Raw genomic sequence first — 288,358 nt, 5'->3', positions numbered from 1 at the left:
TTTGTTGGCGAAGGTGCAGAAAAGTGTATTCATAGATTAAAGATGTCATCGTAGATGTTTTATCCACTCGATTGCCTGTTCAGACGTAGAGTGGATCTCGTCCATTCCTCCTTTAAAGGAGTTGAAGACAGCAGTAGCGGAGTTTTTACGATGCGGTCAATGGTTTGGGATTTGTGGCCGTTTTGCGCATCGGGTGACTGCATCGGCCATGCACGGTCCTGATTCGGTTGATGGTCGACCGTTGCCGGTGTGGAAGGTTCGATGGTAGGATCTTGTATGAGATGTTTACTTTTGACGTCGGTCACAGTCCAGACTTGCTTCCATTTCTTGCCTTCATTTTAATTTGTGGAGTGGAGTCGGGCTGCATTGATCCAGAAGGGGTGGTGTGATTTTAGGCAAACAGGCGGCGCTGGGTTTGTCTCGATGTATTGGAAGGTGCGGGTTGACGAGAAAGTACGGGACAACAATAGATCCTGCTGCACTGCCTTCTGCTGCCAACCAATGCAGTCTTTAACAACACCAACCCTATCGTGCACAGCAGTTGCCTGTCCAAACACTACAAGCTTGATCCTGCTTGGCTTCAGAGATTGGACAATATTGAGCAAAGTCAGGGTGATTTGGTCATAGATTAACCATGTAAATGCAGGCAAAACATTAGATAATTGGTAACCTTTTATTAATCCGCTCCTGAATTAAGACCCCCCATGCTCTATCGGTCGTGGCGATTGTTTGACCATACTTCACCATGGTGGTCAGTGTGGGTTGGTGGGGAGGGAGTGGGGGTCCAGGTGTTCATCCCTAGAACCATATACCTGCTTCATTAGTACACACCTCCGATTAGTGTGGTTAACTATGTGCGGTGAAAAATAATTTCTGCATGCACCAAACAGTTTGAATAGGTTGTACTGTAAATAGTTTGCCGAAATTTGCAAATCTGTAATATGTTGTTGGAAGTGCCACAGATCCTGCATTGTTTTGTTGCATCCCCTTGTCAGTGCGCTCATATTTTGTAACTTCTTCCTCCAAATGGCAACGCTAAACATTGACTGTTGACTCTGCGCCGACAGGACTGTGAAGACTGCATCCGATTGGATCCGACGTTCAGTAAGTGTTTCAAGAGATGCTCCTTTGCACAAGTGCCATTGACAATGTAATTGGCTGCTTTAAGCCCCATTTGTACCCCCTCCAAGCCATTGGAATTCAAAACTAGAGTCAATGTGGGAATATTCAAATTGTGTTTTCCAGTTAAGGGCTACACCAGGAAGGCTGCTGCCATGGAAGCAATGAAGGACTTTGCCAAAGCCATGGATGTCTATCAGAAGGCCATCGAGCTCGACCCTAACTGCAAGGTACTGCCTGCCACACTCTCCTTCGTGTTGGTGTCTGATAGAGTCAGACACCAACACGGAATGCACTGATTGATAATTTTAAAACAGATTTCTCAGGCATTGGGTCGCATGCCCTGAGAATGGATGTTTTCAATTGTATTTGTATTGTGTAATGGGTTAATGTGACCTATGGAGCCACAAGGTGGTGCTGCTACATTCACCACAATGAAAAAGATATTTACTTGAGGTGGCTGGATGACTTGTCAGAACGCTGAGCTGTCAACGCTTGGATACCCTGGGTTCAAATCCAGGCCCAGCCGCCCTATGCTTAAACCGGGTTCTCCACTGAGTTAATGATCTCAGCTTGGTCACCAATGACAGGATATAAGAACCCATGATATTAACCATGGTCCTGCACGCAAGCTAATTTTATCCCTGTGAATTCAAAATATCAGTTTGATGACCACGTGACGATCATTGCTACTGTGTGGACCAGAGGTCACTTGAAGGTCATGTCAACGGTAGATCTGTGTTATCCGTTTCTGCAGACCATTCTTTAACACGAAGGGTTGCACTTCTCTGCGAGAGGTCTGACTTAGCATAATTTGGATAACAATTTTGAGAAAATAAAAAAGTCTTGAATCGTTACCCAAATCATCTTATCAAAAGGCATGAATTATAATACAGTAGAAGCTGTATTTAAGCACACTCCTTGGGAACGAGGCCAACTGTGCTTATGTATGAGGTGTGCTTAGATCAGATCTTGCCCTTTGGCTTCCCCCACTAGTGCAATGTAAGCATGTATTGTTTATATCAGATCTGTGCTTGTATTGTCAAGTAAAAGCGATGTCCTGCTCAAGTAAGCCTTGAGGTGGTGCCCCTCTCTTACGGCAGGGGCGAGTATATCTACGGGACAACCACTTTACTTCCTCACAGATTGGTACTAATTGCATTGACCCCGGAGGAATGATGGGCTGAGTCAACCCCCAGCCAGGATTTGAATTGAAATCATAGGATTTTAATTCCCAACATTCCGATCGCGAGCAGCTGACTCTACCACAGAGCCACCTGGCCGGATCGCTTACATATACGGTGCTTGTGTGTGTGTGTATATATATATATACACACACACACAAGCACGTGCTTCTGCTGTGCTACTCGTGCGCGGTGGCGTTTTTGCCTGTGGTTTTCGTACACGGTTGCCTCCCCTCTGCGTCGTGCTTAGGAAGCGACAGAAGGGTACCAACGGTGCACCATCTCGCAGTACACGCGAGAGGATGACCCGGAAGCCGTGAAGAGACGTGCAGCGTCTGACCCTGAGGTGCAGCAGATTATGTCGGACCCTGCGATGCGTATCATCCTGGAGCAGATGCAGAAGGATCCGCGGGCCCTGCAAGAGTGAGTCCCACACAGAACCACGGACATGGGTTACTCACAGTTATGTGGCCATCGTAATTCGCAGTTGGATGAAGGCCTCCCGGAGTAGTTCTCTCATGGTCCTGTGATGTAATAATCCATCTAAAATCTACATTCGAGCTGATTTCACTGCTCCTTTGTGGTGGACGTGTTTACTCCTTTGGCTGCCACTGTGATTATCACACCCATAATCCCTTTATAGTAATGTGTCGTGCCCAAGCCCACTTTTACTCTTCATATGCATCTATGCAGCCATGCCATCAAAACCTCTAGCTTTTAATGCGTCCATCTACACTTGCTGTATACTCTGCTGCTCCATTTTGATTCGAAACATTGTCCCGTCTCTGGTGCTTGCCTTGTCCTACGGGACACTTGCGCAGACACAATCTGGGAATCCTCCCGAGCCTTCACTCCAGTAAATAAGATGCACGTCGGATGTCCAGGCAGCGTGCATTGTGATGCCAGTACAGTTAATTTATTCGAGGTTCAGCCACGTACACCTCCAGTGCACTCGTCACTCTACAGCAGTACTCACCCCCCCCCCCCCACTCTCTGCTTCCACCCATACTCCGCTCCCCCACACATCTCAACCGTCCCAGCCCCACAGCTCAATTTCAAGTCCTCACTTGTATTGAGTGGTGAACCTTGCTACACTTGGCAGAAGTTCTTTTGTAAAAAAAAAAAAATCCGAGTGATCTTGTTCAAATGAACGCGTGTAAATACTTGGCTCTCTTGCAGGCACTTGAAGAACCCAGGGATTGCGAAAAAAATCCAGAAGCTGATCGACATCGGCCTCATTGCCATTCGGTGATGCCTTCAACTACAAGGGAAAAGATAACTAAATAATGAATCCTCCAGCCTGTGTCAAACGGCCCAAAGTAAAGGCACACCCACGCACGTGAATACAACTTGTATGGCACCGCCATCTATTCACGATGATGACTCGATGAGGGGGTGGGAGGGGGAATGTCTGTTTAACATAGTGGCTCATTGTTAGCGTTTTTCAGTTTGACATTGTGTGCGGCCACCCGCCACCTTTGGTTGTGTGCTTTGGTGCTGTGGTCTTCGGCAATTATGGTAGAATAAATGACAGATCGAACATGAAAGACGCCTCCAGAAATGATTAATGAACCACGTCTTGGACCTCTCTCCTGTGTTTGCTCTGGTTCTCCCTTGCCTTCCTATGCATGTGAAAATGTCCACAGGGCACGCATACCTAGTTACCAACACGATGTTAGGCTGCGCACTTCATTCCCATTTAAAATTGGATGTGGGAATTGTATTATTACATTCATTTAAAATAGGAAGCATTTTTTAAAAAATGTAATGCATAATTGGAACTTATTTCAAGTTACTGTGTCTTATTGTAAAAAAAAATATCTCAGATATTTAATAAACATTTAGTTGGCATTTGAAAACAATCACTGTGTTGGAATTTACATGTTGATATGTGAAATCTGAAACTATTTTTTCATTGATTTTCTTTTCTATATTTAAACATTTTGACACTAGTAGAGATTAGCAAAGATGAGTGGTGTTATAGATTATTTTCCACTTAAAAGCCTAAGGGGTTTTCGGTGGGAATTTGGCAACTTAAATGCACTTGACCTTACTCTTATAATATGCACTTTTAAGCTTCAAGGTCGAGTTGGGTGGGGTTTATGATTTAGATAAGACTCCTTGTTTTCTCTCCAGGCGTGCTTAAGCCCCAAAAGGTTGTGTTCTAGTGATGGCCACACAATACATCGATTAGCTTAACATTTTTGTTAATTGATGCACTCATCGAACTTTGCGTAAGAATTGATGGCTGCTGAATTTGCCTATGGTTTGCAATTAATATGACCCTCTTGAGTGTTCTTCATTGCAAGGCCCGTGGGCCACTGGCGGCCCCTGGTGACCTTTAGTGTGGCCCCTGACGTGCGGCCCCCGACAATACACAAATGTGAAACCACCCCTTGCAGGCGGTGTGGCGGCCCTCGCACTGATGTCTTATCGGCGAAAGTTGCCCCCCTCTAAAAGTTTGTGAAAAAACACTGCTCTACAACCACATATATAGGCGCTACAATGCACCAAAATATTGACGTCGTTGTGGCCGTATTGTGAGAGTTCATCGAATTGTGAGGGCACGAGGTGTTGAGGCGTAATTAGTCCATGGGCCAGAGCAAACTTTGGTACCACCAATGATCAGAAATGTGACTACCTATATGTGTGGTCAATCAGAGTGAATGTGTTAACCCACTCTTTTCACAATTGTTGGCCACATTCATAAATTTGAACCACTACAGTTATGCCATCGCATGGTACTGTACTGACAGTGAAATATCTGTTCAGGGCTCATGGACTAAGTATCATCAACACGATAATATTGGTCACGACACATACGCAATCTCACCCAAAAATACCTTTGACTATATCAGTGTTGATACCACGAGGACATCAAGGGTGGTCAACAAATGACCCAAGACTTCTGTGTGTCTAACCGTAATTTACATACAAGTAGCACACCCTCCTACACACACTTAGGAGACTATTGCAAGAGTCATACTGGTGTTTTAAATTCCCAGCTGGAATGAGCCGTTTTGTGATCACAACACCAAAGAATCTGGTTTAATAACGGGCGGCTGAAACCCAGATTCTCGAACACGTGTGGAGGTGTGGGTTGGTGGACCAAAAATGTTGTGAAACTCCCCGTGGACGTGAACGTGAAGCTGTAACCCTGCCTTGCCAGAAGAACGTGGTGCAGAAAAACGTGGACTCTGTGTTCCATCCATTTGGGAGAAGTGTTGCCCCCCCTCCCTCGCATGCGTGGTTTACTCAGCGCTCCGGGTTTCTCCCATATATAAACACTGGCTTTACTATCCGGCATCGCCCGGAACTTGGATTCACCACGCCCGGCCGCCTTTGTCTCTCCAGTGGCGATGTTCACACACCACACCAATTACTCGTTTGAGGCTGAGTTGACCTCGGGGAGGCCCAGGACCGGTTCAAATAATCGTCAACGGTGGTGGCCGTGAGCGGGAATCGAACTCGGGTCTCCGGGTTCGTACCATAGCGCGCTCTACACTACAATGCGTTACGCTTCCACGTGCGCGGGTCACGTGACAGAGTTGACGTCACAGCTCACTTGCCGTGCAAAAATATCTGCATTATTGAGCTCCCCTCCCCCCAAAAAACCAAAAGTATATTTTTATAATTTTTGCATAGTGTACAGTCTGGAAAGTACCCAAATGACAAATTTCCAGTTTGTTGCATGTCGGGAAGTACGCTAAACACAAAAATGGCCGCGGCTCCTGTTCGTGAACCGAAGCGGAGTTCGTGAACCGGAGCATATTTTTATGAAATTTTCTGTTCGTGAACCGAGTTGTTCGTGAACCGAAGCGTTCGTGAACCGAGGTATCACTGCATTTTGAACAGACACACATAATCAAAACTTTGCCTTTTATATATATGGAAATAACCCTGTGAGCCATGCGGCTGTTGATTCGGGTGCAACCGCAACAAAACAAAAACATGAACAAAAAACATCTTAAAGTGACTACACACAACAGAAAAATCTTGGAAAAAAACAGCAAAGTCTTCCAGAAAAAAACACCGTATTTCAACGCTGTGTGCAAAAATCCCAGTGGGATGCAAGTCAAACAATAACAACCATAAGACAATGTAGATTAAATGTATCAGGCTCACTGTAGTACAACAAACAAGCATGGCTAAACCAAAACGTTGCGTTAATATGGGGGAGTGCACGTGGTCACCGTGCCTTGCGATTCTGAGTCTGCCCAGCTGCAAACGAAGCGACCGGGGGAGTTGAGAGGGTTGGGGGTGACGATTTTGCCGTAACTGCGCATGCACAATCTATGAAGAGAGGACGTGTGGGCAATTGAACACCACATTACTTCGGGGTTTTGCGGTGGTGGGATGTGATCGCCCTCAACTGGTGTGCAGGTGGTCATCTCCCACGCCTGGTATGCAAGGAGGTCATGGGTTTCGACCCTGCCGCATGAATATTTGGAGTTTGCAGTGTCCCTTCTCCCCGTGGTCGCGTGGAATTGTCTCCGGTTTTTCCCTTCACATTTGCAATCACCGTGCGTTTAGAGTTATTCGACAGATAGACATTTACACACGATAAGCCACTTCGTTGAGCTTATACTGGAAGGAACCGAACCTCCTGGTTACACCAGCCCACAGGGGATTTTATTGTGTCCGTCCGTTAGTCGTGCATCCAAAAATGGGTGGGGCTGGGTGGGGAGGGACTGGGAGGGGCTGGGTGGGGAGGGTGGGAGGGGCTGGGTGGGGAGCGAGGGGAGGGGCTGGGTGGGGAGGGGAGAGACTGGGTGGGGAGGGTGGGGCTGGGTGAGGGGTGGGGCTGGGTGGGGAGGGTGGGGCTGGCTGGGGGGTGGGAGGGGTGGGGCTGGGTGGGGAGGGGCTGGTCACCCCGTGGTGCCCTTATAAAACTCAACGTTTAACCTACTCACGCCGGCTTGTGCCCGCCCTCACAGTCGGGCATATTTGCGGAATACATCACGCCGCCGTTGACCCTGGCCATTGACCGAGCAACCCAACGTTCCTACCAGCTCCCTCCGCAAGAAAACATCTTAAAGTGACTACGCGCAAACAAAAAATCCAGGAAAAAACAGCAAAAACTTCCAGAAAAAGCACCGTACACCGACGCTGTGTGCAAAAATCCCAGTGGGATGCAAGTCAAACAACAACAACAACAACCACAAGACAACTTAGATTAAAGCCATCAGTCGAACTCCGTACTACAACAAACAAAACATGGCCAAACCAAAAAACTTTTTCGAAATCACCAAAATAAATAAGGTCGGCAATGATAAGGGGTTGACAGGTATGCAATACGTAACAACTATATTCCCACATGATTTCCCCGCGCCTCTCTAAAGTTGAACGTATGTAGCTTATTCCCAATGACCTAAGTTATCAACTTTATACTTATTTTTTTTAAATCGCGTTTTGGTCATGATGCGAATGTTTTAAAACGCGTTTTCACCAACACGGCTCGGCTTCCGTAGCCACACACACACACCAATGATGTGCCCCGTTACCCAACGAGCAAATCGTCTCAACAAGTATCTAGCCCGGACATAACTAACATTGACATCGTTAATATATCGATATGGACGCCGACCTCGCCTTCGCACTGCAGCTGCAAAATCAATTTGACTGCGAGGAGGAGGAGCGCGCGGAGGGACGGCCGAAGTTGGCCGATGATGAGGTCGGGTGGGCTAGGCCGAAGCCTCGGTCTCTCCTGAAAGCCCTGCCCGGTGACGTGGCCCCCCGGCCCGGCGATTCCGAGCGCCGGGCTCGGCCTCTCTCCATCGTCGATTCTGCCTGGGAATTGATCGACCCTAGTCCGAACGTGTGGGCGCTCTTCTCTCAGTACAACGAGGCGCTCTTCTGGGGGAAGCTTCAGGGCGTCGAAGTGAAGTGGAGCAAGAGAATGACCCTGTGAGTGCGCTGGCCGTCATGGCTATGGTGATGGTGGTATCAATTAGGTATTTCCGGACAAGTTATTGACATTAACTTGACATTGTTAATAGTTTCAGTAACGTATCACCCCTTGGAATTGAGAGATTGGTCATCTGAGATGTACATCATCTTCTTGGTTCTTTCGGTAAAGTCACGTAGAAGGGAAATGATAAAATAAAACATAAAATACAATTCTCACGACGTTTCGGCCACAACGCAAGCAGCCGTCCTCCTTGCGTTATGGCCAAAACGTCGTGAGAATTGTATTTTATTATGTTTTATTATTTCCCTTCTACGTGACTTTACCGAAAGAACCAAGAAGATGAATCCCTGCAGTCACGAAAGCTTTAAATCGAAATGTACATCATTTTCTGTTGTGATGGTGGTTACGGTGGTGGGTGAAGTATTGTTATAAGGTGTGGTGGTGTGTGGGGGGGAGTGTTGTGTCGGGTGACGACAAGACGGTGTTGTTTTGCTCTACGTGCAGATGTGAGGCCAACATAATCGTCATCTGGTTGCGGATTCGCTCGTTGTGGTTTAAACCCGTCCGCCTGACGCTCTAAATCCAAGGCTTATGTGGGCGCACTCTTTCAAGTCCCGTCAGTGATGCCTTGGAGGATGGTTTTTGATAGGATGCTGGATTATTGCATCCAAATAACTATATTTATCTCGCTTAGCGGTGGCTACGAGTTGTTCTTTCTGGCCTGGCTGGGTGGAGATTGTGCTCCATATACAAGTTCGTTCCCTGCGTATAGAGCACAATTACTGGGCTGTAGCCGCGCATTCGAAGTCCGGTACAAACGATTGTGTTGCCCGTTGGTGTTTCAAGCATGTAAACTGGCTTGTGTGTGTCACCCCCCATGGTGTAGCTGTGCAGGTGTGTGCTGTTACGAGGGCCGAGGCGGCCTTTGCTCCATCAAGCTCAGCGAGCCCCTGCTCAAACTTCGGCCCCGTAAGGACCTGGTTGAGGTGAGCAAATGCTGATGGCTCAAGGTTCCCACTGCCATCAGTTAAGTTTAACCCGTGGTAGGCTTTCGAGACCCATAGTGTTTATGATTAAGGTTTTAATGGGTGAGATCGCGTAAGTATAAATTTGTCAACCCACCACCACGCGATACAGCGCATTTAATGTGTGTCACGTAACAAAACGTGGCAATTAGTAACTGCTTCAGCACACCGGTGTGTTGGAGTCAACCCACATTTACAATTCGAGTACGACGTTTCGCTGATTACAACCAGCTTCATCAGGCGATTTGCCAGAATTGTGAAGGAGTCTTCCTATTTCGGTGCGAATTCATCGCGGTGAGATTGTCGCCCGTGTTAATCGAGAGTCCAAAACCCTGCCTATTGGCCATAAATTGATTGGTGTATTTATACGCAGTCTGACTACTCACCTGGAATGTGCCCGATCTCCACATATCTAGAACGCCAAGCGAGGGTTGTTCCTGCATACTGCTTGGATGGGTGACCACCATTCATAAAACAGGTGTTATTGGCTGCTGCGGGCCGACATTTATGGCAGAGGGCAGTGCGGCAAACCCTATTGTACTGTACTAAGCTCAAACATCTATGCTCTGCTGCCCACCTTCACCAACCCACTCTGACCAGCGTGGTGAAGTATGCTGGATGAGGGCCTCTCATGACTTTCACGGGGTGAGGCAGTGGATTGACAACAAAGGGCTGTACACAATGTACAACACATTTTGTTTCCCCCAATACTATTATCGACTAGGAAACATAGTAATTATCACTTGAAGTTGCTTTTAAAAGTAAAACAGTAACTTACTGTTACAGCATTTATGAATGAAGATTACGTGATAAAAGAGCAATTGTACCGTATCCCATATGGTCTTAACCCAGGGCTCGGCAACCAAAATAAAAAAAAAATTGAGAGCAGCAATGCATGTGAATACAAGGCGGTACTTAATATTAAACCACATTTTTTGTAATCACTATTTTAAAAACAGTACACACAATGATTCGTAATGCCGGACTACAAATCAGTTTCGGGCTTTTAGAAGTTCACCGTTCATCAAAAATAATTCAGGTTTTCTTTTTTACTTTGTAATTATAGTGTCGGGAGCCACAAAGCAGTCCTTAAAGAGCCACAGTTTGCCACCGACCCCCTGGTCTAACCCGCGCTGTTGCTACTACAGACGCTGCTGCACGAGATGATCCACGCGCTGCTCTTTGTGACGCACAACAACCGCGATCGTGAAGGCCACGGCACCGAGTTCTGCAAACACATGGACCGCATCAACAAGGAGACGGGAACTAAAATCACGGTACACTCTCACCCAGGAGGAGCTCTGCCTGCGCAAGCACCCGCTCTCCGGCCATGGTTTTCATTTGTTTGCTTTTTTCCCTCCACAATTTCGGTGTCGGCATCGGCATCGTATGTCAGGAGCCGCCGAAGAAATTTCCATTCGAACTCTTCAGCTCGTGGTGCATTGTCACCCTGTGCCAGAGAACGACGGTCTAGACGCTGGCCAATGTTTCCTGCTTGGACAGGACACGTCGCTCATCGAAGTAGAATTCGTATGTTCTGTCCACCTCCTCAAGTGTAATTCCAAGCGTGCACCTCTGCATTTTTCTGACTTGTTTCAGAAAATGGAACAAAACGTTCTACTTTTGAGGATGTTCAATAACTTCATCACTCTCATCTGCTCTGCTTACGGCAGATCTACCACAGTTTTCACGACGAGGTGGATGTCTACCGCCAGCACTGGTGGCGCTGCACGGGGCCGTGCCGCTTGCGCCCGCCGTACATGGGCTACGTGAAGCGCGCCATGAACCGAGCGCCGTCACCGCGAGACTTCTGGTGGGACGAGCACCAGCGGACGTGCAACGGTTCCTACGTCAAGGTGCGGGAGCCGGAAGACAAGAAGAAGGCGGCTGGCAAGAGCAGAGTTTCGGCCGAAGGAGAGCAGACGCAAGCGGGCGGAGTGAAGGGACGTGCCGACAAGAAGTCGCCGGCCAAAGGTGAAGCAGATGCAGTGCCGCTTGTTTTTGTGCACAGTTGAAGGGCATATTAAAGGGTTTTATTAAAACACATGACAATCCATTTATTTTAATGCAGTTACATTTTAATGCGATAAATCCAAATTGTATTGCATCATTGAATTTATTTTATCGCGTAATTTCCCTCATAGATGCCCGCACGTTGAACTTAATAATTCACTCACTCCACTTAAGCTCCATAATCTCAACAAAGCCATAATTTCCGGATAGTTAACATTTGTGGATAATCAAGTTTCGCTTTAGGATACCCCTCAATTACCTTTGTGTGAGTTAACTCTTGCACCCAAGTTTGTTTTAAAATGCATTTTATTTTATTTCTTTCCACAGACAAGAACGGGACAGACATTCGTACGTTCATCCCGTTCTCAGGAAATGGTTTTCTCCTTGGTGGCGGCGGGTGGCAGCAGCAAAAATAATGGGAGACCACACAGTGCTGTACAAGCCAGTTCCACAACCACGGTGGTAAAAACACCCGTGTCGGGTAGAGAAACTATGACCTCAGCCTCCCAATCAGCAGTTTCTTCCTTCAAAGTGCCTCCTGTCTTTCCGACCGGCTCACAGCCTGCAATGGGAAGCTCGTCCCAGGGCAAAAACGGATACGATCGTGGTCGCTCTATGAGTAACATGGACAGCTGGCTTTTAAAGACCAAGGAAAGCGAGAGCAGAAGTTCCCCCGACGCTTCGATTCTCAACAGGAAGTCTGTCAGCAATCCGAAAGCTTTTAGCAAAGGAGTGTCTCTGAAGGGAAAACCAAAGGGTGATCCCGAAGGTGTAAAAGTCTTGGCTGTATACAAAGGTCGAGAGAGTTTGAGAGACGGAAATGGAGCACCAACTGCTCAGAGTCCGAGTAAACTAAAGAGGCAACACGGAGGCGGTTTCCCATCTCCTTCTCGCATACAAGGCTCCAGAAACGGAAATAATGCATTAGCCAGTGACGCCAAGCGTGAAAAGACCGAGCAGCATACGTCCAGGACTCCCACGCTTACCGAAATGTTTCAAAAGAAACACGCAGGAGGCAGTGGCGGGTCTGGGCGAGAGCCTTCGAGTCTGGGAACTCATGACTCCAAGATGCTGATGAAGAAAGAAGCTGTCCCATCAGCCAGACCGGCTGAGAGGCAGGGAGAGTCCCTAGCTGCAGGGCTTCTGGTTGCATGCCCCATTTGTCAACAGCGCCTCCCAGAGTCGCAAATCAACAATCACCTTGATGTGTGCCTGCAGTAGGATCACCGGTGCGGCCAGCTTCCAGCTACTCAGGACGAATATACTACCTCCCGTGAGAAATTGTACTTTAGATTACAAAAAATGCTTAGGTGCAAGGTGACAACGTGTAGTATTAACTCGGCATGTTACGATTCATCCCTCTCACCACCAGAATTACAGTTGTCAGGAACCGGGGTCACGATTTAATGCAAGGTTCGATTATTTTTCTCATTTTCGTGGGATCTCTCCTCTGTCGTCTCATTCATTCCACACATTGCATATGCCTGATGATTACGAAACAGTAGCCCGTATGATGTACAGGATGTCGATTGAGACATATTTCTTATGTGTATATGAGTACCACGTGAGGTAGAGCACTGCTTAAATTGAATTGGCCTGTATATGCCATGCTGAACATACGTACACATGTTATTGTGTGTCCCACATGAACCATACAGCCCCAATTCAAATTAATCAGCACCGTCTACGCCATGTAGACCGAATTTTATAAACATGGGGCATGTGCCGATTGTAACCACTTAAATTTATATTTGAATGAAGGATAATTGATCAACTTTGAAAGACATTCATGGTGAGTCACCCCCTGTTGTATTAAATCAAGCATGTTAAGCGTGTACAATTGTTTTGCAGTTAACATTAAAACACTGTTAATGTACATGTGTTATACACAGATTTTAAATTTGCAAACGTCTTGCTTAAAAAAACTGAAAGCCTTATCAATGTAGCCAGCCTCCTTTAAATGAGCATTGTGCAAAATGTGTGTCTTGTTAAATGTTTAAGATTACTACTTGTCTTTTGTTTACATTAAAAAATTACATGAATAAAATGTTTTTGACTTTAATATCGTGCCATTTGTTTCATTTATTTACGATACTCTTATTTAAATCCCAGAAAACCTTAAAAAATAATGTCTCAATGGATTTCTTAACTGGTTTGAAAGGCTTCTTTATAGCAAAAATCCGCTGTACCGCATTAAAATATCCATCTTACAGGCCAAAGTACACACTCAAGCATTTAACATGAATCAAAAACAGATTTTTTTTTTCATTCAAGCTCTGTATCAGACGGACAATTTACATTTTGCAACATTTAGCAAAAAAACATCCCTTCCGAGCCCTCACCCCCCAAGAAAGGGGAAAAGAGTTCTGAAAACGTCAGCGAAGTGTTAACGACATAGCAGCATAGCATTATAAGATGTGCACGCAAGTAACTGTTGGAGCTTGTCAATCTGTTTGCCCGTCAGGCACGATCAAAACAATTAAGCACGATGACCGCACTTCGGCATGGTAGCATAAAAACCGGCGACGACGCGGTGAATTTCGATGCAACGTCTCGATTAATTGTCACCATTCAGGGTCACAACGTAACTTACAAATTACTTGTCCCTTTTAGTGCATGTGCAATCTATAGTGGTTATGAGTCTATAGATTAATTCACTTGCTACACTTACTTGAACCGGTTTTTGTCACAGGTGGCTTAAATCCCAGAATTAAAATCAGGATTCTCAGCGGGTTTCTCCGAATCCTGAGCCACCCGGCCACCTCACCGGTGATTTAATTAATCGGCGAATTTCCACATTTCTAATAATAACCATTAGACATCTCCGCGTTGCCCTTGGGCCAATCAATTGCTACTTGTCATATTTTCATTTCATAGACCAGAGGGTTACGACACAAGCATCTGTCAGATGGGCACAAGTTACTGCTCCCGTACTGAGTCGTTCCTACCCAGCCTAGAGAGGACTAATTCAGCTTAGGCCGATGGAAATGTGCAAGGCACCCAGTGATATTAACTGCGCAACAACCCTCACCGTTATCGTTCACCCCAAAACAAAACCAGCAGCAGCACCAGAGTTCGTGTGAGATGGCCCCAAAGCCAGCTCGACTGTGGCCTGCCACCACTAACCACCACTGCCGCCCACCACAACCACCACCGATACCACCATCAATCCCGCCACTACCGTCAACACAGCCAACACCTCCACGACCACCACTATGGCAAGCAAAATGTGCATGAACGCTCCTCAGTGCTCAACACTGTGCCAAGCTCTTCATTTGTGCGTAAACGGGCTTTCTTTCTGCGAGACGATCATTGACAAGTCTTCAGAGACGTGGCTGAAATTGGCTGTGAGTGGGTTGTAAGGTCGCTGAAAGAAATGAAAAACAAATATTACTGTACATAAACTTCTAAACGTTACAAAATACGCCTTCCCGATGCTGGTTTATCGGCAACGTGTCGTGAAACGAAGAATCAATTTGAATTTTTGTTCAGAGCAGTCGCAACCCATGGGTTAGAGAATGGCTCTAAAATAGATTTTGCACAGGGCTTCATCCAGAAAAATTACAATAGCGGGCTCACTTTCCCACACACTACTTGAGATCGGCATTTGATGGCCACAAGCTGACATTTGTCCTTATTCTAGGAGCTGCAATGTAGCCAAATGAAGCACACCATTGATTTTAACACAGGGTATTATTGTGTGTGTGAGCAGTCGTTAATGACTGGGCTGAGAAAATCAACTCGCCACACTTGAGAAACCGGTTTAATTACGAGCGACTGAAACCTGGACGCGGACCCATTGACCTGAACAGTGCAAGCTCAGTGGCTCCAACCTCTGAACCACTCGGTCACGATGCACAAACTCATTCTAAACACGTACACAGATTAATCAAATGCTATTGAACACAGTATTATTTGTTGTCCGTCCCCCGATGAAGCACGGTTGGCTATGTACGGTGCAAAAGAAGTACAACATACATATTCGATCTTAGATATATTTACAAACCAGTCTGAATGAATCGCACACACACTTACCAATCGATTTGGCCACTCTTTCCATCTGCTCGGTGATATTGTACCGCACACCTTCTTTCCTGAACATAAAAGAGCGACGTGAAAAAAATCTCACCACAACCACCGTAACACACAGCTTCGGCATTTTTAACCCCCAAACTGTTAGTAATGGAAAAATGTGCAATGCAATTGGCAAAAACAGAACGAAAAAATTTTGATTTATTTTCATTTATTATTTTATAATTTTTTACCTACGTGACTTTACCGAAAAAACCTAAGAGTAGGACGAAAAGGAACATTCGCCAGCACGGGAATGGGTCACAATGTTGTAATTACTGGCGAAACGTCGTACTCAGATTGTAAATGTCGTGGCTTGGCTCTCCAAAACACCGGTTAGTGCTGTACTCGTGACGAATTGGCCACGTTCTGTTTACGTGACAACCCTTACTGGTTGGCTGTGTCGGGTGGTGGCGGGTTTAACGACACATTCATATATTTACGCGATCTAATCCAAAAAATAAAAACCTCTATTATGGATGGTATTCGTCGCGAAAGCCTACGTGTTAAACAGCACTAGGGAGGGTTTGCGCAGAATCGTTGCCGTGTGTGCGCTCACCCTCTCGTCCTGCTCAGAGCCTTCAGTCGAACCAGGGCCGACAGGATGTTCCTCTGCAGGTTGCTGGACAGAGCCTCGTACTCCAAGAGTTCACCTGTTGTCAACAGGACACGCAGACAGCGACAACAATTTCCATTTCACCGTTGTTTAAATGCTGTTAGAAAAAAACTATTTACATGTATGTTGAACTTCTTTCGCACCATACGTAGCCAACTATACATGGCCAATCACTTGATCACACTGCTCGATAAGAGCCCCCTGCATGCTGTGCAGGTCATGGGGATTAATTGACCATGCTTCTTCACCAAGCTGGTCAGTGCAGGTTGGTGAATGTGTGGGAAGCAAAGACGTGGGTGCTTTGACGTACGGAAACAATGGGTTTTGCTGCACTGTTCTTTACCGCCCACAATGTCGCCCCCCAAAACATATAACACCTGGTATGCATGGTATTCACCCATCCAACTACTATCTAGGATAAGGCCTTGCTTTGGTTCGGAGATATCTGACAACACTCGGGGGATTCTGGGAAATTCGGTCATAGACAACTTCAGCATAATAAACACAATCTATTCCCGTAGGTGTCGTATTCGACCCGTGTACCTTAAAGTGTAAGAGTCGATTCGAATTTACATATCTCTAATTCATTACTAATTAGCATAGAGCGGCTGGCCCAGGCGCTGGTGTGAGAAATGAAATTGGGCTCCCTGTTCCCATATTATTCTCTCCGTCTTCGTAGTCCGGTGCCACGGTCGCCATTTGGGCCCGTGGCTTCCAGTGCAGTCGTACCGCCTGCACACTCGATAGCTACACCACTGGCGGGCGGCACCTGTGAGGATGAGCTGCATGGTGTGGTTCTGGAGGTCGGCGAGTAGCCGGCCCTCTGCGTGCACGCTGCCGCTCTCCAGCGTCAGCAGGTACCGACACACCACCTGTGCCGACCACGTGGCAACGGGGGACGACAGGGGTCAGGAGGTCATCGCATCAAAGCAGTGGATGTGGCCGGGTGTTGACCCCCTTACCCCCCCCCCCCCCACTCTCCCACCTGGAGTCTATGGTACAAAAACAACTGCCTCTGGAGAAAGCCACCAGCGCTGGGGATGCTTAAGCGTAACGTTGTGATAAATTGCGTAACGTTTGATCAATGAAATAAAATGAACATAGGAGGTAGCCAGTGTGGCTCAATGTTCGTTGGACAGAGTGGAGAGTTGGCATGGCTGGGTTTGATGCCAGCAAACCCGCACACGCTAAGGCTGGGTTCTCAAAAACAACGTGAATTTCTATTGTGCACCCGCAATGTGACAAGCCTCTCATAATCACAGTTATCCAGCCAAGGGGAACCCGCCAGTAGCAGCCGTCGCTGTGCAGCACTTGGTGAACAACACAGCGCCGGTGGCTCAATGGGCATTCGTCCGCAAGCGCGCTAGTTTTCACAATTAAGTAACTTTCTTTGTTAACGGGGCGATTCCTGGAGGGGTGCCCGAAGCACATCGACGCGTGAGCGAGCGCCGCCCACCTGGTAGGCGACGTGGAATGGGCGGAAGGCGTCGCGCAGGAACCGCGCCACCCTGGCGCCGGCGTCGGTGTCGGCGAGCGCCAGGGAGCCGGCCGAGTCCACCAGCGCCGCACAGCGCAGCAGCAGCGCCACCCCCTCCTCCATGTCCTGCGCGTCGTCGGGGGGGGGGGGAGGGGGGGGCAGCAGGGGGGGTGACGGAGAGTTGGGGGGGGCGGGGGCTGTTGAGATATCACTCACCACAGCCGCTTTGTCAATCCACTGCAGGATGAGGGCCCACCCACGCTTCACCAGGCTCGGGAGCAGAGAAGTACGGTTGCATGATGGCTTTTTCTGCGAAGCTCTCCATGCTGCCCTCTACATAGCCCCGCAACCTATAACAACTATTGTGCATGGCAATCGCCCAATTCAGCTGTGAACAAGGGCAAACCCTGGCTTAGCTTCGGAAATAGGCTAAGGCTTTAATTGGCCCTTAATCACAATAACAACAATAAACATGCACGTCCCGTTTGTCAATGTACCGCGGGATGAGGGCCCCCCCACGCTGTGCGGGTCGTAGGGGTGGTCTCCTGCCCCGCTGGGGGTGCGCTGCACACGGAGGGTTCGGTGGTACTCATTTTATCGACCCTAGATTAGCACGGTTGGCTAAGTACGGTGTGAAACAAGTTCAACATGCATACAACTCGTAACCTTACAATTGCGAGCTCCTCGCTCAACACCCGGCCGGATAGAATTGTGAGAAAAATGGCAAAGAATTATTGTGATAAAAAAAAAGAGAACCACCCCCAATGCAAAATATAAAAAGCAACTCTACGATAGAAAAAAAACACACGAGGTCGTCGCGCCTTTCCTGCCGGGTACCTTGATCTCGTTGTTCGGCACGAAGATGAAGTCGTCCTCAAACAGCTTCAGTAAGAAGCAGAAATGGGAGTAGACGATATCTGAGAGGAACGCGCACGCACGTCACCACCTACTCAGTCACTGCGTTGACAACCGTTGACACGTCCCCCTCGCTTCACCCAGCTGTGACACGAAATTAAAGCGATGTCATTTAACCAGGTTAAGCCCACTGAGCTACCTAGCCACAGATGAAAGCTCATCATCGAAGTGAAACTATTAAACAATACAAAATATATATTTTACTACATAAGGCCCACTGAGCTATGTAGCTGTTTTTCAGAAGCAGCCTGGCCACAAATGATAGCCCAACGAAGTGGCTTATCACGTAGAAATGTACAGCAGCCAAATACTCGAAACGCATGTTGGTTCTAAATGAGGGAAAACCGGAGAGAATGCGTAAACTCCAAATATACAGGCATCAGGGTTGGGACCGAACCCACGACCTCCTGTAAACCAGCTGAGGTGGTGAATATATCACCACCGCGGCGCGCCTGATATAATCGCCCCTGAAGTGGCTGATATCATCACCACATGTGGAAGTTTATAGCAGCAGCCAAATTATCTAAACGAATGTTGATTCTAAATGTGGAGGAGGAACCCGGAGAACAATCCATGCGACCACCACGGGAAGAGAGAGAACACGTGGACTCCAAATATACAATAGGCATCGCCTGGGTCCAGGATTGAACCCAGGACTGCATGCAAAGCAGGCGCGGTGCGGCACCCATTCCAGGTAAGAGTGTATCGATGCATCGATTAATACTGATTCTTAAGCTCACGATGTGCGCATCAAGATGTGTTCGTAAGAATTCATGTTTTTCAATTGTAATTCTTCTGTGGTTGGAAAACAGTGGTGCAGCGGTCAGCACATTGCACTATGAACTCAGCCAGCCGAGTTTGAATTCTGGCCATGGGCAACACCAGTTGCTAACACATCTCGATAGCACAAATCAGCATTGACGTTGTGGTCATCTCCTATTTGCAGGCTTGAGCCTGTGGTGGACATTCCACATTCCTATGGTGGGGGGGGGGGGGGGGTGGCGAGTCCATAGCTATCCGTAGGACAACCACTGTTGTTGAGAAGTCAACCACTGTTGAACTGCCCGACAAAAAGTGGTACTTTGTTTAATCAACCCCAGAGGTATATGGGATTTGAACTCACAACCTTCCAATTGCGAGCTGCTTGCTCAACCGCTGAGTCACCCGGCCGGATAAAATTTGGGATAAAAATGGCAAAAAATGATCGTGAAAAATAAAAAAACACAATACAAATATAAAAAGAGCAACTCTACAATAAAAATAGGAGGCCGTCGTACCTTTTCTGCCGCCGGGTGCCGCGTGGCAAGCCATGACAACGAAGGCCGGGCGCACGAGCAGGTGGAGCACGTGGTTGCGGTAGGCGGAGCACATGAGTTCCACGCATGCGCGCGCCAGCGCCGCGTCGCCGTCACGGGGCGGCGCCTGGCACGGCCACGCCAACCGCACGATCTCCGACCCTGCACGGGCGTCGCCACCGTCGTCACCGTCGCCGCCGCGACGCAGCGTGCTCGCGATGTTCCCGTGCAGCCTGACGCTATCCCGCACCACCGCCTCCAGCGGCTGTCCCTCTGCAAGAAGACGGCAAACAACCTCCTCCGTGACCCGCGTGGCTTTGGTCATCGGGGCCTTCGTTCAGTTTGGGGACTGATTTGATCGCGCGTGTGTATGTTTGCGTGTATGTTTGTGTGTATGTTTGTGTGTATGTATGTTTTTGTGTGCACATAGTGGGGAGCGGCAGTGCTATGGTTAGCGCGCTGCGCGACAAACCCGGCAACGTCAGTGACGATTATCAGAATCGGTCCTGGGCCTCTCCTAGGTCGATTCAGCCTCAAATGAGTACCTGGTGTGGTGTGTAAACATCCATGCTCAATCCACTGCTGCTAGACCAAGGCCTCCCCAATCTGTCTCCACCTCTCACAGGCCTGCGAAGTAACCAAAATTCCATAGAGCGTCTGCACACGAGCCGATATGAGACGACATATCACTGAACATCGACGTCGGAGCGCAGTGCAATACAATCATGGAGACATGACAAAAGTGTCCTTTATTTATCCGCAAAAAGCCTCGCTGAGCCTCTCAGGACAATTTTTCAGGAGGGTCCTGCATTGGGATGTTTTGTCAGTTCCGTAAATGTTTGCGACTTCGTGTGGGAAGAGAGTTGAGTTCCTGGATGAAACCCACACATGAAGAGAACACCTCTCAAAACACCGCAACACTGGATTCAATCCACTGCTGTACTCCCATTCTCCTGGCCACCTTTTGCATTGCAAGCCTATAATACCTGAAATTACTAGGAGTCTCCCAGCAGGCTCAATCCTGCTCGGCCTCCGAGCTTTGACAGGATCGGGTGGATTTTATTTTTCGATTTAAAGCTTTCGTGACTGCTTGTGTTGTGGCCGAAACGTCGTGAGAATTGTTTTATGTTTTAATGTTATTATTTTATTATTTCCCTTCTACGTGACTTTACCGAAGGATCGAGCGGGTTCAGCGTTGAGACTTGATCGCGATGCCTCACAAGAACTGCGCGTCGGCAAGGTGAGTAACGTCAACCCAAGAGCAGCTACAACGACCACGACAAGAAGTGGAGCGCAAGGGACCAATTATCAAGAGCCATCCATGCTTACCTGGCCAGTGCAGAAAGGCTCCAAACTTCTCGATGAGGCAACGGAGCCACTGGACCTCAGCCAAGAGTAGAGAGAACTCAATTTCACCTGTGGCTCACACACACACACATCCATATATACATACACGTGTAGTGTCAGCAATTTAGAGGCAAGGGGTCCCAGGAGGCACCTTCTTTATTAACACCTTCACAAGTTCACGGGTTCGCCCTCGCGCTCTCCATAGTCGTCTAGCCGAGCCTAAACACAACCCTGACTGCGTAACACCGATGGCGCCGACCGAGACGGTCAGCAACTATCCGTCCACCCAGTATCTAGCGAAGACGACAACGAGACGAGTTCACTCCCCAGAACCGGCAGCCGCGAGCTCCCGCTCTCAGCTGATTTTATGCGACCCAGCATGGCCTGGCTCCGCCTTGGCCGCGCCTCCCTTCTTAAACCCACTAGCGAGTTCCAGGGGCTTCCAGATGGGGTCTTCCATGACCCTTGCCCCAGTTCCTCCGCCCTGCCGACACACCCGCATATACACTCACCGGCGTGTATACTGCTCGTCCACCGGAGTTGCTGCTGCTGGACAGCAGCTGGCGCTATTACACTACACATGTATTTATACGGTCCCCCGCCCCACCCCGGTATCGCTGTTGTCGACTGTTGGGATCCCCTGTATTGAACTCTGCATATGCTCTTTGCCACCACCTTTAGAGGTCGGATTGACACACGAAGGGGTTGGTGTGAACAGGACCATGCCAGGCCGCCTTTGTCTCCCCATTGGCGATATTTACGTATCGCACAAGGTACTCACTTAAGGCAAAGTCGACCTAGTGGAGGCCCAGGACCAGTTCGGATAATCGTCACTTATGTTGGCCGTGAGGGGGAATGTAGCTCGGGTTGTCGGGTTAGCAGCGCAGTGTGCTAAGCATGGTGCCACCGCTCCCCATAAACACACACCCACATGTACACACCCACGCACGTATACAAATGTTGCACAAAAGCCGAAAGCTCGGTGGCTAAGCCAGGCACATTTGCATACAAGAGAACACACTCTCTAAACGTTAATATGTACCTGTACGTGCATTGCTCATGGTCTCAATCCAATGGACCCACTGTAGTTTGGCAATCACTCTCAAACGTGTGCTCCAATAGAGTGAGAATAAATTATGATGGCATGGGTATGGAATATCAGCGGCATGCTTTGGGCACTTTTTCCAAGAGATTAAATGACTCCTTTGGGAACAACAATGGGAGCTCTCCACTCTGCTCCTTTTGCAAAGGAGACCTGGGTATAAAATATACAAGCAGGGGGCTGGGGGGAAAAGCGGAGGCATGGGGTGGGGGGTAGTGCAGTGCAGGGACTGCTAAACGGTGACGGACTGGGATGAAAAAAATCGACCCAGGCATTTGTAAACATAGCGGGCCCAAATTGCCGTGCGATCTCATTGGCCCATTTGGGCTGGCCCAAAAAACAAATGGGCCAGTGATGGAATGAAGCCTACATATTAGAGGTAATGAAATATTTAAGTAAATAATAAAAATATCTATTAAAATATACATTTTTATATATCTTTAATATTATTAAATATAACAAAATATAAAAATATATTTTAAAAATATATTATTGAAATGTTTTACTTTTACTCTGATCACATTTGCAATTTCTTCACAGAGTCAGGCCCTTGGAATTGACCGGCCCACCGGGCATTTTCCCGGACTGCCCGATGGTCAGTCCGGGCCCTGTCGCTAAAGGCTTTAGAAGCAGTGGGTCACAGACTCGGTTCTCTTCACTCACCCAAACCACCCTCACGCCGGAAGGCACGGCTCCTCGCCCAGGCTCGCTCACCGTGATGCTGCATGAGGATGCTGGCGATGAGGGCCCAGGGGCTGGCCACCATGCCGTGCTGCTGCGTGCGCACCATATGGTGAGCAATGTCACGCGCAAACACCAACGTGCTCTCCGGCGGACGTAGGGACAAGTGTCTGCCGGTATGGTGGGGGGGGGGGGAGAGGAGGGGGAGAACGAGTGTGGTTAAGTATGGTCAAACTCCTAGAAAAAACTAAAACCCTCTGACCAAGAGGCACTAGGCGGCCTTCATCCAGCAGTAGATTAACAGAGAGCACCGTACAGTAAGTAGTACATCGCATTACTACTTGACGCAGCACATACGCCGGTTGCTTTTCGAACGCCACGCCAGAGACGAAGACAGCTCGTATCAGACTCCCGAGATGGGTTTCTCACATTCCCTCAAACACAGGAGTGAATCCGATTAGTTAGATTTTTTTATTCGCAGGTGCGAGGGGAGTGTGCGGTGAGGGGGGGGGGGGGGGGGGGTGAGATCAAGGCCCACCTGGGCGTCAAGTTGTAGCTCTTGGAGTCGATGCGGCCATTGGCCAGGGCCTTGAGTGAGACGGGAGCATGGAAGTAGAGGTGCACGCTGCCGTAGTCCTCCCTGAGCACCGAGCGGGCCTTCAGCAAACCCTGCTCACGCAGAGAGAGAGAGAGAGACGACAGCAGAGATTCGCCGAATTAAACCGTGGATCTAAATCAGTGAGGGTGTATCGAATCGCAAGGGGGAGAAGGGCCGGCAATCGACGTATTAAAATGTACGGGAGCGATTTAACAATGACATCACAAAAATGCCATAATGGTGTGCTTAACCATAACTTTGAAGTATATGTTTTTAAACAGTAATGATGGGGAGGCCACTACACTTTACTCGGTATGGAGCTACAAGGCAAGGTAAAGTTACGGTGCTGAAATGATTCACTCAAGCCACTGCTGATGGAAAGGCCTCAACTACAGAGCCCCACCCCCCTAGAGGATGATTAGCCTCATCTTCCACGCTGACCAGAGGCCCTGGAAGAGGAGCCGATACCCACACTCTACCCCATTGCACGCGACCTGCCGACCATAGACTGGGTGCACAGAGGCAGGAGGGCCATTTAAGAAGCTTCCAACGTTGTTTCAACTCCCGCGTCGGGAGATGGAATCGAACCGGCGAACCTCTGTAACAGCAGGTCCAGCACCGCTCACCGTTACTCTGCTGCGGCAGCATCCCTTGCCGTCTATTGACTCGCGTTAATTGGGTGGCTGATGCCGCAAGGGTTCTTTGTGAGAAACACTTCAGCATCTGCAACAGTTCCGCTGAGCGATTCCCACGGCCTGGCGCACAGGTTGGGGCGAAACTCTTCTTCTTCTTTCGTATGGATTAATTAAAGATGTAATTTTAGATTTGTTATCCACTCCATTGTTTGTTCAAAAGCAGAGTGGATCTCGTCCATTCCTCCTTGAAAGGACTGAAGGAACCACTTCCCGACAAGACGAGAGCAGTTTGAATTCCCGGGTGGCGTCCACCCGTCAATAGAGGAAAAACCTCCGCCGTGAAACGGCGAGGTGACGCGAACGCCGGTGCCGTGGCCCGTACCGACGTCGACTCCTTGGGCTTGGGAACCCCGAGGAGCTCGCGTGCATAAAGGGCCTCCTCCAGCAGCCGGTCGTAGCTGATGCTCACGGCCACGGCGTACGTGTCGTACACCTCTCCGCGCAGCATGGGCTCCAGCGCCATGTTCAGCAGGCCTGTCTCACCGCCACCGCAGTTACCGCCGTTACCACCACAGCCAACGACGTAATTACCACTGTTACCAACGTTATCACTACCACCGCCACCACCGTTACCACCATTTCCACCGCCAACACCACCACTATTGCCATTGCCGCCGCCACCACCACCTCCACCACCGCTGCCAACACTACTGCCACCACCGTCACCACAAGGTTAAATCAATCAATCTGTTATTTATATGGTGCACTTCACGTAAATAAAGGCAACTTGCTTTACATAAAGTAATATTCAGGAATGCCCAACACTTAGGCTGCACAAGCGACGAGAAATTTCGTTTAAAATATCAACAGAGCAACGTTACTCCGGGGAATGTAATTTAAGCAAATCATAAAAGCTTATGTTACGGTAAAATCTCACCCAGCTTGGGTGGGAGAGACTTGTTTGTGCGACTGCGAGTTCCCTCCAGGAAGAACTCTACAGGGGCATCTCCGTTCTGCACACAGCACACCACACAGCAGGCAGAGTCGACACGCCGTGCAGGATTATAGCCGAGTCGGCATGTCACGCTCACGTTGAGTCTCGAAGCAAATGTTTTTTTCCGTAAGCGTGTTTTATCGTCTTTCGAGAACCCATAATGCAGTTGGGAATATCAAAAGGAAGTAGGAACAACATGTAAGGTATAACAGGCCGGGTGTAACGCACCCTCAAATATTGGGAATTAACGAGGGAAACCGGGCACGCCACCCTGCCGTGGTAGGGGCAATGATGAAGAGCAGTGTATTTAAGGGGGAGGGAGAAAATGTGGAAAAGGGGAGGAAGAGTGTAACCGAACAGAACCCAAAATAAACCAACATAAACGCGATGTCCGAGTTTGTCAGTTGCGTTATTGCCCAGGAGCAACGGTTATCCCGTGCGTTAGGAAGGGTGGCATAGTAGTGTCCAGATTCCATCCCAAAGTATTTGACTCTTAAGAATTTGCTGTCACGCTCGGGAAAAAATAATTGCCCGTGGAAGCGGACACCACAGAGCTACATCTGAGATCCCGTTCAAGTGACCTCTGGAAAAAACAGCGCAGCGGAGTCCTTTCCTCCAGAGTCTGAGACTGCAGAAGAGGATCGCATGGTAGGAATTTGACAATTCGTCGATTCTTATAGATACAAATTTATTCGTAGGTTCGCAACGCGCGTGTACGCACGCGAAACTGCGTGCGTGAAATTCCACAGGCGTGGGCATTTCTAGTGAAAAACAATGGGATGTAGGGAATAAACGACGAGTAACGGGAGGCGAGACACGGGGCCCACGGGAGCCCAGGCAGGGCCTGCATCACTATCCCACCCCCTACTGGACATCCGTGAAAATGAGCTTAATTAGGCTCATCGTATTTCTCCAGGATAAATCAAGATTCCGATTCTGATGCTATCGTGCTCTCACCCGCAGCACGGCTTGCACGTACTCGCTAAACACAAGCCAGTACAGTGCATTGTTGCCAAACGAGCGACGCATGAAGAAGGCGCCGGCCATTCGCAGCATCTCGCCCACGATCTTCATCCCTTGAAAGTCTGTGGAGGTGATTGGGGAGGGGAAGGAGGGGGGGCGAGAGTGGGTAGGGTACAGATGGATTGTTGCATCGTAAGACTGTGAGAGATGGTGACAGCTCGGCACAAACCTCAACCAATAATGGATTGATCGATCTTGATTTGAAGCTTTCGTGACTGCAGGAATCCGTACTCTTTGATTCTTTCGGTAAAGTCACGTAGTAAAAAATAAATTAAAATAAAACAAATTACGACGTTTCGATTGCAACACAAGTAATCATCATCAGGTGTGAAAACCACAGCAAGAACATTTTTTAATTTTTTATTCATTTCTAACTACGTGACTTTACCGAAAGAACCAAAGAGAATGGATTGATCGTGGCTAACGATGGCCTTTAAAAAAAATATCTTGATTTAATATATCCCTTCTCTTGCACACATGGTTTGCGAACACCGCGCGGTTTGGCGTTATATTTCTGATATGGACTTAACCACACGTGCAGTCCCAGCACGTGTGGTTAACGGACTCGGTGTGACTTGGTGCTCCAGCGTTGATGATGTGCATCACCTGCTAGTGGTACTTGAATGGTGCATGACTTGAATTTTATTTTCCTCGAATGTCTTTGCTGCTCAGTGTCTGCAATGTCATTAATTATACGCTGCTGCAACTTTCTTTCTTTTCCATTTACTTTTTACACACCAGTCCTCTCACAGCTCTAATCTTGCAAACCAGCGTATGGCCGGGATATCTCTTAAATTTCGATTTAAAGCTTTCGTGACTGCAGGGATTCATCTTCTTGGTTCTTTCGGTAAAGTCACGTAGAATGGAATTAATAAATTAATAAAAATAAAACATAATAAAATAATTCTCACGACGTTTCGGCCACAACGCAAGCAGCCGTCCTCAGGTGGAGGGCAGGTCTGTCGAGTAGACAGACTCTGTCTACTCTGTCTGAAATGTTTTATTTTTATTATTTTATTATTTCCATTCTACGTGACTTTACCGAAAGAACCAAGAAGAGGAATATCTCTTCTTAAGCGAAGTCTACCCATAGAATAAAATAAAATCAATTCAATCCATAAATGCAACGTTGCACGCCGTGCTTCGTGTGTGCCATACCCATGCCGGCGGCGATCACCGGCAGTGGCAGATCGTAGGTGTAGAAGATGTAGGACAACATGAGGAAGTCGATGTAGCTGCGGTGGCTTGGCAGCAGCACGACCGGGTACTCCTGTACAGCCTTCTGTATCTGCACACCGGGCAGTGCCGAAGTCAACGCTTTCAACGTCATCCTAACGACACACCACGCAGAGTCTCCTTCCGATGGTGTTCATAGTTTTAGACTAACCAGGTGAGCAAATAACCCAGGAAGCGCCCGACCGTGTCAGGTCTCGGACGCTAAGCAGGGTTGAGTGGATAGCTCGTGGATGGGACCACGTGTGCCAGAGGGGACGACACCCAAGGAGATGGAGCGATGAAATCACTTTGTGTGCGGTTTCTCAGTGGATTTCCTCATCGTAGGACATTAAGGGTCGGCAATGGCTTTGGGAGGCCTTTATCCAACCATTAAACAATAATGGCTAATGATGATGATGTGAAAGACTCAACACAGAATATCCCTGGGTTTGAGCTTCCATTTTGCTCATTGTCCACCCTAAATCGCATCCGCGCAAACCATGGCGGATGCGGATACCTGATGCACAAATCGAAAATTAAAATCTCTCCAGTGTGCGACTGTGGTCATCCAGAATCGACCATATACAACATATAACGACGCAATGCCCAATCCACAAAGACAAAGGAGACATCACAGCGATAAACTCCGCTGCTGGTGATGCGGTTGTCTGGCTTGACCACCTGAATGTGAAATCAGCCAAATAAAAGAAGATGATGATTAAACTTATATCTTCTCTACAGTTCCCCCATCTCTATTTTCTCGTGTATCTCGCTTCCACCTCACTCATCCGTATATTTCTCTCCGAGCTATATTTCTCGATCGGCTAGAGCTCAGCAGTGCCTCCACGGGTCGTGCCTGTCCCGCGAGTTGCCAGCTGAAGGATCCTGACACACGGCGTGTCCTACACAGGCACGTGCATTGCGATGAGGGTACGTGCGTTTTTTTGTAACCACTCGTAAGAGGGGGTGCCGTAGTGGCGAGATGTTAACTACCTCGCCCGGTATACAGGGGGTCGTGGGTTCAATCCCGACCCTGACGACGCCTATATATTTGGAAGTTTGCATGTTCTCCCCGTGGTCGTGTGCATTTTTCTCCGGGTCTTCCAGGTGTTCCCTCCCCGTTATGCACCAATATGCGTTTATAGTATTTGGCAGCTGTAAATTTACACTTGATAAGCCACTTCGTTGAGCTATCATTTGCGGCCAGATCGCTCCTGAAAAAGAGACATGTAGCTCAGTGGGCTTTATCTTGTCAAATAAAAATAGTTTATCGTTTAATTATAGTAATATGAGTGTGGTCGTCCGGGATAGGCCACGTGTTGAACATTTCTTGTCCGAATCCTTTGCCGAGTATTGCCAACTGCGGGCATCTTCCAAAGCAATTGAAGAGAAGATGCCCGCCGTAGCGTATGGCAAAAGTTTCAGACAACAAATGCTCAACACGTGGGGCCCCCTAAGCTGGAAGATTCCACGTAAATTGCCAACAGATCCGTTTACGTGGGCGGTGAGCCACCAGTCAAGAGTTGAAGAACCCCACACCGGAGCACGGTGAGGTGGGGATTGGGGGGGGGGTGGGAGGTGCGATGGCGTCGGCTGAGCTGGTCGGTACCCGTTGCAGGCCTTCCTCGTTAAGCCGCACGCTGCGGAACAGAGCCTTGAAGGTCTTGCTGAGGGTGAGCGCGAACGTGCGGATGATGCACATGCGCTGGTTGTGTCCCATCTCCTCCAGGATGTCGCTCGCTCGCTCCGTGATCACCTCCACAGGCTCTCCGCTCTCTTGAGCCTCCTGCCTCGCAGCACGTGCATTCGTGTGAAATGTAATTTATATATATATCTTTTTTCGCCCCAAATTATGTCACGAGAGTATAACCCTTCGTATTCTTGGTTCTTTCGGTAAAGTCACGTAGAAGGGAAATAATAATAGAATACAAATAAAACATAATAAAATAAAATTCTCACGACGTTTCGGCCACAATGCAAGCAGCCGTCAGAAAGACATTTAGGACGCTGGCTTTCCGACAGCTCTGTTTCTTCACCTGAGGCCGGCTGCTTGCGTTGTGGCCGAAACGTCGTGAGAATTTTATTTTATCATGTTTTATTTTTATTACTTTATGATTGCCATTCTACGTGACTTTACCGAAAGAACCAAGAATATGAATCCCTGCAGTCACGTAAGCTTTAAATCGAAGTATAACCCTTCGTGTTTGAGAACAGCCCGTGGAACAGGACATCGCAAAGCTATCTTTGAGATCCCTTCAAGTGCTCCACACAATCGAGGGCGGTACTTTACCTACCACCCGTTCTGCATACCAGAGTAATGCTCGTCGTATGACAGTCAAACGGGTATTTCATTTTTAAGAACGGAAATTTTAGACAAATTGAGCGTAAAACCAAATTTCACTTTGTACAGTTACTGCTGCTTGGATTCGAACCCTGGTTCTCTGCGGTGGCAGCTCGGCGTGCTCTGAACTCTGTTGCTTTTAAAATTCATATTCCAACGACGGGGACCTTAGCTGTCCATTCAATTACCAATTCACTTCCCCGATTTTGCTTCCCTTGCCGAGTCAATTGCTCGCTCTACCCATCGCTGCCTTGCCCCCTTCCGTACCCGTCCCCTGCAGCCGCCCACCAGTGCCCTGGCTCCGCACCTGCCGTATGAAGTCCTGCAGGCGCTCCGAGTGGAGCACAGCGCTCTTGAGCGCGGCGGGCGAGCGCAGCGAGTGGTAGCGGTACGACGGGGGGGCGTAGCGGCGCAGCGAGAAGCGCACGTCGCTGGACGCCCGCCGCTCCTCCAGGACATCCTCCATGTCGTCGCGTTTGTCCGCTCGCAGCATCATCCTGCCGGGTGCGACCTTGGGTGGCACGGCAGAGGCGCGGCGCACCGCATCACACAGCGCTACACACCTCATAACACTGTGCGCACATACTCTTTGGTTCTTTCGGTAAAGTCACGTAGGTAGAAAAATAATAGATCACGACGTTTCGATCGCAACACAAGCAATCGTCATCAGGTGGGACAACCACAGCAGGAAAAACTGCACACAGCTGTACCCCGTTGCACCCTGCTGCACCCCGCTGCACTATGATGTACCCCGATGCGGACCGCTGCACAATGAACCACCCCACTGCGCACCGCTGCACAACGCTGCACACCGATGCACAACGCTTCATACAGCTGCCTCCCTTCTGCACACCGCGGTGCAACAAGGCGCAACATGGCACAGGGCAGACGAGAGCAAACACTTTTTTTCTACCGCGATGCAATCCAGAGGTGGCCGGTTTGATGCGATCGCAATTACCCCCCCCCCCCGACTCCGTCCACCCAGCAGCTCTTGTGTAGTTGGGTAAAGCGTGGGTACTCTCACCTGGAATGACTGTGAGAGTCGGCCAAAATACGCACGAAGCCCTACCGCGAGCAGTATTGAGCATATTCTTGGTTCTTTCGGTAAAGTCACATAGAAGGGAAATAATAAAATAATAAAAATAAAATAATAAAAAAGAAACAATAAAATTCTCACGACGTTTCAAATTTGAAAACAAAAAATATTTCTTGCTGTGGTTTTCACACCTGATGATGATTGCTTGTGTTACAATCGAAACGTCGTGATAATTTTATTGTTTTTTTTTTCCCTTCTATGTGACTTTACCGATAGAACCAAGAATATGAATCCTTGCAGTCACGAAAGCTTTAAATCGAAATTCAGTATTGAGCAAGCAATTACAGTGCTGGGCCTTCAGATTTTTACTGCGATGCTCCTGGTAAATGAAACAACAATGTACGCACGAAAAGTACTTTTGTTAATCCACTGCTGGATGAGAGCTTCCCCACGCCCCGTGCGGGTCCTGGGGGGATCGTTTGACGACACTTTACCACAGTGGTCAATGCGAGATGGTGAAGGTGGGGATGAAAGATGCAACAGTGGATTTAGCCTTACTGCCCACACCATAGCACTACTGTAAGTACAGTACTGTCTTTTTTTCAAGTGGCCTTTTAAATATATATGTAGAGTACATCAATCAAATTGCCAATACCGTTTACTCTGTAATCTTGTAACCAAAATCTCAACAAGTGGTGTTCATCTTCCGTGTATTTTTACCTGCATCACATACAGACCCTGTGGATTATATTGTAATGTAATGATAAACCCACCACAATGCCCTTTGGATACTTCAGAAATATTTGCACACACCGAACAAAAAAAACTAATTTTTTGACTTTCCGCCAATTTCTATGTAAATTATCACAGGGTCCACATAGTTCAATGTGGTCAGCATTACATGTACAGTATATGCAATCTCGAAATGCCATCATCATGCAAGTGCAGCCAATGTCAATTGTCTAATTCTCTTACTTTATTCAAGCATCTGCTGTAGGTGTGCAATGTATGACACGATCGAGGGCAAGCAGTTGCGATTTCCCGGGGTCAAATCAATGTAATAGCGGAACAATTTCAAGATCTCATTCAAGGTCTTCAATATCCTCCGTGAACTTGTCCTCACTGATCTCATTCTACTCCCCTCCACGCAAACTCCTACCTCTCCCCTCTCATCTCACTCTACTCCCCTCCACGCACACTCCCACCTCTCCCCTCTGATCTCACTCTACTCCCCGCCACAGTACCCAGAGTGACCCCACCATGCATACGAGAGGATAACACTAAAACACTTGCTGTGCCGCCATCTCCTTGGCCAGCTTGCAGCCCAGAAAATGTGCAAATCTCACACATCTGGACGTGAAGCACCAACCCATATGTCCAAAGTGCAGGATTGCCGACGAGCGCCGCCATCATCACGCCAAGGCTCAACGTCAGCAAAGCCAGTGATCTGCCTTTATCCAGAAGACAAAGTTCATTTTGCTGTCAGCAAAGCGATACCAACCGCTATCTATAACCACTGGCGCATGGCCAGTCATTGCTGGTATGCCGGTTAACAGTCCTTCACGGTGCAAACATAGCTCTTCATGTAAAAAAAAACCGGCTTCTTAATAGAATTGGCCAAACATCCCAATGCAGAACAATCCTGAGAACAAGTACTCATTGAATGGATAAATAACATACCGTATAAAGTTATTATTTTCAATAAGCCGAGCGGTGGCGCTGTGGTTTGTGCACTCAGCTTTGAACCTGACCATCTGAGTTCGATTCCCAGCCACAGCAGATTCTTTATTTATCCTGGAGAAATCCAATGAGCTATGAAGCTCTTTTTCACAGATGTCCATTTTCACAGGTGAGCATTATTATTATTAATACTGGAAGACCACCTTTGTTGTTAAATATAGCCAAGTGCAGCTTACAATATTCTATGTTTAATTTACACGTATATTTTCTGCTTCTTGTTGATACAATGCTGAAGGTCTCCCCATGCTCTTAAGGTAATGTGGGTTGTTTTCTTTGACCAAACTTCACCATGAATATCAGTGCAGGTTGGCAAAGGGTGGCACCCAGGAAGATTCAGACATCACTCACCACTGAGGTGAGCCATGGCTGGGAATGTCCTCTGTGTAATCACGAAATACAGACTAGCATTGCAAAACATTTACGTCCAGTTAACAAACCAGTGGCCAAATAAACCACGATGAACCCCATCTCAAAAGCGAAGCGGGATTGAGTATTTGCACGAACGACTAACTACCCTGCATCGCAGGTGCTGTAGGTTGCTGATCGACAAGTAGATGGGCAGCAAAAGGCTACGTCACAAACCAGCTATACCAAACCAGTTATATAATGTAGCACTGTGTTTCTAGACTCCCACATCTCTCCCTGCCTTCACCACTCGCTGCTGACCAGCTCGGTGAAGTTTGCCGAAGGTTATTCGCCTCGCTTGGTCAAATAACCACCACGACCCCCGCAAGGCGTGGGGAGGGCGGCCCTCAGCCATTGACAGCAAGCACGGTTGGCTACGTACGGTGCGAAAGAAGTTCAACGAACATGTATACAGCCGTGGAGACTGAATGCAGGCGTCTTTTATTCTGTGGGTGTGTGTGTCTTTTTCTCCCGTGTTTGCGTGCGAGAGGATTCGTGTATGTGTGTGTGTCTCTTGTGTCCACGCTGCTCTGTAATAGCATCACCCCGTGAGCTGTCCTCTCACACACAAAGGTTGAGCTCCTCTGATACAAACTTCTGAAGTGGACATGAAACTACAAAATAAACTAAAAACTATTTTTTTTTACCAGGTAAGGCCCACTGAACTATGAAACTAAAAATGAACTACGAACTAGTTTTATTTTACCAGGTAAGGCTCACTGAACTATGAAACAAAAAATGAACTACAAACTAGTTTTATTTTACCAGGTAAGGCTCACTGAACTATGAAACTAAAAATAAACTAAAAACTATTTTTATTTTACCAGGTAAGGCTCACTGAGCTATGAAACTAAAAATGAACTAAAAAACTAGTTTTATTTTACCAGGTAAGGCCCACTGAGCTATGAATCTAAAAATAAACTAAAAAACTAGCTTCATTTTACCAGGTAAGGCTCACTGAGCTATAAAACTAAAAATAAACTAAAAACTTTTTATTTTACCAGGTAAGGCTCCCTGAGCTATGAAACTAAAAATAAACTAAAAACTATTTTTATTTTACCAGGTAAGGCTAACTGAGCTATGAAACTAAAAATAAACTAAAAAACTAGTTTTATTTTACCAGGTAAGGCCCACTGAGCTATGAAACTAAAAATTAACTAAAAACTATTTTTATTTTACCAGGTAAGGCTCACTGAGCTATGAAACTAAAAATGAACTAAAAAACTAGTTTTATTTTACCAGGTAAGGCCCATTGAGCCATGAATCTAAAAATAAACTAAAAAACTAGCTTTATTTTACCAGGTAAGGCTCACTGAGCTATGAAACTAAAAATAAACTAAAAACGTTTTATTTTACCAGGTAAGGCTCACTGAGCTATGAAACTAAAAATAAACCAAAAACAATTTTTATTTTACCAGGTAAGGCTAACTCAGCTATGAATCTAAAAATAAACTAAAAACTAGTTTTATTTTACCAGGTAAGGCCCACTGAGCTATAAAACTAAAAATAAACTAAAAACTATTTTTATTTTACCAGGTAAGGCTCACTGAGCTATGAAACTAAAAATAACCTAAAAACTAGTTTTATTTTTACCAGTTAAGGCCCACTGAGCTATGTAGAATAGCTATTTTTTAGACGCGACCAGGCCACAAATGATAGCTCAAGTGGCTTACTACGTGGACATGTTTTGCAGCCAAACACTCTACAGGCATGCTGTTTCTAAATGTGGAGGGGGGGAAACTGGAGGACCCGGAGAAAAATCCGCACGACAAACTGAGAAAACATGCAAACTCCAAATATACAGCAGCAGGCGTCAGGGTCGGGATCAGAAACCCACGACCTCCCGTATACCAGGCGAGGTAGTTAACATCTCGCCACTGTGGCACCCATGACTTCCACGATGTGTAAGCTTACCCTGTTTCTTAGCAAGGAGGCTTTGTGCGATACTTTGTGTCGCCTCGCTCTGACTTAGAAGTCAAAGCAAGCCGCCACTGTTTTGCACACACACACACAGCCCTTGTCAATGGGCATGTTGTCTCAGAATAATCTGGGCTACTCAGATGCGTCCTGAGTTGGGAATATTTACGAAGCCCCTACTCTAGAGATAATTAAAGCAGCTAGACAGATCTGTATGTTTAACTTCTTTCGCACCGTACGTCGCCGACCGTGCTAATCAGATCTCCTGAGTCTCGACGCATTCAGGAGCTCCATCTCCAGTACAGACTCTGTGTGGTTGAAGGGGGCTTTGACAAGATAGCTAATTTTGATTTAAAGCTTTCGTGACTGCAGGGATTTATATTCTTGGTTCTTTCGGTAAAGTCACGTAGAAGGGAAATAATAAAATAATATAAATATAAAAAATATAAAAACATTCTCACGACGTTTCGCCTGCAACACAAGCAATCATCATCAGGTGTGAAATCCACGGCAAGAAAATGTTTATTTTTATATTATTTTATTATTTCCCTTCTACGTGACTTTACCGAAAGAACCAAGAATATAAGATAGCAAATGTCGTGATTAACTCAGCCCCAACCTGCTACCCTCACCACCACCATCACCACCACCACACTCACCAACCACGCCACCACCGCCCCTAAGTCAACGCGGTGGCGTTGAGAGTGACACACGCAAAGTGTCGCGTGGTGCGGTGTGTACGTGTGTGTGTGTTAATGTGGACGCGTCGTGCAAATGGGTCACGCGTGGCGCGGTTCGTGGTGGTGTGTGCGCGTTGCCTGCTCGTGTGGCGTTCGTCATGCACGCGCGCGTCAACTGAACGTGCACATGCATGCGTCGCGTGAAGAATACACCACGTGCTTTGCCGCGTGTCACGACGTGTCAAGCGCACAGCGTGGGGGTTGTTGAAGGTGCCACGGTGACACGTGCACGCGGCATCATGTTTAACTAGTCGTAAGAATGTGTCATGCGTATAGCTGCTGCTGCTGCTGCCTCACACCGTCGCCCCCAACAAGGGCGAGGAAGTAGCAACTCACCCAAAGTGGTGAAGTAGCAACTCACCTTAAGTGCTGGGGTGGGGGGGGGTGGTCCAGCAAGGATCGGGGCTTCAGTGGTGGCCACGGCCGATCAGACGGCAGCAGCAGCAGCAGCAGGAGCAGCAACGGGAAGAGCAGCTGGAGCAGCAGGAGCAGCAGCAAGAGGAGGAGCTGGAGCAGCAGCAGCGGCAGCAGGAGCAGCAGCAGCAGCGGCAGCAGCAGGAGCAGCAATAGCAGCAGCGATCGCTCCACGCCTGCCCGCCGCCATGCCTGGCCCTGACCCCACCCACACCACCCCACCCTACGTCACAGGGAGACTCCCACCCTACGTCACAGGGAGAGAGGGGGGGCCACGTGGATTATTGTTGGGCTCGGGATTCAAAGTTACCGACTGCGGGGGGGGGTGGGGGTGATAGGAATGGAAGTCAGCATGCCTGTTAACTCCTTATCAGTGCCCGACCTTATTACAGACCCAATTCGGACATTATTGGTCAACCCCGTGTCCCTTAATACATCTCAACGTTCATCCTGCAAAGTTTCATCGCAAGAGAGAAACACAAATAGACAAACAAAAAATGTTGCCCCGTATTAAAACGGCTGTACGGCGTATGGACCTGAAAACTCAATTTCCCTGTACAAAAATACGGGTATGAATTAGGGTTAAGGTTTGGACTTGAGTAAAGTTAGGGCTGGGGTTTAGACCCAGAGGGTTAGAGATAGGAATGGAAGTAGGGGCTTAAGGCTTGGGCCATGAGTAAAGTTAGGACTGGGGTTAGGTTGTATTGGACTAAGGTTAGGGTTTTGGTCATGGCTAAAGTTGGTACAGTACTGGGGTTTGGTCCACAGGGATGAGATAGGACTGAAATTAGGGGTTGCGTGAGAGGTAGTAAAGTTAGGACTGGGGGTTATTTTTGGGGGGGTCAGATTGTATAAGTAAAATGTGTATCGTAAACCCTCCTCCACCCTTCAACAAAAAAATTTACTCTAAATCTTGACTTAAATTTAGTTTTCCTCCTGATGACGATCGCTTGTGTTGTGATCGAAACGTCGTAGTTTTTGTTAATTTTATTTTATTAATTTAAACCTATCTACGTGATTTTACCGAAAGACCCAAAGAATATGAAATCGTCCATAATATAGGTTTTTGGGTTAGATCGCGTAAGGGGCCGTCCATAAATGACGTCACGCGATTTTGGACGATTTCCTCCCCCCCCCTACCCTCTTCGTCACACGGCGTCACAAAAAGTCAGACCCCCCCCTAAAATATGACGTCACAAAGTTCTGCCCCTTCCCCTCCAAAAAATGCTTCAAATCGCTTTAAACTATTGTCATTGTATTGCGTATTTAATGTGGCGCTGCACTCTGATGTTGGCAGGAGAAAACATGTATTAAAAAGTCTGTTTAATTAAGTAGAACGTGCTGTCACACATCGTCACAAATGTCTGACCCCACCCCCCACAGGTGCGTGACGTCATTTATGGACGGCCCCTAAATATATAAATGTGTTGTTAAAACCCGCCACCACCCGACACAGCCAACTAGTAAGGTTTGTCACGTAAACAGAACATGCCAATTCGTCACTAGTACAGCACTAACCGGTGTGTTGCTTGTGGCTTGGCTCTCCAACATACCAGTGTGATGTACTAGTGACGAATTGGCCACGTTCTGTTTACGTGACAACCCTGACTAGTTGGCTGTGTCGGGTGGTGGCGGGTTTTAACGACACATTTATATATTTACACGATCTAACTCAAAAACATCTATTATGGATGATATTGGTCGCGAAAGCCTACGTGTATGAAATCAACTTTAAAATCTTTATACTCTTAGGTTTTTTTCTTCTTCGGTAAAGTCACGTAGGTAAAAAATATAAATAATTGAAATAATAATAGAAATAAAATAAAAAATAAATGAAATAATAATAGAAATTAAATAATAATTTTTTTTTAGTTATTTTTACCTACGTGACTTTACAAAAAAAAAACCTAAGAGTATGAACCCTTGCAGTCACGAAAGCTTCAAATCTAGAATTTATAATCTTGGACATCCGCACCCACGTGGTGGGCGGGGTTCAGGAAAGGGGGGGGGGAAGAGGGCGTGGCACCGGCGGAGAGAGGGGGGGGGCGCGCGTGACGTAGAGGGTGTGGCCCACATCGCAGCGCTGCGATTGGCTTCACCCTTCAGAACTAGCCCCACCCCCTCGCCCCCACCCCCCACACGACTTCCCGCGCATGCGCACTCGGCGGACCCATGTTGGGTGACTGCCAGAGTGCACGTGCGTGGTTTCGCATTCCTCTTCAGGTCACCGCCCCCCACGTCTGCAGGCGCCTCCAGTAACGACAGGAGGAGCAAATCGACAGCCTCGCCGCCACCATGAGCGACGTCGACAAGCAGAGGCAGATCAGCGTGCGGGGCATCGTGGGCGTGGAGGACGTGGCCGAGGTGAAGGGCCGCTTCAATCGCCACCTGCACTTTACGCTGGTCAAAGACCGCAACGTGGCCACCCCCCGCGACTACTACTCGGCGCTGGCCCACGCCGTGCGCGACCACCTGGTGGGCAGATGGATCCGCACGCAGCAGTACTACTACGAGAAGGACCCCAAGGTGAGCTGTGGGGTAGCGAGTGAGGTTGGGAGGGGGGTGAGTGGCAGGTGAGAGTGGCTGGGCCCTAGGGGCGAGGTGGGTGGGGAAGGGGCAGTAGCGGAACTATCATGGGGGCAGGGAGTGCCTTGCCCCACTAACACCACCACCATCCTGGTGGCCAAAAGCTACGAGATATGTTTTCAACGACAGTGTAAAATAACACAAACTGATTTAAAACGCGGTTTAGATAATGAGATTCTTTGCTATGAAAATGCTTTCGCATAGAAGTCCGTTGCTGGGATATTGATTCCATTAAATACTTGTCAATTGTATTTCAAAGAGGAGCCCGTGCGCGTAATGTTGTGATTCTGCAAGAGGAGTCCGCTGTATACAATTGCCTCGGTGCGACCGTGCGAGACAATTCAAATATTGGGGCCCCAGCTGACAATGTAGCAACGACGTCCCTGGAGAGGGTGGTGTTGATATGGTGATGTGGGTGGGTGGGTGAGTGGGTGGCAGGGTAAGTTGGTGTGTGTGTGGGTGGGTGCGATGTGAGGCCGTCCATAAATGACGTCACGCGATTTTGGACGATTTTTGACCCCCCTCCCACCGTCGGCACACGGCGTCACAAAAAGTCAGACCCCCCCCTAAAATATGACGTCACAAAGCTCTGCCCCCCCCCCCCCCCCAAAAAAAAAATAAAACATGCTTACAATCGCTTTAAACTATTGTCATTGTAGTGCGTATTTAATGTGGCGCTGCACCCTGATGTTGTAGGAGAAAACATTAAAACGTCAATTTAATTAAGTAGAACGTGTTGTCTATATTTACTTAAAGTTGCGCATTTTGATGTGACGTCACATTTCTCAAACCCCCCCCCCCTCGTCACACATCGTCACACATGTCTGACCCCCCCCCCCCCAGGTTCGTGACGTCATTTATGGACGGCCCCTTATGGAATTATGGGTATGGTGGTGACGTATTTGTAAGTGCGTGCTGTTGGATGCTGGAATGAGGTGGTTGTTGAGGTGTGCTTCATGGGTGGAGTGGGATGAGGAGTTGAGATGCAGTGGTGGGATGAGGTGCAATAGTGGGGCTGCGGGGTGATGGAGCCTTGGAATTGAGTGGCGTGCTGTTGGGATCGAGGTGGCGAGGTGTGGACTGGCGAGGGTCAGGTGGGATAACGAGGTGTAGTAGTAGCGGATGAGGAGTGGTGAGGTCATGTGGTTGTGGTGTGAAGAGAGTGGATTGAGGTGGTGGGTTGGGGGGTAGGGTTTGAGAGGAGGCATTCTCGAGATGGCCGCTGCACGGGGCTGGGGTGGGGGTGATTTGCATGAGGACTGTTTAGGTCAATTGTTAGTGGAAGGTGGGGCGAGGTGGTGGTAAACCTGTAAAGTGGGGCAGGCTACGTGGTTCGGAGTAGCGTGGCATGATGGGGGTGCGACGTGGGGGTGAGGTGGTGGTCTGGAGTGTAAAGTGGAGTAGTGGAAGCTTTGTCTGGGGTGGCGAGGTGTGGAATGTAGTGTCATGAGATGTGAGGTAAGGTGAAGAGATGAGCTGTAAAGTGGGGTAACAAGGTTACGGAGTGGGGGGGGAGGGTTGTGGTGAGATCTGGGGTGGGGTTGAGTGTTGAGGTGCGATGCGTTGTGAATAGGAAGGGTAAGACACTCAAAGAAGCAGCAGTCATCAGAAGCAAGTCGGTTTCAACAATGAATTTTGTGTTTAGTTTGTTGTCCTTCCCCGCAGCTCCGATTAGCAGGTTTGGCTACGTACGGCCCAAAATAAGTTCAGCAAACATACAGAGATCCACAGATAACCAGACCAACATAGGCACCCACAGAGGCACCCACAGAGGCACCCACAGAGGCACCCACAGAGGCACCCACAGAGGCACCCACAGAGGCACCCACAGAGGCACCCACAGAGGCACCCACAGATACCTACAGAGTACATACAGTTATAAGTAAGTTCCACATATAATTGTGCAAGCAACATTATCAATCAGCAGGAGCACGAACAGAAGCAGCATTAGCAACATCAGCAGCAACCTTCAACAGCGGAAGCATAAAAAACGAATAGGATCATCAGAAAAAAACCTCAAGCAAGTGTCAGCAATAATAGTGGAAACATTGGTAAGCAATAGGGACACCTTAACCTACATTGGATTTCTGAATAAAATACATTAGCAATATAATCTCAACCATTGTTGTGATAGTAATGACTCTTACCTGGAAGGAATTGCTTTTACTGGTCCCATACATCATCACCTGCAGTGGAATCATTGCAATTAACCGTGATCAATCAACTGCTGGATGAAAGCGTCCCCCCAAGCTGATCCCCCATATCTCGTGGTCCTATGATAAAACAACGAATCTTGTACTTGAGTGAAAGCGGATTTCATTGCAAGCTTGCTCCCTCCTTTGGCTGCCACTCCATCATTAATCTCCACCATCGGCCATCGGCCTCGCAAGCGACGTATCCTGATCAAGCTCCACAGTGACGGCATCACGTTTACCCCTGCTGTTTAAGACCGAAACAGGAGGAGGATTTCTACACAATTCTGACTGTTGCCTGATGTGGCTGGTTGTGATTCCCGGTGAAACGTCGTACTCGAATTGTACATGTTTTGGGTTTAATCCCCAGCCCACCGGTGTGCTGAGCCAGTAACTAATTGGCATGTTTTGGTTCCATGACAAACCTTACTAATTGATTGTTGGTGTCTGTGGGTTTAACGACACATTTACGTGATCTTACCCAAAAAACCTCCATTAAGGAAGCTCATTTTGTTCACCAGTCCCTGCGTTATCTACAACTTGCATATGTTCTCTCATTCACGTGTTCCTCTTTTTTTTTAGTCATCACAATGTGTATACCTGGTAAAGTTACCGGAGGCCGGACCGGGATTCAAACGATTAAATAAAAATAAAAGAGGTGGACAAGAGCAGGTCGTAGAGCAGCGGTCGCAAACGGGTTTTGATTCCTTACCCGTACCCGGCCGCACCAGGGTCGCAAATGGGTACCCGTACCCGAAATGAGTGACAAACAGTTACTCACCAGTGACTCACGGCCTACCCGTACCCGGCCGCACCAGGGTCGCAAACGGCTACCCGTACCCGGGTATCGGGTAGGGTACGGGTATCGGATACCCGGTTGCGACCTCTGTCGTGGAGTGCTTTTTGGAAAATGAGCTTAGTAATGAAAAGCAACGTGCCAAATCGCCAACGGAATAACGTATGTCACCTGCCATGACATCGATCAGAAACAAGGCAGTGGTATATATCGTTAGTCCTCTGCCCATTCACAGGTCTTTGACCCCCAAAACTCTTTCCACCTTAAATCTTGATTTAAAGCATTCGTGACTGCAGGGATTCAGGGAAGTAATAAAATAATATTAATATTGTTTTATATCAATATTATTTTATTATTTCCCTTCTACGTGACTTTACCGAAAGAACCAAGAATGTCTTTCCACCTTGTCCGATCTTGAGCTTTCTTCATCATTTCACTGTACAGCTGCCCTTCTGCTTCTTGGCTTCTTTCTCAACATCCTTCCACAACTTCCTCCGTTGAGCCCTCACCTCTGAGAATGTTGCCCGATCCACATATTTTTTTTTCTGGATTGTTCTGATTATATTGAGCTCATTCCTGAACCCGCTCTAGAACTTTTTACAGTCACTCTTTCTCGCCATCTGACTGATTTTGTTGAGCTGACACCACAACCCCACATCTCAAGACTTTGCGGTCTTTGGTCGAATAGAAATGGCAAAATAATTCACCTACATGGGTCTATGGGTCCGGTTTTTCCTTCCACAGTTAGAAACATGCATTTAGATTATTTCAGGGCTACAAAGTTCCACATGATAATCGACTTTTGTTGAGTTATCATTTGTGGCCAGGCCGCTTCTGAAATATAATAAAATATCTCCGTGGGCTTCACCTGGTAAGGTAAAAAATAGTTGAGTTGTATTTGTTTATTTTTAAGTGATTTATTTACCTTTCATATACTTTGCACTCCTATCATGATTTTGTATTATTTGTTGTTGTAAGGTTTTGACCCGTGCTTACTGCACAAAACAGAGCTTCATAGCTCATCGGATTTTTCTAGGATGAATACATATTCTGATTCTGAAAATCTGCTCTGTGCGAGGTTGCTTCTTCTCCACTGCTGCCTCTCCGCTCTGGATCATTCCCATTTGCTCTTTGTGCTGCCAAGTCCATCGCTCTGTTCATCCCCTGGCATAAGCCTTCAGTCTTATCCCGTTGCCGACGATGGTATTCCTCTGTTCTAGTGTTCTAGTATCTTTATTCGTGCCTTCGTGGTTCTGGTGCCTTGTTAGCCCCGTGTTGCCCTCTCCCTAACCTCCCAACATGCCTTCAAAGACAAAAACTAATTCTGACCTTTCCCGTGATGTATTTACAATGCACATGTCTTCCCGTACGAAGGTGCGGTCCCATTTTACTTGGCTTTATAAATTCCAGTTGCCGCTGTGGTTGTTGGCGCGTCTACTCTGGCTCCAGTCCGGTGTCTTCCCTACGGAGTGTGTTGCGCGTGTGTGCTTGTGCCGGCCTTTGTTTTTCCTTCCCTGATCCGGCTTCTCCAGTAGCCACTTGCTGACTGCTTACTCTTTTTCCCTTCAACATCAGCACTGAAAGGACAAAGGCGGCGGCCGGGCCGTGGTTCAGGCAACACCCCCTCCCCTTCTCCCCTGCCCCCATACCCCTTTGTACACATGATGCAAGTCTCAATACGTGCTCGCTAACAGAACTTGCCTCGACAGACGGTTCAGAGGCAAATTTGAAGAACCCATGTTATGTATAAAATAAGTCTTATGTATCTTTTGTTTGTGTTCGTGCGTCTGCAAGTCGTTGTGTGGGTGTGTATTTATGTTTGTGTGGACAGCGGTTAGCTCGATGCACTACGAACCCAGCGACCCAACACCAGTGACGATTATCTGAACCGGTCCTGGGCCTTCCCTAGGTCGACTCGGCCTCAAGCGGGTACCTGGTGCGGCATGTAAACATCGCCACTAGGGAGACAAAGGCGGCCGGGCGTGGTGCTGGCCACCCACCCCCTCGTGTGCTGTTCCAGCCTTCATCGGTGCTCACTAACAGCACTTCCCCCAGCAGTCTATGAAGGCTATATGGGGTGTCTTTGTCTTTGTGTGCATGTGTGTGTGAGCAGCGCATCTACTACCTGTCTCTGGAGTTCTACATGGGGCGCACTCTGCAGAACACCATGGTGAACCTGGGTCTTCAGAGCTCCTGCGATGAGGCCATGTACCAGGTAATGCCACCGCCGTCAACGCCGCCACTGCAGGTCCTCTCCGCTCTCCGGGGATGAGTGCTCGTGCTGCTGGGGAGGAGGGGCAGTTCGTCCAGACTGGAACGCATGTTTGGAAGCCGCCCCTCTGTCTGTCTGGATTTCCCACCCCCCCCCACCCCCGTTTTATATTAAAATTCAAGCCTGTGACCAAATCGCTCGGAATGTGCCAATTTCGTCAGATCTCTGATAGTTGTATGCATGTGCATGCACGTACGTATGTTGAACTTCTTTAGCACCGTACGTAGTCAACTGTGCTAATCGGATGTGCAGGGGAAGGGCAACAAACTAAACACAAAAAGTGGTTATGCAAAAATGCGTTTTCAATTTATGCAAGCAATGGTCACCACCATTGCATGCCAGATTGGCATGGGCAGCTGCGAGGCTGCACTACATTGCGGTTAGCAGAGGTCAGTGCAGATATTTGCGTTTCTTGTACGGAACTTCTGTGTTCCCACGCCTGTGTTGCCCACCCTTCGCAAACCCGCACTGACCTAGCGTAGTGAAGTATTGTCAAGAACCTCCGCTATCCACACGGTGTGGGGGTAGCCCTCATCCAGCAGTGGATTGCAGATTTCTGTTGAAATTATTGGTACAGACATCTGGTCGGCAGCAAGGCTTGAATCAATTTAACAGTTTATTTTGGTCGCGGAGGGAGGGGAGGGGTTGTCGAGGGGTCAGGAGATTAACGAGAGATGAAAATTTGAAAATGGCATCGGCACTGCATCTCAGGTTTGAGTTAATGTTCTTTACAGTGCAATAAAGTTATTTGAATCACCTTGTTAATCTAATTGTTCGCTAATGGCACGGAACATGAATACTATACCATATATTAACCTCTTGCATTAGAAAAATTCCTTTGATAATGTGAATCTATTTTTAGATTTTTTTTGTGTGTAATGGACAAAACCCACTGTACCACTTGCAACCACCTGGCAAATTCTAAACAGCTGCTGCGTTTCTCCATTCGCACTCTGCACAAATATATATATTTTAAAACGGAACGTTGAGCAACACCACAATACCCCTTTGTTAACGCTTTCCAATTAAGATTTAAAGCATTTATGAATTATCTGCGTTTGTCCATCCATAACAACGGGGGCATGTGGTGGGGGAGAAATCTCTTAAAGATTATCCAAACACGAAGGAAACTTCGCTGTATAGTTGCCTAGCTATTGGGGACTTCTGCTATGAAAAACTTGGTTTAGTGATCAAATGGTTGCCCAACATTTTAAGACACCGTCCAGCACTGAAAGGATTTTACGAATCGCAACGACTTCCGTACCGTCACATCAGAACGCATGCGTGCTCGTGGGTTTGTTCCTATCTTATATTTCCGGGACTTTTTTGCCAGTATAAAAATGATGAAACAGCAAGAATAGGTACTATTATTATTCTTGGGTCTTTCGGTAAAGTGACGTAGATAGGGTCAAATAAATAAATAAATCTTTTTTCATTTTTTTTGAACTTATCTACGTGACTTTACCGAAAGACCCAAGAATATGAATTCCTGCAGTCACGAAAGCTTTAAGTCAAGCAAGAATATGTTTTATTCTTTCTGGCAATAAAGCAGGTGTTAAGATATTCAAACAACAAATGAATACCCTTTTCAAGGCATCGAGTCTGCATTAACCACACACAGTACTTGTGACAAAACATGCAAACAAACATGCTCTGATAATACACACATTGTCTTCGAAACTGATTGCCCTACACCAGAGAGAGCCTTCATTCTATATTTGAAGTTTTCGTGACTGCAAGGATCCATACTCTTTGCTTCTTTCGGTAAAGTCACGTAGGTGAAAAATTAATTAAATAAATTAAATCACGATGTTTCGATTGCTGTGGTTGTCACACCTGATGATGATTGCTTGTGTTGCAATCGAAACATCGTGATTTCATTATTTTTTCACCTACGTGACTTTACCGAAAGAACCAAAGAGTACAGACAGCCTTCTTCATGGCCTAGTCTCAGGAGTGTTAGACCAGAGAAGGTCAAAAAGGTGAACATGTATCGTTTCCTAACGTGTTCGTTTTAACGATGGCCCTGTTCTGCTCTCTCCGTTACAGCTGGGCCTCGACATTGAGGAGCTGGAGGAGATCGAGGAGGATGCGGGCCTCGGGAACGGCGGGCTCGGGCGCCTGGCAGGCCAGTCACAGCTCCCCGCTTCGCGCGTGCGCTGCCGCGTTTGTCTCCTCCGTGGCTTCCTCCTCCTCCTTCGCGACTGCGCCACAACCACAGCACCACAACTAACCCTGTAGCAATTGGCCCTCGTTGTGTGTCTGTATGTTGAACTTCTTTCGCACTGTACGTAGCCAACCGTGCTCATCTGAGGTGCTGGGGGAAGGGAAACAAACTAAACACAAAAAGCAGGTTTAACTACCTCGCCTGGTGTGCAGGAGGTTGTGGGTTCAATTCCAACCCTCAAGCCTGTACATTTGGAGTTTGCCTGTCTCTCTCTCCGTGGTCATGTGGATTTTTCTCCAGGTCCTCCAATTTTTCCCTCGACATTTAGAAACATGTGTTTAGAGTATTTGTCTGTGATTAATTTCCACATGACAAGCCACTTTGTTGAGCTATTATTTGTGGCCAGGTCGCTTCTGAAAAAGAGCTGTATAGCTCAGTGGGCCTTACCTGGTAAAATAAAAATAGCTTCGTTTAACTTCGCACTCCTGTGCAAAGGCCTCCCACATATTTTTTTCCATTCCTATCCTGAGTTGCTTCCATACAGCGTTGGCGTCCGAACACTGTGATCTTTATCTCACTGCTGCCCTATTTTCTGCTGTCTTTCCTCTGCTTATTTTTTGCCGTGCATCTCAAAGTTGTTCATCTCTCGTCAATCGTTCTCACTTCATGTCCTGCCCATTACCGCTTGATTTCATGAACTCTAACAGCAGCAGCATCGGTGATGCCCTGTTGTGTTCCTTATATTGTAAGTCCTCATTTTAACACGGTAGATGCATTCCTGATAATTTGCGCATTAATTGAAAGACGTGTGAAGCGAAAATCATATCCCCATAACTAATGTAACGATACTGTAACGATTAAAAGATTGCGGGACAAATAGCTAAAGTTATGCTGCCGTGTTACTGTATCGTTGCACGCACTGTATCATACCACTCGGCCACACAGCTCAAGAAAGTAGTTTATCGTCAACCATTGAGAAACTGCGTTATAAAGGGGCGCGCGAGTTCCCTGTTATATAATAGCGCGAGTTCTGCATTGTGCGAAAAGTGTTTCCTAACGGAAGAACTGTGTTATTAGCGAAAATGCGTTGTGTGAACACCACGCGTTAAGTGAGGACTTGCCGTCATTTCGTTTATTTGATCCTTATGGCGGTACCCCGGGGATCCATATAATACCAAATGGCCGAGGGAAATAAATATTTTATTTCTAGGACACTATTTTTTCTAGGATTGTACTTAACTCCGCGACTGGGGTACCAATCGATCCGAAATCAGTGCTACTCCGCGATGACGAAACGCCAAACAGCATAATAAAATCCGTTATCGAAAAATTCAACTTTTAATAGTGCATCGTGTAGAGCTCGTCCAGATGAGTCGATTTCCGCATCGCCGACCATAAGCAGACTAAAAATGACTGCATCACGGACATTATGTGAGAACTGGGGTACGATGGTACCCAGGGGTACCGCCATAAGGTTCAATTGCTCGACCCTCACCTCATTTTTACTGGAAGTCTTTTTGTCTGTCTGTGCGGCTTCTCCCTCCGTGCTGCAGCCTGCTTCCTGGACTCGATGGCCACGTTGGGATTGGCGGCGTACGGTTACGGCATCCGCTACGAGTTTGGCATCTTCAACCAGAAGATTACCAACGGCTGGCAGGTGACCTCTCTTGCCTGGAGACGGACGTGGAAACATATTTTTTTTAATTATTTATTTTCTAGATTTGAAGCTTTCGTGACTGCAAGGATTCATATTCTTAGGTTTTTTCGGTAAAGTCACGTAGGTAAAAAATTAAAATTAATAAAAGTAAAATAAAATAATTTTAATTTTTTACCTACGTGACTTTACCGAAAAAACCTAAGAATATGATTTATTTTCACAGATTTGTGTGACTATACTTCACCACGCTGGTCACTGTGAGTTGGTGAATGCGGGGGGCATAGACGGTGGGAGTGCAGTACAATAGAAATGCAGTACAGTAATGGATTTTGCCACATTGGCCTTTGCTGGCCATGATGTAGCTCTAGTTGCCTCTGATGCCTGCGTGGTGGTCACCCATTCAAGCGCTTTTCAGGCCAACACCTGCTTGGCTTTCTCCGATCTGACAATATCTTTTATAATTTAACATAAATGAGTTTATATCGTAATACTTTGTTCATTAAAGGGTTTGTCTGTTTCCCAATAGCTCCAAAAGGTGTTAGTATTCACATGCCAATTTTTAAAACTGGTCATCAAAATATTGTTCAAATGTTAATTCTCATCAGACCCCACGATGTGAAGTGCAATCTCTGACTGATTCATTATCCACTCTGCACCTCTGGACTCTCTGTTTGTACTCTGAATAAGGGCAATTGTCCAGATCGTCGCCTATTATATATTTTTCCATTTGTAAACTATACCAGGTAAGGGCCCACTGAGCTATATAGCTCGTACTTCAGAAGCGACCTGGCCACAAATGATAGCTCAACGAAGTGGTCTATCATGTATAAATTGATAATCAATGCATATTGATTATAAATGTGGAGGGAAAAAACCGGAGCGCCTGGAGAAAAATCCACGCGACCATGGGGAGAACATCCAAACTCCAAATATACAGGCAACAGGGTTGAGATCGAACCTACGACATCCTTCATACCAGGCAAGGTGGTTAACATTTCTCCACCGCGGCATCATTGCCGAACTCGTTGATAGGTCATACTGATGACAACACTATATTCTATCATAAAAAATATATATATTTTTAAACAATCTTTTTTATCTGTTTTGTTTCGGCTTGGGTCTAATCGTCCACGCTCAACTGACGTTGGCTGCAATTGACCACGGTCCCTTACGTTATGGCAAGCTTCGGGGCCACTTCCTGGAGTCGTGGAGTTCTGCCATTACTAGTACATTTAATAAAAGCGTGTTTAAAAAAAGTAACAAAAAAATAAATATTACTTATTAAATGGAGGCCACAGACTGCGCCACGGAGCTTTTAGCGGTAAACAAGGTATCCGTATTTACCGGGTAATACTTCGTGCTACCTTTACCCTACCGGGTAATTCTTCCGAGCTACCTTTACCCGACCCTTTACCTCACCCCTTGGCATGTCGACACCTTTACCTTTTACCCGGTAAAAAGGGTATTTTACCTTACCTTGCCGAGGCCTACTCGTTGAGTTGCGAGCTCTTGACGCGATTGGCGGCGGCGCCTTCTCGTTCGTCCCTACGTAGATGGAGGAAGCGGACGACTGGCTACGCTACGGGAACCCGTGGGAGAAGGCGCGCCCCGAGTACATGATCCCCATCCACTTCCACGGCCGCGTGGAGCATGGCGAGCACGGGGCCCAGTGGGTCGACACGCAGGTGGGGGGGCCGCGTCGGAGCTCGAGACAATCCACCCTACCCCCCGCCCCCCCGCCCTGCCCCCTGCACTGCCCCCTGCACTGCCCCCTGCACTGCCCCCACCCTCCACTCTGCTCCCCCCCCCCCCCCCCCCGCTAGTTTGCTTCAATACTGTGCGTTATTTTGGTTTTGCTTTTGTCATTTTGGTGACCCCAGATCGCTCTCTTCCATGCAAGACTCTATCCTGGTCTCTTTAGTTCTCACCCTGGTTAAGCAGAATGAACTTGAAACGTAAAATTGGGTGGAGTGGCGGGCGGTCCTGATGATTCCAGAAACTATTTTTGCAAAACATTTGAGCGATCCGTCTATTTGTCGGTTATTCGATGAATTGGATTGTGAAATTTGCTTAAAACCTGCGTCGAGCGTTGCACGTAAGAATGTGCTTTGTTTATTTAAGCTAATGAAACACATCTCGTCTGGCATAGACAAGACGGCCGATACAAACGAGATGGTACAAACTAAAGAGAACTGACCTCCAAATTTTTACAGATAAATGCATGTATGTTAAACTTCTTTCGCACCATACGTAGCCAACCGTGCTAATTGGAGGTGCGGAACAGTTCATTGCATCATTGGTGGGGTGAATTGTATAACGTGCTGGCTTACTGCGGAAATTAACCAGCAGACTATTGTGCTGATTGGCCCGGCTTGCTGGAGAGTTGTTGTGCTTATCTCCTGACCAGCTTCACCGACAGAAAGCGGCTCGGTTGGCTGAATGGCGGTGTGGATGGCAGGTGGGCGGGCTGGCAGGCAGAGTGGCTTAAATCACTGTATGTGGCTGTAAGATTGTGGCTTGCTGGCGATGTGGCTGAAGAGGCAGTGTGTCTGACTGCCAGGCAGAGTGGCTTAAAGCACGGCTGGCTGGCGATATGGTTGAAAGGGGCAGTGTTGCTGGCTGACACAGCCGGCTGGCTTGCCAGTTGAATGTGACTGACGTGTGAGGCCTGTTGCATGCAGGTGGTGCTTGCGATGCCGTACGACACGCCGATACCCGGCTACGGCAATAACACCGTGAACACAATGCGGTTATGGTCAGCCAAGGCTCCCAGAGACTTTAACCTCAAGGACTGTAAGTTGATTAATCGGTCTCTGTAGGCCATCGTTGTTTCTTACTGCATTGGCCATGGCTTTCTCTCCGTGCTGTGTTGTTTGCTGTTTTTGCCCCCCCCCCCCCCCCCCCCCCCCAGTTCTATTTTAATTGTTTTCTTGGTTTTAGTCAAACAAGGGCTACGGCACTTTCCCACAATCCCTGGCTGTCGAGATGTTTATCGCGTGTCGGGCAAAGCCAACAAGTTGAAGTTGTTTCATTCCCATAGCTGGTTTCTTTTTTGCTCCAATTCAAGTCGGAAAAAACAAAAACCTCTTAATTTTGCATTTTTGTGCAGTGATTGGGGGCTGGGATAAGATCCCCGTCAACTCGCTACAATCGAGAACCCAGTTTTAATCGTGGTTTGCCAGCTAAAGCCTGGATTTGAACCCCAGCTCTTTTGGCGGTCCCCGCTCAGTGTCTCTGGCCCTTGATTGTACCCCGGCCACACGGTCTGTGCACAGTATTTTTTTATTTTGAACAAGAATCCCGGTACAGAGCCCGAGCGATAAGGGGGTGGGCGGCACAGATATTCCACGGAGGAAGGCCCGAGGCCAGGTGCTCACGGGGCAGGCGATAAGGAAGGAGGTTGGACTCTCTGCCCCACTAACGTCGGGATAACGATCAGGAGCATGGCATTTTTAGGGGAGGGGAAGGCGAGGGAAAGGGGCGAGGGTAGAGGAGAGAATGTACCCAAACAAAGAACATGTGCGCAGTAATTGAATAACGTGTGGGACAGAGAATGTGAAGAATTTGCGTTGACCTCCAGGTAACTTTACTGTAAACATTAGAAAATTGTGTGCCTCTTGTTCGTCCAGCAAGATATTTGCTCGCTAGTCTTGGCTGCCGCGGTGGCGTTGAACCTTCCCCAATGTGACAGTTAGTTACCGCGCGCAATTACAAAGACCCGACAAAGCAAACTGGAAGCGGCGCAATATGTGGATTTTAAGGAGGAGGACGGATAGGATGTGTAACGTAAATGTGTTGCGGAAAGCAGCAGGGCACACAGTGAGTAGATTAATGAGAATCATTAGAGAAGGGAAAGTTAGATGTCTTGGAGGTGCAATGAGAAAACGAGAGACTGAATTAATATAATGTTTTGCCAGGGAAAATTATAGCAACAATTGAGTGCCAGGGAAAATTATAGCAACAATTGAGCGCAACTAGGAGTAAATCTCATGCAAAATTCTCGAGTAAATCTCATAGACAGTGCTCAGTGGAAGTAAGGCCATGATCGCCGACGTCTTTGGGAAAGGACACGGTACGTTAGGAGAGGGAGAGAGGGCAACGCGGTAACCGAAGTCGCGTTCTGTAACGGTTCATCGTGCCGGCCACCACAACGTTGACGGTCCCCTCTTCCCTCTCGCCGTGCTCGACGACGGTGCAGTCAACGTCGGGGACTACATCGACGCGGTGCTGGACCGAAACCTGGCCGAGAACATTTCCCGCGTGCTCTACCCCAACGACAACGTGAGTGGTGACGTGCGTTAGGCTCGGGGCGCGGCTCGCTTGCCAGTCCTGCCCGATGAGTACCGTGCATCCGGTTCGAAGGTCAAAATATCCCGGAGCACGCGAAAAAATGGGAGATTCTGCTGAAGGAAAAATAACCACGAGGGAGTGCATTAGCAAGTCAATGATTGAGTGAATGAGTAAGTGTATGGGCGAGTGTACTCGTGAAAGAATTTGGCTATGTAACGAGTGAGAGAATCGGTGCATGAGCGAGTGAAGTAGTGAAAGAGTTAGCTCGGGCATGAGTGAGTCAATGAGTAAAGGGATCAATAGACTGCTGAAAGAGTTCCATGAATGAGTGAAAGGCAAATGGAATCTGTTAACAAATAAATGAACGGACGAGCAACAATAATTAATGGACGATTGAACGAGTAAGCGAACAGGCGAGTGTATGCACGATCGAGCGGACGAGTGATGGAGCGGATCGACCCTTGAACTCTGCGCGCAGTTCTTTGAGGGCAAGGAGTTGCGGCTGAAGCAGGAGTACTTCGTGGTGGCGGCGACGCTGCAGGACATCGTGCGGCGCTTCAAGTCGTCCAAGTTCGGCTGCCGCGAGCCCGTACGCACGTGCTTCGACTCGTTCCCCGAGAAGGTGGCCGCTCTCGTTGGCTCGCTCACCCGCTCGACCGCTCGCTCACCCACCCGCTCATTCACCCGCTCACCCACCCGCTCACCCACCCGCTCACCCACCCGCTCACCCGCCCGCTCATCCGCTAACCCACCTACTCGCTAAGCTGCCCGCCCGCTCGCCTGCTCACCCACCTGCCATTCACTTGCTCTCTCAATCACCCACCTGCTTGCTCGCCCGCTGGCTCGCTCGCTCACTCGCTCACCCACCCGCTCGCCCACTTGTTTCAACATTCCACCAAGTGTCTCTCTTCTTGGTAAACGACGTGTCATGTGGTCGTCGCTCGCATCCTCAACCAGAGGTGTCGGTTTAAATGAATTTAGTACCGGTCTCGGGCGTTGTGATTTCCAGTCGAGCAATCTGATCGGTGTTATGGTGTATTCGCTAATCGGGCACTTCCACAAATTACGCAGTCTCAGAGTTTCAGAGCAGTCCTAATCATACATGTGCTTGTCACGAGGGCCTCTCCCACGCCATGCGGCTCATTGGGGTTATTTGACCAAACTTCACGATGCTGGTCAGTGCAGGTTGGTGAAAGTGGGACGCACAGACGTCAAGACATCGATGTTTGTGCGCCCCACTTAGCTTCCCCCTTTCTACTATGCCAAACTAGGATGGCACTTCATGATCGAACGCACGAGTATCCACGCCTTCAAAGTGTCTTGAGGTGCGCTTCTGAAATCGAGTCGTGGAGCTGCCCCTCGTGCGGTGACGGTGCAGGCTGCCCCGGGTCACCAGGCTTGACGGCGCGCGTGTGTCCGCTACTGCTGCTGCTGCTGCTGCTCCTGCTGCTGCTGCTGCCGCTGCTGCTGCTGCTGCTGCCGCTGCTGCTGCTGCTGCCGCTGCTGCTGCCGCTGCCGCTGCTGCCGCTGCTGCCGCTGCTGCCGCTGCTGCTGCTGCCGCTGCTGCTGCTGCTGCTGCTGCTGCTCCTGCTGCTGCTGCTGCTACTGCTGCTGCTGCTGCTCCTGCTGCTGCTGCTGCTGCTGCTGCTGCTGCTGCTACTGCTGCTGCTCCCGCTGCTGCTGCTGCTGCTGTTGCTGCTGCTGCCGCTGCTGCTGCTATCACTGCCCCTGGCGAGCAGGTGGCGATCCAGCTGAACGACACTCACCCGGCGCTGGCCATCCCCGAGCTCATGAGGATCCTGGTGGATTTGGAGAAGCTGGAATGGGACCGGGTGAGAACATCTCTCCCTCCGTGCGTGATGGTGGACACCGAGTGAGCGGGGCCTGCCTTGTGGTGCGAGGCAGTGGACAACTGGGGGCATGGCCCGTCTCTTGGAGGTGTTGGTGGTGGCAGTGGCCGTGATGGAGGGAGGTGGTAGTTGTGGTAGTGTGCAAGCCGTTATGCTATTCTGGCCGTGCCGCTCATTTGTGTTGACTTGAAGGATGTATGGCTGCCACGAGCTAGACGAAGTTGGTGATCCCTTCATCGTGAATTCACTGGAATGTGATGACCAACACCTTGAATTGACAACGGCGGGTGACAGAAACCCCGTGTACATCTCCGAGCAGAACTAGAGATGTTCACAACGCTTGCTTTACGAAAGTGTCGACACGGAGATTTTTTAATTCTCAAGGCATCTTGTAAAGCTGATTGGACAATATTTAAATGCAATCTCATGCTTGCTGCACCATTGCCCGGCACGCCTGGGCCACTGGTGCATGCATGTGAACCCGCTGTTTATTGGGATCCCTAATTAGTTTCTTATGGGATATGTCGTCTAGATTAAATGCCAGTTTTTAACAACAAAAAAACCCACCATTTTTATTGCTTTTCAACAATAAATTGACATTTTTGCCAACGATGTGACAACTTTATTGGATTGCCTCTTTTCGGGTGGTGGGGGTTATAGTAAAAAAAAAATTATAGATATAATTAATTTATTTCAGCAGGAATGGCACAGTAAGCTTTTTAGGCTCTACTATATGACACCTACACGATGTAACGCACAAGAAACCAGTAATGAATAATGACATTGGTCGTGAGAGCCTACCTATAAAAATCGCTGTTTATTATTGTAACTAAGAGGTAACTTGTGAACACGATCGCGTTAAACATAATCGTGATTGTTTGGCAACCCCCCCATCCTCCCACACCGCCCCCCCCCCTGACTCGCTCTCCGACCCCCTGCACCGGTGCGGCCCGGCAGGCGTGGGACATCGTGGTGCGCACGTGCGCCTACACGAACCACACGGTGCTGCCCGAGGCTCTGGAGCGATGGCCCGTGCATCTGCTGGGCAATCTGCTGCCACGCCACCTGGAGATCGTCTACGAGATCAACATGCGCCACCTCACCGTGAGTCGCGACCGTTCTGTTCGCTCTCTCCCTCGCTCTCGTGCCCTCTCTCACCGATGCGCGATGGCAGTTCGCGGGGGTGTGAGAGACATACCGGCCGATGGTTTCGTTGGTTGGGGAGTTTTTCTACGCGCTATTTTGAGGGGTAGTGAAACACATTTGAATTGAGGCCAATGGTGACGGACGGGTCTCCATTTTCACACAAAAAAAATCCCCATTTGATTTTTTTCTTTCCCGTTAGGCTGGCCAGGGTGGTGTTTGGCGGGGGGGGGGAGGGTTGCTATGGTGGTGGAACCTGGCGACATGAGTTCGATTTCTGTTGACGGCCATCACCAGTGACGATTATATCTGAACCAGTCCTCGGCCTCCCCTAGGTTGACTCATCCTCAAAATTAGTACCTGGTGCAGTGTGTAAACATTATCACAAGGGAAACAAAGGCGGCCGGGCGTGGTGCTGGCCACCTTCCCCCTCGTGTGCCGTGCTGGCCTTCATAGGTTCTCTCTAACAACACTTGACCCAACAGTCTGTTAAGGCTACGCGTGGCGATCTTTGTCTTTGTCATTGGTGTCGGAATAGAAAATCGAGGCACTGTTTCCGGGGGACTTGGACCGCATGCGCCGCATGTCCCTGATCGAGGAAGAAGGCACCAAGCGCGTGAACATGGCGCACCTGTGCATCGTGGGCTCGCACGCCGTCAACGGCGTCGCGCGCATCCACTCCGACATCATCAAGGCCACTTGGTAACGATCGCCCCGGTGACGATGTTCGTTCTCGTGGCTGCAACCCCCTCATCTTCCCCCCCCCGCCACCAGACACAACCGAGTCTGCCTTTCTCACTCGCTCGCTCACTTTCTCTCTGCTCCCCCCTGTCCCTCTCGCAGCTTTCGTGACTTCTGGGAGATTGATCCGAAGAAATTCCAAAACAAGACGAACGGCATCACCCCGCGCCGCTGGCTCCTGCTCTGCAACCCGGGGCTCGCCGACGTCATCGCCGAGGTGACGGGCACCACGGCAACGGGAGACGCACACCAGCAGCCAGAAGGGGCTCAGGCGGCAAGCCTGGCATGGGGTCGGGGTAGGATTAGGGTTATGGGATATAAGGGGGCTTGGGGTTAAAGGGATAGGGTTAAAGTAGGGTTTGGAGGTAGGGCAGCAACAGCTGTTGGTGCTGCTGCTTTTACTCCTGCGGCTACCGTTGCTGCTACTGTTGCCGCAACTGCTTCTGTTGTCGTTGCTGTTACAACTCTTGCTGCTGCCAATCATTCTGCTCTTGCTGTTACGGCTTTGTTGCTTTTGCTGCTGTGCCTACTGCTCTTGCTGCTGCTGATGCTCAGGCCACTGCTCCTGCTGCTGCTGCTCGTGTTGCTGCTGCTATGGCTACTGCTGTTACTATGTCTGCTGCTTGTGTTTCTTTATCTACTACAGCCACTACTCTTGCTGCTGTTGCTGCTCGTGTTGCTGCCGCTATGGCTACTGCTGTTACTATGTCTGCTGCTTGTGTTTCTTTATCTACTACAGCTACTACTCTTGCTGCTGCTGCTGCTGCTCGTGTTGCTGCTGCTGCTGCTCTGGCTACTGCTGCTATTATGGCTACTGCTTTTGTTAGGCTATTGCTGCTACGGTGACTGCTCTTCCTGCTGCTGCTGCCACCTACGGTAGCGTGAGCAGCAGCTCTGCGTGACAGGCGTGCGTGCCGGGTGAGGTGGGGGGAGGGTTGAGTTGACGCCTGGTGTCGCCCGTTGTTCCGCGCAGCGCATCGGTGACGAGTACGTCAACGAGCTGTCGCAGCTGGCGAAGCTCGGCGACCTGGTGGACGACGATGCCTTCATCCGGGACGTGGCCAAAGTGAAGCAGGTGCGGAGGCAGACGATGATAAATAACGAGGGCAGAGGTACAGGTGCAGCCCTGCGAATTGCGAAAGTTAAACCCCGAACTCCTGGGGGAGGTTGTTCGGCATCCCCGATGAGCACGGTTGGCTATGTACGGTTGTGAAAGAAGTTCAACGTACGTGCTTACGTGGGAAGAAATGCTCCTGGAATACATTGGTCTACGAGCCCCCATTGGTTGATGGACGCACGGCATATAAAGAAAGATGCAGGTGCATCCCTGCAATTGCTTGCTCGTGCCACCCGCTGGTGGAAGGGAAGCCACAAGCGGGAGCTCTGGAGAGCCCCCCCCCCCCCATCTCGATGAGTGGGGTTTTGGCCAATTTGTTCCACGCCAGCTGGAGGTCTTGGAATACGTGGCGGTACCCACACTTTACCCCACCACACAATAAATGCCGTTGACTAATTGTGGTTTATTTTATACTTCTGGGGGTGGGGGGGGGGGGGGATAAAACAAAATAAATTGGTATTTACAGCATTATTTGCAATTGTGACTTGCACCTGTGATCTGACAACTGCGAATTCATCCTGATCATATATTTTTTTTAACGATTGCAACATTTTTTATTTTAAACGACGACAATTTTGTTCCATTGTTTTGTTCGAGATTACACGCGCTCGTCTCACGCATCTGCCCCACGGAACTTCCTCTGTAATTTTCCGCCGATGTCAACCCCAGCCTTTGTTGCCATCGAAAACATTTTTTTTTAGTTTATTATGTTTTATTTTTATTATTTTATTACTTCCCTTCTACGTGACTTTGCCGAAAGAAACAAGAAGATGAATCCCTGCAGTCACGAAAACTTTAAATCGAAAAATCTACAACATTGTGTCATTTAAAGAGCTTCACAGCAGCCTACCGAGTCCCCCCTTCCCCCCGGACTTCAATCGAATGTCTACAGTTCTATTGCTCTTCATGTCCGGATTGTTGCAAATCTTTGTCCCCGTGGTGGCGACGGCGCAGGAGAACAAGCTGAAGTTCTCCGCGTTGCTCGAGAAGCAGTACGGCGTGGCAGTGAACCCCGACTCGATGTTTGACGTCCACGTCAAGCGAATCCACGAGTACAAGCGCCAGCTGCTCAACTGCCTGCACATCATCACGCTCTACAACCGTGAGACACCGACGCCTCAACCGCACGCAACCCGTTCGTTCGCGCGTCGTCACGCTCTACGGCCATGAGACATCATCAACCAGCCTGCAAAGCCACCCACACCTGTTCACCTGCCCACCTACTCACCTGCCCACCTGCCCACCTACTCACCTGCTCACCTGCTCACCTGTTCACCTGTCCACCTGCCCACCTACTCACTTGCCCACCTACTCACCTGTCCACCTGCCCACCTACTCACCTGTCCACCTGCCCACCTACTCACCTGTCCACCTTGTCCACCTGCTCAACTACCCACCCATTGTTCTGAAATGTGTTTTTATATTTTTTTGGCTCCTCCCCTAACAGGCATCAAGAGAAACCCAACGAAGCGATTTGTGGCCCGCACCATCCTGATTGGGGGAAAGGTAACGGCTCAGGAGAAGAGTAGTTCATAACGACCGCAAGATGTCTCTCATTTGGAGTATACTTTCCCAAATATTCAAACGCGCTTTGCCCCGACAGCTATCCAATGGATTCCGTGCCACTAATAATCCCGGGAAAAAGTGCATCTTGGAAAGTGTCACGCAATGCATGCTTAAAAATTATTTTAAAATTGTTTTTGATGTACCCATTCCATATATTTGCGGTCCGGAAAACCCATAGAGGCAGAGAGTCCAAAGCGTCGTGTTATATTTTCAGATTTTGTTGGTGAAACGCCTCTTGTCTCTGCCATTTCCAATTGCCCTGTCCTGTCCAGGCAGCCCCTGGCTACCACATGGCCAAGATGATCATCAAGCTGGTGACGTCCATCGGCGAAGTGGTGAACAACGACCCCATTGTGGGCGACAGGCTCAAGGTCATCTTCCTGGAGAACTACAAGGTGTCTCTCGCCGAGAAGGGTGAGGCTTCTCCGTGGTGGGATGTGACAAACCGTCCACCCTCTCATCCCGCCCGCCTGTCTCGCCACTCATCGTTTGCTATACTCCCTGAGTCGGCCGTCTCCCTCTTCTTCAAAAAAAATCTCCTAGGTCGTGTCGCAACAAGCTGGGTGCCAGCCCATCCTACGGACGGGGGGTGGGGGTGAATCTTTGTTTACAAACTGCCGCATGATCCTCAGTGAAACTGTTTTGCTGGATTTGGGCTTCATTTTCTACCGGGGGAGGCACTGTACCTCCCGTAAAAATAATCCAACTTGGATAAAACTTTTTAAGTGGTTTTGTGCCCTGTTGAAAACTGGCCGTATTGATCAAAGCGTTGCCGAAAACATTGGAGATGCAAACCAGAGAAAAATATATATTAGCAAATATGCAAATTAATTGTGCGCTGACATCATCCCTGGCAAGCCTCTCATCGGCTTCCATGCTGATGGTTACATTCTTCCGAGGACAAACGCACGGTGGAAAGTGCTATGCAATAATCCATGTGTATGCACGACTTTTCTTGCGTTGTTTTAAATCCTAATCCTCGGTGGCCTGGGTTTATTCATTCTGCTGCTCAAAATAGTAAGTGCGTGCGCATTAGGGTGCCACTCAGAAGTTAAGTTTTTCTTTCCAGGTCACGCCTGTTAAATTGAAGGCACTGAGTTTACTGATGATCCGTCAATATTCTCCGATGACTCAACACGCATTCCAGGCAATGCACTAGAGTCGTAGTAAAGGCATAGACACACAGAGGAGGGGCATCCTGTAAGTGTGAACAGATCAGAATGGCATTCTCAGCCTTTGACTTTTACTGCAAAAGTAACGAGTACGTATGTTTAATGTCTTTCGTTACCGTACGTAACCAACCGTGCTAATCGGAGGTACAGGCAAAGGGCAACAAACTAAACACAAACAGCAGTTGTAAAGAAATGAGTTTTCAATATAAATTTAAAACTGGATAGCTCCAATTGTTTCCTGAAATCAGAAGGAAGAGCATTCCAGACGGCTGCAGAAGTGCATCTGAAAGCGCGCGATGCAGTAACCGTCTTTGTTTTATGGCTAGCCAAAAGCTGCCACGCGGATGCCCGAAATTCTCGTGATTGTTTACACTCTTTGACGACATCAGCAAGGGAATGTTTTTTTGATAGACGTCCCGTAGAGCAGCGAGTTCCAATAATCGTGCCTTGTCAGATACTGCGCTACATGCCACCGTGTCGGCTACGTCAAGCGTTAGCCACGGCGCGTATCTAGAGGCCACCACTCGTGCTCGCGATTCCTCGTCCTCCTCGGTTTCGATCGTAACCGCGGCGCTCGCTCGCTCGTTCCTCCGCCGCCCGCAGTGATCCCGGCGTCGGACCTCTCGGAGCAGATCTCCACGGCCGGCACGGAGGCGTCTGGCACGGGCAACATGAAGTTCATGCTGAACGGAGCGCTCACCATCGGCACCATGGACGGCGCCAACGTGGAGATGGCGGAGGAGGCCGGGGAGGAGAACCTCTTCATCTTCGGCATGCGCGTTGACGAGGTGGAGGCGATGGACAAGAAGGGGTGAGGGAGAGGTCGTCGTCGTCCGACAAGACAACGCAATGGGCTTGGGAACACGCCTTGATGTGGTCCGTGCAGGCGCTCGCTCGGTGGATGATCTCGTCCATCAGCGGATTGAACTTGGCTGATTATGATGAAATGTGACCGCATCCAGCGAGTTGTCCACCGAGGGTGGCAGAACGCATGATGAGTTGGTGGACGTGCACGGTGTTGCTTTTTGCGTTGTTTTTATGTGGAGTGTTCTCGCCAGTGAGAGCCAGTCAGGCCAGAAGCACTTCTTTAGCAAGGCTCACTCTGCTCCACATCAGTGCATCGTGATTTGTGTAATTTATACTCTTTTTTTTTTTCGGTAAAGTCACGTAGGTTAAAAAAGAAAACAAATAAATTAAATCACGACGTTTCGGAGGCAACACAAGCTTCCGTCTTCAGGTAGAACCGTCACAGAAAAATTACTGTATCAAGTGAAGAGAGCGCTAAGAGACATGAGATTATATACAGGTTAAGGGGGGGAGGAGCCAGGATGAGCCATGGGGGGGGGGGGGTGATAAGCTGGTGACATCATTTTTATTTATTTAAGATGCCAGTGAGTTAATACGGGAGCTAAGTTAAGCCGCCTTTTGTTATGCTGCAGGGGATTAGGAGGACGGATGAGCGGAGGGGGTGCCGCGTGCAGGCGATGGCATGTGGTTGACAAAAGATAAACACATGAACAAAGTAAAAAACGGAGGCAGTAATTAAGCTAACAAACTGGTTGCCTTGCAGTATACTGCAGTAAACTATAAGGCTGCTAAAGTTTAACTTGGTTAAAAAAGGGCTAATCAAGCTTAAATAAAAAAATAATGATGTCACCAGCTTATTACCCCCCCACCACGGCCCATCCTGGCTCCTCCCCCCCCCCCCCCCTTAAACAGGATATAATCTCTTGTCTCTTAGCACTCTCTTCACTTGATACAGTAATTTTTCTGTGACGGTTCCACCTAAAGACGGAAGCTTGTGTTGCCTCCGAAACGTCGTGATTTAATTTATTTGTTTTCTGTTTTGACCTATGTGACTTGACCGAAAAAACCAAAGAGTATGGATCATTGCAGTCACGAAAGCTTCAAATCTAGAATTGTGTAATTTAGTTTATTGTCCTTCCCCCGCACCTCCGATTAGCACGGTCGGCTACGTACGGTGTGAAAGAAGCTCTACATACATAGATACGTACGTCCGCAGCAGAGAGCGCACATCGGGGAGTTGACCGAAACAGGAGGGGGGGGGGTGGGGACAGGTGGGGGAGAGGCAACACCTTGGTGGGGGGGGAGGGAACGGGGAGTTCTCGGTTGAGGCGTGGGCGTTGTCGTGATGTCGTGGTCGTCCGTCTCCACACGTTGCCGGTGCCGCAGGTACAACGCGCGCGACTACTACGAGCGCCTGCCCGAGCTGCAGCAGGCGATCGACCAGATCAGCAGCGGCTTCTTCTCCCCCAAGCATCCCCACGTCTTCGAGGACATCGTCAACATGCTCATGCACCACGACAGGTACTCGCGACGGCGCCGCCCGCCGGGAGCGCGCCCGTCGAATGCGGCAGACGGTCCGTAGTTCGAACCGGGCCGGCCGCTCTGGCTAATAAGGGCGCCACGATGGCGAAATGTTAATTACCGCGCCTGGTATGTATGCGGGAAGTCATGGGTTCGATCCTGGAGTTTGCATGTTCTCTTAAGTTGAATCGATAGTGCGCCAATATCAATGAGTCGTGAAAATGCGTTGGAAAAAAAACTGACCAGCGGTTCTGCTATTCTGCCGCCCCTCGCCCCCATGCCGTGGTGGCGAGATGTTAACTCCCTCACCTGGTATGCAGGAGGTCGTGAGTTCGATCCCGTCCCTGCCGCCTGTATATTAAGGTTTGCGGTGTCTTCTCTTTGTTGTCGCTTTTATCCAAGTCCTCCAGTTTTTCCCGCCACATTTTGATTCATGCGTTTAGAGTATTTGGCTGCGATACATTTCCACATTAGAAGCCGCCACTTCGTTAAGCTATAATTTCTGAAAAAGAGCTATATAGCTCAGTCGGCCTTACCTGTTAAAATAAAAAATTAAAAGTGAGGTGTGGTATTGATCGTAAAATACTGCGCGCCGTCCGTTTCGATCGCAGTGGATGCTAAAGATCCCCGGACGGCTTTCGAAACGAGTCGGCCGTCGTGTGCCAGCGTCACGGGATTCAAATTTTCCACATTTGAAAATGACGCCGCAGTTTACTGTAATTTGGATTGTACACGGCAGCATTCATAGCTTTCACGCCAGGTGCAGTCACATTTTGCCGCACAGGGACGTGGCACCAGGGGTGACACTTTATGATGTGTTGAGATGTGGTGATGTGAGTCGCTTATTGTGTATGAGAGAGGGTCCTGTTGTAAAGGAGTGTGGCTCTTTATCAAAGACACGAATCGTTATAACTATCGAGCATTTAAAGAACAACCTTGCAAAAGTTGCAACCAACCCTCGATTCATCCGGATTGTGGATTAACAAATTCAAATATTGTTATAAAATATATATTATTGGCTGCTCCTCACTCGTCAAGGGTCGGTGACTCGGGTCCCCCCCCCCCCCCCCCCCCGAGTGACGTGACCGCAGACAACAACACGTCAGCCCAGTGAACCAATCACTCGGAGGTGCAATATAAACTGACGCGTTGTACGTGTTCACCCCCTTTCCGCAAAGCGGTTTGTTGCATCTCCGTCTTTTGGTTTTATCTGGGCCATGCCCCCCCCCACCCTTCCACTCCTCGCTACCGTGCAGTAATCCAATGTCGCCTGCAGCCACGATGTGTTCCGCCGTACCTGCCTGCTCCGATGTTTTACGTGTCGACGTTTGAATGACGTTCGCAGGTTTAAAGTTTTTGCCGACTTTGAGGATTACGTCAAGTGCCAGGAGAAAGTCAGCGAGCTCTACAAGGTGAGCAGTTTACGGCGGACTTCACCAACTCGACTTCACGTTGGTTTTGTTAATGTATTGCTATCGGTTTTTTTTTATCCAGCAGTGGATAGACTGGCTCGTCATGATAACGGGTCAGACCGTCATGCTGACGGGCGTTGAGCGAGAGTGTGCGTTGCGGAGGTTCACAGTTCGAGCAGAGCGGCCGCCCTGGTTAATACTGCAATACCCGCCATCTACTTAGCAGCGGACAAAGATCCCGTATCTTTATTTGAAAGAGAGTGGCCCATGTGTGCTGGTGTCACGGTCCAAATTTTCAACATATTTGATGAATATTTAGCAAAGTTACTTAATTTCGAGAAGCCACGTCACAACATTGTCCCCCACGTGGCAGACTGTTTCCCCATCGCAGGCCGGTGCTGCGGTCGCTTTGTGGCGCACAGTGACAGCTGCCACCAGGGGGGTCCCCCTTGGTTAGACTACCCGGAGATATACATCATGGGGGAAAGGCGCGCGGGATAAACACTCCGTGATGACGATGACAATGCCATCGCTGCCCACTTACCCCTCCCCCTCCCCTCCTGACCCCACCCACCGCATAGAACCCCCGCGAGTGGACGATCAAGGTCATCCGCAACATCGCCGCGTCCGGCAAGTTCTCGAGCGACCGCACGATCGCGGAGTACGCGCGCGAAATCTGGGGCGTCGAGCCGTCCCGCGTCAAGATCCCTCCGCCGAGCAAGCCCCGTGAGGAGAGCCACACGGCAGATACGACAGCCAAAGCAGCCAAAGCAGCCGCGGCAGCCAAAACCGCGCCGCCACTGCCACCTTCGCACAAGGGGCTGGTGCGTGCCATCAGCGACTACTAAACAAACGGCCCGCCCCCCGCCCGTGCTGCGCCGTGTGGAGGAGGAGGACGGGGCGAGACGGCACTCTGATCCGGGCTGAGCGGGGAGCGGCACCGGCCCTGGGGCGGTGAGCAACGTGACGCTCGCTGGTGAGGGCGTCGTAAAGGTTGCAGGTGAAGATACTCTTTGGTTCTTTCGGTAAAGGCAAGTAGAAAAATAATAATAGATAACGACGTTTCGATCGCCACACAAGCGATCGTCCTCAGGTGGATTTTTATTTTTTTATTTTTCTACGTGACTTTACCGAAAGAACCAAAGAGTGTGGATTCCTGCAGTCGCGAAATCAAATCAAGATTGCAGGTGAAGATGTTTTAAAAAAAAAGATGTAAGGTGCACCCTCTTCAATTGCTTGCTCGTACCACTGCGGGCGGGGGAGCCTCTGCTAGAGAGAGCTGTGGACAGCCCATCTCCAAGAGGGCATTTGGTCTACTCTTCCAACACTGTACTGACGTCTTGGGAATGTGGTGGGGAGTACCCAATGCAGAACCCTCCGGAATAAAATTGTCCGACTCGGTGAGAATTCCCTGGATAAATAGCTGTTATGGAATGCAGGGTTTAATAATTAGGTAATGATGGATTTTTGTCTGGCCTTGGCAGCACCGAGGGTAATTTCGTGGTTTGTTGACCAGGCCGCAGAGTGCAGTCTACTGGAGTGTCGCACCACTTCTGATTGTTTCCCACTCTAGCAGAGGGCTTAACTCTGCCTCCCGTCGTACAGAACTACACATCAGCTCGCACGTGTCCCTCCCAAACTCTGAACGCCCCACCTTGCATGGAGCTCAACCACTAAAGTCGGCACTCGCCCTGCCCCCGCGCCCCCCAGGTAGGGGTGGGTGTGGTCCCTTCCCTTCGAGTCTGGCTGACTTCACAGAACCTCGCACGATTGACCCCGGCCCTCCTTACAGTGCACTGGCGTTGTGCAGAGGCAGCCGCTACCCCAAGTTGGATTACAAGCCCGACCAGAAAGCCATGCCAAGCAAGCACTAACCCCATTGGCAGCACTCGCTAGAGTTACAGCAATACCTGCCGGTCAGTCGATTTCGGCGGGTCACGTGTTCCACCCTTTCCAAGACGTCTGCCTAGTGTGGAAGAGTAGGCTAATGTACCCACTAGAGAGGGGGAGGCCCTTCCGCCATCAGGAAGTGGTGGTTAAAGGGCCATTCCGGAAGCTTCTGTCCGACACCATCTGGAGGAGATGCACCCGCCGGCAAACGATAGTGGGTGCTACCAGGCCGTTCAAAAACCGGATGAGATGGGACGAGGATGTCGTTGTTCGTGGCGGTGGTGGCAACACTTAGTGCGTGTGCGTGAGCTCCTTCGGCAGGCAAGGCTGCGTTGGCTGGGTCATGTCACCCGCGTACCCGGCCACCACATGCCTAAACAGCTTTTGTTTAGCCGGATAGAGGGGGCTAAACAGGCGCGGCACGGGGTAGAGAAGAGATGGAGTGATGTGGTACAGGAGGATGTGGAGCTGAGTGGGCTTGCTGATGACTGGTACTAGTGGTATCAAAATCGTCCTCTGTGAAGGAGGCTCGTGAATGACGCTACTGGGCAGTTGGAGGCAGTCGCCCTCCAACAACAACAAAGGTCAGAGGAGCGACGCTCACAACATCGAGCGGAGCGCCGGGTGGCTAAAGCACAGCAAGTTGGCACAGTAAGGGGCACAAGGTGGTGCATCAGCTAGTCATCTCAGTCGGGCAACCCATGGCACCTGAGTCTGTCCCGCGACTTCCTGCCAGCGGGCATTCGAAACTTCATGTGGCCTTAATGCGCAGATGGCCTGGCACAAGCGCCGTGGTGATGTCACCACTTATGTGTGCCGAATGGCGGTAGTGTGCTTGTGTGAAGCCACTGTGCAGCCCAGCTTCACGTGAGAACGTGGAGTTGGAGTTCTTTCCCTGGACGATGCGATTGTCTGAAAATCGGATCGAGTTGCAGTCTGATTTTAGTTGGGATAGTGTTGCACCCTCGCACACCTGGATTTTCTCAGGGTCTCCGTTTTCCTCCCATATATCAAGACCAATTAATCGGCCAAGAACATCTTTAAAAGTTAAAGGATCGCAGAGCTTGGGCAATTGTTGGTGCCGGCTCACCGCGTGTCTGCTGCTGCCTTCCCTACTCCATCTGTGGTTCCACCTGGAAGCCCCTCCTTGAGTCGTTGAAACACTTTTGCAGTGGTAGGTTGCGAGTTGAGATTATTGTTCAAGTAAATTTAAAATAAAATTTACTTCAACCAAAGTTGTAATGAAACGGGACAATAGGGACCTGTAAAAAAAAGTGCAATTGGAGTTTCCTTGGGGAAAAACCTGATTTTTAGCAATAAAAAAAGTTATCTCTTCTAGATTATTCTATAGATTTAGATAATTATAAGACGTCAGCTGGTTATGCAGTCCTCTAGGTGTCTGTGTGTGATGCTCCTAGTGAGGAGTGGTGGTGCAGTGGATAGCGCATTGCACTATGAACCCGGCGACCCAGGTTCCATTCCCGCTCACGCCCACCATCTGACAATTATCTTACCAGTCCTGAGCCTCCCCTAAGTAGACTCAGCCTAAAAAACTATACCTTGCACGATGTGTAAACATCAGCCTTGAGCGTGGTGTTGGCCACCAACCCCTTGTGCATAGAAGTGCTCGCTAACAGCACTTGCCCCAACAATCTGCTAAGTCTAAGGGGGTGGGGGGGGGGCATCTTTGTCCTTTGTGCCAAGTAAATGACTTCTCAATCACTCCCCAGGATAACGTTTGCCAGGCCGGCCTGCCTGCCTCCAAGCCTGATTTCTTTGCCAATGTGAGGAGTCCTAACATTCGTCTTCCGGATGTTTGCCTGCACTGGCGTTACAGACGATGCTCGGCCCCCTCGTGAGTTCACGCCAAAATCTTCCGCACTAAAATGTGTCCTTTGCTCCAGGGTTTTTTGGAAACGCTGGCCCTCACGGCCCACCGCCCTTTTTTTCGTAATTATCAGGTGGGTGCCGCTCGAAACCTCCGTAATTCATATTCGAGCCGGGAGGCATATCGGTGGCCTTGGAACTGCGGACCAGCGTGGATCCTGGAAACCGTTGGAATTTTGTGAAACCCCCTGCCCTTGCTGTTTTAATGAAAAACTTGCAAGCTCAGGCTGATGCACAGTGGGAGAGATATTCTGCTCTGTGCTCGAGGTTGCTCTAACATTTTCAACAATAGGGAAAAAAAACAATACACTCATTTTACTTGCTTTCACTAATTGTAACTTTTTTTTTCTGATAGATTTTCTTTCAATTACCTGCCACACCACTGTCCAGTTTACAATGCGGGGACTTTTGATTGAGTCAAATTGTACGGCGCTGAGATTGGTGCGGTGTCGAGATTTGCATGTGTGCGTGCGGGGTCTTAAAATTGAAACGTTTTATATTTCTCGTCCATTTCTTTCGCCACTGATCCGGTCGGTCTGGTTGGTGCTGAAGCTATTGGGACTTGTCTGTGCCTTAATCACAAAAGGAGTTTAACTTTATACGTAATAATCTCATACATAGCAGTAGTATTTTACATACTGAGCATTCGCAAAGTATATGATTGTAACTTTTGTCATGAAATACTGGAGTATTTTATAGCCCCTTTGTTAATCCATCTTTGGGCGAAGGCCTCCTCGCACCTCGACGGTCATGGGAGTTCATTAGTCCAGCGTGAGCCAAACCCTGGTTGCTGGCTTTTGTAGTCCACCTAGATATTGACCTGTTGTTTTCAAATGTTAAATGGTGTTTTATACAATTCCTTTTGGGTTATCTGTTATTATTTCTGTTACATTAACTCCTATTTTCAACTGTTAAGTGGGAGCACCTCTGTGACTCACGAATTAAACCAAGCAAAGATTCAAGCCACACGTTTTCCCCCCGTGTCGTCTTCTTGTCAACAACACGGATGTCCACTCAGTAGTTGGATCTGTCGTTTATTTAATTTCAACCCAAACAGGAGGAAGAACAGAGTGGGTAACACGGTCCTGAACAATGCCTTGTCAAGAAGCTGAACCTGGTAACCCCAACTCCATTCCCATGAGGAATGGAGATCCGGTCCGAGTCTTTGGTTCTGCTCACTGGTTTGCACCATGCTGGATAGATAAACCAGCCACAAGTCCTCTGCGTTGATTCGTGATGCCCGTCAAGAGGAAATGCCCACTGTAAAGCACCATCAGTGCTCGTTCTCTGCCGGAATGGTCCGGAAAGGAACACTACCGGGAATAATTTTGGCTTGCCACATCCATCTTGACTTATTTTGTCCTCAAACCAAACCTATTCATAGGATTATAGGGATTGATATAGGGTAAAATAATATAGGATCAGGCATGCCTTGTATTCTAGTGGTTAGTGCCTTATGCGGCTAATACATACTCCAAGCCAGCTGAGCAGTGTTACATACACTGGAGTGAGAGATTAAGCCCTGAATGAGAATGGTTTATGAAAGTGATTAGAAAGTGCCGATTCATGGATTATGAAAGTTCTCCAGTTATTTTTCCCCCCACTGAGTGAAAGTTTGGCAACTTGATTTCCTACAATACTGACAAGGTGCCAAACAAAATAGAAAATTCCCTTAACATGAACAAAAAAACACCCACAAAAAATATGAATCTCCTAAGTGACACCATCGACCTACCCCGTCGATTCACTTTTGCAACGTAGCACCAGACGGAACTTAACTACTGAAAATTCCCAAGGCCTCTGTCCTGAGTAACAGACCTTGGGTTGGACCAACTGGAGGGGAGAGAATTTCAGTTGCAGGTCATCCAGCTTTGAGCTCCTCTCACCCCCACCCAGGGCAAAATGATACAGTCCCTGTGGAGAGTCACGCCCATGCAAGAAAGCACGTGCAATCCACTGCTGGATGAGGGCAGCCCCACACAGTGCGGGTCGTGGAGGGCGGGAGGTTATGGCTGTACTTTGCCACGGTGGTCGGTGCGGGTTGGCGAAGGCGGAGAGCATTGAAGTACAGTACAACAACGGATTTTGGTGCACTGCCCAACCCAAGTAGTGCTGCATGCTGTTAACATTTGAACGGTTTTAGTGCAAGGATGGGTGACCATCCAACACAAAGGTGGCAGCAAGGCACATGATTGTTCAAACGGCAAAACAAATTGCACTGCAAGAAGAAAATTGGCTGTCCGGGTCGTTTTGCTAACAACCATGGGGCCAGATTGGACCACCAAAACGTCTCTTCCCACCCCCCCCCCCCCCTCCAGATAAATCGTGCACAGATAAAAGCAAGCATTGTCACAGCAGATGCATTCGTTGGGGGTAGTAAAGCCAACAGAGGCACCAGCCTCACGGAGCTGCGGGAGGTCTTGAACGTTCACTCGTGGGTCCTTTCATGTTCGTACCATCGGTCTCGTCTTCCAGCGATCGACTAACGTTTCTTTGCAGTCCCCCCCCCTTCTTGTTCCCCCCCACTACAACCCCCACCGCCCCCACCATGCACCCCCCCCCCACCCCACAACTTTTACCAATTCCCAGTCTTCCACTCTTATTATAATGACCACGACACCAAAAGCCAACAAAAGCTGCCATTAAGATTGCATATAAAGAAGCAGCTGAACGTCATCAACATCATCATCGGCGGCGTCGTCGTCAGCATCATCATCGTAGCTACCCATGCCACGCGCGCGCACATGCGTGTGGGCAAAGCCCCCCCACCCAATCCCCCCCTCCCCGCGTGCCAGTCGTGGTTGGGCTCCCGACGTCGTTTGCTCGTTGGACGAAGCCGCGGCTACGGAGAGCGCCGCTCTGGCCGACCGCCCCCGTCCACTCGCGCGCGACGTTCACGAGTACAAGGTGAGCTGCAGCCACTGTGCGAAGAGAGGGGTCAGAAGGTCACGGGAGGGACGAAGGAAAGACATTTGGGGTTACTATTTTCCCTTAGATGAATGTTATATTTTCAGGGAAGTAAGCGAAAGGTTGATAAAATTATGTCATTGATGTGTTAACAACACTGGCCTCAAAAAATATAAAATCGGTGACGTTTCGGGCAATGGGCCTTCGTCAAAGCGCAACGTCAAATTAGATCCATTTGGTTGTGAGAATCGTTGTTGGACTTGACAGGGAACGAAACGGGTGACAATTTTATTTGGCTATGCTGGTGGTTGGGAGGGTCTCTTATGCCCCATGTTTGGCCTCATCATTACGTGTACGAACCGAAACATCTATTTGTGAATCGTCGAAAGACAGACCCAGAATACAGTCGAGGGGAATGCAATCTCGAGAAGAATCTAGTTATGCTTTAAGCCAGGAAATAAATGCAGATGAGTGATTTGTAATAGATTACACACTGGCGTAAAATGACAAAGCCTGCAATACAAGAGGACACTTTTAGACGACAAAACCTGTGATGTCAGGAACCCAAGATGTTTGGTGGTGGTGTTAGCACCCTAGCCTGGTATACAGGAGGTCGTGGGTTCCATCCGGAGCCCGACACCTGTATATTTGGAATTTGCACGTTCTCCCCATAATTGTGTGGATTTTTGTCCGGGTCCTCTGGTTTTTCATTATACATTTAGAATCAACGTGTGTTTTAGAGTATTCGGCTGCTATACATTTTCACATTAGCTCCTTAAATTGAGCTATCATTTGTGGCCAGTTTGCTTCTAAAAAAAGAGCTACATCCAGTAGCTCAGTGGGCCTTACCTGGTAAAAAATTAAAGAAATAGTTAAGGATAGTTTAATGCATAAGATTCAGACGTGTGGGTCAATCCTGATCCTTCTCAAGTTTTTACATCAAGAACTTCGCCTGCTATTGATCATGTTTGTAGTCACCAATTGTATCATCTAAATTGTGCAATCGGTGGCAGTCGTGTCAGTAGATGAAGAATCCAGAGCAGGGCAACAACTCACGTTAGAGAATGGCAGGTGGAAGCGGATATCACAGAACTACCTCTGAGATAAATCCGTTTTAAGTGACCTCCGTAGAGGGTAGCACTTCCCCTCCCGCTCCTTATGCCACCGAGGGTAACGTTCGTCGCATGGCAGTCAAGCCGATTAGATTTACATTCTCAGAACTGGAAATGTAGCCAAATTTAAGTTCGGAACCAACATTTCCACGATGCGTTTTTCTGCGCGCATTCATTTGTGACTGGGCTGAGGCCATCGACTCTACACTTTAATCAATGCCCGTTAGCATCCGAATTCAAACACGAGGCTCAACGGTGCTGGATCAGCGCTCCGATACGCAAGGCTGGAAATGGGACGAAGTTACTGGGGGAACTCGTGAATGATTCGCCCCACTCCCACTAGATCGTCGGAGGAGGGGGGAAGAGGAGCTTCGCTCCATGTATGTGTAGTGGTATAGCGCCGGCTGCTGTCCAGCAGTGGCAACTGCGGTGAACGAGCAGTACACGCCGGTGAGCGTATACACGGGTGTGTTGGCAGGGCGGAGGAACTGGGGCAAGGGTCATGGGAGACCCCATCTGGAAGCCCCTGGAACCCGATCGTGGGTTCGAGAAGGGAGGCGCGGCCAGGGCGGAGCCAGGCCGCGTTGGGTAGCATGAAAGCAGCTGAGAGCGGGAGCTCATGGCTGCCGGTTCTGGGGAGTGAACTCATCTCGTCGTCGCTGTCATCTTCGCTAGATACTGCTCGACCGGATAGTTGTTGACCGTCTCGGTCGGCGCCATCGGTGTTACAGGGTCAGGGTTGTGTTTAGGCTAGGCTAGACTAGGGAGAGCGTGAGGGCGAACCTGTGAAGGTGTTAATAAAGAAGGTGCCTCCTAAAAACCTTGTCTCCCGCTCCGCTGACACTACATGTGTCTCTGTGCGTGTCTCTGAGCGTATCTGTGGGTTTCTGTATGCGCCTGTGGGACTCTCTTAGTCTAAGGGTTTATCTGCGAGTCAAAAAAAGATATTTAAAAATGTATGAATAATTAATTCCAGTCGGGTTCAAATTTTCAGACCCACCACATCATTCCGGGGCTGACATGGCCATTATGAACCACCGAGTGTCCCGACATCCACCTCTCTCTCACATGTGCGCGGAAATAACTTCATTGCCATGTATAAAGCATTGCAATTTACATTTTCTTTTGAGATAAAAATGCAAAATGTTCAACAAATTCCAGGCACGATGAACAAAAACACTCCGAATCGTTGTACCTCATTCAGGCCCAGGTTGATCATGCCCGTCCCTTTCTTGTCAAAGGCAGCGAAGATTCCTGTTTAAAACAAGCGAAACAAAAAACACAAGCTCAGACCCCTGCTGACGAGACCCACAAAAGTCGAACCCAACCCCCAGGGGATTATTGCTGTGTACAGAAATGCTGCGGGGGAAACTATTGGACCGGAAGCCCCCCATTGGCTGGTGGACGAATGCATTAGATGGGATGAATCCACGTCAGTTTCGTTTGGGGCAAGAAGCACAGCCTCGTGTATTCAAAAGATCGCTTGCGACACGGAGCAGAAAATAGCAAGATTAAAAAGTTTAAACGCCTGGATAAAATTCCAACCCATGTTGTCAGTAGGCACCAGTGCAGCAAATTCCATTGTTCTACTGCACTATGCTCCAGTGTCTATGCTCCCCGCCTTCACCACCCTGCAGCGAAAGTTTGGTCAAACAACTCCCATGACCTGCATGGTGGAACAGAGGCCCTTGTCTAAAAAGGCCCGTACACATAATTGTATGTAAAATACAGATTGTATTTTGCACTGTATTCAACGGTTTTATTTCTGCTATTTATACGATCTACTTTGCACCCGGTCTCAGTGGGCACTGAACCTTGATTAAATAATAATAAAATAAAACTTCTGTCTACACGTCCGTGCGTGAGTGCGTGCGCCCGTTCAGATTCTTCGCGCAGAGCGGGAGTCTTACTGAACATGGACTCGAGTCGCGTGAGGCAGGCCACGTAGCCGTCAAAGTTGATCTCCAAATTCTCGTCCGCGTATCTCATGGCGACGAGCTCGTGCAACATCGTGGTAAGCTTGAAACCTGGCGGGCAAAGTAATCGCGTGACCAGCGAACACATTCAACAGAGGAGGGGGTAACACAGCCACGCTTGTTGCAGAAGTTCGCGGTTCAGACCCGAGGCCACCCTGGTTAACACTCGTGGTGAGTGGAAGTGGATTATGATGTGGAAATGTATAGCAGCCAAATACTCTAAAACACATGGAGGACTCAGAGAAAAATCCACACGACCACGGGGAGAACATGCAAACTCCAAATACTGGCGTCAGGATCGGGATCGAACCCACGACCTTCTGCATACCAGACGAGGGAAACAACATGTTGCCACCGTGGGGCCCCATTGCCAGCAACGCATTTACTATGGACTACTATGGCAACCAGCTGTAGCTGTGGAGTAGACCGAGTGGAGCGCTGTCTAGCCAACGAAAACAGAGTTTGTTAATAAGGCATGTTCAATAACTATAATTGGTCTAGAGAGCACACGAACTCGGGTTGTCTCGTGACCAAATATCTGCGATCCCATTGGAAGTTGCAAACCCCAGTTTCCCACCAGGGGGCACAGCAAACAGATCTGTTCACAATTTGGGCTACCACAGTTTCTAACGACAGAAAATAGCACGGAAATTATTGCCAGCAACGACTGCTGACAATAGTTGATTAAAAAATAGCTCTCGTGCATCGTCATCATCATCGTCACGGCATTCAGCGGTCATACTGGACATGTGTGAAAGAGCTTCATAGCTCAACAGATTTCTCCAGTCTAAATATAATAACCGCGAAGCAGGGCTTCATTTCAGCCACGTTTACCGTCCCGGTCGGCGACACCAGAAAACATTTCTGTTAACACCCGGCACACCGCATCCAGTATACCGCTCGCTACAGTTGCGGCTACCGTAACTCCAGGTGAACCACAGAGACACGGAAAATCTCCGGTCAGAGGTTAATCCTCCCCCCCCCCCCATTCCCAGCTGCGATGACTCCTTTACATTATAACCGCCACCTCAAAAACAACCGCAGCCGACGCGACAGTGAGATTTACCTGCAGCCTCGACGGCAGACCTCATCTCGTACGAGGCCATCGTGCCCGAGCGGTCGGTGTCGAACTCCTTGTAGATGTCCTGCCGGGCGGCGGGGCACAAGAGACGCGTCGCATTGAGACGTCACTTGGAGGCGCAACGACGGACGCACCGGTTCGTCGCTCGATCCTTATCAAATTCACGAGCTTAGCGGTGTATAGCAACCCTTTATTTATCGAGGCCTCTCCTGCTGCCGGTCGGTGTGGGTTTTGGTGCTGGTGGTCGTACCCAGGACCGGTGCCTGGGTATCCTACTCTGGTCGCCGGGTTTATAGCGCAATTATCGAACCACTGCACCACCGCTCCACCACAAAACGGATGGAATATGCCTCAAGGTCACGTGTGCATGGATTCACGTGCTTTCTAGCGATTAAAGATTTTATGAAGGAGAGTGTAGAGTGTGGGGCTCAAGACAAATGAGCAAAACAAAAGTCACACATGCAGAAAGATTCCTAAACAAGCGAAGATGTTCGTCGAAGGCACAACAGTTTTTTTAAAGGGGGCCCAGAATCGGAACGATATCAAGGCAAGATGAGAGCAGGCTGGAAGTGAGTTTACAAAACTGAACTACATTCATAAACAACCAGTGCGCCTAAATAAGGACATTATTAACATCAGCGGTTTACTCACAATGGTCCACACAACAGCACGTAATGTTTTTTTTTTAATACAATGTTGAATTTTTGCGTTAAATGAAGGAGACTCGACCTTTCAGAGGAAGTGCGGTCACCAATAACATCCGGTGACCCAGTCGTATTGTAACGAGCCTGACTGCTGACAAGACCCTGCCGGACGAAAACCAGTGCAGACTCTCCCTGCTTAAACAAATCCCGCTTGGTAAACGTCGGTCTGGAAAGCCGACCCGCGTGAACCTTACCGACAAACTAAAAACATCCCATTTTATTATTTATTCGACTTCCTACAACGCTCCGCAACCATATCGGATCACTTTGGCTGGGTCAGGCGAGTGCACGGGGGAACTGGTGGCGGAGGTGCGGCAGCAGCAGCAAGCAGACGGAACTCACCACCCACTTCTTGATCTTAAACCACAGGTACTTGAACTCCTCGTAGCCCAGCTTGCCACTGCCGTCTTTCTGCAGCGCGCTGGGTTAAAGTTCATCGGCGGGACAAACGCTTGCGTTGCGCGCGCACTCCTCACGTATTATTGCTATTATTATGTTGTTAACTTACTGAGTTGGGGCTACACGTGGCAGTCATATCCCCCCTCTACTGGTGGCAAACCAATGCCCGCTCGTAGGCCAGGTTCTGGGTCACATCGTGTGTCACACGCAGGTGGAGAGCTGCCAGCAGGGGGTGCCCTTTATCAAGTTTTAGATGAGATCGTGTAACGTGTAACCCCAACTTAGTAAGTTAATGTCAGCAGCTAGTGGCGTGTAAACCGCTCTGGGGTGCCCCAGCGTAAAGGCGCACACAGTCTGCCAAAAACAAATTACTATTTTTATTATTATCACTTGTGTGTAAACCACCTTCACCAACACATGTCGGCCAGTGTGGTGAAGTATTAATAAATAGCCCCAATGACCCGCACCGTGTGGGGAGTCCTTCATCCAGCAGTGGATTAACACGGGTGTACATCTGTATGTAAAATCCAAGGTAAGGACCAAGTTTGATTTTATATATATAACAAAAAAAATTGTCCAGATCATTACGTCGGTGCATAACCCAATGATCAAATCCTACACGTTTGACTTTTGCAAACGATCGCTGGACAGAGTGGGGGAGGTGCAGGGAGGTGGGGATACGTCCAGAAGTGCCACGATCCCACGGCAAGTTTCAATGCTGAAGCCCTTTGTCTTGAGTGAAGGGTCTGTTCAGCATCCACACACGCAAAGACAAAGATCCCCCCCCCCCCGTACAGCCTTTAACACTTTGTCACGCAATAATCATGCATCACCATTCTCCACACACACACACACACAGCCACGACAGTCACTAAACGTTCATGTGAGAGTAAGCGTGCGTGCGTGCGTGCGCGAGTGGCCGGCATTTCGTCCGTACGTTTCATGACGATTTTATTCAGGATTCTCTGAAGCTCGAGGGAGCTGATCTCCATGTCCTGAAGAAAAAAATTGAAAATTATATCGTAGAACCCGATCCTTCAGTTCGTTCACATTTAAAACGAGGCAAGAGAAGAGATGCTCGTTTTCTACTTACAGCCTTCAGGCCGTGCTGAAAAAAGAATCCCATTGAAATCCCACACAGTGGCACTTAATTTGTTGACTGCAGAGGGATGAACAGCTAAGCCAACCTCTTACTGGGCTTTGATTAGTGCCGTAGGTCGGATAGCACGACTATGAATGAAACGCTGCCAGTTCACCGCATGTCCTGGTTGAGCCTCCCTCAATTATGCCATCCCTCATTAAAAGAAGTGTTCACTCAAGAAGAGTGAGCGCATGAGCTCCACCCCCACCGAAACAGGCTTTCCCGGGTGAACAAAATTGAATTTCTGGGACACACCAGTGATGGCCCCACTCTGCAGCGGTGAACGAGGCGGTGAAATACGGCGTGGAAGCCAATTTAATTTTATTGTTTGGGGATTTTTCTTTATTTCTTTTGCTCCAGCCTCGTGAGTTCATGGTTCAAGTCCCACAGTTCGTCGAGTATAATTTCCGGATCCGCTTTGCGACACTGCCTCGGCCACACCGCACATGTGGCCAGTCCACCGTCGATCAGCAGGAGCGGCAGGGGACCAGGTGCTCTCATGCCGGGTCCGGTAGAACTAACGGACTGGGCGATTGGCACCGTGGCACCCCCTCTCCACTCGCTTTGTACGTGCCAGCGAGTGGAGACACGGCACGGTGGGCACGGAGGGCATGGGGGACACGCAGGGGCACGGGAGGGGGGGGGGTTACAGGGGGGCTACTCACATCTCCAGCGAGGACTTTGAAGGCATTCTTGATCTGCTTGTCTTCCTCCGTCTCAGGCTGCTTGGGAACCACGGGCTGGTGGAAAGGCGATCACGATTATAAACTTAGCGGATTGTGATAACGTAACACAGCGCAGTGTCTGGACACGCACTTTTTTGCACAGTCGACTTTATTACGTGGACCAATTAGTTTTGTACTTATGGGTTTAACTTTCAGGTACAGCCCTCTTCAGTTGCAGCGCCTGGATGAAGAGAAATTCCTCAAACCATTTCAGACATAGGAGTTGTTTGACCATACTTCACCATGCCGGCGATGCCCAGCGCTGGTTAAGATATCACCCGCCGCTGGTGTTAGCCGTGGCTAGGAATCGAACTCAGGTCGCCGGGTTTGTAGTGGACTAGTAAACAAACGTTCTCAGTTACCTCTGGTGGTATGTCGGCAGATATGCTGTTGTCCATTTCACTGCAAGGGAAGGAAAAAACAATGTAACTATTCAAACTTGGCCATCACAAATGATAGCTCAACTTAAGTGGTTTGTCAATCACGTGGAAATGTATTAGCAGTAGCCAAATACTCGAAAACAGGGGTTGGTAACATGTGGTTGCGGAGCCGCATGCGTCTCTCTACGGACTGCGTGATGTGACGTACTGTGTACTCGCCTGCATTGCGGCTCTTGAAACCTTCAGTTTTGCATCGAATTCTCTTCTTGTTATTTTGGTTGCCAACCCCTGCTTTAAACGGTGCCATGTATACATCACGAGACCTTTTTTCCCGGAATCAAAGTATGAAAAAACGAATAGGATAATAATAGGGGTTTTCCCCCTTTTTTTGGCAACAAAACTGAAACCTTTTTACGAGAAATCATGTGTGCATTAACCACAATACTTGTGGTCAAAATGCAAGCTGTCTCTGGTGTGGACCAATCAGTGTCAAGGCCAATGCATCTATTATCAGTGTGTTTTTTTTTGCATTTTGACCACAAGTATTGCGGTTAATGCACACAGGATTTCTCGTAAAAAGGTTTCAGTTTTGTTGCCATAAAAAAGGGGGAAAACCCTCTTGTTATACTTTGGTACTGGAAAAGGAGGTCGAATGAATAAGAACAGGGTTTACCCTTTCCTGGCAATAAAACAGGTGTCGAGGTGTTCAAACACCAAATATAAACCCTTTGCAAGAAATCAAGTCTGCATTAACCACACGCACTTTGTGGTGAACATGCAAACAAACACGCTCTGATAATAATATTTGCAGTCTTTGAAACTGATTGGCCTACGCCAGAGACAGCAGCCTCCTTTACGGCCTAGTCTCACGATCAGTGTCACATCAGAGAACGCCAAAAGGTGAACAGCAACAAAGACGATGCACGCATCAGAGCATTTATAGCTCGGGGTGAGCAGCTTTATCTTGCGACCTTTTTATTCAACTTATTTTTGCACTGCACGCGGCCAAACGTGCTGCATCGAAGTGGAGTGATGGAGGTGGTGGTGGTGGTGGTGCGGTATCGTTGACGAGCTCCTCCTCACTTGGACCCGTTCTTCTTCTCGGCGTAGAGGCGCACCACGAACTCGGCCTCCTGCTTGGGCTCGAAGGTGGAGGGCACGATGACGTAGTTGCCGGGCGGCAGGCAGAAGCGCTGCGACACCTCGCGCAGGTTTATGAACTGCTTGCTGCGCGCCTTGGAGGCGTTGTAGAGGAAGAAGTCCTTGGGCAGGTGGCCGCCCTGCTGCTGCAGCTGCTCAGCGAAAAGGGGGGTCGCCGGAAGAGCGACAGGTGGACAATTATGATTCATACTCAGGTTTTTTCGGTAAAATAAAATAATTATTTTATTTTATTTTCATTATTACTTTTATTAACTTTCAATTTTATTTTTTACCTACGTGACTTTACCGAAAAAACCTGAGAGTATGAATCCTTGCAGTCACGAAAGCTTCAAATCTAGGACAATTATGATGCTGATGATGATAATGATGATGGACCATAATGATAATATTGATCATGATGATATTGATGATGATGAAATAATAGGCTTTATTCTTGCCGGCAGGAATACGGGTGTTAATATGTTCATCATCTTGATACTGGCACAAAGGGCCTCGTAATGATGATGATAATAATGACCACAGTTACTGATTTACCCAGGAAGAAGCTACACATGGGAGTCCGAAGGCATATTTCCAAGAGTCACCTGCTACATCAGAATGTGGATTCGATCCCGAACCCCGATGCCTGCTGTATATTTGGAGTCTGCGTCTTCTCCCTGTGGATTTTTCTCCGGGTCCTCCGGTTTTTCCCTCCACATTTAAAATCAACATACGTATAAAGTATTTGGCTGCTTTAAATTTCCACGTAATAAGCCGCTTGGTTGATCTATCATTTGTGGCCAGGTCGCTTATGAAAAATAGCTACATAGCTCAGTGGGCCTTAGTTGGTAATATAAAGAGTTTAGTTGAGTTTGGCCAACACCCCCGCTTCCATTGAATCGTACGTTGAGTTTTGGGTTAGGGCCACGTAAAGATCTCACCAAATTTGTGTCGTTAAGACCCTCCACCAATTGTTGGTGTTACTCCGTGACGCTTTACCCCCCCCCCCTCCCCCCGTGTTCCCCCACCCAACCCTGCCTGGCCGTTCGCCGCACCTTCCCCTGGCTTTTTTTTTACTTCCGATAAAATACTTCTGGGAGAAAAAAAAACACAAACCAAAATGACTCTCCGCCAAAAAAATCTATTGCGTAATCGTTATATCGGCTGTGAAAAGCCCACGCTTCAAGTTCACCAATTGCACGGTGTAGGAAATAGCTGGAGAACCCAGAGGAGACTGATGCAGAACGGGGGGGGGGGGGGGGGGGGGTAAGAACAGGTTAACGCCTCCACATGGAAATGTGCCCCGAGTCAGGAAATTAACAACTTTGCCAGCCCACCAGCCCAATGCTGTAGCAATGTATCTCGTGCCTGGGGTACGACCGCCCAGTAAATACATCGCCATACTTTGTAGGATTTTGACAAAAAAGCAGTCCGGTCGGTCTATTGAATCAGCGCTCACCAATTTCACCAGCGATCAGTCGCCTCCTGATCATTCTCCGATCGCTACTACCATGGTTCCTCTTCCTTGGAACTTCAAACTTTGATTCCTCTACCCATGTTGAAGACTCGTGTACCAGACCGTTTGTAGAACTTCTTTTGCACCATACGTAGCCAGTTGTGTGATGATCAGTTGGCTACGTACCACCACACTGCAGGTCACAACACTTTTTCCCTCTGCTTCTTGCCTTGCACTGCTCCACTTTGGAGTTCTCTCCCAACATCTTGCCCCCCCCCCCCCCCCGAGTTCTTATAATAAATAACCTTGCTCAATATCCAGCAACATGTTAACTTATACCTTCTACGTATGAAAAATAAGAAGAGATTTTACCCTTTCTGGCAATAACACCAAAAAGATAGCTTTTTCAAGGAATCAAATCCGCATTAATCACACGTACTTGTGGTGAACATGTAATCAAAACATGCTCTGATAATACAGCATATGGATTGTCTTTCAAACGGATAGGCCTACACCTGAGACAGCAGCCTTCTTTATGGCCTAGTCTCACCACCAGTGTCAGACCAGAGGATGCCAAAAGGCGAACAGCACAAGGACAATGCACCTATCAGAGCATTTGTAGCTCAGGGTGAGCTGCTATCTGCAGCTCGGGGTGTGTTTGAACACCTTAACACCTCTTCTTCTTGGTTCTTTTGGTAAAGTCACGTAGAAGGGAAATAATAAAATAATAAAAATTCAATATAATAAAATAACATTCTCACGACGTTTCGGCCACAACGCAAGCAGCCGTCGGAAAGACATTTAGGACGCTGGCTTTCCGACAGACATGTTCTCCACCTGAAGACGGCTGCTTGCGTTGTGGCCGAAACGTCGTGAGAATTTTATTTTATTATGTTTTATTAATATTATTTTATTATTTCCCTTCTACGTGACTTTACCGAAAGAACCAAGAAGATGAATCCCTGCAGTCACAAAAGCTTTAAATCGAAATTTAACCACCTTAACACCTGGTTTTATTGCCAGAAAGGGTAAAACCTATTCTTTCTAGATTTAAAATTTTCGTGACTGCAAGGATCCATACTCTTTGGTTCTTTCGGTAAAGTCACATAAGTAGAAAATAGAAAATAATTTATTTAATTTTAATTTATTTTATATTTTATACCTACGTGACTTTACCGAAAGAACCAAAGAGTATAACACCTATTCTTATTTTCATACTTTGATAATGGCAAAAAGGGTCCCATGATATTCTACCTGCTACATGTTGCTGCTCCACTTGACGTTTTAGGCCTTTGGGCACTGCGTTCTACGACCATGATGGAAATGAAGGTCGTTGAACTTCAGAAGCAGAATATTTATTGATACTGGAGGCATCTGATGAACTGTAAAAATATTTTTTTTACAGATGTCCAGTAGGGGGCGGGTCAGAACGCAAAAATAATAATTACTACTTTTGTATTGATTAGAATCAATACAATCAATACAAAAGCACGATAGGAGTGCAAAGTATAAGAAAGGTACACAAATCACTTTTAAAAAAGATACAAATAAAAAACTAAACCATTTTTTTTCTTACCAGGGCAATCCCACTGAGTTAATAGCTTAATTTTCAAAAACGACCTGGCCACATATGATATCTCAACAAAGAGGCATAGCACGTGGAAATGTACAGCACCTACCTCCAACATCGCTTCTACGTTGCTCACCTACTCGTCTGTTTTGCTCTGCCATCGCACTCATGCATTTGTTGGTGGGCCCTCGTTCCGTTGAGTTCTGGGTGGCTGGCACTGACCGGTCCAACACTAGAGGCCAGGCTTGATGCAACCATGCAGGGTTCACCATGCAGGGAAGGTCGGTCCATGCACCATGCAACCCGAAACTCACCTTCGCTGGCAGCTTTAGCAGGGCATCCGCGGCCAATGCAAATTTAAATGTACGATCAATATTAATATTAATAATAATCAAACATATAAATTCTTAGCACTTGCAAACTACCGTGGCGAGCTCACTGCGCAGTCGCAGCTGGAAAGAAAAGTCAAGTGATTCGGAATACATGAGCACGTGTCTTTAAAGTTCTGTAGCACTGGTGATTGTCTAATTCATATTTTTTTCTAGAGAGAGATACATACACACATAGCGTCGTTCATGACAAACTGCGTCTCAAAACGCCGTACACTTTGCAACGCGCACCAATTTCGCATGGAGTCGTGGGACACCACAGACAAAGAGCAGAGGCAGCCCAAGCCGGTGCCAACCTCCTCCCGCTCAAGCTCTGTCGTCCTACATTGGGATATTTCGCCAATTCGCGTGGGAAGAAACGAGAGGAAACCAGAACTTTCGCAGATAATAACAGGACAGGTGAGGGACAGGAAAAAAAATATTGCCTGCGTCTCTTCGTGTCCCTTTGTCGTGTCTCGACCATTCTGGAGGTGTCCGTAGGCCCACGAAAAGCCTGCCCACGGTGGCTGCCCTCCACCCCTCTCCCCCCACTAGCCCCCCCTCCACCCCACCGTGACAGGTCGGCGCGAGCGGCGATCGTTTGCGGTACCGCACCTGGTAGATGGCGAAGCCGATGGTGTAGATCTGCGCGCCGAGCTTGCGCTGGTGCCGGCGGTTCTTCTGCAGCACCGACACAATGAAGGAGCAGCCCTTCTGCCCCTTTGCGTCGGGGTCGTCGTCCTCCTCCTCCAGCTTCAGACGGAACTGCGGGTTCGTCCAGAACGTCTCTTTGGCGCCACGTGTCCGGGGGGGGGGGGGCGGGGGGGGGGTGGAAGGGTTAAAGAGGCGAGGGGGTGACAGGCGAGTAAAACAGTGTTGTGCGTGGTGCCGCGACGGTTGGCACACCGAGATGTGCAGTTCGAGAGGTCGTTAGGAAGGTCTGAAAAAAGAAAAAAACTCGTAGCTCGGTGGGCCTTACCTGGTAATATAAAAAATTGTTTAGTTTGATTTATTTAGCTGACCTGTCCCCTTGTTACGATCACAGGAGGAGAGGTACAGGGCAGGCTTACCTTTCCCATACTTTGCACTCCTATCGTTTTTTTATTATTTGTTGTTGCAAATTTCTGACCTGCCCCTACTGGACATCTGTGAAAAAAGAGCTTCATTAACTCATCATATTTCTCCAGGATGAATCAATAAATCGGATTCTGATCTCGGAAGCTCTCAGGCTTGACTGATTCGGATATTCTCGTCTACGCCCTTGATCGAGCTACGTCCGAAAAATCCCACCGCGGGGCTCGCCCACTCGCTCGCCCCCGCTCACCCGCTCCCCCGCTCACCCGCTCGCCCGCTCGCTCACCCGCCCGCTTGCTCGCCCGCCCGCTCGCTCGCCCGCTCAAGAGAGAGATCACCGCAGCTTGGCGAGGCTTTCACGCTGGTGGTGGGCTGACCACGTGGCTGATGAACTACGACGATGATGAACGGCCAAACGAGCGAGGCCCGGCAGGGCCGTTTCAACGCGGTGCACTGCCCTCGGCGGTCTCCATATAGCGACCACCGCCACCACCGCCACCACCGCCACCACCACCGACGGTACCGGGGAAGTTGCGGCAGCCTCCGGCCGTGCAGCCGTTGAGCCAGCGGCCCTCGTGCGTGGACACGGTCCAGTTGCCCGGCGTGTCGTCGTCCAGCGCGTCCGGGGTGAGGTTGCACACCTCCACCTTGTGGAAGTTCGCGATGAAGTCCCTGTAGGACATCCTGTGGCAACGGCGATGCACGGGGGGAGGGGGGGGGGGAAGACAAACTCAACTGCTTGTTGCTGTGTTTAGTTTGTCGTCCTTCCCCCACCGCCCCCGCACCTCCGATTAGCACGGTTGGCTACGTACGGTGCGTAAGAAGTTCAAAGTACGTACGTAGACAAAGTTTGCCGCGGTCGGAGGGGTTGTTTCCCCCCCCCCCCCCCCCCCCCTCTATGGGTCCGGGGATCGTTTTATTTCGCTACGAATCGAGGTTCGTTTTGTGCGTTTGGGAAGCTGTGCGCGGTATCGTCAGGCAGTTAGCACGGCTGGCTACGTACAGTGCGCAAGAAGAAGTTCAACAAGTACGGCAGGTGGAAACTCCGAACTGGCACCGTTGAAGAAGCTGGCTTTGACTCTGGCTCTCAGCCAACTGTTGTTAGAGTGGGTTCTGAAGTATTCCTCACTAAGCAATTTTTATTGTACCAGGTAAGGCCCCCTGAGCGATATAGCACTTTTTCAGAAGGGACCTGGCCACAAATAATAGCTCAACGAAATGGTTTATCATCGCGTGAAAATTTATAGCAGACAAATACTCTAAAACGCATGTCGATTGGAAACGTGGAGGGAAAAACCGGAGGACCCGGAGACAAATCCACGCGACCACAAGAAGAACATGCAAACACCAAATATACAGCAAGCATCAGGGTCGGGATCGAACCCACGACCTCCTGTATAGCAGGCCAGGTAGTTAACATCTCGCCACCGTGGCACCCATGGTGGCAAGTATAGTCACTTGACTGCCTCAAAATTCCTTCGCCTAAAACATTTTATGAAGTATGATCCGATAACCACCCGTGAACCAGGTGGCGTGTGGAAGCCATAATCATCATCATCCAGCAGTGGATTTAACCAAACGGAGCTGTCCGCGGCACATCGGGATGTGGCCAAATTGTGCTCCGAGTGCTCTGCGTGTTTTTGTTTCTCTTCCCGCGTGGTTGTGCACGGCTCCACTCACCAGAACTCCCCGTCGTCCTTCTGCTGGTGCTGCAGTCGCGTCCTCTCTTTGGCGGAGACCTGCTTCCACTCGGGGCCCCTGGCGGGAGGAGGACAGCGGAGGAATGGGCACGCCGTTGTGACTCGAGGTGGTTGGGGAGGCGCACACGCGTCATCTCAAACCCGGGTCGCTAACCAAACCCGGATTTGTGATGTGCGCCAGTCGGCACGTTATCAAAAAACGTGCAGTCCACAATGGGAATAAAGTTCAACCACCGTGCCGGCACCCAATGTCAGCACGAATAGATTCCTGTCACCCGAAGACAGATGCCAGTTAAACTCGGACAGGTGGCAAGCCTATCCAAGACAAAGATCCCCCGTATAGCCTTAATAGACCTTTGTGGAAAGTGCTGTTAGTGAGCAGCGCCTATGAAGGCCAGCACGGCACACGAGTAGGTGGGTGGCCAGGACTATGCCCAGCCACCTTTGTCTCTCCAATGGCGATGTTCACACAATGCACCAGGTAATGATTTGAGGCCGAGTCGACCTAGGGGAGCCCCAGGACCAGTTCAGATAATCATCACTGGTGTTCACCGCAAGCGAGAATCGAACTCGGCTGGCTGGGTTCGTAGCGTAGCACGCAAACCGTTGGACCACTGCTCCCCACACGTTAAACCGGCCATCGTAAGCCTCTCTCCCACACACACGCAGATCCCCGAGGTCGACTTAGGGAGGCCAAGACCCGGTCCTCACAGTGGATTTTGGCTCGCCAAACTAAGTCTATAGGGAATGCTGACGTGGTGTGGTGCTTAGCGCGCTGGACTTGCAATGCTGACGTCGCCGGTTCGATCTGATCTCCGTGCGCGGCAGCAGAACCTATGGTGCAAGTTTCTTAATTCTCCCCCCATTTGGGTTCACCAGAGTTGCTCAATTGGCAGGGTACATGCGATGGGGACATGTGTGGGTACTGCCACCTCTTTCAATACGACTGTCCAGCATGTGAGTGGGCCAAAGCACCACCTACAGTGGCTCACTCGAGAACTCCCTCTTGCGGACGCCCATCTGCCAGCGGGGGGCGTAAACAAGAAATTGCAGGGCTGCACCTTTATCTTTACCTATGGCAAAGTCAATTACAGGTGCAACTCACCCATCGCTCCAAGCGCCGTTCCACTCCACCTGGCCCCACGGGTTGCGAACCCGCACCAGCTGGATCTTGTGACCTCTGACCTCCACCTGGTGGCGGACACGGCAAAGGTAAGTGTCCATAGTACCGCGTCGGTTCTCGGCAGGTCTCGCAAAAACCAAGCATCTTTGAGCGTGAACAGCGCTTGGATGGGTGATCGACGTCCGTAAGAGGTTGTCATCGGGACCCCCTTGCTCGGGGTCCCTCCTGGCATAACCCCCCAAGCGAGCGATTGTCTCCTCCCTCATGCCAAATTAAACACTCAAGTGGAATTGTTGAAGCACCAGAATTCATGACCCACTCCCCCCACTCCCCCGCCCCCCACTCCCCTGCCCAATACTCCCCCGCCCCCCACTCCCCCACCCCCCACTCCCCCGCCCCCCACTCCCCTGCCCCCCCGCCCCTCACTCCTCTGCCCCCCCGCCCCACTCCCCCACCCCCCAATCCCCACTCCCCCACCCCCCAATCCCCACTCCCCCACCCCCCACTCCCCCGCCCCCCACTCCCCCGCCCCCCACTCCCCCGCCCCCCACTCCCCCGCCCCCCACTCCCCCGCCCCCCACTCCCCCGCCCCCCAATCCCCACTCCCCCGCCCCCCACCCCCCGCCCCCCACTCCCCCGCCCCCCAATCCCCTGCCCCCCACCCCCCAGGATGTTGCTGGTGAGGGTGTTCTGGGTAAAGGTTATCACAGCTAATTAATATTAATGCCGACTTCCGACAAATTGGTATTGATCATATTGATCACGGGAAGGATAATGGGGCAAAGTAGATCATTGCCAGGGGAACCCGCATTTTGCGAGCCCCGTCTAGGAAGCAAACTCGAGTCGCGCCGGATTTGCAGAGCGGTGCGCGAATCCACCACGTTATTCTACCAATATAGCTCTTTTTCAGAAGCGACCTGGCCACAAACGATAGCTCTAAGCTTACTGCGTGGAAATTTACGGCAGCCAAAAACACGTTGATTCTATACGTAGAGGAAAAAAGCAGAGGACCCGGAGCAAAATCCACACGACCACGGGGAGAAAGGACATGCAATCTCCACGTATACCGGCATCGTCAGGGTCAGGGTCGGAATCGAACACACAACCTCCTGTATACTGGGCGGTGGAGTTAACATCTCGCCACCGCGGCACCCTAGACAGAAAGACGGCTTACGTGGCAAGCGCCGCGAGAGGAGCGGCAGGGCGAGGCGGCGATGGACTCTCACCTCGTCGAAGCCGGTGATGGAGTAGGCGTGGCCCTTCACCAGGCCCGTGGTGGTTCGAGCCTCGGACTCGGCGCTGCTCGTTACCTGCAGCACGTGCAGCCGGGGGGGGGGGGGGGGGGGTGCGGGAGGTACAGGATAGAGGGGATTAAGGGGTTACGATGGTCTGGGGCGAAATCAACGGCGAGTGTGCGTAGATGCCGAGCTCTGAGCACAGGACGCGAGCATTGTGCACGGCGCACACGCCGGACAGCGAGCGCTCGTGGGCAATCTCGATTCAAGGTCACGAAGGTGGCCGCGTTTTTTGGGCGAAAAACGGCGTCACTTTCAAGCATTAACTTTCATGTCCTATACTCGCTTAACGACCAAAATCACTTAGCGGCCGTTTTCGTGGAACCAATTTGCCGTCGTTAAGAGGGGTTCTACTGTGTAAGCACGTGCACGCGATTAAACAGACACTCCGACCATAAGTCCACGTGCTCACGGACACTTTAGACATCAGGGCACACGTATATATGTGCATAGACACGCAGGTGAATTGCACATCGGTCATGTTCAAATATTCAAGTTTCCCCTCGCTTCATGCGGGGAGTAGTAGATGCGGACAAAGCGAAATCGCACGTGGAGGCAGCTGCCTGCCAAGTAGCGCATACAGTACACACGGTACACACAGCACACACACACAACGCAGTACACACGGTACACACAGCACACACTGCACACACAATGTTCCCCCGCGTCTGACCGCATAGCCGCATGTAGAGTGAATTCAAACCGCATATAGCGAATTTTGGGTAGAAATAGGCGTGGCGCAATATACGGCGTGAAATCTCAACAAACCGAACCCGCACAGAATCGAGGGGCACCTGTAATAGAATTCCACAACATCACAGGACTCTGTTAGGGTTGTGGAGAACCCACACAGACAACAAACAGCGAATGTGTTCGCCGCCGAGGTCGTGACGGCTTTCTTTTGCTCATTCCTTGTTGTCATGCGCACCGCTGTCGACTTTACCGAGGGCGATATTGGCACGTAAAATGAAGGCTGATCGATTGAATCGCTTTTCATCATCAACACTGCCACGAGATAGGAAAAACGTAACATAGTGGGCCCAACAAACGAAACAATGGCCTCAATTGAAGAAAATCGAGTTAATTTGCCTCCTTAAATGCATTCGCTCGGATGCCACTCACCGCCCACTGTCATGCGATTTCACCCCCGAGGGAAAGGCGGGAGGACACGTGGACACACCGCGGGACCGGCGAGACGAGTTCCACCAGATGGTCTGGTTTTTGGGTGAGAGTCACTCCACCATCCACCGAGGATGATGACACGCACGCGGTCCATCCCGTGGTGCACGCGCCTCGCACGCGCACGACACACGAGGGGGTGGGGGTGGCCAACACCACGCCCGGCCGCCTTCGTCTCCCCAGTGCTGATGTCTACACACCGCACCACGTGCTCATTTGAGACTGAGCCGACCTAGGGGAGGCCCAGGACCAGTGCCGGATTAAGCTAGTACGGGGCCTGTAGCATTTGTTATAAAGGGGCCCTAAAAAAAGCACAAGTATTTTTTCATTTGCTATACAGCTTGATAATACGACAAATCGCTAACCTTAGACACCAAGTCGTTCATACAAGTTGAAGGCAGTATAGTACCATATTAATAGAGCAAGTGCAGATTCATTGAACCGGAATTGATAGCTTGGAAGCATTTAGCACGGGGCCTTGAAAGTGGGGGGCCCGTAGCATATGTAGTACTACCCAGGACTGGTTCAGGTCATCGTCGTTGGTATTGGCCGTAAGCGTTAATCGAACTGGGTCACCGAATTCGTAGCGCGGTACGCTAACCACTGTGCCACCGCTCCTCACACCGAAAACAATTATCCCCCGTGTAGCCTTGAACGTACTGTTGGGGCAAGTGCTGTAGGGGCAAGTGCTGTTTGCTCGCACCGATGAAGGCCAGAATGGCACACGAGAGGGTGGGTGGACAGCACCACAGAGCCACACATGCACGCACAAGTATTGATTAGGTCCCACATTAGTCATTAACCACAAGCAGACCTAGGATATTATTTTACATCAACTTTCGTCCATAATTGAAATGTCATATTTCTGCTGCTCCTTCGGTATTTTTAGAAAACTGCCGGAGGGCTCACAGGGTGTGATGCTGTGCCGCACCCAAACAATTTAGCGCTGCATTCTTGTTCCTCCTGCGTAGAGCCCTTCCTTACCACCGCCTCCCTTCACTGCTCACACGTAACCTCATTTTGTGATGGGTGCAAGTGCTAGCTCGGGTTGCCACCTCGGGAGGTACAATGTAAAATCCGGCACGTTATGAGCAGGGAAACGAACGCCTGGCATAACTCGTAGAGACGTAAAGTTACGTGCTTATCATCATTATTATATCTTGACTTAAAGCTTTCGTGACTTGCAGGAACTCAGATTCTTTGGGTCTTTCGGTAAAGCCACGTAGATCGAAAAATAATGATAAAAAATAATAAAATATCACGACATTTCGATCGCAACACAAGCAATCGATATCAGGTGAAAACATATAGCGGGAGATATTTTATTATTTTTTATTATAATTTTTCTATCTACGTGGCTTTACCGAAAGACCCAAATAATATTATTATTATTATAATTAACGTTGACGATAAAAAAAAACGGGACTTTCAATACGTCCCAACCCCCCGCCAGGAAGACCGACAGATTTTCCAGGACGGCCGCCACACCTCAACAAGAGGAAAATTCTGGGAAAACCAGGACAGGTGGTAACCATACCTCCCCCATGCCCTACGCAGGTCACCGAGGGCTCTTTGTCCACTCACTTCTTCAACGTGCTGCTCAGCGACGGTCGGTGGCGGCGGGGGAGCACAGACGCGGAACCGCAGAAGTATGGTACAACGATGAAATTTGCTACGCCGCTTCTCATGGCTGTCAACCATGGGGAAAAAACATAACAAATCAGAACAAGGTAGCGGCGGCAGCGTGAGGTGTCCAGAACCTTGACGTAGGAGGAGAGTCGCTTATCAGTCCTACAGGGAGGGCCCAACAAGGGCCGATATTCGTACGGCAGTGGCCCACATGGACACGTGACCACGGCCGCCCTCTTGCACGACCACTCCGGCACCGAAACGCACGCGCGAGACCCATCGGCCGTCGCCGTTAAATTTAGCGAAGAGACGGAGAGCGCCGGCTCTCCGTTTCTTCGACGTGCAGGCGCGTTGCACACGAGCGTGGAGATAGTAAACCTATCTCTCCGTGGGGTCGGCGGGGTGGGCGTACATTTTTTCGCATCAACTCACCACGGCTCGGCTAGCTATCGACAACGCCTGTGACCATCAAACCCCCCACCCCCCCAGGGCACACAGGCACGTGCCCCATCTCGGTCGGATCTTGCCAAGCCAAGCAGGTTTGAGGCCCGGGTACTGCTCGGATGGGGTTAGCGACTCACGGAACAAGCAGGTTGTGCAAAGGCTGCCCCGCCGGGTCTCTAGGTTTTTGTGGGCAGCAGAGCCGTAGTGCAGCCGAGTCAATTGTTGTGACGTGCTCATACGCCACCTTCACCCCAACCCGCACTGGTCAGCGGTGGTGAAGCATGGTCAAACGGCACCGACGAGAGGCCCTCATCCAGCAGTGGATTGACAAAAGGGCTGTACAGTACAGCACTGTACAGGGTAACGGGTGCAGTCCTGCAATGTCGAGCTCACGCCACTGCTGACAGAAGGGCCTCCTCCTAAAAGGGAGCTCTAGGAGATACTTGGCCTACTCTTCCATGCTGGCCAGACGTCTTGGGGCGGGTGGAAAGGGAGCACCCACACTTTACACCACCACACACAAAGACCTGCCGTTCAAATGGATTGTGGCGCGAATCGTCGATGCAGACACACCCAAGTTGCTCTTCGAGAGCCGACAGGCGAATATCGTTGACCAGCCCTGCCTGCCGCTTTATCTCGGCTTCTGTCTCTTCCGCACGGCGGTGAGTGAACCCCAACGTTGTACTTTCATGCAATGTGAAACCAAAGCCTCAAAGCATTCGTCAATAACGCTGTGTGTGTGGCCTTAAATATATATATAATAGGAGACGGTTTCAGGGAATGGCCCTTGTGCATAGCACATACGTAGAGAGGCCAGTCGAGAGATGGAGCGGATTATGATAGTTGGAGACTGCACTTCCCACCATGGGGCCTGATGACAAAGGTAAACAAAAACATTAGTCGACCTCCGACGCGAATACACGCGGTATTGTCAGATCTCAGGAGCCAAGCTGGATTGGGCGCGACCAGTGCTGCTGCCATCCGTCTCACTCGTGCACGCAAAATTGATCTCATCGCGTACACTCCTTTCGCTGCAATTCCTTCACCGGTCTCGTCCATCAGCCATCACCCACGTCCAGCGCTGCGTCCTGCCTACGCCCGATCGTCTCTTTCAAGTTGAATCGACAGTGCGCCCGAGATCAATCGATGCGTCGTGAAAATGCGTTTGAAAAAAGAAAAAAGACGACCAGCGGTTATGCTGCTCTGCCGCCCTTCGCCCCCATGCCGCGGTGGCAATATGTTTACTCCCTCGCCTGGTGTGCAGGAGGTCGTGAGCTCGATCCCTTCCCCGACGCCTGCTGTACATTTTGAGTTTGCAGTGTCTCTCTCCTCGTTGTCGCTTAGATTTGTATCCGGGTCCTCCGGTTTTTCCCTCCACATGTAGAATCAACATCACGTGTTTAGAGTCTTTGGCTGCTGTACATTTCCACATGATAAGCCGCCACTTCGCCGAGCCATCATTTGCGAGAGGAGCCGTCAGCTCCGTTGCTGCCGTGGTGCGTGAAAACGCGCGCAGCATGTGGGGCGCGGCAGGGCGTGGTGCGCACCGACGTACACCGACCATTCCGCGTGCACATCGCTGGAATACCGTGCCTTTTTAAAAAGGTATTTGACAATGATGGAGATGCAGCATACCAATGGTTGGTATGCAATTTTACACATGGAACGGGGGGCACGGGGTGGGGTGAGGGGGTGGGGAAAGAGTTAAAAAATAATAATTATTCGAGTCCAGTGAAGGTTGATCGCTTCTTGGGATGAACTAACTAGACTCGACTTGGGCAGACCGATAAGTGCATTTAAATTCATCCCACGTGCTGTAGGCGCACTGCTTGCACCGCCCCGTCCAGGATTTCCCATGACATTTTTTAAAACTCAATCCACTCCATGTAAATGTTGTGGCTCGAAGCCCTTTGGCAGTGGCGCAGTGTTGTTGGCATGGGCCCAGTGCAATGAATGAATTGGGGTCCCTTGCAAATTTTCTGCCCCCCCCCCCCCAACGCCACGCTTCTTTGTAGCCAAGCTAATGGGCCCCTCCAGCCCATGGTGCTCATTGAAGTTGCACCGCCTGTACACTTGATGTATAAAGAGAGAGAGAGGGATCGTGCGAGAGAGTGAGCAAGCCAGGGAGTGGGTGAGTGCGAGAGAGAGCGAGAGAGCGAGCAGGATGGGGAGTGGGCGAGTGCGAGAGAGAGAGAGACAGGGGAGTGTGAGAGAAAGAGAGCGAGAGGGTAAGCAAGACAGGGAGTGGGTGAGTGCGAGAAAGAGTGAGACAGGGGAGTGTGAGAGAAAGAGAGCGAGAGGGTAAGCAAGACAGGGAGTGGGTGAGTGCGAGAAAGAGTGAGACAGGGGAGTGTGAGAGAAAGAGAGCGAGAGGGTAAGCAAGACAGGGAGTGGGTGAGTGCGAGAAAGAGTGAGACAGGGGAGTGTGAGAGAAAGAGAGCGAGAGGGTAAGCAAGACAGGGAGTGGGTGAGTGCGAGAAAGAGTGAGACAGGGGAGTGTGAGAGAAAGAGAGCGAGAGCGAGCGACATAGTGAATATGAGAGAGAGAGAGCGATGAAGAGGCGGCAAGATTCATTCCGTTTGGGCCGTAAACTCACATCGATGGAGCAGCCGAGCATGGATCCCCGCTCCAGCGCCTTCTTCATCAGCTGAGGGAAGTTCTCGGGCACCTCCTTGGTGTCGTACATCTCCACCACGCCGCCCGTGAAATCCTCCATCGCCTCTGACGTGCTGCCCCCCTTCAGGGCCTCGTACGAGCCGTGCAGCCTGGGTGGTGGCAGCAGTGGCATTAGGGCAGAGAAGGCCTCTGGGATTTAAAATCGACCTCAAAAACAGTGACCACTTTAAGTTAAATCAAATCCACGCGTGTTTTGCACGACACAGCCGCCACCATGACCTTCATAAAATGTAAATTCAGTGAAAGCCTAGCGATTGATTGCAGGACCAGAGACCACCAGGCCATCGACCACACAGCAGAGAAACCAACGTTCACAGTTTGTGTTTTTCTGCGCAGTCAGTGATGACCGGGTGCAGACTTTCCCGCTTTCACTGCGATCATTGGATAGCAGTCAATCAATATAGATTACTAATTAGCAGACCTATAATTTACCCATACTAAGTGAACAGTTTGTCCAATCCCATAATTGGAGACCAGGCTGGGATCACCAACTCACTCCGCTCGACCACCCAGTTTAGTCACCGTGGCTGGAGCGGCTGAAACCCAGAGGTCAAACCCAGAATCTCAGTGGTGACTGGGCTGAGCATCTCCGACCTCTCCCCGAGAGCCACACAAGCCCACCCCTGACTGTGACGGAGGGTGGCGTTGAACTCACTTGGCGTAGGCCTTCTCGAGCAGGGCGCTCCAGAACTCGTGCCCGTCAGCCGAGTGCAGGAAGACGAGCCGGTCCTTGTACGTGGGCAGGCGATCATCCACCACCACGTCCGTCCACTCGCCGTGCTGCCAGAACTACATGCGGCGGATCGCGGTCAAGGCACAGCTCGGCACGGAGCAGCGTCGAATTGCAGTTACTGGGGTGGGTGGCGGCGGCAGCGGTGGTTAGCGCTAATCACGCGACGGACACTATTGCTGGTGGTACGATGATGCTTGCACTTGGCCAGTTTTAGTAACTACTTTCAGGTCTCAATACTAAACCAAACTATAAACTAAACTATATTTATTTTACCAGGTAAGGCCCACGAGCTATATGGCTCTTTTCAGAAGTGACCTGTCCACAAATTATCGCTCAACCGAGTGGCTTATCACGTGGACATTTAAAGCAGCCAAATACTCGAAACGCACGTTTCTAAATATGGAGGAAAAACTGGAGGAACCCAGAGAAAAATACACGCGACCACAGAGAAAACACGCAAACTCCAAATAGACAGGCTTCAAGATTGAACCCACGACCTCCTGTATACTAGGAGAGGGAGTTAACATCTCACCATATGCCTGGACGTGTACACTTATTTTTGAGAGGGTTTGCGCAGTGGTTATTGCTGCTGCCCTGTGACCATACGACCCGAGTTCTATTCCCAGTGGTGGCAAGCGACATCTGAACTGGACCTGTGCCTCCCACGAGATCGACCCGCATGGACCAGCATGGTGAAGTATGAGCAAACAACCCCGATCACTGACATTTTGGGGAGGCCCTCATCCAGCAGGGGATTGACATATTGCGGTAAACTATTACTACGCAATATGAAGTTGCTAGACATGCCGATGGAAATTTCATGGTTTAAGTTCACGCCCGAATTAACTCAATTTGTCATCGACATGTTACCTGGATTTTTCTTAATTTCACGAAACTATCACGAACTCTCAATGAAATAAATATTTGAAAAAACATTGAGGAATGGGAAGAGATAAGTACATAGGTTATTTGCACCAAGTATTGGAGCATTTTGACTGATTAACAACTTTTATGACCGACTGCCTCTCTCTCCAATACAACAATATGCCTACTGTCTGTGCAGCTTCTTGAGATGTGGTTGCATTTATACTCTCTATACACACACACATCCAAACTGCATTGTTGACTTGCAGAGATCCACAGACTAACAGAGACCCAGACTCACGTAAGAAATTAAACTCAATGAAACCCATAAACCCACACATATCCATAGTCAACAGAGACCTACACTCACACAGACTCGTTTAGAGGCCCACAGACTCACACAGAGATCCATAGACTTGCACATAAAGCATTAGATTCGCATGGGAACTCAGACTTGTACAGACCCATACTCATAGAGACCCACAGACTCGCACATTGAGACTCGTACAGACCCATAGACTCCGAGAGGCCTTGGACTGCCTTTAATATAAAATAAACATGCTCACAGTTTATCTGCAGCCTCTGCAGACGATGCTACGTGAATCTGCATTGCATGGCACTTGTACCGGCTCTCGCAGGAGCACGTGGTCACCTTGAAGTGGAAGATGCCGGCGTAGTCGTCCCCGAAGCTCTGACCCTCGGGCACGACGCGCTCCAGCAGCTTGGGCGACAGCGTGAGAGACGCGATGGCAGCCAGCAGCCAGCAGTCTCCTGCACGGGAAAGCGGGCGCGCGCGACAGCGAAACACGCCATCAGTGGACACGCCACAGCGAACACGCCATCAGTGGACACTCCACAGTGGACACGTCATCAGCGGACACGCCATCAGCGGATACGCGCGGCATCCCGGCGTCAGCCGCCCACTGGACGAGGGACCAGGCCACCCCACAGAGAAGTTTCAAGTTTAATTTTCGATTTAAAGCTTTCGTGACTGCAGGGATTCATCTGCTTGGTTCTTTCGGTAAAGTCACGTAGAAGGGAAGTAATAAAATAATAAAAATAAAACATAATATAATAATTCTCACGACGTTTCGGCCACAACGCAAGCAGCCGTCCTCAGGTGAATAAATTATTCGCCTGAGGATGGTTGCTACGTGACTTTACCGAAAGAACCAAGAAGATGAAGTTTCAAGTTTATTTTCCAAGTTTTTGAGCTGGGCGGTGGTGGCTGTGATGCTGCACGTAACCCGATGCCGTGGAGGCAGCAGCAAGGGGTTGGTGGACCACCACATAGATGGCGTGAAACTCCCCTCCCGAAGGTGGGCGTCGAGGAGGTGCAGTACAGCAAGTGGACTAATCGCCATCTGTTTACATCTGTATGGGGATAAAGTGTTGCCTCCTCACCCGTGTGGGTTTTCGCCGGGTGCTGCGGTTTCCTCCCACTCGTATAATAAATACAACTCATCATTCATTGGCTGAAAACATTCTTAAGATAAAAAAAACCCAATGCACGACCCTCTTTGAAAAGGATTCCTGGAAGTCCGTGTGGCTTCCCTGGATAAATAAATAATTATTATTTACGATTATTACTTTGTTTAGCCAAGGTGATAACTCAAGAGACCAGGGCGAGTCTCATTTGCAAGAGTGGCCCGAGTCACCAAAGTGACAGAAGTAAAACAAAATTAAAGTACCACAATTAAGCAAATCGAAGCCAGACGGTCGTGGCCGCATGCTGTGGAGGCCGTGGGTGGCGGCTGTGGGAGGGTCGGTTTGGATTGGAGCTCTCGGCGATGCCTTCAATGTATGGCTCCCATGTCACAGCTTCCGCTTATTTGGGCAGCACCGACACCTGCGACGTAGGGCCCAGGGTGTCTTCTACTACATTTCATATTTTGCGGTGGTCCGCGTAATAAAACTAGCGCTTGCTGGCGGGGCAACGTGATGTCACACGCCACATTACATTTTCATGCCGCGAAAGCTTGCGATGGGATTTTATGCCAATTCACGTGTAACTTTATCCGTGATAAATTGGGCCATTATTTCTCGTTCATTCTTTTATAAGTCTTAAGTAAATTACAATGACGCTGGCAATAGAATGTCGCGACTACCAAATGTAATTAAACGCTGCAGCCATGACGAACTGTTTCGCTGAAGCAGAGAGAATTGTAAAAAGCCTTACACTGCACATCTATGCAAAGCGGCAATTTTTTTTTCTCCTGCGTTCCATTACTTTAAGTACACATCAGACGTAATTTTTCTTGCCAACTCACCTCAATGTCCTTGGCCACGTTTAACGTTCTATTTTCTGGATTCCTCGTGCTACTAATGGAATTAATGGCCACGAGCCCGAGACTCAAAACGTTTGCAATTTCTTGACATGCAGCAAGCGGCTGCTGCATTCCAAGGAAATATCTATTTAAAAAACTGATTCTTTTTTTAAATCAAGGACCTCCTTTCCTTTCACCAATTATTATTTAAGTAGGTCAGGGCTCTCAGGAGCTCCTCTGATTTTCCCGCATGTTTGTTAATGGGGGAAAAAAACGTTCAGAGAGAGGACCGAGAGAAACAATATATAGACAGAGGGCCTGGATAGAGAGGCTGGAGAGAAACTGATTGGGGAGAGAGAGAGCTTTCCTGCATGGGGAGTGAGGCTGAATGCTACGAGAGGGCCTGGGTGTAGGAGAGCCTTCAAGGAGAAAGAGAGTTTCTACACAGAGAGTCTACACAGAGAGTGTCTACACAGAGAGTGGTTGAAGAGGAGAGAGGGCCTGCGTTGAGAGAGGGAGGGCCCACCTGCACAGAAAGGGCCTGGTGAGAAAATGATGGGATCCATGCCGCCAACCTGCTTACCCTCGTGTAAAGCTAGGCCCCGTTTCTAGCATGCCTGGCCCCTAAAAAAATTCAAATTTTTACGTGAAATTTGCAAAACCGATCTGTAAGAAACTTAGCAGAGAGCTTACCCATGTCCAATGCCTAGCCTTGTGCAGGATAGCTTTTGGGCAAAATTGGCAAGTAAATTTAAAATCATTCATATAAATGTATATACGTATACAAAATCAGTGTGTACCAGCATGTACAATCGAATACTAGAGCCCAAGTATAAACTCACGTGCCTAAATGTTTCGGCAACTATGCGCACGTTTCAACGTACGATCGATGCCCTTAACAAAATAGCGGCCCCATAAACGGAATGGCCGTCTGTCTTATTTGTATTGCTGGCTGTTTCCAGCGGAGGTCTTTTACCTATCAGTTACATAACCCGTCCCACTTGTGTGTGACCCTGTCACATCCTTCTGGTAATGACCGACATACCAAAATGGCACTCGAGTCACCTCACTTTGACGGACACGCCCTGCCCAGTGGCAGCAGCAGAAAGCCGGGCCCGTCGCACGGACCCGGCACAGCGAGAGCTTCTAACAATTTCCATTTTATCCACAGATTGAAACGTTTGCAAACCCACGGCTTGAATCGACGGTGTTGTGCAAAAATATAATTGGCACCTGCACGCATGACTCGATGGATTGAACTAACGGATGGACATTTCGTTTTGTGACCCTGACGCCTGTATATCTGGAGTGCTCGTGTTGTCCCCATGGTCACGTCTCATTCCCTATTCATTGTCTGAGCTTGCGGTGGCAAGATGTTATCTCCATATGCTGCTATGCAGGATGTCGTGGGTTTTATCCCGACCCTGACGATGCCTGTTGTATATATATGGAGTCCGCATCTCTCTTTTCCCACGGCGGTCACATGGATTTTTCTCTGGGACCTTCGGTTTTTCCCCTCCACATTTAGAATTAATGTGCGTATTTGGCTGCTATAAATGTCCACGTGATGAGCCACCACTTAGTTGAGCTATCATTTGTGGCCAGGTCACTTCTGTAAAAGAGCTGTAGGCTCAGTGGGCCTTACCTGGTAAAAAAAAAGAAATGTTTAGTTTAGGAAGTGGTTCGCGAGTGTCGTACCAAGCTCCCCCTGCTCGATGTCCGTCCGCGTCGCCCCGTCGACGATAAACTGCGGGTCGTTCACAAATTCCTGCAAGCAAAAAAAAGAACGAGATTGGAAATGACAACACTGATCGTTCCATTAACTCCTTTCTTCAATGGTGCTGTTTGTTGCTGGCCACTATGATGTTTTCAGGGCCTTTGGGGCCCATGCCCCAGCAACCACGATACAAATGTAATGAGTTATTAAATATTGAAACAGTTGCGTTTTGAAGTGAACACTGCTGGCGAATGGTGGTGCACAACAACAACAACAACTGCCATTCGCCACCAAGTGGTGGTGACGTCACCATGGCGCTTGTGCCAATGTGTGCTATGTGCACGTTATGGCCATGTTAAGCGTCGAACGCCCCACTAGCAGGAGGTCGCGGGACAGACCCAGGTGCCATGGGTTGACCGACCGAGATGACTGGCCAGAGCACCACCTGTGCCCCCTACTGTGCCAACTTGGTGTGGTTTAGCCACACGGCATACCGCAAAATCCAGCCTGATTAAACCCAGGATGGATCGTAGGCAGGCTAGCCTAAATGTTTCTAACCAGTGAAGATGATCCATTTGGGAGGGAGTCCACGTTTCACAAGCATAGAGAAGGGAGGGCATGACTGTGGCCGAGAAGACCCGAAGCTTCGTGTGGAGCAACAGACCAGGTAGCTTCCACACAGCGTTACGCAGCAGATGAAAAAATAATGCCGCTCTACGGATTCAGAGCAAGATCTCTGCTATCAAACTAGAGCCGGTCATGAGCACACTGCCCAGATATGGAAAATTTTCCACTCTCTCAACAACTGCCCCATCACCAATTGGGAGTTGTGGGGGTGGAGTGTCTGATGGTAAAAAATACCCAGGCAGGTGCTTAGTTTTGGTGGGGCTGATGGTAAGGCCCCACCTCTTTGGTGGCACACTCCAGGTTCAGCAGCAGTGCCTCAAACTCCTCCTCCAAGTGATCAGCAATCACCAGATCATTGGCATACGTAACATGGTCGACCAATAGGGAGCCATCCCTTGATCGCACCCGGGCATCGATTCGTCTCCCATTGTATCTGTACCAGATGGAAATTCCTCTGGAATAGCCATCGAAGGCTTCACGAACTACGTGGTCAAAATGACTGTTAAATTATGTGGGAGCCAGAGGACATCCCTGTTGCACCCCAAGGTGAACAGGGAATGGCTCCGACTTACGGCCACGTAGTTTTACCCAGGCCTGTTCACCATCATGAAGGTCCTTAAATTATTGTGAGCAGAGAGTCAGGGACTCCGAAAGGCCGAAGAACAACCCAGAGCCCAGGCCTACTGATGGTATAATAGGCCTTGACCAGGTCAATAAATCAAAGATTTAGGTCCTGTTAGAATTCCTTATACCACTTTTGCAGTAGACTGACAGAAAATATGGCATCTGTGCAGAACTGCCCTTTCCTGAAACCACATTGGGGCTCTGCAAGCCTCTCATCAGCTGTGCCTGGCAAGGCGATGTTGAATAATCCTTGTCAGGACTTTTCCCGGCACACTGAGGAGGGAGATGTCCCTGTAGTTGTTACAGTCTGTGCGGTCCCTCTTCTTAAAGAGGGGGGCCACCAGGGCATCCTTCCAATCCTGCTAGACCCGTCCAGTGGTCCAGACTCTTATTATGATGTCATGTAGGGCAGTCAGCGCACAAACGCCACCCTCCCTCAGCATTTCGCTTGGGAGATCATCTCCGCCCGGTGTTTTTCCTGGTCTCAGACTCTGGGTCACCTTCTGTACTTCTTCAACAGATGGCACCTCAGCCAGACACTCACAGGGGGTGACTACTTCCAATATTTGAGGCACAGCAGCCTTAGCAGGTTCATCCCCAATTTGCCCCATGATGTTTTCCAGGTGGAGGGATTTCCCCTCCCCCAAGACTTTACAGAAATACTCAGCAAATTTGCAAACCTGTTCCTAGGGGTTATAGATCGGATCACCTCTCTTTCTTCGAATGATAGTGATAGGTGTGGCACTGCAAGTTACTTTTTTGATGGAGTTAAAGAGTGATTTAATGAGGCAGACTCCATCTCCTCAGCAACCCACGATCACCACCCATCTTTGCAGTGCCTCACAGCTCTCTGAACCTCCAAAGGAAGGCTGCGGTAAGCCTCCTCATTCTCTGACGTGGGATGCTGTAGATGGTGAGAGTGGGTCTGTCACTTTTTCTCAGCGAGCCTGAACAACTCCTCTGTCAGACAGGGTCTCTAGTGAGGTTTGGACCATGTACCCAAAGCAACCATTGCAGCTGCATGAGCCACAGTCCTAAACCTTGCCCATTTCCCTTTGGCATTATCAGGAGTGAGGGACGATGCCAACTCTAGCTGCAAGCGATGATGAAATCCTCGCTTGCAACTTTCATCAGCTACCTGAGACCATGCCACTGTGGGTTTGAATAGGGTCCTGGATGTACACCCACCACCGAAATGGAAAAATGGCAGGCGCATCTTACTGATGACAAGCCGATGGTGAGTGGGTAGATCAGCTCCACGGTAGGTCCTGACATCGAGGACATGGGCCTGCATCCACTGTTCCGTCACTATGTAAGTCCAGCAGATGTTCGTGTTGGACCCGACGTGCATTCATGATGTTGCGTGCATGCGCCGATTTGCAGAACAGCGTGTTGGTAATTACAAGCCCATCGGCTGCACAAAAGTCTAGCAGCCTCCTATCATTGTTATTTAGCTGATCTGGCCCTTGCCTTCCAATAACTCCAGACCAGGTACCAGCATCATGACCAACTCGAGAATTAAAGTCACCCAACAGGATGACTCTTTCCCGATGGGCCACTTTAGCTAGCACCTGTGACTGGAGGTCATAGAAGGCAACTGACACACACACACACACACGTGTCTGCGGGTGTGACAATTAAATATTACAAGGAAAAATTGCATTTTCAGCTTTATTCACGAAACTTTACTCATTCATTTTATAATTGCAAAGTTTGCTGGGTTTTTTTCTACAATAATCTGCTTACATTGTAATTCTGAGAATAACATTGTTACATTGTTATTCACCGTTATTAATGAGATGTTGTTATTTACTGAATAACAACCAAAGAATAACGTCACGTTTGACATTCCAATAAGAATATATATAAAAAAAGAAAATCCACCCGAATTAAAGCGCCGCACACACTGGCAGTGATGCGTCTCTCCTCACCGCTTGCATAGCCTGGTGCAGACTTCCCATTCAACGTGAAAACACCTCGATTTAAAGCTTTCGTGACTGCAGGGATTCATCTTCTTGGTTCTTTCGGTAAAGTCACGTAGAATGGAAATAAAAAAATACAAAAAAATAAAAATAAAAACGTAATAAAAAATATTATTATTATATTATTAAAATATAATAGCATATTATTTAATTATATTATTTCCTTTTATTACATTATTTTATTACGGTTTTTTTTTCATTCTACCTGACTTTACCGAAAGAACCAAGAAGGTGAAAACACCTCTCGCAGTCCACGTAAACGTTGCGACTCAAAGCCCATTGGCAGTGGCCTAGCGTGGTTGTCATGCCCGCTCTCCTGCCTCCCCCCTCCACCGGGTACACAGAAACAAACGGTGCCCCCGACCGCCTTTCCCTCCTCTTCATAGCCCGGGGCCTGGAGCCCTCCGACCCACGTGACCCGGTGCACCGCCTGCACACTCGCCACGGTAGCGAGATGTTAACTATCTTGCCGGGCATACAGGAGGCAGCCTGTATATTTGGAGTTTGCATTTTCTCTCCGTGGTCACGTGGATTTTTTATTGGGTCCTCCAATTTTCCCCTCCACATTTAGCAACGAGCGCGTTTTATATTTGGCTGCTATAAGCTTCCAGACAATAAGCCGCTTCGTTGAGCTATCATTTGTGGCCAGGTCGCTTCAGAAAAAAGAGCTATATAGTTCAGTGGGGCCTTACCTGGTAAAATAAAAATTGTTTAGTTTAACTTTGCCACTGCCAGTTAGTTAACATTCCTTCGCAAGGCTTCTGACATTGCAAGCGCACAAAGCACATTTCATACGCATCACATACTGTAAACAAAATTAAGTATCTTGTCTCGAATATCGTTATGTCTAGATTTCAAAAGTGTTGCCAATCCGATAATGCAATTGCACGTGACACGTTCAGTCGTGAAATGTGTTCTTTTATTAGAAGTGGGCTGTAATCGGATAATTTTAGGAAATCGATGACTCGACCGCTTATCGGTTCGATTGCTCGACAAAGCGGATGACACGAAAATAGTTGAAGAAAAAATCCTCTCCGTTCCCACGTGTGCCGCTGGGATGAGAGGTGATGGGCGAGGCTTGGTGACATCATCCGCACCATCAGTCGCAACACTGAGAGCATTGGCATCTTTACCCCCATTGGGCGACTGCTGGAGACGGCTGCATTTAAATTTTACTCTGCGAACTCAAAGCTCGGGGGAGCATTGGGACAGTGCTTAACAGCGCATTGCGCTACGTACCCAGCGGCTCGCGTTGTATTTTCAGCTATGGCTAACATCAGTGTTGAGTAATGTCTGAATCGGTCCTTGGTAACCTTCAACCGATACTCAGCAGACTGAAGTACTATATATCAAATAGCCCCCATAACTGGAACAGCGTGGAGGGGCCTTCATCTCAGTGGTGGTTTGACAAGGGGCTGTATGTTATTATTTTTACGATCGTATGATGTGTCTCAATGAAGTGTCTTAATTCAAAGCTTTTAGTATGTTTTGGGCTTTCACTCTGACCTCTAGATTTCCAATAGTTTGCTTTTTGGTAACAACAACAACAAAATCCGTTGCATAGTGATGACAAGTGATGAAAAGTGTCAAGCGCAAGAGCTCGATGTATTGTGGCACGCTCATGCCACTGCATGGCCGTGGCTAATGATCATGATTGATGATGATTGATCATTTTTTGTTGGGGATGAAGATAATTTAAGCGATTAATATTGAGATGGGATGATCTTTGAGGATGATAATTTTTAAAAAAATCCAAGAAGCTTGAATGTCACATTTCACGAGATATTGTTACTCTGTGGGTATCGAGAGCAAGATCTCAATGGACCAAGTTGATCTGACAAAAAAAACGCCACGACAAAATGTCAAATGGGTGTCTCAATTATGGAAACTGCTGGCCAAGCGGCGAATTTACGCCCGAATCAGAAATCGATCACCAATTTTTTTTCCAACCAAACACCCACCCGCCCTGTCCACTGACCCACCCACCCGGTCCACCCACCCACCCATCCTGTCCACCCACCCAGTCCACCACCACCACCTACCTTCACCCTCTTCCACACCAGCTTCCGGACCTTGACCTTCTTGGCTTTTTCCCCCAGCTCCTTGTAGCCAACTGACTCCCGGAGCGGGGGGAAGAGCTCATCCTCAAACAGAGCACCTTTCTCCAAGGCCTCCTGCTTTAGGGTCAAGTAATCCTGGCCTTTGAACTTGACGGGGTTCTGAGGCGTGCCCAGGGTCTTGTCCCGCGAGATTGCATTCTTCACGAACGCGTTGCCATGAGTGTTGATCGACAACATCGTGAGTGCCTCTCCTTTTTGCGGTGATGATGATGATAAGGATGACAGCCCTTTCAAAAATGCTGCGTTTTCAGGCAACTAACGGCAGGGCTTGCGATGAACAAATGCGGTGGGAGATTTTCTCACTGTGCCTCTCTCGGTCTCTCTCTCTCTCAATATCTCATCTCGCTCTCTCTCTCTGCCAGTCCCACGCTCTCTTATGCCCCTCCTCCTCCCATCTCTCACCGCTTCATGACTGCACTGCAGCCACATCCAGCCACCCCATTGGTCGACTCAGAGCCAAGTGTCTGCATCCCAGCTTCCTGGCCGCATTGGTGCAGTCCGCCGCTGCCGCTGGGTTGTCAAAAAAAAAATCACGTGGCCACTTAGGGAGATTAAACTCTCCGGACAAATTGCTCGTGTCGTGCCTCCCTCCGTTGAGAATACACAAAAAGCATAATGTATTTACTGTGCACCGAATGGGTAAGGAATTATTATGCACAGCAGTGGTTAGATCATGGCTGATATTCATGATTTATTTTCAAGATGCATTATATAGACGTTTGTAAATTTAACCACCGAATCATGATATTATTTTACAAAACATTTTTTAAAATGAAATTATACATTTAAGTGTCTGAAATATACATTCAAAACATTGGGCGCTGCGCCCTAGCAATAACATCTGCTGACTGGTGGACCCACGTGCTCATCCAGCACGGTTCATGATAATTTCACAGGCGCGAGATCGCCGCTCGCCACGGCGCTGCCACCGTCTCCCAAACTCCCGTGGCCCGCGCCGCGTTCGTGGGCCTCCACCACTCCCTCGGGCCATGCACAAACGTGTGCAGAAACGGCACTCGGCTATCGCTCTTTCTCTCTCTCCATCGCTCTTTTTGTTACGACAAGTGCTGCATCTGCACCCAGCCCTTCTCGCAGTCCTACGGCCTCCGACGGGAGTTCATATCTGCATGCAGAGCTCTCCGCCTTCTGCCACCGAGCACACGGCCTCCTCCAGCGCCCACTGCTCCTTGAAGGCCGGCACGGCGTGGGTCAGCCGCGCATGCCGGAACTCCAGCCCACCCTGGCTCCGACCAGAGCGCGGAAGATGCCCAGGCTGCTGTCCGGACGTTTCTCTCTCTCCGTGTATGGCCAGACGCCGCACAATTCGGTTTCCGTCAACCATCCCGGGCCGAGCGCTTGTGAGAGCAAATTGAGGGTCACACCTCAACGAAGAGCCCTCGCCCGACCCAAAATCGTAAAATCACCCTGGCCCACACGCGTCGCGCGCTGCACCTGCACCAGGGCTTTTAGGCACCGCCGTGCAGAGTTTGCACGATCGTTTTTGTTTGGCTTCCGGCCGTTCTCGTCGTCCACTGCATCGATGGGAGGAAGGAGTGCAGGGAGGGGTGGGGAGCTTGCAATGTAAGGGGGATAAGGGATGCACAATAAGAGGCAAAGGAAATTCTCCATCCCGGTAGTTTCCACAGACCGTTGGGGCAAGTGCTGTTCGAGGGCAATCATCAATCACGGGCATGATGCACGAGATTGAGGTGGTGTGCGGGCAGAAGCACACCCACGGCCGCCTTTTTTAAATCCTTTATATTAAGTTCGCTTGCTTGCTTGCGTGCTTGCTTGCTTGCTTAGGACCGTGCAAATCTTTCGGTCGTTTTTTAACCCACTTCCCGTGATCCAATCGAGCTGACATTTTCCACACAGACTCGTTGTGCCAGACAATTATTGTTCGTGAAAAAAATTCCCAAAATGTTACACTTTTTAGGCAAAAAAAATATATTTTACATATATTCAAATAGAACTCATTCTTGGCTTTGGCTGAACGTCACAGTATAAGAGCCCAGAGCGTAACCCCTCTAAAGGCCGTGGCGGAGTAGCGCAGTTGGTAGCGCCCTCGCTTCCCATGCCAAAGGTCGCGGGATCGATCCCCGCGTCCTCCACAGGCGAATATATTTTTAAATCCTTTATATTAAGTTCGCTGCCACGCATATAAAGGATTTATAGTGAAAAACTTTGTTTTTACGGATTATACTTATTCCTCCTTGGGGAGGCCTTCATCCAGCAGTACATCGACCATGAGGACGGCGATGTGATGAAATTGAATAGCCAAATAGCTTGGTGCTAGCTTCCCGCTTGCCCCGATACGGGGTTGTTTCTCGTTAAAGCAGACTTCGCGTCACATTTCCGCGCTCACGTTACAATGATTATCGCTGTTAATGATCGGCGGAAACTCATCACGTGTAACGCAACGCTCTTTTTTATCATTCCCTACATCCTCGAACATATATTCGCGGTAAATGCAACGGACTTCTGCGCGTTGGCAGTTGTAATACGAGTATCGAATGGGTTGTTGCTGCTGCTGCAAGGGAATATAAACATCTATCCATCCGGTCTATTCATATTCCGGAGTTTAAATTGGAGCGGCAGCACAAGCAGCAGACATCGCGGACGCACGTGACATCGTCAGATCTCAGCGGCAAAGCAGTATTGGGCGCGACCTTTGCTTTTAATTTTAAAATTAGTTTATTTACAGTCATTCTTGTTGAATATAGAAGGGTTTGTCCGTTATCCAAAATCGTATCATTGTTGTAACTTTTCATGTGCCTATTTAATACACTGGTCATCAGGCAACATTACAAACATTTAATTAGCCCCTCCCCCCCATGATGTAAAGTGCAGTCTCTCAACTCTTATCATGCACTCTGTATCTCTGGTCTCTCTCTCTATCTCTTTATGTGCTACGAAGCAGGCCCATTGCCCAAAACGTTGCCTATTTTTTCCATGTTTTCCCCCTTTAAATGCAGTGCTATTGACAAGTGTGTTAATCTTTTATTATAATATTTTTGTGGATAGAACGGTATTTGAATTGGAGATTGCCTGCCCAGATCAGGTGTTATAGTCTTTTTATTATTATATTTTTATTATTATATTTTTATGGATAGGACGGTATTTGAATTGGAGATTGCCTGCCCAGATCAGGTGTTATAGGCTTGGCTTGGAGAAGATGGCAGCACAGCAATGGGTTCAAAATGTTACCACGCGAAATCAAACGCTCATTTAAAATGGCATGGGCCCAACACCCTCAAATTTAGGACCCTCCTGGAAAACAATATTGGACATGGAGCGAGGCTTTCCTGGGCAAGCAATTGGTATTATAAATTAGTTTAGCCTATGACCGCATCCTCTGTCGTGTAAACGATCTCATCAGATATCAGAAGCGAAGTAGCTTTGAGCCTGGATAGTGCTTAACATTGGCGACCATCGTGTTCAAACAGGCTGTTGTCATCGGCTGCAGTGCTATGGGGCGGCCAGCAACGCGCAGTGCAGCAAGCCCCATTGCGACACTACACATCCATCATCCCGTGTCTATGCTCTCTGCCTACAGCAACCCGTACTGATCAGTGGCAGTGGTAACATATGGTCAAATAATGCCCCCGCCACCCCCCACAACTAACTCCATGACGCCTGGTGCATTTGGAGGTCATCATCCAGCAGTGGATTGATGAAGGGGGTTGTACATGTACTCGTCGCTGGCTCGGATGGCTACTCGGTTACACCTGCCTGTCACCTCTATGCAGGTGATGTGGATAGGTACCACTCGGTGCCGGTTTTCTTTCCACTGGATTGGACAACCGAGCTTGCCAGGGCCGTACTCAACCCAACCCGGTGCAGCTCAGGAGGCGCGAGGCCGTTCTTGCACTGCAGACACAGGAGCCGTGCCGCTGACGTCACGTGCAATGAATGCATAATTAGGCCCCGCCCCTGGCCCTGCTTGGCTCCTGGCCAAATTGAGATATCTTCTGAAGAGTCACGTGTTTTTTTTGTTTTGTTCCGGCTCGGCAGGGCAAATAGCCAGTGGAAAAACCGGCTCGGCTCGGATGTGTCGGTGGAAAAAAAAGTTGGTACCGCACCTACGGGGCAACTTTGCATGCGTTTGACATGACTCCCCGTCCACGTTGACGGTGACACCGCCAGCGGCATAGTTAGGCGTTGCCGCTCTCGTGTCCTATTGCTTATCCTGGTGTGTTTGGATTGAAAGAGGGCTGTACGTGATACATTATGGGGAAGGGGGGGGGGGGGTTCCTCAAGTCTGTAAACGCCAAGTCATTCTGGTTAAATGTGTTAAATTCAGCGGAAGTTATTCCTCTTAATTTGCTCAGTCACACGAGTGCTGTCATTAAAAAAGCAAACAAAATGGGACGATAATAAATGAACCAAGACAAGCACACAGCCTCACCTCTCCCTCAATATACAAAAAACAAAGAGCAAGTGAATTGAAGGGAGCATCACAAACAGGTGGTACAAACCAGAAGCAAGGCCAAGCCCAAACAATGAACACGACCACCAACAAAACAACCACCACAACCATCAACAACAATAAATAGATTAGACCAACCAACAACAACACTAATGACAAGACGAACATCACCAACAACTAAAGAAACAACAACAACATTAAGATCAGCCACTTTTACCAACAGCAAGACCATTCATTGACACCACCACAAATAACCAGGCCAACAACCACCACCAACAACAACAGCAACAAGACCAATCAACCAACAACAAGATAATCAATCCGACAACAGGAGCATCTAACCATGAAAACCACCATCGTCAGTCACCACCACAAAAAACAACCAAAATTACCCAGAACCAACCAACCAGACTACCAACACCACCAACGAGAAAACCATCCGTAAATACAACCAGCAAACAAGAACGTCAACAAACCAACAGAACCAGTCAACACATTTCCAAAATTCAAAATTAATTTTTCAGCACCGCTTTTGTCGTTTAGTTCTCGGTCCTTCCCCGACCCCCTCCCCGCATCTCCGATGACAACGGTCGGCTACGTACGGCGCGAAAGAAGTTCAAACACAAACAAGAGTCACCGCCACAGCGGGTGCTGGGTCTCACCCACGGTCGCTTCCACACGAATCTCTCGCCAGCCGCCGCGTCGCTGTAGAACACCGACTCGGCCTCGGCAGGGAAATCGGCGTCCTCGAAGAGGGCTCCCGAGTTGAGGCACTCATCCCGGAGTTCCTCGAACTTCTTCTCCTTGGTCCCCAGAACCATGGCGCCTCGACTCTTGATGGCAGCCCCGCTGGAGTGGCTGCCTGGGATTTTGGCGAGCGAGTAGGACGGCATCGTGGCTTCTTCTTGAACTGTTAATCGGGTAGGGGGGTCTCGTGAATTGATTCACTAATTGATTAATTAATGAACGGATTCGATTTTAAGAGGGGGGGTGGGTGGGATATTTATTTAAACAAACAAAAATATCTCCGAAGTTGCTATAGATTATTATTCGGTTACGTTCGTATGTAATGTGTCACGTTCGGATGATGGTCTACGGGGCTTCTCAACGTGGGCCCGGTGGACGCACCCTCGTATTGAAGGGGATGGCACTGGGCTGGGGGTGTCCACGCAGCAGGAGTGTTTTATAGCAACATACCACCTGTGTCCTGGGGGTGGGGGCTGAGTGGGGGGGGGGGGGCAGGTAAGGCACCACGCCCACACAAAGCAAACGCCAAAGAATCCCCCGTATAGCCTTAACAGACTGTTGGGGCAAGTGTCGTTTGCGAGCACCTATGAAGACCCGCACGGAACAACAGGAGGGTGGGTGTGGCCAGCAACACACGCCCGGCCGCCTTTGTATCCCCACTGCTGATGTGTAATACACACCGCATCAGGTACTCAGTTAAGGGTGAGTTCACCTAGGCGATGCCCAAGTCTGGGTTCAAATATTCCTCACTGTTAATGGTCGTGAGCGGGAATCGAACTCTGGGGTTTTGTGTGTGTGTCTGTGCGTGTGCCGGGTTTCGTAGAGCGCTAACCACTGCGCCACCGCTCCCACGCGCCCACATTTTCCTCCCGCTGCGTTGACAGCGATCACACAAACACGCGCACACGCACGCACGTACGCGCCGTGGCACGGGTGTTCATTTCCACTCGCTCGTCCGCCTTGCCGGTGAAACGCTTTACTCACTCCTCGTTGTGGTTCGTGTATGTGTCCTCTAAAAAAAAACAGGGGGGGGCGGGGGCTGGGGGGGGTTACATGTATGTCCGACTGATGATGGACCGGTTAGCCAAGGGAATGCGAACGCGTCCGAGAAGTCACCGAGGAGATGGAGCGATGTGCCGCGGGCGGCGCGTGCGGCGACGCAGCAAGGCACTTTATGGGGTGGATAAGTTTGACGTTGCATGATCGCCAGAGGTGGGAAGGCCTTCATCCAGCAGTGGATTGACCGTGGCTGATTGATGTCTTCAAATCCGCGGAAACGATTTGAGTGGAAGTTGAATATCATGAAATTCGTGTTTCTTTTATGCAGCGTTGTTCAATACATATTAAAGTTATTTTGTCTTTTTTTTTCAAATACTTAGGAGTACTGTATCCGCCAAGTTTTTTTTTTGTTCGACGTTTAAATGTTATGGTTTGTGTGGAGCGGTGGCGCCAGTAGTTGTCACACTGCATGAGCCAATCCGGCTAGCCGAGTTTGATTCCCGGACACGGCTAACATCAGTGGCGTGTGATATCTGAACGGGCCCTCAGTGCCATATCCCCACACCCACCCTTCAACAATCCTCACTGACCAGCATGGTGAAGTATGGTCAAACAACCCATATGACGTACAGCTACTCCGTAGACGGCGGTGGGGGAGGGGTTCTTCTAGCAGTGGATTAGACTTGATTTGAAGCTTTCGTGACTGCAGGAATTACTCTTTGGTTTTGTCGGTAAAGTCACGTAGAAAAAATAATAATTAAATAATAGAATGCGACGTTTTGATTGACACACACAAGCTGTCTGTGTATCTCCGTGTCTGTGTTTTGTCTCTCTCTCTCAAATGTAGTTCTACCTGATGACGATTGCTTGTGTTGCAATCGAAACGTCGAAATTCTATAATTTAATTTATTTTCTTTCTGCGTGACTTTACCGAAAGAACCAAAGAGTAGCAGTGGATTGATAACATACACGTGAAATGTATTTGCTGCCAATAGTCTCGTGTCAAATGACACTCACGCTCCTAAAATGTGCACTCACGTGCGAAAAATTAAAGGTCATCTCTGCATCGCAATCTTTCCGCGAGCCATCACTGAGTGTCTCAGTGAAAAACTGGCACGACTCGTTATATTGAACGCGCAGGAGCGGGGGTCCACAGAGATGCAGAACGATCATCTAATGCCCTGTGTACAAGGCTATGGTGCCTTGCCGGTCTCGTCGAAGAGCAGACACCGTCACACGAACTCCGGTCATCCTCGCAGCCGCTTTTGGCTCGCCATCGAACAAAGACGGTCACTGCATCCGTGTGCTTTCAGATGCGTTTCTGCGGCCGTCTGGAACGCTCTTCCTTCCTATACGAGGAAGCCACTGGAGCTATGCACTTTTATGTCTGGATTGAAAAGTAATTTCTTTGGAACTGCTTTGTGTGTTTAGTTTGTTGTCCTTCCCCCATACCTTCGATTAGCACGGTTGGCTACGTACGGTTTGAATGAAATTCAACAATGTTTTGTGGATCTTTTTCTGCACTGCCCCTCACAAACCTATCACCGCAGATTATAAGACCTGTCACGATACATGGTGGTCCCCAATCAAATCACTTTTTGGTGCCGATTAAAGTTGCGGTAGAGATGTGTGTGTGTGTGTGCATGAGTGTACCCGTGTCCCACGTAGACTTGGGGTTCTAGATAAACAAACCTGGGTTCGATTCCCCGGCCACGGATGACACCAGTGACGACTGTTTGAACCGCTCCTAGGCCTCACCTAGGTCGACTCAGCCTCAAATGAGCACCTAGTGCTATGTGAAAAACATCGCCACTGGAGAGACAAAGGCGGTCGGGCGTAGTGCTGGTCACCCACCCCCTTGTGTATCGTGCAGGCCTTCTTAGGTGCTCGCTAACAGCACTTTCCCGAACAGACTGTAAAGCTATAGGGGGGGAATCTTTGTCTTTGTCCCACGTAAATTTGGGGAGCTGGAAAATCAAACCTGGGTTGGATTTCCCGGCCACGGATAACATCAGTGGCGAGTGACAAGTCTGACGTGCGAAAAAAGAGCTTCATAGATCATCAGATTACTCCCGTATAAATACAGATTTTGATTCTGATTTTTACTTTGTCCCCTAGGTGGACTGCGCTTTCACCGAGTCATTTGGGCATTGTGTGAAACATGAGCACTGGGGAGAGACAAAGGCGGCCCGGCGTGGTGCTATCCATGCCACCCCCACGCGTACGGGTGCCTTGCGCTCTCAACACACGGGTAGTTGAAACAGGTAAAAGGCGCAGCCCTGCAATTTCTTGCTCACACCAATGCTGGCAGACTGGCCTCCACGAAAGGGAGCGCTGGAGAACTCGAGATGGCCTCTATAGACTTTACGAGGCATTTGCCCTACTATTCGACGCTGGCGAGACATCTTGGAAGGGGTGAGAGTACCCACACTTTACCCCACCATGCATCGAATGGCTGCAGCATGAACCCATTTATATGATGGGTGGACAGAGGCCATGGCTGCCACGCCAGAAGATCGAGCTGGCAACCTCAGCATTGAAAGTCCGGTGCGCTGACCATTACACCAGGCGAGAAATCCCTTTAGACCGCGTTATGTATAAATGTGTTGTAACCCTCCACCACCCGACACGGCCAATCAGCAAAAAAAGTGTCACGTTGACAAAAGACAAATAGTTCACTACTTTAGCCCACCCGTGTGTTGAAGAGTGAAACCACAACATTTACAATTTGAGTACGACGTTTCGCTGGTAATTGCATCCAGCATCATTCGCCATTCTGGCGAATTGCCCGATGATGCTGGATGCAATTACCAGCGAAACGTCGTACTCAAATTCTAAATGTTGTGGCTTCAACACACCGGTGGGCTAAAGCAGTGAACTATTTGTCTTTGTCAACGTGACACATTTTTACTGATTGGCCGTGTCGGGTGGTGGAGGGTTACAACACATTTATAAATAACGCGATCTAAACCCAAAAACGTTGATTATGAATAACATTGGTCGCGAAAGCCTACGTGTTAAACTGACCTTCGATTAACACGGTTGGCTACGTACGGTTTGAATGAAGTTCAACAATTATATTTCGTGGATATTTTTCTGCACTGCCCCTTATCGCCGCAGCCTATAAGACCTGTTACGATGCATGGTGGTCCCCAATCCAAGCACTTTCTGCTGCCGATTAAAGTTGCGGTAGAGATGTGCGTGTGTGTGTGCATGAGTGTACGCGTGTCCCACGTAGACTTGGGGTTCTGGATAAACAAACCTGGGTTCGATTCCACGGCTACGGATGACACCAGTGAAGACTGTTTGAACCGGTCCTGGGCCTCACCTAGGTCGACTCAGCCTCAAATGAGCGCCTAGTGCGATGTGAAAAACATCGCCACTGGAGAGACAAAGGCGGTCGGGCGTGGTGCTGGTCACCCACCCCCTTGTGTATCGTGCAGGCCTTCATAGGTGCTCGCAAACAGCATTTGCCCGAACAGACTGTAAGACTATAGGGGGGGGGGATCTTTGTCTTTGTCCCACGTAAATTTGGAGAGCTGGATAATCAAACCTGGGTTTGATTCCCCGACCACGGATAACATCAGTGGCGAGTGACAACTCTGACCTGCGAAAAAATAACTTCATAGATCATCAGATTACTCCAGTATAAATACAGATTTTGATTCTCATTTTGACTTTGTCCCGAGTCTCCCCTAGGTTGACTGCGCTTTCACCGAGTTCTTTGGGCATTGTGTGAAACATCATCACTGGGGAGAGACAAAGGCGGCCCGGCGTGGTGCTATCCATGCCACCCCCACGCGTACGTGTGCCTTGCGCTCTCAACTCACGGGTAGTTGAAACAGGTAAAAGGCGCAGCCCTGCAATTTCTTGCTCACACCAATGCTGGCAGACTGGCCTCCACGAGAGGGAGCGCTGGAGAACTCGAGATGGCCTCTATAGACTTTACGAGGCATTTGCCCTACTATTCGACGCTGGCGAGACATCTTGGAAGGGGTGAGAGTACCCACACTTTACCCCACCATGCATCGAATGGCTGCAGCATGAACCCATTTATATGATAGGTGGACAGAGGCCATGGCTGCCACGCCAGAAGATCGAGCTGGCAACCTCAGCATTGAAAGTCCGGTGCGCTGACCATTACACCAGGCGAGAAATCCCTTTAGATCGCGTTATGTATAAATGTGTTGTAACCCTCCACCACCCGACACGGCCAATCAGCAAAAAAGTGTCACGTTGACAAAAGACAAATAGTTCACTGCTTTAGCCCACCGGTGTGTTGAAGAGTGAAACCACAACATTTACAAATGATGACGTCGCCCTGCTGCTGCTCTATTTAAGACCGGGAGCAAGAGCAGAGCCTCGCCATTCTGGCGATTTGCCCGATGATGCTGGATGCAATTACCAGCGAAACGTCGTACTCAAAAAATGTAGATGTTGTGGTTTTTCACGCTTCAACACACCGGTGTGCTAAAGTAGTGAACTATTTGTCTTTTGTCAACTTGACACTTTTTTGCTGATTGGCCGTGTCGGGTGGTGGAGGGTTATGACAAATTTATAAATCACGCGATCTAACCCAAAAACATTTATTATGAATAATATTGGTCGCGAAAGCCTACGTGTTAAACCCTTTAGACCTGGTCTACAATGGAGTGTGCCTGGCTATTCGTGTAAACGATAGATGTTGCTCCTTCTGGTACCGGCCGAACACGTTAGACCGGCCATCACAACCGCATGCTGTGGTGACATCAGCCCCAACGCCGTGAGCATTGGGGCTGATGGGTTTTTCTTTATTAGAATGTGTTACCGATCATTTGCACATTTGAGCAAACATGTGTAATGATGGCAACACGGCGGGTCAGAAGCAATCCTAAATATTCTCCAGTTAGCACGCAATGTGCTTGGCAACTCTGTGATCATCTTGGCCAGAGGGCATATTGTAAACCAGGTGAGAAGGAAGGGGTGGGAGTCCCGACACTTGAGTTACTCTGGACCCAACACGGCTTATTGGTAGCACGCAGGGTGACAAATGACGATTAAATGTTCCTCCAAGCATTGCATCTCTCGATCATAAATATGTGTGATGTCAAGGTCACCGTGGTAACTTTCTGTGACGTAAATGTCCTTAAGGTAGAGTACGATAGTATGTTTGTTGGAGGAATCTTGTTTTTGAACTTGTATGCAGACACAAATATATATTTTTTAATAATCGACAAGGTCAAATGATCATCCCGGTGTGTTATCACGACCATATAAACATCGCTCGTTAAAGTTTCGACAATTTCACTCGAGAAAAATGACACCACTCTCATTTCATTTGTCGAGGTGCAGGCCTCGCACACCTCCTGTCGGCCTGCGCAACCAAGCACAGCGTGGTCACACAAAATCAAGCCAACAATGGACTTGCTTTCATTTGACGAGGTGTATATTTAGAACGGACACGTTTTGACACAAAACAAGCGCTGTGTGCGCACAGCTGAGTCTGGGAAGCGGTGGCGCAGTGGTCGGCACGCTGCACTCAGAAACCAGCAAAGACCCGAGTTCGATTCCAGCTCACGGCCACCAACACCTGCGATAATTATCGGGACCAGCTCTGGTGCCTCCCCGAGGTCGATTCAGCCTTAAATCAGTACCTGGTCCGGTGTGTAAAAAACATCAGCGCTGGGGAGACAAAGGTTCATGGTGTTGGCCTCCCAACCTTTTTCGTGTACCGCGCCGCCCTTAATAGGCACTCGCTAACAGCACTTGCCCCACACGTCTGTTTAAGGCGATGCGGGGTAAACTTTGTCTGTTTGGACCACCAACTGTTTTTGTAAACCAGGGACGGTGACTTGTTGATTTCTAACGGTAGGAATTCACCCAGGTCCAGCTTGATTGTGTTGAGCAGGTGGAAGTCTCAACGGAGAATCATCCAAATCGCTCTCAACATCGCCTTGTTCCGATTTAAAGCTTTCGTGATTGCAGGGATTCATCTTCTTGGTTCTTTCGGTAAAGTCACGTAGAATGGAAATAATAAAATAATTCTCACGACGTTTCGGCCACAACGCAAGCAGCCGTCCTCAGGTGGAGAACAGGTCTGTCGAGGAGACAGAATCTGACTGAATTCAGACTGAATTAAGACTCTGTCTCCTCGACAGCCCTGTTCTCCACCTGAGGACGGCTGCTTGCGTTGTGGGCGAAACGTCGTGAGAATTATTTCATTATGTTTGATTTTTATTATTTTATTATTTCCATTCTACGTGACTTTACGGAAAGAACCAAGAAGATCGCCTTGTTCATTTGGTAACCGACAGCGACACAGCTCCTCCGACGCGTGATCCTTCACCGCGACCTCTCTGTTGTAAAATGCAGGGCACGAGCCCAAATGTTGATGCTGAATTGGCTAAAACACAATTGGACTTGAACAGGGGCATGGAGTCGAGCGCACGGATATCTGGGGCAAGTGAGTTCTGACCGATGGGGTCAGCAAAGGAGGTTGATGTTTGGCCAATTTAGGCCTTGCGTTTAAATGCAACTGCGTCAATCTAAGTTTCAGCCACCAATGATGAAACACAGTTCTGAAGTTGATGATTGTAAAACAGAGTCGTATTAAAACAAATAAAATTAGTTTTTCCACTCGATTTAGCTAAATTCTACATCTTGAAAATATATATCAATGGGAAAATGTACAAACGTCTCGTGTGTCACTTTAAGGGATCTCGGCAGAAGTTCTGTGATGTCAACTTCTGCAGATCGTTCTCTGGCACAGGATGATGCGACAACTCTGCCCCTCTAGAGGGTACGTTGGCCTACTCTTCCACGCTGCCCAGATTTCTTGTAAGAGGTGGAAGTGCCCACACTTTGCCCGACCACACGCAACCTGCTTACCGTCCAAGTGCGGCACACCGATCTATAACTGCTTCTCACCGGTCACTTTAGTACCCCAATTCCCCCCCCCCCCCCACCAAAGACAAAGATCCCCCGTATAGCCTGAGCAGACTGTAGGGGCAAGTGCGGTTAGCGAGTAGCACCTATGAAGGCCGGCATGGCACACGAGGGGATGGGTGGCCAGCAACACGCCCGGCCGACTTTGTCTCCCCAGTGGCGATGTTTACACACCGCACCAGCTGCTCATTCGAGGCCGAGTCGACCTAGGGGAGGCCCAGGACTGGTTAAGATAACCGTCACTGGTGTTGGCCGTGAGCAGGAATCTAACTCGGGTCGCCGGGTTTGTAACGCAGCGCACTAACCGCTCCACCACCGCTCTCCACACCCCCACCACCACCATCACACACACACAAGCAGAGGTCTGCACTCATTGGTCTAGTTTGCTAAAAGACGTTTAATGTTAAACAGTGTGAAATAAAGACTGCAGCGTTGACACTTTGTAAAAGCATCAGACCGTTCATCCCACCCAAGAACCCAATGCCCCTCAACGGTGGCTCAGCATCGTGAAGAGGCTCCACACCCCGTCCCAAACGGGTGGCATTTGTAAACAGGGCAGGCACTTATAATGACCGATAGCATTGGCTTATACCTTAGTATCATCTATGAAAACGTATTCCTGTAGATAAAGGCAAGTATAAACAACATTAGTGTATTGCGTTACAACATGTAGGTCGTAGGGCTCCTTGGTGTGCATCGGACAGCCAGTGTAAAACAAAAATGCAGAATTGTACTGCACTACGCACCAACGTATGTTCCCCGCCTTCAACAACCTCGCGCTGACTGGCGTGATGAAGTATGGTCAAAATAACCTCCCCACGACCGACACGGCACGAGGAGGCCCTCATCCAGCAGTGGATATACAAAATGGCTGTGCGTGTGCATCATACAGTCCTTTGGTGTTGTCCTTTAACTTTAATTTCGATGCAAACATCGCTTGAATGTCTCCACCGCTCTGTACGCATCGTGGCGGTTATTTGACCCAAACCTCACGATTCTGTGAGTTAAGTGCGGAATGGTGAAGGCGGGGAATCTCGACGTTGCAGCCATAGTAAAATACAACAACGCAACATTTTACACTTTGCTGCAACTCACCTCTCATGCCCATCAAGTAGTTGCGTGGCGGTCACCCGTCCGGGCTCACACGCCTGGCTCAAGCTTCAGAGATCTCGTGAAATTGGCTCGCATTTTGAGTTATTTGAATGTGGACAGGCATATTTATACAATGTGCGTCAATTGTAAACAGTCGTTTCCTACAGGCCTAATTGGATGCGCGCAATATCGTGAGTGCAGGGAATTGATGTTCGATGATTAATGGCATCGTGGTCACGCGCCTCACGTTGGAACGGGCTCTCCTGTTAGAGCCGCTCCTTTGCCGTCGAGATTGCAGAAGCGATCGTAACCGTGCAAGGCAGTTTGCAGCACAGGACATCACTGTTCCACATGCCACACAAAAAAAAAATCAACAATACCATGCCGACTAGGGTTGCCACCTCTGATATACAAAAAATGCAGGAAGAAGAATGTATTTATGTTGAAGTTCTTTCGCACCGTACGTAGCTAACCGTGCGAATTGGAGGTGCGGGGGAAGGACAAGAAACGAAACACAAAAAGCCGTTCTAAAGAAATGCGTTTTCAACCTAGATTTAAAAGTGGATAGCTCCAGTGGCTTCCGAATATCGAAAGGCAGAGCATTCCAGACGGGCGATGCAGTAAACTGTGTTTGTTTGATGGTTAGCCAAAAGCCGCTGCGAGGATGACAGGAGAATATCTCGGAATACCAGAAGAGGGGAGAATTGCATGTAAATGCGTTGTCTGTCTTGAGTGGTGTATAAATTAATATTATTGCGACTCAACAGACAAAAAAAAACTGTGACTTTTATTGTCCAGGGAAGACCGATAGATTTCCCAGGACAGCAGCTGCCTCAACAAGAGAATGAACCTGGGAAACCCGGTACATGTGGCAACCCGAATCGCAAGCTTCATCAACGAACCTCCTCCCAAACACATCGCTGAATCCCGGCCAAATGCCACCCGCGTCTCACCCACTTTTCCCAAACCATCAAATCCCACACAGACCCTCATAATACCATCTGGACCCTCATAATCCCATCTGAAACCTCATCATCCCATATGGACCCTCATAATCCCATCTGAAACCTCATCATCCCATCTGGACCCTCATAATCCCACACAAACCCTCATAATCCCATCCGAACCCTCATTATCCCACACAGACCCTTATAATTCCATCCGGACTCTCATTATCCCACCGCCCATGAATATAAATTTTCACACAGGCGGCAAATGCAGCTGCCATGTTCTTGATAGTGGCGATTCTCAAGGTCTCTTCATGGAAGACGTGACCCAAAGCAACAAACAGCTCTCATCTTGTAGCTAGAAAAATAGCCTGCGTCTTCCGAGTCATCCAACTACAAGTTTCAGGGTTTTTTTGTGAGCGAAATAATGTATCTTTCAAGTGACCTTCCACGGTACCCACCATGGCGTTGTAATCGACTATTTTTTATGTTTGTCCTCGATTAGTTGGGCACCTTTTTAAATCTTGCCGCCCCCACGTCCTGCCTCCCGAAGGCGGGAAACCCCCCCCCACCCCCCCACAAGCCACACCTAACGTGACGTGGCTGATGAGGCAGATGACATCACCAAGCCCGGCCCATCACCTCCAGTTCAGCGGCACACATGGGAGCAGAGGTGACACTTTTTTCTTGTCCTACCGATTCCTGTTATCCGATTAATCGAGCATTTGAGCCAATCATCGGTGGAGTGATCGATTACTTGGATAATAATCGGAGAGCTCAGCCGTGGCTGTATGTGATGAATCTGCAGGGTGTGACTGCCTTCATTTTAAATGCATCAGAAACAGTGATGCCACTAAAGTGCCAGGGTGGCGTGTTTAAAAGTCACTTAAAAGTATGTTATTCTCGCCAATCATGCTTGAAACTCATGTGGGACAGCGTGGGGGACCCACAGCCAGCCCAAAGGTGTCTAGCTAGAAGATCACAGCCGTCGTTTTCTTTTCGGGGGGGGGGGGGTCGCGTTTTCTCTCTTTCGTTGACGCCGAATATTCACGCGTACATAGCCACGGTCATCCACTGCAAAACACAGGCACGCAACCATCCACGCACGCACATGAGACGCAGAAGCAGTTACGGTAAAACGCGTTCATATGCGATCTGTCACACTTCGGCGAATGTTTTCATTGGTACCAACTCACGATGCGTACAAATGGACGGCGTACCTGGTCAAATGGCATTTTCACGAAGCCTTTCTTCTCCTTGTCAACGGTATAAAAAGCGCCTGTGGGAGAAACGCATCGAGATGCGTGGCAATGGTCAGATTCCGTGGGCGCACACACGGCGCTTTGGGTGGCAAAAATTGCGCTAGAAAAGTGGCACGTGTTCCCGAAAAAAATTAAAATTGACGTGAGCAAGAAAATCTCAGGAGCGCATCCAAAAGCGTGCGATGCAGTGACCGTCTTTGTTCGATGGCTCGCCAAAAGCCGCTGCGTTGATGGTTCATGCTTCTCGATGAGAATAGGCTCACGCTGCAGTCGGCCGATGCGTGGTCAGGTCGCGCGTGGTCAGGTCGCGCGAGGTCAGGCCGCGCGAGGTCAGGCCGCGCGAGGTCAGGCCGCGCGAGGTCAGGCCGCGCGAGGTCAGGCCACGCGAGGTGGGGGTAAAGTGTGGGTACTCCCACCCCTTCCAAGATGTCTCGCCAGCGTGGAAGAGTAGGCCAAATATCTTGCCAAATCTAGAGAAGCCATCTAGAGCTCTTAGAGCTCCCGCTAGTGGAGGCCCTTCCGCCAGCATTGGCGTGAGCAAGAAATTGCAGGGCTGCGCCTTCACCTTGTCAACTACCCGTGTGTTTACAGCACAGTGGCACACGTACGCGCCCAGCCACTTTTGTCTCCCCAGTGCTCATATCTTACATAATGCGCAAAGTCCTCGTTGGAAGTTGAGTCGACGTAGGGGAGACTCAGGACAGGGTCAAGATCACAATCAGTATTTACACTGGAGTAATCTGATGAGCTATTTCAAAGCTGTCCAGTATATATATATAAAGGGTGGCCCAAAAGTCGGCGTTGTGTCACGGACCGCTCGCGCTGGACACTCACGGAACATCGCGTCCAGCCGGACGAGGCAGGTGATGTAGTCGTTGAAGTTGATGAGCATGCTCTCGTCCGTGTAGCGCATGATGATCAGCTGGTACATTTGGCTGTTCAGCTGGAAGCCTACGTCACACGGGAGTGGGGGGGGGGGGCACGCGAGCGAGGGGCATTCACATTAGCAACAGCGTTCATTGGTAATCGCGGGTCTGTATCCGGCTGTTATGCATGTTGAACTTGTTCCGCACCCTACGGAGCCAACGATGCCAATTGGACGTGTGGGAAATACTCATGCGGCTCAAGCCTCCCGCGTAAACCACGTGACGTACGTGTGGCCACCCCCGCTGTGACTCCCTCTGCCTGCGCCCCTGTGGAGGGAGACACGCGCTGCCGCTCCGTGCAGCATTCCTGCTGCTCGCTCCGTTCCTGCTCTCTTCTACCTCTGTTCCATCCCCTCTCATCCCCGACATCTTGGCCCGGTTCATTCCATCTCCCCTTCCTTCCCCTTCCTGCCCTGCGCTCACCTTCTTTCCGCTCATCTTTAGCCGTGCCCTGCATTGTTTGAGTGGCATGCCGAGGGACATGGCGGCTCACCCAGGCATCGAGAGATACGGACGAGTGAGACGAAACGGAGGTAAACAAGAGATATCGAGATGCGAGAGCTGAAGGCAGGAGATTCGTGGTCACGTGTGAAGGCGCTACGACGTCACGTGATCTCATGTCGTCTGCACACGTGACGTATGACGTCACATGATCCACCAGCACGTGCTTATTTCATTATGTGGCCTCCCCGGAAAATATGAGCCTTGGTGTATATGATCAACATGATCGATATGATCAATCGCTTTTGTCACTCCATACACTGAGAGTGCCTGCGTTTTCGTGTCCGTACCAGATGGGGTGGAGGTTTTTGTAAGCGGAAGTGCGCACCCACCTGCGGCATTGAGGGCGTTTTTCATCTCGTAGGAAGACATCGTTCCCGACAGGTCTTCGTCATGTTTTCTGAAGATGGCCTGAGAGAAACAAAAAAAGAAGAATCCAAATCCGCGCGGGAAAATTCAAAAGCCAACGCGGGTCAAAAATCAACGACAATGAAGCGTAGTACAGTACAACGACAGACTTTGCTGCGCTGCCATCTGATTACGAGGAAGGTCCGGCAGCAGCCCACGACACCCGCTTTGTGGGATCGTAACGACGAGCGGCATTTGAGATTTCGACAAGGCTGGCGCAGCCACGTACGCACCTGCCACTTCTTGATCTTGTTCCACAGGATGCGAAACTCCTGCAGACCCAGCTTCCCTGAGCCGTCCACCTGAGCGTAGATTTAAGGCCCCCAACACCAAATCCCACCACGCTTCACGTGAAACACGGACGCTCTGTCAGGCCACCGCACGTACAGGTGCGGCCGTGACGGCACCCCGTGGTTCCAGTTATGCATGGTGGCCACCCATCCAAGCACAATCCTCCGATTATCACAGTGGGCTACGTACGGTGCAAAAAAAGTTCAACACACATACATACGTCCCAGTGAAGCTGACTATTTTGGGTTTCGTCCCCATTTAAGGCTTTCTGGTCTCTCGCTCGACTAAAGACACGTGCCCAGATGGCAGCTGCGAGACCGGCTGCTCCTCACCTCCGATTTTCGTGGTTGAACGACGACTTTGTCCGTTTTTGCAATAATGTGCACGTTCCAAATAGATTTATTATTATCACAAATACATAATGTTGCGATGCTCCATTGTGCGCTATGACGAAGGGTCACTGCCCAGAACGTCGCCTACTTTCCGTGTATTCTTTCCCTTTTAAGGGAACGCACATTCAGAGTTATTGACGGACGTATTGGGTTTTACTATTGTTATTATTATTATTTTTGTTCTCGTTGTTGTTAAGAGGCTGTGGGGTGAGGATACGTCCGTGAGGGCGACGATGCTGCGGCACGCATGCATGCTGAAGCCGGTCGACTCCAGCTCGCCGTCTGCAACGAGCACGCATACAAAACCGCCACGTGTTTATAGCAATAAACAAAACTAACCACTTTTGGTTTACCAGGTAAGGTACACGGAGCCGCATAGCTCTTTTTCAGAAACGACCTGGCCGCAAATGATAGCTCAGAGAAGTGGCTTATCGCGTGCAAATTTATAGCAGCCAAATACTCTGAATGCACGTTGATTCTAAATAAGGAGGGAAAAACCGGAGGACCCGGATAAAAATCCACATGACCACGGGGAGAACATGCAAACACTAAATATACAGCAGCAGGTGTCAGGGTCGGGATCGAACCCACGACCTCCTGTATACCAGGCGAGGTAGTTAAAATATTCTAGCCACCACCATGATGATGAGAAAGAGAAAAGCAAACTCCAAATATACAGCAGCAGGCGTCAGGGTCGGGATCGAACCCACGACCTCCTGTATACCAGGCGAGGTAGTTAACTTCTTGCCACCAAGGCACCACAATAATTTTTTGCAATAATAATCATAATTTTTATTTACAGAGTGCCTTTCATACCGTGCGATTCAAGGCCAGTGTACACAAGTTAAGATAATATACACATAGCAATACATGAAGAGAAGAGAAATTTAATAAAACGGTATAATAGTCATACGATGCCAGAGTAAAATGATAAGGCTAAATTATAGAAGTAGGCCTCAAGCCTCGATGTGGGCGAAACCTCTGATGCGATCGGTCAGAGTTCCACGGTCATTCGCGGGGTCCGAACACAAGAAGCCACCTCTTCTCCTTTCCTCCTGAGCCTTAAACCTCGCAATGCACAGCAGCGGTCACTACCATCAGCTGACCAAACTGTACGCGGAGGCCAATATGCAATCTGGTGCCATTCCATTCAGTGCTTTAAATGCCAGTCATAGAATTTAATACACATTGCACTTCATCTTTAGTCCATGCACAATCGTTTGATGATTCGCCCACTCCCGAGATTTGATAAATTGTCACGAAGCTGGTAAGAGATTTGATCGAAGAATCAAATCTCTCATGGCCCCCCGGTTTTATTTGCATGTAAAATGTGCTCAAATGATACATGTGCATGCATTTCGACGTTTGTATACTGAGTAGAATAACATATTTCAAGCGACTAGTAATTTCTGTGACTCCCGTATGATAATACATTATAACAGATGATCATAAAATGAGAGACTGTACTAGACCCAGGACTTTTGGATATCGCCACCAGTGGAATAATTTCAGCCGGAACAGTCCGGCTGAAATTCCAGGAATTATTTTAGCACGCCACATTCATCTCGCCTGATTTTGTCCTCACAAAACTGCAGTGGCGCATTCATTGCATAATAGGAATACCGGGTTGCAACAATCCTTGTACAGAGTTCGCAAGCGTCCATCGTCGGAGGGAAACATGCATCCTACCAACAATGTTTTCGCTTGGTGAGGACATTCAGGGAAAATTACCGCCTCTCCCAATTAACAACATTTTGCCTCCCAAAAATCCGAAGTGATAACGTCCAATACAAACGAGCGGGTGGCAAAGTCTTTCGGAAGAGTGACTCGCGTTTTATTGGTTAGAATCATCCGGAAAGAGCATTCCCCCACATCGATTTACACGTCAGGCCAATGTTTACACCTGACTGCCATCGTCCCTTGAGCAGAGCCTGTGGCTTCGACGCGGCGACGTTGCCCCACAGGGCTCAACGACGGCGCGGCGTCATCATCCAGTTTCAACTCCGACTCAAAGTAACGCGCGCACGGCCAAGGGGCGCGGCCAGGTTCACGTACCGTACCTGCGTAAGACATCACCTCGTGGACGTGCGTACATGCGTGCGTTTGCACAAAGAGCGACAAAGCGGGTGGAGTGTCGCAGTGACTCACGCTTGGCAGTGATCTTGTTTAGCATGTCCTGCAGCTCTTTGGGGCTGATTTCCATGTCCTGAATAAAACAAATGATAAATAAACCAAAAATGACCTCATGTCTGAAGTTTCAATCAGATCGAGATGTTACCGTGACCAAAGCCGCCAATGATGCCACAACCATCGCCACCTTGCCTCACTGCCAACGCTCTCAACCCTCCGCCCGCAGCTGCTGCACGGTAGATACACAGCGACCCTCACAATCTGCCCTCAACAGCCTCACCCCATCCACCAACTGCTCTTTGGTCTTCTCTTCCACTTGGTTTGAACTATTGTTCTCGCGCACTCCTATGAGTCCAGCCCATCAGAAATGCGAACGCTCGCAGGTCACCCCAATGCCTGACTCGGCAGTCGGCCCTCCTCCAACCTGTCCACGCGTCTCCCACCCAGCGCAACCGTTTTGGCTCAACCGCATCCACAGAGTGAACCCTGCACTTCGATTTAAAGCTTTCGTGACTGCAGGGATTCATCTTCTTGGTTCTTTCGGTAAAGTCACGTAGAATGGAAATAATAAAATAATAAAAATAAAACATGATAAAATAATTCTCACGACGTTTCGGCCACAACGCAAGCAGCCGTCCTCAGGTGGAGAACAGGTCTGTCGAGGAGACAGAGTCTGAATTCGTTGTGGCCGAAACGTCGTGAGAATTATTTTATTATGTTTTATGTGTATTATTTTATTATTTCCATTCTACGTGACTTTACCGAAAGAACCAAGAAGGTGTACCCTGCACTGTTCACTTTGGGACATATGCATTGCTTAGCCTGTCCTGGCCATCGAGTTCTTAGCATCCAGTCTCAATGATTCTGAGACATCAAGCTGCCGGTTCTCTGACCCATATGGAAAATACAGATCGCACCCCTGCCACAAAATACCATCGCTTTATATCCAGACATATTCATCTTATATTTGAAAGTGGTTTCCATAGCCCGTCCAAAGTAATAATAATATCTAATAATAGATAGCTTCGTAATAATTTAGTGCAATTTGGTATTTGTTCCATTCGTGTCGCACCAGGCTATCGGGGGAGGCACTATGTTGTTACTGACAGCTATAGTCTACAAGTCTACAAGTAGGGGCGATGTTGCTGTGTGTGATTATTTGAGTGTCATTTTCCACGCTTTTTGCCAATTTGGACAGCGTCGCCGGCACAAGTTGATCTGTCAGGCAAAAAAATGCACAGTTAACAATGCACCCGCAGTATTAAATGGGGCGGCCACTGGGTTCCAACTGCGAACCCCGTTTACGAGCAGTAAAATACGCTCCTGTCCGGCCCTTTCAACGCTTATTTGCATCCGACCACATCGCCCTCAACAGCGCCAGATCTCAACGAATCCGGGTCGAGCCTGGTTAGTACTTGAATAGCCGGTGTCAGTAGCCACGGGCTGTGACATGGCCAGGATGTGGCAGTGCAAGCTGTGGATTTTTGCATCCATCTGTGCGGATCTCTGCTCGTTACCAACTCGTACGTGTGGTGGGTTTTCTCCGGGTTCTTCGGTTTGCTACCCCACGGAGCCCAGCACTCGTTTAATTTGCCAAAACATCCCAAAGTGGCGGGACCATCCCAATAAAGTGTTTAGAGACTCGGCGAGGCTTTTCTAGCTAAAGGGAATCATTATTACTGTATTACTCATAACGGTGAATTCGTATTACTGTATTATTGATAACGGTGAATTAATTCTAGATTTGAAGCTTTCGTGACTGCAAGGATTCATATTCTTAGGTTTTTTCGGTAAAGTCACGTAGGTAACAAATTAAAATTAAAATTAATAAAAGTAAAATAAAATAAAAATTAGTATTACTGATAACGGTGATTTAGTATTACTGTATTACTATGGTGAATTATTATTGATAATGTGCCATTTTATTGAGGGACTGTGTGTTATCTTGATGTGGTCTGGGACTGTTTAGTTGTTATTTTTGCTGCCTTGCCCAAGCTTGATGAATCGGACTCATATTAATGAATGCATCGCTTATTTATATTTAGTGACATCGCTTACCATTGTCTCTATTTTTCACTGCTATCATGTGTTATTTTGTATTGTTTGCTGTCGTAACTCGCTGACCCGCCCCATACTGGAAATCTGTGGAAAAAAGAAAGCTTCGTAGGCTCATCGGATTCCTCCGCCTGCGGTCAAAATAAAAGATTATTCTGATTCCGCTGATTTACCTCTCCTGCGAGCCGACCGAACAAGGTTTTAAATTTACGATCGTCCTCGGTTTCCGTTCCAGGCTTGGCCACATCGTTCTGAAATACACAAAGCACACGGGGGTGGGGGGAGAGGTGGGGCGTCACGGTGGGGAGATGTTAACTACATCACCTGGTATACAGGATGTCGTGGGTTCAATCCCGATCCCTAAAGCCTGTATATTTGGAGTTTGCATGTTCTCCCGGTGGTTGTGTGGATTTTTCTCTGGGTCCTCCCTCCACATTTAGAGTCAACATAAATTTAGATTATTTGGCTGCTATAAATTTCTACGTGATAAGCCACTTCGTTGAGCTATCATTTGTGGCCAGGGTCACTTCTCATGAAGAGTGATATAGCTCTGTGGACCTTACCTGGTGAAATAAAAAAGAGTTTATAGTTTTAACAAATTCTCATACAAAAACATTAGATCCCTGTACATAAGCACAGTTCTGATAAAAGCACAGTTTTGATAGAAGCTACACATCATTACATACACCGGTAAGTAGTGTGCTACACCGGTTGCAAACAACTTTAGATATAAGCACACGTGGCTTTGCTCCTACGAGGTGTGCTTAAATCCAGCGTCTATCGTACCGAAATAAATAATAGATTTACAAGGGCCAAGCAGGTATAGTGAAGCTTAAATAATATTTTGTTGCCTTTTGTCAATCCACTGTGGAATGGAGGCCTCCCCACACAGCTTCAGTTGTGGGGGGTAGTTTGACCATACTTCACCATTCCGGTGAGTGTGGGATTGTAGAGGGGTGGGGGTCAAGGGTGGTGCGGTTGGACTTGTTAAAATGATCACTTATCTCTGCCAGTGCATATTCGCAATGCTCTAACCATTGTGCCACCATTCCACCCAACTCATTTAGAACTCACCAAATCTATGTCTGCTCCAATCTTGTCATCCGATTCCCTTTGGGGGGGGGGGGGAGAAAAACCCACAGAAAACACACACATGATGTAGACAAAGAAAAAGATACCCTATATAGCCTTAACATACTGTTGGGGCAAGTGAGCGCCTATGAAGGCTGGCATGGCACACGAGTAGGTGGGTGGCCAACACCACGTCTGGCCGCCTTTGTCTCCCCATTGCAGATGTTTACACACCATACTAGGCACTCGTTTGACGCTGAGTCGACCTAGGGGAGGCCAATGACCAGTTTAAATACTCGTCACCGGTGTTGGCCGTGCATAGGAATCGAACTTGGGTCGCTGGGTTCGTAGCACAGCGCACTAATTCTCCCCATATACACATCTGTACACGTACATACACACACACGCATGTACATACACACACGCACACGCATATGAAGGATCATCGATAGACACAGACGCGTAATGCCGGCCCCACTCTGCCGCGGTGATTCGAGACTGAATTATTGATGAGATAAGAGCGCAATTGCGGAGCCTTTTTCACTGCACTGGATTCTAGTGGTAGAGGGACGGATGGGCGGTGCGTATAGCTTCCTCGTGAGCGAGGCGCGTAACCAAATGCGGATAATATTGTGAGCAACACCCATTATGTTTGATTAGAAAGTACTTTGCTTTGAATGGGCTTGGGCATAACGCGTCGCTACAAGGGTCGATGAGCGATGGTCGAATCTAACGATGGAGTGGGAGCCAAGGAGGGAATGACACCAGAGGTGTTACGTCGACTGCGGAGATGGAGCAATGAAATTAGGTTCTCGACAGGAGCGTCTTTCAGATGGGCACAAGTTACTGCTCCCGTACTGTGACAGTCCTTGAACCAACAAATGTCAAGTTCCTACCCAGCCCAGAGAGGACTAATTCAGCTTTCCTTAGGCCAATGTAAATGTGCAAGGCACCCAGTGATATTAACTGTGCAACAACCCTCGCCGCTGTTATCGTTCACTCCAAAACAAAACCACCACGAGAAAGTTCGTGTGAGATGGCGGCTCGGAGGTGGGAGCACGAAGACAGCTCGACTGCGATCTGCCACCACTCACCACCACTGCCGCTCACCACCATCACCATCACCACCACCGGCACGACCACCATCGCTACTACCAATAATACCAACGCCAGCACCACCAATAACACAACTACCGCCAGCCGTAGCAGCACAACCGTCGCTCCCAGCACCAGCACTAGCAGCAGCACCACCACCGCCACCAGGGCAAGTAAGATGCACTTCATCACCCCACAGCGGCCAACACTGCCCTCTGAGAAACAACGCCGGTAGCTCCGTGGCAGAGCGAGCGGCTTGCAATCGAAAGGTTTGCAAGCTCAAATCCTGGTTGGGCTTCGACTCATCATCGTTAACCCTCCCATTCAGGGCTCAATACAATGCGAACCGCTTCGTGGGGGGGGGGGGGGGGGGGGGGGAGTCAACAGCGGTTGTTGACCTGCAGATTTATTTCCCCTCCCAGCACCGTCTCTGTCTCGCGGCTGTAAAACGAGAGATAAGCACCGAGGCGTTGACTCTCATTTTTGGGAAATTCGCTCCGACCCTGGCCCTCTCTCTCCTCTCTCCCTCCTCTCTCTCTCCTCTTTCTCTCTCCTCTCTCTCTCCTTTCTTTTTTTACGATCAGTGGAAACAAGAAGATGCTCGGTGTAGTCGGCACTTTGCTTCGTTCATGATTTCGTAATTTTTTTTTTTTACTTTGCTTTATGTAAACCCCCACCTCTCGCTCACTCTCTCGCTCACTCTCTCGCTCACTCTCTCGCTCGCTCACTCTCTCACTCTCTCGCTCACTCTCTCGCTCACTCTCTCACTCTCTCGCTCACTCTCTCGGTCACTCTCTCGCTCACTCTCTCGCTCTCTCTCGTTCTGCACGCAGCCCTTCTCGCAGTCCGACGGCCTCCGACGGGTAGCTCATATCAGCTCTCCTCTCTCTCTCCTCTCTCTCTCCAGCAAGGGGCGCGAGGTGCCAGCGTGCGTCGCCACACGCTCGCGACGCACTTGGAGCGGTTGGGCTTCTCGGCGAAGACGCGGACGAGGAAGTCGGCCTCCTGGTGCGGCTCGAAGGTGGAGGGCACGATGACGTACTCGCCCGCCGGCAGGCGGAAGCGCTGCGACACCTCGCGCAGGTTGATGAACGACGGGCTGCGCGCCTTGGAGGCGTTGTAGAGGAAGAACTCCTTGGGCATCGGGCCCGTCTGATCGGGAATCTGTATAGACATCAGAGAGAGACGACGATGATTTTTATTATTCATGTTTACGAAGGAAAAGCCTCACTGAGTCTCAGCAGGGGCCCTACCAAATTTGTCACAGGAAGGCGTGATTTTGCTGCCGTGTGTTGCATTGTTATGCTATATGGTATGTGTTTTATAACTTATAAGAGGAACCCGGAGGAAACTCCATACAGAACACGGGGAGACCGTACTACCTCCAATACCAATACCCGCCATTCGCCACTCAGTGACGGTGACGTCACCACGGCGCCTGTGCCAGGCTAGGTGCACTTTGTGGCCACGTGAAGTGTTGAAGGCTCGCTGACAGGAGGACTCGGGACAGAGCCAGGTGCCATGGATTGGCTGACTGAGATGACTGTTAGATGCACCAGCTGTAGCCCCTACTGTGCCAACTTGCTGCATTTTAGCAGCCTGGCGCTCCTCTCGTAGGGCACAAACACTATACAAACTCCACACACTCACTCACTCTCACACTCTGCAAAGCAGTGGGAGGACATACCAACTTCACACAGAAAGGCACCCGAGTTGGGAATTGAACTCAGGCCCTTCTTGCTGTGTTACCGATGTGCCACTCTGCCGTCCGTGATGACGATGACTGTCATGGGTCGTTTTGCTCCAAGAAGAACTCCTGACAGAGTTTACATTTGTCAGCGAATATCTTCCAGGTTTGCTAGCAGACCGGAATAGGTAGCATGCCACCGATAGTCACAACCATAGAGAAAGGTATACTGGATGTGGTGTGCCGGGATCATAAATCGTGAACCAGATATACCCAGCACTGATCTCCGAGATGCTGATAAAGATAGAAGCTGTCATGATGATAATGATGACCGTGGTATCTAAGTTACGAGAGGGTTATTTTGTTAAAAATTGTTGTTATCTTTCCCAGGGTACTGCAGTGTCTAATAACGGATCTCAACTATCTCGGTCTGCATCTTCGGATTAATGACATTTCGCATTAAGAAAGCATTTTTATTTTTATTCAGACACTTATTACCCCTCCCCCTCACCCCCAATATCATTGATGTAAAAAGCGTTAACATTTTATGAAAGGTGCTGCTATATAACCTGTTATTATTCTTCTCCTTAAATAACACTGGTCAACAAAAAAAATACATTTTTTTCTGGCCTGGACTTTTGCAGCTGTTTTAGACTAATTTCAGGGTGCTGATTCCAAATCTCAGATTTGCTCTATCACATCTCATTTTTATGCTATCGGCATACCCCATTTTCATTGATTTTACCCGAAATTAACTCTGTCACTTATGATTAACAGTTGTTGCGAGTCAGTGACTGCTTTAGTGTTAAAATATGGTGCTGTATTTTTAGGATAGTGTGTTTATAATATCATTTTATGTAGATATCCACATTTATTTAATATTTTTCTTCTGCAGTTTTGATTGAAAATGCAATATTTGATATCTCAAAAACCTGATGTGATAGACAAAAACTGAAGCCAGATTTGGAATCGGCACCCCAAAATTACCTTGAAACCGTTGGAATACCTTATGCCAGAAAAAGTGTGTTGACCATTGTAATATTTATAATTTCGTCCCTCGTCACAGACAATCACGCATTGGCCTAGGGCAGCCGGCGGTGGCAGCAGTCATAGCCACGGTGGCAAGATGTTACCTGCCTCGCCTGGTATACAGGAGGTCATGGGTTCAATCCCAATTCTGACGCATGCATATTTGGAGTTTGCATGTTCTCCCCGTGATCATGTGGATTTATCCCTTCGTGTTTAGAAACACGCACTCAGATTATTTGGCCGCTGTAAATTTCCACACTTATGTGTATGTGTGTTGAACTTCTGTTGGCAGCATACACAGTCAACCGTGCCAATCGGAGGTGCGATTATGATAGTTGCTTCATCGAGCAATCATTCCTGGCCAGGTCACCTCTGCAAAAGAGCTTGCATAGCTCAGTGGGCCTGGAAACTGGTAACATTAAAAGCTGTGGGCTTTTTTCTTCTTGGTTCTTTTGGTAAAGTCACGTAGAAAGGAAATAATGAAATAATACAAATAAAACATATAAAATAATTCTCACGACGTTTCGGCACAGGTCTGTCGGAAAGACAGGTCTGTCTTTCCGACAGACCTGTTCTTCACCGGAGGACGGCTGCTTGCGTTGTGGCCGAAACGTTGTGAGAATTATTTTATTATATTAAATTTTTATTATTTTATTATTTCCCTTCTACGTGACTTTACCGAAAGAACCAAGAAGATGAATCCCTGCAGTCACGAAAGCTTTAAATCGAAACTGTGGGCTTTTATTCGTGTTCGGCATGCCTTGTAGATGGCGTAGCCCATGGTGAGCATGTTGCGCTGCTGCTTGCGCATGTTCTTCTGCATGAGCGCCACGATGAAGGAGCAGGCCTTGCTGCCGGTCTCGTCCGCCTCGTCGTCCTCGTTGTGCAGCTTGAGGCGGAACTGCGGGTTGGTCCAGAACGTCTCTGTGGGTCCGATTCACAAGAACATTGAATGGCGGGCCAACGGTTCCACTGCGCTCCTTTAAGCAGACATCATCGACGTCGAAACAATACGAATGCGAATGTACGCAATTGTTTTGTACGGTCATTTGGTTTTATTCACTTTGATTTGAAGCTTTCGTGACTGCAGGAATCCATAATCTTTGGTTCTTTCGGTAAAGTCACGTAGGTATAAAATAAAATAAATCACGACGTTTCAGGCGCAACACAAGCGTCCGTCATCAAACCTTTTAAAACAGTCTGCCTCAGCAGCAGACCATGCTTTCCCACCTGATGATGGACACTTGTGTTGCGCCCGAATCGTCGTGATTTATTTTATTTTATACCTACGTGACTTTACCGAAAGAACCAAAGAGTATTTATTCACTTTATATATTTTTTTAAAATATTTTATATCTTATCTATAATACAGGTATTTGGGTTAGATCGCGTAAATAGAAATGTATCGTTAACCCCGCCACCACCCGACACAGCCGATTAGTAAGGTTTGTCACGTGAACAAAACATGCCAATTCGAATTCAGCACACCGGTGTTTTTGAAAGTTAACCCACAACATTCACAATTCGAGTACGACGTTTCACCAGTAATTACAACCAGCATCATCAGGCGGAGAGTCAGAGTTGTGGAGAAATATTTCTGCTTCGGTCCTAATATATCTTCTTCATAAACTCCTGCTGCCATGTCTGTCTGCTGGCCCAGTCACCCTTGAAAAAGAGCCGTATAGCTCCTTGCGTAATTTACTCAGGTTATAAACTTCTGATTCTGATTTCAACCACATGCCAACGTTGGCCTCAACCTTGGGGTAAGTGTTGTTAGCGAGCACCTATTAAGGAGGATGGCACCGCACAACTTTCACTCCTCCGCTAGAAGCCCCCACCTGGGTGAGCCGATCTCAGACTTTTGTTCGTGGAATCTTTGCCCCCCCCCTCCCACCCCCTTCTTATTCTGTGATCGGTGCTACGTACCGAGCTCGGGTTGAGTTGAAAAAAAAGATGGCGCACCACATGCGGTGGTGGCGAGTGGCCAGCACCACGCCCGGTGGCCTTTGTCACTGGACCAGGTGCTCATCTAAAGTTGGGTCGACCCAGGGCAGGCAAGGGACCGGTTCAAATATTCGCCACTGTTGTTGGTCATGAGCGGGAAGCAGTTCTAAAGAAATGAGTTTTCAATCTAGATGATTCAAAAGTGCATAGCTCCAGTGGCTTCCTAATATCGGAAGCAAGAGCGTTCCAGATGGCCGCAGAAGCGCATCTGAAAGAGAGCTATGCAGTGACCCTCTTTGTTCGATGGTGAGCCAAAATCCACTGCGAGGATGACCAGAGTTCGCATGGTGATGGTTTGTGCTCAGCAAGGTATTGTGGTCCATTTGTGGCAAGCACTTTGTGTGTAATGAGTGCTACCTTATAACGTATTCGTTCAGCAACCGGAAGCTAATGCAGCTCAGCGAGCACCGGACGGACATGGTCGGAGCTTGCAGTACCCGTCACGACACGTGCCGAAGCCTCCTCTACTGGTAGGGTAATGCACGGAAACTGGGGGCGGACGAGGAGGGAGGGGGGGTGTTGGAGGGGGTAGCTTCGAAGGTGTAACCTGGATGCAAACTCGTCGACGGGAAGTACCGGGGAAGTTGCGGCAGCCGCCGGCGGTGCAGCCCTTGAGCCAGCGACCATCGTGCACCGTGACGGTCCAGTAGCGCGGGTCGCCTTCGCGCTCCACACGGTCCGGGGTCAGGTTACAGATCTCCATCTTCGTGAAATACCGCATGAAGTCGTCGAACGACATCCTGCAGCCGTCGCGTTTGTTGTGATTGTCGTTGTCGTTTTGTGTGGGCAATTGGCCCAGGTAGAAATAAAGTAGCGCGTTGAATTCAGGAACGGAAAAATGAAACGAGGAGAGGGAAACGTGGAGGATGAAACAAAAGAGGGAGTAGAGCAATGATGTTTCCCAAACTACTGCTTAGGTTGTTCACGATCGCACTGCGTATCTCTCCGAAGCTTTTTCAGGTCATACTGCTCGTTGTTGGGTGCTATGTCTGACGTTTCATTCCACGGGCTAGGAGCTTCTCTGAGAACCAAATTGTTCCCGAACCGAATTGTTCCCGAACTGAATCGTTTCCGAACTGAATAACTCCCAGCACGTGGTCCGAAAACTGAAACCACATTGGAGAGATATTCGCACAACGGTAAAGAGTAAAACATTTATATTTATCCGATAATCCACAATATTGCACGCCAAAAGGATCAAATGCCTCCCTACCAGAACTCTCCATCCTCCGCCATCACTTGCTGCAGCCGGTTCCTCTCTCCCTGATCCAGGGCCTTCCACTCCGGGGCACTGAGTACATCGACAGCCATTGGCACACGTGTAAGGATCAATATTTACGCACACTTTTAGGCAACTGTTGATTTTCGGCGTCAAGTCTGCATTGAGTGCACAATCATGCTTGTGGTAAAAGCATGGAAACAAACGTGTTTTAATAATAATATACGCGTTGTCTTTGAAATGTTACGGCCTACACTAGAGGCAGCCTCCTTTATGGCGTCGTCTCACCAGCGTGAGACCAAAGTGCGCCAAAAGCGAACATCACAAGGGCAATGCAAAAATATCAAAGCATCAATAGCTCCGTTTGAGCAGTTATATCTATGGAACCCTTTTTTTGTTGCAATTATCAAGATGATGATGGGTGTCTAGTTGGTGTTTCAACATGTCAACGCCTGACTTCTTGCTCGAAAGGATGAAGCCTATTGTTTCCATCATCTTGATACTGGCAAAAAAGGGTCTCATAGATGTTACTTTTATGATAATGAAACCAATTAAATTGATGTACTAGACAAGGTAGAAAATAGTCAGTGACAGTGTACAATTTTTTTTTCTGCAATTCAATGATGACCCTGAATTGTGACAATTAATTGAATTCCGGATGATGTGAATTGTTAAGACGCTTGTGACTGGCTCGTCGACAGGATTTCTGGCTGACTGGTGAACAGACCAGCTGACGACCGCACTGAAGCGAAACAATATTGTCATGCTTCTACGTTGGCAGTGGTGCACAAGCGCAAATAACAACAACTAACACATTCGTCAGTAGCACTGTGGTCCTACAGTCTAAAACTATCATCAGTGACATCTCAGGCATTGGGCCTAATCTCTCTACAATGAAGTAGGGCCATAGCCAGAAACGTCGTCTATTAGGATAGCATTTTATGGAGATGTTATTGAGATTTTGACCATTTGTACCGATCAACCGGCTTGGCAGACGGTTGGAAAGCGCTGACCGACAGGCGGATCCGGTTTAACAGACGGTCGAGTGGTCAGGCGTGCTTACTCGTTGGCGGCAGCATGTTATGGGAAGCATCGATTCATCGATTAAAATAGATGTCAAATGTAATGCGTAACAGTAAATGGTTTACACGAACCGTGAGAATGATTAGCAAATACTAATTTCTTTAGAACTGTTTTGTGTTGTTTAGTTTGTTGTCCATCGTCCGTACCTCCAATTAGCACGGTTGGCTACGTACAGCGCGAAAGAAGTTCAATGTACGTACTTGACGAAACGAATAAGATGTGCAAACAAGACAGATGAGACGATAGTACAAACGAAGCAGTGGAAACGTGACAGGATCATCGGAGGCCACGGATACAAATGAGATGGCCTATACCAGTTTTTCTTCACTCATTCTCAGATGGGGGCCACTTGCGCCGATATGACATCATCAGTGTGAGGGCCGCCACACATTGGAAACCATTGGGGTTTGATCGCAGCACGATGACGATGGGAGGTGTTTTCACTCGTTGTGTATTGTTGGGGGCCGCACGTCAGGGGGTGCACTAAAGGTCACCAGGGGACGCCAGTGGCCCGCGGGGCCTTCCAATGAAGAACACTGGCCTCTACAATTAAGACGATAGGGATGAATTAGTTACACAGTCTAAGACCATGTTTATTTGACTATGAACGGTTTGTCTAAGTATTTTTTCCCAGTCAACTTTTGTGACTGGAAATATACTTGATTCAACATAGATGACGTTCATGCACTGTTTCCGATTTATTTTCTAACGCAGTTGTTTTTGCCCTGACTTCTCTTTGATCCATCGTTGCAATTAGTTTTTCAATAGCATGACACCCACGAAATAGAACCTAACAGCGTATTGGGCCCTTCCTGCTGAAATAAAATGTACGGAGAAAAAAATATATTTTAACGTCATCGCTTTTGTCATTTTTTTTCCTGATCCTCTTGAGTTATCACTGGCTTGATCAGAATTTACTTGGGATAAATCGGGGGGTGGGGGAAGGACAAAATAAGAGTTTTAAAAAAATGCATCCTCACTGGTCGCTCCAGGCACCGTTCCACTCCACCTCGCCCCAAGGGTTGCGGATACGGAGCAGCTTCACCTTCTGGCCACGGTAGTTCACCTGCACGCGCACACCTTGACGGGGTTAACTGCGTACGTGGTAAAGGCGCAGCCCTGCAATGTCTTGCTCAGCGTCACTGCTGGCGGTGGAAGCGCCCCCAGGTATCTGGCCTACTCCTGCATGCTGTCCGGACGTCTTTGGAAGAGGTTGGGGTAGCCACACTTCAGGGACGTGCGGTGAGGTCAATGGCTGGGGAGGCACTGGCTAGTGTCAGAGCCAGATTCACACACTGAAGGGGCGTGGCCTCATGGAGGGGGGGGGCGTATCCTCACGGAGGGGGCGTGTCCTCACTGAGGGGGGCGTGTTAGACACATCCCCCTCGGTGAGGCAGATGTGATAGCTGCCTCACCTGGTGCTTTTTCATTGCAGTTTCATGACGAGACCAGCGAGCCTAAATATCTTATACACATATGTGAAATAAGTTACCTGGAGTATGGAAGGCGAGGACATGAAATGAAGGGGTCTACAAACATTACATTGATGACATACTGAAATAGTAACAGGCACGTGCTTATTGCCCACACTCCATCCAGTTACTGAGGGGTTGCGCAATCAGAGGGGAGGCTGAGCTCGTCGCTGCCTCACCTCTCGTCTCTTCCTATATTTGCCCCCGAGCTCCGCAAATTTGGCGATTTTGACTATAAAAATGATTGTAATCGTACAGAAATGACATTTATAACACAGATCACTGGAAAAATCTTACTATTTATTTGATTTGATTATTCCTTTTTTTTACTTTTCGTAACAGCTATTTTCATTGGAGTATGACAGGTGAGGCTCTGCCTCCCCTGCCTCCCCTGACCGCACGTCCCTGCCACACTTTACCCCAACACACGCACCCTGCTATTGACCTTTTTTGTCTGGTGGAGATATTTATTCATGATGTACGCCTGGTGGACAGAGGCTATTGAACGGGTGACCTGTGAATTGCAGGTCCAGCGCATGAACCTTCGCACCATAGTAGCATCTCCTTGACTGTGTATAGTAGGCCCTGTAAAGAATACATTACATTGGAGGCTGGCACCCAGTATTCAATAACAACATATTTAAATCTATAATGCCTATAAAAATGCCACCCTGTGAAAGCCCTGGGAAGCTTTGATGCTGTCCTGGCTGCCTCGGCTGTGCCTGGGATGCTGTTGTTTGTTGTTGTTTATTGTTGTTTGTTGCTGTTGCTGGGCTCCGGCTGTTTTGTTTTCCCCTGCTGTGCCACCGTGTTGCTCTGCTCTCTCCCGTGTTGCTCTCTCTTTGCCCCCGCCCCCCACCTCCTCACCACCCTACATCTCCCTTCTCAAACTCAAGTCGCCGGGTTCATGGCTCGGTGCGTTACCACTGCGCAGGACGTGGTGGTGCGCACGTCTAAGCCATGCAGATTCAAGGCAGGGTCGGTGCGTCAGGCGGAGCTCATTTTAATGCGCTCTGACATTTTTTAAACCCACTGGGCTGCGATTGCGATCAGCGTGTGGCAGTACAGCAAGTAGGTTCGTAAACGCGACTGTGTTATCCCCTCGCACTCAGGGCGGGTTTTTTTCCCAGGCATTCTGGCTTCCTGCCACGTGAAGCGAAATTACCACCAGATCCCTCATTTAAATATGGAATTGGTCCGAATGCAGGACCCTCGTTCAAAAAAAGAAAAAGCCTTGAGACTCGGCGAGGGCTTTCCCGGAGCCACAGACGAGTAACGTTGCTTTGTGCTCTGACCTCATCGACCCCCGTGATGGAATACGCGTGGCCCTTCACGAGACCATTTGACGTCCGCGCCTCAGACTCGGAGGCATTCGTCACCTGCGGGGGGGGGGGGGGGGGGGAGGCAGCAGGAGACCCACCATGTTTAGACGCTACAGTTGGACAGAAACAACCACCTCAACCGTCACGATGGCCATACAGCACGGCGCTCATCGTCCCAGTGTACATATCATCATCAGTATATAGTCAAGGTAATGTATGTATGTTGAAACTTCTTTCGCACCATATGTAGCCGAATGTGCTAATCAGAGGTGCGGGGAAAGGACAACAAGATGATGTGATATACTCTATCGTACAGTGTATCACATCATTATCATAATCGTCGTTTTTTTAAGATAACAGCTTTACCGAAGACCCTTATTTATCATTCAAATAATCACCATTGTTATTATTGTGAGGTAGAATAAAGGTCGGGTGAGAGGTGGGTTAGAGCTGGGGTTATGGTCAGGTTTAGAGTTGATATTGGTTTAGGCTCACAGTTGGAGTTAGGTTTGGAGTTCAGGCTAGAGCCAGGGTTGGAATCGGGGTCAGAGTCAGAGTTGGGAGTTGGAGTTTGGGTCAGGGTTAGAGCCAGGGTTGGAATTGGGGTCAAGGTCAGAGTTGGGAGTTTGAAGTTGGAGTTTGGGTCAGGGTAAGAGCCAGGGTTGGAATTGGGGTCAGGGTCAGAGTTGGGAGTTGAAGTTTGGATCAGGGTTGGAGTTTGGATCAGGGATAAAATTGTAGCCAGGGTTGGAATCTAGGTCAGGGTCAGAGTTGGATGTTGGAGTCTGCTCCAGGGTCAGGGTTGGAGTTCCACGCACGTCGATGGAGCACCCCATCATGGAGCCCTTCTGCCGCGCCTTGCACATGATGCGGAACAGGTCTGGCGGAGCGGTCTTCAGGTCGAGCAGCTCGTACACGCCCCCCGTGAAGTCCTCCATGGCCTCCGCAATGCTGCCGCCCTTGAGCGCCTCATAAGAGCCGTTGAGCCTGTGTGCCGCGCGGTGGACACGAGCCAGGTTTAATCCACCGCTGGATGAAGTCCTCCACAAGCCGACGGCATTGCTCGAGGTCCTGCGATGCAGCGGTCCGTCTAAGCGCGTTGCGTCGATTTTATCTCTGTCTCCACGGCGGATATCTGCTTAGGAGTGTTCCTTTGGCTTCCACTCCATCGCTAGTCTTGGCCATCATCCCTTACACCAACGTGTCCTGCCCAAGCTCGCGTACTGTTTGCTCGTCATGAGTAAAGATCTACGTATCTCCTGTGGCGTGCTATGCCATATGGATCGGATCGAAAACATTGCCACTTGCACATTTTTTTTTACCGAAGTTGCAAATGGTGCAAAGAAGCATGGAGAGGCGTGTGCCTGGAGTTAGACTGAGGCACAGAAAAACCAAAAACGCATACATAGAAGTTGGAGACATCACATTGATTTTTTTATTAAAATAAGTTTGCTTGGGTATGGCACATCGTGGCAATAAGGGGAGATGATGAGAGTGGCAGCCAAACAAGCAAACACGCCCCAGTGCAACCGCCGCGGAGATGGAGCAATGAGATCAGCTGACATGTAGAAAGAGAGGTGAATTATGGCATCCCAGGACCACGAGGGATGCTGGCAGTGTGAGGAGGAGACCCTCATTCAGAAGTCGACAGATCAAGGCTCGTGGAGATGCTCATGATGATGATCCTCACTTGGAGTACGCCTTCTCGAGCAGCGCGCTCCAGAACTCGCGCTTGTCGGCCGAGTGCACGAACACGAGCTGCCCGTTCTTCGTTGGAAGTCGGTCATCGATGAAGACGTCCATCCACTCGCCAAAGTGCCAGAACTTTTGCACACACGAAGACAAAGAGGCCCCCGTTTAGCCTGAAGAAACTGTCGGGGCAAATGTTGTTAGCAAGCACCTATGAAGGCTGGCAGGGCACATGAGGGGTTAGGTGGACAGCACCACGCCCGACCGCCTTTGTCTCCACAATGACAATGGTTACACATCGCACCAGGTACTCATTTGAGGCTGTGTCGACTTCCCATGATCGGTTCGGATAATCGTCACTGATGTTGGCCATGAGCAGGAATTGAACTCGGGCTGCCGGGTTCATAGAGCAGTGTGCTAACCTTTGCACTACCGCTCCCTACAAAGACAAAGATCCCTGGTATAGCCTTAACAGACTGTTGGGACGAGTTCTGTTAGCGAGCACCTATGAAGAGGGTGGTTGGCCAGCACCACGTTCGGCCGCCTTTGTCTCCGCAGTGGTGATGTTTACACACTGCACCAGGTACTCATTTGAGGCTGAGTCTACCCAGGACCGGTATAGATAATTGCCACTGATGTTGGCCGTGAGCGGGAATTAAAGTCGGGTCGCTAGGTTTTTAGCACAGAGCAGTAACCGATACACTACCGCTCCCCACAATATACATAAATACACATACATAATAGGGGTTTTCATAAATACACATACATCATAATAATATGTTTTTTCCCCTTTTTCTGGCAACAAAACTGAAACCTTTTTACAAGGATTCATGTCTGCATTAACCACAATACTTGCAGTCAAAATGCAGAGGACGCCAAAACGCCTGCAAGTATTGTGGTTAATGCAGACATGAATCCTTGTAAAAAAAGTTTCAGTTTTGTTGCCAGAAAAAAGGGGAAAACCCCTATTATTATATTTTGGTACTGGGAAAGGAGGTGTAATGATACACATACATCACTTATTGACTTTTTATTATCTCTAAATGGATCTCCTTGTGTATAATGAGAGACTTGCCTGGAAGTGGAATATTCCAGCGTAGCCATCCCTGAAGTTCTGGCCCGGAGGCACCACCTTCGCCAGCAGTTGATCGTTGAGTGTCAGTGACGCGATGGCAGCCAGCAGCCAACAGTCACCTGGTGAACCGCGCGGAATTCAGAGCGGTCGGTTCAGTCGAGACGCAGGTGGCAGGGGGGTTGTGGGGGGGTGTGAGATGCACTCAGCCTCGGTCCCACTTGCCCCGAGCTTGTTAGAGCAACAGTGCATTCCTGACGCTGCGCTGCCTGCTCCGTGGGCCAGTGCAGAAATTGGTACCACCTACGGCTGCAAAGCTTTAGCAGTATCGATGTATTTATATGGCCAATAAGAGTTAATTACCTGACAGGCCCCATTCTTTTAAAATGGTTGTGAAATCAATTCACTGTTAGTTATCGGCCACGTAAGGAAATGTGGGGCCACGAAAGTGATGCAAACTCAGGTGGTAGCGACAAATGAAACATGGACTATGTGGTGGTGGTGGTGATGGTTGTGCTCGTGACATGCAATGACACTCAAAATAAATCTCGGTACAAAATCGAGGCCATGTGAAGCATCAAAGATTCGCTGACAGGAGGTCAAGGAACAGCCCCAGGTGTTATGGGCGAACTGAGATGGCTTGCAGATACCATCCCAAAGGACACGCACACACACACATACATTGTCATTATCCTAGTTGTAATGAGTGTTCATTTGTTATATGGGATAAAGGAAAATACCTCCCGTGTAGTCTTAGCAGACTTTTGGGCAAAGAGGGGTGGGTCGCCAGCACCACGCTCGCCCGCTTTTGTCTCCCTAGCGGCGATGCTAACACACCACACCGAGTACTCATTTGAGGCTGAATCGATGTAGGGGAGCCCCACGACCAGTTCAGATAATTGTCACTAGTGGTGGGAGTCAAACTCGGGTCGCTGGGTTCGCAGCGCAGAGCGCTAACCGATACACTACCACGCCCCATTCAGCTCACACACACGCACACGATGTTACAATTTCATCTTCTGCCGCGTGCCTTACCCAGAGCGCCCTGTTTAATGTCCGTTCTTGTGGCACCGTCCACGATGAACTCCGGGTTTTGAACGATCTCCTGCAAACAGTGCAAGGTGTAAAGGTGCAGCCCTGCACATTTTCTCGCTCAACCCACTGCTGGCCGGCAAAAAATGAACCCGTAAAAATAAAGTTTTTCACTATAAATCCTTTATATGCGTGGCGGCTAGAGTCCTCTCGTCCTCTGGCTTGAGATGGCTGCCACCTATGGGTCAGATGATTGCCTGCCACCATTAAGCAATTGGTAATTAAATATACATTTTTTTCCCTAAAAAGTGTAAAGTTATGGGAAAAAAAATTTCAAGAAAATAAATTGTCACGCACAACGAGTCTGTGTGCAAAATGTCAGCTCGATTGGATCACGGGAAGTGGGTTAAAAACGACCGAAAGATTTGCACGGTCGTAAGCGCGCAAGCAAGCAAGCAAGTAGAACTTAATATAAAGGATTTAAAAACAAGAGCTTCCACTACAGGCAGCTCTCAAGAAGCCCGTCACTCTACCCCACCGTCAGAAGGAGGTCAGAGGTCGGCTACCTGCGGCTCCGGAGACGAATGCGCTTCGAGGCTCTCCCGACACTATAATTACACCGTGAAAAAAAACAACCCTCCTAATTATTCTAGATTTGAAGTTTTCGTGACTGCAGGGATCCCATGCTCTTTGGTTCTTTCGGTAAAGTCACGTAGGTATAAAATAAATTCCTTTATAATTATTTTCGATAAACGCGAATGTCTAAAAGCCCGAAAATTATTTATAGTGCGGCATTACAAATCATTGTGCGTGTGCTGCTCTCAGAATAGTGATTACAAAAACACATGGCTTGACGGTATTCATTAAGTACCGTCCCGTTGTATTCACACGCGTTGCAGCTCTCGAAATATGTAGGGTTTTTTTTAACCGACTTCGAAGAAAATAGCTCTTCTTGTTATTTTGCTTGCTCACGCCTGCCCTCGATAGCATTTTGGCCACCTGTTCCACGTTGTGGTCGATCGTCTTGTAAAAGATGGGAGTTGCCCACACTTTACCCCAGCGCACAGTTGGATGGACAGATGCGGCGGTGAGGATTTAAGCAAATTCCCCATTGTTTCAACTGCCAGTGCCTGGAGAACAAAATCGAACCGGGGACCTTTGCATTAGAATTCCATTGTGGTCACCAATAACTCCACGGCCGCCTCTTACGAACAGCACCATGATGGAAATTAGAAACGGTGCGTTTAGAGTATGTATGAATTCTATATTTGAAGCTTTCGTGACTGCAAGGATTCATACTCTTAGTTTTTTCGGTAAAGTCGCGTAGGTAAAAAATAAAATTTAAATTAATAATAATAAAAATCACGACGTTTCGGAGGCAACACAAGTCTCCGTCATCAGGTGGGACCGTCACAGCCAGATTTGCTGTATCAAGTGAGGCAGGGATTCCAAGATGCAAGTTCTTAAATACAAGTTAAGGGGGAGTATGTATATAGTATGTACGAATGTTGAACTTCTGTATGTAACAAACCGTGCTGATTGTAGGTCCGAGTATTCGGCTGCGATCAATTCCCACGTGATAAGCCACTTCGTTGTGCTATCATTTGTGCCCAGGCCGCTTCTGCAAAAGAGCCGTATAGCTCAGTGGGGCATTAGCTGGTAAATAAACAAATAAATGTTCGCACGATTCCCCATTCAAGCACGCAACGCAAATAATGGGAGCGTACAGTGGCGTTCGTTACATTTAAATTGTCTCACTCCGCTTTCTCAACGGAACGTTGGCCTCTACTCAGGCATGCCGCTACACAGCGCGGACACTGCATTGTCAGAGGCGTGGGTTGACATGGACAGGGCGTTGTCAGCTTCGTGGCAGTTCCACGGCAAGTGGCGTCTTGCGGCTCTGGGCAAGCGGCATCTTGCAGTGTGTCGGGACGCAGGCCAAGAGGACCGTTGACGCTAATCAAACGTGCGAAAGTGAATCTGTGACAGCACTTTGCCGATCCACTGCTGGATGAAGGCATCCCCATGATGCACATGGAGTTGTTTTCCCCCATAACCTGACCGCGCTGACCGGTGCGGGTTGTTGAAGTGGTAAGGGGCCGTCCATAAATGACGTCACGCGATTTTGGACGATTTTTGACCCCCCCCCCCCCATCGTCACACGGCGTCACAAAAAGTCAGACCCCCCCTCAAATATGACGTCACAAAGCTCTGCCCCCCCCCCCCAAAATAAATAAAACATGCTTCTAATCGCTTTAAACTATTGTCATTGTAGCGCTGCACGCTGATGTTGTAGGAGAAAACATTGATTAAAAAGTCTATTTAATTAAGTAGAACGTGTTTATATTTATTTAAAGTTGCGCATTTGGATGTGACGTCACATTTCTCAACCCCCCCCCCCGCTCGTCACACATCGTCACAAATGTCTGACCCCCCCCCCCCCGGTGCGTGATGTCATTTATGGACGGCCCCTAATCCCAGGACATCGGACATTGGCTGTGGTTGCCAATGGAACTCGGGTAACCGGTTTCATGGCACGATGCGTTTAACCACTGCCACTACTGTGCTACCCTTAAGACTGCGTCGAGGGATTTCTGAATTCGATCTGCCTTCCGTGGGGAGCAACAACACGAACTAGCGTCGTGGCTTGAGATGTATTGCTGTGCCCACTTCAACACACACTCTAGTGTTCTCTTACATGGGTCTGTGTGTTCCCGGTACACATGTGTACACAGTAGGGAGTATATAACAATAATTTCCTCTATATCTCGATTTAAAGCTTTCGTGACTGCAGGGATTCATCTTCTTGGTTCTTTCGGTAAAGTCACGTAAAGGGAAATAATACAATAATAATAATAAAACATAATAAAATACAATTCTCACGACGTTTCGGCCACAACGCAAGCAGCCGTCCTCAGGTGAAGAACAGGTCTGTCGGAAAGACAGCGTCTGAATGAACACCACCAAGTTTGACAGCGTATATTTAAGCTGGGTTAGGGGAGGAAGGGCGCCTTGACAAAGGAATTTGCATATCAACAGAGGAATTTAGCATATTACTAAATTCCTCTATATCATTTACGTATGATGGTGACGATTCGATTGAACAATCGATTTTTTGTCGGTCAATACAACGGCCTCTGGTGGCTAGAGGGGTGAGGCACGTGACGCCATTGCTCTAACAGTATATACAACAAATACTAATTGTGACAATCGATTCAATATTTGGGGGTGGTCAGTTGTTGCACGTCCATTATGTGCAACTTGATTATTTATCGGCAAAGTACACCGATAGGTGATGCGATGAATACGCGGGTTCAATAGCACACGAAATTTAGAAAATCAGAGGTTGCAATACTTAACCGTAGTTGCGTGAGCGGTGACTGCGGCCTCGTGTTTTATAATGTTTAGTTTAACAAAGCGTCATTCACTCAAAACTGCGTCTCGAAATCGCCGAGGAAGCACAGACAAGCCGGAAGGCAGCCAGGCGGTGACCTCGCTGTTCTCTATATATAAATATGTTATCAACCAATCAATGGCTTGTGTTGCAATCGAAACGTCGTATTCTATTATTTCTTTTATTTCTACGTTACTTTACCGAAAGAACCAAAGAGTAATCAATGGCTCATCTTCTTGGTTCTTTCGGTAAAGTCACGTAGAATGGAAATAATAAAATAATAAAAATAAAACATAATAAAATTATTCTCACGACGTTTCGGCCACAACGCAAGCAGACGTCCCTCAGGTGGAGAACAGGTCTGACGAGAAGACAGACCTGTCTTTCCGACAGACCTGTGCCGAAACGTCGTGAGAATTATTTTACTATGTTTAATTTGTATTATTTTATTATTTCCCTTCTACGTGACTTTACCGATATAACCTCTTAATGTTACCAGTTTCCAGGCCCACTGAGCTATGCAGCTCTTTTGCAGAGGCGACCTGGCCAGGAATGATTGCTCGACGGAGCAACTACGTGACTTTACCGAAAGAACCAAGAAGATGAATCCCTGCAGTCACGAAAGCTTTAAATCGAAATTTAATTAATGGCTGTTTGCATGTGAGTGGAAATCAGAGCGCCGGGAGAAAACCGCGCGCGTGGAAGGGGATGAAACACTCCATCCCATACAGACGGAACAGGTGGGAGTCTGGACCGAGCTGTAACACTTTCTCCCAGCGAGCAAGGGCTACGCCTCCTCCATCGACACGCACGGGAAGGGAGTTTCTGCGACATGTGTGTGTGATCCACGAAACCCTCGCCTCCACGGTGCTTGATTACGGGCGTGCACCACCACCGCCCGGCTTGGCGAAGCCTTCATCCAGCAGTGGATTGACCATGGCTGATGATTAGTCTGCTCGCTCTGTTCTCACCGTGCTGTGTTCATGTTAGACTTCAAAATCAGCTGTCGTGTGTGTGTGTTTTTTTAAATTAACAGCGTTGTGCGTAAAATGCTTGTCTTGGAATTCAGACAACCTCCCTCCCCCCTCCATGCCTTAACGTGCACCCTAAGCGAATCATTGCTGTGCTATGGAGAAGAGACGTTGCCCGACATTTTATCTATTTTTTAAAATATATTTTCTCTTAGGGCAGTGATTTTGACAAATGTGTTGAGTGTTGGTTATATGTCCTTATGCACCTCTCGCCAAGGTCAGTATCACGAAATTGTTTAACCAGCTAATCATTTCGTAAAACAAAAAATACTACGTGGGCCGGAATGCCTATTGGCTAATGAACTTTAAAAAAAGTTGTTCCTATTGAAAGATATAATAGGAGCATGTTCTTCTTGGTTCTTTCGGTAAAGTCACGTAGCCTGGGGTTGTTTCATTCAGACTCTGTCTTCTCGACAGACCTATTCTTCACCTGAGGACGGCTGCTTGCGTTGTGGCCGAAACGTCGTGAGAATTATTTTATTATGTTTTATTTTTATCATTTTATTATTTCCATTCTACGTGACTTTACCGAAAGAACCAAGAAGATGAATCCCTGCAGTCACGAAAGCTTTAAATCGAAATAGGAACATGTTGTTGGCCTATTGTGTGGCCCCTGGTGGCCTTTTATGCGGCCCCTGACCTGCGGGCCCCCGACAGCACACAACGAGTGACAACACCACCACCTTGCAGGCGGTGTGCCGGCCCTCACACTGATGATGTCTTATCGGCGAAAGTGCCCCCCCCCCCCCAATCACTGAAAATTGGTGAGGATCACTGGATTAGACAATATAATCCGATCTCGGCAGCATTATGTGTGTACGTATGTTGAACTTCTTTCGCACCGTACGTAGCCAACCGTGCTAAGCCGGAGGCACTAAGCAAGGCTTGGGCTAGGCACAGTCTCCAGAAGGGGATTGCGGGCGGGCAGTGGTGAAGGAATCGTGACGGTATGGCGGCCAAGGAATGGAACACGCGTGAGGAAGGACATCCGTCGATGGGATCGAACAATGAAATCCGTTAATGTGCAGGTGGCGAGGCGGATTATTACATCGCAGGATCATGAGGTGTGGTGGCGGCTTCATCTCGCGGTAGATCGACCATGGCTGATGATGATGGTGTGATGAGGTTGGTAATGTGCGACAGAAACGGACATTTGTCTAAATATTTGCGACCTGGTTCATAATCAGAAGTGAGCTGTCTTCTTGGTTCTTTCGGTAAAGTCACGTAGAAGGGAAATAATGAAATAATAAAACATAATAAAATAAAAATTATCACGACGTTTCAGCCACAACACAAGCAGCCGTCCTCAGGTGAAGATACAGAGCTGTCTCCAATGAGGGTCGCTGTCTGGGACGCTGTCTTTCCGACAGCTGGTCAATCTACCCTCATTGGGGGGACGCTGTCTTTCCGACAGCTCTGTTTCTTCACCTGAGAATGGCTGCTTGTGTTGTGGCCGAAACGTCGTGAGAATTTTTATTTTATTATGTTTAATTTTTCTTATTTTATTATTTCCCTTCTACGTGACTTTACCGAAGGAACCAAGAAGACGAATCCCTGCAGTCACGAAAGCTTTAAATCGAATCAGAAGTGAGCTGCTTATGCAACACAAGCACACGTTCAGGAATCTGGATTTACAAGTGACAGTGAAAGTGTCATGATCATTCTTTGAGCCTCGGTGTGACGGGCACTGCGGTTATGAATTGAGACTTTGTGAAGCGTGTACATGCCATTCAATCAACCGACGGATCATTTAACTACTTTTGAACACTTTCTAAGCGCTTCCACTGCTGGATGAGGGCTTGCTGGTGGCCGTTGAAGAATTTCAGAGTACAGTCGTGACGATTATGAGTATGCACTCTATGATCGTGCTATTACGCCTGACAGTGATGCGAATGTGTGTACTAATACGGTTCAATGTTTACCTTTTTGTAATTCAATCGCGGATGATGAGATACACTCTTCAGTACAACACTTTTGTTTCATCTTGACGATGGAGCTTCCTTCTACGGTGCCATTACTTCTGACAAGATGATGATGTTAATGATGGCGATGACAGGAGGATCATCTGCAACAGTGTTCTTACTCCTTCCCGACATCATGTTGATGAGGGTGACTCTCTCAACGGTAGCGTCACGCCGACACGCACATGGTCGCTGTGCTATTGAAAACTTTTAAGGCCATAACACACCGATGGTGATAACGCACTGAGTGTTCGTATCTTGGGTATGATGATAATGGTGTACACTTACGCACCTTGTTTAATTCACTGATGAATGATGCAGCGGGTGGAATTTAAACAAAACTTATAATTTATTTCAACCAGCGCACCGGGACATCGACCGAAATCTGACCGGCCACACCTCTGGATTGCAAGTCCAGTGTGCTAACTTTCCATCACACCACGGCAATATCTCACTGATGATGATATTTGATGATGATGATGATGATGGATTATCGTGATGAATATCATTGTGAAAATGCATTTTTACCTGCGGTCGCTTCCACTGGTGTCGTTGTCCGGAGAAGGACGGACCCAGGGATGAGTCCGTGGCCGGGAACTCCGCGTCCTCAAAGAGGGCACCCTTCGCCAGGCACTCCCTCTTCAGCTCCGCGAAAGCCTTGTGCTTCGTCTGGCACACGAAGGCACCCCTGTTCCTGATGGCGCTGTTGCTGAAGGCCCCGGGCTCCTGGGGTCCAAACACGGCCGCGGGATTCTGCTGAGCGGACGCGTCCCCCCCTCGACCGCCGGCACCTAGGTTGTCTGTCGAGAAGAATGCCATCTTCTACGAAAACTTCTCGAGTCCCCCGTAGCAGCCTGTTAGTGTGTTGTGGTGAATGAGTTAGCCAAGCTTGGCTGTCTAGCTAGCTTATAAGCTGTCAACGTGTGATTGTGATTATGATCGCGATGTTGCCTGTGGTTGTGAGTGCGCTTTGCTCCGTGCAGGATATACGTCATGCGGGGAAACAGAGTTTGTGTAGTGTTTTATTTCATTATTAATGCGCTTTAGTCGTTGCCGAGAGCGCAGGGAACAAAAAAAAACTGGGCTGGGTTGGTTTGGGCTGGTCCGGGTGGCGACTCCACCCATCCGAGTCAAGCACAGAGCTCCCACCCCACCCCACCCATCTCTCTTTCTCTGCCATGCAACAGTCAGGGATTTATTTCACTCAGCTCTGCGACCCGGAAAATATACTTTTGTATGTGCAGTATGCCCCTCGCTACAGCTGTGGCCAGGGTAAAAAAAAAATCAAAAATTCCTCCGGCAGCGGGGAAGGGGGAATATTTTACGGAGCTCTGCCCTAGGACAGCCTCCGGCTGCAATTAAGTCCGGCAGTGGCTATTGGTCACGCGTAACTTGATTCATTACGGTCAGTGAGAAATTCGGCTCTGTTGCACAGCGATGCAGCCAAAAGCCACTACATATGCATTGCTTCTTAAACTCGACCAGAGTTAAAACAATGCATTCGTCATTGTCATAATAACCAGCCATAATCTCTCCACTGCTGAATAAGTGCCCTCTCCACGTCGTGTCGGCCATGAGAGTTGTTTGACCATTCACCGCACCACCGGTCAGTGCGGGTAATTGAAGCGATGCTAATCATCATTGTGGTTAGGTGATTAATACTATTTTTGCAACTCTGTCAACGCAGTCCTTTTTAAACTCACGTTGAATATTTGGTGCGGCGGCGCATTGGTGCGCTCTGAACCTGGTGAACTAAAGTTCTACTTCCGATGTGTTTACCTTTCCTATACTTTGCACTCCTATTATCGTGTTGTGTATTGTTTTCTGCTGTAACGTTCTGACCCGCCCACTTACTCGACACCTGTGAAAAAGAACGCTGTAGCTCATCGGATTCCTTTAGTATAAATAAAAATTCTGATTCTGAACGGGTTCTGCCAACATATGTGTGTGCGTGAATGTGTGAAATGAGTTCAGACCATCCCCTCGCCCTGGGCGAACGGTTCGTGTGTGACTGTGTTGCTAGGCAATTTAGCACCCTTCCGAGACACGCTACGCCACACCACAGTCAAGACTCTGCCATCATTCATATGGCCGGGAGTAGGGCCGAAGTGGCCCGGTCAATATCTCAAATGCTTCTCGTTTAATGATGCAAGAGGGCGGGTCATTGTGTGGCCCGCGATCAGTTTCGACGGTTGCGTCGCACGCCTATAATTCCGCAATTGTGGAGGGAGGCGAGCGTTGGTGGATCACACAAATGTTGTTGAGCTTCCTTCCCAAGGACGCAGCGGCGCCCATAACCTGGCTCACCTGTTCCATCGGTATGGGATAGAGTGTTTCCCCCTTGCACGCGGGGTTTTTCTCCGGGCGCTCTGATTTCCACTCACGTGTAAACAGACATATTTACGCGATCTAACTCCCCCCCCCCCCCCCCAAAAAAACCTGTATTATGGATGATGTTGGTCGCGAAAGCGTACGTGTTAGACAGTAAATGATTGGCTGGTAAGATCTTTTAGAATAATATATCGAGGACTGCAGAACTTTGGGGGGTGGGAATATTTGGTGTGGCTGCTGTTGCCGCCTTCCCACCTTGTCTGCGGTTCCTACTCGCACCCGAGTCGTTCCCTCTGTTGGAGAGCGAGCGAATGCTGTGCGCGTTACAAGTTGAAGTTGTTATTTGTAGTATTACATTATTATCTGACGGAGCAAAAGAAGAAGGTGCTGCACTGTATTTTGTCTTTTTCAGTGGTGACAGTGACGGGCGTAACCCACCCATTTGTCCAGGTATGTAATTACATCGTCTGTGGGATCAGGTTTTAAAGTTGTATTTGGGTTATGCAGCCAAACAGCTTCTTCAAATTCTAGATTTGAAGCTTTCGTGACTGCAAGGATTCATATTCTTAGGTTTTTTCGGTAAAGTCACGTAGGTAAAACATTAAAATTATTTTTTATTAATTTTAATGTTTTACCTACGTGACTTTACCGAAAAAAACCTAAGAATAAGCTTCTTCGAAGGTCGTACAAAGCAAGGAAAAAGATCCCTCGTGTAGCCTTAACAGGACTATTGGGGGAAATGCTGCTAGCGCAAACCTTAGAAGGCCGTAAGGGCACACGAGGGGGGTGGGTGGCCAGCACCACGCCCGACCGCCTTTGTCTCCCCAGTGGCGATATATACACAGCGTACCAGGTGTAAAATTACCTTAACATTCACCCGGAATGCGCGCCATATCACGTCAAATCTTGGAAGCAAGCTTGGATCACCATGGCATAGCAGTTTTTTGGACTACGCTACGTGATGGGCAGCAGAGGGCAGTGCACCAACATTTTTCGCTGATCCTGCCAGGCTTTAGCTCCCGCGTTCATCCGCGTTCACGCGTCCCCCACCTTCGCGAGCTCGCACTGACCAGCGTGGTGAAGTATGGTGAAGTAACCATCAGGACCCGCAATGGCGCGGGGGAAGGCCACCACCCAGCAGTGTGTTGGCAAAGGGCGATCATCTTTACACGTGCCTCTACGTGATTTAACATTGATTTACATGTGCAATAATTTAGATTATTTGCGTGATAGGGGCCGTCCATAAATGACGTTACGCTATTTTGGACGATTTTTGACCTCCCCCCCTCGTCGTCACACGGCGTCACAAAAAGTCAGACCCCCCTCAAATATGACGTCACAAAGCTCTGCCCCCCCCCCCCCGGGGTGGGGGGGGGGGGTCAGGCATTTGTGACGATGTGTGACGAGGGGGGGAGGGGTGAGAAATGTGACGTCACATCAAAATGCGCAACTTTAAATAAATATAGACAACACGTTCTACTTAATTAGACTTTTTTTTATATAAATGCAGCGCCACATTAAATACGCACTACAATGACAATCGTTTAAAGCGATTTGAAGCATGTTTTATTTTGTGGGGGGGGGCAGAGCTTTGTGACGTCATATTTGAGGGGGGGGGTCTGACTTTTTGTGACGCCGCGTGACGATGGGGGGGGGGGGGGGGCAAAAATCGTCCAAAATCGCGTGACGTCGTTTATGGACGGCCCCAAAATCATAGAGCTTGTCTTCTATCTGGCAGTTTACCAGCATCGATGGAAGCGAGCCTGACCTTGCTGATGAGACATTGAATGTTGAAACGGGTCCGGAGTTGTCTTGGATTAAATCATTGCGCTGATGAAAAAAAACACTCCCATAATAAGGCCGCGTGGCTGATGGGATGTAAAAAAAAAAGAAATGTGTGAGAGTCAAATATAGGAGGCGTATAATCAACGTGTGTTTGTTATTCGGATTATTTGGTGATACTGCGTTGTCAGTGGAACACAAACAACTCTCGTCGGTGGCAAAATCATTTTCCACTTTGGTACCAAGTTCACTCATTATGGGACCTCCTTTGCCAGTACCAAAATATGAGAATATGTTTTTCCACTTTTTTTCTGGCAACAAAACAGGTGTTAAGATGTTAAAACACCAAACTGAAACCTTTCAGTTCAAGGGGAAAACCTATTCTCAAGTTCACTCATTTGAAGAAACGAAATTGATCGCAATCAAACATCACGATTCTATAATACAGTATTACATTATACTGGTAGGAACCACCTGGTTCCACCAGCCCAAAAGGGATTATTGTGTCCGTCCGTCGTGCATCCAAAATTGGGAGGGGTCGGGCTGGGTGGAGAGGGTGGGGAGGGGCTGGGTGAGAAGGGTGGGGAGGGGCTGGGTGGGGAGGGGCTGAGCGGGGAGCGTGGGGCTGGGTGGGTGATGGGAGGGGTGGGGCTGGGTGGGGAGGGGCTGGTCACCCCGTGTTGCCCTTATAAAACTCAACATTTAACCTACTCACGCCGGCTTGTGCCCGTCCTCACAGTCGGGCATATTTGCGGAATACACCACGCTGCCGTTGACCCTGGCCATTGACCGAGCAACCCAACGTTCCTACCAGCTCCCTCCGCAGGAATGTGTTTCTATGTGTACCGCTGTAAATGGGCTACGTGTACTTACCTGCAGTAGCAGACAGAGCCCACCAGGGGTAGTAACTTGGACCGGCATGAGGGTCGCTACATTCCCCAGCCCCAAAGTAGGGGGGGGGGGCTGCGGGGTGTTCTAGGATCCCCCAAGACCCCCCCTGGAACTCTCTGGAAGGGAGGCGTGGCTAGGGGCGGACACACATGGGGAGGTGTATAAAAGCCGGACCTCTGGACGAGTCCGCGGCCAGTCCTAAGACCAGCTAGCCTAGGACCCTGGGAACCCCTAGACCCGCTGCCCTTGTAAGGGCCGGGACCGAGTGGGCCAGTGGTGAGACCCTGGGAACCCCCGGGCCCGACGTCCTTGTAAGGGCCGGGACCGAGTGGGCCAGTGGTCGGGACCCGTACCTTGGCTGGGTCGGGTCAGTATAGCCCCACCTAGATCACCCTTAGCCGGAGGAGAGAGAGCCCGTGGTCCCAATGATAGGGCACACTAGCCCAGAGGCCGTACCTCCCCAGGCAGGAGGTTAAGGGTCCGCTGCCTTTTGTGTTAAGACTGCTATTGTTACCGGTGTTGTAAATAAACGTGTTGCCTCTACAAGTCGTCTCCACTCTCCTTGAACCCACTACACATGTGTAATAAAAGACTCTGTCAGGCGATGCTGGTCTCCGTGTTCTATTCAGGTTCTTCTCCGCACCCCCCACTGGCCTCCTCTCGGACCAGTGTCGTCTCGCGTGCGCCCCGCGCACGCTCCCTCTCGCGTGCCACACACACTCCTCTCGCGTGCCACACACGCTCTCTCTCGCGTGCCCCGCACGCTCCTCCGTTAGCTCCTCTATTCCCGCACTCCGCACACCGCTGGCCGACGGCGTGCAGAGGTCCTTCGGCCACGTGGCCGATGGCGCGGATCCTTTCTCACCACCCAACGTGGCTCAGACTCTTAACTTCCCCGACTGCCCCGATCTCTTCCGGGCTCCCACTTATATACATTCCCCCCCACGTGACCCTGACTCCCCCCCTTCCGGATCCTCAGATCCGGCCTTCCCATACTACCCCGCTGGCTCCGCCCCCATTCACCTCGCCTCCCATTGGAGCCGAGGTGAACGGTGGCCCCTCCCACACGCCCCGCAGACCAGGCTCCGCCCCCCAACACCCCGGGCCGTGTGATTGGACCAGAGCCCAGCAACAACCCCATTTACGCTCGCATTACACGTGTAAGCAAACTGAATGACACGTTAGCTTTCACGAGTCAGTTACTAATTTGCATTATGGGCATACGACAGTAAAAATATTTCGGTGGGGAGGGGACAATTGCCCTCCCCCACACCGTTGCCCCCCCCCCCTCCCCAAGTCCCCCATCGTTGCCCCCCACCGTGGGTGCGTCTCCAGCCACAAGACAAAGATCCCACCTTTTAACACGGAGGCTTTCGCGACCAGTATTATTACGACTATAATGAGCCAAGAATGTGTGTGTAACGCGCGTGACGTCACTCCACATGCCGCACCCCCCCCCCCCCCGTCATTAATATTCATGAGCGGGTGGATTTTTACACTCTCACCCGAGAAAGTGAAGATGCTGGATGTAATTACCAGCGAAACGTCGTACTACTCAAATTCTAAATATTGTGGATGAACTCTTCAAAGACACCGGTGGGCTGAAGAAGTAACTAATTGGCGTTTTGTTAACGTGACACATTTTTTACTGATTGGCCGTGTCGGGTGGTGGAGGGTTGCGACACATAATAACGCGATATAACCCAAAAACCTTTATTATGAAAAATCCCCCCTATAGCCTTAACAAACCATTGGGGTGGGCAAGTGCTGTTAGCGAGCACCTATGAAGGTCAGCACAGCACACGAGGGGGTGGGGTGGCCGGCACCACACCCGGCCGCCTTTGTCTCCCCAGTGGCGATATTTAACACACCGCACCAGGTACTCATTTGATGCTGAGTCGACCTAGGGGAGGCCCAGGACCGGTTCAGATAATTATAATCGTCACCGGTGTTGGCCATGAGCTGGAATCGAACTCAGGTGGGGCTGGCTTCGTAGTTGCACGAACCGCTCCCCACCCAACTGGAAGAGCGCAAAGCCCCCTCTGATCATTCGCATGGCCTGGTCAGTGGCCAACTTGGCCACCCACAACTCTTGGTCACACCCCCCCCACCCCCCAACGTGGGCGACGGTAAAACACAAGCCGCTGTCTGTAAATACAGACAGAGGTGATGACGCGCACAACGTCACAGCCGCGACGAAGCCGACATGGCGGCTCGGGGCAGCAGCAGCAGCGGCGGCGTCGCCGTCACCGCCGCCGTCCTCCTCCTCCTCCTACACTTCGCGCTCTGCGCCGTGGCCGTCGCGCCTCAGGTCGGCAAGAAGGACGGCGTCTTCAACGCGGTGAGCGAACGGCGGCGGCTGCGGCGGTCGTCGTGGGCCTGGATCCGAGACGGGGGTGTGGTGGTGGTGTTTCTCCTCGCCACCACAGCCACCCAAGGCGAATTTGGTAGCGCGGATGGGCGAACGCTCGCGCGTGATTGGTCGCCACCGTCCGCCGGGAGTCGGCCGTCGACCAATCGCGTGCGAGCAACGCCGAGGGTCCCACGCGCGTCTTCGCTGGGGAATTGGAAGTCGCGGAGCGGCCTCAGAAATTCGTGTCATTTTTTTTCCATTCTTGTTGTTGTCGTTGTTGTTGTCGTTGTTGTTGTTGTAGTGCCCTGGAATCCCAAACCCACGGATTGTCCCGGGATGAGAGTTACCCACCCCAGGCTGTGATCTACACCCCCCGCCCCGTGGCTCCCCTCTCGGTCCCACCTCGGGGAGTTCCTCGTGCTGCCCTCGCAGGGATTCTGTCTCTCTGTGTGTCTCAGTGTGGTGTGTGTGTCTGTGTGTGAGTGGTGTCTGTGTGTGAGTGGTGTGTGAGTGGTGTGTGTGTGTGTGTGGGGTGTCGGTGTGTGTGTGTGTGGTGTGTCTGTGTGTGAGTGGTGTCTGTGTGTGTGGAGTGTATGTGTGTGTGGTGTGTCTGTGTGTGAGTGGTGTGTGAGTGGTGTGTCTGTGTGTGTGTGAGTGGTGTCTGTGTGTGTGTGTCTGTGTGTGAGTGGTGTGTGTGTGTGTGTGTGAGTTGTGTCTGTGTGAGTGGTGTCTATGTGAGTGGTGTCTGTGTGTGTGTGTGAGTGGTGTCTGTGTGTGTGTCTGTGTGTGTGTTAGTTTGTGTCTGTGTGTCTCTGTGTCTGTGGTGTCTGTGTGTGTGTGGTATATGTGTGTGTCTGTGTATGCGTGGTGTCTGTGTGTGAGTGGTGTCTGTGTGTGAGTGGTGTCTGTGTGAGTGGTGCCTGTGTGTCTGTGTGTGAGTGGTGTCTGTGTGTGAGTGGTGTCTGTGTGTGTCTGTGTGTGAGTGGTGTCTGTGTGTGTGTCTGTGTGTGAGTGGTGTGTGTGTGTGTCTGTGTGTGAGTGGTGTCTGTGTGTGTGTCTGTGTGTGTGTGGTGTCTGTGTGTGAGTGGTGTCTGTGTGTGTCTGTGTGTGAGTGGTGTCTGTGTGTGTCTATGTGTGAGTGGTGTCTGTGTGTGTCTGTGTGTGAGTGGTGTCTGTGTGTGTGTCTGTGTGTCTGTGTGTGAGTGGTGTCTGTGTGTGTGTGAGTGGTGTCTGTGTTTGTCTGTGTGTGTGTCTGTGTGTGTTGTGTGTGTGTGGTGTCTGTGTGTGAGTGGTGTCTGTGTGTGGTGTCTGTGTGTGAGTGGTGTCTGTGTGTGCCTGTGTGTGAGTGGTGTCTGTGACTGTGTGTCTGTGTGTGAGTGGTGTCTGTGACTGTGTGTCTGTGTGTGAGTGGTGTCTGTGTGTGAGTGGTGTCTGTGTGTGGTGTCTGTGTGTGAGTGGTGTCTGCGTCTTTGTAGCTCGCGACGCGGGCGGCCTCGTCGTAATCCTCGACGGGGACGAACGTCGTGGCGTGTAACCGGTGTGGAAATTGTTCGACTCAAAATGCAGCCGTTCTCTATCCACACTGGCTGAAGGAAGTGTCTCCCTACGCCATGTCATCCATGCATACCTGTCAACCCCTTATCAGTGCTTACCTCATTAGATAACAATTCAGACCTTGTTGGTCATCCCATGCATGCCCTTATACATCTCAACGTTCATCCTACAAAGTTCCATCACATGGGAGAAACGCAAACAAATGCATTTTTTTGTCCGTATTGAAACGGCTGTACGCTGTATGGACCTGAAAACTCAATATTCCCTGTACAAGAATAGGGCTAAACTGCATGGGTTGACAGATATGGCCATGGGTTTTTGACTACTTCTCCATGCTGGTCAGTGAGTGTAGGTGAAGGCTAAGTAGGCAGGGTCAGTTTGAATATATATCACTCGCCACTGATTCAAGTTGTGGCTTAGAAACTAACTGGTCGCTAAGTTCATAAACACAGCGCCGTTAACCAGTCTGCCACCATTCCCAATCTGGAAATTAATACAGTGCAGTAATTGCAATTTATAAGGTGTCTAAATTCAAACCATCTCAAGAAGTATAACGTAATGAAAAAACACAATTGTCAACACACGTTTAATTGAAAATGTTAAGGTATACACGAAACCAATGGAGTAAAAATACTATTCAAACAAAACCAACGAGCGTGCAAATACAAATATGACAATCCAATCCAGTACACGTATTTATATTGTATGATCGCATTTCCGTATAACGTGGAGCCTCACTTAATGGAGTGCTTTTTATTTGTCAACGGATTGTTCCCTCCACGTCGGCCCCGGTGTGTGTTCACCCGTGACCTGGACACATCGCTTGCACAAATATACGATACTTGTACAGCCCTTTGTCAGTCCACTGCTGCATTAAGGGCCTCCCTGGCACCGTGGGGGGTCCTTGTGACCACACTCCACTTTCATGTTGGTCAGTGTGGCTTGGTGAAGGTGGAAAGCATACATGCAGGACAGTAATTAGAAGCGGAGAAGTACTTTGCAACAATCAATTTTTTCTACACTACGCCTCTGTAGATGGTGGTCACCCATCTCAGAAGCTAAGCTGTGTTGAGCCTAGATGTGTACGTGTGTTGAACTTCTTTCGCACCGTATATAGCCAACTGTGCTCATCGGAGGATAGTGTTTGGATAGGTGGCCACCATGCATAACAGATGTTTTATGCTGCATCACTTAGCGAAGACGGAGCAGAGGACATTGCAGCAATATCCAATGTTGCACTCTAAATCTGTGCTCTCAAGTAATTGCACTCCACCTTGAATCTGCACTGACCAGCGTGGTGAAATATGGTCAAGTTATCCTCACACCTCGCATGAAGTTGGGAGGCCCTCATTTAACAGTGGTTTGACAAAGGGATGGATCCACATGAGTAATTGTAACACGTATGTGCTAAATGTCATATCTTCATTCCTTGCACTGTGTTTGCTGATGTATAAGCAACTAACTTTTTCCAGTTTTATTCTCTAGTGCCACACAATGTAATTGCAAATATTAACCACAATGTTGTGTGTTTTCTCTAGAAAAACCTGATGTTTCATTTCTACAAGACTTTGTTTAACAACACTGATGTCATGCTCGTGGGTGAGTGTTCTTAAACAGTGTAAATGTACGTGATTGTATTTACTCGGTCAACAATATAATAATACAGTATTCTTGAGTTTAATATAGAACAAAACTGAATAACGTTCTCTCTTTTGCAGTGTCAGAGAAGACATGCCAACCAAACGCCATTTTCGATGTGAAATGGATGCTGTTACATTCCAAGTGTTACAATAAGATTGCAAACATTCCAGTAAGTATGTGGTTACTGAATGTTATGAATAACACTTACCGCTTCTTTGTTTTAAAGTAATTTACAATACATGTATAAAATATATTGCTTTTCAGGATGTAAAGCCTAATACTTCATGAATAATGCTGTAAACCGTCTTACTCTCTTTGTTTTAGCACTAATCTTCTATATATCCACGTTTGAAATTATATGTTTTGATGACATTTCCCTTACAATGTGGTGTGTCACTGATTCTGAGCAGGATATGGAGGTGAAGCTGATTTTGGAAGAGAAGATCGCGGATGATATAGATTACACCACCAACCAAGTATCGATGACATGTGCAAATTTCAATCTGGAGGTAAGCAGAAGAGAGCGGCTGGTATATTTTAGGTGTGTTCTGGAAGATAGTTGATAACCCACATTTTAAGGTATCCCATATTAGCTTCATTGCAACAATAAAAAACACATTTTATAATTTTGTATCATCTCCCATAGATGGGCAACAGAATTAACTTAATCATTCGGTTTTTTCTAAACCAAACCCCCCCTACTCCCAACAAAAGCTTGCTTTTTGGACATTGAGATGTTGTGGGTTTCCAGGTTTTTGTGATGAGTGAAAATGAACGGGTTCACCTGTTTGCTGAGAGAAGTGCAACTGTTTTTTGAGTAATGCGTTTTTTGAGAACACATTTTGTGTGTTTCTTGTGTGTAGCTCATGGGAGCTCATCCAACGATTGGGAAGTTTAGCAAAGCAGTTAATAACACGGTAAGATCTGGACTGTTGTAAAAGAACACACGAACATCATTTATTATTGAAGAAGTCTGTCATTGAAATGCATCTGTTTAAATCCAAACTTGTTTTAACTTGGACTGAATTAGGTGTTTCTTATTTCTTATTTTACAGGCTAAAGCCAGTAATTCCACAAAAACTAAACGGGAGGAAAAGGTAATTCAAACCTGAGATGTTGAACTAGATTCAGTGGGCCTACAACTGAAAATATCCAATCGATGTGTCTGCTTTGAGCACAGAAAATTCTCTCTTTCACTCATCACACGATTGTCCTTTTTTTCTGACAGCAGGTTTCCAAAATTGAGCAAAAGGCCAGTACAGTCGCAAACAAAAAAGGGGTAAGACTTTAACTTTATTATTAATACAAAAAAGATATTGATGCTGTGTGCAATGTTGTAGAATCGACAATATGAGCCAAGCACATAATGAAGGCTGTCTCTGGTGTAGGCCAATCAATTTTAAAGACAATGCATATTATTTGTTTGCTTTTTTGCCATAAGTACGTGGGGTTAATGCAGACTTTTGATGCCTTACAATAGCTTTCTACAGTAAAACCTTAGATTGTGAGTAACTTGGTCTGTGAGTGTTTTGCAAGACGAGCAATTTTTTAAAATAAATATTAATTTGATAAACGAGCGAGGTCTTGCAATACGAGTAGTACGTGTATACGCTTTGTCTGCCGAGTGTCACGTGATCACAACTGATATACAAGTGCTTTGGATTACAAACACGTTTCCGGAACGAACTATGCTCGCAATCCAAGGTTTTACTGTATTTTGTGCTTGATAATCTTAACACCTGTTTTATTGCCAGAAAGGCTAAAACCTATTATTTTATCATCGTGTTTACAGAAGAATGTGCTGACAAGGACACGGAGAGATGGGCCATACCTCTTCATAATGAGTATCCAGCCTCAAAGCAACACAACTGTCGGGCCAGAATGGAAAATACCCGGTTTGTTTAGCAGTCGCATGTTTCGGTGTGATTTATTCGAGCTATAAATGCACTATTAATTCTCAAACATACATATTCTTAAATAATCGTTGAACACAGGCCCAAAGTCCAAAACGTCAGCGACCAGTAACAAACAGCACAGAATGTGGACATTAGCACATTAACTATGTTGCTTTATTTGTTTAATACAATCTTTCTGCTGATTAGATTGAATGTAGACACTTTTTCAAGATGCAACATAGAGTTTCAAGAGTTAATATGGTTAATAGTTCTGCACTGTGTGTATGTAATTGTCATTTGTAAATGGTATAGCTACAGCTAATGTCTCATATGGTCACAATCCAATGAGTTTGGGCTTGTGTGAATCCTAAAATTGCCTTGTGTGTTCATTGTAGTACAAGTTCAAATGAAGAGCGAGGAAGGCTTTATATCGGCTGCCGACTGGCCACTTATGATTGTAAGTATTATAAAGTGTTTTGCGTATTTTAGTCGTGTAACTATATATTTTACCCTGGGACTTTAATTGTCACAATGAAGGGTCACGATTCAAGAAGGTAATATTTTTTGCCTCATTTATAATTGTGTACTCATTCGCTGGTATAGTGTTTTTGTGTTCTGTGTTGTGTTTAATTGGTTTCATTCGCCTGAAGGTAACATTTCCATATGATACACATAGCAAATAGTCATTCACGCGTGATTGGATGCACACACTGTGAGCTACATAAGAATTGATTTTGGTTAATCATTACATGCCCTATGTATACACTTTACAATACAGATGAAATTGACATAGCGTCTAAATGTGAGGTGCTAGCCACGGGGAACAGCTTCACAGAGTGAATGCAGTTCAATATAATGTAATGACTATATTCCGTGTGGGTTTTGAAACAAACTCTTTTTTCTTTTCTCCCTGTTTCCAATGCTGTGTTTAGTTCTATGTCGCGATGTGCGTGCTGTACTCTCTGTACGGTGCCCTATGGCTGGCCTGGTCGGCCTGCTACTGGAAGGACCTCCTGCGCATCCAGTTCTGGATTGGAGCCGTCATTCTTCTCGGCATGCTTGAGAAGGCCGTTTTCTATGCCGAGTACCACAGCATCAACTACTACGGCACCTCTGGTGTGTAGCAATGACGAGCGAGGTAGACGGTGAACTAACTTCTGTAGGTGAAATTAGAAGTTGCAGTCCTGCCATTATGTTCTCACACCACTACTGACAGATGGACCTCCGTGAGGGGAAGCTCCAGAGAAACCAGAGGTCGCAAACGGGTTTTGATTCCTTACCCGTACCCGTACCCGGCTGCACCAGGGTCGCAAATGGGTACCCGTACCCGGCCGTACCAGTACCCTACCCGTACCCGGCCAGATACGGGTAGGGTACGGGTATCGGGTACCTGATTGCGACCTCTGGGATGAAGCCATGTTGCAGGCGCGGGTGGGTTGATTCTAGGAACTTGATTTGAGAAGAGACAAGACGTTGGGAAATGAGTGACAAACGGTTACTCACCAGTGACTCACGGTCTACCCGTACCCGTACCCGGCCGCACCAGGGTCGCAAACGGGTACCCGTATCCGTACCCGACCGGGTACGGGTAGCCGGGTATCGGGTAGGGTACGGGTATCGGGTACCCGGTTGCGACCTCTGAGAGAAACCCATCTAGAGAAAGGGTATTTGACATACTCTTCCACACTGGCCAAAAGTCTTGGAAGAGGTGTGAGCACCTACAGTTTACCCCACCATACCCAACTTGATAATCGACTAACTGTGGTGTGCCCATTGATGTTTCTGGGTGAACAAAGGGAGGGGTATTTAACAAAAAAAAGTTCCCATTGTTTCAACTGCCACGCTAGGGAGATCAAATCAGAGATCTCTGGGATGCTGCTCACCCTTAGACCATGGTAGAATTCTACCTCTGTGCTGTGATTGTATACTTAGTTGCAATGTTACTAAACTCTCACCTGTGTTCAGTTTTATTGAGAAACTGCAATCACGCCCATAATCCTTTTCACAAAGTATGATCACAGACTGTGCATTAGCTGAGATTTGAAAAAAGTATTCTGCTGCAGCCGCCACCACCATGAATATTAACGACCCTTTAAACTGATTTATTTGCAGTCCGAGGGGCTGTAGTGTTTGCGGAGCTACTCTCTGCCCTCAAGAGGACCCTGGCTCGCCTTCTGGTCATCATTGTCAGCCTTGGCTATGGCATAGTCAAGTGAGTTGCTTGGATTTGTGGTTTCCTTAGTAAAATCAGAATGTGTTTTTTTATTAATGGTGTGATTTTTCACTCCCCTTTTTTGGTCAATGTTGAGACATCTTGCCCTACAAAGTTGACATCTAAACTTGGCGTTCAACAACGTGTTTTTGTAGACCTCGTCTGGGTACCACGATGTACAAAGTGGTTGGCGTGGGGATGCTGTACCTCATATTTTCTTCAGTGGAGGGCATTTTACGTATCTCTGGGGTAAGACCTGGGCTGTCTCGTGCTCTCCATTTTGCTTACTTTTACATTATTGATGTACGCGATGCACAACACGTTTACGACAAAGTATATTACACCTCTGGTGATACGGTGGCACAGTGGTTCGTGCACTCTGTTAGGCCCCCATGGACCAGAGATTTATTCCTGGCCATGGCTATCAGTGGTGAGTGATATCTGAACCGGTCCTGCTCCTGTCCTCTTCACCAACCCTGAAATGACCGACAATGGTGTGGGGGGAGACCCAGTCCAGCAGTTTGATTGACAAATGGCTGTAAATGATTTCTATTACGACAAGTAATCCATCATCTGAGTGCCGAAATAATTTACAGTCCATAATTATGGATCTAACCTTCAGCATGACATGACTCAGGGGGAGGATGTTACGAATCCACCTTGCTGCCAGTCCGATGAGTCGTTGGGTGTAATGTCAAACACAAACTCATATTGTGGTGTCATGTGTTTTGAGTGATTCACTCGCCGCTTCTTTTTTCTGTTGGTTTGTAGGAGCAGAACAGCGTCAATGTCCTGTACTCTGATATCGCCCTCGCATTCATTGACTCCTGTGTCATTTACTGGATATCCTTTTTTGTGGTTTTAAGTTTGATCATTGTATGCGCTTTTTCATTTTTTTTTAAATGTGTTTTTGTTGCTGCATAGTTTTAACATTTATTTGTAGTGCCCTCGTTGTCCAAAATAATACGTTTTTTTTGGGAAATGGCACTTATAGCACAAATTAAGTGCCCATTACCTGAAAAGTCACCGATTTATACATCATTTTTCCTTTTAAGGCCACTTATTAACTAATGTGAGTTTTAGTAGTTGTGCACCACTGCCGACAACATCACAAAAAAAATGCTATTTCGTAGTTTTAATCCCCTGAGGTCACGTGTACTTTTGTGGTTTTTTGCATGCATGTTTAGAGCAATCTAAGTTTCCACCTATTGCGCTTGTGTACATGAGCATGTTCATGTCTTCACTCGTACATCCTTGTACTTGCGTGCGCTTCATACTTAACTGTGTTTTAGATACCCAGCTTTTAAAACACACAGACTTTTGATGTTCTCAAAATGAACACAACCCCGCTCATTTATTGCTGGTGTAGTGTTTGCTATTCCTCTTGTGGATGTGAACGCCCTACGCTGCAATCGCTGCAATGTGCACGGCACGTAGGGTCAAGAATTTGACCTGGACCTGCTGGCTGCAATCCCTCTGGCTGTGCTCGACACTGCCCTCTGCTGGTGGATATCCTTGTGTGTCTGTGTGTGTGTGTTTCCTGCCTTGGCTGCTCAGGAGAACCTTGTAACCATGAGCACACATGAAATTAACTCTCTGTTCTTGAGCCTTTTGAATATTTCTACCGTTTCTCTAAGCTGACCTACTGTCCCATGTGCGATGACGCACAAAATCTACGTCCAGATTTGTATGCGTTTCTTTTCCCAGTGTCAGTTTTAGTTTCTGCAATTACCTAACCTAGCTTCTGCACGAGATTTCACTCTATATGAACCGTAGAAAGGTCACAAACTGCACTCTGTAATGCAGTGTAATTTGGTCAGTCCTGTTTTTAAAATCAAACAGGTTTAGCTCGGACTTTGTTAATAATTGAGCTGTAAAAAGTTGTATTTTAATTGATCAAGTTTAAATTGTAACAGTAAAGGGGATACTCTGAATATTGACGTAGTTCTGATAGCATAAACACTGAATTTTCTAAACAATTTGCCTCATTAAGTAGGCCCAAGCTAAAGAACTGTACACTGGTATTTAGCAACTCCGGTCCTCATGACCCACCAGGGGTCCACCTTTTTTTGAATGCCCATTTTTTTCTATTACCTTTACAAATTAAGCCACTACACACTGCGTGCGGCCGATTACTGGTAATCATAGAAAGCTTTACTGTGGCGGGTCATGGGAACTGGAGTTTAGAAACAAATCCCCGCACAGTGGCAATGGTGAGACAGCGTGGTGTCACCAACAGCATTGGTCATGATGACTTCTTAAACATCGAATGCTACTCAAGATTTAAAATACACATATACAGTAGACTCTCGATTGTTCATATGCGGCTTATCTGATTTGCGGATTAACCGCACGCCTGAGATTTTGACAAATTAATAACTCATGGATTTTCCCTTAAGCCAAAATTAATCATCTATAAACATCCATCCATAATGGATGATATTGGTCGCAAAAGCCTACGTGTTAAACCAATATAAAAACAGTTATACAACATTGTTATTCTTGGAGATGTTTATTTCAAGTCACGTGCTTAAACCGAACAAATATGTGCTCCGGTTAATCTGAAATCCACGTGAACGCCTCTACAATACAGTAGTTTCATATTTTTACAACAGTAGGCGGAGTTTGATTTTGATTGGCGTGGCTCTGCTGCTGTCCACTCAGTGGTACCGAGTGTTCTGCGTGGGAGCAGGAAAGTGTTATCACTGAACACGCACATCAATCGGTAATGAATACCTATGTTAGTGGTTTTTGGCATAGAGATCCGTGGATAATCTAGTCTGCATATACAGGTAGCCCTCTACTTACGATGGAGATGCGTTACGACGGCCCCATCGTAAATCTAAGATGGCCTAGCCTATCCAGGAGTCTTAAAGAATGGTGATAATTTAGCAAAACAGACAAATGTAGAGTACCGTACTGTTTAAACGATATACTGTATGTATTTATTACTTACAATACTGTATTGCGCAGTAATATGTCAAGTAAAAAAACCAAGGTAAATTCTGAGCCTACCTATATGAACTGCAATTTAATAGAAATTTTTTTCAGGAAACAATCCTATCTGCATCACACAAGGCGTGAGATGTGCACATCCCGGCAGCGTCCCAACGTACAGTATGGTACCTCGTACGCTGCTGCGTTTACCTGCCGCGCGAAATGTTTAATATTTTACAATTTTGTCGTATCGCTATCGCCATCGTAAGATCGAAATATCGTAAGTCGGACCATCGTAACTCGGGGACTATCTGTATATAAAAAAGCCTGAGCTCCCGATGGTATATCTGCCAATATGCTCAAGTTTCCTGTATTATTAAAACAACCATTGTGGAAAGGGTTAGGACAACGTAGCGTTGGCTCCTTGACAGCGCAGCACATATTCATCAGCCTGTACCAGACCATGAAGATGCTCATGCTGAGGCGCAACGTGGTGAAGCTGTCCCTTTACAGGCACTTCACCAACACGCTCATCTTCGCTATAATCGGTGAGTCCACACGGCATGCGGAATGAGGAGGGAACGAATTGAATCCGTCACCGTTCAATCGGTTTTCATTCTTAAAATAAATTTGCACATTTTACTTTGGTACTACCAGCTTTGGAATGTAACTAAATGCTTGCGTTTTTACATTTCATTGTCTTTTCAAGCTTCGCTTATTTTCATCATCTGGACTACACGGAAGTTCAGATTTGCAGAATGCCAATCGGTGAGTGGATTTAAAATTCTTCACACAGACTTGAATGTGTGCGTTTGTATGTATTACGAGGTAGTTGTCATGGGATGAACGTCGCTCACATGCGCGTGTGCTCGTGTGTACAAAATGAGTACAGGACTGGCGGGAGTTGTGGGTGGAGGAAGCCTTCTGGCGGCTTCTCTTTTCCCTCATCCTCCTGGTCATTATGGTGCTTTGGAGGCCATCTGCCAACAACCAGCGGTGAGACTTTCATTATCATCGTCAGGCATGATCAATCCACTTCTGAATGAACGCATCTCACAAGTCGTCGCTATCTCTTACGGTCCCGTGATGCATCAATCTACCTGGCACCTCCATATCAGCTGATTTTATCGCTCCATTTCCATTTTATTCTTACAGACATCTCTGTAAGCATATGTGTTGATCTAAAGATGCATAGAGGTGTGTACTGTGCTACTTTGATGTGTTGGTGGTGATGACGAAATATTTTTTACAGAAAAAAAAGGGTTTTAAAACTGCCCTTGTTAATTTTGTCTGAAAATGTTTTATATAGATTTTACAGGTCAGCTCCGCAAATAGGCTGTATGTGCCATAATTGCCTGGAGTATTAACTTATATCTTTGAATGCTAGTTCCCAACATAATGACTTATAGGAAGACCTAATACAACAGTGTTAGCGCATCTGTGGATAAATTAGAGTAGTGTTTAGTACTACGATTTTTTTTACGGCAACCAAATGGTATCATATGTCCGATCTACGCGGTGTTTGTGCGTGACCACCTTTCAGGTATGCGTTCACTCCACTGCTGGACAATGATGAGGATGAGGACGAGGAAGAGGAGCCCATGATGAACGAGGCATACGGTACGTGGAGCAAGTAGTACACCTTGGCTGCCACCTACATGACCTGTATGTTGAACTTCTTTCGAACCGTACGTAGCCAACCGTGCTAGAAAGAAATGCGTTTTCAATCTAGATGTGAAAGTGCATAGCACTCCAGTGGCTTCCTAACATCGAAAGGAAGAGTGTTCCAGACGGCCGCAGAAGCACGTCTGAAAGCGCGTAATGCAGTAGTGACCGTCTTTGTTCGATGGGCTAGCAAAAAGCCGCTGCGAGGATGACCGGAGCTCGCGTGTCAGTTGTTAAAACTCTCTGCGTGGTGTAAAATGCTTTTGATTTCAGATGGCATGAAGATGAGGGGAAATAAGCCCGAGTTGAATGGATCCAGCCGCCCAAATGTCAACAAGCAGGTGAGCAACCCCCAAAGTAAAAAAAAAATCTTCCAGCATATTTTAGAAATTTAATGTGGCATCGACGCATGCGGTTGCAATGGAACAATTTCTTGTGATTGTCGCTTTTTTTCCAGGAGGATGATCTCAAGTGGGTAGAAGACAACATCCCGGCCTCGATGGCAGATGTGTACGTACTAGAAACTCGACGAGCATATCTATAATCACCCAGGAATGTCTGTCCTGAACGCCCATGACGTCACTCCACATCGACCAGCCCCCCTCATTAATAATCATGAGCAGGTGACGTCCTCCTAATGGACACCCCCCCCCCCCCATTATTATTACCTACTATAATGAGCCAAGAATGTCTGTGTGCAACACTCGTGATGTCACTCCACATCGACCAGCCCCCCTCATTAATAATCATTATAAGGTGACGTCCTCCAAATGGACACCCCCCCCCCTTCATTCATAATTAGCGGCTGACGTCACTACATGGGGGGGCCGAGGCGCCTCCTCCCCCCCTCCTTGGCGTCAACTTACAACCCTCACTACAAAGGCAGAACCCTCACGTCAGGCGATCTCCGTAACGCTGTTGAGACATCAAAGTAAAAAGGACGTCATGATGAACAAGGGATTATAACCTTAAAATGAAATAGGTCTGTGTCACCGCACCCTTAAAAATTGCACACGAATGGATGCAATAAATATCACGTCGCGGTCTGATTTTCGCTTGCAAGTTTCAGATTTACTGCAATACACCCGTCCTTGGGCGAAAGGCTCGTCTCTTTATAGGCTCTGAAGAATACAAATTTCCCTGGGAAGCATACCGTTGCTGAGACTCTGTTCCACTGTGTGACTGCTTTGCATGCGAGCGGCACTCTCTTGCCCTACATCTGTCGTGTCCCTTTGGCGTTGATCTTTAGTATAATTTTGGCCTCTTTTTTTATATTTTGCGTTTCTTTTTTTCTTCACCCCCTGCCCGCACACCCCGATTTATTTTGTATCTCCTATGCAGTTGTAAGTTTATTTTTAGCTGTTGCGGCATTTAAGAGATTAATCAATGTAAATTATTATGGTTGATTTAAGTATCTTGCGCTACAACTGCTTACGAAATGTGTCCCCCTTGTCTTGCAGTGCCATGCCTGCCTTGCTGGACTCGGATGAGGTAAAAACACCATTCAGTAAATTAAACACTTTGATGTAAAATCTAGCATACTATCACTGCACAGAAGCACTACTTGGACAACGAGGCTTGAATTGGCCATATATTTGTTAATGCCTTCAGCAATAGCTTTTCACTAATTGGTATTTGTGAAAGTGAAATACCAATGCAAAAAACCATGGCATTATCAATATCTGTGAACTTCCTTGTGCAGCTCTTAGATGTCTTTTTGGGTTGTGTGTTGCGTATCGTTCGGCACGATGTCCATCGTTTTGTTCCACGGGCTGGGAGCTTTTTCAGGAATTGAATTGAGCTGTTCACTTTATACCTCAATTATACAGCATTGTACAGCCCGAGGAATACATCGCAGAGATATACAGCACAGCCGGATACGCGTTGCTGAACTCAGTAAAGCGATGGTTATTCCCATCGGCGTGATCCTACTTTTACGGACGTGAGCAATATGCATTGGGAATAGCTGCTGTAAACTTTCTGAACGTAAAAAACCCCGTTTTGTTTTTCCCCATCAGGAAATAATGACCACCAAGTTTGAGATGTCTAAGATGGAGTGACGACCGCGAGTTGCGCTGTACTTGAGGAACGAAACACGGCTGGCGTCGGCCTGGTGCCCGCCACCCTGGTCACATTGCCTGGCTGTTTCCTGCAGCGGAGATGTTCATGGGCAGAGATGTTGGGTGGTGCACACCCACTCCCATAGGTGTGGCAGCACCTTTGCGTTCTTGTGTTTTGCATGCGTTTTTTTCCAAGAGGTGGTTGTTTATCGGTCTTTTTATTTACATCATGTATTGGTATTTAACTTGTAAAATAATCTTCTTTTCAGCACTTGTTGCAAATTGTCCTTTTCATGGAACTCAAAAGCGGAGGAGACCTTGCTCGTGTATTATTTTTGAAGAGTTAGGCAGTTACTGACTTCTCAAGACTTGGTTAAACGTTTTGTATTTGAGGTATTTGGGGATATAATTTCAAGAAGTAGTCTAAATATCCATGGCCTGGCAAGTGGTCAGTCAGTGCTGTTTGTCAGACCCTTGATTTTACCATAATTTCTCACATTGGTAGCCAGATGTGATGACTTTCTTGCACTTGCCTATTCAAATCCGAATAATTCCATTGTCTTCTCAAATTATACGAATAAGACATTCTCTTATGCCTAACAGTGAAGGAAGTGGTACTTTCCTTCACAAGATGTAAGAATGGGTCTGTTCAGGTGAAGTTTTTAAGGACTGTATGCCAAAGCGCTGTGGACAAATGTGTTTAACCCGAAATATGAAATTAAGAATTTGGATATTATATTATTTACAACAGGGCACCGAGGCATTATTCAGAGCACATGGAAAACATGTTGGTCCCAGTTACACAGTGACTTAAACAATCATCGTTGTATCTTGACTTAAAGCTTTCGTGACTGCAGGAATTCATATTCTTTGGGCCTTTTGGTAAAGTCACGTAGATAGGTTCAAAGAAAATAACAAAGTTAAAAGACCAAAAATACCTATCACTGTCTGTAATACATTAAAAAAAAGGTACCACAAGTGCACCAGTGACTTGGTGGGGGCAATGGAGTGCTGATTACTTTACAATTGTATTTTATAGATTCGTCGCATGCCGATGTTTTCACTTTAACTGCACCTCCGATGTATGTTCCTTTTCAATGTACAAACTTGACATTTGTTACTAATAACGTACTTTTTGTTTCAGTTGGCTTCATTATACAGTTCTCTGATGTGTTGGGAATCGTAGCACGCATCGTTTTCCACATCCAACGTTTCATTTCGCGTGCTGGGAACTTCCGCAGGAACTAAACATTCCTGCGGAAGTTCCCCCCCCCCCCCCCCCCCCCCGCGCGTCCATCGAAACGTCGGGCGTCGTGCTTGACTCAAAACACGCGTCGGAGAGCGATATGGCACAACCGCAAAAAACATGCATATTTGTGGTCAAAAGCCATCGGGGTTCAGATTCCCCTGTCTTGGCTTCCGCGGTGGCGAGATATCAACTAACTCGCCTAGTATACGTGAGGTAGTGGGTTCGATCCCAGCGCCTGTATATTTTGAGTTTATATGTTCTCCCCGTGGTCGTGTGCATTTTTCACCTGGGCCTCCTATTTTTCCCTCCAATTTAGAAACATGCTTGTAATAGTATTTGGCTGCTATGTGTTTCCACATGGTAAGCCACTTCGTTGAGCTGTCATTTGTGGTCAGTTTGCTTCTGAAAAAGAGCTACATAGCTCCGTGGGCTTTGCCTGGTAAAATAAAACGTTTAAAGAGCTGGGGAAAGGAGCACATGGAGGGGGGGCAGTGTGCTCAAACCTTGCACCCGTTTGTAAATGTTTCCAAATGTGCTCGAGCCCATTTGTTTTAAAGACATCCAGTTAGGATAATTTCAGAAGCAATTGTGTAATATTATTTGCATTTGCCCTGTGCTAGCTTGCTGGTGTCTGACGATCAGGTTTGTGCCTATGGACTTTATAGGCAATACCCGAGTCAGAAAAATATTTGTTTTGTTCTTACCACCAGTTTTTGTTTTGTTTATTAATCTTGTGGCTTACCCAGGAATTGCTGCAATCGTAGACTAGTGAAAATTATTGGGCATATAGGGGCATATGGGCTTAAGTTAAGATATCCAGTCCTTTAACATCTGTGATGTGTTAAGGCCTAGTATGGTTTTCTGAACTTGTATTGTCTGATGAATCCTAAGAATTCAACAATACATTTATCGCACCCAACATTGCAAGTCCATTGGTTGTAAATTGTCTTTATTGAAGGTTGGCTTAACTGAAGCCATTAAACATTCTTTTGTACTTCTCTCGATTTAAATGGCGCTGTTTTTGAACACCGGTCTAGTCACAGCAGCACCCAACCTAAATGTGCCAGCATGAACGAATTTCAGTGTTGACTGTAGATTGGAGTGGTAACACCCAATTTCAGCAACATTGGAATGGGTGTTGCATTCACCCCCCAAGTGCCGAGTCTGAGCAGAGTGAAACCAGACCAAGACATTTACACTTGGTTACACGTCACAAAGTGTGCAAAACTTGCAAGTGTTGATCCCATACACCATTTTTCAGTGTGTTTACATAGAGATGTGCACATTTTATAAATCTATGTGAATAGTACATTTGCATGTTGGTCAGGTCAGTGATTGCATTGTTCACTTATAAAGTGAACATGTTTTACACAATGGTGCACATGTTTTTGGAGAGGCTGTGACGTGGGAGCTTAAATTGCGTTGAGAAAGCATAGCCTGACAAATTTACATCCATCTCCGTGGGGATGGGGAGAGGTTTGCAAACCTCTGGTTTATTGGATTGCATGAACAGTTTTTAAATTGGACAAAGGGTATAGATTTTTTTTCCATCTGGGAATATTTGTGAACATGAAACTGCCTGATTTAAAATAAGACATCTGGATTAATGTGGCCATTACCTTATTCAGTGGACATCTACAGGGCAAAGCTGCACAAATTCAAGTTGGTAAATTGAGTTGCTTGGTTAAGCACAGCCCGTGCCATACTTACAAGGCAAACTGTAAAACCTGTTATTCTTTAAGACTAAGGATGTTTATAATACTTTGATCAATCAAAGATAAATATTGGACGTGTGTAAAAAAAAATGTTCAACGTTGGAAAATGAAGCTTTCCCATACAGTTGAAATGGTCTGAACTTCCATTTTAAAAGTATTTCATGGTTGTGTTGCTGTACATTTGCTTATTTTATTTATGTAGGAAATGCTGTATACTTCGCAAAATACATAAATGAAATCTGCAATAAAACAGCGATAAAAAAAATGTAGTCATTCGCATTAATTGCTGAAAGAACGGATTTAATTTGCGAACACTTGTCAAGTAACAGCTCATTTGTATGGTCATGATTTTTGGCTCCCTGTCTTTAAGGCGGTGTTATGCAACTTTTTTATGCACCAATGCCACATGGATTGCATCCGAGAATACAACAATGCCTCCACTGTTAAACATTAAAGAATTTCAAGTTGGTGGCGGCATGGTGCTAATTGTTTTGGTGACATTGTCAATCCCGCAATAGAACCGCAAATTGCAGTCTGCAGAATTGGTACCACCGGTTGAAAAATGCTGCTTTAAGATGCACTCCTGTGCAGGTTTCCGCAGCTGCCCTGTATAACTCTCCGAAGCATTTTCAGGTCTTGCTGCATGGTTTTTTTTGTTGTTGCACGATTGCCGACGTTTCTGCGTGTAGAGAGCTTATGAATCTGAATTTCAGGAGCTGCCGGGCACATGGATCAATACATCGGACGTCGTGCCGAAACAAGCGGCACCACCCAAACAGGTTTGGGAGTGGTGCAACCTGTGCTTCAACGGGTGCTCAGGATGAGCCTCCCGGTATGTGCAGGTCGGCTATCCCAGCCAGCCCTCGGGGATGATCTTGGACTGGAGGGCACGGGGCAGCTCCCAGAGGAGCAACAGGCTTGAGTCGGGATGACCACGGATACGGGTCGCCACCCAGGCTCCTGCCGACAGCACCGACAGCACCCCGATGCCCAACAGCGCCGAGTTCACCACCTGTGCAGAGGTTGCACAGAAACGAGAAACTAATTTGCCACAGACAACAGCACCACTAGTTCCACTGTTGGGTTTCTGCAACTCCTGTCTTTACAAAAGATGTCTTACAGGACAACGGTGGGTGCCATTCACGTTGTCAGCAAAAGGCCAATGAGGTCTTTGCTGGATCCACCCAGCCTTTGTAGCAAATGCTAATGGAGTAAAGCAACGTGTACAAAGTGCGCACAAGCGTGTGTATACCTTGTTCTGCAGTTTACACTTTTTCACAACCTCGTGGTAGCGTATTCTTGTGAACGTCACCTGTGAGCACAGGGACACCGAGTCAGGTGTGTGGGGAAGTGAGGTCATGGGGTGGAGAAGTGAGGTCATGGGGTTAGAATGGGGGGAGGAGGCATGCAAGGGGCAAGTTGAAGCCTGTGGAGGGGCAGGTGGGAACGGTCAAATATCAGTGATGTCAAGTGAAAACTGGATTTTCAGAGGTCAAATGACTCCACACCAATGATTAGATTTTATCTTCTGTCCTGAATGCCAGTATGTGGGGAAATTGTGTGAACATTTTCCATGGCCAGTTGCACGCAATGCCTCAAGGTCGATATAATCTCTTGGTTTGTCACTTAGTGAGACTTGTGGGGGAATACATAACTTACGTCAATACAAAAGTTTAATTTGTCAGCATTATTAAAGCTTCCAATTATTTTCACGGAACTAGTGCATTCTCCAGATATATATTTTAAAAAAATATTCTCTTTGTTCGAGATGGCGGTCTGTTACCCAGCACAGCCTATTAAATAAATGTGTTATTAAAGGTAGCGTTAATGATGAAGAAATTAGATTTTAACTGCAGTTCTATTATGCCATCGACCACCGTTCTTGAGTAGGATACATTTACATCTTTTTTTATTTTGTCAATCATCAGATTCCAAAAGCCTTTTTTTACTGGAGCAAGTGGAACAAGCAAAACACTTTAATTGGGGAAACCTGTTGATGCAACCCACACCAATGGGCAGCACTCACCATGGTGTACAGGGGCACAAACGTTCCCGGCATGAGCAGGTACAGCAGATTGTCCACGCGCTTGCGGAATAGGAACCAGCGCGAATTCACGTGGGCCCTCATCTGTCAATGGAGACGCCACGCGGGTTACGGGTGACACGGCACATCAATTCTGGAGGCCTGCAGTGGGCCCAGCCATTTCCAGCCCAGCCGTCTTAGTTTGCGCATTTCTGTTCAACTCCGAGCTAAAAAAATTCCTTACGTTCTCTACCTCTGACCAACTGCCTCTTTCTACGAAGTAGATATTCCCACAATTTCTGTACGGCGCTTTGAGACGCGGTTGAACTTAAATGCACTACGTAAATTGACGTGTCGTGTTAAAGTTCTCACTTGTGAGCTTGCCCACACGGGAACAATTGATTCGAGCTGTGGCCCACCATGAGATATGGCTCTCCGGGACAGATTACAGACTAATGGGATAAAAGAGACACGAGATTAAGACGAGAGGGCTGTAGATGAGACAATTGTGAGATGAAAGCAAAATAAATGAGCGAGCAACCCAGTGCACCCTTGCAAAAGAAGCAATGTAACCATCTCATTGGCCTATTTGTTTTATCTCCTGGTTAAATAAAGGAAACGTAGATGAGACGCATGAAGACAAGAGGTACACAGCGAGCCCACGTGCAGACATGATGCCATGCGACGTCGCAACTTCTGTCCACGTGACATAACATTACGCGGCCGACCAGCGCACGCTAGTTTTTTGGCCAGCCATAATAATCATAGTTTGAAGAACCATGGCTTCGAGGATGAACTTATAAACAAAACTTTTAATTTTAGCAGGTAAAGCCCTGCGATCTATTTAGCTCTTTTTCAGAAGTGACCTGGCCACAACTGACAGCTCAACGAAGCGGCTTATACTCATGTTGAAATGTTATCACAGGCAAATACTCAAACGCGTGTTTTTTAAATGTGGAGAAATGAACCCCGAGGACCCGGAGAAAAATCCACGCGACCACAGGGAGAGAGAAACATGCAAACTCCAAATATACAGCAGCAGGCGTCAGGGTCGGGATCTAACCCATGACCTGCATATTATGGGAGGCAGTTAACATCTCACCACTGCGGCGCCCCATACAACGGACATTCAAAAATATCTGTGGGGGGATAAATGGGGGTGGCTGGGGTGGTGTAGTGCCCCCCGCCCCCCCCCCCTGACTACTTGACATGGCCTCCCCATGGTTATTATCTAAAATGATGCCAAACTATCTAATACGTCTATCTAAATTGTCTAAATGTTTAACTTTATTAAAATAAATAAATTCAAATAACTCTCCCCTGCTTATAATAAAGTCCATGAATAAACTCATTTCGCTTCGTAAAGTAAAAAAGTACCACAGTCTCTAGGAATTCCCCTGTTCTATCATGCCTGGTGCCGCTCAGACAGAGGCAATTTTCATTTAAACCGGCAGACAGCTGTCATTGTTTATACTCCTCACAATCCTCCTGTCCTCCACAATTTATGAGCTTTTTAATGTAATAATAAAATAGTAACAGTGTATTGTATTGTGAGGTTTAGTTTTTTTATATTCTCTAGGCCAAATACTCTGAACGCATGTTTCTAAAAGAGGGAAAAACCGGAGGACCTGGATAAAAAGCCACACGACCACAGGGAGAACATTCAAACCATGACTTCCTGCATACCAGGCGAGGGAGTTAACATCTCTCCGCTGTGGTGCGGAGGGAACGCACCTCGATGTAGTTGTACATGGCGAGGTCCACGATAGCCTGGTCATCCGGGGCCCGCAGTCGGCTGAACTCCGGGAGGACCCTGCCTGGGAAGCGTGCGGGGCAAGCGAGAGACGAGAGGCTGGGCATCAGCAGACGCTCGACCCTCGGTCCATAGAAACCACTCGGTCTGTCAAGCGGAAACTAGCAAGCAATTCAGGCGAATTGGTCGAGACGTCAGCGTATTACTGGTAGGAACCGCCTGGTTCCACCAGCCCACAGGGGATTATTGTGTCCGTCCGTCCTGCATCCAAAAATGGGAAGGGTGGGGCTGGGAGCAGTGGCGGCTCCTGCAAAATCTCTCAGGGGGGGCAAATGTCTGGATGATTGATAAGGATAAGGTCCACCCATGCAATGGATAAATTAACAGCTTAAGCATGTAAAGGCAACTTCACTTCTTTAATATTAATGAAAAATAAAGTGACTCTTACAATACATCTTGTTTGTTTCTATACTCACTATTAAAACAAACCACTAAAGTTTATTTTATTAAAGATTCCACTAGGTGGCGATAAATTATATTGTTGGATGAAACGTGCTTACGTATGATGACGTAAGCACGTTAGTACAAGCCCTCCCGGAAGCCATAGAGAATGCATTGGAGCGCCCGCCGTTCGAAAAAAAACATCTTTGAATGTAAGTCTATGGGGCCACTCAGGGCGATTCTCAGCCGGAGTGAAATCGCCCAAAAAGAGGCGGTACTCCACAGAACGTGACATGACGCTGATTGGACTATATCCAGAGGCACAGTGACGGCTAGCGTGACTCTGTGGTTGAATGACATGGGTGGTGCGTCGCCCAATCGCCCTAATGAAGAAACCGCCCCTGGCTGGGAGGGACTTGGTGGGGAGGGTGGGTAGGGGCTGGTCACCCCGTGGTGCCCTTATAAAACTCAACGTTTAACCTACTCACGCCGGCTTGTGCCCACCCTCACAGTCGGCCATATTTGCGGAATACACCACGCCGCCGTTGACCCTGGCCATTGACCGAGCAACCCAACGTTCCTACCAGCTCCCTCCGCAGGAATGTGTTTATTCTCTCTTTCTGTGGTAAAATTTTTACTTTTGCTATGCAATTGTTCACCATTGCCAAGAGTCCTGCGAATGTTTTGTTATAATCAATAAACACACTTCATTTACGGCCCCTTATCAATCCACTGCTGGATGAATGCATTCCCACATCAGTACTGGAGGTGGCTTGACCGTATTTCTTTCTCAATGCTGTTCACAGGAGTCGGAGATTGGTTCAGATATAAAAATCGCTCACCACCGATGGTAGCCATGACCAGGAATCCAAGATGCCCATATCAGGAGCCCCCCAACAAAACGTGTTTTGAGACTCGTTCAGACTTTTATGGATAAATAACGTGGTCATTTCAGTTGAAGCCATTCAGAGCCACATTTTTTCTAAATACCGCACATTGGAATTCATGGGGCACAAGAAGCAACAAAAAATCTATCGCTTATATTATCTATATATGTATATCGCCTTGTTCCAACCCCAAGAACATGCAAGCATTAAACATAAGCTGGTGGTTCCAATAAAATGTGACCTTAGGCTCTCGCAGTAGCGAAAGATCAGTCATTCACGAGCCAGAAACTATCCTGGTTCCTTCCTGGGCTGAATTTCCTCTGAACTTACCGAGGTCACAGTTGAACTCCTCCATTAGTTCATCAAACACCAAGCAGTCCTCAAAGCCCTGGCAATATAAAAGGGGAGAGAGATTAAAAAAAGTTATAAAATCAATAATCCATTCCGAATCTCTACATGTGACCGACAATCTGCCTTTTTCCTCCAGCTTTCATCTCGTGATTCTCTTTCATCTCACTCGTCTGTATCGCTTTACATTACACACAAAGTTCTTGCCACAAACGAACCACAACATCTTGTCCATTTCAAGGAGCATAAACCAATCACGCAAACTCCAGTCATCTGCGCAGCGCCTTCTAGCTAACCATCAAACAAAGACTGTCACTACTGCGTCGCGCTTTCAGATGCGCTTCTGCGGCCGTCTGGAAAGCTCTTCCTCCCGATATTAGGACGCTATTGGAGCTATGCACTTTTAAATCCAGATGGAAAACTAATTTCTTTAGAACTGCTCTTTGTGTTTAGTTTGTTATCATTCCCCCGCAGATCTAGTTAGCACGGTTGGCTATGTAAGGTGCGAAAGAAATTCAACATTTGTACATAGAAATCTCTGCTAGCCACGTCCATTGGCCTCCGTGGCTCGCAGGCCGCCAGTCAAAGGACCCCCCCCCCTTACACGAGGGTCAGGGGTCAGGCCCCAGAGGCGCCCCCCCCGCGTGGGAGCATGGCCACTCACGGCATTCATGCCTTGCCCGTAGAAGGGCACCATGGCATGCGCCGCGTCGCCCATGATGACCACCCGCGTTCCCACGTGGTACGGAGAGCACTTGACCGAGACCAGAGCCTGCGCTGGCAGCAGGAAGAAATCCCTCTTGAGCTCCTCTCTGCTCAGGGTGCGGAGGGGAGGGAAATATTGATTAGTGAATCGGGTGGCAAGATGTCAGTCCGCTAGCCGAACGACAAAACAGAAGTTGTCCGCACACGATGGGGCGAGCGGGCGGAAAACTTACACGCCTATGAGGGGGATCGCGTCGGGGAAGTATCGGCTGAAGAAGTCGAGGACGTGCTCCGGCTCCGTGATGCACTCAAACTCCTCGAAGGGCATGAAGAGCGTGCAGGTGAAGGAGTGGTCCTGCACAGTGCGACGATGACGGCACACGGAACCAACGCCCGAGAGATTAATCGGTCACGCGAGCACACACACGCGTGTGTCTTTGTTTGTTTGAGTGCGCTCTTTGGTCCACTGCTGGATGAGGGCTTCCTGTTAACACCTGTTTCTGTGCTGTGGTCATCATCCATCCCATGCAATATCCAGGCTCAATCCTGTTTAGCTTCCAAGATCCGATGAGATCGGGTGGATTTCGACCGGTTTGTTTACAGACGGTAATATTCTCTGGTGAAATGTCCCCGACGAGCTGCGTCTGATCATGGCCTCCAGCAACGTCCCAGTGCGAGCGAGCGAGTGGCTGAGCGTGGATGTTGGTAACATGAATCTGGGGCCCCTTAAGCTGCTTGGGCTTCATTAGCCTGTTGTGCTCCGTGAGGGCTGCATTACACCGTGGGCGAGGGCTGCATTATGTCGTCGTGCCGAGTGGGGGATACGTTACGTTGTTGGGGAGTGCGATCATCATGAAGGTGTTGCGTGGCCAGATGTGCAGGTAATTCTTCTCCATCGCAAACTGGAAACGTAAAAAAACACAATTGACGCTTGTTAAATGCGGTCCTGTACATGTTCTTTGTTATTATTATTATGATGGTGGTGACAATAATGACGATGATGCTGAGGACTGCTGTAATGGTAATAATGCTGAACATAATGAGGAAGAAGATGGTGATGACTGCAATCATGAAAACAACGATGATGATGACCATATTGACAATTATAACAGTGTTGATGATAATAATAACGGTGATGATAATTACAAGTCGGAAGTAGTAGCAATATTCTCCGACGACCTCTATGCATGTATGTTGAACTTCTTTTGCACCGTACGTAGTCAACCGTGTTCATCGTTTTAATTGTTGTCTCTGATGGATGGGGTCTCTTTGCAAACACAATGTGGGGAGGAGGGGGGGGTTGTACTGCCGTGATGTGGGGTGGCGAGTGGCTGTGGTGGTGGTGTGCGAGCTGGCGAAGGGGTGGGTGGTCTCATGCGCACCTGCCTGGCCGCCGTGGGCGGGATGGTGAGCTCCAGGTAGCCGTGCGGGATGTACGTCTGGCTGAAGTCGAAGCGCATGTTGCGCATCGCCTGGCGCCGCACGGCCGAGAAGGCCCCATCGCAGCCCACCAGCAGGTCGCACGACTCCTGCAGCAGCGGCTTCTCGCTAGAGCTGGGGCGCGCGTCACGACAACGATGACAACAATTATCATTTTTTTATATATATAAAATATCATTTTAAAAACTGTTAAGTGAAAGTTCAGGATTTCTCGAGCACAGGGCCCAAAGAACGCCCCGAAACGGCGAGTGGACCAGCAACGAACAGCAGCACGACCGAAGGTGTAATAGATCAGAGAGTTTTCTTAAATCGAGGAAGGTTATCAGAATCTGCATCTTTAAAGCTCTTTTTCACAGATGTCCAGCCGGGGCAGGTCAGAGCACGACAACGACAAACAATACAAAAACACGACAGGACTGCGAAGTTTAAGGAAAGGTAGCAAATCACTCAATATATTTTAATGATTATTGTTATGAGAACTTGGGGGAAATAAAAATATGGGGCGGGGGAGTAGGGGGGGGGATTTCCAGAGTGGGGCAGCGTTGAGTGAAGAAACCGAGATAAGTGTTGAGGCATGTGCACACAGTATACGGCAGTGATTACGAATTGTTTTTAGAAATACAATTTGACATTGATGATGGAAAAATATCAAAAAGGCTGATATTTATCATTATTACTATTTTTCTTTTACCACATAAGGCCCACTGAGCTATACGGCTCTTTTTCAGAAGCGACCTGGCCACAAATGTTAGCTCAACGAAGTGGTGGCTTATCACTATGTGGAATCACAGGCAAATACTCAAAACGCATGTTGATTCCGAATGTGCAACCACAGGGAGAACATGCAAACTCTAAATATACAGGCATCAGGGTTGCGGATTGAAACCCACAACCGCCTGCATACCAGGCGAGGTAGTTATCTGGCCACCGCTGCGTGCCCCTACTTTTTCTCGAGCTCAGTGCTTGAACAGCTCCGGGCTGAAATGAAACCCAGGGCTGGGTTTCATTCAAACATATCTGTCTAGCAGATGAGCGAGTTGGATGAGCGAGTGAGGGAATAGGTGAGCAAAGTAGGGAGACATTTAGCCAGTTTGTATGTGGGCATGTGGACAAGTAGGCGAGTGTGTTCGTGAAGAGTGTTGGCGAGTTTGATGGAGAACATGTTGAAGCGCAAGTGATTCGGATGACGGTGTTGGTGCGAGAGTAGGTGGGTGAGAAAGTTGTTGATCAGGTGTTTAAGTGAGTTAGGGAGTGAGTTAATGGTTGAGTGAGTCTGATGGCAAAAGAGGGAGTGGGTGGGTGAGTGATGGAGTGAGTGAGGAAGATGGTGAGAGTGTGATAGTTAGCAAGTGGCTGAGCAAGTGCATTTTTGAGTACGAGCCAATGTGTGAGTGACCACGAGATGGTCACAAATTTTGCAGGTAAGTGGGTGGACGTTGTAGATTAGGGTCAGCCACAGTGAGTTTATTAAGTGGGTGGACGAATGAAGTAGCGGGCAAGTGAGTGAATTTATGGGTGAGCTCATGGGTAAGTGAACGAGTAAGGAAGGCGGTGAGCGAGTAGGTGAGGTGCATGCACGCACCGTCGGAATGTGATGGATCCGGTGTGCGGGTCGGCAGTCTCCAGCTTGTGCTGGAAGTGGAGGTGCACGTTGGGGTAGCTCTGCACAGCTACACGCACACAGGGACGCACGCGGGGATGGAGATGGAGATGGAGATGCACGCGGGGGCAGGTATGCAAGCGGGGATGGAGATGCATGCAGAGATGCACGTGGGGACAAACGCGCGGGACGGGAACGCACGCGTGTGGCAGGTGGGACGGCGTGGAGCAGGGCGAGATGGCAAGAGACCCAGATCCTAACCCCGACCTCGCCGCACATGCGCGCACACACACACGCACCTGTGAGCAACTCCTTGTTGAGCAGCGCACGATCGACTGACAGCAGGTACTGTTGACAAGCAAAAGCAAAAGCCATCTTAGCCAACTAAGAATTCAAGTTCCAGACGGATAGGTTCATGAACTGGAGTCACAACGGTTCATTTGCTAACTTTAATAATAATAATGCAATTTATAACGCGCGCAAATTTGCGGACGTAACGGCCACAACTCATCTGCCTTCTCTCTATGCCGAAGGGCCGGTTTGCGATGAACCCGGCAGGCAACCTGATTGTTTTAATCGTACGTGTGTGTGTTGGTATAAATGGTATACTTTGTACGTAATGGGTCGATTTTACCTCTGCAGCCACTACATTCAACACAACGGAAGACGACAAAATAAGCATCGACTTGCGAATTAAATCGCGACTGCCGAATTGTGACAAGTCACCAAAACCCCTGGGACGTACGAGCTGGAAAATTGGGGTGGGGGGAGTTGGGAAGTGAATCGTTGGACCTCTAACCTTCGGGCGATGACTTTTGATTATTCATCTATCCAAAGTCGGTCAGGTACAGCAAACGTAATTCCACGTATTTGGACTGCCATGACCCACGCCGCACCCCACGTGGTTGAACCCACCATGTAGCCCACGCGATAAAACCGGCGCCGGTAAAACCACCGTACCTACCTGCCCCTTCTTGCCGTACGGGATCGAGGACCGCTTGCCGCTCGGCGCGTGGATCATGCGGCCGTGCATGGGGATACCGGTGGACACGATCTGCGGGTGTGGACACACGGGAGGAGGTTTGGGGGATGGGGGTGCCATAGTTTTCAATGGGTACACGAGTTTCATGCACAACGGCTAATTTATTGCAGAGAGCAATTTGTATGAAAAGTGAATAGAGCCGTTGAGCCCAAAGGCCCGAAAACAAAAAGCATGATCAAAGTTGTGAATGGAAAAGAGCGAACACTTTTTTTTTTTATCGAGCGAGGTTATTGATTGGTATCACAGCTTGGGGGGAAAGAGACGATGATGGGAGAAACGAATTCGGAACTGGAGTAGTGCAGAGAGGGAAGTGAGGTGCAATGTGGCGAGTGAGTGGGTGAGTGAGCGAGTGTGTTCTTGTTCGTAGATGCTCGCTCACTGCACTTGCCCCAACAGTATGTTGAGGCTATACAGCATGTGGAGGCAACGAGCGACAAAATGAATGAACGTGTTGAGTGTGGGCCCTATTACCCGGTCCTCCAGCCCCACGGCTCTCAGCGCCTCCCTGCCGCGGTGGGACAGCGCGAGGTTGATGCTGCGTCCGCGCAAGTGGAGGGCCGTGCGGATATCTACCTCGCAGACAGAGACAGTGGAGAAATAACAGGTAAAAAATTAACCCGTAAAAACAAAGTTTTTCACTATAAATCCTTTATATGCGTGTTCAATGGGCCACAACCCAGCCCACATTGTTCTTTGAAACGGGCGGCTAGAGTCCTCTCATCCTCTGGCTTGAGATGGCTGCCACCTATGGGTCAGATGATTGCCTGCCACCATTAAGCAATTGATAATTAAATATATATATTTTTTCCTAAAAAGTGTAAAATTTTGGAAAAAAAATTTCACGAAAAAAAATTGTCACACACAATGAGTCTGTGTGCTAAATGTTAGCCCGATTGGATCACGGGAAGTGGGTTAAAAAACGACCGAAAGATTTGCACGGTCATAAGTGCGCAAGCAAGCAAGTGAACTTAATATAAAGGATTTAAAAAGGCGCAGCCCTGCGAGTGCTTGCTCGCGCCAATGCTGGCGGAAGAACCTCCACCGGGGAGACAAAGGCAGCCAGGTGGGGTTATTGCAACACCCCCCCCCGCCCCATTTGCCTTGATAAATGCTCGCTCACAACACATGCACCAACAGTGTGGCTGTAAGGGTTGGGGGTCAATGTCTTGTTGACGTTTGTGTGTGTGGATAATCAGTGACCTCTGCTTGGATTTCATCTCCACGCCCACTCCAAAGGCCTCATGCCCATTGGCCAAACCAAAGCCACCGCCTCCCCTCCCGTTATTTGTAACTGAGATGTTTCTATTGCAATCATTTACAGATCTCCTATCCCCCTGTAACCAAACATTTTTCACGTGTTCGAATAATAAAAAATGCCGACGTTTTGCTATGTCTTGACTTCTGGTATTCATTATGATCATTGATCATCAGCAGCAGCTATGATCTACCCACTGCTAATTTAAGGGTTTCCCTCCCCCCAAAGTCGTCTTCATGCCTCGTGGTGCTTGCAATCCGGCAATCCGTAGGACTCAAATCTGCAGGCCCTCCATCTCAGCAGCACTGGCAACCTTCCCCCGGAGCATCATCCTTCCTTTGACCGCCATCCTGCCACCAGTCTCGACCACCGGGTATCATTTAATCCCTTCCAGGGGAACGCGTTCTGCTCAAGCTCCACGAGCAGTTCTTTCTTTCTCAACAGTCAACGTGGTGGCGGCGATAGCTCTCAATTTGCGTTCCGTTCACCGATTCACGCGTTCCCCTCGCTGCGTCACTTAGCGCGAATTCCCAGCAGACCACCTCTCTCCGCAAATTCTGATTGGGTATGCAGTACAGTGCTGTACTTCGAAAGGCAATTGTAGAATAAGCAAACGGGCCAGCATATTAGGAATTCCGAAACATAATATTGAGTGTGTAGGGGTTCATTGACCATTACCCATGTTTGGACTGTTACACAACCGGGCGAACACAACCCACATTGGGCACAAGGCCAACCACCTTTGTCTCGCCAGCGCTGCTGTTTTACATACCACCCATCAGATTAGCACGGTTGGCTACCTTCCGCGCGAAATTCAACATACCTACTGTACCGATTTAAGGCCGAGTCGACCTAGTTAGGGAAAGGCCCAGATCTGGTTCAAATACCCACTTCGTCACCGGTATAAGCCCCGGCCCGGATTCGAACTCGGATCACCAGGGTCAATATGTAGCACACACATTCAACATCCCGTGCTGGTGACGTGCATCACTCTGTATGCATGCAAGTTTTCAAGTTTCATTTATTAGGTATAGCCCTGTGAGCCATTCGGCTCTTGAATCGGGTGCAACCGCAACAAAAAAAACTAAAACATGAACAAGAAAACATCTTAAAGTGACTATGTGCAAACAGAAAATCCAAGAAAAGACAGCAAAATATTGCAGAAAAAGCACCGTACACCAACACTGTGCAAAAATCCCAGTGGGATGCAAGAAAACGCACTCTTGCAAAGTCACAGACTTAGTGTTCGAGTTACACGGGTTTTGTCTGCGATTGTGCCGTTTCATTGGTTCGTCATTCTCAGTGTCATCCCCTACCGGTGCTGGCTTTCATTTCAGCGCGTAGGTGTACAAGTACTGAGCTCCAGAAAAAGTAGGGGCGCCGCGGTGGCGAGATGTTAACTACCTCGCCTGGTCATGGGCTCGATCTCCACCCTGCTGCCTGCGGTATGTTTGGAGTTTGCATGTTCTCCCCGAAGTCTCGTAGATTTCTCTCCAAGTCCTCGGGGTTTTCCCCTCCACGTTTAGAAACATGCGTTTAGAATATTTGGCTGCTATAAATGTTCACATGATCAGCCACTTCGTCGGGCTATCATTTGTGGCCAGGTCGCTTCTGAAAAAGAGCTAAACAGCTCAGTGGAGCCTAACCTGGTTAAACTTTTTTTTAAATCGTTAATTTAGTGTGGGGGAGGGGTGGGTATAATGGAGTTGATGGATGCAACTTTGGCCCGACGTTTCAACTGCAGTGCCGGGCAGCATCCACACATATATATAGATTTTAAAAACCATTAACTTTACAAAATAAAAAAAACACGGATAAGAAATATTAAACACGCACATGTGTGTGGAGTGTATATGCTGTACTACGTTTACCTTCCCTGGCTTCGTACAGGTCCACATGGTAGCCACGCTTCGCAAAGTAGGACGCGTTGAGGGATCCGACCTTTAACGAGAGCCACAAGAGAATCGATCAACATTCATTCACCACCACGCCACGGCATCGCCACCACCAACAGCAGCAGCACACAAGGATAACAGAGAAATGCTGTTGTTCGCCATGCGCACGTAAGGCAGCACGCCTAAGCATCAGGAATAAATACGAAAATAATACAACAAGATGAAGGAGGCCGGGAGTTGAGTCAGAGAGGGGGGGGTGTCAAAAAACCACGCCCGGTCGCCTTTGTCTCCCCAGTGGCGATGCTTGCACACCGCACCGGGTAACACAAAATAAAGGCAAAGACCCCCCTCCCCAAATTAGACCTTTGCCAGTATTGAAGTATGAAAAAATAAGAATGGGTTTTATGTTGAAATAACCAAATATCATTTTTCTGCAAGGAATCAAGTAGATGCATTAACCACACGCGGTACACGTGGTGAACACGCAACCAAACACGGCTCTATATACTCATACTTTTTGGTTCTTTTGGTAAAGTCACGTAATTAGAAAAATAATAGATCACGACGTTTCGATCGCAACACAAGCAATCGTCATCAGGTGGGACAACTACTTCAGCAGTTTTTTCTTGCCGTGGTCGTCCCACCTGATCTATTAGTTTTCTACCTACACGACTTTACCGAAATAACCAAAGAGTATGGATTCCTGCAGTCACGAAAGCTTCAAATCAAACACGGCTCTGATAATTATTATCAGTATTATAAACACAGGAGGCTGTAATGTATTTGAAACCACCAGTGTCAGACCAGTGAACAACGCCAAAAGACGAACAGCGACAAAGACAATGCACCCATCAGAGCATTCATAGCTCGGAGTGAGCAGCTACGAAATGGGACCTTCTCTGATATTGGCCAAAAAGGTCCCATTTTGGAGCTGCTCACCACCCCCCGCATCGCCTTAACAGACTGGAGCTTGGCACGGCACACGAGAGGTGGGGAGAGAGAGAGAGCGGAGGAGGAGGGGGGACGGGCAGCACCACATGCCCCGGCCGCCTTTGTCTCTCGCAGTGGTGTAGTTTGTACAACCGCGCCAGGTACTCAATTGAATCGACTTTACACACGAGCAACAGACGACGACACAATCACAACTACACACACGCGCGCGTGCCAATGTCACAGTCTAAGTCGACGAACTTCCACGTGAAACCCGGAGACTCACGGACCGGGCCGCCTCCGACGATGGCCACGCGCTTGGCAGAGCCGTCGTCCTGCATGACCGCTCGCAAATCCTGGCCGAAGTGACCGGCGCCCAGGCGCTCCGAGACTGACGTCGGCTCTTTATGTAACACCGGCGGCCCAATGTCGTGTGGGATAGTGTTTGGGGCGGGTGGGTGGTGGGGATGATGTTGGCGTACATGAGCATGTGAGAAGACAGAGGTGGGTGGGGAGGGATGGGTTTGGGGGGGGGGGTGGGGAGGGATGGGTTTGGGGGGGGTGGGGTGCGAGGGGTGGGTGGGGTGAGTGGCAAGATGAGCGACGTTCATAACAACGAGCAGAAAGAGCTGTCGGGCAGGTAAAACGCAGGAATTTAGCACAGTGGGGAGCCCAGGTGGGTCGCCGCGGTGGTGAGATGTTAACTACCTCGCCTGGTATACAGGAGGTCGTGGGTTCGATCCGGACCCCGATGCACTGTCAATGTAATTGCGTGTCTCTCTCTCTCTCCGTGGTTGCGTGTATTTTTCTCCGCGTTCTCCGGGTTTTCCCTCCACATTTAGACGCGACGTGGGTTTCAAGTATTTGGTTGCTATACATTTCCACAGGATGAGCCACTTCGTTGAGCTATCATTTGTGACCAATTCGCTTCTGAAAAGCAGCTATATGGCTCAGTGGGCCTTAACTGGTAAAGTAAAAATAGTTTTAGTTGAGTTTATCTGCCAGTCATCTCAGTCAACCCATGGCACCTGTGGCTATTGAACTAAACTATGAAACTAGTGGGTTTTTTTTATCAGGTCAGGCTCTTTGAGCTATATAGCTCTTTTTTATATAAGCGACCTGGCCACAAGTGATCACTCAATGAAGTGGTGGCTTGCCATGTGGAAATGTACAGCAGCCAAATACTCTAAACGCGTCTTGATTATAACTGTGGAGGGGAAAGCCGCAGGACCCGGAGAAAAATCCACGCGACCCCGGGGAGAGAGGACATGCACACTCCAAATAAACAAGCGTCAGGGTTAGGATCGAACCCACGACCACCTGCATACCAGGCAAGGGAGTTAACATCTCGTCTGTCCTGTGACCTGCCAGCGGGCCTTCGACACTTCACGTGGCCTCAATAGTGCACCCAGCATGGCACGAGTGCCGTGCTGGGTATATTGTTTCACGCTCACTTAAGCGGTTTATATTCTCACACTTAAAAAAAAATTGTTTCACTGAGTCTCATGACTCTTCTTAACTCCTCCACTAGGGAACATAATTCGTTCCTGGGATCCATTCGTAAGTTGAATGGTTCGTAAATCGGAGCACAACAATGTACTGTATTTAAATGCCTATACAATGAGTGTTAAGAAATGTGTTACGGTTTGACAAAAAATGGAAGCATTCATTTAACTCAAAATGCGAGAGCCGGGGGCTTATGGGACCCCCGGGGGCTTATGGGACCCCCGGGGGCTTATGGGACCCCCGGGGGCTTATGGGACCCCCGGGGGCTTATGGGACCCCCGGGGGCTTATGGGACCCCCGGGGGCTTATGGGACCCCCGGGGGCTTATGGGACCCCCGGGGGCTTATGGGACCCCCGGGGTTCCGCCATCAGGTTCGGTCGTCTCGCCTTGCTGGTTTTCTGGTCGAAAGGGTGCAAATAATCAGCACGAATACAAAGAACCCCCGTATAGCCTTAACAGACTGTAGGGGCAAGTGCTGTTAGCGAGCACCTATGAAATGAAGGCCGGAACGGTAAACAAGGGGGTTGGGAGAGTGGCCAGCACCACGCCCGGCCGCCTTCGTCTTCCCAGTGGCGATGTTTAAATACACGCACCAGGTAATCATTTGAGGTTGAGTCGACCTAAGGGAGGCCCAGGACCGGTTCAGATAATCGTCACTGGTGTTGGCCGTGAGCGGGAATCGAACTCGGGTTGCCGCGTTCATAGCGCAGCGCGCTAACCGCTACACCACCGCTCCCCAGCACAATCACACACACATATACATACACACGGGGGCACTCACACACAGACACACACGGACACACACACATACAGACACACACGGGGACACACACTTCACGCACACACACAGACACGCACACGGGAGCACTCACACAGACAAAGATCCCCCGTATAGCCTTTACAGGCTGTTGGGGCAAGTGATGTTAGCAAGCACCTATAAAGGCCGGCACGGCACACGAGGGGGTGGGTGGCCAACACCACGCCCGGCCGCCTTTATCTCCCAAGTGGCGATGCTCATACATCACACCAGGCACTTATTTGAGGCTGAGTCGACCTAGGGGAGGCCCAGGACCGGTTCAGATAATCATCAGCGGTGTTGGCCGTGAGCGGGAATCGAAACCGCGTCACCAGGTTAGGGTATTACGGCGCGCATTTGCTCAATAAGAAGAATAAGAATACAAATCTAATAGCTCAGCGGGCTTTCACTGGCAACTCTCAAATATTTGTTTCGAGTTTAATTTGTTCCCAATCCCAAGGTCGCCTTCGTCCAGTACCCAGCCCGGCCACGCGCGGCGTGCGGGGGAGGTCGAGGCGAGGTGCGGGAGCCACCCGGCCCCGCCTCGCCTCGCCGGTGTTGGTGCTCGCACCATAGCAACGAGAGACGCTGTTCCGTCACATCATCACCATCATCAGCAGCATCAGCAGCAACAACAGCAGGCAGTGGCCACGGCGGTGTCACTAACATCATTAGTGTTATTGATACCATTATCATCATCATCGTGAGCAACTGCAGCGAGTAGTGGCCACGGTACTGTTACTGAAGTCATCATCATCATCAGCAAGTAGTGGCCACGGTGCTGTTACTGAAGTCATCATCATCAGCAAGTAGTGGCCACGGTGCTGTTACTGAAGTCATCATCATCAGCAGCAAGTAGTGGCCACGGTGCTGTTACTGAAGTCATCATCATCATCACCAAGTAGTGGCCACGGTGCTGTTACTGAAGTCATCATCATCATCACCAAGTAGTGGCCACGGTGCTGTTACTGAAGTCATCATCATCACCAAGTAGTGGCCACGGTGCTGTTACTGAAGTCATCATCATCATCACCAAGTAGTGGCCACGGTGCTGTTACTGAAGTCATCATCATCATCACCAAGTAGTGGCCACGGTGCTGTTACTGAAGTCATCATCATCATCACCAAGTAGTGGCCACGGTGCTGTTACTGAAGTCATCATCATCATCATCAGCAAGTAGTGGCCACGGTGCTGTTACTGAAGTCATCATCATCAGCGAGTTGTGTCCACGTTGGGGTTACTGAAATCACGAGCACTATCGTCTTCATCATCATCATTATCAAATACAATTTCGCTCTTGGGACTCATCTCATCATTCACTTCGCCGAGTGTCGCGCTCCCTTCCTCACCCCTCTCTCTCTCTCTCTGAGGCTCTTTCATTCAGCGCTCAATCAATCTCTGTCACTCGCACACGGCACGATCGAACGATGTCCAACACGTACAGGACTTCTGAGCGCTCAGAGGCGTCGCAAGCAGCAGCAGCAGGAAGGGCAGGTGGCGGTTCGCGGCGCATTGACGCGAACAGCAATCACGATCTGCTGCTGTCGTCGGGATACAGGTCACCTGGCCACTCGCGTCCCGCATCTCCTGGACTCAGGCGCAGCGTGTCAGAGGTAAGCGAGCGGCGGATGGATGGAGGGTGGAGTGGAGAGAGAATGGAGAGAGAGAGAACGACGTAGAGAGAGGGGAGGATGATTATTTTTAAAATCGCGTTTGCTGAGGCCCAAATCAACAAGGGGTCAACAACAAACAGCACTATTAATCACAATCAGAACCTTTGTTTATTCTGGAGTAAATCCGATGAGCTGTGAAGCACTGTTTCACAGATGTCCAACGGATGCTTAAAGTTGTAATAGATAAGCACGGTTCGGCTACGTACGGCGCGAAAGAAGTTCAACATACATCCGCGCAATGACGTTTCTTGAATTGAGCAAGGCTGGAACAGTTACGGGCTCGGAGTTCAAGTTCAAGTTCATTTATTAGATATAGCCATGTGAGCCATTCGGCTCTTGAATCGGGTGCAACCACAACAAAAAAATACATGAACAAGAAAACATCTTACAAAGTGCAGTTACAAAGTGGAGCAGTGCAGGGGGGGGGGGGGGGTAAGGAGCAGCGAGAGAGTTGGCGTGTCACCTGCAGTGCGGTAGTTGAGACCAAAACAGATGGGAAGGGTTGATACGAGAGGAGCGTGGAGATCGATGATGGGGAAATTGCGTGGATCAGGGAGCGGCTGTGACGAGGTAAGGCAGCCCTGCAATTACCTGCTCACGCCCCCTGCTGGCGGAAGGTTCTCCACCACGTATTTGGCCTATTCTTCCGTGCTCGCCAGGCATTTCGCGAGAGGTGAGGAGTACGCACACTTTACCCCACCAGACGCGACCTGCAGATCGACTAACTGTGCAGATCGACTATCCATTAACACTGCCCGGTGGAGGGGATGTCAAGACAATTTGCACCATCGTTTCAGCTGCCACGCCCGGAGATAGAAACCGCCTGTTACAACCACGACGGCATCTCAACCATCCGTGGGAGCCACCGTTAATCTATTTCATTGCGCCCCGTAATTAAGTGGCTGGTTCAAGAACGCGTGGTGGGGGCCGGTCTAGCGCACGTGTTTTTCCGGCGCTCTGGAGCAGAGGTCGCAACCGGGTACCCGTACCCTACCCGATACCCGGCTACCCGTACCCGGCCGGGTACGGGTACCCGTTTGCGACCCTGGTGCGGCCGGGTACGGGTACGGGTAGGCCGTGAGTCACTGGTGAGTAGCCGTTTGTCACTCATTTAGGGTAGGGTACGGGTAGGGAACGGGCACGGGTACCCCTTTGTGACCCTGGTGCGGCCGGGTACGGGTAAGGAATCAAAACCCGTTTGCGACCTCTGCTCTGGAGGCAGGGATTGGTGGATGACGAGGTCGAGATTTGTGAAACTTCCGAACCGGTTTGCGCGGCTGCGAGGTGGCCAGGATGTGGCAGTCCAGCAAGTGAGTTGTGTGAGCCCGTCTGTTAGAACCTTCGATTGCCACTCCGTCTTGTGTATGCGCGGTGGGCTTCTGCGGATACTCTCGTTTGCTAGAGATTTCGCAAGATAATAAATATATATATTTTTTATTTAAAGCTTTCGTGACTGCAGGGAATATTTTTTTTATTATGTTATTGTTTCCCTTCTACGTGACTTCACCGAAAAAAACAAGAATAACTTTTTATATGTAAAATTTGGAAATGGCAGTAGAGCAAGTGGGCTAATGCTCTATCTGTTCCGATTTGTGAACGTATGGGAGTGCGGTACTGTACGTGGATTCGTGATCTAGTTTATATCGTCCCTTGAGTGTTATCCCCTCGATATCAGGAGCTCCGGTTGATAATTCAGCCCTGGTTGTGAATTTTCTGAATCACTCGAAGAGAAACTGACCGAATAATCTAACAAAAGAGGGCTTCCTCTTAAATAATACAAAAAACTTGATTCTTGGGACTAGACGTAGTAGTCATTTAATTGAGTAACGGTTTATTTTTAATTATCCTGTGAGTGAAGAAGCTCTTAAATCGGGTTTGATGTTTTATTGGAGAAATGGTGACTGTGTTTGGTAGTGCAGGGGGCCTACTTAATGAGGAGCCATTCGGGAGGAGACCCTGACCGAGTCCCAGCCCATCCCTGGCTAATTCGGAATCAGAATTTGTATTTATACTTGATGAATACGATGAGCTATAAAGCTCTTTGTCACAGATGTCCAGTCGGAGCTGGTGAGCACATTACAACGACAATTATACGATAGGAGTGCGAAATATAAGAAAGGTAAGCAAATCACTAAAATAACATACAAATTAAACTATACTTTAATTTATTTGACCAAGTATAGCTAGAATATTAGTTTCCTTTTAAGAAATGATGCAAATTGATAGCGGCCAAATAATCAAAATAATCTCATTACCCAGGCTATTTGAATTGTCTGCTTAATCAGCAAGTCCTGTTGCTCTGCACGTCACTCAGGGACACTGCACAGACACAGAGGCGCCCAATAAAAATAATAAGTGCTACCCTATTCTCTGGATTATAAGACGCTCCGGAAAGTAAGACGCACACCCTAAACGTATTCCCCCCCCGGTGTCAACAAAGCTGCAATTTACCGTCTATAAATCGGATCGGCTTATTAAGACGCATCCTCAACCGTTGCTTTAAAACCGGTTTGCTCTCCCCGCGCCAAAGTTGACACCACGCCACAGCGACGACTGACGACGACCCACGACGACGAGACGCTGCTCAGCTGCAGTCGTGAACACATCGCCGGGAGTCAGCCAGAAGTCACCGGACGTCGAGGGTTCTAAGCGAAGCGGACAAGCAGGGGTTTAGCCTGGGTCGCGCGTGGATGGGCGACCCCATCAAGCAAGGAGGCCGGGTGGTTTACAAGCCCACAGCACTGCGGCACCACGTGTTGTGCAGCAGAGGGCAGTGCGGGATTGTTGTACTGCACTCTACTTTGACGCTACTCGCAAGTCGAAACCCGCGCTGGTCAAATAGACCCACCCCACCACACGACCCGCCAATGCGTGCGGAGGACCCCATCCAGCAGTGGATTGACACGAGAGCTGCACACGTAGCGCGGTCACGTGGGTGGCACACTCCGCGTGCTGTTGACATTTTATGATAATGGACTGCGAGGTGGTCAGGCGCTTGCAGTGCAGAGATCGATGTGTATGTGGATGCTCTCCCCCAGGTATAACGTGTCCAATGCTCATTGCCGATTAGCACGGTTTGGCTATGTACGGTGCAAAAGAAGTTCAACATACATGCGTAGGAAATCACTAACTTTGTTTTTTTTCAACACAACGATGTCTTGAAGAAGTTCATTGTGGTGCTTTGGTTTCCTCGATAATTCATCGGCCTCTACTGCACCTCCTTGGGTTGCTAGACAGATTTTTTTAGAATTCAACATTAACGCGTTTCAACTGTTGCTTTTCCATCCCGCTGTACGAAGATTTACTCCAATTCATTTTTGATGGTGGCCTCGGACAAGGGGACCATATTCCAACTCTTCAGGGAAAGCTGGTGGTGTTGTTTGGCATCATGAGTGCACGAAGGCTGAGTGCTTTATACGTGTTTGGTCAGTTTAACACGGAGGCTTTGGCGACCAATATTCATAATACATTTTCTTGGGTTAGATCGAAAGAACCAAGAATAACCCACCACCACCACCCGACACAGCCAATTAGTAAGGTTCGTCACGTCAGTACAACGTACCAATCTGTTCCTACTTCGGCACACCAGTGTGTTGGAGAGTATCATAACACTGAAACATGGAATTGACTGAACATACCAACGCACGACTATCATAGGACGGACAGTAATTATATTTGACATATAAGTCAGTCACGCACGCCTGGCTGTGCGCATGATAACGAGCGGGGTACCGGGCGGCTAAAACTCAGCAAGTTGGCACAGTAGGGGGCACAGTTGGTGCATCTGCCAGTCATCTCAGTCAACCCATGGCACCTTAGGTCTGTCCCGTAACCTGTCAGTGAGCCATCGACACTCCACGTGGCCTCAACGTGCACAGGCGCCGTGGCGATGTCGCCGCCACCACTGGACATCCGCGAACAAGAGTTGTATAGCTAATCGGATTCCTCCAGTATAAATAAATATTCTTATTCTGACTTAGTGGTGAATAGCGGCGGCGGCTGCTGTTGTTGTTGTTGATATACCCGCTGCTTACGGCTGCTTTGCGTGGCTGTGTCACCGCCTGCAGATGCAGGAGCAGCTCAAGATGTACAAGAGGCAAATGGAGAAGAAGGACGAGATGATCGCCACCCTCTCAGCCGGCAGGTAGAGCCGATCCACTTCGTTAGCGCCGACGACGAGCTGGCTTCATCCACGTGTGGTGGCTGCATGCCTCTCATTATCATCATCATCACCATCATCATCATTTGTTATTATTTATGCAGCGCCTCCCATGCAATAAATCTCGGGGGCCGAAACAAAGGAAAATTTGAGATAATTACTCCGTAAAGGAAGTGATTGCAGACCAAGTACAGTGTTCAAAGCAATGCATTGCGGACAATATACACAACAAATGGGGATGAACTAAATTGGAAAAAATCATCTGTGCTTTAAGGCGACTCTTTTAAAGAAAAGACTATAACCAAAGCGGTGCTTTGGAATCAAAGGTTGGTGGATCACGTACAGATTTGTGAAAGTCCAAACCTCTGAGCCAGATGGCCATTGGGTTGGCAGTACAGCAAGTAGATTCATGAGCCCGTCTGTTGCAGACTTTATCCCCTCGAGTGCATGGTGGGTTTTTTTTTTCTACTCTTCAGATATTCAGATTTATTTCCAAGAAAAACTAAATTTCGACATTTAAGTGGAATTAGCGGTGGCGTAGCCGTCGAGTGCAGGCAGTGCAACTTCACCGGGGCCCACGGGCCTAGTGGGGCTAAGGCACTGCACTACGCAGAGGGGGTTGGGGGGATGAACAGGGAGGGTTGGGGGGGGCATTTCGTACCTTCCACCAGGGCCCATGCTAACCACGCGACTACTACTCTACTCCACTGGAGGAGATCATCACGGTGCAGGATCCTCGTGGGTACATATTCAAATGCAGCGATGAATAAATGATGGTGACGCGTCGGGCGCGGTGCACCGAGCTCTCCATCTGTGGCTTCTCGACGATATTGAGTTTCAAAAGTGGAATATGATGACGGCCCGGCAAAGTGTCATGCGGCGCGCTGTAACAGGATACAATGAATCCGCGACAGAATGAATGATAAATGATGTTAATTCTGAAGGAAGCCAATCAGCGTCAAGGGGCGGCCTAATATGGGCCAATTCAATTCACAAATCGTCTCTTTAGATCCAGAAATCATGAATTATCACAGCTTGATCCATGATTGATCCATGCTGGAACACATACACACGTTGCAGTATTCCTTATATGGGCAAAGCCACGACAAATTACTCCATATATGGGCCTACAACATTAACATAATTTATAATTTATTCTGCCGCGGATTTATTTCATCCTGCTACAGCACACGCACACGTGTGTGCCGAGCGAGCCCCTTTCCCGGTGGAGATGGTTACGGCGTAGCTTTCATTAGACAGAATAGCTCGAGGGAAGAGGAATTGATGGCCCGAAATTGCCTGGTGGGCGAAGGTAGATCTCTTAATCGTGTTGCATCGCAAGCGTAGTGACTCTCAGAGGCACCTGCCTCTGGCCACGTGGGAGAAGCGGCATCGTGAAGGCATTGTTGGGTTTGGTGTCTACATGTCGCCAATTATAAAACCGTAATGTCAACTCGTAATGCGGCGCCGCACAGTGTAGTGGGGAGGCAGCAGCAGCCACGCGGTGAGGAGCCGGCACCAACGATTGTCCAAGCTCTGCGGTCCTCTGTACATGAAGGTGTTATCAATCAATGTGGGAGGAAACTGGAGCACCCGGAGAAAACCCACGGCACGTGAGGGGGAAACACTCTATCCCATACACACCGAAGACGTGGAGTCCACATTTTTGGCGAGCCAGAGTACGGCATCTCCTGGACGCCCACGGGGGTGTAAGGGAAGTTTCACAACATCTGTGGCGGTGATCCACCGACCATCGCGTCCGCAGTGCTGGGAGTAGTCGCCACGTGCAGTACAAGTCACCAATTGCCCCGCAGTGCTGAATTTAGCAGTCACTCAGCCTCATTTCAAAAGAGTGTAACCGCACAGAGTTAGATGTTGATAGAATCCCCTCTGATTTCTAATGAGCCTCTTGCTTTCTTCTCAACATCTGAGTGGATACTGTGAGCGCGATGATGGCCCCGTGTCTTGCAGATGAGACCGTAGGTTTAATATTTGCATTAAGATGAAAGGGAGACGTGTGGAGACTTTGAAATAAAATGTTGTTTCCTGTAGAACAGCTACAATGTATTATTTAGCGGGGTATCTATTCACCCTGTATATCCAATTAATAATTTGTAGCTCATTTAAATAAAACAAAACAGAACTCCGTAACTATTTGCTTGTATTTATAATGCTGTACTTTTAAATTCCCAGGTCTCCCTTGACAATGAGAGTCTCACTTTGGGCTCTCAGCTTGTTCACGTAAACGCTTTCATGTCTCTCGAGTTAATCACGTGGCATGGTTAAACAAGTGCTGTTGACACACATTGCGAATTCGGCTGCATCGTGCAAACCAGTTATTACGGCCGTGTCATCCCAGCAGGAAATGTGTGTGAATGTGAATGCTCATCCGATGCTAATTCTCACCTCCTTGTTTCTTCTGTTGGAGAAGGAGCAGTTCCTCAGGCGCGAAGGTAAATGGTGACCACGCACACACACATCTTTTCTTATTTTGCCTTTTCTCCAATTTGTACTCCGCTTACGCGATGGGCGTCAAGTCATGAGGCAGCGTGATGAGTTGCGAACTCTCGCAGAGCAGCGAATCATTACCTCACGTGACAGAGAAAGGCTCCGCAGAACATGTCATCATAGAACTACCTCGGAGATGTATTTACAGCGACCTCTTTTATACACACGGGCACACTTTCCCACATTCTTTGCCAGAATATATATTAATTCTCAAAGCTGCTCTGAAGCTACATTTAAGGGAAAAGTATACATTTAACACCATGGTTTTACGAGCAGTTATTTATTGCTGGGCTTGAGACCAATAGCTCGTGACGATTGAGAAGCTGGTTTAATCTCCGACTTCTGAACAATCCCAGTCACCGCCACACTCATCACAACACGTCCGTAATAATAACACAAGACAAGTTTTATATCATGCTTGTGCAGCCTCTTCATTTACTTTGAATCTGTGCAACGGATACATTTCAACTTGTAACGTGCCATCGTGCACAGCATTCGCTCGCTCTCGAAGAGAGAGAACGACTCAGGGGCGCGAGGAGGAATCACAGACGGACAGGAAGGCAGCGGCGACGCGATGAGCTGACACTAAAATGTGCCCAAGTTCTGCCGTCCTCTATACATTGGGGTGTTGTCAGCCAATTAATGAGTGCTGCGTGTGGGAGGAAGCTGAAGCACCCGGAGAAAAACCCTCGTGTGCGAGGGGGAAACACTATATCCCATGCATACAAAACACGTGGACTGCAAATTTCTTCCGTACTGCCTCCTCCAGGAGCGGCGTGAGCTAGAATGTGCAGGGCTACGCTTTTACCAGCTTCTTACCTTCTAGAACAGCGGTCGGGAACCTATGGCTCGCGAGCCATATATGGCTCTTCCGGTGACGGCATATGGCTCCCAGACAATATTGAGTTGAAAAAATAATAATAAAAAAATAAAAAAATAAAAATCAGTTTGGAACTGATTTTAAAATACGTGTGATATTTGCTTAATAATACTGTGTCATTTTAAAGTAAACAGAAATTAGTTTTGAAGATAAATTTCACGGGTCACGCCTGCACGAAGCTCAACCTCACCACGTTTTGAACCAGACTACAAGGCCATCAGCAAAACCATGTAGCACCAGAAGTCGCATTAAAAGTAAGACATATTTCATTTATTATACGTTAAAAATACTATATGGCTCTCAATGAAATATATTTAGAAATATTTGGCTTTTATGGCTCTCCCAGTCAAAAAGGTTCCCGACCCCTGTTCTAGAATGATTAGCGATGCAGAATGAGCGTGCGGTCTTCATCGACCACCAATGAGAAAGCCGTTTGGTGTATACCCATGACCCTAACCTGACCTGACCCGTGCCTATGCTGTACGTCACAGCACAGCTATCGATCGAAGCACTGATTGCGACAGCCAGGCGTTGTTTAGTAGTAACCATGTGTGCCGTGTCTATACGACGCAAGACTTACAAAACCACGCGCACGCCTTACACAAAGACACGCACACAAAGGCAAAGATCCCCCATATAGGCTGAACAGATTGTTGGGGGCAATTGCTGTTAGCGAGCGCCTATGAAGGCCGGCACGGCACACGAGGGGGTGAGTGGCCAGCACCACGCCCGGCCGCATGATTTTGTTTGACCAGACTTGCTTTTTTGTTAGTTATTTTTTTTTTTGCCGTAACCAGGTCTCTATTGTGGTACCGGGTCCCCGTGGAAAATTTGCATTTATTGCCCAATGAGGATTTACCTGTGCCAGCATTAAACCTCCGCGCACACACAAACAATCTCACATGAATTACACAAACAGGCGTTACACAACAAACCCACACATTGTAATACGCATGTATGCAGAACTTATTTCGCACATGCTCATGCTCACACGTATGACACACAAAAACACACAAAGACAAAGATCCCCCATATCGCCTTAACAGACTGTAGGGGCAAGTGTTGTTAGCGAGCACATATGAAGGCCGGAACGGCACACGAGGTGGTGGGTGGTCAACGCCACGCCCGGCCGCCTTTGTCTCCCCAGTGGTGATGTTTACACACCGTACCAGGCACTCATTTGAGGCTTAGTCGACCTAGGGGAGGCCCAAGACTGGTTCAAATAATCGTCACTGGTGTTGGCCGTGAGCGGGAATTGAACATGGGTTGCCGGGTTCGTAGCGCAGCGCGCTAACCGCTACACCACCGCTCCCCACTCCGTGGGCATACAAACATCACAACACATGACTTACGCAAACACACGCAACTAACTCAAAGACACGTACATGACTATTATTCGGCCAGTTTATTTTAATTATTATTCTTGTTTCTCCAGGAGAGCCTCACTGACTCTTCAATGCTCGTTCTTCAGGAGGGTTACTGGAATGTTTTCGTAGGAAGGGGGCGCTGTTGTTGCTGTGCGTAGCCCCAATTCAGCGATTTTCAGGTTCTTTTTCAGCATTAGGATTTTTGGCCAATTCCAGTTATATTGTATGGCGCTTTCTGTTGTTCCCGTAGCCATGGTGGAAAACCAAAACTTATACACGCGCAGGCCTTCCACATTCATTTCCTTTGGCCAGTTTCTGTATATTTGTTTAGCTATATGTCACGTCTCACTGCAGGCCAGCCTTTTAAGCGACCCAAGCCATCCTCTAGTCCAGCGGTTCTTAACCTTTACTGCAGCCTTGTACCCCTTTGGCTCTCGATCGTTAAACAATGTGTAATGTTAATACATACATAGGGCTTGATGAAACAAAGCAAGTTGTATTCTTGGTTATTTCGGTAAAGTCACGTAGAAGGAAAATAATAAAAATATAAAACAATAAAATTATCACGACGTTTCGACTACAAACACACGCAATCATCATCAGACTGCATGTGTTGCAGTCGAAACGTCGTGAGAATTTTTTTGTTTGAAATTTTTATTATTTAATTATTCCCTTCTACGTGACTTTACCGAAAGAACCAAGAATATGAATCCCTGCAGTCACGAAAGCTTTAAATCAAAAGTAAATTGTATTTACGTGCCCGTGCATAATTTGTGTTTCGATGATTTACCGTCTAAAAAAAAAACCTGCCCATGTCTTGCACCCCCACAAAGGGCATCTCGCACCCCCAGCTTACGAGAACAACTGCGCTAGTTGGACTTTACGAGGTTCATAGCATCGCTGTGCTGGGAACGCCGCGCAGGACCTGGCGGTGATCATCAACGCGCTTGCTGGCGTACGCAACTGGCTTGCCACGTCCGTCTAATCGTTAGGAATGAACGGCTGCGGCCAGAGCTGCGCATCTGGGCCCTTACATGGTCTCTACGGTCAACAGTGTGTCGGGGAGGGGGGGGCATCATCATAATTATAGAAGTGAGAATAATTAGCACATTTGGTATTAGGCTCATTATCGTTGCACAAGGTTATTATGAAGGCGCTGTTTCATTGAAGGGTGAAGTCTGGCACCCGGGAGAAATGTTGCAATGGCGCAGTGTAGCAACGACTCAACACACCCCTGAACAACAAGGCAGCGTCGTTGACGAGCGTGTTGAGTTTATTGCTAATGAGGTAATTCGCGGGAATATTTTAAAACCCGTCAAAGTAACTTTGGACCGTGACGCCTGGCACACAAGGCCTTGACCCTTCTCTCGCTGCGAAGCGAGCGGCGCGTGTTTTTTCTCGGCTCAATGCAGACCACATTATTTACCAGGATGGCCACCGGGCACGAAGGGCAAAACCCTCTGCAACAAGTTGCGAGTGGCGGTGCTCAGCTTAAAAAAAAAAGCAAGTTGATTGTAGCTTCTCGTGCGCGTGGGGAGCGGTGGTGCAACAATCAGCACGCTGCGCTATGAACCCAGCGACCCCGAGTTCGATTCCCGCTCACGGCCAACACCAGTGGCGATGATCTGAATCGGTCCTGGGCTTCCCCTAGGTCGACTCAGCCTCAAATTGTTACCTGGTGTGATGTGTAAACATCGCCACTGGGGAAACAAAGGCGGCCGGGCGTGGTGTTGTCCACCCACCCACCTCTTCATAGGTGTTCGCTCACGGCACTTGTCCCAACAGTCTGTTAAAGCTATACGGGGGATCACTGCTGAGTGCGATTACCATACAGGAATTCAACAGATGTGCCATTACGAACATGATCCTCCAGAATAAATAAATGAGTGAATATATGAACTCACGCACCGAACTTAGGAATTTACGCTGGGTGTTTTTATTATTTTAAACTATATTACATCCTGACACTCGATAATCTGTGGCAATTAAAATACAAAATGTGTTAACCAGCTGGACTTGATTTTCGGAGTTATTATCACAACATTATTGCAGCCTTTTTTGAAAGACCAGATTCATGCTGTCATCATCATCATAATCTGTGCCTCTAACTTGTGTTAATGACTTGCTGCGCTATATTTCTCTACGCGCTATAAATCGGGCTCACTATTATTACCGGGTGATGGTGGCGCACATCTGTAACCCAGCACTGTGGAGGCGAGGGTTCGTGGATCACACAAATGCCAAAAAGTTCCTTCCGGTGAGCGTTGAGGTGCCATACTTTGGCTTGCTAGGAGGAGAATGCAGTACAGCAAAATGTGGACTCCATCTGTTCCGTCTGTATGGGATAGAGTGTTGGGTTTTCTCCGGGTGCTCCGGTTTCCTCCCACGTGCAAATTAATCGGCTGCAAAAAAACACCTTTAATATATAAAGGACTGCAGAGCTTGGGAAATTGTTGGCACCAACACACCGCCTGGCTGCTGTCTTCCCGCTTGTCTGTGGTTCCTCACACATCTGAGCAGTCCTCTCTCTTCGAGAGCGAGCGAATGCTGTGCGGCACATTACAAATTGAAAAAGCATGAATGATAATCATTATTAAACTATTTTTGTCCTTATTTTTTTAAAACACCCATGGCTTTTTTTAAAACATGTAAATAATATATATGTGCACATTCTATCTTACAGCCACGGTAGAAAGACCACTCTTGCCTGGTCATGGCATCCGATCGCTGGAAATCCGTCAGTTTTTTAATGACTGCATTATGCTAGCATAGCACTTTACCATTTGCAATGATATGTAGATAACCTCCTAACAAGTAAAAATGCCTTACGGCTAAAGCCCATGCGCCAGGTGTGTGTGCGTGTGTTTACACAAGCGGGCGTGCACCTGGGAGCATGTGGCTGGCGGTCACGGTGGTGATGATGGCCCTAGTGATGGGCTGCCGGGGTACGGTCATGATCGAATAGTGGTCTGCATCTCACGGGGCGCCCCCCCCCCACGGGATTAACAGAATATTAACAAGCATCGCTGGTATGCTGGAGTAGGCAGCACGTGACTAGTAAACGCGCAGCCATAGTATAGCAGATGTGGTGTCCAGAGTGCGGCAATTTCTCCAGGTGGCTGGTAGACAAAAGAGTATGCACGTGACTAATGAACATAGCGAGAGGAGGTACACTGGATGTGGTGTGCAGGGTGCGGAAAAATGCTCCAAGTTTCCGGTTCACTGAGCATGCACGCGACGAGTGGTCGTGATGTGCAGGCTGGAAAGAATTTCCCCGGCCAAACGCGGCTGAGACGAATCCCCGCTCCCCTCCCCGCTCCTCGCCGCGCAAGGTGACGTTCGAGCCGCTGCTGGAGGCCGCCGCGGCGCCGTCGCGCGAGCTGCTGTCGGGCAGCCACTACCGCACGGCGGCGGAGACGGCACGCAGCGAGCTCGCCGCCATGCAGGTCAAGCAGGAGGGGCTCGAGGCGGAGGTGAGGACGGCGGAGCGTGACGATGCGTGGGGGCGGCCGGAGAGGGCTACGAGACCTCTGCGGCCGCCCCGGTTCGATTGCCGCCCACGGCTGCCAAACACCGGCGACGATTGTCTCAATCGGTTCCGGGCTTCGGTCTAGGTCGACTCAGCCTCAGATGAGGGCCTGGTGCGGTGCGGTGTGTAGTAAACATCGCCACTGGGGAGACAAAGGCGGCCGGCCGTGGTGCTGGCCACCCACCCCCTCGTGTGCCAGCCTTCAAAGGGGCTCACTAACAGCACTTGCCCCAACAGTATGTTAAGACTATGCAGGGCATGTTTGTCTTTTTGTGGCCAGAGACGCAACCACGATGGGGGGGCGGGTGAAGGTGGGGGACGTGGGGGGAACGTTGGTAACTCGTGAACGCTAATGTGCCATTCAGTTTTCATACATGTAATAATGTAATATTACAGAATCGTGATTTTGTTTGCAATCAATTTAGCTTCCCGAAATGAGTGAACTTGGAATGAAAGTGGAAAGCAAATTTTCCACGACGAGAGTTGTCCGTGGGTGTGCCGCTACGCGAGACGACGCTTCGTGATGCAGCCTTGCGAGGAGGCCACAGCCCGGGATGACCCACACCGCACGTCCATGGACGGGTCGGTTCATGTTTGCTCGAGTGAACCACCTGGGTAGGCCGGAGTTGTCTCCAGACCTCGAGTTGAAGGACAATTTGAGTTGGTGGTAGTGGTGGGGGGAGGGGGGAAATGGCATCTCCATGATTTTACAAAAATGACTCAAGTCATCACGTACGCTGCGGCAGGTCACTCACTACGCCAGACGTAAAGTGAAATCTTCTCCCCGCCTGCACATTTTTCGATTGGCTTGCTAGGTGAAGTACTTCCACTCGGCGTGAATTCTGACGTTGGAATTTTGGCCAGACCGTGAGATGAAATCATCGCAAAGAAATCAGACTCTTACCCAACTTGGCAGCCAACTTGAGCTGTCTAAGAATATGGGAATGCAGGGTGTTGTTTGTGGTGTAGGGGTCAACTCGGGTACATACTGTATTGAGGTTCTATGGTTTATGGAATTGCGGTATTCATGAATGTGTGTCTAACGACTCGTCGATTAAAATCGATTCCTATGCTCACCGTACATGCATCGCTTGGTGCATGTATGAATCACGTGGTGGTGACGCACGCCTGCAATCCAGGACCGTCGAGGTAAGGGTTGGTGGATTACACAAATGTTGTGAAATTCGCTTCCCGTGGGCATCAAGGAGCCGTACCCTGGCTAGCCAGGAGAATGCAGTGCAGCAAAAATGTGGACATAACCTATTCCATCTGTATGGGATATAATGTTTCCCCCTCGCACAATGGGATTTCATCCTGGTGCTCAGATTTCCTCCCATATGTAAACGCTCATCAACTGGCTGATAACAGCTTAACATGTACAGGACCGTAAATCTTAGGTAATTGTCAGCACCGGCTCATGATTTGGCAGCATTCCTGCTCGTCTGTGGTTCCTCTTCGTGCCTCCTGAGTGGTCTTTCTTTGAACGCGAGCTGCATGGCAGCCAGCTCACTGCACGCGGTTTCGGCCACCAATGCGGCAGCGGCTGCCCATGGTGGGAGCAGCCTCTAGCAGCGGCTGAAATGTACCAGGAGTTCGAAATCGGCGCCTCATCTCGCCTGTGATTCCACCAAAATTATCTCACCAAACGTGCGTCAGGACCCTTCGCCACCCTACACGTCCAAACAAATTACACGGTCACGTGTGCAAGCATTCAGCGTGCCAGCTTATTGTCATTTCAACTCGCCGGTGAGTTGCAAAAGAATTGGCATTTTCGGTTTACATGACAAACCTCACGGGTGGGGTGGAGAGTTTAACGACAGATTTCTATTTACGCGATCGAACTAAAAACAAATCTCTTATGGAGAAACAATCCTCGCGTCGCGCCTGTGTGTGAACAAATTTTGTCTCTCGCTCGGTGGCACATGGATGCCCTTCCTTCTCCTCCTCCTCTTCCCACGCCCCCCCCCCCCGCCACCCCCGATACCTCTCAAACAGCTGCGGGAGCTGCGTGGGCGCCTGGCGGCCAAGGAGTCGGCGACGCAGGAGCTGCGTGCCGAGCTGGAATCCCACCGTGAGAACGGCGCCCGGCATGCGTCGCTCATCCAGTCGCTGCGTGAGCGGCTGCGCGACACGGAGGAGGCGTCGGGCGCCCTGAGCTCGGCCCGCGCACGCTACGACGCCAGCATGCAGGCCGCGCAGGAGGATGCCCGCGACATGCAGGCCCGCATCGCCGAGCTGGAGGAGCGGCTCAGGTGCGCGATGCTGACACCGGTGGCACAGGGGTGGAGGTGGGAAGGGGGCGGCATGTACAGATGTCGAACTTCGTTCGCACCGTGAGTAGCCAACCGTCCTAACCGGAGCTGCAGGAAAGGACAACAAAACAGAACACCAAAAAAGGCAGTTCTGAAGGAATTAGTTGTTAATCTTGAGACACTTGAAGCCACCTGAAGGGATGTCAGACTCAGAGGTAGCTCTGTGGCATCTGCTTCCGTGGGCCGTTCATGAAGGCGAGAATGGGTCACATGGCTCCGCAAGAGAGTGGAATGGACTCTCCGTCTCATCGCGTCATTCAGGAGCCACCACTCTTTCGATCACTCATCCATCCCATCATGTATTCAGCGGTCCATCCAATTCGACTGTTAGTCAATCCATCCACAAGTGAACTTGTTCGTATATAACGAACGATAAAAATTCCGCTTCGAGATAGGAACCACACTGGCCGGATGTGGCGAGGTAGCTCAGAGGTTAGACATGCTGAGCAGGCACCCCTGAGAGCCTGGGTTCAGTGATTAAACCGGGTTCACAAGTGTCGCTGAGTTGAAGGTCTTAGTCTGGTCACCAATGACTGTGTAAGGGATGTCAGGGGAAGGATTCCCACCAAAAGGAGGGGGAGTGGGACGGTGACAGTGGAAGGGGGAGGGAGCAGGCGAAGGGATAGAAGAGAGAGAACGGGCAGGAAAAAGGGGAGAATTGGCGGGAACTGGATCGAGAAGGCTGGGGGCGAGGGTGGACTGGGGGAAGCAATAAAAGACGAACCCCCTGCAACCTTGTGTCGGCTCGCCTTTACATCTGCATAAATAATAAATAAATAAACAACCCACCACATTAAATTTTGTTCTGCATTTCATTTGGCTGAATCCCAGCTCTGAGCATTAAATACAGCGGTTTGTTTATCATGCGACGATGGCAGTGTGCTGCATCAAAGGCCACTCGGAAGGGTAGCCAAAGGTAGCTTCTGTGACATCCGCTCCTGTGGGACGTTCATCGAACACGAAAGGATTACACTGCTCTCGGAGAGAGATACAAATGGAGACTTCGTCTCATCACTTGATGCCTGATGGTGCCGGTTGTAATCACCAACCAAAACGTCCGTACCAAATTGTTAAATGTGTCTGTGCATTGTTCTCCAACACTCAAGCTGGTGCTGAAGCAGTAACACATTGGCACATTTTTTTTCATTATTAATTGTCTATCCCCCAAGTTGGTATACAATTTTGGGGATTTTATTTTTTTATTTACAAAGGGGCCTCCACAGTGACCGCTTGAGTGGCCCCTCTTGTCACGGTGTGGGAGCTACCAAGTGTGCCCCGTGTGGTGCAAATATTGATCTCTGTGCACTTCTTTTGAAGGAGTGTAAATATTGGATTAAACATAGATGGCAAACACGTGCTGGAAGATAGCTGGTGAGTTTAGCGAAGGTCACGGTGGGATTTTGTGGCAGCTAGAACAATTACTATTCTTGTACATTACACTGCTAGAAATGGAAAACAACGGACACATTTATTGATTGAAGTCAGGGTTTTTAAAACCCCAGTTACTCGCGTCCCACTATTTAGTGCTTGTTCTGCAACTGAATTTGGCTAAATTCTAGTTCTTAAATTGAAAACAAAAAAATCTGTTTTATTACCGTGCAATTAGCATTTACCCTCTGTTTGGCCGGGGTGGGGTGGGAAAATACCCCCCTCTACTGTGTAGAAGGGATCTCAGACTTAGTTTTGTGATGTCTGCTTCTGTGGGCCATTCTCTAACACCGAGTGCTGCACCTGCTTCATATTTAGCCGCGTTACGCATTGCCACTCGCCCAATCAATTATTTATGCATCCCACGCGACAAGGACAGTGCTATTAATTTGCGGTTCACTGCATGACATGTGATGCAGACAGAGATACATGTCCCCCAAATAGTCCCTGTAGGCTTTTGGGTCAAGTGCTGCAAGTGAGGATCTTTTGAAGGCCATCTCTGCAATTTTGGACACACACAATACATATATATACGTACGTACGCACACACACACGATATCTGTCAGAGCTCTCGACATCACGTTCGATGCCTTTTTTTTATAAATCATCAGGTGCGTGTGCAGCGTGTAACAAATTGCATTTGAAAAAAACAAACCTGTAAACTTGTTTTGGCAACCGCTCGTTGAAGTCGTTTTTATGAAACTCACTGCTGCTTGGGTGGATTAAGCCCGGTGTCAATCTAACATTCACATAGCCATCAACAACCCACGTTGTTACTTGACCGACCATTTGAAAACTGAATTAGGAAACAATTTATATATCGCGAATTTTCAGAGCCATGTCTTGACGTGTTGGATAACTCGGCAGAATAATACTGGTAGGAACCTACTGGTTACACCAGCCCACACGGGGATTATTATGTCCGTCCGTCCATCGTGCAGGGAGGGGCTGGGTGGAGAGGGAGGGGCTGGGTGGGGGGTGGGAGGGGTAGGCTGGGTGGGGAGGGGAGGGGAGGGACTGGTCACCCCGTGGTGCCCTTATAAAACTCAACGCTTAACCTACTCACGCCGGCTTGTGCCCGCCCTCACAGTTGGGCATATTTGCGGAATACACCACGCCGCCGTTGACCCTGGCCATCGACCGAGCAACCCAACGTTCCTACCAGCTCCCTCCACAGGAATGTGTTTGGTTGCTGCATTGCCCATTTGTCAGTGATGACTCATGGCTCCTAGCTGAAGAGGCTACAAAGTCTGTCTCGGGATCCCCAAGTCTCGGGTGATGATGCACGCCGGTGGGATCCCGAAGAAACCTTGAAGTCGGTGGCTTCTCCAAGCGGGACCCATAGAGACCTGCAGAGTCTTATAGAGGCCCTTGGGGAAAGTGTAATGTGTTGGCAATTGGCTTCATCGATGGGGGCTCTCTCACAAAGAGACCGGTAGAATAGCGAGGAAACCCACAGACTCGCATGGAGACACCATGGTCTCACACAGCAGGGCGTAAGTTCTCGCTGAATATTTGCTGGGTCCTTGGTAGAATGGGGCGCGAGAGAGAGAGAGGCATACAGTCTGTTCCCCTAAAACGCGCGAGTTACTTACCTGAAGAACACTGCGTGACGGAAACATCACGTTATAATCAATTATATATCATGTTCAAGTTCAAGTTCATTTATTAGGTATAGCCCTGTGAGCCATTCAGCTCTTGAATCGGGTGCAACCGCAACAAACAAAAAACAAAAACATGAACAAAAAACATCTTAAAGTGAATATGTGACTAAGTGCAAACAGAACATCCAAGAAAAGACAGCAAAAATATTGCAGAAAAAACACCGTACACCAACGGTGTGTGCAAAAATCTCAGTGGGATGCAAGTCAAATAACAACAACAACCACAAGACAGCTTAGATTAAGGCCATCAGTCTAACTCTGTACTACAACAAACAAACATGGCTAAACCAATCAACTTTTCGAAATCACCAAAATAAAGCCATGAAAGCAATGAAAAAGCAATCATAGGAACTGTGACGGAATTTTCACAATAAATGGCATAAACAACATGTACTACCAAAACCCTGCAGCCATAGCTGGCTGCATGCGTCACTCCACAACAGCAGGAGCATCAATCGGAGTATTGTAATTTTTCAATGCACCTTTAAGATCAGCACACTAAATCAAAACACATGTCATACTTTGTAGCGATCATCCGGAGCGAAACATTTTATTTTAGGTCACTGAATAGCACTGGCAGCTCGGGGTGTACAACTCCTCTAGAGCAGTTTTGAGTGAAGATCTCATAGGTAGTGACTCAAGTTTCAATTTATTTGCAACAGCATTCCAGACCCTGGGGGCATCAATAGCAAAGGCCCTTCCTCCAGTATATGTACGGCAATAGGGAATATTAAGCTGGTAAATGAGTGTAGACCTTAGGTAAAATTTGTTCTTTGAAACAGAGACGAGATCCAGCAGGTAATCTGCAGATTTTTTTGCAAGTACATCATGAATAAATAAGATCTGGTGCACAAGCCGTCGAACATTCAGAGATGTTAAGTTTGACCCAATGTAGAGATCACAGTGGTGAGTCCTATATGGGCAGTTCAATGCAAATCTTAAGGCCGAGTGATACATTGAGTCAAGCTTCTTCAGTACAGTACTTGGGGCTGATTTATACACAATGTCACAGTAATCAAGTAGAGGCAGTACTGGTAGCTTTAATCAATTCCAAACGGAACATAGGGGGGAAGCAGTGCTTGTGTCGATATAGAAAACCAATTTTAATTTTTGTCTTTTTCCCAATATAATCAATGCCTTAACGCGGCGAGAGTATTGTGTACGTCTGAGAAGCTGATCGCTATACCGTCGAGAGCCTAGTGCTCTCAGAAGGGTCACCCAAGGCGGGGAGAGTTCAGTGGAGACGTCAGACAAAACCCGTTTCGAAAGGTCCCCACATGACCTTTTCAAATAAATTGTGATCCAAGAAAGGAACGGGAAACTACTTGGATTATTTCTCCCTTGAAAACTTCAATGATGACGAGCAACATCAACACAGGCCCTGAGTATCGGCGTCCTTTAAATAGGACAGGGGTGCTAAGAATCTCCAAGCTTGTGTCAAAGAACCCTTTCAAAGTAGCAACTTGGAACGTTAGAAGTTTACTTCAAGCAGGAAAACTAGCCAATGTCATACAAGAAATGGATCGACTTAAAATCAACATAATCGGTCTAAGCGAAACGAAATGGCCTGGAACAAAAAGTTTATATCGAGCGAACACCACATCTTCTGCTCCGGAGGAGAAGAAAACACCAAACAAACATACGGTGTCGCCTTTATGGTACACAAGAAATTAGCGAATAAAATCAACAACTTTACCCCAGTATCAGAACGAATAGCACTACTACAATTAGCAGGCAATAAAGTCAACGTGAACATTCTACAGGTTTATGCTCCAACAGCAGAAAAACAAGATCATGAAATCGAATCGTTCTATGAGCAACTAACCAACACGCTGAAACCGCTGAAGAAGCAAGATATCACTATAATCCTCGGCGACTTCAACGCCAAGGTTGGCCACGGTCGAATGCAGAACATTGTCGGAGAACACGGACTAGGAACAAGGAATGAACGAGGCGACAGACTGGTTCAATTCTGCCAAGAAGAACGTTTCAGTATTGCTAACACGTGGTTCCAATTACCACCTCGACGACTGTACACGTGGACCTCGCCGCAAGACTCCGACAACAACATCGTCAGGAACCAAATCGATTATATCCTAATTAACATCAGGTTTAAGTCCAGTGTGATTACAGCAAAAACCTACCCTGGAGCCGATATATCGTCAGATCATAACCCAGTAACAGCTACAATAAGACTCAAATTGCGATCAATACAATGTACAAAGACAAGACGAGCAGACCTGGAGAAACTGAAGAACAGCGCCGATAAAAGACAAGTACAGCAACATCTCAACGATAGCATCCGCTCAATAACAACAGAAACAGCAGATGTTCAGGAGTACTGGCGCTCGTTCAAACAATGCATCACAGAAACAACAGAAGTCATGCTGGGACATCAGCCACCGAAAAAGAAACAACGATGGATGACACATTATATTCTCGATCTAATGAGCAAACGAAGAATGTACAAAAATAACGACTTGAAGAAGTACAAACAAATGCAACAGAAGATCAGAGAAGCAATCCGACAGGCAAAAGAAAAGTGGATGGAAGAACAATGCGCCGAGATTGAAGAACTAATTAAAAAACATGACAATTTTACTCTGCACAAGAAGCTCAAAGAAGCTGGTCACATCTACAGACCAGCCCCAACAGCTACCTTGTATGCGAACAACAACCAACCAATCCTAAATAAACAAGAAAAAATGGACACCTGGACAAACTATATACACAAGCTCTATGGCGCCACGAGAACACCTGCAGAAAAAGACCAACAGATGTCGAAAGACGCTCTACACATTTTAACATCAGAAGTAGAACATGCAATCAAAACAGCTAAGTCAGGCAAAGCGTGCGGGCCCGACACAATCCATGTAGAATTGCTGAAACTATTAGACAGCAACAACATACGACAACTGACTAATTGGTACAATCAAATATACAATGGCAATAAAATTCCATCCGACTGGCTACAATCCATCTTTGTGGCCATACCAAAGAAAGCAACAAGCCGGAAATGCGAGGACTACAGACTGATAAGCTTGATGAGCCACGTGCTGAAAGTCTTCCTGAAGGTGATCCAACAGCGCATACGCTCCACATGCGAAAATGCATTGAAGAACACACAGTTTGGCTTCTGTAAAGGACTAGGCACAAGAGAAGCAATCTTCTGTCTACAAATACTACTACAGCGATGCTACGAACATCAGAAAGAAGTGTACATCTGCTTCATAGATTACGAGAAAGCCTTTGACTCAGTCGACCACGACCGACTAGCAGCTCTAATAAAACAACTGGGACTAGATAAAAACGACATCAACTTCATCATTGACAGACCCAACACCAATATAAAAAGGTGTACGACAGGGCTGCCCACTTTCACCCAGTCTTTTCAACATCTACTCGGAGCAGATTTTTGATCGAACACTAGCAGATACAAATATTGGTATTAAAGTCAATGGACAATACATCAACAACATCAGGTATGCCGATGACACTGCACTGCTGGCCGATTCAGAACAAGACCTACAACAAATCTTGGACGAGGTTGCCACAGAGAGTCAAATATGGGGCTTACGAATTAATAAAAAGAAAACAAAGGTTATGAAGGTCAGCCGAACTACAAGCGAAATAACAATCAAGCTGGGCAGCGAAAAATTGGAACAAGTACACCGATTTAAATACCTTGGTGTAATCATTGACGATCAGTTGAACCATGAAGTCGAAATCAAGAGCAGAATTGAACAAGCAAGGCAAGCATTTATTAAATGGAAAACACTCCTTGCAGACCGCAACTTGAGTATATCACTGAAACTGCGCACACTGAAATGCTACATCTGGTCAATTTTGCTGTACGGAGTAGAGACGTGGACACTGACAACAACAGCAACAAAAAGGCTCGAAGCTTTCGAAATGTGGCTGTATCGAAGGATGCTGAAAATCCCATGGACAGCCAAAACCACCAATACACAAGTTCTGCAAGATATGGGCACTGACAGGCAACTGCTGACGACCATCATTAGCAGGAAGTGTTACTACCTAGGCCACATTGCCCGAAACGACCACAAATACCAGCTATTAAAGCAAATCCTGGAAGGAAAAATCGAAGGGAAAAAACGACCAGGACGGTCAAAAACGACATGGCTCAGTAACATCAAAACATGGCTACAATTAACAACAGCACAAACTCTACACGCCGTGCTAGACCGGGACCAATATCATCGTGAAGTCGCACACGCCGTTAGGCAGCACTAAAGAAGAAGAAGATCTTCAAAATTCAGTTTTGAATCCAGGATGACCCCAAGATACTTATAGATCTTGACTTGCTCTATTTGATCATTATTTAAGGTATGTAATTGGGGAAAAATAACTTCCCGCTTTAGTCCTGGTGAGAAGCATAGCACCTTGGTTTTGGCAGAATTTAGGACTAGTTTAAGAGCAATTAGCTGATGTTGTAGTTTGTTGAAATCACTCTGGAGCTTAGCAATCACGTCATCCGGAGAGCGGCCAGCAGTAATTAGTACCGTGTCATCTGCAAAAAGATTTACCCTGGAATAATCCAGTTCAGTGCCCAAATCATTTACATAAAGAGAGAACAAGAGGAGGCCGAGAATGGAACCCTGTGGAACCCCTTTTGTTATCTTAACACTGTTTGACCTCCAACCCTCTGTGAATACAGTTTGGGTGCGAGAAAAGAGGTAATTTTTTAACCATTTTACTGTGTTTTCGGAAAAACCGAGGCAACTTATTTTACTAAGCAGGATGTTGTGGTCTACTGTATCAAAAGCTTTGGACAAGTCAAGAAAAAAACAGGCGCAGTACTGCTTATTATCAAGGCTACTGTAAATGTGATTCAGAGAGTCTAATGCAGCAGATGTGGTGCTGTATTTTTTTCGGAACCCAGATTGTTTTAGATGTAATAGATTGTTGGCGGACAGGAAACTGCTAATTTGGTAGGTCAATAATTTTTCAAAAATTTTCATCAACGGGGACAAAATTTAGATAGGTCGGTAGTTATTTGGATCATCTTTAGGGCCCCCTTTGTGAAGTGGACGAACATAGGAATGTTTCCATTCTAGAGGAACTGATGCTTCTTTGATGGACAGGTTGAAAATATGGGCTATAGGTTTGTATATTAGGTGACCAACACTTAGTAGAGCAAAGACGGGAATACTATCTGCTCCGGTAGAGGAGGACCCTTTTAGGCAGGACAGTTGTTTCAGAACATTACTTTCGTGGATTGGCTGAAAACTAAATTCGCTTAATGTTTGGATAGGGGTGTAGGAATTTGCATGAGCAGGGGTGACTCCCAATACATTATCAAATAGGGTATCAGCTTCAGAAAAATGAAGGTTTAAATTGTCAACTATTTTTTGGGGATCTGAAAAATATTCCCCATTTCGGTTAAGCTGAACGGGCATATGATCTGTTTTGGATGCCTTTTCGATACATTTGATTGTTTTCCAGAAAATCCTGGCATTTCCATGAGATTCAAGGAGAGTGGAAGAGAAGTAGTTATTTTTTGCATGCCGTATTTTTTTGACACATCTATTCCTTAAAATTCTGTATTCTAGCCAGTCATTGACCAAATTACTTTTCTGAGCACATGCCCAAGCCTTGTCCCTAGTTTTCATGAGCTTTGTAATCAAATGATCAAATTATGGTGGACGGTTGCCTTTAGTTTTAAATTTAACCAACGGAGCATGTTTGTTAAGAATTTGGAGAAACGTGTACCTGAAGGTCTCCCAAGCCGTAGTCAGGTTTGTAATATCACAGACCTTGTCAATATCCGAGTGAAGCACATCATTAGTAAATGCCTGAGTGCTGAAGTGTCTCATGGAGTGCTTCTCAACCAATTTAGGGGGGGCTTTGGGTCTGGCTGATGATCTCACCCCAAAAATGAAGGAGTGATCACTAAGGTTATTACCTAGAACACCAGTCAGTGCGAAATTGTGAGGGGCATTTGTCAATAGGACGTCAAGCAGAGATTACTGTCCCGGATTTTTTAGGTTGGGTCTTGTGGGGACATTTATTAATTGAAACAGGTTAAATTCATCTGCAAAATTTGTGGCCACGGCCGGCGGGTTTAGCCAATTCCAATTTAGATCACCCACTAAAACTATTTCACCTTTAGGGAGGCCCCCAAGAAGCTCTCTCAGTGCAGATGCAGCTTCAACATCCTTCCTACTAGGCGGTCTATAGCAGCACACTACCAATATGTGTTGATTATTAGGGAGAGTTATTCTGAGAGCCAGACCTTCAAAGCAACATTTTTTAAACAAGGAGTGAGCTGGTGAACATGCAATAGTATTACGAACATAGATGGCAATTCCACCTCCTTTAGATCCTCGGTCAAGCCGAAAAAGATTGTAGTTGTCAATCGTAATCTTCAAGTCATTGACGGCAGGAGTAAGAAATGTTTCTGTTAGGAAAAATATGTCCAGGTCAAGATTTGCTACTTCTAGTTTTAGTTGACTTAATTTAATCAAAAGCCCTCTGATGTTGACATGTAGAACACCAACACCTTTTCTGCCAGAAAAATCTACAGAATTATATGAGTTCTTTACATTTGGTCCAGGATGAAGCTCAATACCACCCAGAAATAAGAAAAGTAGAATTAATAGTTTGCACAGGTATTTTCTGTGAAAGGATGAAGAGCGACGAACCTTGGACGAATAGCAGCAGCTCGCAGATGGTGTTATTTTTAAGAGCAGAATGAAGTTTGGAAGGAGTGCTGGTGAAGTAATGGGACAAAGATAGGGTTTAAAAGGATATAATGATGGAGTGTAGAAGTGTCTATAAGTTGTTTCATTAGCAGGTGTAGTTGCAAATTTAGCAATAAGTATTGACGCGAAGTAACGCGGGTAGCCGTTTGTAGAGTTGAGTGTGGCACTAGATATGGCCGGGAGGGACAGTAGTAAGATACACAGCAGGTGAATTGACATCTTTAAAACACTAAATTTAAACACACACACAGCTCACTCACACGCAGCTCACCCTCACCCACTCTCAGGCACAGCCCACACCCATGCAGCACAACGCACACGCGGCCGCCATCTTGCTGCTGTTGTTGTTGCAGCTGCTGTTGTTGTTGTAGCTGCTGTTGTTGTTGCAGCTGCTGTTGTTGTTGCAGCTGCTGCTGTTGTTGCTGCAGCTGCTGCTGTTGTTGCTGCAGCTGCTGCTGTTGTTGCTGCTGTTGCTGCAGCTGCTGCTGTTGTTGCTGCAGCTGCTGCTGTTGCTGCAGCTGCTGCTGTTGCAGCTGCTGCTGTTGCTGCTGCTGCTGTTGTTGCTGCAGCTGCTGTTGTTGTTGTTGTAGCTGCTGTTGTTGTTGTAGCTGCTGTAGCAGCTGCAGCCGACCCAACTGCAGTTGCAGGAGTCATACACGAAGCAGCCGCAGCTGTGTGTACTACAGCAGAGCAGCAGCGGCCGTGCGGCCTGGAGGCGCCGAGGCTGAATAGTTGCGTGATGTGGACGTGGAGAGACGAGATGTTTGGCCCATCAGCTTCATTGTTCTGCTTCCATTGACGAGCGCCCTCCACGTAGGCCTCGACGTAGGCCCCCACGTAGGCCCCCACGTGGGCCCCGACGTAGGCCTCGAAGTAGGCCTCGACGTAGGCCCCGACATAGGCCTCTATGTAGGCCCCCGTGGGCTCCGACGTAGGCCTTGACGTAGGCCTCTATGTAGGCCTCCACGTAGGCCTCGACGTAGGCCCCGACGTAGGCCTCGAAGTAGGCCTCGATGTAAGCCTCTATGTAAGCCTCCACGGATGCCTCGACTGTAGGCCCCGACGTAGGCCTCAAAGTAGGCCTCGATGTAAGCCCCCACGTAGGCCTCAACGTAGACCTCGACGTAAGCCCCCACGTAGGCCTCGACGTAAGCCCCCACGTAGGCCCCGACGTAGGCCTCGAAGTAGGCCTCGACGTAAGCCCCCACGTAGGCCCCGACGTAGGCCCCGACGTAGGCCTCGAAGTAGGCCTCGATGTAAGCCCCCACTGTAGGCCTCAACGTAGGCCTCGACATAAGCCCCCACGTAGGCCTCGACGTAAGCCCCACGTAGGCCTCGACGTGAAGAACTGGTCCGTTGATAAGACAGTCTATTGAGCACTGGTGCGATGTTGTTTTCTTCAGTGCACCGAACACTTAAGGACACAGCTCACCTTATTTTGCTCAGTCCTAAAGACAATTTGACGATGTTATGAAACCAGTGGCAAAGGCACTGAATGATGTATGCCGAATGTAGTGGTAAAGCACAGTCGGCGATAACACGCGAGATGCGTATGCAGTCCGAACAAAGACCGAGGCGTGTGGGTGGCATCTAGAAGCATCCAGCAGCATCCCGTCTTGTGCGTTGCTACTCCCGAGGCAGCCGTGCATCCGCTTATTGCTACTGGCGCGACGTAGTACTGTTCACTCAATTGCGTTGTATCCAAATCGCATCGTGAAAACACGCGTTATAGGTAGAACATGGGGCACTGGATGCGGTGTGCCGGGTGGAATTTAGCCCAGGGTACCGCCCCTCCGCAGGTTGCACCTGGCCGAGAGGGAGCAGGCGGAGCAGAGAGCCGTGGCGATGGACAAGCGGCTGGAAGATGCCGTGGACAAGCTGTCCAGGGGGCTCAACGTGGACGCGCGCGCGGAGGAATACCCCATCGACCTGCTGGCCTCCCGGGTGCGTGCGGCTACGCGCCCCTCGCCCGCGCCCCCTGAAGCGCACCGTGCGAATGTGTTTTGTGTGTGTGAGCGCGGGCCTCTCTTGGGTTGACTCGGCCTTAAATGGGTGCCTGGCACGATGTGCAAACGTCGTCAGCAGCCGCGAGAAGAAGGCTGGCCAGGTGTGTTGCTCCCGACAACAACCCCCTCGTGTGCTCCGACAGCCTTTCATAGCTGCTCGCGATACAGCACTTGCCCCAGAAGTTGATATTGCTATACGGGGAATCTTTACCCCTTGTATGTGTACACACGTGAATGTGCGTGTGCACGTGCGTCTGTGGTTGAGCGGTAGTGTCATGGTTAACGCTCTGCGTGATGACCCCGGCGGCCCGAGTTCAATCCCGACTCGCGACCAATAATAGTGACAAATATTTGAACTGATCCTGGGCCTCCCCTAGGTCGACTCAGCCTCAAATGAGTACCTGGTGCAGTGCGTAAACATCGCCGCTGGGGAGACAAAGGTGGTCGGGCGTGGTGCTTGCCCCCCACCCCCTCGTGTGCCGGCCTTCAAAGGTGCTCGCTAACAGCACTTGCCCCAACAGTATGTTAAGGCTATACAGGGCATGTTTGTATTTTGTGTTTATGGCACCAGCCGCCCGATTGCTCATCATTATTTTTTAGCATCAAAAGTTGCGCGTTTGGACGCTTCAAAGGATGAGCCCGTGCCCTGGAGGAATTCTCGTTAAAAAAAAATGAAACGCAGGGACCTGGCAGAGCTGTCAGAAGCCGGGATAGTTAACCGTCAGATTATCCGCAATGAACATGTGTTAGAAATATATAACACCGAGTCTGATTAGCTCGAACGTAAGCGGCAGATTATGTGCGCTATTCCGTTCGCGGAGCAGATGTTATTGCGGCTCTTTATGAAGCCGGGCTTATCTCTCGAGAATCCGTTACGTGATTAGAACATTGCGTTTTAAGTGGTAAGTGTGCAATAAGGTAAGTAATTAAATGTTTAGACGGCCTGGACAGCGAGTTAGGGACGCGTGCCCCCTAATGCGCTAAGCAGCCTATTACGCCTTGCTTCAATAATTACAGCAACAACAAAACTTTCCTCGTGCTTAAAACGAATTCCACCGTGGGTCCACTGAACGTTGTCGGGTGAAACAGGAGGTGCGTTGCGCGTTGCCTGCTGATGACCGAGAGTAGACGCAACATCACAGCGCTGTGGTTTTGACGCGTCTCCGAGTGGCGTCCCGCAGTGCGGCAGGGCTTGTGGCCAGTGCTCGTCCAACTGGTGAAGACCGCTTGTGTTGCGATCAAAACGTCGTGGGTCTTTTGCTTTAAATTTAGATTTTAGTTTTCTATCTACGTGACTTTACCGAAAGAACCAAGAATATGGTGCCAGTCATCCTTGTGCCTCATAGCAAGAAGGACCTGGCTTCGATTCCTTATTTTGAGTGGAGTTCGCATGCGTTCATATGTTCTCCCCCCCTCCTCCCCCACCCCGTTCATGTGCTACGACCCGAGATAGATTCCCACTCACTGCCAACACCAGTGACGGTTATCTGAACCGGTCCTGGGTCTCCCCTAGGTCGACTCAACCTTAAATGAGTACCTGGTGCAGTGTGTAAACATTGCTGGCCACCCACCCCCTCGTGTGCCGTGCCGGCCTTCATAGGTGCTCGCTAACAGCACTTGCCCCTGCAGTGCAAGGCTTGGCTTTGCATGCGTGTGTGGAGTTTGTATGTTCTCCGCCTGTTTTGCTTGGGTTTCCTTCGGGTGCTCTGATTTCCTCCCATCGTAAAAAAAAAACCCACCACACAACAATGCACATGTTTAGACAGCCTGGACGTGCGCACGCGTGTCAATGTGCGTGTGCACGTGCGTTTGCGGTTGAGCGGTAGTGTAGTCCTCAACGCTGCACATGATGACGCTTGACTCGCGACCAATAACAGTGACGAATATTTGAACTGAAATCCCAAAGCTGAAAAATGTAAATTATCAATTACAATTAAGTGACTCGCAATAAATTATTTGCCAGTCATACATTTCTTTCTCTCTTCCCCTCTTCCCCGTAAATATTTTGTCTTCGTCCATCTGTTACATCCGTGACTCTCCTCCCCTCCCCGCGGTCACGTGCCGTGGGGGCATAACAGCTGTCAGGCCGACGATATTTTTTTCGCGTCATCCAAGTGGGCCCTGCGCCTTGCGTTGGTTTGTTCACTTACATTTTTTTTGTAAAAAATATTACTTTACGCCACAGGCCACCGAGCTCTTCCAGGAGTGCGTGCTCCAGCGGGCCAAGATCGCGAGCTTCGAGGGCGCCTTGGCCTCGCAGGAGGTGGAGGCGAAGGCGAGTCGCGAGACCATCATGCGCCTCGTGTCAGAGGTCGGCCGCGAGCAGAAGGTCGCCAGCTCGCAGGGCCAGGAAGCCGAAGCCCTCCGGAAGGTAAGGGAGGCGGGGGGGGGGTACGTGCGAGGGAATTCTGCGGGAGGGCACGTGGCAATTTTTGCCGAAGCGGTAAATCTCAATTTGGGTCGCTCGCGGTTCGAGTCCCGGCGGTTCGCCCCGGTCAATACGGCCGTCCTCGTGTGTTTGACCAAAAGTTCCCCCGCCGTGTGCTTTCACAGTGGTTGCCAAAGAGCCTCTGAAATCACGAGGATAAGAGTGGGCCACACGTGCCCGTGTTACGATCCAAATTGCTAAGATTAGCTAATTGGGTGAAAGTCACGCAGAAACATCGCTCCTCACCGTGAGACAACTGTGATACATAGAGCGCTTTGATGGTAGCCTCGAGCTATACGAATGGCGTGAACACCAAATGTACCAACGATGATGATAATGCGCACGCATTTTGCTGCACTAACCTTGCAAGATATCCAAATGTATCCGCATGTGATTCTATCAGCTCTTAAGAAGACACATTGATGGAATGATCACTGAGCCAGTGGTGGAAATTCCTTGTTAACCATAAGGCACAACCGCTGTTGACTTCCTCACAAAGTGATACCTATTTTATTGACCCCAGAAGAATGATGGGCTGAGTCAAGAACCAACCAGGATTTGAACTCGGAACCTTTCAGATTGCGAGCCGCTGGCTCTACCGCGGAGCTACTTGGCCGGATATACATCATTCCCTCGTTGTTCGAGAGAAATACGTGCCGGAGATGCTCGTGAACAGCAAATGTCACGGATAATGATATTAAACCTACGAATATCACACCGGCAACGTCTCTGTGAGTCATGGTCGTGGCATCACTGGCGCTGTTCAGTGGGAAGCGAGTAAATTATAGGAGCCGGCAGAACGCGCTAAATGCAAACTCCGATTGCGCCATTATAAACGTAACGCTGATGACATATATCTTTAAAAAACGAGGATGAGAACGTAATTTACAGGGCATATCTCACTGCATGTCATGTATGGTCTTGGATGGATTCTGAACAACGGTGGTGGTGGTGATGGTGACAATAATGATGCTGATGACTACAATAATGATACTAATGCTGAACATGATGATGAGGAAGAGGAGGATGGTGATGATCGCAATCATGATAACGAGGACGATGATGATAACCATACTGAATTTATAAGTTATAACAGTGCTGATAACAATGACGGTGATGATAATGAGTGGGAAGTAGCAAAAAGGAGGAACCATACTCTCCGACGGCCTGTATGTATGTATGTTGAACCTCTTTCGCACCATATATAGCTAATCATAGCCACGGGGGAAGGACAACAAACGAAACACAAAAAATCCGTTCTACAGCAATGAGTTTTCAATCTGACACGACCCAACGGACCGCTCCCTCCGCAGGAGCGCGAGTCGGCGTTGCAGGCGCGGCGCTCCCTCGAGCGGGAGGTGGAGGTCCTCCGCGAGCGGCTGGAGGCTGGGCAACGTGCGTGGGACGCGGCGCGGCGCGAGCTGGCACAGTGGGAGCACCGGCGCGCCGAGCTGGACGGCGGCCTGCGCTCCAGCGAGCACGAGGCGCGCGCCGCCCACGCGGCGCTGCACGCGTTCCGCTCGCAGCTCGCCGCGATCCTCTCCGACGGCGACGACGGCGGCGGCCGCGACCGCCGTCCGGCCGCGGGCGCCGGCGGCGGCGGCGGCGGCGAGGAGGACGTCAAGGAGCGCGTGCGGCAGCTGGTGGTCGCCCAGCAGCAGGGCAAGGCGGTGAGCAGCGCGCCCGGCCGCTGGCGACCGGCGCTTACACCCGCCGGTGAAATGAACCGCGAGGTGAAAACCGGGTCACGAAAATGTCAGATTTTTTTTTTTCCCGAACGAAGTCCAGAGGTTAAACGATCGCCTTTGATTTGACCCTGAACCCCAACCCTGAACTAATTCATTAAATAGTTATCCACCTTGATCTAAGCCTGAAACTTGAACCCTAAACTTAAACCCTGAGGATAAACCCATACTCTTGATCTAAACTCTCTGAACCACAACCATAAATTAATTCCATAATCGTGACTCTAAATGAAACCACTAACGTTGATATCGAACCACAACCCGCCTGTGCGGAATCTCGGAGGTAACTTCACAGTATCCACTTCCGTGGGCCGCTCTCTCACACAGAGAGTTGAATTACTTTGCCAGAGTTCCAAATCGATCATCTCTCCCACGACGCGACGGCGATGGGGCGATCGGTGCTAAACGCCAACCCTGAACCAGCGCCCTCGCCAGGGCGGAGTGGACAAAGCGAGCGGGGTGGTGGCACGTGCAGTCGGTTTGTCTGAAAAGAAGGAAGCAGTGGCGTCAGGTGGGGGAAAGCCCACTGAGCTATATAGCTCTTTTCCAGAAACGACCTGGACACAAATGATCGCTCAACTAAGTGGTTTATGTGGAATTTATAGCAGACAAATAAGCTCATGTTGGTTCTAAATGTGGAGGGAAAAATCAACGTGACCACGGGGAGAGAGGACATGCAAACTCCAAATAAATAGGCTACAGGGTCGGGATCTAACCTATGACCTCCTGCATACCAGACGAGGGAGTTAACATCTTGGGACCAGGGCTTCATTTCAGCTAGGTCCGTCTGGATTAACGACACCCAAAACACGACTCGTTGACAATGTAGGGCCCGTCAGAGGTTTTGTGACGCGCTGCATTGGTGGAGCGATCGCTCCGTTTTACCCTGGCTCTCCGTGCCCGCGCAGCTGTGTGTACGTGTGTTGAACTTCTCTAGCACTGCATGTAGGCAACCATGCTAAATCAGTGGTGCGGGGGAAGGCCAACAAATTAAACACAAATAGCAGTTTTAAAAACCTACGTTTTCAATCTAGATTTAAAAGTGCATAGCTCCAGTGTCTTCCTAATATCGTACGGAAGAGCGTTCCGTACGGCCGCAGAAGCGCATTCCGAAAGCGCGCGATGCCGTAATGACCGTCTTTGTTCGATGGCCGGCTGTGAAGAGTGACCGGAGTTCGCGTGACGGCTTCTGCTCCTTGACGAGATCAGCTGACGGCGGAGCTGGAGGAGCGTGTGTCGCGCCTCACCGCCCAGCTGCACCGCGAGGCCGAGCAGAGCCGCGACGGGGCCCGGCGGGTGCGGCGGGCCGAGGAGCGCGCCCAGGAGATGGCCGAGCGGCTGCGTGCCGTCGAGGGGGAGCTCGCCACGGGCGACGTGCTTCGCGACGGCCTCTCCTTCGACCGCCAGAAGGTAGGCCGCGCTGGTCGGGAACGCCCCGCTCGGGGCTTTGCCACCTGTCTGTCCCTCGTTTTCACCGCGGGTCCCTCGTCTGCCTCCTGCTGAGGCGGCCGCGCTGAGTAGATGGTCGATCGTCGGAGGTGGAATTTAGCCACGTTAAGTGCGGAAGACAATTGAACGTGATGGCGGGGCTTTTTTTCGTGTGTGTGCGTGCGTGGTCATTGGTGACTGGGCTGAGACCATGAACTGTACTGCACCTGAGAACTAGATGTAATCAAAGCAAGGATCACTGCTATGCACTGGCATTGGTCTAGGGCAACCAAAATAATAAGAAGAGACATTTTTTGTTCGAATTCGGTAAAAAAAACCCTCAATGTTTCAAGAGCCGCAATGCATGCAAATAGGAGACGTCGGTCCTGAATAAATAACGTCAGAAGCAGTCCTCAAAGAGTCGCATGCAGCTCCGGGAGCCGCAGCTTGCCGAGCCCTGGTCTCGGGTTGCCAGCAGTCCTGGTTTTACCAGCATCAGTCGCTTTTTTAGGTAGCTGCTCTGTAACTCATCCCTGGACGTTTTGTCAGCTGCGTAATAATAAGCAATAGTTACACCCCACTGGGGACAATGCTTTTTACACATCGTTCCCCCCTCTTCTCCCGGTATTTTGAGATATTCTTGTTCCCATGATATGTCCTACGTTTGTGTACCCTAGAGGAAAGTACAGAGTCCTGCATGTGTGTATGTACGGCCCTTTTGTCGGCCTCAAATCAGGCCAACAGTTTTGAAAGTTTTAAATGTTACAAAAAATAAATAACAAAAGAAATAGACATTCATAATAAAGGTTTTTAGGTCAGATCACGTGATTATAAATGTGTCGCAACCCTCCACCACCCGACATGGCCAATCGGTAAAAAGTGTGTGCCATCTGTCCAATACAGCATTTACCGCATAAGCAAATCATCCGATATACACCTTCTGTTCATAACTTTGGTATTTCATCTTTAGTACAAGACACTAGAGAATTATAATTGTGTGTACCGTACCAAATCTTACTTTAATGTTTTGCTTTTGCTAAACACGGGCTAATTTGTCAGTTACTCCTGAGATTTATGGTATTTTTATTGTTTTGATAATTATCAAGCCCTACATCTTAATTTATAAGAAATTCAGAACATCTTGTGAATGTGATTATAGATATTAAACTTAACCCCAATTATATTTTGGTGAGTTTTGATGTGAATTCTCTATTCATTAAGGCTTCAGTTAACGAGTCACTTAATTTACTTGATACACTGGTAAAGAAGACAGGTTTACCAGAAGATATTCCAAAACTAGCTGACCATTGCTAAATAACACTTACTTCTTATGGAGAGGTGACTCTTTAAACAAAGGAAGCAGTAATGGGCTCTCCTTTATCTCCTGCTATAGCAAATCTGTACATGGAAAACTTTGAAACAAGAGCACTTGCCTCAAGTACATTAAAACCATATTTTTGGTTTATATATGTCGATGACACTTTGGATGTCTGACAACATGGTAAAGATACACTTAATGAATTTTTAAATCATCTCAATGCACAAAACCCGGCCATCCAGTTCACCATGGAAATGAAGGTGAACAACACACTCCCCTTCCTAGATATTTTTCTTGGATGCGGTCAAAATGGCAAAATACCACACAGCGTCTACCGAAAGGGAATGCACAATGATGCCTATCTGAATGTAGATTCGCATCATCACCCAGCACAGAAATCCTCTCTCATCAAGACGCTCATACATCGGGCAAAAACAGTGTCAGATGGTGAAAGTCTAAGGAGAGAGATTAAACCCTGTTAAAGAAGCACTACGACTGAATGGCTACAATAATGCTCAAATTAACAGAGCATTGAATGCCAAACCGAGACCGAACAACAATACTGCTGAAATTGATCAGATTATCAAAATAATTAAAATACCATATATCTCAGGAATAATTGACGAATTAGCCCGTGTTTTACAAAAGCAAAACATTAAAGTAAGATTTGGTACGGTACACAAAATTAATAAACTAGTGTCTTGTGCTAAAAATGAATTACCGAATTTATGAACAGAAGGTGTATATCGGATCAATTGCTTATGCGGTAAATGCTATATTGGTCAGATGGGACATAACATTAGCGTAAGACTAAAATAACACCAAAGGAACATTTAATCATCTCAAACAGAACTGTCAGCAGTGGCAAAACATGCTTGTCAACAAGGGCACTCAGTTGATTTTGATAAGGTGGAAGTGTTATGCAAAACTAATTATTACTGGCCAAGACTAATTAGAGAATCCATCGAAATTGAGAAAAATACAAATAATTTTAACAGCTCTGTTAGCTATAGACTTAGCGCAGCCTGGAAGCGTATTATTAAGTAATACACAATACATATTACAATTCCTTATAGAGGAATCAGATACTAATTAACTGATTACTAATCTATTATATAACTACAATACCCCCCCCCCCCCACTTCCGCCTCTGATTTCGAAACCTAATGGGGTTCAACAATGATGACGTCATCCTGCTCTGTTTAAGAGTGGAAGCAGGTGGATGGCTTCACGTCGAACAACTCAAATTCTAAATGTTGTGGATTCACTCTTCAAACACACCGGTGGGCTGAAGAAGTAACTAATTGGCGTTTTGTTAACGCGACACATTTTTTACTGATTGGCCGTGTCGGGTGGTGGAGGGTCGCGACACATTTATAATAATGCGATCTAACCCAAAAACCTTATTTATGAATACAGTAATACTGGTCGAGAAAGCGTACGTGTTAGAAATAGACGTACTATTGCCATTTATTTATACAGTAAACCCTTAATGAGTCTCAACACTCCTATTCAGGAGTATCCTGCATTGGAATGTCGGCCCATTTACATTCGTGGTTGTGTGGCATGTGGTAAGAACAAAGAGAACCCGGAGAAAACCCACACATACAAGGGGACAGCACTCGAAGCCCCGCGACCCACGGGTTAAGAACCGCTGGCTACTGCTGGGAAGGCCATCCTGGCAAACTGGAAAGATCATGAACCTCTTCTTGGTTCTTTCGGTAAAGTCACGTAGAAGGGAAGTAATAAAATAATAAAAATAAAACATAATAAAATAATTCTCACGACGTTTCGGCCACAACGCAAGCAGCCGTCACTGAGGACGGCTGCTTGCGTTGTGTCCCTTCTACGTGACTTTACCGAAAAAACCAAGAAGATGAATCCCTGCAGTCACGAAAGCTTTAAATCTAAATGATGAACCTTCCTCCTGGAAGCAGCGGCGTAACACCCCGTTAGCCCTCGCAGGAACGGAGCATTCAAGCCGTAAGCTCATGGGTAGAGAGCGGCCAGTTCGAGGCCAGATGGTTCCCCATTCTTACTGAATCCGGCGTGAAAGTGCGCACGATGGGAGGTCGGGGGGATGGGGTCTGGCGTTCGAGGTATCGCCCCACGGATAGACATGAGGTAACCACTGCTCTACGGGATTCATATCGATGATAAGTTCACCTGGTGCGTGTCGGTTATGTTATTTCATAGACCTTGTTTTTGTAAACTTACCCCCCTTGCCCCCCTGTGGCCGGCATGGTCAGTAGGTGGCGAGGGAGCGCGTGAAACTGTGTCTGGATACCATTATAGCAATATAATGTTCAATTTGTTTCCAGTATTGTATTTTTTCCATGGAACAGGGCCCCATAGTTTAGATGGAGTTCTCTTGCCAATAACATCTTGTAACCCAGAAGCGGTTGCTTAACAACAGTTGAAACTGGTCCAGACTTTGCTTGCTCGAGCAAATGCTGCTGGATAATATTTATTTGGAAAGCAAATCGGTCGACGGTATACTTGCTGTGAACAGATATCAACATGCCATTTTGTGCGGGATTTGTAGAGGCCTCACAGAGACTGCCTGGTGCATTCAACAAAACAAAAAAACCCATGCACACACACTTTTCTACCCTGCAAAATCAACAAGAATTGAAAACGTTGCTGCTTGTAGTTACACAGTCTTTGGGGTCCCCATTCAGCTCGATTTATCAACACGCAAAGGCAGGGTGTGCGACCTTTTTCCATGAACCAAACCCGGACGTATTTCTCAGTCAGACTGGGTTCATCGATATTCTCCGGAATGTTCCTTGGCCTGGCCTGGAGGAATGATTGTCGGCGTAAGGTACTACCACTAGAGTACAAGGCACGCCAATCCATAAAAATCCTGTATTTCGTGTAGCCTATGTGCCTACACACCGCTGCAAAAATAAGACGAGATGGAAGTGGCGTCCCAAACTAGTTCCTGCACCATTCCGGCTGAAACCCCAAAGTTGTTCTCACCCAAGTCACGCACACTGCACGTGAGTTGCTAATAATCGGCGCCGTGCTGTCTGCTCCCCTATCCAATGCAAGCACAACCTTTACGCCAACTTTTTCTACTTCTCAGTAAGCAGCTCGAGACAACCCCTGCTCTGTCAAGTACTCCTCCCCGTTCGGCTTGTGGCATCACGGCCCCTTCCTTGAGCCACTGTTCATGATGACAGCACCGTGTTGAGGAGCTAAATGCCAATATTGACATCTGATGGCCACCACGGGCTTCAGGAGAGAGTTTGTGGAGTTTTGCTATTCCTCCTCCGTTGCAGCAGTGCAGACTACAGTGATTCATCTTCTTGGTTCTTTCGGTAAAGTCACGTAGAATAAAATAATAAAAATAAAACATTAAATAATTCTCACGACGTTTCGGCCACAACGCAAGCATCGAAAATCAGACTACAGTGGTTTACTACATGGCCCAGTAGCTTGGGTTTCATGGCCACATTCTAGATTTGAAGTTTTCGTGACTGCAAGGATTCATACTCTTTGGTTTTTTCGGTAAAGTCACGTAGGTAAAAAATAAACAAATAAATGAAAAACAACTAAATTAAATCACGACGTTTCGGAGGCAACACAAGCTTCCGTCTTCAGGTGGAACCGTTACAGTCAAATTCACTGTAATAAGTGAAGAGAGCTAATATAGAAACGCGACTATATAGGGTAAGAAGGGGGGGGGGGGGGGCGTACTACTCTGGCTTGTGTCGCCAATTTTCCATTTACTTTTGCCGCTCTGGGTACATTGCCACAAGTCTAGGAACCGTCACACCGGCCCACGCCAGAGCACAACTGGCACGCGTCAATGTGCGTCAGCACGCAGAGTTCGTCTCTCCGTGCTTGTCGTGTCTCTGGGCGAATGCATTTAAATGCTAGGGAATGGTGTCGCTTTCACTGTTCTTGCGTCGCACGACGCTGCCAAATCTTCCCGTGTACAGCTGCGTGCAATTTTGCGTGTGTTTGTGTGCATTTCTTTTGTTTTAATTCGCTCCTGTCTGAGCGGTCGCGAATCGGACCTTGTCGCGTCACATATCACCTCCGCGTCGCGGCGCTGTGCCGTAGGGAAAGATGCGATCCGTTTTTTTTTGCTCGGAAACCTAACCCAGCCGGATTCAAATGTCTTGCCAGGGCTAGGAATAGGAACAGCGGCGCTTGATGCCGTCGCCGTGGCTCGTATAACGGCATCGTAATCGGGGTACGACGGGTCACGCACGAACTTGTGCTTCATTAAATCTTGACTTAAAGCTTGTCGTGACCGCAGGAATTCATATTATTTGGGTCTTTCGGTAAAGTCACGTAGATAGGTTCAAAGAAAATAACAAAAAAAGAACAAAAAACTACGACGTTTCGATCACAACACAAGCCATCGAAACGTCGTAGTTTTTTTGTTCTTTTTTGTTATTTTCTTTGAACCTATCTACGTGACTTTACCGAAAGCCCCAAAGAATATGTGTGTGCTTCATTGCCGCGCGTTGCAACTGCTCGGAGCACCCAGCAGGTGGGCACGTCGTCCCCTTTTATTGGCGCCGTGTGTTTTTTTTTAGCTCTCCCTCGCCCTCGATTAATTTTTGTTTGTACGGCTCCTTCCACTGGCAGAGCCCTGCAAAGCCTTCCAGCTGTTTTTATATTTCTAAGAAAAGTAATATAGCATATGCGGCATTGCGAGCACTCAATGTTACGAAGCCTGTCAAATCGCCCGGAATAAATGTTGCGAGGAGCGTTGGCGGGAGGCGAGCGGCTCTGTTCGTTGTCTGTCTCTGTCGCTGTGTGAAGATGTCCCCCCCCCCGCCAAGGTACGTCGATCATCAAGGAAACATTGTACACTCGGAGAACACACACACCACACACACAGCGGGGTCACAGTCTTCTCAGCGCGCTTATCTAATCTCAGACTCCACCGTGAAGTCGCTATCGGGAGTTGCCTCCTTGGTGCGCCCAGTCTCATGGTCAACTTTGCCAAGGAAATTGGAACTTTTGGCAGAAATGTCCAAATTTCACGTTGGCGGGTTGGTTGATTTGTTAGTGTGTGGTGGATCAGTTTGGAGGAATATTGTAAACGGATAAGCATACGATTGTATATAGAACACTGCTCGTGTGTGAAGACACCAGATAAATCATCATCGTAGTTACCATCAGCGGCCATGGCCAATCCACTGCTGGGTGAAGGCCTCCTCCAAGCTGCTGCCACCTCTCGCGATTTAGTAATCCTCCTGGCACGTGCCAGCCGAGGCGCCGATTCAATCGCTCCATCTCTTCGGTTCTGTATGTCCTCTCAGACGTGTCCTATTCCGTTGGCTGTAACTCCGTCATTCGTCTTGATCATCCTGTAAAATATGCACGTATGCGTCGGGTTTCCCCCCCCCCCCCTAGAACTTATATAACCATCAGGGGTCATCTGGTTTGTGAGTTTCCAGAGCACACTTGGTTTTAATTATGTTTGTTTTATTGCGTGCAAATGCTTTATATATATAATACACGTACACACATAGGAACTCACAGATTATTGGGCCCCTTATATCAAGCGGACGCTGCCATAGGTGAGAGTCGATCTCCCAGCGTGGCAGTTTAAACAACGGTGCGAGTTTCTTAAATGCCTCTGTGCCTCTCTCTCTCCACTCCACCCAGCAGCATAAACGGCTGCACCGTAGTTCAGTTGATCTGTAAGCAGGTCGCGTATGGTGGCCTAAAGCGCGGATATCCCCACGTCCGTCGAAGGGTAGGCCAAGTCGGCCTTTTCTTTAGAACTGCTTTTCGTGTTTAGTTTGTTGTCTTTCCCCAGCACCTCCGATTTAGCACGGTTGGCTACGTACGTTGCGAAAGGAGTTCTACATGCCTAGTTCACAAAATAAAACTCAACAAATTCGTCAATAGCGCTGCCCTGAAATGAGAAAAAAATATATATAATAGGTGACGTTTCGGGCAATAACCCTTCTTCACAGCACTTAAATCAAGGGAGCTATTTTGAGCTGGATGTCCTTCTGCCAGCAGCAGTGGCACGAGCAAAGCAATTGCAGGGGCTGCCCCTTTTTATATCATCAACGAGGGAGGAATGTGAATTCCATTTGCGCAGAATGCTGCTGCGAGCAGCTGCAGAACTTGAAGTACAGCCCACTGAGGAATGAAGTCTGCAAGCACACGAGAGAACCTCTGCTGCATCGGGGGGGGGGGGGGGGGCAGAGCACGACTAAAGGAGGAAGGAGGAGAGCTGCGAGCGACGTGGTACTGAGATCCCCTTCTATTTGGCACACAACCTGCAGGCGTAGTGCTGCTCGAGAAAATTTTTGGAAATCCTGAATCCGGAAAAAAAGGGGCCACTCTCCTCCTTTCCATCATCACGGGGATTCCATGCAGGTGCACCATCAGACAATTGCAGCTAATTACCGACGGTTGCCCTATTTTTATTTTCTCCCCCAGCCCCCACCCCCAGCCCCCCAGCCCCCCTCTGTTGAAGAACGGAGATCTCGAATCGCGCATTCTGCCGTGATGCCGGTGGCGGCCACAGACGCGGTGATTACGGAGAAAATTGAGCCACTTCCCCTTGTGTTGTGGTTATTTCGTGGCCTCATTCTCTGAAAGCCGCACGCCGTCTCGCAACGGCAGTGGACGTTGAGGGGGTGGGGGGTGGGTGAGCTGGGGGGGGGGGTGAGCTGGGGGGGGGTGAGCTGGGGGGGGGGGGTGGGTGAGCTGGGGGGGGGGGTGAGCTGGGGGGGGGGGTGAGCTGGGGGGGGGGGTGAGCTGGGGGGTGGGGGTGTGAGCTGGGGGGTGGGGGTGTGAGCTGGGGGGTGGGGGGGTGGTGTGAGTTGGGGGGGTGAGCTGAGAAGGTGGAGGGGTCGTTGCTAGTAGTGAGGAGGGAGTCATCAGGAGGGGGTAACGGAGAGTGAGGAAAGAGTAGCTGAGGATGGAGGTAGGGGAGAGTGAGGAGGGTTAGCTGGGAGGGAGGAGGAGGCAGCTGAGAGTGAGGAATGGGTAGCTGAGAAGGAGAGAGCTGGGAGTGAGGAGGGGGCAGCTGGGAGGGAGGAGGAGGCAGCTGAGAGTGAGGAATGGATAGCTGAGAAGGAGAGAGCTGGGAGTGAGGAGGGGGCAGCTGGGAGGGAGGAGGAGGCAGCTGAGAGTGAGGAATGGATAGCTGAGAAGGAGAGAGCTGGGAGTGAGGAGGGGGCAGCTGGGAGTGAGGAATGGGTAGCTGGGAGTGAGGAATGGATAGCTGAGAAGGAGAGAGCTGGGAGTGAGGAGGGGGCAGCTGGGAGTGAGGAGGGGGCAGCTGAGAGTGAGGAATGGGGTATTCGAGACGGAGGATGGGCTCGCTGGGCTGGGATAGAGAGTGAGAGAGCGCAAGTGTGAGAACAGGGCTGAGACCGTTCCCCTTTGCCAGGGCTGGGAGGTGCCCTTTAATCTGTGAGGAATTACCAACGCGTGATGCCTGACGCCCCCCCCCCCCCCTTCCTTATCTGTCAGGGACCAAACCCACAGGGAATCCTCTTGATCCCCCGTGTGATCTCCTAAGCTGGAGCAGGCTCGAGCAAGTCCCGTTGCTCGGACGGGGCGAGCAGCAGTAACATTCACAAATCTTGGTGGCGGAGGCTGCTCGCGAAGCTCCTACGTTGGTCAGTAGAGGGCAGTGCAGCTCATTCCATGTGCAAGTCGTAGGGCGACACGGCACGGTGCTCCTGTGCTAGGGGAGAAGCACTATCCACGCCAGCCGCGCCGGCACGGTGGAGGCCGTCATCCAGCGGTGGATTTGCGAGGGGTCATCCTAGGTGTGCTGTGGGAGAAAGGTCAGGCCATTAACGTGTTGGTGAGTGCATTCTAAAGTTAAAAAAATTAACCCGTAAAAACAAAGTTTTTCACTATAAATCCTTTATATGCGTGGCACCGGGCGGCTAGAGTCCTCTCGTCCTCTGGCTTGAGATGGCTGCCACCTATGGGTCAGATGATTGTCTGGCAGCATTAAACAATTGGTAATTAAATATTTTTAAAAAATTCCCTAAACAGTGTAAAATTTTGGGAAAAAAATTTCACGAAATAAATTGTCACGCACAACAAGTCTGTGTGCAAAATGTCAGCTCGATTGGATCACGGGAAGTGGGTTAAAAAACGACCGAAAGATTTGCACGGTCCTAAGCAAGCAAGCGAACTTAATATAAAGGATTTAAAAAATGCTCTCAATAATACTGCTGGTGGAAGAAAGAACGCATCTTTGAAGCAGGGTTAAAGTGATAATGATTCTCGAATTTATGTCATCTCACCTGGCAACGTACGTGATATTGACCGAAGCGGAAGCCCTTTAGGCCACGTGGGAACCACGTGGGAAATCGATCGCCTCGCTTTAATGTGGACGGCAAAAGGTGTAGAGACGTCGCCAGCGGCAGACGAGGAAGACGGGGGGGGCTTTTTTTCGTGTAGATCGTGTGCGGTGTGGGGGCTCCATCGCGAACGAGGAAGGGCGTCGTTAAAATGCCAACAGCGAATGTAAACGCACCAATAGGGGCTGGCACGAGCACAGCTGTAACCCCACACGGTTTACCCCGTATTCTTGTACGGGCAAATTGAGTTATTCAGGTCCAAACGGCGTACAGCAGTTTCAATACGGGCAAAGCAATGTTTTGTCTATTTGTTTGTGTTTCTCTCCATTGTGATGGGACTTTTTAGGATGAACTTTGAGATGTATAAGGTCACGGGGTGACCATGTCTGAATTGGTCTGTAATAAGGTGGGCACTGTTTTTAACTACGTGACTTTACCGATAAAACCTAAGGATATGAATCATTGCAGTCACAAAAGCTTCAAATCTAGAAAACACTGATAAGGGGTTGACAGGTTTGTGACAAACTGTATGAATGTTTAAACTTCTTTCGCGCCGTACGTAATCCTAACCGTTGATAGCCATAACAAACGTGTATGACATAGTGTAGTAGTTTAAGAAAGCCTTACTGGAAGTGGCTGGATGTCTCAGGCCTCAGGGGTAGGGTTCCCACTTCTGAGGTTTCAAATATACTGGGACGTATCGTCGTACAATAGCCGAAGCGGGGAGAACTGCATGTAGATGCATGGCTTTGAGTACAGTTGTTGATTTTTTTTTTTGCATTATTATGATGCAGCCGACGAAAAAAACCGTGGAAAAAGTTACATCCATAATCCAGGTTTTTTTTTGGGGGGGGGGGTAAGATCGCGTAAATATATAAATTAAGCCCGCCACCACCCGACACAGCCAATTAGTAAGGTTTGTCACGTAAACAGAACATGCCAATTCGTTACTAGTACAGCACGCCGGTTGTGTGTTAGAGAGCAAATCCACAACATTTAGAAATCTGGCTGTCGCCTGATCATTCTAGTTGTAATTATTGGCGAAACGTTGTACTCAGATTGCAAGCGTTGTGGATTTTCTCTCCACGTTCTGTTTACATGACAACCCTTACTAGTTGGCTGTGTCGGGTGGTAGCGCGTTTAACGACAACATTTATATATTTACGCGATCTAACCCCCCAAAAAAACCTCTCATGGGTGACATTGCTCGCGAAAGTCTACGTGTTAAACGGAAAAGTTACATATTTTATAGGATAGGCTACCTAACAAAAAGGCACGTGGATCCCGTGGAAACCAGGACAGGAGACAACACCAGTCTGAGAACCTGGGGATTGAATTCTGACAGCCACCCCATCCATTGGGGTTTCAAGTGCAGCCAGTTGATAGCCAGGTTGAATGACTACACACACACACAACCCCCACCCCCATCACATTCAATTTGGTTTTGCACTTAACTTAGCCTAAATTCCCAAGATGAGAATTTAGAATATCGGTTCTACTTATCAAGGGTGAAAAAGACAGCTTGAAAAGACGTGTTTTTTTTTTCAGACCAGTGGTGAATCTGTTCTGATAGGCATTCTCTAATTTGTGTGCAACATTTCCAAATGGATTTTTTTGTAGAGTGATGAGATGCCAGTAACACAATTTAAATAAATTGTTTGTGTTTGGGGTAGGGGGGGTGGACACACACAAACACACCAAAAACATTAAAAAGAAATTAACCCGTAAAAACAAAGTTTTTCACTATAAATCCTTTATATGCGTGGCGGCTAGAGTCCTCTCGTCCTCTGGCTTGAGATGGTTGCCACCTATGGGTCAGATGATTGTCTGCCAGCATTAAGCAATTGGTAATGAAATATTTTTAAAAAATTCCCTAAACAGTGTAACATTTTGGAAAAAAATTTTCACGAAAATTAATTGTCCCGCACAACGAGTCTGTGTGGAAAATGTCAGCTCGATTGGATCACGGGAAGTGGGTTAAAAAACGACCGAAAGATTTGCACGGTCGTAAGCAAGCAAGCACGCAAGCACGCAAGCAAGCAAGCGAACTTAATATAGATTTAATAAGTGATCGGACAGTTTACTAATAAATCATCAACAAATGGAGCATTGCTTAATATTTTACAGTGGAGGATTCCAAATAGACAGCGTTCCCAGCGCATCTGTAGGGAAAAGTTCATCATCCCGGCTGGCTCAGCACAGGGTTTTTTTACACGAAATGTTCATGAACCATGAGGATAGGAATAAAGTGCAAACAGCCCTCATTTAGTTCGGTGAAAACAATGAACAACCAGAAACAGCACTTGTGTAAGATGTTCTTCCAACAAATAGAGACCTTTTAAATATTTATCTCAGCGCGCATAAAAATTGACCAACTATCCAAACCTTTCACGGTGGTTAAATCGAAACAACTCAGCGCATTATGAATATCATCGGCAGTAGTCTCGGGGCGCTTAAAAATGATTGGGGAAAAAATGTTATTTTTCCGTGTAAAAAAAAAGTTAGTACAACCAAGAGTCCTGCAAGGCGGCAAAGAGGCAGGGTGTCTCAGAGGTCACAGTGCTGAATTGGCACCAGCTGAGATCCGGGGTTCAATAGCAGGCAGCCAGCACCAGTGATGAAACTGGGTTCTCAAGTGCAGTGAGTTGATGATGGCCATGACCACATCACCCATCACTGCACAAAATACCCATCACCACGTCTACAACAAGTTGGTTCTACACTTTATCTGATTGTTTTGCGGCGAACACGACTCTCCCGTGCAGGGTGGTGGGAAAGTGTTGCCCTCTACCACGTAGACCAGATGTCACTTAAAGGATTCTCACTGGTAGCTCTGTAACGTCCACTTCTGTGGGCTGTTTACCCAACACGAAGGGGGTTACGCTGCTCATGCGAGCAATCCGAATGAATGCATCGTCTCATGACATGATGACACCGGCTCGGGATTAAATTGGCAGACGTTTACAACACAAATATTTTAATTAAATAAACAGGGTGGCTGTGAGCCATCTTGCGCGAGTTCGGCGGTTGACGGGTGCCTGGCCGGCCGGCCGTGGAATATTCGGGAATGAAGAAAGGCGCTTCCTGATCCACGCGCACAGTATTGTAAGTGGCGGGGGGGGGGGGGCCTACTCAAGGTTTTATTTTTGAAGAGCGAGGCTGCTAGACTGCTGTAAAAAAAAAATGCGTTACATAAGCCGCCCTTATATAAGGCTGCGCGATTGCCAGAGACCCACATTTAACTGGAAGTGGACTTGCGGCTATCTAGAATGGCAGACGTGTACTGTATTGGCGGTGGGTGGTGTAGAAGTGGCGGTGTAGTGGTTGGCGACCTGAGTTTGATTCCCAGCCATGGCTAACATCAGTGGCGAGTGGTATCTAAATTGATTGTGGGTCCTCACAATCTCCACCATGTCCAGCATGGTGAAGTATAGTCAAACACCCTCCATGGCCGACATGGCATTGACGAGACCCTCATCCGGCAGCGGATTGACAAGCGGCTGTCAATAATTTGTTCTAATTATTATCAGATGTTAATTGATAGTCAAATACAGAATGCCACGTGTCACCTTTGAGCATTGCTTTGTTGTCTTAATGACGTACAAAGGTTATATTTGTGGATAACGATTGTGTGTGTGTGTTTACCACGAAGGGTGGTAATAAATGTGGTCTCCCAATTATGAAGGACAGCTTTGGGACATTACGCCTGGCTGCCAATGCAAATAATACAGAGAAACACAGCTCTCTTGAGACAAACACAAAATATACTCGGCACATTTGTAAAAACACTGGCCATAAAAAAAGTAAATTATATAATAGGTGACATTTTGTGGAATGGCCCTTCTTCCCAGCACATCGAGAGAACAGAGAAGTAGGGGTGGAATTGCTTTCTTGGAATTGTATAACTGTGATGCTTTCAGTTTTGCAGCATTGTGCCAATCCACTGCTGGATGCGGGCCTGCTTATGCTTTACAAGGCCACGGCCGTTATTTGATCATCCTTCACTGCGCTGGTCAGTGTGGGTGCAAGCGGCGAGCGTAGACACGTGGCAGCATATAAGTACATTACAACAACTATGCATTTTGCTGCACCGCCCTCTGCTGCCCGCCACAAAGCCCCGAAAGCAGCCGATAGTTTCCCTGTTATGCATAACGGTCACCCGTCCAAGCACTTTGCAGGCTCAAACCTGCTTATCTTCCGAGATCCGATGAGATCGGGCTCATTCTGGGTTATTTGTCCATGCCATACTCAAAGTACAAGGCTCTTCGCGGAACAAAGGCTTCGCAAGCACTTAAAAAAGAAATAACCATCATCTTGGCCATTAACACTTATAATAAAGAAACACAGAAAATGTATAATATATTATTATTATTATCTTATAACGTACGGTGCAGTTAGTGGGCAACATGGTGAGTTTGTATTGAATAGTACAGTCCTAGCTGCGAGCACAACAACCCCTTTCTTTGTTACTTCACATCCACTCGAAACTTTCACCACATGCAGATTTTATAACTGGGCCATGAATTTGTCAGCTGGGGTATGTGATGTGAGGGGTGGGGGGTGTTGGCTGGACTAGACACCAACCCAACATGTTAACATTTGGTTTAGAGACAGCCGCAACATTTTGGTAAAAAAATCTTGGTACTTTTTTTTTTATAAATGTCGATTGTGCTGATGACGGAAACTTTGAAAAGCACAGCAGCAGACAAGCAAGTATGCTCAGCACCGAGCCAGTACCCAGTACAATCGTACGAATATTTAGAACTCGCCGTTTGCCCATCCAAGGACGGGTGTATTGCAGGAAATCTGAAACTTGCAAGCGAAAAGCAGACCACTATGGGGACCTCATTTGCCAGTAAAAATATGATAATTGGTTCTTTACCCTTCTATCTGGCAACAAAACTGACACCTTTTTGCAAGGAGTCATGTAATGTGCACATTATCAGAGTTATGTCTTTTGTTTGTATTTATGACTGCAGGTATTGCGGTCTATGCAAACATGACTCCTTGCAAAAAGGTGTCAGTTTTGTTGCCAGATAGAAGGGTAATGAAAAGCAGACCGCGACGTAATATTCATTGCATTAATGCGTGTGTGCAATTTGCAAGGGCGCGGTGACACAGACCTATTTAATTTAAAGGTTATAATCCCTTGTTCATCATGACGTCCCTTTTACATTGATGTCTCAACAGCGCTACGGAGATGGCGTGACGTGAGGGTTCTGCCTTTGCAGTGAGGGTTGTAAGTTGACGCCGAGGAGGGGGGAAGAGGCGCCTCGGCCCCCCATGTGGAGTGACGTCAGCCGCTAATTATTATGAATGGGGGGTCCATTTGGAGGACGTCACCTGCTCATGATTATTAATGAGGGGGGCTGTTCGATGTAGAGTGACATCGAGCATTAAGGACACTATAGTAGTTATAATGGCGGTGTCGATGGAATTCTTATCATTGACTAAGTGTGGGGTGGGCCAAATACTGCACATTTTACGCTTCAAGGAAGTTGTTGATGATCGGATATCAAAAGTGCGCGTAGACTCGCACTTTACACTTCACGTTGAACAATAAACCGTACATGTTACGCAATGACTACATAACGAGGGAGCTTCTTCGGTAAGTCTGACATTTCTTTCCGGGGACACTGTGTTCCGAACAACTACATCATTTGCCTTCATGTAAATAGCTCCCTCTGCGGTCATGAAATAGTTCTGATCAGCGTTGTGACGCAGCGGTAGTTGCCATGGGCCCCCGGTGCGAGGAAATGAACAACAAGAGGAGGGCCCTCCTCTTGTAGTCCTTGGGCCAGACCACATATCGGTACCGCCCAAGGTGGCAACACTTCAATGGTGCCATTTTATTTGTGACACCAACACAAGTAAAATAATCCATGATAACCTTTCCAAATGAGCAGCTGTTACATTTTTCTCGCAGGAAATCTGTTTTTGCACCTATCGCAATCACGCCTATTTGCCCGATGTCACAAAACATTCCAACACCTCTGCTGTTAATTAAGACAATCAATAATTTACTAAATGGATGTTTGTCCCCAAGGAATGTATTTCATACACATTCTTGCATTTAGTCACGCTTGTTCTTCAATTTCAGTGACTTAGTTAAGTCTGGAATAGATTGGTGCTATCTGTTTTCTTTCTGTTTCTAGCAGCTTGTTTGCTCATGATCATTTACTGGCGGGTGAGGCAAGTACTGGTGGTTCTGTATTATTTCTGTTCAGTAAAGATATCTAAAGTGCTAACTTTACCCCCAATGTATTGTTAATGTACCTGTTAAGATTATTAGTTAAGTCCATGTACTACAAGCAAAAATAATTATTTTTGTTCAGTTTGTCAATTTTGATATTTTTTTGATATTTTGCTTCTAAAAATTGTAAACTTTCATAACATGCACACAATTATTACCAATAACTTTGTTATTGGTAATAATTATCTGCATTGAGTCTGGCATGATCGCAGAAGGCTCCATTGCTGGTGTTATGGATGGCCGCAAGTACAGCAGGGCAGTGCGACTACACAAACTTCTGTATGAGGCTCTCGTGCGACTGACGTGGAATGGTTTCCTGTCCTGGTTGGAAGCAACTCAATTGAACGGCATGGTTCACCTGGATGAGACACTGAGGACCATTGACAACCTTGGGAAAGAAGTCTCACAAGCCGCTTTGAAGGAGGTCCTCGAGAACAGCTCATGTACACGCATCATGGAACTGTTTGAAGTCTACCGCGAGTTCCTCAGAGGTGAAACGGCAGCCTCTCGACCTACTGGGTGTCCTATTTGGACATGGTTCAAATCTTGTTGGGGCTCATCCGAGCTTCCAGAGAGGGAGACTGGATGCTACACTTGACAAGCATTCGAGCAATGATCCCATGGTGCTTCGCTTATGATATGATTAATTATGCACGCTACCTCCCCTACTGCTACTACGCCCAGATGTCTCAGCTGCCCATCACACACCCAGATGTCTACACGGAATTCATGGAAGGAGGCTTCTCAGTTCAACTGGACTCCACCAATCCCTTTGGCCGAATCCCTGTTGACCAAGCTATAGAAGAAACGGTGAACAAAGACACCCAGACAGCTGGAGGGACAAAGGGATTCAGCTTGAAGCCAGGAGCGTTGACCAAATATTACCTAACAGCTGAGTACAGAAGCATGTACCTCAGACAGCTGAGAGGCCTGATAGGTCAATGCAGATAAAAACTGTCCCATTCAGATCTACAGGGTCCAAGGATCAAGAGAGATGAAGCAGATGTCCAGTCTCTCATTGACCTTATGGAGAATAACTGGATCAGTCATATGTCCCCTAATGAGACATATCTGGTTAGCCTCTCCACTGGCACCATGGCTCCACCTGATATGAACAGGGATCTCTTGAGAGCTCTTGAGATAGGAGAAGAGGCCTACCAGGTATTCAAGCAAACAAGGTTAGCTGAGGACCCACCATCTGTGCAATTCCACGACAAGATTACCAAGCAAAGTCTGAAGACATTCTCCAATATCAGCACAAAAACAGCACATGGAAAGAAAGCACAGGATGTGGTTCTGAAGGCAGATAGAAACCTGTTCAGCCACATGACCCTGGAGGCTGAAATCAGGAAGGTGAATACGAAGGATGGCCTTGCCCTCCCACTGGGCCCACTGCCATGGGCACTGGCAAATGCTGATGGGTCTCTACGAAAAACAAACAAGGCTGCACTAACCAGAGAGCTGGAAAAGAATGGGTCTCCTGCAGAAGACATCCCAACCCCATCAACTTCCATCATTGATGGGATGAGCCCGGTCCCACAAATGAATGGCAAAACAAAACCTTTGCACAAGTGGCAGAGTCAGCCTTGACCCAGGTCCTCCATGAGGGGGCACAGAGTGAGAGGATTGATGTGTTTTTGATGTCTACCGACAGACTTCGATCAAAAATGCTTAACGACTGAACCGGGGTGCAGACACCACTCTCCAGTATAAGAACCTTGCAGGGGGACACCACGTCCAGCAGTGGAGAAAATTTTGTTGCAGTCCCTCCAACAAGATCAGTCTCATCAAGTTTCTGGTAGAGGAGTGGAAACTCCCACGACACAGAGAGATGCTGCATGGCAAGGTGTTGTACATGACCTGTGAGGAAACCTGCTACAAGTTGACAGAAGATGAGTGTGAGGAAGTAGCAGAGCTGCACTCCACGCATGGAGAAGCTGAGACCAGTCTGCTCCTGCATGCGTTGCATGCAGCAAATGTGGGCTCAAAGGCAGTTATCATCACACCTGAGGACACTGATGTAATGGTGCTTTGTCTTGGCTTCCAGAAGGACATCACCTGTCCCATCTACCAGAAGTGTGGGACACAGAACCGCACACGGTTTGTCGATTTCAGCAAACTGGCAAGGTCACTTGGAGACAGCATCTGTGACAGCCTAATTGGCTTACACGCCTTCACAGGCTGCGACACTGTCAGTCCATTCACCGGTCGAGGAAAGCTGAATGCCCTGAAGATGGTGAGAAAGGACACTTACTGCCAAGAGACGTTCAGTCGACTGGGGCAGTCATGGAATGTGAGTGATGAGCTGTTCCAGAAAATTGAGCAGTTCACCTGTCGCTTTTATGTTGCTAATAGCAGCACTGGTGAGGTGAACGAACTGCACTACCAGCTCTTCTGCACCAAAAGGGGAGAAGTCGAGTCCAGCCAGCTGCCACCATGTAGAGACTGCCTCTTCATGCACGTTCAACGAGCCAACTATCAGACAGCAATCTGGAAGTGCTGTCTGCAGGCTAACCCTGTGGTGCCAAGCCCTACTGAGTATGGATGGACAGACGATGATGGCAAGCTGGCAAATTTACTGGATGCCCTCCCCACCCGCACCAGATGTGGTCTTGGAACTGCTAGCATGCAAGTGTGTGCGTTCATGCAAAATGCCAAGCTGCACGTGTCTGGCAAATGGACTGACATGCACAGACATGTGCAGGTTACAGACCTGCAGTAACCAAAACCTGCAGGATGATCCAGAACCTGACTTTGAACTCGGGGAGTCAGATGACGAGATAGACGAGCAGTTTGATGAGAGACACAGGGTAGTGATTCTGATGGTATTACTGTGGTTGTAGTAGTATACACTGATGCACAGTGTTTTGATTCTGGATTTGGTTACCCTTGTTAAAACCAGCTAAGTACACACAGAGCTTGATAACAATAATGTAACCTTCTTCACATATACCCATCACTATCGATATATATGGGATTACAAATATCATTGACTAAGTATATGCGAATGTCAATGTTTATCATATTCAAGTAGTTCCTTACCTCACTATGGTATTCCTTATTATCCTGTGTTTTCATTGTGTATTTAAACCAATAAAGACCAGTTTGTGACCTATCTGCCTTTGGTCTAGGTCAGTGGCGGCTGGTGATATTTATTTTTGGGGGGGCGCATTTTTTTTATTTTATTGAGGGGGGCAAATAAATATAAAGCAGTACCAAAAACCATTTTGACTACTTTAATATAAATTTTGATGATCTTTATTTACATTTCAGACCAAAAGAAGTACCAAAAAGCATGTTTCCTACTTGAACATAAATGTTTCTCTTTTATATACATTTCAGACCAAAGTACCAAAAAGCATGTTTCCTACTTGAACATAAATGTTTCTCTTTTATATACATTTCAGACCAAAGTACCAAAAAGCATGTTTCCTACTTGAACATAAAAACGTTAGTTTCATGCTATTATCAATATGGCTGCGGCTACTTTCATGACGTTTGCATTTGTCAGAGAGATGTTTGAGGTCTCTTACCCCCGTCGTTGTCCACAAAACTTCAGTGCCGACACTTTGAAATAAAAGACAGGGAAAACAAAAAAGAGAATTGCTAACATCACATCCAGCCAGCCACCTCCGTTTCTCATAACAAGCGCGGGTGAAGCTTCGTGTGTAGCTTCGTCCTCTGTCACTGGCCTGCTGCTGGATTGTAAATCGGGTTGGTCCGGTCCGAGATCCTTTATCTTTTTTATTTCTTCCAGCGAAAGCCTTGTGAAAGGGTTTTTTTGTAAATAAATTACAGAATTTGGATGAACTGCTGCCATTGTTTACACAAAAAATTTGATCAGCCTAGCAAGTGTCAAAGTGGTGTCGCCTGCGCACTCGCAGTAGTGGCCCAGAGCGTAAATTTGAATGACAGGTGACGAGAACCAATCAGATTGGATAAAATAACATGTATCCAATTCTGATTGGCCAGGGACGCAACGACTTGCGCCCCGAAGAGAATCTTTAAGAAACCAATTAGAGACCAGCTTCAGGTCACATGTGTAGGGGTTATTACGGGAGAAACGGCGGACAACAAACACAGGGCTGTCGGCACTCACATACACGGGGGGTCACACCGACGTCCGCATCAGTTATTGCCCACGCCCCCAGCCCTCGGAGGCGATCCCTATAAAAGGTGGAACCCAAAGAGCTCGAGGCAGTTGGACACGAAGCTGACCAGTGAAGATCCAAGACTCGGAGATTAGGCCCTGGGACTCCCCGGTCTCGCCGTCCTTATAAGGGCCGAGCCGGGTAAGCCAGTGGCGCGGCCCAAGAGCTTCCAGACCGCTGCCCTTATCAGGGCAAGGCTGGTTAGCTGGTGCCGAGATCTGTGCTTGCCAGGGCCAGATCAGTCAGCCTCCCGTAGCCCAGTAGAGGAGGACTGGGGGACAGGACAGAGGGCTTAGTACTAGGGTGGGTTTCCCATAGTACGGGTGAAGGGGCCGATACCCCTTCAACTATTGTATCTGTCCCGGAGTTAATAAACAGTGTGTCTCAACTTCCTCATCGTCTCCTCATCAACTTACTACATCTGGTGTTGGAAGTGGGCCAAGCATGGATACGAGACGGAAGACTCGTGCCCAAGACCCAGGAGAGGATGACGACGAGGGAGGGGCAGTGCAAGACATCGCCGCCGACGTACCTGCACAACTGCTGCCGGCTCCGACATCGGCGGGGCCGTCGGAGAGGGCCGGGACGTCGACTGACGAGTTGGCGTTGGCTCACTCGCGGCTGGCGGAGCTCTTGTATGCAGCGGCCGCTATGCTGGAACAAATAACTCGCCTGGGGCCGGGAGGAGCGACGCGGCGGGAAGATGGACAACGCCCGCCAGAAACTCCCGCCTTTACAACAGCGGGGCGACTCGAAAATCCCGCCACGAAGACAGTAGGGGCGGAGGGAGGAGTCCCAGCTCGTCACGCGGGAGACGGTGCCCAGCCAGCAGCCGCCACGTCATCGGCGGAGGCGGGTCGCGGTGGCAGCCTATCAGGGGTTGAAACGTCACCACCAGCTGACGCCAGCACCGACCATACAGTACGGGGACGCGCTACGGATGCTGCAAGAGACGCTGCAAGAGGATCGGAGACGGAGCCGACATTCCAGCAACGCCTGCCGGCCCTGCAGGTATTTGTTGCAAGCGACGGCGATTGGGGGGGGTTCCAGCGCCGGTTCTTGGCCCACCAAGAGATGGCAGGCTGGTCGGACAACGAGGCGCTGTGTGCTCTCCCGGCGTTATTGGACGGCGACGCCCTGGGCACCCTCACTGCTGCACCCAAGTCGGCACGCTCCACCATTCAGTCGGCGCTGCAGCTGCTGGCCACCGTTTATGGGCCGTCCTCCGATTGTCGCCAGCTCTTCTATGAACGGCAGAAGGGTGATAAGGAATCGCCACTCGCTTATCGCACGGCCCTGCTGTCATTGGCGAAAGACGCTTTCCCGCGTATGGATGAAGAGGGGATCGATGCGATGGTGGCCGAGAAAATTTTGCTGCTGGCTGACGATCTGGACTTCACCATCTTAGCGCAGGACGATGCGGATATGTCATCACTGCGGGCTGCAAGGCACATTCACGCCAATCTCATCTCCCAGCGGAGGAAGGCGAACAAAGCTGCTGCACGACACACCGTGGCGGCAACCTCTTCTGGAATGGAGGGAGCCTTCGCTGCGGATCGTTCTGCAGGATGGCGATCTGCCGAGCGACCGGCTCGGGACGTTCCAAGCCACCGAGACCAGCCCAAGTCCTCTGGAACGCTCGTCGTCTGCTATAATTGTGGCCTCCGGGGCCACGTGGCGTCCGGATGCCGGGCTCCTCGACAGCGCGGTGCGAGACCTGGAGCTGCGGACGGCCCTCCTCACAAGCCTTCGCAACATCCTCGGGCAAGTCATGGCACCCCACATGTTCGGCCTGCACACACACCCACTTTCCTATCACATGGTCCGATACACAATTCTCGGGGGTTGGGTGCTGGTGCGTCGGGTCGCGGCATGTCGGGGAGGGCGCTCCAACCGGGCCAATGGTCCGAGTTGGCTCACCGAGTTGTGGCTGCATCAGCGGGGTCGTCCGTTGTCGCGGGGCATATTGACGGGGTGGAGGTACGGCTATTGGTCGATACGGGAGCTTCGGCAACTATCATTTCAGATTTGATTTATAATATCCTGCCCGTTCAGAGTCGCCCGTTGCTCCCTGTCGATATACCGTTTTACGCTGCGAATGGGGGCTCGTTGGGTATTATCGGTCAAATTCGAGCGCAAATTTCGATAGGGGACATTAAACTATCTGGCCCGGTGTTCGTCTCCTCCTCGCTGGCTATTCCGTGCCTGTTGGGGACAGACTTTTTGGCCAAATTGCCCATCAAAATTCTGATTGACCAGCAATGCATCGAGCTTCCATCGGGCCGACGTATGACGTTCCTACCTGCCACCCCTGCCGTGCGTGTTGCCTGTGCTACGGTACAGGCGCTTGTTGCTCGGACGGTGCGTGTACCCCCGGGGGCACAGATGTTGGTACCCCTGCGCTTGCGTCGACCGTTCGATAAAGGAGTCTCTGACCGGGGCGTTATTTTGGGACCATCTAGAGCCGGGGTGAGTGGGCCAGATCTGGTGACGGCCCAGACTATTGTTAAAGGGGATGGGGACCCGTTTATCGCGGTCCTCAATGTCGGGACACGGACGGCAGTGGTTTCGCAAGGTACCGTGTTCGCACATGCGGTTCCGGTACCTGCGGAAACGCCGATCATTGGCCAGGTGGCCACCGATTCTCAAACGCGATTAGCCTCAGACGCTGACGAGGTTTGGCTGGATGCGTTGTGTGCTGAGTCACCTGACCTGTCTGACGCACAACGTGCTAGATTACGCGCCTTATTGCGAGAATTTTCCGACGTCTTCAGTAAACACAAATACGATATCGGATGTACCAAATTGCTACGCCACCATATTGACACCGGTGACAACGCTCCTATCCGCCAAAATCCTTTTCGGTTAAGTCCCGCCGAAAAGGATCATGTCAAATCGGCTGTAGATGACATGTTGAAATCGGACATCATTTCTCCCTCGACCAGCCCTTGGGGTGCACCCATAGTGTTGGTCAAAAAGCACGACTGGTCCCTAAGGTTCTGCGTTGATTTCCGGCGATTAAATAAGATCTCGGTGGCCGATGCTTATCCGCTTCCTCGAATGGACGAATCGCTGGATGCCCTCGCGGGATCGCGATTCTTTTCCACTTTGGATTTGCTCTCAGGATTTTGGCAACTTCCCTTGGACGACGAATCCAGGCCCAAAACAGCTTTCCGAACGCCGCACGGCCTCTTCCAATTCAATCGCTTACCCATGGGATTACACTCTGCTCCCGCGACGTTCCAGCGCCTGATGGAATTGGTCCTCGCTGGCTTGCAATGGGAGGTGTGTTTGATTTACCTGGATGACGTTATCGTATTCAGTAAGACGTTCGAGGAACACCTTGATAGGCTTCGGGCCGTCTTTCTCAAAATGCGCGCTGCTAATTTGAAATTCAAGCCACAAAAGTGCCATTTGCTGCGCGAATCTGTTAAATATTTGGGTCACATCGTCGGCCGGTCAGGTATCTCAACCGATCCCGCCAAAACGCGTTGTGTCAGCTCCTGGCCTATTCCCACCTCGGTGGGGGAGGTTAGAAGCTTCATCGGCTTTGCTTCATATTACCGCTGGTTTGTTGCGGACTTTGCTTCCATCGCTAAGCCACTACATGCCTTGACGTCAAAAGGGGTCAAATTTCATTGGGGGCCGGTGGAGAACGCCGCTTTTGTCTCTCTTCGGGATGCCCTGGTGGGGGCCCCGCCGTTAAGCTACCCCGATTTTTCCATGCCGTTCGTGCTCGACACGGACGCAAGCAATACCGGGATTGGAGGCGTGCTGTCACAAATTGTGGGTGGCGTGGAGCGCGTTGTGGCTTATGGTAGTAGAGTACTGTCCCCGGCCGAGCAGCGGTACTGCGTCACCCGCCGCGAACTGTTGGCTATCGTGTTCTTTATCCAACAGTACCGGCCATATCTGTACGGCCGGCATTTCACCGTCCGTACAGATCATGCAGCGTTGCAGTATGCCCTACGAATTAACCAGCCATCGGGGCAGTTGTCCCGATGGCTCGAGATCATGCAGGATTTCGATTTTGAGACAACTTACCGGAAGGGGATTCGCCACACCAACGCCGATGCCCTATCACGCCTGCCGATCGCCCCGGATTGCACTTGTTTCTTGGGTTCGGGCCGTTGCAAATCGGCAAGTGACGGCCGGGATCGGGTTCTTGCGGCCGCAGTTGATACTCCTTCGGACGCTGGTCCTATTTCGGAGGGTGGGAGTGATTCCCTACTTGGCTTGTCAAGTACTGAGTGGGGTCGCCTCCAAATGGAGGATGCGACCCTCCTGGCGCTACGACGTCGCGCGGAAGGATCAGGTCAAGGGAAGTCGGGCGTTGACTCATGGGGGTGGTGCCAGGGCTTACTCATGCATTGGGACGGGACGATCCGCCGTCACAGGCTGGTGGTGCCTTCCACGTTGAGGGGTAGGGCTGTATGGGCTGCTCATGAACGGCTCCTGCACCTGGGTACCCTCAAAACACTTGCCATGCTCCAGCTTAATTACTTTTGGCCGGGCATGGCAAGAGACGTGGACGATCTGCTGCGGTCCTGTACCCAGTGTGCACAACGGAAGCCGCCGGCGAAGGGAGCCAGTCCACCGCTCCAGTCCATTTCGGTCACCCGGGTTAACGAGCTGGTCGCCCTTGATATTTTGGGACCGTTTCCTTCCACGCCGAGGGGTAATAAGTACCTGCTGGTTGGCGTGGAATATTTCACGCGATGGCCTATGGCTTGGCCCCTCGCCAACCAGTCCGCAGCGGCCGTTGCGGAGGCTTTTGTTCAGGGCTACGTCCTCGACAAAGGCGCTCCGGAACGGTTGTTGACCGATCAGGGAAAGAATTTCACTAGTACCCTTTTACACGAGGTATGTGGCCTTCTGGGTACAAAGAAAGTTCGTACCTCGCCTTACCATCCACAAACGGATGGGATGGTGGAACGCTTGCATAGGACTCTTACGTCCATGCTATCCCACCAGGTATCTGAGTCCCAAAACGATTGGGATCTACGGATCGGGGGAGTCCTGGCGGCATACAGGATGGCTCCTCACGCGGCGACCGGGTTCTCGCCATTTTTTTTGATGTATGGTCGCGAGGTTGACCCGCCTGTCGCGACTCAGCTGACGATTGCCGCGCCTCATGCTAAGTCGAAAATCGCCGACCATGTTAAATTTAACATCCTTCGCTTGGCGGAGGCACGGCAGGCGGCCATGCAAAACTCTGACTCTCGCCAGAAACAAAACGAGAGATTGCGGTCGCGCCGGACTCACACGCACGAATGGCACCCGGGCGACCGAGCATGGTTGCACTGCCCTCAGGTGCCATTGGCCACCTCGGCTAAGTTGTTGCGACCATGGAGGGGCCCCGTTGAAATTGTGCAGGTTGTGCGGCCTCAATGTGTGCGCATTAAGTGGGGGAAGCGTCGGTGGTTTGTGCACCCTTCACGGTTAAAGCCATTTTTTGCTCCGCACGCTTCCTCCCACGTAAATGGCCGAACATGTGGGGAGTCCTCTGACTCCGGGGGGGCGGGATCGATGCCAGCCTCTGATCCACTAATGACTGTCCCGTCTTCAGGAGCCCCAGGACTGAAGCCCTCTGGGCTGCCAGCCTCCCCCGTGGGGGGCGGCGCTGGCACGTCCGGGAAACCGGACGACCAGGCACCTGCTGATGCGACACCTGCCACTGACTCTACCAAGCCGGCCCCTTGTGACGGGCCCGCTGCACGGACTCGCGCCAAAACGCGCCGGTTGTTATGATTAGCTTTCCGCGCGTGTTCCGTTGCTGCGGAACCCGCTCATTGTATATATGTTTTTTTAATGGTTGTATGTGTGTGTAATAACGATGACCACGCTATCTGCTTGTTGCTTGCTGTCCATGTAAGTGTGTGCGTGTGTTGGGAATGGACGGAGAGTCTGCTGTGGTTGCTGAGTTTCAAAGGGAGTGTGTGCGCTGCTGCGTGGAGTTGTTATCTTGATGGTAAAGTTAATTATTAACGTGGGAGCGTCGGGTATCCTGTGCTGTACCATCTCGTGGGTCACCGTGCGCGATGGGCTTAATTGAAAAAAAAAATGTTTTTTTTGGGCTGTATTATGCTGCGAGGTGCTGTGTGCGATGCGGTCGTTGCATGAGAGGGAATAACTGTGTTGTGGTTGAAAAGTTACGACGGGATTGATGGTGTGTTGGTCGCCTGCAGATTTGCTTGCTATTGTACTTCAATGTACGCGTGTGATCGCGATATGCTGATTGCATGTGCTGTTATACCGTTCTGTATATGTGTTGCGGTTCCGGGTGGGGGGTTTTTTGTTTTTTTTTAGGGAACCATCGGTTGATGTTACGCTTGTTCTTGTTATTGTTACTGTTACGAGGCACACGTGTATTGACGGTGTTAATCTTTATTCTTGGGGGTTGAGGGATTGTTGCAGCCGGGACGGCTGCGAGCTGTACAGGGGGGGGGTGATGTAGGGGTTATTACGGGAGAAACGGCGGACAACAAACACAGGGCTGTCGGCACTCACATACACGGGGGGTCACACCGACGTCCGCATCAGTTATTGCCCACGCCCCCAGCCCTCGGAGGCGATCCCTATAAAAGGTGGAACCCAAAGAGCTCGAGGCAGTTGGACACGAAGCTGACCAGTGAAGATCCAAGACTCGGAGATTAGGCCCTGGGACTCCCCGGTCTCGCCGTCCTTATAAGGGCCGAGCCGGGTAAGCCAGTGGCGCGGCCCAAGAGCTTCCAGACCGCTGCCCTTATCAGGGCAAGGCTGGTTAGCTGGTGCCGAGATCTGTGCTTGCCAGGGCCAGATCAGTCAGCCTCCCGTAGCCCAGTAGAGGAGGACTGGGGGACAGGACAGAGGGCTTAGTACTAGGGTGGGTTTCCCATAGTACGGGTGAAGGGGCCGATACCCCTTCAACTATTGTATCTGTCCCGGAGTTAATAAACAGTGTGTCTCAACTTCCTCATCGTCTCCTCATCAACTTACTACACATGCTGTCCGAAAATTTAAAGTCTCACATAGACATCCATTTGTCCGGCGCCCCGCATGAAACACATTGAAAAACATAGAAAATAGTTGACCGATTAAAGCCAGTTTTTATTAAATGCTGATGCTTTTCTTACTACCAGCCAGCACATCGTATGAAAAAAATATTTTATTTATGTATTTTTATATAAATTTTGTATATGTATATTTCTTGAATATTGATGGGGGCGGCGCCCCTGCGCCCTCTATTGACGAGCCGCCACTGGTCTAGGTAGTTTTTCAGTAATAATGCCCATTTCATCGTTCTGGACGACGCCTGTGATAGGGTTATGGGTATAAAAGTCATGGTAACTACAACTAAACTGCTACTCCGCAAAGGTTCACCATAGAATATGTCCCACACACGTGGAGGATTACAAAAATCATTACTAGACTTTGCCACCTCAGGTGGTACCAATAAGTGATTTTTTTTTTGGTCTGGGCCCATGGACTAGTAGTAGCACTAAATATACTAATAGGGGTTTTTCCCCTTTTTTCTGGCCTTTTGGCGTCATCTGGTCGAACACCATATGAGACTAGGCTCTAAAGAAAGCTGTCTCTGGTGTGGACCAATCAGTTTCAAAGACAATGCATAAATTATCAGAGTATTGTTTTTTGTTTGCATTTGACTGCAAGTATTGTGGTTAATGTAAGCATGATTCCTTGCAAAAGGTGTCAGTTTTGTTGCCAGAAAAAAGGGGAAAACCCCTATTAGTATATTTTTGTACTGGCAAAGGAGGTCCCATGATGTAGTAGTAGCACTGCCTGCACCATCGACGGCTGCAGGGGCGGTTTCTTCATTAGGGCGATTGGGCGACGCACCACCAATGTCATTCAACCACAGAGTCACGCTAGCCGTCACTGTGCCTTTGGATATAGTCCAATCAGCGTCATGTCACGTTCTGTGGAGTACCGCCTCTTTTTGGGCGATTTCACTCCGGCTGAGAATCGCCCCGAGTGGCCCCATAGACTTACATTCAAAGATGTTTTTTTTCGAACGGCGGGCGCTGCAATGCATTCTCTATGGCTTCCGGGAGGGCTCGCCCTAACGTGCTTACGTCATCATACGTAAGCACGTTTCATCCAACAATATAATTTGTCGCCACCTAGTGGAATCTTAAATAAAAGAAACTTGAGTGGATTGTCTTAATAGTGAGTATAGAAACAAACAAGATGTATTGTAAGAGTCACTTTATTTTTCATTAATATTAAAGAAGTGAAGTTGCCTTTACATGCTTAAGCTGTTAATTTATCCATTGCATGGGTGGACCTTATCCTTATCAATCATCCAGACATTTGCCCCCCCTGAGAGATTTTGCAGGAGCCGCCACTGGACGGCTGCACTGAACTCTTTCTGACCACCCCGTGTGCACTCCCAACCCGCTGCTGCCCCGCATTTGTGTGCCCATCTATTGGTTTAAAACGTCCTTGGGATGCAGTCGTATTTAGTCAAAAGTATCTGAAGTGGTTTCGCGCTCAAATGAGCATTGAGGCGGCACACGTCTGAGCCAGTGGTGGAAATTCCTCATTCTCACGGCAGGGGCGAGTTTTTTTAATAGCACAACCACTTTTGAATTCTACACAAAGTTATCTTATCGACCACGGAGCGAGCCATGGAGGGCTGAGCCTACTCCAACTAGGAATGTAACTTGTGACCTTCCGATTGTGAGCTCTACCACTGAGTCACGTGACCGGATGTGGCTAAATCATATCAACAGTTGCCGGTTAGGAAACCCAGATGGTTGATATAGGGTTTGGCCAAATTATATTCAATATATAATAAAAACAGATTAATCAAACTTCAACACAGGATGTGCACAGCTAAACAACTCAAAATTAAACAAAGTAAACCCAAACATCCTATATTTAAAAAAGCAGAACAGAGGCAACCATACAACACGTAAATTGTTGTTCTCCTTGAATTTTGTTTGTTACTTTATTGAGATTTGTTTGCATGGTCTTGCTTTTTTTATTTGAGATGTAATTACATTTCTTGACACTTTAATTTGCTTGTAAACATCTATTTCCACAGAGAGAAAGATATGTTTTTTATATTGGGACTTAAAATGCCAGGCGTTGTTTTCCAAGCTGGATCGGTATTGCACGAAGAGCTGAATTTGGAGATCGTTTGCAGATAACCCTCCGTTTAACACGTAATCTGGTGTCGCCTGATGAAGCTCTATATAATTACTAGCACAACGTCGTACTCAGATTGTAAATGTTGTGGCTTGGCTCTCCAACACACCGGTGTGCTGTACTAGTGACGAATTGGCCACGTTCTGTTTACATGACAACCCTTACTAGTTGGCTGTGTCGGGTGGTGGCGAGTTTTAACGACACATTTATATATTTACGCGATCTAACCCAAAAAACATCTATTATGGAGATGACACTCCGTTGGCCATGCACTGCAGATCTTACACATGCTCACACCCATGCAGCCTCTGCTAACAATACCGCGTTCACCATTGCCACCATCAGCCATGGTCAATCCACTGCTGGATGAAGGGCTCCCGAAGCCGTTGGCATCCCTCGCGATTCTGCGATTTAACAATCCACCCAGCACTTGCACACGCGTCGATGTCATTTCTCCACGTCGTCAGTGGACGTCCCCCTTGAAGTGGGAGTACCCCGCACACAACTCCGAACGCACGCGACTGTTGCACCCGTTTGCACTGCTCGAGTGAACAGAGGCTTCTGCGTGTGTGTATGTTGAACTTCTTTCGCACCGTACGCAGCCAACCGTGCTAATCGGAAGGACAACGAACCAAACGCAAAAGGCAATTTTGAACAAAGGAGTTTTCAGTCGAGATTTAAAAGTGCACAGGTCCAGTGGCGTCCTAATTGTCGAAAGGAAGAGCGTTCCAGATGGCCGCAGAAGCACATACTGAACGCGCGCTTGGCAGTGATTCAATAAACCTGCCCCGTTGCTTCAACTGCCGCGCCAGGAGATCGCATCGAAGCGGCGAACTCTGGATTGTGCCAGCAACCAAAATTGGCTACCTTGAATTTAGCCAAAATCGTGTGTTTTGTTTGTGACAGCGTGCACGCTGGCAGTTGGGCACACAAGCACGAACAACACAGATCTCGACACAATCTCTCATCATTTTAGGATGCGGTGTGAAATTTCGTGCCAACAACAACAACAACCCAGTGCTTCATGGGCGGGGCTGGTTGGCGGGCGGGAGTATCAAGTCAACCACAAACGATTGCTGTGCATACGCAGAGCACGGTGTGTGTGTGGGGGCGGTGATGCGTGTGCCACGTGTGGTATTTGTTGTGACTGTGAGAGCCGTGTTGCGTAACTTTGTCGCTAGCTGTCAAGGCCGCCCGTCCCTTGAGAGTTTGGTAAGGAAGCCTCCTGTCATGCATTATATATTTACTCTTAATTCTTGTCGGCCGCGAGTTGCACAGGACAGTCGTGGAACAATGGAAAGGCGTGTATTTATAGCAGCCGCGTCATCATGTACAAAGTACACACGTGGTATATTTTAAAAAAATATTCACATGAAATTCTTGGTTTCCGAGGTTTCATGTTGACTGTTATGCTGTCGTGGTGGAATAGTCAGCACACTAGATTTGCAATTTAGTGGTCGCCGGTTCGATCCATTTTAATTTCCTGGAACGGCAGTTCAATGAATGATCAAGTTTCTGAAATCCACCCAGAAGTTATAAATGGGTGCACCACGGTTTGCCCATCATTGGCCGGTTGCGTGTGGTGGGGCAAAGTGTCGGATACTGCCACCGCTTCCAAAACAGGCCAGTTTGGAAGAGTAGGCCAATGAACCCTCTTCTTAGGGTTCTCCGGTGTAGAGACACTTTCGCCAGCAAGGCTGCACTTTTGCCTTTTATGAAAATGCTAGTTCGGCCAAAGCTCATGACATGGGCAGAAGATGAACATGTCGTTGGGAGTTACACCGCATCTTATGGTACCTTTTATGAAAGTGAATGCCAATAGCCATGAAAATGTAAATATACGCCAGCGGTCTGAGTACAGTGCAGCTTAACAGATGCCTGATTATTGTTACAATCATCATCGCTATCATCATCTTCAGAAGCCACAAATTGTAAACGAATTTCTTTAGAACTGCTTTTTGGATTTATTTAGTTTTCCTTCCCTCCGCACCTCCGATTAGCAAGGTTGGCTACGTATGGTGTGAAAGAAGTTCATCACACATACAAGTGGCTTTAACAATACGCCCCCTCGTTTGCAATGTCTAGGATATGCGCGTGGACACTTATCTGCCCTTCTTGTCAATCCACCTGCTGGATGAGGGCCTCCCCAGATGCCATGCATGTCGTGGTGGGGCTATGTTGACTATACGTCACGGTTGATGAAGGTTAGGGGAGTGTAGACATTGAAAGCGTAGTACAGTACAACACTCGATTTTTGTTTTGCTGTACGCTGCTCCATGCCGACAATGTCGACCCCCAGTAGTAGTTCATGAAAAAACGTCCACGATAGAGCAAGAGACGTCAAGTGTGATGTCAGGATTTTTACGTGTTGGTCATTTATTTCCCCAAGGGGCTTGGGCCAAACTTTTAATTAATTCACACCCAAAATGTGTGTGTGTTTTTTAACAACACGGGATCAGGTGAACTTGGGTTCACAGGGCAGAGTACACGATGTGCTGCCATGATGGCGTAACAATATTTTTTTTTGCATGACATTTTGGCACCATTTCGAAGTTCTCACAGGCCACTCCTGGGTGCCTGTGGTATGGCTTCGGTTGTTCGCGCAGCCGCTAGGGCTTAATAAAGCCACTCTCTGCACGGGGGGGGGGGTAGGGAGGGAAGATAAAACATACATCGCACCCTGCCGCTACAGCCAGCTCCTGGCAGCGCAAAATGTAGTTACGCTGTTCGCAGACTTTAGCTTTAACCGCATTGCTGTGCCCACTACACGGCCTATTCCAAAAGTCCATTGGTGGTGCTGGAGCTGTGTGCTGCATTGGAGACTCAAAGCAGAAATTAATAAAAAAAAATGTTTTGGTGGGGGATGGGGGTGGGGGGCACCCATCCCTATAAACGTGACCTTGAAGTGGGGATGAAATGAGGAGCATGTGAAATCTCGGGTTTGGGGGCATGACACGTCAACGTTATCAACTTTAAATGAAGGTTGAACACTGAGCAGAATGAGTAAAGATGCGATTGGCTTGTGTCCATCGTGCACTCTGCTCCAGCTCATACCCTCCTGTATATGTGAGTGTACGAGTGAAAGGCTGCAATGTCCATTGCGTGTAATCAGCGATTCTAAACGTGTTTTGGCTACTGGTAATTTAGTTTTAACCGAGTAAACCCCCCTTGCCTGACCCAACATGGTTGTCTGGGTCGATAAATGCATAAATAATAAACATCAATATTTTAGCCAATTGTCCATTTTGCGAGGTACCCGAACTCGCTCGTAACTGCAAGAGAATAAAAAATAAAATTCAACGGAGGCTCTGCACGCGTGACGTAATTTGTTCCGGCTCTCTGGTTGCTCTTGGAAACCACGTTGTTAACCATCAATGAGTTCAGAAAGGTCTTTCATATCGTTCTCGGTTACCGTATGCATTTAAATGTTATTGCAGTTATTTTATATTGGGAGATTCATGCGTGATTATTCACCAATGACTCTAATAGATTTGAAGCTTTCGTGACTGCAAGGATTCATATTCTTAGGTTTTTTCGGTAAAGTCACATAGGTAAAAAATTTAAATTAATAAAAGTAAAATAAAAATAACATAAAAATCACGACGTTTCGGAGGCAACACAAGCTTCCGTCTTCAGATGGAACCGCCACACAATTTTAATTTTTAAACTACGTGACTTTACCAAAAAAACCTAAGAAAAATTACTCTCATGTATGGTATAATTTCACACATTTATAAACCACCTTATGTACTCCCTGGGGCATTGCCACATAACCCCAGGGGTCCACGTATCCATGTTTGAGAATCACTGGCTTACATTGCACCTATTTTTGTACCAACATTTTTTATCGCTTAACCGCAAGTAGTTATCTGCCCGGGTCCTTCCCCTCCCCACCGATAATATTCAGCTGGGGGAGGGCCCTTTCAAATGTCCAGAGATGAGAGGAAAGATACAGGCAGGAGATATCGATGTACCTTGTTAAAGAAATGTAGACATGTCGTAATATCGTGAGGTGAGGAAGGTACGATTTAGTCAAGATAGTGATAAGAGACAGGGCAATTGTATTTTGATGATCATTAACTTTTTTGTTATAATGTTTATGAGGATTTCAATTTGAACGGATGTTTAACGCACCTCACGCCTGGCACAGCAACCTAGAGCGGCCAGTTGAGAGACGTGGCTCTCAAAGAAATACAGATTCAGATTAGCGAGAGGAAAGAGATAAACAAGGCAGAGCGATGAAAGAGCAGTGAACGCGAGATACAGATGTCTTGAGATGAGAGAGACGAACGAGACAGAGGTACGGATCGGTGATCACGCGTACAGACGTTGTGTTGTCGGGACCTCGTGATGTCACGTGGCCCACCAGCACACGCCAATTCTACTTTGTATCCCACCAGAAAATATAGTTTCAGGAGAACCCTGTTGTACATCATGTGATGCCAATTTTTTTCTTTCACGTTGGCCATTTATACCGGCACAACACAACACCCCTGGACAAAGGGGCACACATAGCGACGTATAATGTGGTCCTGTAAATTCATATTAATCTTGACAAGTGTTGGCCACTGCAATACAATCGGAGAATATGTTTATGTGTCGGTGTGGGTGAAGAATGCACAGCGGTGGTTGCGGTGGTTAGCGCACCGAGTTACGAACCCACTTCAAGCTGAGGTTGATTCCCAGCCACGGCTAACGTCAGTGGCGAGTGATGTCAGGACTGGTCCTGGGCCTCCCCTAAGTTGACTTAGCCTAAAATGTGTAATTGGTGTGATGTGTAAACAACAGAGCTGGAGAGACGAAGGCAGCCAGGTGTGGAAGTTGTTTGGTCATGCTTCTTTTTGTTGTTGTGGCTTTAATGTAACAAAATGTGGGCGCCTTGCAGCGTGATGCAAGACTCGCTCAACCCGGCATCTCAGTTCACGAGCAACAGTCCCGACGCAACTGAAGCATATCAAATAAGGGGGGTGCGGTGAAAGATATGGAAAGGAGCCCGCTGCCCCAGCTTTGTTTGACTATACTTCACCACGGCGGTCAATGCGAGTTGGTGATGGGAGGAAGGGGAAAGGGCACGTCACTCGCCAACGATGTTAGCCGTGGCCGGGAATCAAACTCAGGTCGCTGGGTTTATGGCGCAGTGCGTGAACCGGCATGCCTCGTCTCCACCCCAGGCATTTCATAATAAATCGGTATTGCTGCCAAATCGCAGGCTGTTGGCACAGCTATAGACATCATGTACTAACTTTATGTGTACAATGGCATTTTTTATTATATATATCTTTTTTATTGTGCCGACTTTTTTTTACTTTCGGTGATGTCAATGCATATTTATATATGTGTGCACGCGTTTGAATCCATTTGCTTTTTATTATTTTTGCGTTAAGTGTAAATCGAGCCTATTTAAGGGGGCTCTGTTGTTTACAGCCAATAACACTTTTATAATGGGCGATTATAATTAAACTCTGGAAATATGGGAGCACAATAGACCACTTTTTTTAAGTGTTGTTAGATCATGGGACATTACTTGAAATGGTAAATAATTGTTATGTCATGGGAAATGTGTTGTTTCCCTCACATTTCTCCACACAAGTCTCAAACCAGCAAAGGAGAAAGCATACTTTTAGAAAACATTCTAAACGGTTCAACATATCTTTCGAACTGATTACACGTCTTTCAAACTTATTTTTGTCTTCAGTTCCTCCGGTTGGCTACGTACGATGCGAAAGATGTTCAACATACACACTCGTGCAGAGAGCATCCTTGATCTCCTCACTCACAGGAAATCAATCAATAGTGAATACATCATTACATTTTGACTAAAAATTTTCATGACTGCAGGAATTGAAATTCTCGTTTCTTTCGGTAAAGTCACGTAGATAGAAAATAAAATAACAGAAAATAAAATTAAAAAATAAAATAATACATTGAAAATAATAAAAGCAAAAAACCCAAGACGTTTCGATCGCAACAAAGGCGGTTTTCATCAGGCGGTTTTCATCAAGCGAATGAAGACCGCTTGTGTTGCGATCGAAACGTCGTGGGTTTTTTGCTTTTATTATTTTCAATTTATTTTATTTTATCATCAGTCATTTTTATTTCATTTTCTGTCTAAGTGACTTTACCGAAAGAACCAAGAATATGAATTCATCATCATCATCATCACCATGTGGGACAACGATAAACATCCCACCACCTGCAACCCCATTGGCCCCTTGAGGCTGTTGGTGAAAGTGCTGTTCGTGAGCACCGGTGGAGACCCTGATGGGACGGCGTGGCCAGAACCACGCACGGTCCACCATCATCTCTCACCACCAGTGTCACCGTGTGACCTACGGGTGACCTTCGAAATTATTCATATATTCGTCCCGGACGTTGCGCTTAAGAGGAAATCGCATTCAGGTCACCGGGTTCGTAGCGCAAGTTCGCCTAGCCACTCCACTACCACTACCCCCCCCCCACACACACACTCTCTCACACGCAATATGTCTACACATTATCTTAATTTGAATCGGAGCTGGCCACATCACGTGGAGCTATCGTTTAGCATGAATAATAATGAGGACGCTGTGCAGCAGTGTAACGACTAATTTTGTACTTGAGCAGAGGAGATTGGTACACATAGAGAGGACGTACGGTGTGGGCACACGAAACCCGTGGTTTGTCATCCGTCGGTGGAATGTCTGACCCTTGTGGTTTGGCAAGCAAAGACACGAGTCGTGTTAAATTTCCCAGGCTTGCCGACAGACCATTGTGGTTTGTTTTTATTGCTCCGACGCGTTCCCGTTGTCGAACCGCGTGCTGTCAGACGTGCCGGGGGGACGTCGTTAAAAAACAAAAACAACCTTTCGAGCAAACATCGGGGATACCGTGGGGGACAACTTCGTCGTCGTCGGCGTTGTTGTTGTTGTCGTTGTTGTTGTTGTTGTTGCCGTCCACCCAAACGCATCAAGAAGATCGCAAGGGCTTGTGGACGCCGTCCACGTTGTTGTGTCTTGCGTTCGCTACTTCTATTTAAAGCTTTCGTGACTGCAGGGATTCATCTTCCTGGTTCTTTCGGTAAAGTCACGTAGAAGGGAAATAATAAAATAATAAAAATAAAACATAATAAAATAATTCTCACGACGTTTCGGCCACAACGCAAACAGCCGTCCTCAGGTGAAGAACAGGTCTGTCAGAAATACGCTGTCTGTTGTGGCCGAAACGTCGTGAGAACTATTTTATTTTGTTTTATTTTTTTATTTTTTTATTTCCCTTCTACGTGACTTTACCGAAAGAACCATGAAGATTCGCTACTTCTGTTTTCCATATGCTCCCCCACGCACTGCTGGAACCTCTTAAAGTTTACACAAAACAATTTTAATACATGTATTGGGTTATTCATGTTGTTGTTTTGCACTGGAGGGATGCTTTTACCATTTTCTCGCTGGGGCATGTCACGACAGAAAACGAACTTTGTTCCGTCCGCTCCATTAAGCAATTCACAATGCACAAAGTGTCACGTGAAACATTTCCTGCACTTGCGTGGCAGATTCTCCGCAAAGGTTAAAATGTTTGAAGTGTCTTTGAGAGTCGAAGAGTTAACTTTTGCTCTACGCATTGCGTGCTGTTGCCCCCCCCTAAAAAAACCACTCCACCACCCACAAGCCCCCCCCCCCCCCACCACTATTCATTTGATTAATTACATCCCTGACCAACGAGAGACCGCGCTTGTTCAAGAGAGACAATGCCGCTTTCTTGAGTGCACATGTTTGTGCCTGTGCTATTCGTGTAATCGTTCATTTATATATTTAAAAAAATAGGACGGAACATTAGCCGAGCGGCTTTTGACGATTTAAAATAAACACGCGGGCGGGCAAGTTGTCACCACTTCGCTTATTTTATGCACGAGATAATAAATAAGCAATAACACTTTACATTTTTTTTACAGCGCTTTGTCGATCCATTGCTGCAGGCAGTGCGTGTTGCTCATGTATGTACGAATGTTGAACTTCTTTCGGACCGTACGTAGCCAACCGCGCTAATCGGAGGTGCGGGGGGTAAGGACAACAAACTGAACCCAAAAGCAGTTCTAAAGAAATAAGTTTTCAATCGAGATATGAAAGTGCATCGCTCCAAATATCGGAAGAAAGAGCGTTCCAGACGGCCCCAGAAGCGCACCTGAGAGCGCGCGATGCAGTGGCCGTCCTTGTTTGATGGCCAGCCAAACGCTGCTGCGAGGATGACCGGAGTTCACGTGATCATGTATGCTCCTTAACGAGATCAGCGTTATTTGACAATACTTCACCACTGCCGGTCAGTGTGGGTTGGTGAACGCTGGCGGAGGGGGGGAGGCAGCCAGAACCGGTTAAGACGTCACCACCGGTCACATTAGGAGCAGTCCATAAATGACGTCACGCACCTGGGGGGGAGGGAGTCAGACATTTGTGACAATGTGTGACGGGGGGGGGAGACTTTTTAATAAATGTTTTCTCCAACATCAGAGTGCAGCACCACATTAAATACGCACTACAATGACAATAGTTTAAAGCGATTTGAAGCATGTTTTTTGGGGGGGGGGGGGCAGAACTTTGTGACGTCATATTTGAGGGGGGTCTGACTTTTTGTGACGCCGTGTGACGAATGGGGGGGGGGGGGGGGGTCAAAAATCGTCCAAAATCGCGTGACGTCATTTATTGACGGCCCCTTAGGCGCGGCGAGGACTCAAGCTCAGGTCGCCAACTCTTCATAGCGCAGTGCCCAACATCTGCCACCCCTCTGTCTCTGTCACGCACCCATCCAAACGGTGCTTGCCCTAGCGGTCTACGCGGGAGAAATCTTCCTCTTTGCGCCTACTGGCGTGCGTGCACGCGCGTGCACGAACAACGGTCACAGCTTTCGGAAGGAGCGGCCGGGTTTGCGTCTCTTCGTATTCATCTGGGGACACTATTTGTGTACAGAATTCCTGGAGGATAGGACAAAAGAAAACCCCCACCACGGCTCTCGAAGCCTCTTCTCCGATGAGATGAAAAGCTTACGCGGAGGCGTACGTCCGTCAGGTTGCGCGCGTCTGGGTGCGCACGTGTCATGTTTCCCCCGCCCCCCTACTAGACATCTGTGAAACAAGAGCTTCATAGCTCATCGGATTCCCCCAGTCTAAATAAAGATTGTGATTGTGATTCATCAGTACATGCGCTTCCTGGAGGACCTGGGCCGGCGGCTCAAGGTGGAGGAGCTGGGAGTGGACGTGGGCTTGGACCTGCAGTTGGAGGCAATGCTGGCGCGGGCCGACCACCTCGCCAAGCTGGAGTGTGACTCCACAGCCGACGGAAAGACTCTGCTCTACAGCCTGCAGCGCAAGGTGTCTGTCTGCTTGACGCGCAGCGGCAGTCGGTTTCCGCGACCAATGTTATTCATGGTTAAGATGTTTTTTTTCTGGGTTAGATCGCGTAAATATGAACGTGTAATTAACCCACCATCGCCCGACACAGCGAATCAGTAAGGTTTGTCACGTCATCAAAACGTGCCGATTCGTTACTGGTTCAGCACTAATTGGCTGTGTCGGGTGGTGGTGGGTTCACGACACATTCACATTTACGCGATCTAACCGAGGAGAAAAAAAACGTTTGCGTGGCTGTGGTGCTGGTAGCCCATGGTGATGATCGTGACGGTGGTCGCGACGACGTGATGATCGTGACGGTGGTCGCGATGAGGTGATGATCGTCACGTGACGGTGGTCGTGACGACGTGATGATCGTGAGATGTTCACCTGGGCCATAGGAGGGCAGTGGAGGAAGGGGAGTGGGTGGGTGGGGGGCAAAATATTTGCCACAACTACTCACATTTTTTAGATGGAGAGCGTTTTTGAGATTTCTCATGAATGTGAAATTGTGAGAATGTGAAATTGTGGATAATTAGTTTACAATTGTGTCGTTGCATGTTTATGTTCAGGTGCGTGTAATATCACGTAATGAAAACCAAAACTATCGACTTTATTACAGTGTACACGATTTGTCCCCCTCTGATGATTTTCAGCTCAGTGCACCGCTGCTGATGACATCGTGATGATGATGATTGTGTAAGAATTCGTAAACAAAAACATCACTTGGAATTTTTTTATGACGATGGTGATTATAACGATAATAACGATATCCAACTGTTTCACCAAACAATAAGACGCAGATTTCCCCCCCCCCCCTCGCAAATACTCTGCCCATGTTTACATACCTCACCAGATACTGATTTAAGGCTACCTAGGGGAGACTCAGGAACATTTCAGATAATCACCACTGACTTTAGCCGTGGACGAGAATGGCACTCTGACGAATGGTGACTGCCTTCGTGTAGTACTCGCTTTAACAGACTGTTGGCGCAAGTGCTATTAGCGAGCACCAATGAAGGTTGGCACGGCACACGAGGAGGTGGGTGGCCAGCACCACGTCCGCCCGCCTTTGTCTCCCCAGTGCTGATGTTTACACACCACACTCATTAAAGAATGAGTCGACCTACGGGAGGCCCAGGGCCAGTGCGGATAATCTCCACTGTGTTGGTCGTAAGCAGGAATCGAATTAGGGTTTGGCTGGATTTGTAGCACGGCACGTGCACACTATCCACTGCGGCCGTCGCTCCCCACGCACCAGGTCTTGCCCTCTTCTCGCGCGGCCGATGTATATGCGGAGCAAACAACTGCACAAAATCGAATGCCAGGCAGGATCCGAGCGCATCGCCATGATGTCTCCCCGACCAGGTGAAGGCCCAGAAGGAGAAGCTCCAGAGCAAGGAGCTTCACCTGGAGATGCTGCGCAAAAAGGTGTCGCAGCTCGAGGAGGAGCGAGGCACGAGGACGGCGCTGGCCGTCGAGCGCGACGACGCCAACGCCGCGCTGCACAAACTGCACCGGCGCTCCGAGCGCCTGCAGCAGCAGCTGGACGCTGCGCGCACCGCCAACACGGAGCTCAAGGCCCAGCTGGCAGACGCGCACGGCCTCAAGGTGAGCAGTGGAGGGAGGGCTGGCGCAGTGCTAGCGACTGTAACCTCTGAGCGAGAGGTATCTGGGTTCGATTCCTGACTCGGGCGCCACCTTTTCACGTGGGGTTTGTATGTCCTCCCAACCTCCCCTTCATTTGTTCTGCAGAGTGTGACTGTGTGAGAGTGTGTGAATGGGAAGCCGTAGTAGTGTTTATGGGGAGCAGGAATCTACCCGAGTTCGATTCCCGCTCATGGCCAACACCAGTGACGATTATGTGAACCGGTCCTGGGCCTCCCCTCGGTCGATTCAGCCTCAAATGAGTACCTGGTGTGGTGTGTAAACATCGCCACTGGGGAGACAAAGGCGGTCAGGCGTGGTGCTGGCCACTCACCCCCTCGTGTACCGTGCCTGCCTTCATAGGTTACTTGCCCCAACAATCTGTAAATGCTACATGGGGGATCTTTGTTCTCCTTCTGTTCTGCATGGGTGACCTCCACGTTCTCACGTTTTACTCCCAAAGCTAAAAACTTGCAATGTTATGTAATTGGTGTTTGCCAAACATCCAAATGCAGGACCCTCCTGAAAAGCAAGAGTTTCCAGACTTTTTCCTGGGGGAATAAGTACAATATGGGGTGGGGGGGGTCAATAAATACATTTACAATATAGCAGGCCTGCCACCTCTCAGCTCACGGCCCACAAGTCAGATATGGCCCACAACTTCATGTCACACAGCCCATGGCCACATTAGTTCCACCACTTCGAAACAGCCCACAATGTGATGTACTTATCCCTTTCTTCGCGAAGAGATCTTTGGGTGGTCCCGCGCATTTGTTCGGCACGCCGTCTGACGCCATTACCAGCCCGGTAACAACGCCGGAGAGCCATAACGGCACAAGCCCGCGAAATTTTTTCCGCTTTCGTGTCAGCGCCGTCATGCCACAATGCCACTCGCGGGCTGTGCCATTTCTCACAGTGCCACCCCTTTTTGGCGCGATAACGTCGTTGTGCTCAGCTCGCTGCTTTGCCGCGGCAGCCACCGCTACCTGTGGAATGCGACTATCGCCACTGCTCCGCGTGTCCACGTTAATTGAGGGCTTTATTTTTATATCTAAAGCTTTCGTGACTGCAGGGATTCATCTTCTTGGTTCTTTCGGTAAAGTCACGTAGAAGGGAAATAATAAAATAATAAAAATAAAACATAGTTATAATGTTTTATTTTTATTATTTTATTATTAAATTATTAAAAATAAAACATAATTATTATGTTGTATTTTTGTTATTTTATTACTTCCCTTCTACGTGAATTTACCGAAAGAACCAAGAAGATTTATTTTTCTATTTGAGTGGGGTTTTCTCTTTTACCTCTTCTCGTCTTTTCCCACAATTGTATCCCAATTGTGCGTTCGGCATTGTGCCATGGGGTTGACGTTCAGATCCTGTCGTAGAGCAGCGCAACCCTCGCTCAGCGATGGAACAGCTGACGGAAGCGGATATCGCCGAGACAACTTCTGAGATTCCTCGCCACGTGCATCGCAATAATACACACAACTCATTCATTGGCTGAAAACATCTTAAAATAATAACACCCAAAGAGTCCTACGACTCAGTGTGGCTCTCCTGGATAAATAAGTACGAAATCGTTTTTTTTTTATATATTCGTAGCCAGTCCGAAAGCATGAACCCGCGGGTGGTTGAAGCCAGGATTTGAATTCAGGCTCAGCGCTCTGACCTCCGATCCACCCGGCTGCTTTGTCCCCGTGTTTTTATGACGTTTCTTTCTTTTTTTTTTCCACAAACCGTTGAGGCAAAATAATTGCATACAAATTCAATGTGTTCACTGCCATGTGCAAGCGGGCTGGCTGGTTTGTGTTCTGAGTCACGGCAGCTCATTAACGGATCTAAACATCGTATGTGCATGGCCAAAAATACACGTGTCATTTGAATGAGGCAGGAGGAACACCATTGTGATTTTGTGGTTGACAGATATAGGCCCATACAAGGTCGGTCGAGCATAATGGTTGTAAACTCCTGCCAACATAATGTACTGGCGGATAAAGTGGAATTCACATCGCAATGGAGCTCTCAGGTCAACCCAGTGTTTGTAGACATGGCCTGGATTATTTTGTTCCACCGCTTACAATTCGACCGCATACACTTAGACTGCATACAACACAAATCCATTATCAGAGCCGCACGTAATGGTCGATCAGAAGGGGAAAAAAACTAATAATTCATCACTGCGTTTGTTGATGCCCTTGTACACGTGGATTTGGAAAACAGAATAACACAAAGCAGCTCGGTGCACTTTTTTTTCAAAGGCACAACCGTCGGGCACAGGCCCCAAAGCACCCAATAAGTCAAACGGCACTGTCAGAGTGGACATTGATAAGAGTGTAACGCCTTTCTTGACTTGAGCAAGGTTATTATCGTGAGAGACGACGGTGGGAGGAGGGGATTAAAAATGAAGCACTGTGAGGGAAGAAGCAGGAAGAAGCAGGAAGATAAGTGTTATGACCTGCAGTGTGGCGAGTAGGGTGAGTGGCTATGTTGTTCTGACTTGCAGTGTGGTGAGTGGGTGAGTGAGTGGGTGAGTGAGTGGGTGAGTGGGTGGGTGGGTGAGTGGGTATGTTGTTCTGACCTGCAGTGTGGTGAGTGGCTGAGTGGGTGGGTGAGTGGGTATGTTGTTCTGACCTGCAGTGTGGTGAGTGGCTGAGTGTGTGGGTGGGTGGGTGAGTGGGTATGTTGTTTTGACCTGCAGTGTGGCGAGTGGGTGAGTGGCTGAGTGAGTGGGTGGGTGTGTGGCTATGTTGTTCTGACCTGCAATGTAGTGAGTGGGCGAGTATGTTGTTCTGACCTGCAGTGTGGTGAGTGGGTGAGTATGTTGTTGTGACCTGCAGTTTGGTGGTTGAACAAAGTGTGGGATGAGACAAAATAATCAATCGAAGTCACGCGGAAAATGGAACACGCTTTCACAAGATGCTTTGCGTTTTATGATATTTGTTATCCATAAAATGGCAAATGAAAGAGTAGAAGACAGTACAGTATAGTAAATGTGATGCTGATCTCTTTGTGCAGGGTCTGAGTCTCATCCGCTACGTATGCATGAGTTGTCTCCACGCTCTCCAGTTTCTCCCTTATACATAAATGCCCATAAATGAAATCAGAGGTCAATCATGCCAAATACGTACTTTGCTGAGACTCCCGAAAACAAAGATGGAAAGCATTATAATAAAAGTGACTCGACTTGGAAGGGACTTAAAGAGTTTATTTGACAGAAAGATCGTTACACTCAGTTGGAATATTATCTACCATAGAGCTGATGCTTACAGATGCTCGTAACGATAGGAAATATTCCGAGCCTGTACTAAGGAGCTGTCAAGAGCTCGCAGGAGCAGGCACAGGTTTAATGATATTTTTCTGTGGACACGATAAGGCGCCACGGTGGCGAGATGTTAACTACCTTGCCTGGTATACAGGAGGTCATGGGTAGGATCCCGACCCTGATGTCTGTATGTATTTGGAGTTTGCATGTTCTCCCCGTGGTCGTGAGTGGTTTTTTCTGGGTCCTCTGGTTTTTCCTTCCACATTTATAAACATTCTTTTAGAGTATTTGGCTGCAATACATTTCCATGTGATAAGCCACTTCATTTGTGACCAGGTTGCTTCTGAAAAATAGACTGTATAGCTTAATGGGCCTTACCTGATAAAATAAACAAGTTAATTTGATAGTTTAGTTTTCTAATTTCGCTAACGTCAGCAACCTGTGTTGAGGATTGAGTTTACCACTGCGCCAATGATGAACCGCGCACACGACCCACAACCTTTTCGCTCGGTTCCAAACGTACCACGACTGACGTGTGTTCCGTTGTTCCGTCAACTTTTCCCCGCCCTCCCCTTTGCCATCAAGATACAAACGCTGGAGCAGAACAAGACGATCGCGGAGATGGGACGCTCGATAGACCGCCTGGAGAAGGTGAAGGACAAGGCGTCGCGGAAGGTGGCGTCGTTGCGAGGGCAGCTGGACATGACGGCGGAGGGCGCCCAGGAGGAGATGGAGCGGACACGCGTCCTCCTGGAGGCCACCACGGGAGAGCTACGCACAGTCAAGCGCGCCCTTGAGGAGGTGGCGCGTCGCGAGAAGCAGGTGAATGTGTTTATTGTTAATTGTTTTTTTGCCCTTCTATCTGGCAAACAAAACTGACACCTTTTTTACAAGGAGTCATGTTTGCACAGACCACAATACCTGCAGTCATAATGCAAACAAAAAACATAACTCCGTATGCACTGTCCTTGAAGTTGATTGGTCCACACCCGAGACAGCTTTCCTTAGAGCCTAGTCTCACATGGGTTGGACCAGATGATGCCAAAAGGCGCACAACTCAAAGACTGCAGGTATTGTGGTCTATGCAAACATGACTCCTTGTAAAAAAGGTGTCAGTTTTGTTGCCAGATAGAAGGGTAAAAAAACAATTATCATATTTTTGACTGGCAAATGAGGTTCCAATGGTGTTTATTGTTGTCGTCACTTTTGCGCTTTACCTAACTGAGGGTTAGGAGGTCGGGGGTGACCCTCGTCAGGACTCGTCTCACCACGTGAATGAAACCACGTGAATGAAACTTGAGAAGAAAGTGTTGTTGTTGTTGTTGGGGAGTTTCCCCTGTTTGAATACCGGTTAAGCCAACCCCACTTAAACCCACTCCCAGGTAGCCCCACCCCCCGTTTGTAAAGTGGTATCGCCGAACCTCACAATAATACTATCCAGGGCCTCCCTTGGCTCCTCCCACCCTCAACCAGTATATATACAAAGACTGTTTTCTTGGAATTTCTCTTACTTGATACAGCTATCGTGCTGTGACGGTTCCACCTCAAGACGGAAGCTTGTGTTGCCTCCGAAACGTCGTGATTTTTATTTTATTTTTATTTTACTTTTATTAATTACATTTTTTACCTACGTGACTTTACCGAAAAAAACCCTAAGAATATGGTGGCGCCATGATAACGAAACACAAAAAATACACGGCCTAACACTGAATGGGCATGAGGGTTAACCATGCAGAATAATAACAGCTAAACTAAACTCTAGTCTTACCCCTAAGCTTAGCAAACTAGCAACCAGCCCCTAGTACTAACTCTCCTACTAACCCAATAAAATGAGCCAATCAGTCAAAAGCACTAGCCTTATCCCTAGCTGACTGACCAATCAGCCACGAGCAGAGTACTAATTTGACCTATGACCCAAAAAGACGAACCGAGCATTCACTTGTACTAGCTCTACCTATAACCCATAACCCGAACCAACCTGTCTGCAAGCCCACTTCAAACCTAACATCCCCTTGGGCGTTTTGCCAGGGCCCTCGATTACTTCGTATTTTTTGTTCGTGCTCCACATTTGGTGTGAGCAGCACCATCCCTGCATGTGTAGTAGAGGGTCCCTTAATAGTTATTTTGATTAAAGTATTGATATGAATCATCAGGGATGGGGGTGTGGGTCTCAACAGCTGTACAATAATCACTTCAACGAGTCAATCACGCTGCCCATTGAACCCAATTAGCCGTCTGCAAGGATCTAAGCCCACATAACGAATGTGGAAATTAAACTAACAAGTCATTTAAAAAGACACTTTAAAGAGCCTTGCCTCAGAGAGATTCAGAGTTTGGATGTGCAAGTTGTCTCATCGCGGGAGATGTTGAAACTGTAACATTGGGTTTGTGACGTGGGCAGCATTAGGTACGCGATTTCCAATAGCAGCTTCGCGGCACCAGGTTTCAAAACATGTTTTTAGCAGTTCGGCGAGCTGAGCTGGCACTGCTGAGTTCCTGCGTTCGAAGCCAAGCAGCTGCCTGTGATTTTAAACCGGGTCCTTGAGTGTAGTTATTGATGGTCTCAGACCGGTACACGAAATTACTGCACGCGAAAAAATAATCCATCACGTTGGATTTGGTTCTGCACGTAAATTTGCTAAATCCCTGCTCCTGAGAATTAAAATATTTGGTTTGACTGCCACGTGACGAGCGATACTCTCGTACGCAGAGCGGTGTGGCAAAGCGCTACCCTCTACTGCAGGGGTCGGGAACCTTTTTGACTGGGAGAGCCATAAAAGCCAAATATTTCTAAATATATTTCATTGAGAGCCATATAGTATTTTTTACGTATAATAAATTAAATATGTCTTACTTTTAATGCGACTTCTGGTGCTGCATGGATTTGCTGATGGCCTTGTAGTCTGGTTCATACGACTTGGTGAGGTTGAGCTTCATGCAGGCGTGACCCGTGAAATTTATCTTCAAAACTAATTTCTGTTTACTTTAAAATGACACAGTATTATTAAGCAATATCACAAGTATTTTAAAATCAGTTCCAAACTGATTTTTTACTATTATTTTTTTTTTCAACTCAAAATTGTCTGGGAGCCATATGCCGTCACTGGAAGAGCCATATATGGCTCGCGAACCATAGGTTCCCGACCGCTGCTCTACTGCGTGGACCTCTGCTTTCCATGGGCCATTCTTCAACACGGAGGGTTGCACTGCTCTAGGAGACATCCGAATGAAATTCTTTGTGACGTGATGGCGATCGCGCGGTCGGGATCGTGACAAACAAACAAAGACTTTTTTTGACGCGATGATGAAAATGTAAAAGGTCATAAAAAGATTGATCTTTACACGGAGCGTGTTATTTTCCAAAGCCTGCCACCCTCGTACGAAGCGTGATCCGCTTCATGGTAAATTATTCCCATTGCTGGACGTTATGTGGAAGAGCCTCAGGTTGTGGGGGTGTTTAGTTTGTGAAGGACCATGTTTATAATTGGTGAATTCCATCCTTTTAACCCCAGGGAAATTGCAACATTCTCAACGAGGACACTTTCACCGTTTGAAAGTGTGCGGATTAACGATAGCGATGAACTGACTGCACAAAGTGACAGGACTTCTCGACGAAGCCTGAAAAGTAGGGCTTAATGCAATTACGAGCAACATCTCGATTCAAGAGCACCAAATTCGCCAGACAAGTGATGACGCCTGTCGAAAATAAGCAGTTTGAAAACACTTGAGAGTTTGTGTATCTAGAGCAGTTATATAAGACCGCCCGCAGTCGTAGTTATAACATCGATAGGCGGGCGAGAGCAGGTCGTGGTGCCTTTGAAAGACTGAACTTGGTAACGAAAAACAACATCACAAAGCCTCTCCCATCACCTTCCGTCCAGCGGCACACATGGGAACAACTGAGACTTTTTTTTTTGTAACAACTGCAATGTCGTGTTATCCGTTTAAGTCTAATAAACGAACCGATATATTTGGGAAATTAATCGATTACTAAACCCATTGGAGAGCCCAATATGAATAATTCATAATACTTTCAGCTCTTGACAGTTTGATTTGTTGCGGACGGATGTTTATTTACGCTTGAATTGATCAAATTCAATCTCCCACTGTATGTTCTACTGTGGCGCCTTCTTCGCATGTCACCGCGAGAGCCCACATTTTTATCCAGGAGAACTCCTCTTACCCGTGGCCCTATTATCTGCAACTTCTATTATTCCCGACAGCTGTAGAGTCTGCGAAAACTCATTATCTGTGGGCCCTATTCCTCCTGTTCTCCGTGTCTTTTCCTATGAGTCTGTGGAACGCCACCCTATCATCCACATTTGTTTCATGAATTAAAGAAGTCGATCCTCCGATCGTCCGTGGGGTTATCTGCAATTGTTTTACCCAGTCGAGTTAAATTGCGGATACCCTCCCTCCACATCACCGTGGATAACAGCAGCGCTTCTGGGAGTGTAAATAATGAGCAACTAAATTGTACATCAAATGTCCGGCATGCAAGCAACAATGGACTCGTGTCTGATTAAGTTGACGCAAGCACTTCAATTGAGCCGAGGTTTGCTGCGTCCTCTTGACATCGTGAAAGAGGAGAGCCCAGGGTACAGCAAACACTGCAGACGGTACAAAATTAGCATCTAATGCGACGATGGCATCACACAACAACAATAAACACGACGGCTTCAAACGCATCACCAAGCAACTGGCACAAACTTGGTCAAGCGACGTGGGAGGGGGGGGGGTAAACACATTTATTTACACAGCACAGTCCTCGATCCGTTGGAAATTTGTCCGTTTTTTTTGTTGAGCCCCGATCACTTAAACTGCACTGACAAGGGATGGCAGCACATGGTTCCTTCTGGCTCTACTATTTTGTCTCCTGTCCATCTGGCGGACGGTCGACTTCAAGAAACGTAGTGAAGCCGTAGTCAGCCTTGCAGGGTGATGGGGGGGGGGCACAACACAGTCAATGCTAAACAAACGTTAAGCAATTCTGAAGGGAATGAGTAATGCTATTTCAGTATGTTGAACTCCTTTCACACCGTGCATTCTGCTCTGGCTCTTACCCCCACCCTACCGCAACTAGAATCAAATACTGTACCAACATCTTTTGACTTTATGAATAATTTAGAAGAGGGGGGGGGCTGACTCTTCACTCTTTAGCCCCCCCCCCCTGTTCTAAGATCCCCGAGTAGTACCCACCCCCCTCTGCCCCCCACCCCTCTGCCGACGCTACAGGGCTGTTTGTCATGTTTCTTTCATCTATGTTCCCCTCCCATTCCACGCACTTACAAGTCCTCCGGCCCACATTAGGGCTGCCACTCTTGATTTCAACAAAATTCACCTACTCCAGCCGCTCAGCGACTCGGGCAATAGTTGCCGTACCCGGCATACCGCATTCAGTATGCCTCCGGCGCCTTTCTCTTTTCCCAACGCACCAGGTACACATTTAAGGCTGAATTGACATAGGGGAGCCCCAGGACTTGTTAAAATATCCGCCACTGTTATTGGTGGACACACATACACACACGCAAAGACAAAATAAACAAAGATCCGCCATATAGCCTTAAAAAGACTTTTGGGGCAAGTGCTGTTAGTGAGCACCTATGAAGGCCGGCACTGTGGCGCACGAGTGAGTGGGTGGCCAGCATCACGCCGACACGCATACACGGACATACACACCGGCACACACAGACACGGAGAGGCACCAGCAACCCGCAGTGCGTTCGTTGAGAAACCGAGCCCTGGCAGAGAGGCGGAGAGACGACGCGTAAAAACCGACGATTGCGCGTTCCTCACCGCGTCGTCTCACCCCGTCCCGCCATTATCGCCCCTCGTGCAGCTGCTGGACTTCCGCGAGGTGGTGGGCCGCACGCTGGGCCTGGACGTGGCCTCGTTGGCCGTGCCGGACTACGAGGTGGTGGCGCGACTGGAGCGCCTCGTCCGCGCGCAGCACGCCAGCGTGGCCACGGCGGCGGCGCTCGACGGCTCCCTGGAGCGGCTGCACGGCGGCTTCCGCGCCGGCTACCGTGGCCAGCGGCATGAGCCGCGCGCGCGCTCCGTGTCGCCCGTGCGCGCTTACGGCTCCGTTGACGCCGACAGGTTTTGACGTGGGGCCGGAGTCACCGCCACCGCCGCCGTCACCACCGCGGTGGGAGGTGGTGGGGGTTGCGCTGCGCTAGGCAGTCGAGGGGGGTAGATCTGCATCAATCGGTCAGGATAAGGGTTGGCATTTGTAGGCCTTCGCCAACTAAAAGTGCCTTACGTTACGTCTCGTCTCAGCCATTCCATTGCCCTGCTGCAGTCTAGCCAAGGGGAGCCCATATGGCAGCTGTCCCTGTGAGGCACCAGGTATGTGCAGCAACGGCCTGCAAGTGGACATAGGCTGGCAGTAGAGGGTTAATTTACTACGTGGGTCTTCACAATTGCAAATAATTGATCAAATTCGGATAATTTGGGCCGTGTCGTTGGCACACATTGCACTCTTTTCAGATAAAGTCTCAGGATCGTGAACGCCCACTGCAGCCATGGCCCATGTTTATCGTTAATGCAACCGCAATATTTACCAAGGTGGCCGCGGGGCTCTAACCGCGAACAATTGCAAAAAGCTGGCAAACTCGCTAGGACTCGTCGGTGAGCTCGCATTTCTGTTCACGCCCCCCCCCCCCTACTATTTCTGCTCTTCACCCCCCACAACCTGATTCCCACACGAAGTCGTGCCACACACCCGATAGCCATGCCTCTAGCCGTGTGGCAGCACAGGATGGAACGAGAGTGGCGCTCGCGTATTCCTTTACAACAACAAAAATGTTGAATCGCTGTAAAAGCCTTCGGCGTGTGGCAGTCCGTATGAGCGCACATCACACGGGCATTAGCAATGAGCCATGTAGTTTTACACTCACACGGGATGGTTTACCGCTCTGTGCCTTCCACTCGCCGTACGAAGAACCTACCTCTTGTTGCGTGTACACAAGGCCCAACGCACCAGGCGGCCACAAGCGTGCGGCGCCATTGAAGGCGGAACGGATAATGGTTCGCACGTGGCTCGACTTGAGTAGGGTCGTTTCAATTTCATTTCCATTTATTAGGTACAACGCTGTGAGCCATGCGGCTCTTGACTCGGGTGCAACCGCAACAAAACAAAAAACATGAACAAGAAACATCATATAGTGACTACACGCAACAGAAAAATCCAGGAAAAAACAGCAAAGTCTTCCGTAAGGGCTTGGGAAAAGAGACGGTGGGATTCCAGTGCGGAGCGGTGCGAGGACAGAAACAGAATGAGAGATGTATTGGGTGCAGTTCCAGTGACGAAACACAAATTGGTTTGGTGATGCTGCATTGGCAGCAGTGCACAAGCACAATTAAACAACAAATTCAACACACTCCTCAATGACACTGCCTGAAAATAAAAAAATATATACACATGCAATCGGTGACATTTTAGGCATTGGTCCCTTTTTTCTCTGTGCTATGAAGAAGGCCCATTGTCCAAAAGATGTGCCGATTACATCCAGTATATATATTTCTGTCTTTCAAGGTAGTAATTTTGTATCATTGTGTTGAGTTTGGCGTAACGCAGCCAGGATGAGATGAAAGCCTCAGTCTGGTAGAACGAGCCCATTGACGAGGGTGCAGGAATAAACGGAGTGATGTTCACGTGAACAGTAGCCATGGTGAGCGGCGGTAGAAAAGTGATAGGGAGGCGATTGACTGCCCGGGTTGAGGGAGCGAGTGGCTGGAGTGAATCAGTGAGTGCCAGATCATCAGTCAACGCTGCCTGCTCTACCACCGAATTCTATAGAGTAGAGTGAGATAGCAACTCCGTGCTCCGCCCCATGAATAAATCATTACATGCACGTAGCCTGCAGCGCTGTGTTTTGGGACGTTACGGAAACGTATTACCTGCCTAACGCCCAGAGTACTAAGAGATGCATCAGTCGTAGGCACCAAAGGAAATGGTTTTATTCTTTGGTTCTTTCGGTAAAGTCACGTATAAAGAAAAAATAATAAATTAAATAATAACATACGACGTTTCGATTGCAACACAAGCAATCATCATCAGGTATAATAAAATTTGAAAATTTCACACTTAAATTCTAACTTAGCAATGTTTGAAATACGTAATCGACCAGGCTATGCGTTAATTGTGTGTTGACCGACTTTCTGTGTCGTTTTACATAACATTTCGATACTTTGCTAGGTTATTTAATTTTAGTGTGTCTCTTTCTCCCCCTAAGCCTGCTCACTCCTTTTTGTTGCACTCATTGACATGTAAATTTTGTCTCTAACCCCTCCCTCTCGCTGCCTCCGCCCCCCTCTGTCTATTTAAGGCCACCCCACAGAGACGATCACCCCTCTCTGTACCTGTGTTGCCCGCTGTGTGTATCTTGGTGATATCTGTCTGCTTATATGTCTGTCTATAATTTTTTCTGGTTAGATTTTATGTCGCTATTTTATTATACCTGATGATGATTGCTTGTGTTGCAATCGAAACGTTGTATGTTATTATTTAATTTATTATTTTTTCTTTATACGTGACTTTACCGAAAGAACCAAAGAATAATTCCTGCAGTCACGAAAGCTCCAAAGTTAAGGAAATGGTTTCCCTAAAATTCATGGTAGAAAGTGGCGGGCATATCATCATCATCATCATTTGTTACACCTGTGTTTGCAACGGTAACCTTTATAAAGCAACGCAGCTGCTTCAGAAATCTGTGGAACATCCGTTGACCCGCGTATCAATTTGAATTTTCCGCAGGCTGTTCTCGTCAGTAAGACATCCAGTAATGGCATACGCATGCAATTGGGATACGTTTTCAACATTGAATGGAGATAGTCTATTGAAATGGCATTTTTCAGGAATTAAAAAGGTACATTTTATATTGTTTAATGTTGCCTTTGCTCTGACTATATAGTACTGGCGTTTGTTGTGATAATATACCATTTGCGTAAATCTGCCAAAAAAATACAGAAAATACCTTTTGCAGGACGAATATTGTTTGCCCGTGTGGCACAGGATAAATATAGTTCGAAGGTCACGGTTATGGTTTTTTCCCTTGCGTTACGATTTTCGAGGCTACGATTACCTGTTAGGCAGCCATGGCAACCAGCAGTATGCAGTGTTTTTTTGTAAAAAGTCATCTGAATTTCACGAGCTGCACTGTCTCAGAATTCACTGTGGAAAAATCTCTGCATCGGTCAACACGTAAGGTAGCTTGTCCTAATAAACCAAACAAAAACTAAACTATTTTTTATTTTATCATGTAAGGCCCAATGAGCTATTTCACTCTTTATCAGAAGCAACCTGGCCAAAAAAGATAGCTCAAAGAGGTGGCATATCATCAAGTGGACATTTATTGCAGCCAAATACTCTAAACACGCGTTTCTAAATGCAGAGGGGAAAAACCGGAGGACCCGGAGGAAAATCCACTCGACCACAGGAAGCAACATACAAACTCCAAATATACAGCGTCGAGATCGAACCCACAATCTCCCGTATACCAGGCGAGGTAGTTAACATCTCGACACCGCTGCGACGTTTTACGAGTGCAGGAAATTCGCCAGCTAGAGAGCCCCGACGTATTAGTTCGCAATAATGCAATTCTACTTGTACCCGTGGACCGTTTAGAATTCCGCAAATCAGATTATAATAGACATGCATCAAAGCTTTTAGAGTCGGGGGCAGAAAAATAATACGTGACCGTTCGAACCGTAAATCTTCATTTGTTTTCAGCCACGATCAATCAACTGCTGGATGAATCCACCTCCGATTAGCACGGTTGGCTATGCACAGTGCGAAAGAAGTTCAACAAAGCACACAGCCGTTGAAATCCTGCGATTTAATAATCCACCTAGTCAACTGTACGTGATGTGATTTCATTGCTCCATCATTCTTGGTGTGGAATGTCCCTCTGAAACACGTTCCGTTTCCTTCTGCAGCCACTTTCTCACCGTCCCATTCACCGCCGACCACTGTTCCTTGTTGAATAAATACTTTTAGACAGCGTTGGCGGCGATCGTTGCCCGTGCAGTTGCTGTCATTTGTAAAAAAATGAAATGTGGTCGCTGTTAGGTGCCTGTGAATTGCGCACACAAATTCACTTCACCTCGGAAGTTTCTATCTCGTGTGAAGTTCCCTGGAGAAATCCCCCGCCCCCCCCCCCCGTAGCAACTCCAATTATCACCGCGGCCAGGAAAATTAGAAAACACATCCCTCTTAATTATTCGCATCGCATTGTTCATGGCGTACAAAACTAAAATGGGATCGCATGTGGTTTCGCCAAAAGATTGGATAAAAAACACAATTTAATTTGCAGATGTGTTCAAAGGTGTGAGTCAATCGACCAAGGTAAGACGTTCTATAAAAATAACAGTCGTGAAAAGCTTTTATTTTATTATTTCTAATAACATTGTATGACCTTATTCATATTATTATTATTTTCTGAAGGTGAAAAACAACACGTTTCCGTGTTGCAGGGGAAGCTGCGATCTTGTCATGGTTCGCAGTCCACTGGCCTGGCAATCCAGAGCTCGTCGGTTCGATTCCATCTCTCGGCGCGGAAGTTGAAGCAATGGGGCAGGTTTCTCAAATCCTCTCCCCCCTACCCCCCTTTCCGTGTACATCACAGTCGATTGGCAGCATGGAAGAGGTCAAATGCCCTCTAGAGGAGGGCTCTCGAGAGCTCCCTCTAGCGGAGGTAATTGTATCCTTCTCTCAAGTCGATCTTTAACAGTTGACTTACAACAAATGTCAATAATAAAAATGGCAAAAATATAATGCGCAAACATCAACGACTCTCAAACGTCTCTAAGCCACTTGTTTACGTGTTTTTGTTTAAATTCTCAGACATTAACACTATCCAAATAAGGCGATAAGCCGGTATTATTCAACTTTAACGGAAATAATAAAAACACGTTCTGCTCGCAAAGGCCTCGGCTTACGTGATGGCATAATACAAAACGCAGAAAGGTCACCCCAATAACATAACCGTTACATTTGTTATATAATTTAAGGGTCACAAGGAATGACCCATGTTAGATGTGAGACTGTCTGGGGACACCATGTCCTGTCGGCTGTGGCTGGGAGGTGGATTCGCAGACTGGCTTCTCAATGATCTCTGGTTTCCTCCCACACGCCACTCATTTATTGACTTGGCCGCACATCCCAATGTAGCAGGGACCTCCGATTAGCACGGTTGGCTGCGTACGGTGCGAAAGAAGTTGAACTGCGTACGTACAGGACCTGAATAAAGAGCCGTGTGACTCGGTGTGGCTCTTAGATGGCATTTTATACGTCATTGTAAACTGCAGTTTCAACGAAATGTGGGCCTGGCGTCTACATACAGCCATTACCCAGCCCTCTGGCTACAACGACGAGAGCCATGTTATTTTTACTTAATTATCACAATTACATTTTTAAATAATACAACTTGTTGCTTTTTCTAATGTGATCACTAAGGGTTGTTGTGCCTGTTATTATTCATTGTTTGCAAGCATATAATTGTAATTTGATGTTGTGTACAAGTGAAAAATTTGCATTTTATTAATTAGGTTTTGTATGATTATCATCATGAAATTGTCCAGGTGATGTGTTTTTCTTGTACAAAATCTTCCGTTTTCTGTCAGTTTTGAAATGGAAATTGATTGACGGTACGGTAATGCGTCTTGAAGTGGTGTCACGACGCATTTCAATTTGCATACTCATCAGTCATTCTGACAGCAGCGAAGGGAAACAACGTTTATGCACTTAAGGAGCTGTCTGAAATAAAACATCTCTTGGGAATAGCTGACGTCGCCTGCGATCGCTTCGACTGTTGTGCGTAGGTTGAGCAGCGGCGAAGGCGATCAGTTGCATCCCGCTTTTCAGGGCCCGAGGGCAGACTCCAAAAGGCTCTTGCAAGCCCCGGGGGCAGACTCCTTCATCGTCGGGGTTGTTCAATGCAAACATTGCTCAGCTGGTGCTGTCCCTCTCCCGCCCCATCCGATCCGCAAGGAGAGACGTTGGGTTATAGCAATGTTTTGGTAAATGGATGCAAGTCACAGTACTCTTGAGACTAGAGAAGCATTGGAGGTGGGGGGGTGGGGAAAGCGAAATAAATGGCCGTGAATTGCGTGCCCCGATTCTAAAGTCGGTATCTTATCGGATGAATTCGCTGGCGCGTTTAGACTTTCTTGATGAGGTTACCCGGTGCAATAATGGCAGTGGCTCAGGGGCTGGGAAAACTTCTTGTCGGATTTCCAAAGACTGGCGTGCTGACGAAATCAATTCTAAATCGTGGCTGATATTCTTTAATATTCAAACCGGTGGTTTCCTGCAGTTTCCTTTGAAAACGTCTCAGAAACGAACGAAATTACTTACGCCTTATTGAACTTCGTATACATATTCCGGTTCACGTTCTCCGTGAGAGCTGTACCTTTTTAAAGCTGTTGCTGTGTGCAACGTAGTCGGTTTTTTATTTAATAATTGATCATAAAGCAAACTAATTTCTACACTAAAAACAAGTATAACCCGTAAAAACAAAGTTTTTAACTATAAATCCTTTATATGCGTGGCGGCTAGAGTCCTCTCGTCCTCTGGCTTGATATGGCTGCCACCTATGGGTCAGATGATTGCATTGCACCATTAAGCAATTGGTAATTAAATATATTTTTGTCCTAAAAAGTGTAAAATTTTGGAAAAAAATATTTTTCACGAACATTAATTGTCTCGCACAACGAGTCTGTGTGCAAAATGTCAGCTCGATTGGATCACGGGAAGTGGGTTAAAAAACGACCGAAAGATTTGCACGGTCGCAAGCAAGCAAGCACGCAAGCACGCAAGCAAGCGAACTTAATATAAAGGATTTAATAACAGGTTTTCACCGTCGCTTAGCAGGAAATGAAGATCTCAGCGTTTCAGTTAACGGATTTCTTCTTATTGGCAGTGAAAAGGCCTGTTTTTACTTTTCATTGTATATTTGGAGTTTGTGTCTCTCTCTCTCCATGGTCGCGTGGATTTTTCTCCTGGGCCCTCCGCTTTTTCTCTCCACATTTAGAATCGACATGCGTTCAGAGTTATTTTTGCCTGCTACAAATTTCCACGTGATGATAAGCCACTTCGGTGAGCTATCATTTGCAGCCAGGTGGCTTCTGAAAAAGAGCTATGCAGCTCAGTGGGCCTTACATGGTAAAATCAAAAGAGTTAGCAATGGTTAATAGTAGTCGTAGTTTATTCGTTGTTTTTCATTGGAACCTGTCATTGTGTGTATAGATTCACTCGTGCTGCTGTGGAGTGATGGTTCACACTGGACACAGTTTGCTATCCGGATGTCGCCGGTTTGATTCCATCTCCAGGCTCAACCATTTCTCAACTTTCCACCCCACCACTGTCTCAGTACACCCAACAGTATCAATGGCTACACCACTAAACTAAAGAAACTAAAGTAAAGCTATTTTTTGTGTGTTACCGTATAGCTCAGTTGGGCCTTACCTAATAAAATCTAAAATGTTTTTATTTAGTTTCGACCAGAGGTCGCAAACGGGTTTTGATTCCTTACAAGTACCCGTACCCGGCCGCACCAGGGTCGCAAATGGGTACCCGTACAAGGCCGGGTACGGGTAGCCAGGTATCGGGTAGGGTACGGGTATCGGGTACCCGGTTGCGACCTCTGGTTTAGACCTGGCGATAAATTATAGTTCAACAAAGTGGATTATCGTGTGGAAATGTTTACCAGACAAATACTCTAAACGCATGTTTCTAAATGTTGGAGGGAAAACCCGGAGGACCCGGAGAAAAATCCACATGACCACAGGGAAAACGTGTAAACTCCCAATATACATACTCTTTGGTTCTTTCGGTAAAGTCACAGGTGTCAGGGTCGGGATCGACCTCCTGTATACCAGGCGAGGTAGTTAACATCTCGCCACCGTGGTGCCACTAAGTCCATCACGGACGACAGTTAATGATCGGAAGTGCTGCGTGCAGTGGGGTAAGGTGTGGGTGACTGCCACCTCCTCCAAGACGTCTGGCCAGCTTGGAAGAGTAGGACAAAACACCCCCCTAGGAGAGGTCTTTTGAGCTTCCTTTCGTGGAGGCCCTTCCACGAACAGTGTCGTGAGAAAGTAAATGCAAGGCAAAGTCATTACCTTTTGGGACAACGTCACCGAAGCAGAAACGTGACATAATATCTCCAGTTAATACAGTACTTTAACTCGGTCCAACACGAAACAAATTTCTGAGAAACCTAGAAATTCTAGGAGATATATGGACTACAAGGGGGTCCGCCATCAGATGGCTTATTGGCACGTCCGTTGCACGCGTAATTTGAAAGTAAGCGTGCTGCAGCCGTGTCGGGCAATTGTTGTGAGCCCGCGACCAGCCCACGCTATGGACTCCTCTGCACTCTCAAGTGTCCGCTGCGGCAACGGCGTCGCCAATGAGTTATTCCAGACAGGGCCCGCCCTCGTTGTGTTGCTGGTGAGCATGCGTGTCGTCGCACGTGCTCACAAGCAGCAGCCACGCAGCCGTGGAGAATAGAATCGTTAATCATTTCAGCGTGGAGCTGTCCCGTGGGGCTGAGCTTTAAGTTCAAGTTCATTTATTAGGTACAGCCCTGTGCGCCATTCGGCTCTTCAATCGGGTGCAACTGCAACAAACAAAAACATGAACAAGAAAACATCTTAAAGTGAATATGTGACTCTGTGCAAACAGAAAATCCAAGAAAAGACAGCAAAATATTGCAGAAAATGCACCGTACACCAACGCTGTGTGCAAAAATCTCAGTGGGATGCAAGTCAAACAACAACAACCACAAGACAACTTAGATTAAGGTCATCAGTCTTACTCCATACTACAACAAACAAACATGGCCAAACCCCAAAAAACTTTTCGAAATCACCAAAATAAAGCCATGAAAGCAATGAAACAGCCCCCCGGTGAAGCAGCAGCGGCGAAGTAGTACTCCAGAATAAAAAAATATATATATTCACACACCCCTCCGCCTCCACCATCTGAATGTGGTGTGGAGTTGGTGGTCGAAGGGAGGGGGGATTCCCAGATACGATCCATCAGAAATGAAGATCTGCTCACAGAATGCATGCTTGCTTAGTCCGAGGCAAAATCTAACTTGATGTGCTTGTGTGCTAGTCTCCATTTTCCTGTGGCCAGTTAGCCAGATGACCAGATGACCAGATGGAGCTGCGGTTGTTTGCAGATGTGTACTTTGGTCAGAAGCAAACGCGGCTTTTAAAAAAAAATCTGGAGTAAAGTAAGGACATTGTGGGAACTCAACGGTGGATAAAATCGCTCCATTTTAATAATAATCTACAGCCCTTGGACACTTTGCTGGAAGATGAAGGCCTTCCCACATTCTATTGTTGCGTGGGTTGTTTGGCAATCTTGACCGTGATTGTCAGTGCACCTGGGTGAAGGCAGTGGGTAGATCTCACTCACTGCGGACTTTAGCCGTGACTGGATATAGAACTGGGGTTGCCTGGTTCTTAGTGCAGGACACAACCACTGCACCACCATAGCTTCATCCAACTCCTGTCATAGGAACGTGGAACTTCCGTCACTGGCCCGAAGCCGGAAACAGATGAGGCGCTCTGCCACCGTGTTCATTTGAGCGAAGAACGGCTTCGGCTTCGGTCTACGTCTAAATAAACACACGCGGATTTATTGTTGTGTTTAGTTTGTTGTCCTTACCCCCCACCCCACACCTCCGATTAGCACGGTTGGCTATGTACGGTGCGAAAACAATAAACATACATACTGTGCAATTGTTTTGCTCGCTGCTGCCCAGGGCCTGCAAGCAAATGACAAAACAAATCCATGTCAACAAACGGAGACCAACCTTTTGCTTGCACGCATTCACAACAAGGCGGGCACATTTTCAAGTAGTCCACAGAGCAAAGCGCACACGGGTGCCATTCAGCACGCTTGACTTCAGTATGTTAATACCAGTCGCTGTAAAACCGTGGCTTTTTTTTTAAGCCGCATTTCAAACAGAAAAAAAACATTGCTGATTTCGTCAAGGAACATAAGCCATCACGCGATTTCCGGTCATCCTCGCAGTGGCTTTTGGCTGGACATCGAAGCAAAGACGGTCACCGCATCGCGTGTGTTCAGATGCGCTTCTGCGGCCGTCTGGAATTCTCCTCCTGACGTTAGGAAGCCATGATGCACTTTTAAATCTCGATTGAAAATTCATGTCTCAGCCTCGCTGTGCGCTACGTTGCACCACTATCCGAGTAGATAACCTCGCATTCAATAAACATTTAGAGCCAGGGTGAACATCCGACTCCAAACGTATTTAATTAATTGAACGAGGTAAAACTGATGTAAAAACACCACAAAATACAGCATCTGTTAATACTTGGAAAATCAATACAATGAATGAACACTACAGCATCATAACATTGTCTTAGATAGCATGAACCTCAACAATATATCCTGGATGGACCAGGCACCTATATTAGTACTGAATAGCTATACAAGAGAATAGGCTGTTAAATAAGGGCACATCGTATAATCACCATACTGCAGCCTAAATGTACAGCACTGCACATAACACTGAACTGTGGGTGAGATATTTTGTCATCCTTGCTCTCAAAATCGCAATAAGGTTACATGGGTACAAGTCTGACTCGACTTATTCAATTACAAGTAACATTCACAATAATACAAGTGGCAGGCTTCGTTGTTAACTAGGCCTCATATTTATCATAACAATTTAACAGCATTATAACGGCCATTCTAACATAACAGCATTCCCAGTATTATAACAACATAAACGATCTTACAGACAATGCTTCTTAAAGTTCCACAATGAACAGATGCACCTGTCTTCACTGAGATGCTATCTGTGCCTCCATTTTATACTCGGTGAAATGGATGACACCCTGCCGCATGGCTTAGAGGATGTCAAATCGTAACTTCCTGGTCACGTGACCAAACTCAACATCAATACAGGAAATTCCTGTGTACGCACACCCCCACACCTGCAGTGAGGCAGAACAATTCATTTATTTAGAACTGCTTCTTGCTGTGCTTAGTTTGTCGTCCTTCCCTCTCCCCGCACCTCCGATTTAGCACGGTTGGCGACGTGCGGTGCCAAAGAAGTTCAACATACATGCATACAAAAAAGCAGCCAGAACAGGATTGGTGGGTGGGTGGTTGGGGTTCACGCTGCACTGGTTGAACCAGCCCGTGGTGCCAGGGGCTTGTCGTGTGACCGCACACAGCCTCGGAGTCGCACAGCGAGCATGCGTGCGGCGCAGTCCAGCTTGTGACAGCCTGCCAGATGTGACTGGTTGTGCCATCGTGCACGGATAATTGTGCGTGCGTCTATCTTCGTCGCGTTAACATGCGTAAATAAATGGGCAGGCAGCCCGTAGAGACGCAGTGTGTTTTTGCGTCTGTTTAAATTGATTGCTATGAATATACGCTGTGGGTGGGGAGGGAGGGGTGATTGTGCAGTGGTTAGCGCATCGCGCTGTGAACCTGATGGCCCGAGTTCGATTTCCGACAACGGCTAACATCGACCGGTCTCCGAACTGCACCCTGTCATCAATCCGCACTGACCAGAGTGGTGAAGTATGGTCAAACATCCCCCTACAACCGAGTAGGGTTGCCACCTTTTCTACAGACCGAAAACTCGGACGTATTTTTTTGGTCAGCCTAGGTCTGTTAAAACTGTGCAGGATGTGCAGGATATTGTAATAAACTTTAACACAATATACTGGTATCTGATTCCTGTACAAATCATTTCCTGCCACCCAAACACAAATGCCAATTCCTGGACCAGTGGCAAGACGACGTGAGGAGGCCATCACACAGTGGATTGACAAAGGGATGCTACATTATTACCATTATTTAATTACCGTAAATCTGGACAGCATACAGTACAGGACTAAAAAATCTAGATGGCCAGCCATTTGATGTCACCAAACCTCACCGACAGTACAACAAACACACACAGGTACCTTAGAAAATATCACTGAATGATTTCAGATTGTTAAACGGGCCTGTTGAGAAGTGGTGTTTGGTGCTGAAAAGCAATTGTTTTTTAGGCACATCATAACAACACGTGGACACAGTAAAAACTGTTGATGTTAAATTATTGGGACCAGAATGGGGTTTTAAAGGGGCAATGTTTCTTCGACATTCATGTGCGTGTATGTTGTGCAGTGTGCTTACAGGCGCTCTCTTACAGCACTTTGCCCAAAAGTCTTAAGGCTATACGGGGGAATCTTTGTCTTTGTTTACAGAGGACCTTCATAGGTGCTCACTTCCAGCACTTGTACCGACAGTCTGACATTGGCTATAAACGGGGATGTTTGTCTGTTTTGTGATTACAGATGACGGGTTGTGTGTGGACCTGACACTTTGCCTCCACGCATCACTTTTGAGAGTAAAAGTTGAAAAAAAGATGAAGACGGCGGCTTTAAGTAAATTTGGGGTCAGCGCAGAGAAACACCAGATGTTCCCTCTTTGTCCCCATGGACATAAATACGATCAATGTGATAATGCAGCCTCGACGTTGAGTACAATTTGGCATACACGAAGATGCCATTTGTCTCGTGTGATTTTAAATTAGTGCACGATGTTTGACTCGAGGGGTGGCCAGATTTAGCAAAAAACAAGTAGCATTCATGCAGCCATCTGCTTCTGCAAGGGCACATGAACTGAAAGATAAACAAAAATAACGTTCAATATTTCATGTATATGTTTTTTACTCTCAAAGTATCATTCGCAGACAGGTAAGGATACTCAGGGTAATGTATATAGTCATCGGATTTTAGTAAGTGGACTTTTACAGAAAAGATAATGGCTGATAGTAAAGACGATTTACACTATAAACTGAACTATTTTAAATGTTACCAGGTAATGCCCACTGAGCTATATTGCTCTTTTTCGGAAGCGACCTGACCACAAATGATAGCTCACCGAAGTGGCTCATCGTCACGTGTAAATTTATAGCAGCCAAAAATAACTCTAAACGCATGTTGATTCTAAATGTGGAGGGAAAACCGAAGACCCGGAGAAAATTCCATGTGACCCTGGGAAGAACATGTAAATACACATATATAATAGCCCAGATCTGTCCTTCTGTGACTGTGATTAACACCCCTGGATTGGTTGAAGAGCGTCACGTGACCGCGAGCAAGCAGCTAACCAGAGGTGCGCCCCTCCCAAACATGTACGCTCCCGGATTGGTTGAAGTGTGTCACGTGACCGCAAGCTGGCCACTTCCTGTTGTGGTGTGCCCCGCACCTCGGAGGCCCGAGAAGCAGCAACATCACGGCCACAGCGCCGGAGACGCAGCCACAGAAAGCTGACAGTCGATCCACTCACACACGGCTCACTCATACACACAGCTCACTTACACTCACACACAATCGCATGCAGCTCAGAGGAGACGGATGAGTCAGAGTGAGGCAGAGCCGTGTGCTCCGTCCACTGCCTCCTGCCCTGAGGGACCCCCGTGCTCTCCACTGCTGGCTTGAGGGAGCCAGACGCGCTCTCTCCACTGCTGCCCTGAAGCAGAGCCGTGCTCGGTCCGCTGCTGGCCTGATGGAGCCCCGTGCTCTCCACTGATGGCCGCCTGAGGCTCGCACTCCCGGTGTGCGCTCCGTCGCTTTCAGATGTTCTGTGTTCATATTTTGTTTGTTGCGGTTGCACCCGACTCAAGAGCCGCATGGCTCACAGGGCTATACCTAATAAATGAAACTTGAAACCAAAGACCCCTTAAAAGCTTTCAAATAATCCTAACAGTTCTTTCACTGAATTATAAGTCATAGCTCTTAGAAGTCAATGTAAATATCACAACTAAAGTTTAAAGACATTCTCATTCATTCACATTACAGTTACATCGCGGGATCCTCCTAAAAGAAATGTAGAGTGAAAGTTTTAAGTGTAAGCCGCATCAAGCCGCTCTCATTCGACTTATTGAAAGTCCTCAAGTACAGCAAAGCCGTTCGCGGTGTTTTTTTGTTTTTTAATCGTAATTCACTATCAGCTGTACATCCGTTCGTGTCTCAATACATTAAGTTAATAAGTAGTTGAAGGTGAGTTCTTTTAAAATGACATCTGACAAACAATGAAACTTGAGAGCCGTAATCTGTCCATTACATTAGTACTCGAGGTTTTTTGGTGCTTAAATCCACTGCTGGATGAAAGCCAACCGCACGCTGTGCGAGTGGATAGTAAGGATTTACTTGACCAGTCTGTTGGGGGGTGCCGCAGGCTGTGGTTGTTCTGGGACGCCCCCGCACAACTACATATTATGTTGTTGGGGGGTGCCATAGGCGCCATAAGCGCCCCCCAACAACCTAGTTACAAATATACAGACATCAGGGTCGGGATCAAACCCACGTACTCCTATATACTAGGCGATGTTGTTAACATCTCGCCACCGTGACTAACGAGTGAATGGCAGCCAAAGGGAACTCTGCATGCCGAAAATGATTTACTGAGGAGATGGAGCAGTGAATTCAGCCCGTGTGCTGGTGCAAGGTGTATTATCACATTTCAATATCGTGAGGGATGGAGACAGCATATGGAGGTCTTTGTCCAAGCAGATGATTGGGAAATGGCTGTAAATAAAATTATTATCGTCATCATTACCAAATAAATTAAGAAATAAAATAAAAGAGAGTTTGTCTTGTTGAAACTAAAACATCACGACACACACATACATAGTGGAAACAACATCTGGATCCAAAATATGCACAGATGGCGGTGGGTAATGTCCCTTTTAGGATAATTCCACCATTGCTTGCTTATTGTACCCTACCTTAACGTGGTGACACATGCGTATTTGAGTGTTATGTGCAATGTACTCATCGAGTTTCAGTATAAAAGAACATGATTAATTTCCACTTTTACCATCACAAGCTTCCCAGAGTGTGCATGTGCACCAGGTGTTGTCCGACGCAGTTCAATTAATTATTGACAAATTTCCATGAAATTCACACGTGCTCTGTGGTCACACATGTGGTTGGGCCA

At 48.3% G+C, this 288,358-nt stretch overlaps 10 protein-coding genes across 20 annotated transcripts in view; 6 read left to right on the top strand and 4 right to left on the bottom strand.

Moving 5' to 3' along the window:
* Positions 1–3,850, top strand: part of STIP1 (stress induced phosphoprotein 1) — a 16,371-nt gene extending 12,521 nt beyond the window's left edge. Inside the window, exons 11-14 of the mRNA XM_061550077.1 lie at positions 1,068–1,104; positions 1,246–1,349; positions 2,554–2,726; positions 3,483–3,850. Of these exons, the coding sequence (XP_061406061.1) occupies positions 1,068–1,104; positions 1,246–1,349; positions 2,554–2,726; positions 3,483–3,555 (387 nt within the window). The 3' untranslated portion in view covers positions 3,556–3,850. The remainder of the gene's footprint in view (positions 1–1,067; positions 1,105–1,245; positions 1,350–2,553; positions 2,727–3,482) is intronic.
* Positions 3,851–7,791: 3,941 nt separating this feature from the next.
* Positions 7,792–11,849, top strand: SPRTN (SprT-like N-terminal domain). Its single transcript, XM_061550082.1, has 5 exons — positions 7,792–8,210; positions 9,101–9,200; positions 10,388–10,516; positions 10,913–11,213; positions 11,580–11,849. The coding sequence occupies exons 1-5, from the start codon at positions 7,879–7,881 to the stop codon at positions 11,666–11,668; spliced, it is 951 nt and encodes a 316-aa protein (XP_061406066.1). The 5' UTR covers positions 7,792–7,878; the 3' UTR covers positions 11,669–11,849.
* A 1,229-nt stretch (positions 11,850–13,078) lies between these two features.
* GNPAT (glyceronephosphate O-acyltransferase) lies at positions 13,079–36,025 on the bottom strand. Its single transcript, XM_061550073.1, has 17 exons — positions 35,762–36,025; positions 29,870–30,073; positions 28,831–29,007; positions 27,165–27,294; positions 25,941–26,068; positions 24,927–25,002; positions 24,372–24,523; positions 23,295–23,425; positions 22,790–22,926; positions 20,956–21,042; positions 19,609–19,899; positions 18,254–18,333; positions 17,396–17,542; positions 16,709–16,811; positions 15,883–15,976; positions 15,288–15,346; positions 13,079–14,619 (listed from the first exon to the last, which is right to left on the bottom strand). The coding sequence occupies exons 2-17, from the start codon at positions 30,056–30,058 to the stop codon at positions 14,576–14,578; spliced, it is 2,025 nt and encodes a 674-aa protein (XP_061406057.1). The 5' UTR covers positions 30,059–30,073; positions 35,762–36,025; the 3' UTR covers positions 13,079–14,575.
* Positions 36,026–37,989: 1,964 nt separating this feature from the next.
* On the top strand, positions 37,990–67,846 carry LOC133341433 (glycogen phosphorylase, brain form-like). The gene is made up of 20 exons (XM_061550063.1): positions 37,990–38,340; positions 43,502–43,603; positions 45,710–45,788; positions 47,381–47,484; positions 49,038–49,169; positions 50,166–50,277; positions 51,683–51,765; positions 52,253–52,396; positions 53,514–53,606; positions 54,582–54,728; positions 55,306–55,469; positions 55,611–55,725; positions 56,482–56,583; positions 57,580–57,727; positions 58,073–58,131; positions 58,464–58,605; positions 59,967–60,174; positions 61,557–61,691; positions 63,037–63,103; positions 63,685–67,846. The coding sequence occupies exons 1-20, from the start codon at positions 38,110–38,112 to the stop codon at positions 63,949–63,951; spliced, it is 2,634 nt and encodes an 877-aa protein (XP_061406047.1). The 5' UTR covers positions 37,990–38,109; the 3' UTR covers positions 63,952–67,846.
* A 55-nt stretch (positions 67,847–67,901) lies between these two features.
* Positions 67,902–109,492, bottom strand: LOC133341428 (calpain-9-like). Of its 2 annotated transcripts, none has more exons than XM_061550050.1 (20): positions 108,986–109,492; positions 98,523–98,592; positions 95,210–95,328; positions 93,616–93,749; positions 92,881–93,049; positions 86,963–87,046; positions 85,719–85,804; positions 84,594–84,671; positions 83,437–83,597; positions 82,455–82,627; positions 78,389–78,597; positions 77,288–77,327; positions 76,866–76,940; positions 75,997–76,054; positions 75,741–75,805; positions 75,003–75,071; positions 73,942–74,020; positions 72,810–72,926; positions 72,095–72,153; positions 67,902–69,801 (listed from the first exon to the last, which is right to left on the bottom strand). In XM_061550050.1, exons 1-20 carry the CDS (start codon positions 109,214–109,216, stop codon positions 69,775–69,777), a joined length of 2,103 nt encoding a protein of 700 aa, XP_061406034.1. In that variant the 5' UTR covers positions 109,217–109,492; the 3' UTR covers positions 67,902–69,774. The 2 variants fall into 2 exon arrangements, with proteins under 2 accessions (XP_061406034.1, XP_061406033.1); XM_061550049.1 differs by lacking the exon at positions 108,986–109,492 and adding an exon at positions 103,817–104,235.
* A 7,880-nt stretch (positions 109,493–117,372) lies between these two features.
* Positions 117,373–150,201, bottom strand: LOC133341426 (calpain-9-like). The gene is made up of 20 exons (XM_061550048.1): positions 149,687–150,201; positions 142,776–142,845; positions 141,744–141,862; positions 140,670–140,803; positions 139,798–139,966; positions 138,953–139,036; positions 137,166–137,251; positions 135,097–135,174; positions 134,460–134,623; positions 132,640–132,803; positions 130,119–130,327; positions 128,072–128,108; positions 127,171–127,248; positions 124,961–125,018; positions 123,030–123,094; positions 122,363–122,431; positions 122,054–122,132; positions 121,129–121,245; positions 120,253–120,311; positions 117,373–120,106 (listed from the first exon to the last, which is right to left on the bottom strand). Exons 1-20 carry the CDS (start codon positions 149,975–149,977, stop codon positions 120,080–120,082), a joined length of 2,157 nt encoding a protein of 718 aa, XP_061406032.1. The 5' UTR covers positions 149,978–150,201; the 3' UTR covers positions 117,373–120,079.
* Positions 150,202–156,342: 6,141 nt separating this feature from the next.
* On the top strand, positions 156,343–173,636 carry LOC133341424 (transmembrane protein 87A-like). 5 transcript variants are annotated; one of them, XM_061550042.1, is made up of 21 exons: positions 156,343–156,503; positions 159,608–159,668; positions 159,788–159,879; positions 160,121–160,219; positions 160,574–160,627; positions 160,766–160,807; positions 160,939–160,989; positions 161,503–161,605; positions 162,001–162,062; positions 162,538–162,721; positions 163,718–163,817; positions 163,973–164,066; positions 165,255–165,330; positions 167,198–167,302; positions 167,464–167,522; positions 167,647–167,750; positions 168,298–168,374; positions 168,693–168,760; positions 168,877–168,929; positions 169,880–169,910; positions 170,438–173,636. In XM_061550042.1, exons 1-21 carry the CDS (start codon positions 156,369–156,371, stop codon positions 170,477–170,479), a joined length of 1,692 nt encoding a protein of 563 aa, XP_061406026.1. In that variant the 5' UTR covers positions 156,343–156,368; the 3' UTR covers positions 170,480–173,636. The 5 variants fall into 5 exon arrangements, with proteins under 5 accessions (XP_061406026.1, XP_061406028.1, XP_061406027.1 ...); XM_061550044.1 differs by lacking the exon at positions 165,255–165,330 and adding an exon at positions 164,589–164,664 and having other exon boundaries at positions 160,942–160,989; positions 170,438–173,635; XM_061550043.1 differs by lacking the exon at positions 165,255–165,330 and adding an exon at positions 164,589–164,664 and having other exon boundaries at positions 170,438–173,632.
* On the bottom strand, positions 173,324–188,232 carry KMO (kynurenine 3-monooxygenase). Its single transcript, XM_061550047.1, has 15 exons — positions 188,053–188,232; positions 186,809–186,878; positions 184,154–184,251; positions 183,605–183,694; positions 182,940–182,988; positions 182,623–182,710; positions 180,983–181,154; positions 180,431–180,502; positions 179,834–179,955; positions 179,560–179,707; positions 178,878–178,935; positions 177,201–177,283; positions 175,470–175,571; positions 174,696–174,755; positions 173,324–174,455 (listed from the first exon to the last, which is right to left on the bottom strand). The coding sequence occupies exons 1-15, from the start codon at positions 188,101–188,103 to the stop codon at positions 174,291–174,293; spliced, it is 1,428 nt and encodes a 475-aa protein (XP_061406031.1). The 5' UTR covers positions 188,104–188,232; the 3' UTR covers positions 173,324–174,290.
* A 1,569-nt stretch (positions 188,233–189,801) lies between these two features.
* LOC133341421 (coiled-coil domain-containing protein 170-like) lies at positions 189,802–275,440 on the top strand. Of its 6 annotated transcripts, XM_061550039.1 has the most exons (14): positions 189,802–189,865; positions 191,511–191,679; positions 195,807–195,883; positions 198,327–198,351; positions 203,986–204,126; positions 206,178–206,434; positions 218,111–218,255; positions 220,503–220,688; positions 222,059–222,478; positions 223,700–223,900; positions 262,269–262,442; positions 263,829–264,071; positions 267,958–268,194; positions 273,212–275,440. In XM_061550039.1, the coding sequence occupies exons 3-14, from the start codon at positions 195,807–195,809 to the stop codon at positions 273,476–273,478; spliced, it is 2,373 nt and encodes a 790-aa protein (XP_061406023.1). In that variant the 5' UTR covers positions 189,802–189,865; positions 191,511–191,679; the 3' UTR covers positions 273,479–275,440. The 6 variants fall into 6 exon arrangements, with proteins under 6 accessions (XP_061406023.1, XP_061406019.1, XP_061406020.1 ...); XM_061550035.1 differs by lacking the exon at positions 189,802–189,865 and having other exon boundaries at positions 190,665–191,679; positions 198,330–198,351; XM_061550036.1 differs by lacking the exon at positions 189,802–189,865 and having other exon boundaries at positions 190,665–191,679; positions 222,059–222,415.
* LOC133341423 (uncharacterized) lies at positions 243,844–250,310 on the top strand. Its single transcript, XM_061550041.1, has 2 exons — positions 243,844–245,716; positions 249,522–250,310. Exons 1-2 carry the CDS (start codon positions 244,397–244,399, stop codon positions 249,534–249,536), a joined length of 1,335 nt encoding a protein of 444 aa, XP_061406025.1. The 5' UTR covers positions 243,844–244,396; the 3' UTR covers positions 249,537–250,310.
* Positions 275,441–288,358: the final 12,918 nt, after the last annotated feature.

The sequence above is a fragment of the Lethenteron reissneri genome, chromosome 11 (assembly GCF_015708825.2).
Source record: "Lethenteron reissneri isolate LAM-NWPU_2019-01 chromosome 11, ASM1570882v1, whole genome shotgun sequence".
In the NCBI taxonomy this organism is placed as follows: domain Eukaryota; kingdom Metazoa; phylum Chordata; class Hyperoartia; order Petromyzontiformes; family Petromyzontidae; genus Lethenteron; species Lethenteron reissneri.
The sequence above is the reverse complement of the archived record's forward strand: the minus strand, read 5'-3'. Positions and strand labels throughout refer to the sequence as shown.

Coding starts and splice junctions, on each gene's coding strand:
- LOC133341423 (XM_061550041.1), top strand. CDS start 244,397: ATGGATACGAGACGGAAGACTCGTGCCCAAGACCCAGGAGAGGATGAC.
- LOC133341426 (XM_061550048.1), bottom strand. CDS start 149,977: ATGGCATTCTTCTCGACAGACAACCTAGGTGCCGGCGGTCGAGGGGGG. Junction 125,019..127,170: donor TCGGTCGGCTCGCAGGAGAG/GTAAATCAGCGG, acceptor TGTTTTATTCAG/GACATGGAAATCAGCCCCAA. Junction 120,312..121,128: donor CCGGCTGGACGCGATGTTCC/GTGAGTGTCCAG, acceptor TTTCTCCCACAG/GCGCTTTTTATACCGTTGAC.
- LOC133341428 (XM_061550049.1), bottom strand. CDS start 104,071: ATGTTGTCGATCAACACTCATGGCAACGCGTTCGTGAAGAATGCAATC. Junction 85,805..86,962: donor CCATCACCGGCTTCGACGAG/GTGAGAGTCCAT, acceptor GTCCGCCACCAG/GTGGAGGTCAGAGGTCACAA. Junction 77,328..78,388: donor GAGAAGAAGAACGGGTCCAA/GTGAGGAGGAGC, acceptor CTTCCCTTGCAG/TGAAATGGACAACAGCATAT.
- LOC133341433 (XM_061550063.1), top strand. CDS start 38,110: ATGAGCGACGTCGACAAGCAGAGGCAGATCAGCGTGCGGGGCATCGTG. Junction 57,728..58,072: donor CATCATCACGCTCTACAACC/GTGAGACACCGA, acceptor CTCCCCTAACAG/GCATCAAGAGAAACCCAACG. Junction 58,606..59,966: donor GGTGTCTCTCGCCGAGAAGG/GTGAGGCTTCTC, acceptor CGCCGCCCGCAG/TGATCCCGGCGTCGGACCTC.
- GNPAT (XM_061550073.1), bottom strand. CDS start 30,058: ATGATGCTGCGAGCGGACAAACGCGACGACATGGAGGATGTCCTGGAG. Junction 23,426..24,371: donor AGCCCAAGGAGTCGACGTCG/GTACGGGCCACG, acceptor CTGCGTGAGCAG/GGTTTGCTGAAGGCCCGCTC. Junction 21,043..22,789: donor CATCCTCATGCAGCATCACG/GTGAGCGAGCCT, acceptor TGTGAGCCACAG/GTGAAATTGAGTTCTCTCTA.
- KMO (XM_061550047.1), bottom strand. CDS start 188,103: ATGCAGGACGACGGCTCTGCCAAGCGCGTGGCCATCGTCGGAGGCGGC. Junction 183,695..184,153: donor CCGTGGGGCTGGAGGACCGG/GTAATAGGGCCC, acceptor CCACACCCGCAG/ATCGTGTCCACCGGTATCCC. Junction 181,155..182,622: donor GGATCCATCACATTCCGACG/GTGCGTGCATGC, acceptor CGCGCGCCCCAG/CTCTAGCGAGAAGCCGCTGC.
- LOC133341424 (XM_061550042.1), top strand. CDS start 156,369: ATGGCGGCTCGGGGCAGCAGCAGCAGCGGCGGCGTCGCCGTCACCGCC. Junction 165,331..167,197: donor TGCCCTCTGCTGGTGGATAT/CCTTGTGTGTCT, acceptor CGCAGCACATAT/TCATCAGCCTGTACCAGACC. Junction 167,303..167,463: donor GCTCATCTTCGCTATAATCG/GTGAGTCCACAC, acceptor TGTCTTTTCAAG/CTTCGCTTATTTTCATCATC.
- LOC133341421 (XM_061550034.1), top strand. CDS start 191,494: ATGTCCAACACGTACAGGACTTCTGAGCGCTCAGAGGCGTCGCAAGCA. Junction 195,884..198,326: donor GCCACCCTCTCAGCCGGCAG/GTAGAGCCGATC, acceptor CTTCTGTTGGAG/AAGGAGCAGTTCCTCAGGCG. Junction 223,901..262,268: donor TCTCCTTCGACCGCCAGAAG/GTAGGCCGCGCT, acceptor GTGATTCATCAG/TACATGCGCTTCCTGGAGGA.
- SPRTN (XM_061550082.1), top strand. CDS start 7,879: ATGGACGCCGACCTCGCCTTCGCACTGCAGCTGCAAAATCAATTTGAC. Junction 9,201..10,387: donor CCCGTAAGGACCTGGTTGAG/GTGAGCAAATGC, acceptor TTGCTACTACAG/ACGCTGCTGCACGAGATGAT. Junction 11,214..11,579: donor CAAGAAGTCGCCGGCCAAAG/GTGAAGCAGATG, acceptor TTCTTTCCACAG/ACAAGAACGGGACAGACATT.